The following is a 282207-nucleotide window of genomic DNA, read 5'->3' as shown; positions in this document are numbered from 1 at the left end:
TGAAGTTTTCTTCCCTTCAGGTGTTATAAAGTGCAGAAAAGAGAGAAGTTCTGGTGCCCAGCAGTGCCCAGTTTGTGCTAGTCCCAAAAATCACACTGGGAAGAGTTTAGTGGATCTTCCTTCTGCATCTTTCACCTGCTCTAAGCCAGTCATCCACGACTCCCTGAAATCCAGAGACCTGGTGGTGCCAGAAGATGGGGATTTCAGTTCTGTGTCCCCCAGGGACCTGATAGCCCCCATAGGATCTGTGGTTTTGAACCTGACTGACCAGGCAGGAAACCGAGGCGACTTGGTTTGCGACGTCCAGAAACCTACAGAAATGTCTCCCGTCTCATTTGACAAGAACGGCTCCAGCACAGTGCTCAAAGCCTCCTTCTCAGCACTCCTGGTGTGTGGGATCGATTCTGGGCACATCCAGCAGCTCTGGAGCATCCTGGCCCTGTACAGCAGCTCTCCTCTGACACTGGAGCAGACCCTGCAGACAGCCGGGGTGCCTTGGGTCGGCTACAGGTACAGGCAGATCCCCAGTGAGAAGGATGAAGTTTTCACCGGTGTCGAGGCCGAGCTGAGGGCCGAGCCGGGCTGGCTGATGCAGAGCAGGGTGTCCCTGCAGCTGGACAGGACGAGCTCCACGCTGAGCGAGCTGCAGCTGCGCTTCTGCACCGACACAGAGATCCCTGTGCACAGCCAGGACAGCTCCCCGGGCGGGCAGGGATGGGCCGGCATCCCCAGGGATAACGGGCAGGGCTGGGCCAGCATCCCCAGGGAGAACAGCACCCAGAGCGGGCAGGGCTGGGCCAGCATCCCCAGGGATAACGGGCAGGGCTGGGCCGGCATCCCCAGGGAGAACAGCCCGGGCTGGGCCAGCATCCCCAGGGATAACGGGCAGGGCCGGGCCAGCATCCCCAGGGATAACAGCTCCCCGGGCTGGGCCAGCATCCCCCGGGAGAACAGCACCCGCACAGAGCACACGGTGCTGGTGGGGGGCTCCCTGGAGCTGCGCTGCCGGGCGGAGGGGGAGCCGGCCCCCGCCGTGCAGTGGCTGCTGGCGGACGGCTCCAGGGTGAGCGCCCCGCACATCAGCGAGGACGGCCGGGTGCTGGTCCTGGCGGGCGGGGCGCTGGCGCTCAGGGCGGCCGATGTCTTTGACTCGGGGCTCTATCACTGCATCGGCACCAACCGGCGCGACGCCGCCGTGCGGACATTCCGCGTCACCGTGCTGGAGCCGCGGGTGGGGCAGGGCGCGGTGAACGGGGCCCGCCTGGCCGCGGCTCTGGGCAGCACCCTGCACCTGCCCTGCACCGCCACGGCCGCCCCCGAGCCCGCCCTCACCTGGGTGTTACCTGAGCACACCGTGCTCCGTCACTCCGCGGGGAACAAACACGTGTTTGCCAACGGCACCTTGAGGATCCAGGGGCTGACGGAGAGAGACCTGGGCTACTTCAGGTGTGTGGCGGCCAACAGGTTCGGGGTGGACCTTTTGGTTTTCCAGGTGCTGCTGAGACAGGATGAAACGGCTCTGGAGGAAAAGCACGGAGCTCGGGGAGAGGGGGAAGAGGGCTCTGGCCATGAGCTCCTGCACTCTGCTGCAGCACAGAGATATCCCTCGGCCACCCCGGCAGCCCAGGGGGACTCTGCTGGCCCAGGAGCCACCAGCCAGGGCGCACAGGGCTCCTGGCACAGGAACAGCCACGGGAAAACCCCTCCCCGGCCCTACAGGGACAGAGCGGGCAGGCGGCTCCGGGGACACAGGAGACAGTTTGTTTCCTCGGGCAGGAGAGCTGACCCCCAGCGCTGGGCAGCCTTGATGGAGAAAACAAAGAGGAATCTGACTGTGACAGATAAACGAGGAGAAATTGCAACAGAACCACCCATTCAAGTCCATGAGCTCTCAGAGGGACCCGAGGATGAGGAGGAGGCTTCTGGTGATCTCATTTCTCCAGAAGAGGAATTCATGATGGCAGCGACAGAGAGATCCCCAGTCCCTGCTCTGGGGAGAGCAACAGAGCTCAGGATCACTGCAGGGCCCGAGGAGCCCACACAGCCCACCCCTGGCTGGAGCAGCTCCCCCCTGCTCCCAGAGCCCTTAACTGCCCTGCCCTCGCCTCCTCCACACCCTGTGCCACCTGCCAGCAAAAGGCTGCAAACTCCTCCAAAACCTACAGAGTCATGGCAAAGATCTGATTTGAGTCAAATATCAGCAAACGGGGTGAAACAACCAACTGTACCAAGTGGAACATCCACACCTTTCCCTGCTGGGCAAAAGTCAATTTATTCTGGGGAAAGTAATAACCAGCATCTAAAATCTGCATCCACAACACCCAGGACAGCAGGCCCAGGCACCAGCAAGGCTGTAACTCCCCAAAATACAGCAGACAAGTCACGTACTTTTACTGAGCCTGTTGAGAATGTTTCCACCAGAACAGACCATCAGGTCCCTGTGGGGACAGCCAGTGCACCAAGCTCTGAACTTGGCCCCATTTATTTTCACAGTACTCAGAAAGGAGGAACCCCTAATCCACCACTGGCCTCGACTTTGGCTGCTCGTCAGCAGATTTGGGTTGTCCAGAATGTTCCAACTCGCCCACCCCAGCTCCAGCAGCACCAAGGGAGACGAAGGAAGATTCCCAGTCGGAGAAGACTCGTTAGACCAGGATATGTCCCAGGTATGAAGGAGCACCGACACAATTTTGGGAGGCCAGGGTCTGCCAGAGGAAGCACAGCCAGGGCTACAGGTGTTCAACTGAATGGCAACCATGTACCAAATGTACCAACCTCAAATGACTTCAGCAATTCTGTCAATCCCTTTACCCCAGGAGCAGCCCAGTCCTCCCCCTCCAGCAGGGATTTGCCATTGGAGCACCCCCTGGGTACCCACCAAAACACAGCATTCCTCAGGGAAGAGGAAAAGAAACGCAGTGCAAGGCAAAAAGCTGCTGCCACAGTCGCCTCTGTCACTGCAAAGGACACTGGCACTGCTGCAGACAGAGGGTTGGGTGCCATGGGGCTGAAGCCAACAGCTCCTCAAACCGACACCAGAGTCAGCAAAGGTAAAATGCTCAGAGTAGGAGGAAGGAGAGGACACAGGAGGAAGAGGCCTAAAACCCTTGTCCCACAGCGTGGTGCTGCAGCCCACAGCACTGCAGCCACCCCTGCAGCCACCCCTGCAGCCACCCCTGCAGCCAGCCCTGCAGCCCACAGCCCTGCAGCCACCCCTGCAGCCACCCCTGCAGCCACCCCTGCAGCCCTCAGCACTGCAGCCACCCCTGCAGCCAGCCCTGCAGCCACCCCTGCAGCCCTCAGCACTGCAGCCACCCCTGCAGCCAGCCCTGCAGCCACCCCTGCAGCCACCCCTGCAGCCCTCAGCACTGCAGCCACCCCTGCAGCCAGCCCTGCAGCCCACAGCCCTGCAGCCAGCCCTGCAGCCAGCCCTGCAGCCCACAGCCCTGCAGCCCACAGCACTGCAGCCATCCCTGCAGCCAGCACAGCCACCCCCACTGGGGCAGCTCTCACACCACCAGCCGTGCTCCCAAGCCTTGCACCTGCAAAGCCTCTCCCTGGGAGCTCCAGTGCAGCGTCCAGGACCAAAACAGCAGCACTGGGGACCCCTGACAGCCCCAGGGCAGCAACCCCGGGCACCTGGAGGGACACCCAGCCAGCAACATCCCTGCCTGGCAGTGTGACTGCTCAGAGCCCCACCATGGCACCCCAAACCACTACAATGACACAGGGGAACACCCAGCTGGCCACATCACCAGCTGCTGGTCCTGCCCAGATCCCCACCACGGGCCCCCAAACCTCACCATGGCCGGATGAGCCCCCCAGTGCCCCGCGTGCCCAGCCTGCTGCAGTCAGTGCCACGGCAGGGCCAGGACCTGCCCAGCCCATCACTGCCACTGCCACGCCAGGGCCAGGACCTGCCCTGCCCATCACTGCCACTGCCACGCCAGGGCCAGGACCTGCCCTGCCCATCACTGCCACTGCTACAGCAGGGGAAACACCCGACCTGGAGCTGGAGGAGGGAGCTGTCCAGGACAAACAGGCAGCACAGCCCACCCTGCCAGCCAGAGCCGTGCCAAGTGCTCCTGCTGCAGTCACTGCTCCTGATGAAGAGATCAGCCCCTGGCATCCCCCCCCTGGGCCAGCCCCGGCCCCAGCCCTGCCTGCAGCCACCCCGAGAGCCCCCTGGCCCCCACGGGGACAAGGCCAGCTCCAGCCCAGGCCACCTCCCCGGGGCACAGAGAGGGGGAGCACACTGCAGCCACCACAGGTCCCATCTCCGTGGGGAAGGGACAAGCACAGCTCTGTCAGTGCCTGGGCTGGAAGGCCACAGGATCCAGACACCACCACCATCCCCAGTGCCACCACCTCGGGTTCTGTGAGCAGAAACCATTTCTCAAAGCCCAGAATAGCTGGAGGGAATCTGGCTGCTTTCACTGTGCTGGCAGATTCGGATGCTCTTATTCCTTGTGAAGCTACTGGGAACCCCCCTCCAACCATACAGTGGACCAGGATATCATCAGGTGAGTTTGATAAACCTCTCTGGAATTTCTCTTCCATTAGTCCTGTCACCTCTTCTGTGTTCCAAACTCAAGCATTGCTCCATTTCAGAGTACTGTGAAATATTAGTGAAAGGTAAACTTGGAAACAGTGACAGAGACTCACTGGAGCACCTTAGTGCTGATTCTGGAACAGCTCTTTAGTGAAATGATTTTTTTAAAAAAACCAAGTCTATGGTTACTTATAATTCCTTGCTTATTGTGGGAAGAGTTCAGTATTTATTGTACAATACCTGCTATTCCAGAGCAGTGAGACAAGTGAAAAAAAAAAAAAAAAAAAAAAGAAAAAGAAAAAGAAAAAAAAAAAAAAAAAAAAAAAAAAAAAAAAGTGGTAAAACCCACTCAAATCGAGTTACAGCTGTGCCAGGTTTGCATTGCAGAGCCCCATCTGCTTTATCCAAACTTTGTCTCTGCAGGAGATTCAGCCTCATTCTTGCGTTGAAGCTTTGTCAATCTATATGCAAAATCCTCTGATTTCTTAATGGTTTATCACTGTTGTCTCGGTTATTTGGGCAGAGCAGGACAGGGTGTTTGGGGCTGGGGATAAGGAGGAGGACTGGGGACAAGGAGGAGGTGGGCTGTGCTGTGACAGGCCGTGTTGTGACAGGCTGTGACAGGCTGTGACCGTGTCCCTGTCCCTGTCCCTGTCCCTGTCCCTGTCTCTGTCCCTGTCCCTGTCCCTGCCCATGTCACTGTCCCTGCTCCTGTCCCTGTCCCTGCCCCTGTCCCTGCCCCTGTCCCTGTCCTGTCCCTGTCCCTGTCCCTGTCCCTGTCCCTGTCCTGTCCCTGTCCCTGTCCCCGTCCCTGTCCTGTCCCTGCCCCTGTCCCTGTCCCTGTCCCTGTCCCCGTCCCTGTCCTGTCCCTGCCCCTGTCCCTGTCCCTGTCCCTGTCCCTGTCCCTGTCCCTGTCCCTGTCCTGTCCCTGTCCCTGTCCCTGTCCCTGTCCCTGTCTCTGTCCCTGTCCCTGTCTCTGTCCCCGTCCCTGTCCCTGTCCCTGTCCCTGTCTCTGTCCCCGTCCCTGTCCCTGTCCCTGTCCCTGTCCCTGTCCCGCAGGAGGCGACGCGGCGGCTCCGGGCGGTGCCGGTGTCTGGGCGGCGCTGCCCAACGGGAGCCTGTGGATCCCCCGGGCGGGCCCGCAGCACGGCGGGCAGTACCTGTGCACGGCGGGCAGCCCCCTGGGCACGGCCCGGCTCCTGGTCACCCTGGCCGTGCTGGCCGAGCCCCCCCACATCGCCGGGGCCCGCCCGCTGACCGCGCACTCCGGGGACACGGCGGCGCTGCCGTGCCGGGCCCGGGGCCGCCCCGCGCCCCGCATCGCCTGGCTCCTGCCCGACGGCACCCGCCTGGCCCCGGGCTCCTCCCCGGGCCCCGGCAGGGCGGAGGTGCGGCCGGACGGGACGCTGCTTATCCGGGATGTGTCCATCTCTGACCGGGGGCTGTACCGGTGCCTGGCCGAGAGCCCCGCGGGCAGCGCCTCGCTGGCCCTGAGGCTGCAGGTGGTGGCGGCGCCTCCCGCGGTGCTGGAGGAGAAGAGACAGAGCGTGGCGGGGCTGGCGGGGCACGGCCTGAGCCTGCCCTGCTCCGTGCGGGGCCGGCCCCAGCCCAGCCTGCACTGGGTGCTCCCGGACGGCACCGCCGTGAAACCCCTGCAGAGGGTCCGCCCGGGGCTGGTCGTGCTCCCCAACGGGACCCTGGTCCTGGCCAGGCTGGACCCCGCCGACAGCGGCACCTACGAGTGCATCGCCACCAGCTCCACCGGCTCCGACAGGCGGGTGGTCACCCTGGCCGTGCGGGGCACGGACACCCTGCCCAGGATAGCCAGCGCCTCCCGGGAGCTGACCCGCCTGAACTTCGGGGACAGGCTGCTGCTGAACTGCACGGCGAGCGGGGAGCCCCAGCCCAGGATAATCTGGAGGTTGCCCTCCAAGGCTCTTGTGGACCAGTGGCACAGGTATGACACTTTTTTTCCTCCGCCTCTTTGGCGGAGTTTCAAACTCTGTCCCCTGTGGTGCTCAGGTAAGAGCCTGTTACAGCACTAAACCACTGTGAACTAAACCGATTTTTAAGTGTTTAACAGCAGTGAAACATCTGTTCTAATCTAATATAATAACAGACCCAATAACAGATCACATCCATTGCCATAAGTGGGTGAGGTCTCAAAACAGGCACAAGTCATATTTGAATTAATAACTGCTGTCATGGTGCACTGGCTGAGTGCTGCCAGTTTAGAGGAGGGGAAGTCACTCGTGCCAGATTTGTGGAGCAGAGCTCAGGAGGGAGGGGTTTCTTTCATCTCTGCCACATCCGCCTTTGGGGGTGTCCCCACAGTAACACCCCACCTCCTCCTTACAGAGACAGCCCCAGCCCAGGGTGTTCCCAGCAGAGTCAGTCACATCCCCACAGCACCACAAGTGACAGTGACATCAGGGTGGGACACACTGGGCGGGCAGGGGCTGTGGGCACACTGCCCTTGGAAAGAGCTTGTGTGTTGTATTGTGCTGTTAACACACCCAGCCCCTCCAGGGCTCAATATTCCCCCCAGCACTTGTTCCCATAACTCTTTTCCTCTCTCTCTCTCCCCACAACAGGATGGGAAGCCGGATCCACGTCTACCCCAATGGATCCCTGGCTATCGAGGCGGTGACAGAGAAGGACGCAGGTGACTATCTGTGCGTGGCCAGAAACAGAATGGGGGACGACCTGATACTGATGAAAGTCAGCATCGCCATGAGACCAGCCAAGATCGACCACAAACAGCAGCTCAAGAAGCTGGTGCCCTACGGGAAGGATTTCAGGGTGGACTGCAAGGCCTCGGGCTCGCCCACCCCGGAGATCTCCTGGGGGCTGCCCGACGGGACCGTGGTGAACAACGCCATGCTGGGGGACGACGGCGGGCACAGGGCCCGCGGGTACATCCTCTTCCACAACGGCACCCTGCAGCTCAGCAGGGCAGGGGTGGCAGAGGGGGGAGACTACACCTGCTACGCCCAGAACACCCTGGGGAGGGACGAGATGAAGGTCCACGTCACGGTGGTTGTGGCGGCCCCTCGAATAAAGCACAGTGACAGGACACAGGTTACTGTCACTGCCGGAGACACGGCCCTGCTGGACTGTGAGGCTGCTGGGGAGCCCAGGGCACACATCTCCTGGCTGCTGCCCTCCAGGGAGGTGCTGTCCTCGTCCTCAGGCCGGCTGTCCCTGCACGCCAATGGCTCTCTGTCCATCAGCCAGGCCAGCCCTCTGGACGCCGGGCAGTACCTGTGCCTGGCCAGGAACCCTGGAGGGGAGGACTCCAAACTGTACAGGCTGGAGGTGGCCGCCAGGCCCCCCACCATCAATGGGTTACACAGGAACAGAACCATCATGAAGGTGACGGCAGTGAGGCACTCGAAGAAGCACATCGAGTGCCGGGCAGAGGGGACACCTCCTCCCCAGGTGATGTGGATCATGCCTGATAACATCTTCCTCACGGCCCCGTATTACGGCAGCAGGATCGTGGTGCACAAAAACGGGACACTGGAGATTCGGAACATCAGGCCCTCAGACAGGGGGGATTTTATCTGTGTGGCCCGTAACGATGGGGGGGAGTCCGTGCTGGTGGTGCAGCTGGAAGTCACAGAGATGCTGCGGAGACCAATGTTCAAAAACCCTTTCAATGAAAAAATCATAGCAAAACCCGGGCAGAGCATCACCCTGAACTGCTCCGTGGATGGGAACCCTCCCCCGGACATCAGCTGGATGCTGCCCAATGGCACCTGGTTCCCCAGCAGCGTCAGGACAGCCCAGTTTTCCACAGGAGCCGACGGGACCCTGACAATCCCCAGCCCCGGGCGGGCCCAGGCCGGGCGGTACCGCTGCTCCGCCCGGAACCAGGTGGGCTACATCGAGAAGCTGCTGCTCCTGGAGCTCGCCCAGAAGCCCAGTATCCTCTCCCGGCCGGCAGGGCCGCTGAGGGGGGTCAGCGGGGAGCCCCTGGCCCTGCACTGCGCGGCCGAGGGCAGCCCCAGGCCCCGGGTGGAGTGGACCCTGCCCGGGGGCCGAGTGCTGGGCCGGCCGCAGCTCCGCGGGCGGTTCGTGCTGCTGGAGAACGGCACCCTGCTCATCCGGGCTGCCGAGGCCCAGGACAGCGGGACTTACCTCTGCAGGGCCCACAACGATGCCGGGGACTCCTCTCTCACCGTCCCCGTCTCGGTGACCGCCTACGCCCCGCGGATCGTGGGCAGAGCCCCCCCGGCCCTCCACACCGTGCCGGGGGCAGCGGTGCAGCTCCACTGCGTCGTGCTGGGCATCCCCAAACCCGACATCTCCTGGGAGTTACCCGACCGCTCCACGCTCTCCACGGCTCACCGGGGCCGGGGCTCGGGGGGCGAGCTGCTCCACCCCACGGGGACCCTGCTCCTGCAGAGCCCCCGTCCCGGCGTGTACAGGTGCACGGCCAGGAATCCCCTGGGCACCGACACCGCGGTCACACATCTGCACGTCCTGTGAGCCACAGGCACTGCGGGAATGGGGGACACGGGCTGCTCTGGGCTGGGCTGGAGCACCCTGGGCACTGACACCGCGGTCACCCATCTGCACGTCCTCTGAGCACAGACACTGCGGGAATGGGGGACACGGGCTCACAGGGCTGGGCCATCCCTGCAGTGGCCCCCACCACAGCAGGTGAGTGCCTGAACCACCCACAGAGCTCAGTCTGCAGTGGGTGCGAGAAGGAGAGAGGAGGGGGAAATCAGCTCGAGCAGAATTCACTGCCCTTGGTTCTCTCCACGTTCAGGAGACTTTCAGAAAGCAAAATCCAGGCACTTCTGCTCTGCAAAGCAACAGCAAACACTGACTATCAAACGTGGTCACTCTGTGGAAATGTGCCCAGAGAACTCTTGTACAGACACAGTTCAATAAATTCAATACTGCCCACCCTGTGTGACTGTCACAGGCAAGGGCAGAGAGGGCAAGGACACCTGGGAACCAAAGAGCAGCTCCATTGGGATGCAGATTATCTTCTTCATGTGTTTTGATATTTAGTATGTTTTTAAAATAAATATCCGATGATGTAAGAAGTAGTGAAGTATTTTTAATAGCCCAGTCTTTTCTGCAGAGCTGTGGGAGGACACACAACAGCTCAGTTTGGAACAGGAGAGGAAACTCTGCTCAGCACTGCTGGGCCAATGCTCACAGACTGGGTGCAGAATCCCTCCAGCACCTTATTATTGTCACAAAAGCATTTTTTCAAAGATTTCTCAAGACAATAAAAATGACATCAATTTGAATCTCAGTTTAGAATTGTGATTCCTCAACTGAGCAGCCAGGTAGGTTTAAGAAGCAAATTAAGTTAGCACAAAACTCAGCACCTCCCATCCATCTCTGCTCTCTCAGCCTTACAGATCTTCCTCCTAATTTTTTTTTGTCATTAGACCCAGTGAAAACTCATGTGCTTCTAAATGCTTTAATGGAGTGATTTTTGGATTACACTGGAGTAATCCTGTACCCAAACGACTCCGTGGGCGCTGCAGGAACTGCCTGAGCTTTGCTCAGCAAATCCTGCTGCTTACTGAGGGCACTGTCAGGGTTTTACACGACTTCAGCATCTTTTCCCTGTCTGAAACCAAATCCTTCACTCCAAACACCTTGTGTAATCCCCTGGCTGCCAGGCTGCTGGAACTGCTGAGCTCAGGCAAAGGCACCAACCGGCACACGGGGGACAGTGTCCCCACTGGTGACAATATCCCAGGTGACAGTGCCCTACAGGTGACAATGTCCCACAGGTGACAATGTCCCAAGTGACAGTGCCCTACAGGTGACCGTGTCCCACAGGTGACAGTGTCCCACTGGTGACCGTGTCCCACAGGTGACAGTGTCCCACAGGTGACCATGCCCCACAGGTGACCATGTCCCACAGGTGACAGTGCCCCACTGGTGACCGTGTCCCATAGGTGACAGTGTCACAGGTGACAGTGCCCCACAGGTGACCATGTCCCACAGGTGACAGTGCCCTAGAGGTGACAGTGCCCCACAGGTGACAATACCCCAGGTGACAGTGCCCCACAGGTGACCATGTCCCACAGGTGACAGTGTCCCGCAGGTGATAGTGCCCCACAGATGACCATGTCCCACTGGTGACAATACCCCAGGTAACAATGTCCCAGGTGACAATGTCCCAGGTGACAGTGCCCCACAGGTGACCATGTCCCACAGGTGACCGTGTCCCAGGTGACAATACCCCAGGTGACAGTGCCCCACAGGTGACAGTGCCCCACGTCGGCCGGGCAGTGGCAGCAGCTGCCAGGCCCCATTGATGCTGTCACAGCCCTTGTCCCCAGCTCCTCCTGGGGAGCAAACCCACCCCAGACAGAGAGACAGACAGACACGGGCACAGGACACAGCACCACGCTGCTTTCACTATTAGAAAACATCCACTTTCTGCATGAATCATTTCCTTGTACTTTTACTAAATTTAAGCAAGTGGCTGTGCCAGGTTTTTGGGCTTTTCTCTTTGTTTGAAGAACATGAGTTTTCTTTTCATCTCCTCTTTAAATGCAACGTAGAAAGTACATAATACAAGTCTAGTGTCCCAAACATGAATAAAAGTAACTGAGTGTCTTGCAGGGTTCCCAATTTTAATCAAATGTGAAGAAAATCCTAGAAATCTCCTCCCACACCCACATTTGTGTATTTTTGTTTTCTTCTATTTCTCCTTGTTACCACTAGGAATGTTTCAGTCTGTCCCCTTTTTCCAAGAGCCTCTCCCAGGCACTAGGAATGACAGGATGAAAAGATGAGCACAGAAAGCAGTTCAAAGGAAATGCTGAAAATGACATACATGACACTTCCTTTTAATTTCCTCACTGAATCCATGGAAGCCCTTTTGTTCTCCCCAGGCCCTCCCTGGGAGAGGTTTGACAGGTCTGAAGTGAGTGTCCCATTGAGGAGGACCCCCAGCACTCCTGGACCTGAGCTGAGGGGGAATTTGGGAAATACCCAGGGTACCAATTCTCATGTCACAGCAGCTGACAGGAATTAACTGAGAGAAGGGAGGCACAAGCCCTGCTCTGGGCACTGGTGTGCCCAGTCTGAGGGAGCTGCTGGGGCAGAAGTTTGGAGCACAGGGAGCAGAGGCTGGGAGTACCTCGAGAGACACAAAGCGGAGCTGCAGGCAGTGGCCAGGCTGGGACCAGGGATGTTGCTTTTTACAAAATGCAAAACTCTTACTCTGTGGCAGCTGGAGAGGGTGATGGGTTTTCCTAAAGGAGGACAGGTTTAAACTTATAAAAACTTTCCAGGATCAAGCAAGACACTGGGAAGACACGGTCTTGGCACAACAGCTTGATTGTTTTTCCTAGAAAGAGCTGAAATCAGACTCCAGTCCGTTCCATTTCTCTGTAACAAATTTAGGAGAAAAGGTGTATCCACACTCCAAGGAGGAAACAAGACTCCTCATTTTCCCCTCCTGGGACTGCTCCTCTTGGCACAGCACTGTCATTTTCCTGGGTTTGCCCCATCACACACACACAGAACTGCTGACACACCCGCACCTGACACAGGGTGCTCATGGCTCTGTGCTTGTCTTACCTGAGTAACCTGATTGTGCAGGGCTGTGAGGAGCCCTTCCCTGTGCTCATCCTGCCCCTGAAGGCAAGTGAGCCCCAGGGACAGGACAGGCTGCTGCCTCAGCAGGGACACGCTGCAGGAGAAGCAAACACAGCACTTCAATAGTGGAGTTATTTTGATACTTCCCATCCTCAGTCCCTTCCTTGTTTTGTCTGCACTCTTTCCCCTGAATTGGCACTGCTGCGTCTGTGTCTGTTTCTGTTTTAGTCGATTAAAGCCTGGCAGAGGCCCTGAGGACCATTGCAGACCTTTCTCCAGGGGGGCAGAGCCAGCCCAGCTGCAGCAGCTGTCACTGAGATCCCCCAGCTCGGGGGGCCTGGGGGAGCAGGAGCTGCCCCCACACCTGAAGCCTGGCCAGGAGCACAGCAGATCATCCAGAGACTGCTTTGTCTAACCAGGGGTGTCATTTGGGTGCAGACAAGGCAGCTGAAGTTTCTAATCCGTGCCTCAAGTAGGTCCCAAGGAAGTTTCCCCTAAAGGCTCTGATTAGAACAAGAGCTGCCAGACTTGCTCTAGAATTCCAGCATGGACTTGGTTAACCAGAATGTCTAATGTAACCACAGGGAAGTGCAAACACATTTCAGTCATCATGGATGAATATTTTACTGAAGGAAAAATCAATAACCATTAAGTAATTAAAATTCTCATACATTTGGAGCTGGAGATGAGCCTAAGCTGAATTCCCAACAGGAAGCAAGTGACATGACGGTGGTGGGACATTAACAGCAGGGAAATCTCCTACAGCCACGGGAGGGAAGATACAAGTGCTCTGCCTGTTCCTTTACATCCCTGACACTCCCCAGCACCAAACTGCAAAGCAGCCCCAGCAGGGGGGTCACAAAGCTGCCACATTCCTTCCTCTGCAACCAATGGTATTTTGTCAGACCAGACAACATCTGAGCCCCCTCTGGGGCTGGTATTGTTTTGTGAGGCCAAACTCCAGTCCTCAGCAAACTCCTCCTGCACAAACAGCCTCCAGCTCTGTGTGCAGGGGCTCCCCAATGTCAGACCTCTCTTGGTCCTGTCTCTCTCCTCAGAAGATGTCCCCAAGTGCTGCCCTTTTCCCCTTTCCTGCAGCTTTCAGGACCCTGCCTTGAGCTGGGGTGGGCAGTTGTGTAATCAGGGGCCACCAGCCACAGCCCCCAGCACTCCCCCAGGCAGGATGAGAGGGAAGAACCTGGCAGGGAGATAACACAGTGAGAACAGTGGCACCAAGGCCACAGGAACCTAAAGCCATCCCAGAATGCTCTGATAAAACTTCCTCAGCACAGAACTGCAGCAGCTCCCATTCATCTGATGCTTTTCTTCAGCAAAGCAAGTCAACATTCTGAATTACTAATGCAGGGTGCCAACAAGCTGAACTTGTGCCAAGCCAAAGGCAGTTACTTGTTTGGGAAACAACACTCACCAGCCCTGGAGATGCTCAGAGTGATGCTTTTGCAACTTCCACTATGGCAGACACCTGGGGCTTGTGGCAAAACACAGAAAACTCATCTGAGCCCCTATTTCCTGTCTATATTTGAGAGGGACTTGCCTGAGTTTGAGTGTGCTGGGACTCAGGGGTGGAGTTTGGGGTCAACATCTGACACAGCCACATGTGCCCAAAGCCTCCCCACTGGGGTGACTCCCCAGGGGAAGGTCTGTCTCTGACCTGGGCTCTGCACCCCCACACACTGCAGGAGCAGGGGCAGCAGCCATGTTCTCCCCTTGTTCCCAGGGTTTTCTTTTCCAGGAGCATTCCCCAGAAATGAACTGGAGTGAGCTGTTTCCCACAGGTCATGGATGTGGCCAGGGAGTGAGGAAGGACAGGTCACCCACCTGCGGGGACAAACACTGAGAAATTCACTCATGGAATAAACAGCACAACATTTACACACGAGCACTTGTCCCTTTTGTACCTTTTAATGCATTTCCCAAACACTTTATGACAAATACTGACAGCTCTTACCTGAATTTCAATGATTACCAGTTTCAAATACCAAAATTCTGCAATAAAAAACATAAACCTTATAAAAGCTGCAGGAAATTTTATCATTCAATAAAACCAGGCAACACTGAGATTCCTTCAACAACCAAGGGTAGTGCCCCATTCACAGCTGAGTATCCAACACCAAAACATGGTCCTTAAAACAGAGAGTTATTTCCACATCCATCAGCACCCCAGGAAAAGCTTTGCCTTCTCCTGCTGGAGACTGACTCAGGTCCTCTGCACCAGCCCACCAGGGGGAAGGAAAAAAGCTGCAATGAGAGAACTCTAAACACTGCTCAAATTTTACATTAATGTAATGATCTATACAGGGTAATGTGGGATGTGGGGCATGATTCAGGATTATGTAACACCTTAAGAAACAGCAGAGTTGACTCACCCCAGTGCAAGTTATTTTCTCCCTGCTCCAGAGTGAAACTGGTTTGGCTGCATTTAGATGTTCCCTTTTGTGCTCTTACAAAACTGCTTCCTCTCAGCTGCTCTGCCCTGCCGAGGATGCCCCACGTTCCACACACTGCTTTGGGTTGGAAGGAGCTTTAAAGGTCACCCCATTCCACCCCAGCCATGGGCAGGGACACCTCCCACTGTCCCAATGTCCAGCCTGGCCTTGGGCACTGCCAGGGATCCAGGGGAGCCCCAGCTGCTGTGGGCACCCTGTGCCAGGGCCTCACACCCTCCCAGGGAAGAATATCTTCCTCATATCCAGTGTAAATCTAGTCTCTGTCACTTTAAAGACATTCTCCCAATAAACACTCTTAATACTTTTAAAAATCAGGTTACTCAAAAAAAATCTATGTAGACAAACTCCATAATCTATAAATGACACATTTAATAAATGAAACACCCACAACAACAGGAGGCAATGACCTAATGCAGAACCTTCCCTCATTTCCAGATTTCAAACAAGCAACGATTTCCCTGAGCTGTTCAGTCTGGAACATGACAACTGCTGATAGCAATTCCTGACTGCCAGTGAGTGCCCCTGCTCCTTCCTCCCCTCTGCTGAACACACAGGCTGATTCAACAACAGGGACTCAGAGCACTTTACTCATTTCCAGCCACAGGGATGAAAATGAAAATGATTGCAGAAAAGAAGGCACAGAACAAAGAGGGGAAGGGCAGTGTCTGCAGAGCCCCTGGAGCCCAGGTGGGCTCACCTGGCCCAGCCCTGGTGCCCCATCCCCACCCTCACAGGGCACTGCAGAACAAGGTGCTGCCCTGTCACTCAGTTAATGTGAGAGCCCAGGGGGGCTCCAGGAGATCCAGCACAAACCCCGGGTCCCACAGTAAGATGGAGTTTGAAGGCTGAATATTGCTGTGGATGATCTGCCTCACCTTGGAACATGCACTGCTGAGGACCAGAAACAGCTGCCTACAAATGCACATTGCAGGAAAGCTGCTGGCAGGACAAAATCCTGCCCGGGTTAGCACTTCACAGACATTTTCAAAATCCTGCCCGGGTTAGCACTTCACAGACATTTTCAAAATCCTGCCCGGGTTAGCACTTCATACATATTTTTAAACTCATTTTGGATAAGCAGCATCTGCCAGATGATAAGGCTGATACACCAAGTTCATTCAGGTTTTCCTGCAAAATCTTGAATTTCCACATCACTTCTTGGGCATTTCTAGGACTGAAATTGTGAGCAGCTGGGTAAAGCCCAACATCGTCCTCCCCAGCATCTTCCTGGGACATCAGGCATCCCTACAGGGCACAAAACCTCTCTGCCCAACACTGCCACCCCCTTCAGCTGTCCTGACCCACTGAGCTGCAGTGGGGCAGAGGGAATTCATTATGGAGAAATGAGAGAATTTATGCAAATTAAAAGCTACATTTGATAATAAGGTGACTGAATAGACAGGGTCTGGAAATCAGTAAATAGAGAAAAAAATACCTAAAACTCATATTTTGACATTAATTTTTAGACAAAAGGGCAACAACTGTCCCAGGCCAGGAGCACCAATATGTGAAGTGGTTTTCTTCAGGGAGAAAAATAGGTGTTAGTGAGGAATGCAACTTTCACACCCAAAATATCCCAAGGAGAGTTTGTCTCCAGCGTGGGGTTTTATATCACAGGGACAAATTTCACTAATTAGCCCAACTGGGAAAACTTCCTCATTACTGAGGAGAATCTATGAATTGAGGTTAAAATGCAATATGTCCTGCAGCCCTGGGACCCCCTTGCCCCCTGCTCCACATCCTGATTCCCCAGGGCAGGAGGACGAGGCAATTAAGAGGGTAATTAATTACATGAAGGACAGTGTCTGATGTTAACCCTCTGCTCTGGGATCCAGTGCAACAGCAAAGACAGAACTGCAGGGAGTGTTCCACCCTGGGACAGCACTCACACCAGAGGCAAGGCTGGAGGAGTGGTCAGGAGACAGGACTTTTTTAAAAAGTGAAAGAATTATTTAAAAAGAGGAAGCTTAGGGAAGATAAGTAACTGTTCCAGGCCCACAAAACCAAACACAGCCCTCCCTCAGTGACACACACTCAGAGGACACTGCAGAGGAGCCCAGAACCCACCGAGGGTGAGTCTCTGACTGGGACATTTGTGAATTGTGATTTAACTTTGCCTCAAACTGACTGGGACAAGCAGCTGGGCTGGCAGCAGGCTGGGAAGGGGCTGGAAATGTCGCTGTGAACACGCAGTGGGGTTGGGTGTTTCCAGTGTAGGAAGGAGACCAAGATGAATGTAATGCTATTACCTTAAACATGACTGTTTCAAAATGTACGCATAAATTTTATTGACAGTTTTCAGGAATTTCTAACTCTGCTTGATACAAAAAAAAGGTGCTTCCAAACAAGTTCTGTGCATCATTTCTTTAACAAATTATTTAATACTTTGTATTATTACTAGACACTGTTTTGACTTGTTATTGTAGGTTAACTTTAACAAAACTTGTTATTTTTATTGTGTTACTGAACTCTAACTTGTAAGCAGAAGAAATTAACACCGAGCTCAGATACTTGTGTAGCTCTTCTCTATTTCCTATTTCTTTTTCCTAGTGTTTCTGGTTAAATGCTACTGCTGCCAGGTGTCTGTAAACCCATTAAAATATTGTTACTGAGAAATACTTCCCTGCCCCCTATGAAATGAAACCGCAAATCTGAACTCTGCAGACCCAAAACAAGAGACACAAACCAGGAGGGGAAACAGCAACTGGGGCAGTTTGTGAGCACCACAAAATGTGGATTTGCCTCTGAAAGGTTTCCTTTCCTCCTTTACAAAGCAAAAGCCAAAAAATACCGGAATCTAATTCTTTCGTTAATTTAAAAATCAAGGAACTGAAGATGCAAAGGTAAAACTTCTCAAACTCAATCAGGTTTGTGCCTCTCCCCGCACCAAAGGAAAGCTCCACAGGGCGCTGGGGCTGCGGCAGAGAGAGTTTGGGGTTCTCCATCCAGCCCCGCTTGTGCTGCAGCCGAGGTGTCCCAGAACCGAACCGGGCACCCCCAGCACTGCGGGCAGGGCAGGGCAGGGCAGCCCTGGGCTCACACAGGCGGGAGGGATCGGCCCCTGAACCCGGCAGTGCCGGCACCGCACAGCCCCGGGACAGAACATCCCCTGGGAACGAACATTCCCCAGGGGCTGAACATCCTCCAGGGCTGAACATCCTCCAGGGCTGAACATCCTCCGGGAACTGAACATCCCCCGGGGACCGCACAGCCCCGGGGACTGAACATCAGCCAGGGACTGCACATCCTCAGGAGACGCACAGCCCCAGCCCCAGCACCACACAGCCCCGGGGACTGAACATCCTCCGGGGACTGAACATCCTGCGATGAGTGAACATCCTCAGGAGATCGCAAAGCCCCTGGACCACACAGCTCCCGGCAACTAAACGTCCCCAGAGGACAGAACATCCTCCAGAGACCGCACATCCCCCGGGGACCGCACCACCCCCGGACCGAACAGTCCCTGGGGACTGAGCATCCTCCGGGGACTGAGCATCCTCCGAGAACTGAGCATCCTCCGGGACCAGACCGCCCCCGGGGACCGCACATTCTCCGGGACCGCATATCCTCCGAGCACCGAACATCTCCCGGGACTGCAACATCCCCCGGGGACTGAATATCCCCCGGGACCGCACATTCCTCGGAGACTGAACATATCCTAGACCGCACATCCTCCAGGGATGGCACAGCGCTGTCACCGCACATCCCCTGGGGACAGAGCATCCCCTGGGGACAGAACGTACCGCACATCCTCCAGGGATGGCACAGCACTGGCACCGCACGTCCCCTGGGGACAGAGCATCCCCTGGGGACAGGACGTACCCGGGACCGCACATCCTCCAGGGATGGCACAGCGCTGGCACCGCACGTCCCCTGGGGACAGAGCATCCCCCAGCCCCTCTCGCTGTCCCCGCGCGGGCAGAGGAGCCGCAGCAGTGACCCCAAGGCTGCAAAGGCCACGGCGATTTCCACGGGATGCAAAGCAAAGGGAAAACCCGTCAGCCTGCAGCAGGCTGTGACAGCAATTCCTTCACCACGCACCTGAACAGGTGCCCTCAGGTGCCCTCAGGTGCTGCAGGACACGGACAGGTGGTACAGGTGAGCTAAAACGGGGAGGAACACTCAGAGGGGGTCACATAGAGCTGGATTCACCACCCCACACAACCCGCAAACAAAACCATCCCCAGTTCTCCCAATGCACCTGAGGAACGTGTCCCACACTGTGACAGGCCACACAAACCCCTCTGTCCCTGGGGACCTGACAGACCCTCAGCAGGCTGACAGACCCTCAGCATTTGGTGTCTCCTGCGTCTCTCAGGGAGCCCAGGGCAGAGCGGGGCAGCAGGCAGGAAACCAGGATGGATGAGGATCCACATCCCTCCCTGGCCAAGGCCACAAAGGGTGGGGTCCTCCCTGGCAGGGGGCACAGGCTGTGGAGGTGAATTGTCCTGAGCTCACCCACAGCCCCACCAGCACTGCTGCACCTGCCACCTGAACCTGCAGGCGTTTTCTGCTGAACAGGGACCAAAACCACACTTTGGAGGGGCGGAGGTGCCACCAAACATGGGAAAGCTTGTGGTGTGCCCAGAGCTGAGGGGGAGGCAGGCGGGTGCCACACTGCACACACTTTGCATACACACAGTGCAGGCACACACACAGTGCACACGCACACAGTGCACACACACAGAAGTGCACACATAGTGCACACAAACAGTGCACACACACAGGTGTGCACACACACAGTGCAGACTCACACACACACAGAGGTGCAGACAGACAAACACAGGTGCAGACACACACACAGAGAGGTGGAGACACAGAGTGCACACACAGAGTGCACACACACAGTGCATACACACAGTGCAGACACAGTGCAGACACACACACAGAGTGCACACACACACAGTGCAGACACAGATACACACTGCACATACACAGTGCACACACACAGAGTGCACACACACAGTGCAGACACACACAGTGCACACACACACACAGAGTGCACACAGAGTGCACACACACACAGAGTGCGCACACAGTGCGCACACACAGTGCAGATACACACACAGTGCACACACACACAGAGGTGCAGACACACACAGAGGTGCAGATATACACAGTGCAGACACACATACACGCTGCACACACACAGTGCACACACACAGTGCACACACACACAGTGCAGATACACACAGTGCAGACACACATACACGCTGCACACACACAGTGCGCACACACACAGTGCACACACACACAGAGGTGCAGACACACACACAATGCACACACACACAATGCACACACACGATGCACACACACGATGCACACACAGTGCACACACACAGTGCACACACACACAGTGCACACACACACAGGTGCAGACACAGGTACAGACACACACACAGAGTGCAGACACACACAGGTGCTGACAAAGGTGCAGACACGCACACAGAGGTGGAGACACACAGTGCACACACACACAGAGTGCACACACACACAGGTGCAGGCACACACACAGTGCAGACACACACAGCTCTCTCCAGGCTCCCAGCCAGGCTGCACAACTCCAGCAGCAGCTCAGCCTCCACCACGTTAAGCTCATTCAGCAGCTCAGAACACACACACAAATAACAAACTGAAAGTAATGCCCAGTTAAGCACCTAAAACAGGAGCAAAAAAAAAACCCAAACCAAAAACCATGAAGGATAAACAAAGTGTGGCAAAGAAAAATACAATTCACTATTCATTAGAGAAAAAGGAGAAGAGGAAACTAGATAAATGGTTAAAGTAGAAAAAGTTCCCTCAGAGCTACTCCTCAGAAATTCATGGTATTTCAGGCTATCAGATGTGTTACTGAATATTGCAATGGTCCAAAACAGAAAAGCCCATCCTAAAATCCTTTGTGTTAAAACAATCTAGAATTTTATTAATTTTGAAAGATTTAAAATTAAATGCATGTATTGATTCTCCACAATTCTCACAGTACAACAGACTGGGGAAGTGCCCAGCATTCTGTCTCAGAGGGCAGGAAACTGAAACACAACAAGCACACGGCATCAGATCTGGGGAATTTGCAGCCCAGATCTCGGGGATTTTCTGCCTTCCTAAAAAAACGTACCACAGCTTTGTGCTGACATAACCCCCCAGCTGAACTCTGCTCACCTGTGCTGCAAGGCCTGTGAGTCAGTGCTGGCTCCATGGGATGAGCTGGCTGTGTGAGCCAAGGGCAGAGGGCAGGATGCTCCTGAGAACAGGAATATCGGGAGTCAGGGGTGACTGGGGTCCTCAGGGACAGCAGCACCCTGAGGTCACCATTGCTCACACTCCCTGAGATGTCACCTGAGGTTGATCAAAAGATCAACCTGCTGCAGTTTTGTGAGCACCTTCTCCAGAGTCAGAAATGCCTCTGGTTTGTCTGCCAGTTGCATACGAGGTGACAACTCCCTGTATTTAAACAGAACAGATAAAAAAGGTGACCTCAGTAATTTTATATTTAATGGAGCCCTGGCAGGTTTCCGTTGTTACTGATTTAAAAGACAATAAAAATCTTAGTAAGTTTTACTCATGACCAGAGAAACCCTACTTGCCTCAATTTTCCATTATAATTGGGGCAGACACGGCAGAGCTGCTCCTTCAATTACTTGTATATATCATATATTGATGTTCTGTATGTAGCTTAAAAACTTAAGCACTTCTCTACAAGTCACACATGGAAGAAATATTTCCTTCAATAACAACCTTCTCCAAAGGAACAAATAATTACTTTTTTCAAGCACCTTAAAAGTTTTAAGAAACAATTTTGTGTACAGAAATAACACTATGGATTCACAGGGCCAAAAGGGGCAGACAGGAACCCAGCTCTGTGCTCAGAGAAGTTGCACAATCTGACAAATCCCTGCTCCCTTTACACCAGTGCCTCTGGGAGACAGTCAAAGGCAGGCAGCAAACTGCTAATCATTTCTTAAATTTTCATTTCTCTCTCTTTTCTGCAGAAAACAGAAGCAGAAGCTGACAGTGCATCATCTGGAATCTGCAGCTGTCACTGGCTAAGAGACTGTGCACAGGCAGAGGAGGGTGTGAGCCCCAGGCCTGGGATGCTACTGCTGCCCCAAGGGGGTCCACAGGAGCTGTCCCTGCCTGCCCCAAGGGGATCCACAGGAGCCCTGCTGCCTCTCCCAGGGTGAAGAGCTGCAGGGGCTGCCAAGGAGCCTCAGTGGGAGCAGCCCCTGCCCAGGGAACAGCCTCTCCTCCAGTACCTGCCCCTGCTGTCCCTGCCCTGCCAGGGCTGTGCCCACAGCACTGCACTTGCCACATGGATCTGTTCCATTCTTCAAAGCAAAACAAATTTCTTTTACCTTCTAGGGAGAAATAAAGCTTTGTCAGGGATTTGGGCATCAGCTGAGAGCACATCACCTCCCCCAGTGCCTGTTTTACACAGACACAGCCACACCAAGAACTGCATCACTGCACAGCTGGGAGCTGCCCTGGCCCAGCTGGGGCCCCACCAGCTGAGTGCATTTGTTCACAACACAACAATCCAAAACTGACTGAAAAGGCTGAAGCCTCATAGCAGATCAAACTCTCAATTTCTTTTTTTTTTTTTTTTTTTTTTTTTTTTTTTTTTTTTTTTTTTTTTTTTTTTTTTTTTTTTTCTGTTTGTTTCTCCAGGGAGAGGGAACACCACAATGCAAATGAAAGGCACAGTCCAGTTCAGCACCTCCAGGAATGTCAGCAACTGCACCAGCGACAGCAGGATCAGCCAAGTCATCTTCCCTTTGCTCTACACCTTCCTGTTCCTGGTGGGGATCACTATGAACGGCCTGGCAATGTGGGTCTTCTTTAAAATATCCAGTAAATCCAACTTCATCATCTTCCTCAAGAACACTGTCATTTCTGACCTCCTCATGACCTTGACTTTCCCATTTAAAATCCTCAGCGACGCCAAGCTGGTGTCCTGGGTCCTGAGAGGGTTTGTGTGCCAGGTCACCCAGGTTGTGTTTTACTTCACCATGTACATCAGCATCCTGTTCCTTGGTCTGATCACTGTAGACCGTTATCAGAAGGCCACCTCCCCATTCAGAACAACCACCCCACGGAGCCTCCTGGCTGCCAAGGTCCTGTCCACGGCCATCTGGGTGTCCATGTTCGCTCTCTCCCTGCCCAACATGATCTTAAATAATAAGAAGAAAACGCCCAAGAGTGTAAGGAAGTGTGCTCTCCTCAAATCAGAGTTTGGCTTGGTCTGGCATGAAATTGTGAACTACATCTGTCAGCTCATCTTCTGGGTGAACTTGGCAGTCATTGTGGTGTGTTACCTCCTCATCAGCAAGGAACTGTACAAATCCTACAAAAGGACACGGAGCACGGGGAAGGCATCCAAAAAGACTGTCAACCTCAAGGTTTTCATAATAATCGCTGTGTTCTTTATCTGTTTTGTGCCATTCCACTTCACCAGGATCCCCTACACCTTGAGCCAAACGAGAGATGTGTTTGACTGCTCTGCTCAGAACACCCTGTTCTACCTGAAGGAGACCACACTGTGGCTGACGTCCCTCAACGCCTGCCTGGACCCCTTCATTTACTTTTTCCTCTGCAAATCATTTAGGAAATCCTTGCTGGACTTGCTGTGCAGGCACAGGGCAGTGCTGGGGCTCGGGGCACAGCCCAAGGAGCAGCAGGAGGGGGATGACAGTGATGAGACGCCCCTCTAGAGCTCAGCCCTCCCCACGCCCCTTCCTGCCCTCACAGGGCTATAGAGGGAGGCAGGAGCACAGAGCCATGAGGAGTGCACAGGACTCCACCAGCTGCTTTAGAAACAGTCCTGCAGATGAAGCACCAGCACCCTGGAACCACTGCCTGGAAAAATAAAAAGCTTAAATAACAGAGGAGCTCCCCTGCCCCAACCTCCACCCTGCCAAAACAGGAGCTCCCCTGCCCCAACCTCCAAAACAGGAGCTCCCCTGACCCCAAACCTCCAAAACAGGAGCTCCCCTGTCCCAACCTCCACCCTGCCAAAACAGGAGCTCCCCTGCCCCAAACCTCCAAAACAGGAGCTCCCCTGACCCCAAACCTCCAAAACAGGAGCTCCCCTGCCCCAAACCTTCAAAACAGGAGCTCCCGTGCCCCAACCTCCACCCCTCCCAAAACAGGAGCTCCTCTCAACCTCCACACCTCAGAACTGCTGGGAGCAAGTCTGAACTTAAAGCTGGAATTGTGAGGAAAAACTTAAAACAGAATCATGAAGTGCTACAGATGATATAATGAACTGTAGAGGTTTTGCAGAAATAGCTGAACTCGGGCCAGAGTAGAGTCCATGACAACACAGGATCTGAGAAATGCAGATAAAATCCACAGGAAATGTGATTTTTCCATACAGGGGGTTGTCACCTCGTATGCAACTGGCAGACAAACAGAAGCCAAGGAGAGGAGCCATTTGTGCAGATTTTTGGTAACAGAATAACACTTTGCTTATCTCATCCTGTGCTTGCAGTTCCTAATCCATTGACCAATAATTAATAGTTGTATGTCAGAGGAAATTATTTTATAATCAGGTTTATCTTGGTATGAATTAAATACCCAAATCCTTCCTTGTACTACATAAATAAACAGAACTGTATGTTTTCACAGAGAACATTATATTAGAGAACATACAAACACTCATCATACAGTGAGCTTGACTTGCACAATACTGAGATCTCGGGGAAAGACAGACTCGTGGTAACTTCTTTACTGATGATTAAGGGCAGTTTTTTGCACTACACAAAAAAACTCAACCACTTCCCTTTTTGCACTTGGAAAACTTGAAAAAAAACCACCAGGGAAGTGTTTTCAAGTACATGACATTTTGAGGTATCACAGCACTTGCACATGGAATAGATTGTGGGCTATTGGAATAAATTGTGGTTCATTTATCAGCACCGCAAACAGCTCCAGTTGAGCAGTTTGTGTCCCCATCACACAGGAGCCCATCCTGCCAAAGCCATGGCCTGTGCACCTTCCTGGGATGTGTCCCTGCCTGCCAGGGCACTTCTACAACCAAATCCAATTTCCTGAGAGTTAAAAGGCAGCTCACTTGCTGGTCACTCACTGCCACACTCAGCCCTGGGCTTTGTGCATCTCTGACACCTCACTGGGGTGAATTCACCCTGCCACAAACTGCTGGGGGCCCTGCTCCAGCTGACACCATCAGTGACTGGGCTCCACCACCGAGCGCAGGGCACCAGGATTTCCCTGGGAACAGTGTCCAGCCCCCCTGAGTGTGTCCCCCAGCAGCCCACAGGCCCCAGGCCAGTTCCTGTAAATGCCCAGGGAGGGAAGTGCCAAATGCCCCACTCCCACCCAGTTCTCACTGCACACATTTTTTTCCATCTACACATGGAGAGAAAGTGTCAGTTCCCCAAGAGCTGCTTTCCCTGGTCAGGAGAGCTGTCCTAACACACACAGACCTGCCTGTCCCCCAGAGCCACCACTGGTGGGGGGTGCAGAGCTCCCTGGGACCTGCTGACAGCTGGGAGCAGCACCAGGAGCTCAGCTTGGATGAAAACTGCCATGGACACTAGCCCTGGGGCACTGCAATGGGCTGGGACACCCTGACATGGTCCCCAGTGGGTGACAGGAGGCAGGTTGGGGAGGCAGGGACACATCACACTGGTGACAGTGCTGGGGTGATTTAACCCCAGCCATCCCCCAGGCTGTTTGCTCTCAGCACCCATTTAACAGTGACACCAGCACCCACATTAACCAAAACATCCCAGATATTGATGCACAAACTCCCTGCCTCAGCTGCAGCCTGAGCACCCCCCGGAGCAACCCACCCCTGCCCCAGGCAATGTCCTGAGAGGAGCCACTGCCCACATGTCCCTGAGCCCTGAGCCACACTGTCACATCAGCAGGCAGCAACAAACCCCACAGACAGCTCTGCTCCCAGAGAAATGCACCCAATTCCAGCCCTGTACCCAACAAACACCATCAATTCACAGCTCTCCAGGCAGCAGCTCCTGCCAGGCCTGGGGGTAGCTGTCAGCAGCACAGTGCATCCCCTGGCTACAGGGGCCACAAAAAACCCAGGAATCCATTCTGGAGAGCCAAAGGCAGGCTCAGGTCAGTAAGAGCAGTGCAGGGACATCACTGGGCACATCACTGTGAGCTGAGCACACACTGTGAGGTGCCTCTGAGCCACTGGCAAGGACTGGTGCCACCCTGAACATGGAATTCACACACAAATAACAACGAGGAGACACATTTGAGGGTTATCCTGGAATGCTGTCAGGAAACACTCTGTGCCTGTCCATCCCACCAGCCCAGGTCTGCCCCAGGCACGCACAAACCCAGAAATGTGTCTGCCTTGAGAGGCAGGGTCAGGTTTCCTTTCCTGGTTTAGGAGAAGATGGTGTGCTTTCTCACACAGAGCAAAGGGAAGAGAAAAGCAACAGCAAACAGCAAAGAGGCGCCACATGAGAATGAGGAAGGAAACCACAGACCAACAGAAAAAAAGTCTCATCTTTCTACACATTTCCCCACTCTGAGCACTTTGCTGGAGGCTTCTGCTGGTAGAGGAGCAGTGGATGAGACGGGGACAGGACAGGGACCTCTGCAAGAGCTGCTGCAGCTCTGTCCAGGTACCTGCAGGGTTGGGGTGTTTGGGGTTGGGATGGGGTGTTTGGGGTGTTTGGGGGTGTTGGGGGTGAGATGGGGTATTTGGAGATGAGATGGGGTGTTTGGGGGTGTTGGGGGTGTGATGGGGTGTTGGGGGTGTGATGGGGTGTTTGGGGCTGGGATGGGGTGTTTGGGGGTGAGATGGGGTGCTCAGGCAGCTGGAGCTCAGGGCTGGGAGCCCCCTGTGTCCATCTGATCTTGGAAATGCTGCCTAAAGCTGTGCTGAGAAAGGGAAAGAGTGGGTGTTTGGAAAGAATTACCAGAAGTCACTTCCCCAGAAGTGGCTGGCCTTTGGGCTCTGCCATTTCCATTCAATGCTAAAATACATTTCCATGGAAAGACCAAGAGTGCTCCAGGCATTCTGCTCTTACACCCTGCTATGACATTGCCCCAGGGTAACCCATACTCCAAAATAAGTATGAACCTTTTTAACTCTTCAGTGGATGTTAGCTTATAAACTATTTAAATTTCAGCAAAGGTTTCGATTTTCCATGAACCAGAAATGAAATTGTGTTTAACACAGCTCAAGTTCTGTGTTTATTGATGCAAACTTGCTGTGACTGTAAGGAATGTGTAACATTACATACAGAAGGTTGTGTTTTGTGTTTTGTGCGTTTTTCCTCTTCACCCAAGCCTGTCTCCAGCGATGGGAGACTCTGCAAACACGAGCAGTGCTGGTAACAGCAGTGGAGCAGCCTCCCCTGGCCAGTGCCACCGTGACACCACCATCACCCACGTGCTCTTCCCAGCCCTCTACAGCCTCATCTTCCTACTGGGGCTGGCGCTGAACAGCCTGGCCTGCTGGGCCTTCTTCCACATCCCAAGCACGTCGACTTTCATTGTCTACTTGAAAAACATCTTAGTTTCTGATTTTATAATGACCCTGATGCTCCCCCTGAAGATCCTGACAGACTCTGGCCTGGCCCCGTGGCAGCTCAAGGCCTTTGTCTGTCGGGTCTCGGCTGTGATATTCTATGACACCATGTACATCAGCATAGTGCTGCTGGGGCTCATCGCCTTCGACAGGTTCCTGAAGATCGTGAGGCCTTTTGGGAAGTTCTGGGTGCAAAAGCTGGCCTCAGCCAAGATCCTGGCCAGCCTGGTCTGGCTCTTCTTCCTTGCCCTGTCCCTGCCCAACGTGATCCTGTCCAACAAGGCAGCGACGCCGCAGTCGGTGAGGAAATGTGCCTCCCTGAAGAGCCCCCTGGGGCTCAAATGGCATGAGGCTGTCAACTACATCTGCCAGTTCATCTTCTGGACCGTCCTCATCCTCATGCTGCTGTTTTACATAATCATTGCCAAAAAGGTGTACGAGTCTTACATGAAAACCCAGCAGAAAGGCAACAGGAGCGAAAAACGCATCAAGGGGAAAGTTTTCATCATTTTCACCGTGTTCTTCCTGTGCTTTGCCCCCTTCCACTTCAGCAGGGTGCCCTACACCCTGAGCCAGACCGGTGCCCGCATGGAGTGCCGCCTGCAGAACCAGCTCTTCGTGGCCAAGGAGAGCACCCTGTGGCTGGCGGCCACCAACGTCTGCATGGACCCCCTGATCTACCTGTTCCTGTGCAAGCCCTTCGTGGAGAAGGTGCTCTACAGGAGGGTGAAGGCTCTGCAGAGAACTGCCCACACAAACCCCAAAACTGAGCTGGACACACGAGTGTCTCCTACTACCGAGTCCTGATTCTGCAGCTGCTCGCTCTGCTCTGCACCTACATAGGGAACTTGAAAAACAGTTTGGTTTATTTCTGCTGAAGAACTCAACAGGGGGTTTGACAAGTAATGTTAACACTCAATAAATGCAGCAAAATGGGTTTTCTATGTACACTCACTGCACAGCCTTTGTGGGCAAAAGGCTCTTGCTACCTAAGGCAATCCACAATAATTCTATCTGCTTTTAACTAGAACAACACACTTGCCATTCACTGAGCAGCTTACTGACTGCAGCAGCTCCAGAGGGGAATTCAGCTTTCCTTGGGAGCTGTTGGCTGTGTATGTCAGTAATCCCTGCCCTGAGTGTCAGCCTGGCTGCACACCAAGGGAAGGGAAGAGGAGGAGCAGAGGGAAGGACACGGTCCCTTGCCACCCCTCCTGGCCTCTCCCACACATGGGATTGCTTTCCTGGCACCCACAGTTTCCCCATCCTTCCTCTCTGCTCCCAGCAGGACTCTGGGGGAGGGCAGAGGGGCAATACCCCGGGTTCCCCCTGGGCAGCTCCTGGTTGGGGTGAGCAGAGCACCCAGGGCTGCATCCCCCACAGAGGGGCCCCAGAGCCACCCCACAGCTCACCAGGAGGAGCCCAGAGGTGTCCCCTGGGTGGCACCTTCACCCTCCCCAGTGCCAACAGGGGACACTGAGCCTCCCCAGGCAGAGAATCCCTCCCCACCCACCTCCCCAGACTGCTCCCAGAGCTCTCCCACAGGGACAGTGCTGCACAGAAACCACCTCCTGATCCACAATCCTGGAATTTATGTCCCTATCTCAAGACAGCAGTTCCCCTCATCCCCAGCCATCCCTTCTCCCCCAGCTCTCCTGCCAGCTCTGCACTCCCTCACACAGTGCCAGACACTTTGATCACCACTTGACTGCTGTTTTTAGAAATTCCTTGTTTACAGCAGCCTAATCCAATCCGGCAGGTTGCCCCATGCAGCTTGATTTTTTCCAAGCTGTTTCAGATTGCTGTGCATTAATTACATCACTGTGCATTAATTACATCTGCCTCTGGGGCTCCCCAGCCTCTGCCACATGGGGAGATGTGTGTCTTATTTAGCAACTTCTACCTCTTAAATCCCCTTCAGCAGGCAGGTTACACACCTTCCACAGCTCTAACACCCCTCCTAACTGGGAACTGCACTAATCTCCAACCAGCTTTCAACTGGTTCTCAATTTCCCTATAAATCAGTGTTATCTCAGCCACTGTCTACCTCTTGGATTAAATGTTGTTGTATTAAAGGCTCTCCCCACACAAACATACGCTGTTAACAGGATTAACTCTGCTCCTTTAGGAAAAGCAAATATAATAATACTGACTAGCGCTTCAGTAACTGCTGAGAGGAACACACAGGAGGCTGGGAACGTTCCTCTCAACCTGCTGGCACAGGGTGACAATCAACAGAGGGGCCTGAGCCAAACCCTGGGAGAGGAGGGTCTGTAAAGCAGCTGTGGCTTTCCACAGAGCAGGTACCCACTGAAATCTGTGCTCCCAAACCTGCACAGAGTGGGGAGGAATTGAGGACAAAACTCTCCATCTCAGTCCTCCCTTTTCCTCTGAATCACGGGGGTGCCAAGGACTCCCAGCACTGGCTGCAGCCAGCTCCGCATTCACAGAGCAGTGTGGCACTGAGAAACTGAGAAGATGCTGAAGAACAGAAATTCCTTTTATTTTCTGATTTCTGCCTGTGCTGGAGGTTCATCCAACGCTGTGCACACACACTGGCAGCTCCCACAGCTCAGCCTGTGTGTTGGGGTGGGTGTAACCACAAAATGGGATGAGTTGGTCCTTAAATAAAGGGTGTGCCAAAGGTTTTCTGAGGAGTCTTACTCATCTGTTTTTCGGCTGTTGCTTCTTAGGTGGGTAAAAGGGAGGCAAAGCTACCAAACTCTGTGGCAAAGAAGTGAAGGTGACTGCAATGACAGAGCACCTGCCTGATCCACTCAGGGAAAAAAAGCCCCTGAATTTTAGCACTGGGGGTTTTGTAAATTTTTTTTCTACAAAGTTCTAGGTCACTGCCTCCAGATGGAGTAAAAATCCCATCAGTTCAAATGCCTCAAAGTTTAGGTCTCTGTGTTTTAAGGCCCACAGAAATAGCCCGGTCAGTATTTTGTTTAGGAAGTGATCACACGGAGCCGTGTTTGGAGAGCAGATCTGCCCTGGCAGGAGCCCCAGGCTGCAGGCAGGAGCTCAGCAGTGCCATGGAGCTCCTCTGCTGGGCTCCCACATTCCTTTGGGGCAGCCAAGGCATTTATGGAATTCACCAGAGTTTGCCAGCATGTTCAACACAGCAGTCACCATTTTCCCAAAGCTGGAACGTGCTGAGCAATCCCTCAGTGTCCCCTGAGCCAGCAGCTGGGCAGGACAGCAAACCCCATCCCCAGCTCCCCTGTGCTCACTGCAGCCCATCAGTCTCACCGTGGGGCAGCAGCAGGGCTCCGTTCCCTTCCATGGCTTGTCCTCAGTCCTGACAGCCCAGAAATGAAAACTGGCACGAGGCTTTGAACCCAGAAATGACCCAGGCGCCAGGCTGCCGTGGGCCAGCTGCACACAGAAAGCACTGACACTTGTCCTAAACATCTCCACAGGTCACTGGGTTCCTGAAAAGGGAACTACAGGGCACTCAGCACGTGAGTTTAATAGGAAATCACTCATTTGTGTACACAGAGGCTTCTATGAAATTTTTATTTCACTTGTGTTCCAGAAAAAGGAAGCATTTTATTCCCTCAGCTAACACATGCACCCTCCAGTCTCTGCACTGCCTCTCCCCAGAGGGACAGCGTGGCAATTCCTGAGTGCCCAGAGACATCCTGACCCTTGGCACAGCTCCACACATCCCCCCACCCAGGCTCCCACGGCTCCCAGTGCTCAGCAAACTCTCACAACACACAGCAGTGCTTCAGGTAATTAGAGATGCAAAGCAATGATTTGCATCCTGAGCAAGAGCTGGGCAGACAAGCCAAGCAGCCAAGGTCTGACCCAGATGATGGCACCTGCACAGAGCCAGGAGGGCACAGGGCAGGCACAGGACAGAGCTGAGGATTCAACAGGATCAACCAGCCTGGAACTGCAGCAAGACAGAGCTGAGGCTTCAACAGGGTCAGCCAGCCTGGAACTGCAGCAGGACAGAGCTGAGCCTCCAGCAGGATCAGCCAGCCTGGAACTGCAGCAGGGCAGACCTGAGACTGCAACAGGGTCAGCCAGCCTGGAACTGCAGCAGGACAGAGCTGAGCCTCCAGCAGGATCAACCAGTCTGGGTCTGCAGCTTCCCTGGCAGCACACGGGGAGGAACCTGAAGACAGAGGGGGAAAAGAATGGAGCTTTAAAAGTCAGTTCTTAATTAGATATTTTCCTCCTTCCTTCCCTGTTAGTGAGAGGCATCACACGGTGACTGGAGTGTTCCAGTCAGGAAAAGGGAAATGTCACTCCTCCACCTCCACACCTGCAGCTGTAACACTGCAGAGTCCTCCTCGTGCTGCAAGCTCTGATCTTGCTGACTCTTTTCTGCTTAAAGCCCAGAAAGAGCCAGTCCTGTGCATTACCCAGGTGATGAGTCTGCTCTAACATAACCTTGCAGCTCACATTGCTAAATATGGCAGTGAAGACGTTTCAGAGTGGAGCAACGCAGTAATTGTTGTAATAACGTTGTTTGGGCTCTTATGAAATCTGAGAGCTGCTCTCTAATCATCAACGCACAAAAAGGGACATCCAGCCTGTAAATAAGGTGAACAATAGTTAAGTTACAGGTTACCTTCAGCTTTTCTTTGCATCAGACCTTTGCATTTCTCCTGCGCTGTTTTTACGACGAGCTCCCCACGTTTCAGGGTTTCGTGTGTCAGCTCGTCCTGACCTGCTGCAGCCTGGGAGCAGCCAGCAACACGTCTGCCCTGGAGCCTGCTCAGGGGGGCCAGGGCACTGGGTTCTCACCCATCATCTCCCACTGCCACACCAAAACACAGAGATTTGAAAGAGAAGTTAATGCACCTTTGTACCATATTCAAAAACTAAAAAACTAAACTCCCATTCTGGTGCAGATTTCATTTGTTATTTGATCATTACTAACAGACCAGTTTTGGTGTGCAAACTCTGCTCCCAGAGTGCCAATCCCTAAACACTTGGGTCTCTGCAAGCAATTAAACTACTTTTTTTAAAAACATTTCAGTTTTCACTTTCAACTCCTTCCCTCTTTCCCCCACGGCACATCCCCAGCCTGGGAGGCCACCAGCACTGGCAGTGCTGGAAAGCAGCAGCACAAATGTGCAGAGAACTCGTGCTGCTGTGCCTGCCTGGACTGCAGGGCTGCGAGCTGCAGGAGTGGCTGCATTCCCTGAGTCCAGATGTGCCCCTGGAGTCCAGCTATGTCCCTGGAGCCTGGCTGCATTCCCTCAATCCAGCTGTGTCCCTGGAGCCTGGCTGCATTCCCTGAGTCCAGCTGTGCCCCTGGAATCCAGCTGTGCCCCAGGCAGGGGTGCAGGAGTTGTGCCCTGCATTTGAAGCTCACTGCCTCATGCAGTGGATTGTTCCAGGAGGGTACAAACCCCTACAAACCCCTGAGTTTTGTCCCCCTGTCCCCACAGGCAGCTGCCAAAGGCTGCAGCACAAGGGATAGGAAAAAGGAGGTGAAGGGGAGGCTGCACACACCATCCTACATGTGCAGGGCAAAGGCTCCATCAAGTCTCCTCTCCCTGCCTGCAGGGAAAGCCTTCTCCATCCTCAGGGGGTGCCCTGGGCCTGCAGCTGGACCATCCCCCCGTCAGGATATCCAGCCCCTGGGATGGGTTTGGCAGCCTGTGATAACAAAGCTGGGAGCACCACAGTGAGCCCCTGCTCTTCCTGCAGCTCCATCTGCATGGGTTTGCTTTGCCTTGCAAAGCTGGGCTTCAAAGGGCAGCTGTGCCAGCAGCCTCCTGTGATCAGGGGCTGTGCCTGGCCCAAGGGAGAGCTCCCGAGGGAATTCTGCAGTCTGCCCACGGGCAGCAATGTGGGGTTTAGCACAAGGATCCCTGGGCAGAGAGCAGCAGAAGCTGCTCAGCCCTGGGGGGCAGCAGGTGGGTCCTGCCCCGGCCTGGCCCCGTGCAGCTGGCAGGGCTCCTGTGCAGGGGGTGGCCAAAGTCAGCAAAGGGGCACTTGGGGCTCAGCCCCTCAGATGGCTGAGAAATAAAAATTTAAAATGTCTATGGAAAAGTCCAGGCAGAACAGACAGAAAATGGCCTTGGCTGCCACTGCTCTCAGAGCACTGGGATTATTCTTAATTTTCTCCTGAAATTTAATGAGATAGATGGGAATTTGCTTTCTTTTAAAGAAAACAGCAGAAATGGAAAATTACCCACTTCATCCTCCTGCGACATGAAGCAGAACTTTGTCCCGACAGAATAGTCCCAATATAATATATCCCAATTTTATCCCATGACTGTTTCAATGCTCTAAAGGCCCTCAATAGTCTGATTGCAGACACAGGCACAGGCAGGAGCTCTGAGGGCAGGGCTGGGGAGGCAGTGGGCTCAGGCAGCCCTGGGGATGGCAGGGAACAGACCCTCAGCCCCTTTAGCTGCAACACCCAGTGACAGACTTGGAGTTCTGCTTTCATCCTACACGTTATTTAGAGGGCAAGACCTGCTCAAAGCACCACACTAAAGAGAATCTAAATATAATAAAATTATATATATATAAATATGTATATATAAAATCAAATTAATATATAAAAAATATATTATATATCATATAATATATAATTATAGATATATATAATATATATAATTTATATATATTATATAATATATAATATATATAATTATATATATATAATTTATATATATAATATATATAAAGATATATATAATAATATATATATATATATAATATATATTATATATATATTATAATATATATATAATCAAATTAACAATCGCCACGACAATCTCCATCAGCAGCTATTCCCATCCCTCCAGCAGCAGATTTTCCAGGCTGACATTAAATCCCGGGACCCCGCAGACCCCGAGCGGCCCGGGAGGCGGAGGCAGAGTCAGAGCATCCCTCACCCCCGGGCTCGCACCAGGGGCTGCTCCCGGCCCGGCACCTCCCGCTGATTCACCGTCTGCGTCCCGGGCTCCCGCAGGCAGGAAGTGCGCGGGGCGCTCACCTGCCCCGCCAGGTGAGTCATTCCCAGCCATGAGAAAGCCAGTTGCTCCAGTTGCTCCTGGCCGGGGGAATTTTGGCTCTCGGAGCGGGTATCACCAAAAAAAAGCCATCGGAAGCCCGAAAACCTTCCTGCCAGACATGGTCTGTTGGGCTGCCCTGTGCCAGGAGATGCTCCCCCGCCTGCTGTAGCTCCAGGCTCGGTGTGGAGGAGTCCGAGGCGCTCGGGATGCGGCTCCGGGACCCGCGGGAGGCGGCGATGGTGGCAGGTAAGTGAGCCCCGGCCGCCCCAAAAGCGTTCGGGAGGCCCTTCAGTCAATCTGCGTGAGCCTTCTCACCCTTGGGGGAGAAAACGGGGATTAACAGAGTTGCTGGGAACCATAAACTGAATGTCGGATCAATTCCAAGCGTGAAAAGTTCCCAAAATTGCATGTTTTTACCGGCCTTTGACTCGCTCATACATGGTGTTCATGTCTTTACTAGACTTCTGTTCACTCATACACGGTATTCATGTCTTTACCAACATTTATTCACTCATACATGGTGTTCATGTCTTTACTGGCCTTTTACTCGTTCATACATGGTGTTCATGTCTTTACTAGACTTTTATTCACTCATACATGGTGTTCATGTCTTTACTGGCCTTTTACTCGCTCATACATGGTGTTCATGTCTTTACCAACCTTTTATTCACTCATGGTATTCATGGTGGCAAAAAGGACCAGTTCAGACTAATCCTCCCTTCCAAGATACAACTCGAGGTGCAGGTGGGTCCATCGTTTCAGTAACTCACTTCCCGACAGAGCTTAACTCATATAAAGCAAGATTCGGGACTACGAGATCTGAATTTGCTTTAAAAGGGTTTGTTCTATGTTCCCTTTCACCTCTTTCAGTGCAGCAGAGCAAACCTGAGCTCCCTTCACTGTAAGAGCAGAATAAATGTTCCCTTCCCTCGTACTTCATTCAAGTCATGTTAAAACTTGTCAGGTTCACTGGAAAAACCACATAGCTCTGAATGAGCAGACTGGATCTGATGAGTCTCACGGCTTGGGAAATCTCTGAGGTGCTTGCAAAAGCTCTGTCTTTTGGGGAGATTTCACATTGAAAAGGTTGTTCTCGGTCACGGAGCACTGGGAGCGTCAGCACAATTGGAGGGTTTGTTAAAAATCACAGGTTTGTGCCCTGTGGGGCCTGCAGCCACTCTCCCGTGTGCTCCAGCTGCAAACTGGCAGCATTTCACACTTCTTTCCATCTTTTTAAAGAGTTCTGCATCCCTCTTTAGAAAGGGAAACCGGGAAACTCGGACACCCTTTGGCTGCTGTGGCTGATTCACTGGCGGGCCCTGGCCCTGAGCGTGGGAGCCACCAGCAGATTTCTGGCTGGGAGAAGCTTCCCCCTGTCCTTCTGTGGGTGGGCAGCACCTGGGGCACCGGGGAGAGCCTCTCCTGCCTCCCCAGCCCACGGGGAGGAGGGATGGGACAGCCCCTCAGGGGGGAACTGCAGGAGGGGCAGAGGGGCCGAAGGGTGTGAGGGGATCTCGGACACACAAACCGTGTGTTTGCAGCAGAAAACTTTCTGCAGCATCATCCTGATCCCTCCCCACGGGGCAGCTGTGCCAGCCCAGACCGTGCCCAGGCTGGGGGAGCCCCGGGGGGCTGGGGGTGCCCTGGGGGGAACAGCCCACCCTGCAGCCCCAGCCCACCCTGGGCTGGCACAGCAGGGAGGACTCAGAGCTGGGACAGAGGGGACACTGTCCCCACAGGGCCGGGCAGGGTGGCCAGGCTGGGGGGTTCAGGTGGCTGGATGGGACACGAGCACCAGGACAGGGCAGCAGCCCCAGCAGAGTGCCCCACACCACAGCAGCCCAGGCAGAGTGCCCCACACCACAGCAGCCCCAGCAGGCTGCCCCACACCACAGCAGCCCCAGCAGAGTGCCCCACACCACAGCAGCCCCAGCAGGCTGCCCCACACCACAGCAGCCCCAGACAAACTGCCTCACACCACAGCAGCCCCAGCAGGCTGCCCCACACCACAGCAGCCCCAGGCACACTGCCCCACACCACAGCAGCCCCAGCAGGCTGCCCCACACCACAGCAGCCCCAGCAGACTGCCCCACACCACAGCAGCACTTGAGAGCCACAGGCTCCTCCTCACCCCTGGGCACTGAGCCCTGCAGGAGACAGGACAGGAGCCAGTGACAGGGGATGCTCCTTCTCCTCATTTCATACCAGCCCCTTGCCCACCTTTACAAGGTTCCAAAAGAACCTCCTGCTCTTTGGTCCAGGGAGCACCAGGAGCAGCCAGGCAAACCCCCTGTGGTCCTGCCCCCTGTGCAGTGTTGAACTCGAACTGGGCAGTATTTATCAATGGTTTGGAGCTGAGTGAAAACACACCTGACACACCGTGAGCTGCAGCCCCTCCACAGGAGCCCAGGCTGCAGCAGCCCCAGCCCAGGGCTGCCAGCAAAACCCTGGGGGAAGGAGGCAAGACTCCTTCCTACATTTCAGCACTCTTAATCCTTTCCAACATTAAAAATAACCACAACATCTTAACCAAATTAAAACATCTCACTGTCGATTATCACAAGCTGGGTTTCCCCTCCTGACCAGCAATCAGCCTCACACGAGGCCCTGCAGCAACCACTGCTCTGGTCCTTCCTCAGGAAAATGTCAGTGGCACAGCAAAGGGACAACTGATGCTGAGCAGCATCAACTGGACTCTGCTCAGCCTCTGACACCCTCAGTGCAGCAGCAGGCACTGCCACTGGGAATGGAGCCCAGAGCAGCAGGGCTGGGGACAGGAGGGGCAGGAGCAGAGCTGGGGGGCTGCAGGAGCAGCAGGAGCAGGGCTGGGGGGCTGCAGGAGCAGTGCTGGGGGGCAGCAGGAGGGGCAGGAGGGCTGGGGGGCAGCAGGAGCAGGGCTGGGGGCAGGAGGGGCAGCAGAGCTGGGGGGCTGCAGGAGCAGCAGGAGCAGGGCTGGGGGCAGCAGGAGCAAGGCTGGGGGGCTGCAGGAGCAGGGCTGGGGGCAGCAGGAGCAGCAGGAGCAGGGCTGGGGGCAGCAGGAGCAGGGCTGGGGGCAGCAGGAGCAGCAGGAGCAGGGCTGGGGGCAGCAGGAGGGGCAGGAGGGCTGGGGGGCAGCAGGAGCAGGGCTGGGGGCAGGAGGGGCAGCAGAGCTGGGGGGCTGCAGGAGCAGCAGGAGCAGGGCTGGGGGCAGCAGGAGCAAGGCTGGGGGGCTGCAGGAGCAGGGCTGGGGGCAGCAGGAGCAGCAGGAGCAGGGCTGGGGGCAGCAGGAGCAGTGCTGGGGGCAGCAGGAGCAGGGCTGGGGGCAGGAGGGGCAGCAGGAGCAGGGCTGGGGGCAGCAAGAGCAGGGCTGAGGGGCTGCAGGGGCAGCAGGAGCAGGGCTGGGGGCAGCAGGAGCAGTGCTGGGGGCAGCAGGAGCAGCAGGAGCAGGGCTGGGGGCAGCAGGAGCAGGGCTGGGGGCAGCAGGAGCAGGGCTGGGGGCAGCAGGAGCAGGGCTGGGGGCAGCAGGAGGGGCAGCAGCTCTCACAGCTCCTGCCCTGATGCCCTGCCCAGGGCCAGCAGCCTCCCCATCCCAGGAGCCAGCAGGGAACTCTCCGGGCTGTGCATGAAAAAGCAGCCTTGCACCAGGCTGGACTTCTCCCTAAAATCCCCGAGTCCTTTTCCTTCCTCTTTCCAGCAGTGGAGCTGCTGCAAGGAGCAGACAGAGCACGGTGTGGCAGCAGGATGTGCTGGGGCTGACACAGGCACTCGAGGATTTCTTGGTGCTGCTGTGATGTGAATTAGGATTATTGCATTCAAAAAAAAATCAAGATAAATTGCTTCAGCACAAAGGAAAATGCCTGAAAGTGAGACTGGAATTATTGAAAGACTTAAATGGCTTTGGTTACATGCACGTACCAATAATTATTTTGATTTCCCAATATATTTTGGGCCCCTGAGGGATGTGATAGAGGAACAACAGACACAGGTCCAACAGAGGAAGGTGCAACGCTAGAATTACACAGCTGCACTTTTGTGTTTGTGCCCCAGATATCTTGATTACTTTTAAAATGTCATTTTGTAATTTTTTTACTTAATGCTTTTCACTGCACAGTACAAACAACCAAACCTAAAAGCTGATCTTTTCAGAAAAAAAACTCTGACTCGAGCCTGGCCACCCCAGCTGTGGCTCTGCAGAGCTGTGGAGTGTGGCAGCCGTGGCACCAGTGGCATGGCACAGGCACCTGGCACTGCACGCCAAAGGCACCAAGGACCCACCTGCTCACCTGCACAGGAGCTTTGGGGCCCTGTCCTGCCCCTGAGGTGGCGTGTCCCTGGTGGGGGCCCAAGTTCAGCCCCTCTGCAGGGCTGCACAGCTCCCAGAGCCACCAGGTTTGTGCAGCCACCACCAACCAGCAGCATCTTCCAGACAGAAACATTCCAGAGTTCCTTTCCTCCTTGCTAATTAGAGGCTGCCTTAATGAGAAAACCTTCATTATCCTATCTCTGCCAACAACTCTGTTGAGCTCTCTACTTTTTAATCCCCTAAAAAAGCAGCCAGCAATTGCAGCCCAGCCTCTCTTGCACCCAGAGCAGCTGCCCAGGTGACACCAGCTCTGCTGGCAGACCTCTCCCAGCTCCTCCTGCAGAAACCACTGCAGTCCACAGGAGCTGTGCAGCTGTACCTCACCACGACCCCCAAACCCACCTTTCAGAGGTGTCAGGGGGTGCTGGGCCCCTCTGAGCCCCCCAGAGCACAGCCCAGCACACCTGGCCACACCCACAGTGACCACTGAGGGCACCTCCTGCCTCTGGCCATGGCCAGTCTGGTCATTAGTGCAGAACTGGGGAGCTCCAGCAGCATCACCTGCAGTGCCTGTGCAAGGAGAAAGGGAATTCATGCAGCTTTTTTCTGCAAATAACCTTAAAAACAGTCTTGCTGCAACAATTGACAGCAGTTACGAGATCTTGCACACTCTGCACAGAAAATCCAATTTAAAGTAGGTGATATAATCCATGAACTTTTAGCAAGGCACAGTCCAAAAGACAGAAAAAAGAGAGAACTTGGTAGCTCAGGCAACATCTCATGTCAGTTATCTCACAGGAGACCATTAGAGTTCATAATAATTCACTTGAAATGAGGAAAAAAAAATAATGGCTACGTTTGGACAAAATATTCCAAAAGTGGCTTTGAGAAAAAATTAGATTTGTCCAAGTACTTTTACTATTTCTTTTTAAAGTGAGGAAATCCTGCAATCCTGAGGGCACATTCCCCCAAAATGGGAATTTCCCATGCTAGATGGTTTTATTGAATGGTTACTCCAGGGTTTTGCTCCCCCAGTGAGAGGTGCAAAGGGCTGTGAGGCTCCAGGTGCAGCGCAGGTAAAGGTGAGGCTCCACTGCAGCACAGGTAAAGGTGAGCACACCCAGGGGTACCCGGGGCTGGAGGCAGAGTGACACTCCCAGCTGGCACTGGGGGACACTGGGGGACACTGGGGGACACTGGGGGACCCTGACCCTGTCACTGCCCACAGGGGACCCCTGTCCTGAGGACTCTGTCCAGCACAGAGCCCAGGGAGGGCTGTTCTGTGCCCACCCCCTCGGGAATGGCAGCTCAGGGGGAGCCCGGCCACTGCCCCTCCTGCCTGTGCTGAGGACAAACGGACAGGACAGGGACAGGGACAGGGACGGGACAGGGACAGGGACAGGGACAGGGACAGGGACGGGGACAGGGACAGGGACAGGGACAGGGACAGAGACAGGGACAGGGACAGGGATGGGGACAGGGATGGGGACAGGGACAGAGACAGGGACAGGGACAGGGACAGAGACAGGGACAGGGACAGAGACAGAGACAGGGACAGGGACAGAGTCCGGGGACAGCAGCCAGGGCAGAGGGGAGGCAGCGGCTCCCCCGGGGACAGGACGCTGCTCCGACACACGTGAGAGGAGACAAGGGCTGGAAACCAGGGGAAGTTCAAGGAGGAACCTGAAAATGCAGAGGAGGTTTTGTGCCAGATGCCGGGGCAGACGAGCAGCTTCCCGAGCAGATGCAGGTTCCTATTTCTGGCTGGGGCTGGGGAGACAAGACACCGTAATCCACAGCTGGGGACAGTTTCACCCCAGCCCTTCCCAGCCGGGCTCTGCAGTGTGGATGGTTCGGCAGGGCAGGGTCCTGCACCTGCAGCCACCAGTGCTGGCCTCCCTGCCAGGGGAGGGGACAGGGGAGAGGGGACAGGGGACAGGGTATGGGGCACAGGGGACAGGGGACAGGGCTGCTGTCACCTGCCCAGCTGAAGTGACCCAGGACCTGGGTGACAGAGCCTGGAACCTCACAGCCCCTTTGCACCTCTCATTTGTTGTACAGTTGCACTGGGGGGAGCAAAACCCCCAGTTTTTGCAAAAAAACCCTCCATTATTGAATGCAAAAAAGCATTCAATAACAGCATCTAGCTTGCAAAATGCCCATTTTGGGGGAATGTGCCCTTAGGATTACAGGATTTCCTCACTTTAAAAAGAAATAGTAAAAGTACTTGGGCAAATTTAGCTTTCTTTTGGAATATTTTGTCCAAACGTAGCCATTAATTTTTTTTCTAATTTCAGGTGAATTATTATAACTCTAATGCTCCCCTGTGTGAGATAGCTGACATGGGATGTTGCCCGAGCTGTCAGCACTGCTCAGAGCACGGGGGGACCCCAGGACCCCCACCCCAGCCAGGCAGGGCCAGCACCAGGCGATCCTGGCTACAAACACTCCTGAACCAGCTCAGTGTGCAGAGCAGAATGCAGCAACAAGGGCAGCTCACTGATGGAGGCAGCAGCTCAAACAGGAATTTCAGGTTATTCCACTGTGCATCACCAGCACATTAACATCTTCCTCCACCAAAAGGGAGAATTTCTGACAGAAGCCTGCAAGGAAAGGTGGCAGTGCCCTGCCTGCTGGGGCCGGGCTGGTAGAAAACAGGAGAAAACACAAAGATGAATAAAGAGATGCAGGCAGGGAAAACCAGAACAGCCAGGCTTGCTCAGGGAGCCTGGGGTGGGAGCAGGCCCAGGGGACATGGGGCAGGTGTGGGGTGACATGGGGACCAGTGACAGAGGGACCAGTGACACAGGGACAAGTTACACAAGGACCAGTGACAGAGGGACCAGTGACACAGGGACCAGTGACAGAGGCTCCATGGCAGCAGCTTCATGCACACATGTCCTGACCCTGCAACAATGCCTTTTTCCCCCTAAATCTTTACAAACTCAGTGATTTGGTTAGGATGAGACACAGCATTGCAGGCAGCCCACAGCAGGTTTAACACCTGCCTGGCACGTCTCTTGCTGCATTAACCATGTCATTCACCCAACATTATGGTGAATGCAGAGGGACTGGTGAGAGGACAGACATCAACAAGTTACGGGCTCAAATAAAAACCATCACTTCAGACTCTGCAGCCCCACGACCCAGAATAGCTGGTCTAGGTCACAAAGAGAGTTTTCTAATTCTAAAAAGTTTTAAGTAAGATGAAAAAAAGGTTAGATTTGAAGATATACATTTTTTTTAAACAGGAAGGCAACTAAAAGCCTTAGTCACTAGAGAAATTCTGCAGTCATTCCCCATCCACCTGCCACTGAAGGCTGCCATGCCTCTTATTTCATTTCTTCTCTGAGGTTACATCAGTCACGCACATAAACCAGTCTGTCCACATCAGCAGCAAGATATTATCTCATCAACCACAGACAAAGTACAGAAGCTACAAGAAGTAAAATGTATTCAAAGTTTACAAAGCTGCCTGGATAAAGGAGCAGCTTCTAGTGCATCTTCAAAGCCTTCCAAGCAGAATTTATTTGTATAGCAACTGAGACAGCAGCTTAGGATGAAATTGGTGAGGAAAGTGTCCAGAAAACTGGACAAGGAGAGGAAAGCCAGCCCTGCTGAGTGTGAAGATGCTGTATTCAGACAAGGAAATAATCCACAACCAGAGGACACAGTCAGTGAGCATTTACAAAATACCCCAAAACACTCTTTAAAGAGAACACAGTCTTCATCTCCTGTTGCAATAAAACACATGAAAAAGAGTGAATTCTCCATATAAGACATTTTTTCCTGCTCCTGGAGTCTGCAATAACAGAGGGCATTGTCAGAAAGAGTGAAGCTACTGAGTACAGATACCCCAGCTCTGCCCTTGACCACCAACCCCAGCATGTAAACAACGAAGCCAAACTGCTCTGCCCATCTCAGCACCCTCAGCCTGACAGGCTTTGGTAGGAAACGCTGGAAACACCTTTGGGCTGCTGAGTCTGAGCAGAACCATCCCTGTGCATCCCACCTTCCATCAGAGACAGCTCTGTGCAGCAGGACCATCCCTGTGCATCCATTCCACCTTCCACACACCCAGCTCTGTGCACCAGGACCATCCCTGTGCACCAATCCCACACACAGCTCTCTGCAGCAGGACCATCCTTGTCCATCCATCCCACACCCAGCTCTCTGCAGCAGGACCATCCCTGTGAATCCATCCCACCTTCCATCCCACACCCAGCTCTGTGCAGCAGGACCGTCCCTGTGCACCACACCATCACTGCCCTGCAGCTCTGCACAGACCTGTTTGGTGAAGCCTTTGAGCTCCAGCAGCACCAGGAGAGCCGTTGTTGTGTAAGGAGGACAAGCAGTCCCAGGTTTTGCCTCTCTCCCCACCCTGCAGACCCCAGGGCCTGTGCTGAGCTCAGGTGAGCTGGCAGGACACAGAGCCCAATGCTCAGCTGCCACAGGTTACACTGCTGAAGAATTTGCTGCTTTCTTTTTCCAACCACAGTTCATTGAGATAATTTTGGAACACATTTGAACATTGAAACCACCAGGAGCAAGAGGACAGAGCCATCCATGCCCAGGCTCTGGCTGCCTGGCCCACACTGCAGCACACAGCTCCCAGGATGGGCTCCCGTGGCCTGGGTGTCCCTGGGCAGTCCCGGGTGGTCACACCCTCACTGACCAGGGGACACAGGTGCAGGGCTCCCCCCTGGCCACTGCCCTGGGCAGGACCAGCAGGGCTGTGTGGGAGCCAGGACAGGAGAGGCTTTGCAGGGTGACAGCAGCAGAGATGTGCAGAGCACCCCACACAGACCCGCCCAGCCCCACAGAGTCTGCAGCACGTCCAGGGGACACAGGAGCCACCTCTGGCTCTGCCTGGATCCCACATCCAATCCCTCACTGCCTCCTCTGCACTGAGGGGTTACAGAGCACTTGCATGAAGAGCCTGAGAACAAGGAGATTTCCAGGGGCCAGGAATTATCCAGACTTGAAAGAAACTCAGAAAAGCAGGGAAATAAGTGTCTTATTTACATGAGGAGTTAGATATGCATCTTTTCATAAAATCACCTACTCTTTTGATCTCTGCCTCCTGGGCAGAAAAGGGAGCTGCAAATCCTCAACAACAGCAAAACACGAGGGATTGCTCTGCTCAGACCCAAAGGAAACAAAACACCTACAACACCCTTGGCAGTCTTGCTACTGTCAGAGCAAACAGTGCCAGCCAAGAGGTCAGGCTGATGAAAAGGTTAAAATTTCCAAATTAAAGTGTTTTACTGATGCTTTCACACACCATTACTTGCTTTGGTGTCACCTCGTGCCACTCAACACGGTTCCTACATGGGGAGGGCACCTAAAACTGGCTCTGATCTGCAAAAGGGCTGCAGGAATTCCATCCTCTCTTCAGTCCCATCAGAGCAGTCAGGTCTGGTGGAACTGGTGAGATCTGAACCATTCTGCCAGTTTTCCTATCAAAACCCATAAACAAAAAATGAATCCCAGAAAAATTAGTGCATTTGTTTACTGATAGAGGAAAGAACAATTTGGAGCACAGCCTTACAAACTGCTGTTGGCAAAATCCCTCTGAACAATGTCAAACACAGTGATGCCATCATGGCATAAATGAGGATCTGCAGTTCCCAGTGTTCCTTGTGTGCCAGTTTCTCTGAAAAAGGAACAGGAACTTGTCACTTCCACCATTTCCACCCCAATTTGGGGGATACACTATGAAGTTATACATATGTATCCAATAATTACCGATGAAACTTTTTTACTTCAAGAAGTGAGGGATGATTTGAAAAAAAAATAAAATCCACTCATGGTCATCCATCACTGAAATGAGCAGGAAGGGGCAGTGAAGCCCTGACAACAGAACCACCAGCCCTCAGCCACCTCAGCCAGGCCTTCACTGGCAATTCCAGAGGAAGCTCCTTTTACAAAGCTCCTCTCCATACTGGGGACAAGAAGGTGGGCTCTTCTATTTTGCTTTGGTTTTAAATTGATTTGGTTTTTTTCCCCCAGAACATCATCCTGGCACAGGCCCTGCTGCATCCCAGCTCCACAGCTGCCAGTGGGACTCCTGAAGAGCATCTCAGCTGGAAACCCACAGCAACTCAAAGGATGGGGTACAATCTGTCCTATGGAAAACTGCCAGGTAAAATAACAATGGGAATATAAGTGATTGAAAAGTGTTTATTTGGTTACTGTCAGTTCTTACCAACAGCTGAGAGAAATCAGTCATTCCAGCCTGGGCTGTGTGAGCCCAGCACTGCCCCTCTGCCAGCCTGGTGCCTCGCCAGCCAAGGTCACAGCACAAACAACAGGAAACAAAGTCTGCTGTCACTTTATGGCAGAGTTTACAAGTTGTTCACAAACGTTTACATGTGAAATCTTAAAATCCCCCAGAGACTGTGATTTTTAAATACATTTGAGTAAACTAAGTTGAAATGGGGGTTTTGATAGGCCTGAGGAGCTCTCCAGAGCCCTGTCTCCTGACAGACATCTCGGCTCACAAGCCACACTCTGTCAGGAGAGCCAAGAGCTGACAACCTGCAGCTCTGATTTATGGCTCCCCAAAGAGCCTCAGACTGCCCAGGGAGAGGACAGCTCCCAACTGGCCCCCTTTGCACAGCACCAGAAAGCTTTAACCCCTTGTCTCCCCTCACTCCCACAGAGAACCACCTCACCCCAGACAACAGCAGCTCTGCCAACAGCAGCTCCCCCGTCCCCACAGCCCACGACGAGTTCACCACCATCGTGCTGCCCGTGCTCTACCTCCTCATCTTCCTGGCCAGCCTCCTGCTCAACGGGCTGGCCGTGTGGATCTTCTTCCACATCAGGAACAAGACCAGCTTCATCTTTTACCTCAAGAACATCGTGGTGGCAGACCTGCTGATGACGCTGACCTTCCCCTTCAAGATCATCCAGGACTCCCGGCTGGGGCCGTGGCACTTTAACGCCTTCCTGTGCCGGTACAGCGCGGTGCTGTTCTACGCCAACATGTACACCACCATCGTCTTCCTGGGCCTCATCAGCATCGACCGCTACCTCAAGGTGGTGAAGCCCTTCGGGGACTCCAGGATGTACAGCATCACCTTCACCAAGGTGCTGTCAGCCTGTGTCTGGGTGGTGATGGCCTTCCTGGCGCTGCCCAACCTGATCCTCACCAACGGCTACCCCACCAGGAGGAACGTGGACGACTGCCTCAAGCTGAAGTCGCCCCTGGGGGTCCAGTGGCACTCGGCTGTCATCTACATCAACACCTGCATGTTCGTGGTGGTGCTGGTGGTGCTGATAGGCTGCTACATTGCCATCTCCAGGTACATCTACAAGTCCAGCAAGCAGTTCATCAGCTCGTCCAGCCGCAAGCGGAAGCACAACCAGAGCATAAGGGTTGTGGTGGCCGTGTTCTTCACCTGCTTTTTGCCCTACCATTTGTGCAGAATTCCCTTCACTTTCAGTCATCTGGACAAGATTTTAGATGACTCTGCACATAGAATCTTGTATTACTGTAAGGAAATGACGCTGTTCCTGTCGGCATGCAACGTCTGCCTGGACCCCATCATTTATTTCTTCATGTGTCGATCCTTCTCGCGGAGGCTGTTCAGGAAATCCAACATGAGAACCAGGAGTGAGAGCATCAGGTCCCTGCAGAGCGTCAGGAGGTCGGAGGTTCGCATCTACCACGAGTACACTGATGTCTGAGGGCACCCACAGGGACTCTGCTGACTCCTGGGAGTGTTTGTATATTGTGTAAATAAAATTCTCTTTAAGTACCTGACCACAGAACCTCATTAAGGGACGTGCAGACACCTTCTGCTCACCAACATCCAACCCAAATTCCACCCCCGCAGGGACCAGGCTCACTCCATGGGGCTCGGGGGCTGTTTTGGTGGGTAGGCAGGTTGGCTGGTTGGTTTAGAAACCAACACAAGGCTGCTTTAGGTCAGAGAACAGCCCTGAGCTCAGCAGGCTGCAGCCAGGATGGGCTCTGTGGCCTGGAGCAGGATCCATGGTGAGGGAGCAGCTCTCCAGGGTCTGGTGGATGACAGCAGCTGAAGGGAAGGGCAGGGGGTGGCACAGGGCCCGTGGGGACCCTCAGTGTGCCCAGGGCAGCTCAGGGCTCTGGGGCCACAGGGCTCTGTGCCACCATCCCTCAGGGTGCTTTGGTGCCAGCAGCACATCTCACCCAGTGTGTGCTCTGAGTCCTCCCCACCCTGGCAGCACATCCCACCCAGGTGTACCCTGAGCCCTCTCCATGCAGGCAGCACATCCCACCCAGGTGTACCCTGAGCCCTCTCCACCCTGGCAGCACATCTCACCCAGACTTTGCTCTGAGTCCTCCCCACCCTGTGATGTTCACGTGGATCAGTTTGTCCTGTACTCGCTGGGGACCAAATCAGGTTTGTTTGGAGCAAAAAGTGCTCAGACAAAAGCTAACCCGGCTGATAAAGGCAGGCTGGCAGGAGCTGCAGGTGCCCTGAGCAGTCTGTGCTCAGCCAGCCCGGGATGCAGTGCAGCTGCATGAGCAGGAGATGGCAACAGTCCATAGGCCACCACCTCACACACAGAAGGACTTTCCTTTTAATAAAAAAAAAAAAAACCAAAACAAAACCACAAACAAAACAAACCCAAAAAAACCCATTTAAAAAAAAAAAAAAAAAAAAAAAAAAAAAAAAAAAAAAAAAAAAAACACCACCTGAAAATGCAGCACTCAAATAACAAGATTAAGTTCTTCATGAGAACATCTTTCTTAAAGTTTTCCACTGAAAGATGAGTTTCTTTCTTCTATTTTTTTTAACATTGTTGGTTTATATTTCGGTTTATGCATAATTAAGAAGTTGAAATGCAAGTATGATAATATTTGGATTAATGCCGGTATTATGAAACCACTTACATGATCAGGGAAATGAAGACAGAATACTTTGGGTATTTATCCTGCTTTAAATAAAAATATTTTAAATAGCAAAAATACCACAGATAAACCCTGTTTCCCAATCAACTCTGTAGGAAACTGTTCACACACACCAGACAAGTTCTGGGAGCAAATCTGCCATCCTGCACCCTGAGCGGTCCATGCATGTACAAAACCATATTAAGAGAAGCATTTTGGGGACTGGGTTGCATAGGCTAAATTCCCCCAAGCCCCAGATGAAATGGAATGACAGTATTCAGGACTGGGAGATCAGTTCTGTGTGCAGACATTCCTAACCAAAGACTGTCCTCTGAGGTCTTATGTGGTTAAAAGAAATCGACACTGAGTCCCTCTGGTCTCCCTTTTCCAAGTGTAAATCACCAAGGGTTTGTGGCTTGTTAAACTGTGCCTGACATTGCTGTGTCAAATTCTCAGTCACCTTTCCCCAGGTGGAGGGTGGACGTCCCACACGAGCCCAGCAAAGCCCACAGAGCCACTCCAGGGGCAATACCCCTGCTGGTCCCCAGGCAGGGGACACCAAAGGCAGGTGAGGAGGCAGCAGGGCAGGCTCGGGACTGGCCCTGGCACAGGTGAGCTGCAGGTGCAGTGCAGGGGTGGCTGCAAACACAGCCAGGGGGCTCCTGCCTCCCTCACTGTGGTGCACATAGCACCTTTCTCACTACCCACGTAGTTTTACCTAAAGGATGGGTTTTGTGTTGTTTCCTCCTCAGAGAGACACTGCTGCTGATCCCCCAGAGGAGCTTCCCAGCAATAAATCCATTACCCAGAGCAGCCACTCCCAGGTCTTGGGATGGTGCCCCTCAAAGCACAGCCTGAAGAACTGTGCCCCCTGTCCAGGGGCCAGAGGGATAAAGCAATCAGGACTTTCTGGGAAGTGTCCCAGGAGGGGGATATCCATGTGAAATCTGGGGACAGGGTGTGTCTGTGACAATCCTGGCCCCTGCTTTGTGCACACACTCACATCCATGACAGCCCTTTGAAGATGCTGCTGGTGAAGTATTTTCCCAGGGCTAAAAATGAATCAGACAACAATATCCCAATCCCCAAATACCAGACAACTATATTTAAATTCGCCAGATTTGACATGGATTTTTGGTTTCTAAAAGTTCATCTTGAAAGAAAAAGCTGCAAGGAAGTCACATGGAAAGTCTCAGCCCCTGACCTATCTCTGCCCTTTCACTTCAGAGTGAAACTCATGGACACAAACTGCCTGTGCAGTCCCATTTTTAAGAGGAAATACAGTTTTCTGGGTGGAAGTACAACAGCTGACCCGACCCAAGAGTGCAAGGAGAAATTCCTGAACAGTTCATTTACATTTGGGATTTTTTACATTCAGGAAGATTCGCATTGCAGTGTTTGTAACTCAAGTGTAATTATATCTCACATTCTCTGATTGAATGGCCAAGGCAGAGCTCTCCATGCCAGGGTGTTACTGTGGGAGAAATGTGATTATTTGAACTTGTACTCAGAGCCAGCTCCAGGTCACTGCTGGTGCAGGACTTCTGTCATTACATTTCTTTTGCACTTTCCTTCTGTGATTTCTCTAGTAATGACCTTTCCTGTGACTCCCCACCAGTGCAGCTTCACAGGAATCCTAAAAAAGGAAACTAAACCCACCCAAATTTCCAGAAATCTGTCTTTGCATTGGCACCCCCCAGGCACTGGAGATGGATGAAGCAGTGGGACAGCACTGATGAGCAGAGACAGGCTCACCCAGCTCTGTGTCAGGCTTGGAAGCACAAAGCAATGAAGAAAATGCAAAACTCAACCTACAATGGAGCCCCTGGTGCAGACACCAAGTGGATGGAGGCCTTGTGGTCGGTGCTAACCAGAAATGTTCTGTACACCCAGTCCAGCCCCTGCCCACGTCCTGTGAAATGCGCCCACAAACCACTGAGGGTTTGACTTCAGTGCCACCCCCAGAACTTTGCACACCAGTGGTTACTAAAGTACAGAAGGTCCCCCAGTTTTGCATCTAACTGGGGGATGAGAATTCAACACAAAATTGCAGGGACAGGTCAACGGGTTTGTGCTCCTCGCCCTCCCCAGAAGAGACACGGTAAGTTTTTTTTTGTCCTTGTCTATGCTGAGGGTTGGCGCAGAAATGGGGCTTGTGAGCAAGACACTTGTGACCAGGTATTAACCTTGGGACCAGGAGTGGTGGAAGGGTGGGAAAAGGCAGTAGAGAAAAAGGGTAAAAAAAAAAAAAAAAGAAAGGAAAGGAAAATAAAAGAAAGAAAAAAAAAAAGAAGAAAAAGGGTAAAAAAAAAAAAAAAAAAAGAAAGGAAAGAAAAAGAAAAGAAAAGAAAAGAAAAGAAAAGAAAAGAAAAGAAAAGAAAAGAAAAGAAAAGAAAAGAAAAGAAAAGAAAAGAAAAAAGAAAAGAAAAGAAAAGAAAAGGAGTTATTTGTGCAGTTTTTATGGAGTTTTTATCTTGCATGCAAAAGGAAATCAAAAGCTCCCCATTTCCTGGAAAGGTTACAGATGTAGTATGTATGATTTTGAGGTCAGAAATTGACCACAGATTTGGTCTTTAAACACAATTGTTTTTTGGGCAAGAGACACAGGAGAAATTGCAAAAATTGTGTTGATGGTCTTTGAAGTACAGATGTGCAACCAGAAAAACTGCTGTCTGTGGCTGAAAGACAAGAGAGCCATCTGCAGGAAAACCCACTTTGACTGAGTGAGGAAAATCATTTAACCAAACCTCACACAAAGTATTCTCTAAGTCAGTCCAGCCCTGTCCCCTCCCTCAGTGTCCCTCTCCTGTCACCCCATAAGGCAAAGCCCCTGCCCTGCTCAGGGAGCAGCAGTGGTGCCACCTGAACATGGGCTTGATGAGTGAGCCCCAGACAAAGCCTTGTAAGGCCTCAGAAGGCTGCCCTGACATCCACCCAGCACCCAAACAAAACTGAGCAGAAAACATTTGCTGGCAGATCTGACAGGGTAAAAACCCAACCAGGAGTCCTGCGATACTTCAGTAATTAGCTGGCCTTCTGGGGGGATTATCCCAGTCAAATATTTGTCTTGCCCATCGTGCTTTTAGCAGTTCCCAGAGCTGGGCACTGATCCCATGTGATGTGCAGGATTCCATGCTCAGTGGGGCTGGAAGCAGTGACAGCTCTGCCAGCAGCTCTGGAAGCAGTGGCAGTCCTGTCAGCAGGTCTGGCAGCAGTGACAGCTCTGCCAGCAGCTCTGGAATCAGTGACAGCTCTGCCAGCAGCTCTGGAGAGGGCACAGGTAACACCCAGAGCCACAGATACCCCCCTACATGGCAATGGCTTGGGGTAAGATCCTGCACTTAGAGCTCCAGCCAGGACCATCAGCCCCACTCCTGTCAGCAGAGACTGCAGAGGTGTCACCCCACCCTCTCTGCTGCCACCAGCCACGGGAAGGACCAAACCACCCCAGAGTGTTTGTCCCCAAAGTGCTGGGACACACCAGCAGTGCTCTCCCCTCTCTGGCTCTGGGACAGAGCTCCATCAGCAGCATCATGCAAAAGGATTCTCTTTTTAGGCCCCGAGCTCAGACCAAGTGTTAACAGCTTCTCTTCATAACACCCAGCAGCAGGGAATTTGGGGTTTGGAGGGAAGGAGCAGATTGTATGGCTGAAGGTAAAATACATTATCAGTTTGTTCTCAAGCCACCTGAGGAGCCTGGTGAAGCGCAGGGCCTTCCAGTGACCACGCTCACTGCCTGCTTTCAAACCCTCCAGACACAGCAGCCATATCTCGAGATCCTTAAACATTGGGTTTGGCTGGCATTTTGGAAAAATACCCATGTTTGTACAGCAGAGCAGCCCTCGGTTTGCCCTGCTGGCCAAAGTCATTCCAACGGGGTGAAGCTGCACACAGAGCTCAGGCACCCCACCCACCCTTTAAGCCCTTAATCCTCTGCCCTGGACAACTGCTTACTTCTCCCTGCAAAGAATTATCTGTGCTGCAACATCTAATCCATCACAGACTGGCATCTTCCACTGGAAAACACTGCTCTGCCTCTTCTTTGGGGCTTGACTATCTTAGAGAGCCCACAGCTTTTAAACCAAACCTTACCTGACCCACTCCTCCCATCCCTGAGTCAGGACATGACCACAGGGTGCACAGAAAGAGAGGAAAACCTTGGCTGAGTCTCCTGGGAGCACCTGAGGAGCCTCGGGCACTGTTGGTTCTGCCTGATCCACAGAGGAAAGTACAAAATTATCAGTGAAACCTTCACCCAAAGCCATCAATGACCCCCAGGCCATGGACTGACCACCACAGCTTTGAGCTGAGAGTCTCAGGACCCAGAGAGGGGCAGGAGTACAGGCAAGGAAACACTGACAATTCTGCCTCTCAGGATACCCCCTCACTGCCCTGAGAGGTGTTCAATGGAATTTGGGGAAGGAAAGGACTGGAGGTTCAGGGTAACTCACAGTGGCCCCAAATAAAGGATGTGGAAATGGCACCACCACAGCAGGGAGAAGGTGCAGGTGTTCCCCTGTGCCTTTGGGCCCCTCTACACAGACAAACCCTCACAGAAGCAAAGCCCGTGAGGAATTGTGTGTTTTCTGTGTGTTTTCTGTAGGGTTTAGGAGGCACTTTGCCAAGCAGAGTTCAAGTCCAGCCCCAAATGTTTACTCGTTCTAAAGTACACAATGTACATGTTTAATGATTTTTAAATAAACATTTAAACCTCGATTTATCTCCCCAAACCTCAGCTCTCTCCCAGAATACACTCCTTTCCTATATCCACAGAGAAGGAATTAGCTCTGCTATTGCCATGTATTTCCACTAGTTCTGGGCTTGATTCCAGAGCCTCCCAGAACACCTTTGTGAGGAACAGGAAGGGAGGAAGCCCAGCAGGTGCTCAAGGCTAAAAGAAAAGAACAGGACAAAGAAGAAGAGAAAGGAAACAGCCAAACACCAAAGCCCATCGCGCATCCCCAGGATCCATCCTCAGGCCGGGCAGGGAACAAGAACAAGGGCACTGGGGCCCGTGGCTGCGGTTCAGACCCTCCCCTGCGCGGAGCCGGCTCCCGGGGCAGGACGCGTCACGGCAAAGGTCGCGGCCAGCCCTGGGAACGGTTCAGGAACAGCAAACTCCAGCCCGGGGCTCAGAGCGCTCTCCGCCCTCCGGCCGCACTGGTGTCCCCCGAAATCCGCTCGGCGCTGCCCCCCAGAACCGCCGGGCCAGCTGGACTGAGAGAGAGCCCGGACACAGCTGGGCAGGGGCACAGCCCGTCCCCAGCCCTTCCCCGTTCCCCTTCCTGCTCCGAGTCCCCGCAGGGCTGCGCCGGGAGCGGCGGCGGGGCCGGGGCACGGCGGGACCGGGAGCGGCTCCATCTCCGGGAGTAAAACCATCCCCGGGAGCGGCTCCATACCCGGGAGCGGCTCCATCCCCGGGAGCGGCTCCATCCCCGGGAGCGGCTCTCCAGGGCCAGGACCATTCCCAGAATGGGCTGTTAAGGAGAAGGACCATTCCCAGAATCAGCTCTCCAGGGCAGGACCGCCTCTCCAGGAGCAGGACCATTCCCGAATCGCCTCTCCAGGGCCAGGACCATCCCCGGGAGCGGCTCTCCAGGGGCAGGACCATCAGGATCAGCTCTCCAGCGCCAGTTCCATCCCCGGGGTCGGTTCCATCCCCAGGATCGGTTCCTGCCGGGGGTCTCTGGGTCGGGCCGGGCAGAGGAGGGACAGCACATCCACCCCACAGCCCCCCCGTGTCCAGGTGAGTGGCCGCCTCCCCTCTCCTGTCCCCGCAAACGCTCTCCAACATCCGCGGGGATTTTTAATTAACAGCCACCGCAATTTTAGTATTTAAACTGGCAAATAGGGTGAGCATCCAGCGTTCTGCAAACCACTAACAACTAACAGCGCAAAGGAGCAGTTTTAACTAACTAACTAACTAACTAACTAATTAACTAACTAACTAACTACAGAAACCACTACAGAAACTGATGTTTCAGCCATGGAGCCGCAGGCTCCAGCTGTGCCAGCAGCTGGACCCACAGGAAATTATTCTTCTTGTCTGCCTTAAAAAAGATATTTTTCTTAAGCAACTAGTTTTGTTTTAATTCATGGCTGAGAAAATGGAACTCTATGAAACTCATGGTTTAAAACATCAGAAAATAGAATTTAAAATAAAATATTTGAATGACAAATACTACTATCAAAATATAATTTTAAAGGAGAAAACTTCCTTGAGACACATTTTACTACTTTTAAAAACCCAGTTATAGGACAATAAAACTAATAATCATAAAAATGTTTTATTGACCCAAAGCTCTGGGTTTATCTGGGACAGAGTTAATTTTCCCCCAGTAACTGGTACAGGAATGTGTTTGGGTTTGGGATGGGAATGATGTGATTACACCCTGAAGGTTTAGCTGTCAATGAGCAGGGCTTGCACCAAGTCGAGGGCTTCAAAGCTTCTCATGCCCTGCCCGTGCAGAGGGGCACACCAGGGAAACTGAACCACTTGTTTTTCTTGGGGTTTATCTCTCTCCTTGTTATTTTCCTTTGTTGCAATTTATTATTATTATTATTATTATTATTACTGCTATTATTATTATTATTGCTATTATTGTTATTACTGTTATTGTTATTATTATTATTATTATTATTATTATTCTTCACTTCTTAAACTACTCCTACCTGACTTAACATTTCCCCTCACATCCACCACTCCCTAATTCCAATATGATAACTGATGTGAGATAAGAAGGATCTCGGTGGCGGAATTTTGAGTCTTAATTTAAAAACCTGAGTATTTGAGTTAGATCTGAAAAATACGCTCTGTGCAAAGAGCTCAGTGCTTTGCCCAAGTTTCCATTGAGTATCAGGGTTTGCACAGACAGTTCACTGACTACAATCTTTTAAGGCTAAAAGTGTGCTCAGAATAATGCATAATCTTCTTTAAAAATCAGGAATAAAAAGAGAGTGAAAACTTTAGCTTATCAGGAAGACAAAGCTGTTGAATTTCAGATTCAAAGGAGAACAGAGAGTGCTGGACAGGAAGGAGAAGCCAAACTGGTGGTTTTTGCAGGACAGAAATACAATTGTGCCCTTGCGGTGTCCTGACTGGGCACAAAGGCAATGCTGGGAAACACAGAGCCTTATCTCCTGTGCTGTGTGTACCTGCTGGCTCTGTCCCCGCGCCCTTCAGAGCAGCAGGACCCCACTGCAGGTGCCAGGAGAGCCCCAGGGATGGTGGTGCCTCTGGGGTAACCCCTGCGGTCACCCCCTGCCACCCCCTCACCGCAACATCCTGGCCTTGGCCTTTTGGGGTCAGAGGTGAGATGTCCTGCTCCTGTGGACACTCAGCCACCCACCCAGCCCTCCCCTCAGGGACTGCAGCTGCAGACAGAGCACACCCCAGAGTCACCAGGCTCAGGGGGCCGCAGTGGCAGCCACAGGACACGTCCGTTGTCACAGGAAACCAGGGAAGGAGCAGCTGAGCTGTGGCTTCCTGTGTGCTCTGTCCTCGCACACCACACCTGAGGGGTCCAGAGAGCAGCAGCTGGAAGGGAAGGGTGAGACACTCCAGTGGTCACTGCTGCACTGACCAGTCCCTTCCTGGGGCCCTGCCCCGAGGGGGGCACCAGGCACTGCCTCACCAATGTCATGGCAGGTCCTCCCTTCTGCAGTGGGGATGGGATTTATTCCTTCTGTCGTCCCAATTCATCCCATTTCCACCACAGCAGATCCCCCCTCAGTGCAATGGGAATGTGATTTATTCACCCCAATTCATCCCATTTCCACCACAGCCGGTCCTCCCTCAGTGCAATGGCAACGGGACCCATTTCCTCTGTCAGCCTGACTCCAGCATTCAGCCCATTTTCCTCCACCCCATTCTATGACAAACAACTACCACCCAACATGCCACTTCCAGAGGCTAAAATAGCCCATTTAGTATATTTTTCATACTTTTATTCTCTTAAGTATTAAAACCCAGACATTGCCCTATGAAAAAAATGTCATAATAAGAACAGTAAATAACAAAATTTTTAGTCTCTTGGCAAACTTGCAACAAGCCAAATGCACCAACATATCTCCAATATGAAAGCAGAGACTTGCAGAGGAGCCCAGCAATCCCAGCCAGGAGTGTCTCCCCTGGCAGGGACCCCACAGGCTGCCAGGCTGGGCTCCTCTCTGGGGACACAGAAAAGGGTCAGAGCAGCGCTGACCACGCTCAGGCCAAGAAGTGCCCCAGTGTTTGGGGGAGGAGGGGACCAGCCCCAGCCTGGGGACCCCCCCAGCACAGCTCCCAGCCTCTCCACCCTTCTGCCCCACAGGGACACCCACAGCAGCTTTTCCCACTGGATCCCACCAGCGTGAGCAGTGCTGCGAGTTCCACCAGCACCAACATTCCTGCCACCTTAGACAGAAAAATCTTAAAATAAGATTCTTCTTTTAGCACACTCAGCACAACTTGCCGTGGCTGTGATGTGTGTGGTGCTTCCTCCTCCTGCAGCTTCCTCCTAACGCCAGAGATACCATCCAGCACCATCACTTCCCCTGGTTAACTCTGTTCTGCAGTTCAAAGAAGATTTCTGGAGATAGTGATCACTGTCACCAGTTCCTGACCCAGTAGCTCCATTACATGTTTATTAAACAGCTGCATTAGTTTCCATAAATAGCTAAAATGTGTACTTGGAACTACACAACCTCTGGTAAATTCAGGGGGTAAGTAAGTAAATAAATAAAACAACTTATAAATATTATTTTTATGTTCAGTAAAGCAGGGTCAACTTTGAAACTTGACAGCCATATCACAGAAGTCAAGAATTGCCTTAATGCTGCTGTGGCAGAGTCACAGGGGACAGCACGAGGGTCTGACCTCAGAGGGGACTGACCATTTCTAATGGTTTTTGCAGCTTCCCTTTTGTGTGTTGTGCCAAGACTGGAGGATTTGTGTGCTGAGAAAGTTCAGGACTTTTTTTATATTTTACCCAATCAACCTTGGCCATCTGGCGAATCAAGTTTGCTGGTTTTGCACAACCAGCTGGCATTGTTCATACAGAATCAATGCACTTTATGCTGGCCCAAGCACTCAAAGAACAGCTGCTGGAGTAGGAAAGGCTGTGAGCCAGCCCTGCCAAGAGCTGCAGTGACACCTCCCCTCTGCCTCCCTCCTGCCTTTTCCCTCTGCCTTCCCTGTGTCCACCAGCCCTGCCAAGAGCTGCAGTGACCCCTCCCCTGCCAGCAGCACTGCAGGACCCCCCTGGCCCCCCAAGGGACACAGGGGACAGCCCAGGTGCCTGTGTCTGCTGTGTCTCCTGGCAGTGCTGGACCATTCACAGCAGCAGGAAAGGACCCTCCAAAGCAGGCTGGTGTGACAAGGGGACACAAAGAACAGATAAAAGTGACCCTGAGCACGGAGCTGTCGGGCTCAGCAGGGGCACAGCAGCCTCTGGGCTTGCCCGTGCAGGGACAGGGTTTAGCTCCGTGCCCCAAACCACTCCTGGAGCTCTCCTAGAGATCTGAAGACGTGTGTGAGCCCTGTCAGTGCTGTGCCAGGCTCTGGGAGCCCCTCAGTGCACACTGCCAGGTACAGGACTGTGTCTTGTCTCTCCACAGGTGTCCCAGCGGGAGCAGAGCCCCGTGCCCGGGGATGGACACAGCTCTGGACCCTCAGCAAACAGCAGGCAGCCTGGGGAAGGTAAGGACGTGATAGTGACAGGGAAAGGTGGACAGAGCCTGGGCTGCCCTCTGGCTCCTCCCACTGACAGACAGCTGATAAACCTGCTGGTAGGAAATGTAAAATTTGTCCAGGGTGTCCCCCGTGCTGCACAGACACAATGGACTTTACTAAGGTTTGATGTCCACATCTCCAGTCACACAGCTCTGAAATAATCCTCTGTTGTATGATGCCTCAGCACAAAACACACTTCATGAACTTCTAAACAGTTTAATACCTGCCCTCAAGTGCAAGTACAGAAAGACCCATCTGTGGGTTCTTGGCTGTAGAAAACCTTACAGAGAAGGAACAAGTTCTCAACACACCTTGTGCAGAGAGAGGATCCTGCTGAGACAGCCCGGAGGGAGAGAGTGTGCAGGGACACAGCAGAAGAGAACAGTTTTTAAATACAGTGTGCTACTATTTAAATAAAAATGCCATTTGCTATTAGTGCCCCTCCAGAAGATGCTTCCAATTTCAGCAATATCACCTCAAGCTCTACCCACAAAACCTCCCAGCTCTAACACACCTGTTCATGGGGCAGTTTTACACCTCCTCTCCAAACCACCTTTTACTTTTAAAACCCCAAACAAACAAATAAACACGTGCCCTGATGAGCAGAGCTGGAACACAAAGACAGGGTGGCAGGATAATGATCAGGAAGAGGTTAAGTGCAGACTCTGGGTGTGCACAGGTGACACACCCTTCCCGTGCTCCTCTCACCCTGCAGGATCCAGAACACACCTAAACTCATCAGCCCTTGCACCATCTGCAGGAGGTGCAGAAAACAACACACCAAAGGAGACAATTTCGGCTATTTGAGAAAAAATGTCCATTTCCAGCTATTGCATGGTTGCCTTCAGGCTCCACCCCACCCCACAGAGACATCAATTATGGACTCAGAATGGGGATAAAAGGAAATTCTTCATCTTCTAAAACACAAGGTGGGTTTTTCCCAGCTCCAAAGCACGTGTTTTCCAGTTGCCCAGGGTTTCACTTGCCAAACACAGCAGCATTTTTATATCTATATTTGTTCTGCCCTCCCCACAGAGGATAATCCACCCCCACAAACATTTTGGCAGAGAAAAGCAGACAGCAGATGTGATTGCTTCTTGGAAATACTTTAAAATGTAAATGACATGAGAAGGCAGCTCAAGCTCCCCCAGTACAAACTGTCACACAGACACACTCCTGTGTGCTGGGCTGCTGGAAGTGTAAAGCAAACTCTGCCAGCTGCACATGCAGAGCCTTAAAGCTGCACATGCAGGTTCCTTGCAAGGGAACCCTGGGGAATATTGCCATACACTGGGTATCTCCACGCTTCACTCACAGAAAAGGAGTTTTTTACAGAACATTTTGACCAGGCATATTCCTGTCCCTCATGTTTCATGGTAAATCAGTGTTAAAAATACCAGTCCTCAAACACATCTCACTAACCCTGAGTCCCCAGAGAGCTGTGGGTCAGTCCTCAAACACATCTCACTAACCCCGAGTCCCCAGAGAGCTGTGGGTCAGTCCCAGCTCACAGCACAGGGGCTGTGCCTGCAGGAAAGGGGCAGCCCTGGGCAAGGGGCTAAAGACAAACAGGGAAACAAATGGATCCTCTGTTCAAAGCAGCAACAGGCACTGGAACATCACCAGAAAGTGAGATGGCACCACTCAGAAAATTCTCTGCATTCCCTGCTGGGGGTGCTGAGGTGTGGGAACGTGGCCATTTCTGATGGGCACACTGAGTTTGTCTGGAAGTGAGGGCAGAGAACTCAGAGCAATCAGCACAAAGCCCAGCACCTCCTGTCCTACTGAGATATTGTCTCCTCTGTTTCCAGGAATGAAGATACTGCAAGATGTCCAACTCCAGCACCAACTCCTCAGGGAACATCTGCAGGCACAGCACAGTGATCACCACCACGGTCATCCCCCTGCTCTACTGCCTCATCTTCCTGGTGGGGCTCTCCCTCAACGCCCTGGCAGCCTGGGTCTTCCTCTACGTGCCCAGCACAAAGAGTTTCATTGTCTATCTCAAGAACATCGCTGTGGCCGACCTCCTCATGAGCCTGACCTTTCCTTTCAAAATCCTTGCTGACTCAGGAATCGCCGCGGCAGAGCTGAACCAGTTTGTGTGCAGGTACTCTGCAGTGCTGTTCTACATGAACATGTACATCGGCATCACCTTCTTCGGCCTCATAGGGTTTGACAGGTACTACAAGATTGTAAAGCCTCTCTTCACCTCCGTTGTTCACACAGTTAACTACAGCAAGGCAGTCTCTTTCGTCATATGGCTCTTACTAATGATCATGGCATTCCCAAATATGATTTTAACTAACGAAATCACTAAGGACAATCACTCCGCATCATGCATGAGTCTTAAAAGTGACCTGGGCAGACAGTGGCACAAAGCAACAATTTACATTTGCACAGGGATTTTCTGGGTTGTTTTTTTCCTGCTGATCGTCTTCTACACTTCTATATCCAAAAAAATATACAGCTCTTACAAAAAGTTCCGGAAGAACTCAGACGTGGCCAAGAGAAAAACCAGCCGGAACATCTTCAGCATCATGTTGGTGTTTGTCATTTGCTTTGTGCCCTACCACCTCTGCAGGACCCCCTACACCCTGAGCCAGACCAGCTCCTCCCACTTCACCTGCCAGTCCCAAAGGTCGCTGTTCTACGCCAAGGAGTTCACCCTGATGCTTTCTGCTGCAAACGTCTGCCTCGACCCCATTATTTATTTTTTCCTCTGCCTCCCCTTTAGAGAAAAGCTGTACCAAAAACTGCACCTCAAGCTGAAAGCTTCGAGTGAGGTTGAAATTTCTAAATCCAGAAGATCAAACACGCTTGGGGAAAGCGTAAACATAGTGTAGGTGTGTGTCTGTGCAATAATGCACATTTCAGGGAGTTGTTAATGAACACAAATGTCCCAAAGAAACAGAGCACAGAACCAGCAGTGAACAGGAGGGGGGCTCAGCACAGCACCAGGGGCTGCTCCTCTGTCCAAACCCAGAACTGCCTGTGCCAATATATTCCCTGTGCCAATATATTCCCTGTGTGCTGGTTCAGCTGGTTCCATCAGGGTGTGCCACGACCCATCTGCATCCCAAAACCAGAGAGGAGAACCTGGAACAGCACATTCCAGAGCTCCAGGTGTCTGAAAGGAGCTTCCAACAGATCCCAAACCATCCCAATCTGCTTCTCTGGACTTAGATGAAGAGAAACACATCCACACCAAACTCCCTCGTGCTGGTGCAGAAGGAGGAAAGAACATCCCGGGGGCACCTGGGAACACACAAATACAGCTGGATAAAAACTCTGGTGCATTTAAATCCAGAAAGAATGGGCTGCTGGTTCTCCTGTCATTTTGACACAGCAGTAAAGCATTTCTGTCTGTACCAAGGTAACGGCTGAAAGCCACCTACCTGCTCTATACAAATATAATCTGGTTTGTAACTTTATTTTTCATAGCAGCTTTTTTTTTTTTTTATTGAATTTATTATTGTAAAGGAAAAACCTACCAGGGCCTAAAGTATCTGCTAAAGCTTTCAGACAATGGCTCTGGAGCTGAATGTCTTCATTTTACTTAATGAAGAAGCTATAGGAATAGAAATAACAGTCCTTCACCTTTCTGCCACTGTATTTCATCTCAGCCCAAACAGATCTAAGGGTGAAAAATGTTTAATTTGGTCCTTGCACCAATGTTTTTGGACCAATGTTAATTTGGTCCTTGCACCTTCTTTGTGAGTAACTTCTCTTGATCCGAGACCACTGGTCAGCAGCACCAGGATTCTCCCACTCCACAGGACTGTACTCCAGCTAAAGGTCTGGACACTCCACTGGGTTCACACACAGCCTTTGGAGCAAATTCAGCTCCCTGCATTTCCCACCCACCAGCAGAGAGGTTCCAGCCTGGCCCCAGTGAGCCCCAGTACCCCCAGTGTCCTTTATCCTGTGTGAGCTGGGGGTCACCAGCCTGACCCTGCCCACTGGGGCTGCAGGAAAAAGCTGTGTCCTGGTTGTGTTTGTTAAAGAAATTACATTAAATATATTGATATGGTTCTTTCAGAGCTCCCTGACTCTGTCAGGCTGAGGCTCTGCAGGCTCTGCCCTCCAAGCAGGGGAACCAGCCTGCTGGGGAGGGAATCTGGTGTTTTGTGGGAGATCTGTTGTCTTTTATGGCAAAAACATTCGGTTCCCTACATGGCAGGGCTTGGTATTTGCCCACTTAAATTTACACAATTGCAGCTGTGAAAGATCACTGGCATAGACAGATGAAAACACTCCCACAATATAAATTTGAGTAACTTTTTTATTGCTTTTCAAGCTTTGAAAAAAACTATTTATATTGTGCAATTGTTTCACACCTCACCAGATCACTGATGTTAGAACAAGAGTCTACATGCAGGCACCAGGGAAAGGGATGGTGACCAAAACCTGTGCTCAAAACGGATGCTACACTTCCAGATTCTTGTTCATGTTGACAAAAATCCTCCTTCAAGAGCTTCCCTGGCCAGGAAATAGTCCCATGCCCCTGAGCCTGCTGCATTCCCACATGTGAGTGACAAGTTCCAAGTAACACCAGTGTCAAACCAAGCCTCTGATCCACCTCCTCAGCCTTGCTCCTCTCTTCGCTGGATGAACTGAGGCCAATTTTTTTTCAGCACTGGGTAAATTAATCCTTTCACATCTTTCCCAGCACATCAGATACTCCAAGCCAGCTCCTCACACACTCAGGGAACTCCCATTCCAGTATCTGCTCTCTTCCCATAAGGGGGAAGAGGAGAGACCATTCTGCAGTAAAGGTTTACAAACAAGTACTTTGTCTTTTTCAGACCTGGAAAAGTTCCCTGAGCTGTGAAGTGACTCTACAGCGAAGGGGAAACTGAGTGACAGAGACACACAGGCAGAAACAGCTCCCACTGCTGCAGTTTGGGTTTATAAAAAAACCCTACAAGAATAGGAAGATGAGCTTTGCATGAGCAGAATACTATGAGTCGATGTTTGCTCACAACTGGACACAGGATCATTCCAGATTATGAAGCTTCGCAAACATTTTGACAAATATGGTCTGAACTTTCAGTTTATGGCTAAACCTAAAACCAGACATTCTTCATCTGTTCCTCCACAGAGCTCTGGGGCAGGGTTTGTAAATTCCTGTGGACTCTCAGCTTACAACCAAGGGCCACCAGCTGGGGTTTCAGTATTGCTGTCAGTACCTCACCCCCAGCACGGTGTCACATCTTTTCTCATGGGTTCCCAAACCAACCAACCAAAAAAATAAAGATTTCCCTGACTTCCCTAATATGTGTCATTTTTATTTTGAATAGTGCTTGGAAAATATCCAAAGATTTAGAATGTTCACTGCAATCAGAAGAATCTCTATTAGTCTTCTAGTCTGACAACCAAGGTGTAACCCTAAAACAAACACCATGAGAACCTAGAATTTCATTCAGGAGTATTAAAATGAAGGACAAACTACATTGCAAAATCCTGATTTCAGGTGGATTTTGAATGTGAGATATATGCAGGGAAAGGGGGGGAACAGAGTTTCAGACTTCGGAAAACTAAAATAAAGACCAGCCCCTGGTGTCACACAGTCACAGCCCCCACATTCCTCTCCCCCAGGAACAGGAAAGAGAAGGCTCTGGGCTGTTCTCTGAGCACTTATTTCTTTCTGCCACCGCTCTTTGGGTAATTCCACGTGATTCAGCCACTTGAACCCAGAGTTAACTGCGTCAATCAGCTCGTCTGGAAACCACAGCACGCTGTCAGAGGCAGCAGAGGCAGCCTGGGCAGGAGGTCAGGCACGCAGGGTGGGAGAGCAGTGCCCGAGGGACACCAGAGGATGCTCAGAGGAGCCCAGGACACCAGCACAGGTAGGTGCTCGCAGTCTGTCATTTAGCTCTCCATGGATGTACAACCCAAAATTCCACTGCCAAGAGCTCTGCAGGTCGGGTTCAGCTCCTGGCAAAGCCACCCTGGCTGTGGCAGCAGCCACTGTCACTGTCACAGCCCCTCAGGGCTGCTCTGCTGGTCCCCCCAGGGATGGGGACAAGCCGGGCTGTCCCTGCCAGGAGCAGGAGGTGCCCCAGCCCAGGAGATGCCTCAGCCCAGGAGCAGGAGGTGTCCCAGCCCAGGAGCAGGAGGTGCCCCAGCCCAGGAGATGCCTCAGCCCAGGAGCAGGAGGTGCCCCAGCCCAGGAGCAGGAGGTGCCCCAGCCCAGGAGCAGGAGATGCCCCAGCCCAGGAGATGCCTCAGCCCAGGAGATGCCTCAGCCCAGGAGCAGGAGGTGTCCCAGCCCAGGAGCAGGAGGTGCCCCAGCCCAGGAGATGCCTCAGCCCAGGAGCAGGAGGTGCCCCAGCCCAGGAGCAGGAGGTGCCTCAGCCCAGGAGCAGGAGATGCCCCAGCCCAGGAGCAGGAGATGCCCCAGCCCAGGAGGTGCCCCAGCCCAGGAGCAGGAGGTGCCCCAGCCCAGGAGCAGGAGGTGCCTCAGCCCAGGAGCAGGAGGTGCCCCAGCCCAGGAGCAGGAGGTGCCCCAGCCCAGGAGCAGGAGATGCCCCAGCCCAGGAGCAGGAGATGCCCCAGCCCAGGAGGTGCCCCAGCCCAGGAGCAGGAGGTGCCCCAGCCCAGGAGCAGCAGCAGTGCCTGCCCTGCCCAGCCCCACTGCAAGGCTGTGCTCAGGGCAGGAGGGACCTGCACAGAGCCAACTGCAGGGAGCAAACTGCCCTCCCCAGCCTTGTAAACCACTGCAGTGCCTGCATGGTTCTGCTTTACAGACTGTGCAAATCTGGGTGCAATTTAACAGATTAAATTATATGTGCAGTTCTTCTGGACTTCTCTGATATTGTGTAAAATATTCTGTACAATATAGAAAAAATAGAAAATAGAAATGTTGTAGTTGGATGCTACTCAAGACATAAATGTGTTGGTTCCAATAAATTCAAAGGAGGATCCTTTCTCACAGCCATCCTCTGTAGCAGACTGACAGTGCAGCAAAAAACCAAAACCCCCTCAGTCTTCGAGGGGTATTTAGTTAAATTAGGACCAAAATTTTCTGCTTTCCTTTCCTACTGAAGCCTACAAAGAAAGTGAGCAAAAATATTTATTATATGCTTCTTTCAAAATGTGCTTTTCCTAAAGCCTTCATAAAAATACAGTTTATTTGTTCTCTGTTCAAGTAGGAATGTGATGGAACGTTTTGCAGTTTGTAAACCTTAGGACTGATGAGGACCATTTGCTCACCCATCTGACATATCTGTATATTGCTTGTCCCCCAGAACTCCCAATGCAGTTTTACAGAGCAGGGATGCTGCAAATAGTACTTTTTTTTTTTTTTTTTTTTTCAGGCAGAGCTTCAATCCCTCAAAGGTTTATGATGTTTTAGTATGATTGTTATTAACCAGATGCTTGAACAGATTCAAACCTTTTTCTGTAGCATTTTGGCTGGAGGAGGGTGTTGAGCTCTGTCAGAAAAGCTCCTGTAGTGGAAATGCTGCTCAGAAGGCTCTGTGCTTTCAGAAACAAATCCTAATTAATTCCTAATTCTTCCAGCATGAGAACAAAACCCTCCTGGATATTTGGGAGGCAGCATGAAGAGAGAAAAATGTATTTTTTCCTAACTGTATTTTTTATTTTAGAATTAATCAAACTAAATTCTCAGGGAATGACTAGTGTTGCTCAGGACAGGCTGATGTCATTGGTGTCCCCTTGGTTCCTTTTGTAGCTCCTTGACACCTTCTGCCAGCAAAGCCAACCCACACCAGGAGTTTACAATGTCAGGCAACATTTCTGAATGCCACCTCCACGACGAAATGGAGCCTTTCACCTACTTCTACTACTTGGTTTTCCTGGTGGGATTTATCGGGAGCTGTTTCGCGCTGTGGGCGTTCACACACAAGGAGCAGACCCAGCAGAGCCTGAGCGTGTACCTGACCAACCTCCTGAGCGCAGATTTCCTGCTGACTCTGACGCTGCCCGTGAAGATCATCGTTGACCTGGGGATCGCTCCCTGGAACCTGAGGATATTCCACTGCCAGGTCACGGCCTGCTTCATCTACCTGAACATGTATTTGTCCATCACCTTCCTGGGCTTTGTGAGCGTGGAGCGCTGCCTGCAGCTGGCGCAGAGCCCCCGGCTGTGGCGGCTGCAGGAGCCGGCCTTTGCCCGGGTGCTGTGTGCGGTGGTGTGGGCGATGCTGCTGCTCCTCACCGTGCCCAACATGGCCATCCCCATCCGCCACATCCCCGAGCGGCCCGGCCTGGGCTGCATCGACTTCAAGACCAAACTGGGGCGCGACTGGCACGTGTTCACCAACTTCGTGTGCACGGCGATCTTCCTGACCTTCTCGGCGGTGCTGCTGGCGTCCAACGCGCTGGCGGCGCGGCGGCTGCGGCTCCTGCGGCCGGGGGAGCGCCGGGCGGGGGCGCGGCGGCACCTGCTGCTGCTCACGGCCGCGCACCTGCTCTGCTTCGTGCCCTACCACGCCGTGCGCATCCCCTACACGCTGAGCCAGGGCAGCGCCGGGGCGGGCTGCGCCCTCCGCAGGGCGCTCTTCAGGGCCAAGGAGGGCACGCTGCTGCTGGCCGTCTGCAACCTCTGCCTGGACCCCGTGCTCTACTACCACCTCTCCCCGGCCTTCCGGAGCGCGTTCGCCGGGACCTCTGCGGGCCCCAAGGAGGGGAAGGCGCTGGCGGCGGAGGAGGAGCGGCGGGAGGCGGCGGAGACACAGCCCGGCCCGTAAAAGGCACCCCCGGAGCGGCGCCGGCGGCTCCAGCGGCTCTGGGGGCACCGGCGGCCCCAGCGGCACCGGCGGCTCTGGGGGTACCGGCGGCACTGGGGGCACGGGCAGTACCGGCGGCACTGGGGGCACTGGAGGCACCGGCGGCACTGGGGGCACCGGCAGCCCCACGAGTGAGCGACACCGCCGACTGTCCAAGCCCAGGAGCCACCTGGGACAGATCCAAGCTCAGCCCAGGCTCCCCGCACGGAGAGAATAAACCTGAGACCCCGGAGGTGGGACATGAGGAAGGTATAATTGAGTCACACCCGCTGGTTCAAGATCTCGGATTTAAAAGGTCAAGCTCCAGCCCTGCAACCACGATTGGACACCCACCCCAGGGAAAAACCCGTAAAATGCCGGGCTGAGCGCGCCCCCGCTCTTTGGATGCCGCCTGCGGTCAGGTGCGTTAGAATGGAATACCTGAGCTCTCCATCGTGCCCGTGTCGTTCATCAGCCTCCTGCAAACCAGCCAAACCGGGACTGGGGTCACGGGGAACACCCCACACAGCCCACGGGCCGCCAGCCCGAGCAGGGGGAAACACCCCCGAGGGACACCCGAACCTGTGTGACACCGTTACACAGCACACCTGAGCTCACAGAGCACACCTGAGCACACACAGCCCACCTGAGCTCACACAGCCCCTAGGGATGGACACACACTTATTCGTGTGTCACAAACACAAACACACACACACACACACTCAGAGCACACCTGAGCACACACAGCCCCCAGGGATGGATGGGACACCTGTCTGTGTGACACACACAGAGCACACCTGAGCTCACACAGCCCAGGGACCAACACCTGTCCATGTGTGACACACTCACACAGCACTCCTGAGCTCACACAGCATTCCTGGGCACACACAGCACTCCTGAGCTCACACAGCCCCCAGGGATGGACAGACACCTGTCCATGTGTGGCACACTCACACAGCCCACCTGAGCTCACAGGATACCTGTCCCTGTGTGACACACACACAGAGAACACACCTGAGCTCACACAGCCCCCAGGGATGGATGGACACCTGTCCCTGTGTCTCACACACACACACACACACACAGAGAACACACCTGAGCTCACACAGCCCCCAGGGATGGACACACACCTGTCCGTGTGTGACACACACACACACACAGAGCACACCTGAGCTCACACAGCCCAGGGATGCCTCCACAAACAGCTCAGAGTGCAGTGGTGACCCAGAAGACATCACCAACGTGTGAGAATGCAAGTTCAGACCTAAATAGACCTTAGAACTGTTTATGGCAGACACCTGAACCCACCTTTACTGAGTCAGATATTGTGCATTTACTGTATTGAATGACCTGGTGCTATCAAGTGAAGAAATTATTTAACAGCAGAGAAAAATCAAATTATTCTTCAGCTGCAAGGCTAATTTGACAAGATTAATCAAAAGGCATTTTAGAGGGCATTATTTACTCCAGAGAGGGATTTTAAATGCCACTGATTAAAAATTCTTGTATCTGCTTACACCACACCTGCAGGCTTCAGAAATAAATTTCTTCTTCTTGCCAAGTTCCACTGTCTCTTTGCTGCTGCCTCAATGAATATGAGAAAAGCATATTATTGCAGAAAATTCAAATTAATTGTAAAAGGAAGATAAAAAGTGTAAGTATCCATTATGTTCTCTATGTTTGATCTATATTAATAAAAATTTATAAAACAGAAACTAAGTTTGTTAATATTCCAATTTACAATGACTTCCAAAACTTATGCATATGTAGAATAATAAATAATTGAATTTTAAAAATAAATTTGCATCAGCAAAATCCAGCTGCTTAGGTTATCTCCATCTGCAAATCAAAATTATTTTAGAAACAAAACCAAATCAAGTTACCTTTTTTCTTTGTCCTTGCAGAATGGACAAAATGTGAGACCAGGGAAAGGTGTGACACTGGTCACTCACTGACCAGGGAAGGGCACTCGTCACTCACTGACCAGGGAAAGGTGTGACACTGGTCACTCACTGACCAGGGAAGGGCACTGGTCACTCACTGACCAGGGAAAGGTGGGACACTGGTCACTCACTGACCAGGGAAAGGCACTGGTCACTCACTGACCAGGGAAAGGCACTGGTCACTCACTGACCAAGGTGTGGCACTGGTCACTCACTGACCAGGGAAAGGTGGGACACTGGTCACTCACTGACCAGGGAAAGGCACTGGTCACTCACTGACCAGGGAAAGGCACTGGTCACTCACAGAGCAGGGAAAGGCACTGGTCACTCACAGAGCAGGGAAAGGCACTGGTCACTCACTGACCAGGGAAAGGCACTGGTCACTCACAGAGCAGGGAAGGACACTGGTCACTCACTGACCAGGGAAGGGCACTGGTCACTCACAGAGCAGGGAAGGGCACTGGTCACTCACTGACCAGGGGAAGGTGTGGCGCTGGTCACTCAGCAGGGCTGTGGGGCAGTGTGTGACATACTGCAGGTGCCAAAGGAGGTCAAAATTTGGGAAAATCAGTTCTCTCAGCCTGCCTCTCTTGGCTGACCTCTCACTGGTGCCTGAGATTCTGATTTGCTGATACTCAAATGGAAATTTTACTTTATGACAAAGCTGCCTCACAAAAGCAGTGAAGGGTGATGTGCTCTGTGAGCAGGAGGAGCAGGAGCAGTGCCCCCACAGAGCCCCCAGCCCACCCAGCACACGGGATTTACACACTCATTCCTCCAGACCTCCTCCACTGTTTCCAGGCTGTGACTTGCATCACTGTGACACATTGCGATAAAGAAACAAAACACCCCCCAGTCTCTAAAGGCATTATCTGTCAGATAAGGTCGAAAAAATCCCCAAAAGCTCCATTTTATTTGTGACATTTTTAAGGGACACCATGAGTCTTTAGAACCCTGTATTAGAGCAGTAATGGGATGGGATGTGCTTATCCCACAGTAATAATGGGATGGAATGTGTTTATCCCACAGTAATAATGGGATGTGATATCCAGCACCTTTTGTGTGCTCCTGGGCTGCCTCTGCTGATCTCACTGATCCCTCCCAACTGGCCACCATCTCTGAAGGGTTCAAAACACCAGCCTGAAAATCAAAGATTTGTGATTTCCCTTCTTGCCCCGAGATCAGTGGAGGCTCCACAGAGCAGTGACCACCACAGGGCTGGAGCCAAGCGCTGTCCCCTCAGCAGGTGAACAATTCCCCCAGGGTCATTGGGAATTACAGACCCAAGAGTGTGAAAGTTCCGGATCCACAGCTGCCCCAGCTTCCCTCCTCAGAGAAACTGAGCACAGGTTCTGAGCAAGGCTGGTGACACACACACAGCTGGGGCAGGGGGAGTGGAGGGAGGAGGGGAAATGCTTATCTCTCACCCAAATAAAGCAACAGCAGGGCTGTGGTGAGATGAGTGGGCTACCACCAGAAGCAGAGATGCTGTAGATTTCTGAAGACAATGCAGAGCATGCCAAGGACTCTGCTCCCCACTGATGGAGACTTTGGCTGGGCAGGTCGGCACCACCAGAGCCATTCCCTCCCTGGGCCATGGGGACACAGGGCCCTGGCAGCAGCTGAGACAAGTGAAGCTGGAGGGTCTGACCATCAAATGCGTTATTTTGCTTTTGGCTGGAAATAACAAATGTGGAGCCACACGGTTTCCTGTCTCACAAAGGCTGCACCTCAGAGTTTCCTCCCTTCCAACACCACATTCACTCACTCACACACACTCAGAATGTATCAACCTCTCAGAATAATCAGGCCCTGGGTTTGTCTTATCTGCATCTGCAGCTGGTCTGGACAAGTGCAGACCACACCTCAGAGGGGCTCAAACTGCCCAAAGAGCTGCATTCGGGTCACAAGAAAAACCAAACTTGAAGCTGTGTGTTCCTCATAAGTTATCAAAGCCACAGAATAATTTTTTTTATTCCAGAGAGATTTTGTACTTTAACTCCTTTAGATGAGCAGGAACCTGGTGTTGGATTTCCTAAAATAATACCCAGACAGGTAACTGAGCAATTTGACCAACCAAAGCAGTGCTAACTGCATTATTAAAACTGTCACAAGGCTGCTCAGAACAGGCTCTATTTCCTCAGTGCCTGGGGAAGCAGACTGATCCTGCAGATACTATTTTGCTCATCTTGTCTCTCTTTCCTGTCAGGCAGCCCGGCACACTCAGATCTCAGATTTTACAAACGTTAAATTGAATCTCCGTGACTCCAGGACCCGCCAGAGCTCCTTTCCCACAGTGGGGTGGGGAGTTTTGTTTGTCTGTTTCGTTTCCAGAAAAGTGATCTCAGAAAGACAAATATCAACTCCCTGCATTTGTCACAAGCCCCGTTCGTGAGAACCACATTCAAAACAGGACTTTTTCACTCCTAAGTGAAAAATATCTCTTGGCATCATAAGAATTCAGATGGACTCCAAAGGCAGCATCAGGAACGAGAGTAAATACAAGTGCAGAGCCCTGAGCTTTAAAAGCAGAGCCTTCCACCAAAACAACTCAAAGTGCATAAATATCCATGGAGTTCCAGGATTCTACACAGTGATTTCAAGAAATTCAACATCAGTTCCTAAAAATCAGTCTGTCTCCTCCATCCTCCATCCACTACTGCACACTGGCCAGAAATCCTGGAGCCAAGCTGCACACACCAGGTCCCCCCACTGCTGGGGCTATTTCAGGCTATAATTGACCAAGCTGTATTTTGCCACACAGGAAACTGACGAGTTCAAGAGTCTCACCAACCATTCTAAACCTCTTTAAGAGGATTAAGAGGTGAAAAAGCCATTCTTCCTCAGCTCCTTCCCATAGTACCTGTGACAGACCATGACAGATGATAAAATACGTGTAGTTCAATGTTAGGTGAAATTTGAGTGGGTTTAAACCCCAGGAAAATGACAGGTGAACTCACAGAGGAGTTGTTACAGACATGAGAAATTCACTGTTGCATTCTCCAGCTCACCCTTCTGAGGACTCTGTTTGTGCCCAGATCAGCTCCTGCCCTCACAGGGACTCCTTGGCTCCCTGGGGCTGCAGACAAGCCAAGTCTGGGCTGGTGCTGTGCAGGAGCAATACAGTGTTTGCTGGATTGACACCTCCACAACAACCCCCACTGTGGAAACCACTCTGGAGCTCTGCACTAGAGGTGATTTGAGTCAAGGAAATGTCACATGGAAAATACCTGTGGCCAGAAATAAGGTCACTAGTTTTCTCTGCAATCCCATCTGAAAAGAAAGTGAATTTACTGCTTTATGACACAGAATAGATTTCCAGATTTTGGATCTTCCTGCTCAGGCAAATCTCCTGAGGAACTCAGACAAGTCAAAGAGAACCAGAAATGAGAGGTCCTTTCACTGCTCAGTGCACACTCAGCGGGCAGAGCCCTGTCACTGTGCTCGTTGTGATGTTACATCTTTATGGGCCACCAAAACAACTCAACAACAGCTATCAGTGATTGAAACTCCATGAGCAAAGACTGAGCCTCTTCCAGCCACACTCAGAGCAGGGTTTGGGCTGGTGGAGCCCCTTGTCTGCAGGGAAACCTCCCACAAGAGCAGCTGGGGGACAATCACAGCATCCTCCAGGCTGGAAAAGGCTTTTAGGGTCATCACATCAAACCATAAAGGCAGCACTGCTAAAACACGAGTGATCCATGATAAACCAAGACTTTAAAACTGGACAAACATACAGGAAATAGGTTCCAAACATGATTCACTTCAGCTCACATTGAAATACAGGCAGCAGACAGCTGTCCTTCAAAGAGCAGCATCAACAATTTTTAACAGCAATGTCAGTAGTCAGACATCCCAGCTCTGGACATCCTATTACAGAACAAAAATCCTCACAGGCTCACTTGAGCTGCCGGCCGAAAAGAGGGTACACAACCATTGAGTTACGGCCTCTTCTGCCAGGGAAAAGCAGAAGTTTGTTATGGGGAAGGAAAGGAGAGACAAAAAGGAGACGAACAGCACCGCTGGTGGTGACATCCCTGCAGAGCGGGGAGCGCCCGACATCCAGCGGCCGTGGGGCGGCCCGGCAGCCCGGGGACCCTCCGGGGGCTGTGGGACCCTCCCGGGGCTGTGTGACCCTGCCCGGGGCTCAGCAGTGCCCTCCCCTCATCCCCCCGGGGCAGGGCAGGGCAGGGCAGGGCAGGGCAGGGCAGGGCAGGGCAGGGCAGGGCAGGGCTGCCAGGTGACAGGGCGCCCAGCAGGTGACACCAGACCCTGCACAGGTAATGCAGGTGAGTTCCCTGACCACGGTGGATCTGTGGTTCCCTGGCCATGGTGGATCTGTGGTTCCCTGGCCGTGGCAGGAGGGTGGAGCTCAGAGATATTTAATGCCCCTTCCAACCCAACCCGTTCCCTGTGGCTCTGCATGTTCCAGTGTCAAAATGCACGGGCACCATCCATCAACCACTCTGCACCAGTCCCAATAGCTGAGCCTGACCTGAGCAACAGCTAAGTCTTGGGAATTCCAGAGGTGGTTAAGGAGCTGCACAGAATTTGGCAGTTTAATTTCTTCTCAGCTCTAGATCTGGCAAGGCAAGGCTAAAACTTCCAAAGCTCAGTTTTTCTTCTCTCAGAAAGAAGTCAGCACCTGCTCTGCTCTGCTCTGCTCAAATCTGCTGTGCAAACACAGGCGCTCTGCTCTCTGCCCTGCAATGCTTTATTCCCCCTCAGCATCCTTCACCTCTCACCACAGTGTGGTGCCAGTAGAGGATTTCCTGCAAATCAAACAGGCAGACCTGCATAAAAAGCTCCTTGAACGGGGAGCACAGCTCTAAGTGGCAGCAGTTTTCCAGGCAACCTCAGCTCACAAAGTGCCATAAGACAATAACGGCAGACAACCCGCATTTACAATGAATAATGACTTTCAGAAGTTTCCCCACCCAACACTGCCTTTTGAACACACAGAGAGAGAACACTACCACAATTACATCTGGAAATCAGAAGAACTTTGGAACACAGACAGAGAGAAGGAAGAAAAAGATAAAGAAAAAAGATACAAATGTATGTGCAACAGCACAAAACCACATCAGTTGTCTCCAAAAGCAGATGAAAACAAAAAGGCAGCACCCAAATGATAAAGCGTGTCACGCCCTACCTGCTCTCAACCACAGCACATCCGTGTGCCAAAGGCCTGATACCACCCAGGCACTGGGGCTGAGCTGTCAGAAACTCCCCCTGCCTGCTGTGACAGCTCTCCCTCCTCAGCTTCTCTCTGATTGCCATAAAAGTGCCCTGGGAGCACAAAGACAACTCTGGAAGTGTTTCTCTGCATCCCACCTGCTCTGGGCTCCACATAATGGTTTGTTGGCACTTCTGTCTCCCTGGAAATGCTCCCAGAGGTGTCATCCCCCCAACACCACATTCTGGTGTTCGTGCAAAGCCACAGAAGCTCTGACTGACAGTGAGGAGGCAGCAGGTCTGTGCAGAGGGTCCTGAACTACAGCCAACACTGGGAACAGCCACTGACAAAACACGGGTGAAGTCACAGAACAGATCCATTTATGTGTGCCACTTTCAAATTTTACTCCAACAGTGTATTTTTCAAGTCAGATATTTTGTCTTTTCTCCAAATCCCTTCCAAGGAAACTCAGGAGTCTGATATTATCCATACACCCAGTGCCATTATCATCTGCACTACACATATACATTTAAAAAAAAGGACTTTAAAATGGCAAAGATTTCTGATTAAATTTTTTATTGATCTCCAGAAATGGGTTTAGGAGCAGAGGCAAAATATAAAAACTCCAAGAGTGTGTAGTGTAATCCCCAATGTTTATTTGGAATTGTGTTACCTGCAGCTGACTCTTGGCACTTGTCAGAGGACCCCTGCACCTCCACAGCGTGGCCTCTTGGCTTTATCTGCTGTTCTGCTCCGTAAACCTTTGCCCAACCCAGATCCTCTCTGCAAACATTCCTCTGGAGGGATGGGGAGCTCGTCTGAGCCCAGGCTGAGCCACAGAGCCACGGGGCAGCCCAAGGGAAAAGGGGCAGAAAGGAGCAGAAGGAGCACACACAGACCCAAGGAGCAGAGGCTGAGCAGGAAGATGAGCAGCTGTTACCGGCAGAGTCACTGTAACACTGCCAGAGGTCACAGCCCGGGATGGGGACAAACCAGCATTCCCAGAATAGATCCACGTTCAAAAGGAGAAGAGTCCCAGCACACTGAGAACAGAGAGAATCTGACCTCCAGGCTCAGGGCCCTCAGCAGAGAGGGATGAGGATACTCTCCCACTTCCCTGACTCAGCGAGCACCAACACACCTTCCCTGGGAACTGCCCTGGGCTCTGCCCTGCCCACATGCCACAGGCAGGGAAAGCTGCAGCCCTGAGAGAGGGAAACCCTGAAACTCTGCCCTGAGCACCGGGGGAGTGCTAAACCCAGCCTCACACGGTCCTGGGGAACCTGCTTTGGCCGATCCTCCCTGGGGAGGGCAGGGATCACATCATCTGCAGAGGTCCCTGACCTGTTCCATGATGCTGTGATCCCCTGAGCCTCAGCACGGTGCTGGTACCAGAGAGGACACGCCGTGCAGCCCCCAGGGAGACACTGAGCAAACAGCAGCAGCAGGCTTTGGGGAAGTCCCACTAGATCAGGGCTCGGGAGGGCAAACAAACACAGCTCTTTATTATTCGGAAAATTATTATTCTTCAGAATAATATTATCAGAAAATTTATTCTTCAGAAAATGTCTTGCTATTCCTGTGACTGCCGAGCAAGAAAAATTTATTCTTCAGAAAATGTCTTGGTATTCCTGTGACTGCCGAGCAACAAACACGAGCAAGCAGACTCCTCTGTTCTACAGACTTAAAGATTTAGAGGTGGGTCAGGCAATATAAACTGCTCAGAAATGTGACAAAACAACACAAAGTGCCCTGGAAATAATTTAAATAGATAATTCGAAACTGACAATATCAATAAAGTAGGCTGGCACTGACATACACTGTCATGCATTTCATGTCCTGCTGGCCAAAGGTAAGAACCAATGAGTCTGATAAACAGGTAATAGGTTAAATAAAACCCCAAACCAAATCACTAAATCCCTTTTACACAGCCTTGTTTCATTTTAATTCCAGCTTTGCCTAAAAACCTCCATAGCTAACTAGGCTCATCTAGTTAACTAGGTGATCTGATGTTTTTGAGCCACCTGCAGAGTGTGTGCATGCAGTTAACAGGGCAGTAAGTTGATCTGATTGAGGAAAAACCCAAACGCAGTGTTTGTGAGGCCCCTGGCAGTGGGTGGGTGGGTGGGTGGATGCAGCCCTGGCCACACTCCAGCAAAGCCATGCTGTGACTCTGTCCCTGTGAGGAGCAGGGCAGGTGCCCAGAGCAGCACCAGGACACCAGCCCCAGGAGGAGCCTCAGCGGGGGCTGGCTCTGCTCTCAGGCTGTGAGGGAAAACCCATTTGTGTGTATTCCAAACCTGGACTGAACACCTTGCCTTGAGCATCCCACACACTTTGGCCAGAACAGCCCTGTGCATACCAGACACACTGCCAGAACACCCTGACAGGGACAGCAAGGACAAACAGGTGCCCAAATGCTGCTGGATACTGGAGAGGGGTCTCCTGGTCTGGCAGAGTGATGTGTGGTACTTGGGAATTACCTTTAAAAAACAGCAAAAAAACAAATACACTTGGGGAAAAACACCCAAAGCCCAAAACCAAGAAAAGAAAATAACAACAAAAAAACCGCACAAGACAGCAGCTCAGCATTGCTGGCTTTAGAGGAAAACCCGCAAAAATAAACCCTGTGATATCTTCTTTTATAGAGAGCAGACAATCAGATAGAGCAGCCGAGCCTGATGTCTGAACCCCCAACTCACCCGCTCCCCGGGGGGCTGGACCAGCAGAGCACTCCTCAAATTACAGAGATCTGTCATCCTAAACCCGCGCTATCAAGTGACAGGGGATGCACTGAGACATCTGCGAAGCTCCACGGAAAGGCACAGGGGAGAAGAGCATTTACAGCATCCTCCTGCCGGGGCTGGGCACTGGGGCCCTCGGGACAGGACAGGGCTGGGCACTGGGCACTCAGGACAAGACTGACCAGGCAGTGGGCACTCAGTACAGGGCTGGGCTCCCAGGACAGGGCTGGGCACTGGGCTCTCAGTTCAGGGCTGGGCACTGGGCACTCAGGACAGGACAGGGCTGGGCATTGGGTTCTCAGGACAGGGTTTAGCACTGAGCTCTCAGGACAGGGCTGACCAGGCAGTGGGCTCTTGGGACAGGGCTGGGTATTGGGGGACTCAGGACAGGGTTTGGCACTGGGTTCTCAGTTCAGGGCTGGGCACTGGGGCTCCCAGGACAGGGCTGGGCTCCCAGGACAGGGTTTGGCACTGGGTTCTCAGTTTAGGGCTGGGCACTGGGTTCTCAGGACAGGGCTGACCAGGCAGTGGGCTCCCAGGACAGGGTTTGGCACTGGGTTCTCAGTTCAGGGCTGGGCACTGGGTTCTCAGGACAGGGCTGACCAGGCAGTGGGCTCCCAGGACAGGGTTTGGCACTGGGTTCTCAGTTCAGGGCTGGGCACTGAGCTCTCAGGACAGGGCTGGATATTGGGGGACTCAGGTCAGGGTTTGGCACTGGGGCTCTTGGGACAGGACTGAGCACTGGGCTCTCAGTTCAGGGCTGGGCACTGGGCTCTCAGGACAGGGTTTGGCACTGGGCTCTGGGTTCAGGGCTGGCCGGGCACTGGGTTCTCAGGACAGAGTTTGGCACTGGGCTCTCAGGACAGGGCTGGGCTCTTGGGACAGGGTTTGGCACTGGGCTCTCAGTTCAGGTCTGGCCGCCTGCCGGGGCTCCCCGCTCAGGGCTGGCCGGACACCGGGCTGTCAGTTCAGGGCTGGCCGGGCACTGAGCTCTCAGTTCAGGGCTGGCCGGACACCGGGCTGTCCATCCGGGCCGCAGCCGCTCCCAGGCCCCGGGCCCGCCTCTCTCCCGCAGCCGTGTCCCGCAGCCCGAGCGTGGCCATGCCCGCGCCGCAGAAGAGGCTGATTTTCTGCACGGCCGGGCTGCTGAGCCTGGCCAGCGCTCTGGGCGCCGCGGCCGCCGTGGGCACACAGCTCTGGGTGCGGGGCTCCGTCCTCTGCAGCACCGGAGCGCTGCTGGTCAACGCCAGCGGCCCCGAGCTGCACAAGTTCATCGGCCACATCCAGTACGGGCTCTTCTCCGGGCAGCGGGTGCGGCAGTGCGGCCTCGGCGGGAGACCCTTCCCCTTCTCCTGTGAGTGAGTGAGTGAGTGAGTGAGTGAGTGAGTGAGTGAGTGAGTGAGTGAGTGCCCGCCGCGCCCGGGCTGAGCGCGGGATGGGGATGGGGATGGGATGGGATGGGGATGGGACTGGGACAGGGACGGGGACAGGGACGGGGACAGGGACGGGGACGGGGATGGGACAGGGATGGGGATGGGGATGGGACAGGGATGGGGACAGGGATGAGACAGGGCACAGGGATGGGACAGGGATGGGGATGGGGATGGGATGGGATGGGGATGGGGATGGGGATGGGACTGGGACAGGGACAGGGACGGGAACGGGGACGGGAACGGGGACAGGGACAGGGCTCCCCGCATGGACACACGGACACACGGACACACGGACACACGGACACAGGACACACGGACACACACAGGACACACGGACACAGGACACACGGACACACGGACACAGAGACAGGGCTGCCCACACGGACACACGGACACTGATCCCCCAGCACAGCACCTGCCAAAACAACGCTGCCCTTACCCTGCCCTGATCTGCCAATAGATCAGGGGTCAATAACTTGGTTTATGACACTAACACAGCCTGGCTGATGTCGTCAAGAATCTATGATGCAGTTACACAGATAGCCACGTTCCAAAAGATTTATACTATCATTTTTAAAAGAATATTTGGGGGGTTTAATTAATCTCCATCATCCTCCTCTGTGTGCCTGCATTACAACCTGATGTCTGTGTTGACAAAAAGAATTAAAGAACTAAACCAGCAAGAACCTCAGAAAGAGCCGGGGTACTGGCTGCTAATGAGAAACAAAACAGCCCAAAAGTTTTCAGTCTGTGGCACTAATTGGAGGCAGGGCTGGGGGAGCCTGGCTGGGGAGTGCTGGCTGACTTGGTACCTGACACACACCATGTCAAAGTGTCAGTAATGGCTTCAGTTTACATTCATAACCTATTAATCTTCAAGAATAAGAAGATCAATAAAAAATTATGAAACAAGACACATTTGTATCCAGCAGCAGCGGAACAGGCAGTAACAGCCATTTGCTGTGTGTACAATACAAATCTCCTGGAGTTCCTACAGCACACAGTTTGTAATTGTTCTGCTCCTACAGCACATCCAAATTGCTCACACTCATTTAATGCCAGGGAAGGTTACCAGACCAGGGACCAGAAATTATTTACTATATAACATTTTCCCAAAATAGTAAACCAAGCTAATTTAAGGTAGTATTACCATTTGCTCTCTCTAAACTCCATCACTAGTCGGTTTATACTGCTGAAGTTCCCTCTTGATTGCTCTGTGCCACCCCAGGGTGCAGTTATTGCACTGTGGGTGAATTTTCAGAGGGGTCTGTGCAATCCCAAGGATGGTTTTACTGCTGTAGGTGAGACATGACCAGGGCTGCTCCAGCTGCCAGCAGCTCTGGGGCTGACACTGGTTCAGTCAGGGGCAGCTGTGAGGGGTCAGGGGCATCCACCTCAGGGCACAGAGCACAAGGTGCTGCTCCTGCCCCCTCCCATCCCCTGCGTGCCTGGGAAGCTCAGCAGGAGCGTTCAGGAAAGCAGGACAAACTTACAAAATGCACAGCCATGGCTTAATGCACTCACTGCACTTTAGCCTGTCTGAGGAGAACAGACACGGAAAACAGGCTAAATGAATTTGTTCTGTGCTTGTTCCCATTAAATGCTCCCCTCTGACCACCGTGTCTCTTTTAATTGTAATATGAATTTGCTCAGCCAGCAAACCCAGTTCAGCTGGGGAAAACTTCTGCTCCATTTGTTCCCAGTCATTCCCATCAGTTTCTAGGTCAGTGGTTCATTTTCTAAAGGTCCCTGCCATGCACAGCACACATGGGTTCATTCAGGACCATGGAGGAATGGTTTCCTTTCAAGGCAGCATTGCTTCTGGAATTAATTTTTCCTAATACATCACATATAAAATGTTAAGGACAGAACCATCTATAGATGCAGAGGCCCAGGGGAGGATTCAAAACCATCCCATAATTTCTTTTCTTAAAACAAACCATACAAAATTATATTATTAAATACAGAGTTTTGAATGTTTTCCCAAAACATCAGATAGTGCCATGGGAGCTAATGCTATTCCTTCACATTGAGGACCAAATACCACCCCCAGGAAGGGGAGGAGAGGCTTTCCCTGCAGCTGGTCTCTCTCTCTCTTTCTCTCCTGGCCAGTCTATAATTCTGAGTTTCTCAGATTTTTTCTGCCTCCAAACATCCATGGAAAACCATTTCTAGTTAATCATTTCATCTGGCTGCATTTAGAAGAGCAGGATTAAAACAATTATCACAAACGAGCAGGAACTTCCCCAGCCTGACATCAGAGACACCTTTGCTTAACGTGTATAATAACATTGTGTTTGTTTTGTTTTCAGTTTTTCCAGATTTGCTCAGAGTTATCCCTGCAAGCATCCACGTCAGTGTCATTCTCTTCTGCTCAGTGCTGATTGTCTTTGCCCTGGTGGCTGCAGGGTTCTTCATGCTCAATGCCTTTGGCAGCCCCTACGAGACCCTGCACGGCCCCGTGGGGCTCTACCTGTGGAGCTTCATCTCCTGTGAGTACCCCGGGCTGTGCTGGGGCTGGCTCTGCTCACAGCACCCCTTCCAGCCCAGGAGAGCCGTTAAACTGAGTTAAACTGGGCTAAACTGGGTTAAATTGGGTTAAACTGAGTTAAACTGGGTTAAACTGGGTTAAACTGAGTTAAACTGAGTTAAACTGGGTTAAACTGGGTTAAACTGAGTTAAACTGGGTTAAACTGGGTTAAACTGGGTTAAACTGTGGCTGCATTGACTCCAAACTGGCCAAGGCAAGCCAGGCAGGAAGGCAGGTGACTCTGCCATATCCAAACCTGTGTTTTCCAGGTGGAATTTGAGAGATAAACTGGGGAATCCCACAGGAGGGTGGGTGTCAGGATGGGCAGGGGCAGGCAGCTGCAGGGAGCCAGGGCAGAGGGGAGCCCAGAGCTGGGGTGGCATCGCTGGCACCTCGCACACAGTCAGACCCAGGAACCTCACCAGAGTAAGAATAGGGGGAAAAAACAACCCAAATATGCCAGTGATGGTTCCACAGCAGGAGGGCTCCAGGCAATGTGGGCCAGGTCAGCCCCGGGAGCAGCACAGCCTTGCCAGGGGCAGGAGAGCTGAGCAGCCAGAGCCAGGGCTGGCAGCAGCTCCTGGGCCCTGAGGAACCACACAGGGATAACTGAGGGTCCCCATCCCTCTGGCACACGCCCCTCCCTCGGCTCTGACAGGCAGGTGTACCCTGACTCTGCAGGGTATTACACACTGCAATGGTGATTTAACAAAGGATTCAGCAGGTGTTTGTGTTCAGAGAGCTCCTTTATGCTCAGTGGGACAATGAGCACCTTAAAGCTGAACGTGAGCACTGACACTTCACTAGCTCAGGGCACTAAATGCTCCTGGTCCTGAGCCAAACTCACTTAGAAAAGTTTACCCATTTCAGTAGCCATGGGCTTGGGTTCCAAAAATACTCCCAGTTAAAGCTGAGGGCCACACAAACATTCTCCATGTGGTATTTGGCTGCAGCTCACACCACACAGCATGGCAGAGGCATTGCTGAGCTGATGAGCATCTCCCCCTCCCTTCCAGGTTCCTGTGGCTGCCTCATCATGATCCTCTTCTCCTCAGAGGTGAAGATCCACCACCTTTCAGAGAAAATTGCTAATTTCAAAGAGGGAACCTTTACCTTCAAGACTCACAGTGAACAGTTTGCAGATTCCTTCTGGACCATCCTGGTTTGCTCCCTGGTGCATTTCCTCAATGCCCTGCTGATCAGATTTGCTGGATTTGAATTTCCCTTTTCAAAATCAAAAGATTCAGGGACAATCACAGGAGCAGTTGACCTGATGTATTAAAATGATGGGGTTTAAGAATGTTTCAAGTAAAGCAGTTTGTCACTGTTACATCCACAACCACCAGAGGTACCAACTTGTGAATTATTAGCTCTAGAGAAGGTAAAAAAAGGAAAGTTTCAAATAAGTGTCAGTATGGTGTGAGCAGAACAAAAGAGGATGTGCTGTATGATAATGTCTGGATGGAAAAGCCCTCTTTCTTGGGGTAAGATCTTATTGAGACTTTATTTTCTCTGTAAACTGTTTTGAAAGTGGCTGGTATGAAGAAAAATGGGACTCTCAGTAGAGTTGCACTGAATCAGAAAGTCCAGTCAACGGGTTGCAGTAGAAGCAGACACTGAGCAGCAGCAGCTCTGCCCCAGCCCTGGGGAAGGCGAGGATGCAGCTGTGACCACACCAGGGCAGCAGGGCCCCAGGACACCCAGCAAGGGACAGGACAATGCCCAGGCTCTGCCCCAGCACCCCTCAGGCTCAGCTCCCCTGTGCAGTGCTCAGAGGGCACAGCCCAAACCCCTGCACTTTGATCTGGCTTCACGTGCATGGCAACAGCTCCATTTCTCTGCATGAAACTCCCTGGGGTTTGTCCTTTTAACAAACCAGACTGTGCTCCAAGCCCAAAGCCTGGGAGCCCTCGTGTCCCCAGCAGGGCTGCAGCCTGGGGACAAAGCTGGCACAGCACAGGGGGGATGCCACGGGCTCCTGCTTGCCTGGGGCAGGCAGCCAGGCCTGGCAGTGCAGGACAAACCCCCTGAGCTCACCAGGAAAAGGGCATTCCCCAGGGCAGAGAGCAGGGCTGAGCCCGGGTACCTCCACCAGAGAACAGCCCTGCAAGTTCTTATCAAACAATACCAACAAACCGAGCCAGGAGCTCTGGAGAAGGGCAGCACAACACAGGACACAGGCTGCTGTGCAGCTGCAGCTCAGCAGGGGCTGGGGAATGAACACAGGAGGGTCTGCTGTGGGAAACCAGAACACACCTCAGCCTCACCCCCTGAACACCCCCAGGTGAGCTACAGCAAGAGCTGCTTCCCCAGGAAGGGCATCACACCAGCAAACAGCACCTCTGTGGGGTTCCCTGGGTGCCTTGGGGGTGAGGTGCTCCTCACAGGACACAGAACAGCCTCCAGAGCAAACAGAGGTGGAGACCCCCTGCCCCATTTACCTGCAGGGATGGGCCCAGCTGTGAGTGAGGAGTAACCCTGCCAGCTGTGAGTGAGGAGAACCCTCCCAGCTGTGGGTGAGGAGAACCCTCCCAGCTGTGAGTGAGGAGTAACCCTGCCAGCTGTGAGTGAGGAGTAACCCTGCCAGCTGTGAGTGAGGAGTAACCCTCCCAGCTGTGGGTCAGGAGAACCCTGCCAGCTGTGGATGAGGAGCAATCCCAGCCAGCTGTGGGTGAGGAGAATCCTCCCAGCTGTGGGTGAGGCGCAGTTCCAGCCAGCTGGAGGAGAGGAGCAATCCCAGCCAGCATCCACCCCGTGTCAGGCACAGATCAGAGCAGGTATCAGAGCCCTCTGTGCTTCAGCATCCACCAGCCCACAAGGCCTTACTGACTTTGATGTCATTTTTTGTACTTTTACTGGGAAAGACAAAGCACTGCTGCCTATTGTAGAGGTTTGCCAGCTGTGTCTTTTCCCAAGGCAGCTCTGCCTCTGCATCTCCCTGGGGTTTATCACTGTGGAAGGGCTTCTGCAGGTCACCACAACTCCCAGCCTTTTTCAGCATTTTCTTCCTAATCTGCATGCGTATTTCTCCTAATGTTAATGAATGTTCTTAAAGCATCATTTGTATTTCATGTCATGGTGTTGTTTACTACACAGCAAACCCAAATGTCCCTTTACTGTGCAGAGCAGCCCCAGCCTGGGGTCCGGGTGTCCTCACGAGGGTCCCTGTGCCCAAAGCCCGGCCTGACCCCCCCACATCCCACCCTGAGCACCAGCCCAGCTGTTCCTAAGGCCAACAACAACTTCCTACCAGCAAAATAAAATCACACAGTAAATAAATAAAACAATGTTTGTGTGTTTGAGCGGCGGAAAGAGCAGATCTGGTCTGCCCAGTGCAAACCGTGAGGGAACCCCATCCTGGACCCTGAGGGAACCCCAGAAAGGACCCCCAGGGAGCCCCAGCACGGACCCTGCACCTCCTCACATCCATGAACATTCCCCTGCTCCCTCCCTATCGGCGATTGAAGGAGAGACAGAGACACTAACCATGATCAAAATCTAATTTTACTCAAGTTTTCCAAAAACTTATATACCATTTCAGTAAGGTTAATAATTTCTACCACAATAATTAAATTAAAAAACCATACAAACAACTCATACATTTTTTTAACATATCCATGTAAGAAGTTGATTAAATCTTCTTCTCTTTAGCAGATTTCTAATCCCATCTTCTCATAAGCTCAAAGTTCTGTTTGTTCTTTCCAAGACATCCTAGTCACCAAACTAAATATGCTAATTAAGTCTGTCTTACTCTCATAAATCCCCACACCTCCCCACTCTGGGAACACCCTGGTTCCTGCCCCACTCTGGGGACACCCTGGTTCCTGCCCCACTCTGGGAACACCCTGGTTCCTGCCCCACTCTGGGGACACCCTGGTTCCTGCCCCACTCTGGGGACACCCTGGTTCCTGCCCCTGCCCCACTCTGGGGACACCCTGGTTCCTGCCCCTGCCCCACCCTCCTGCCCTCAGCAGCCCCCCCGAGCAGCCCCCGCTGCCGCCCTCCCCTCTGCTCTGCTGCCCGGCATTAATCATTGATGCTGCGGGCACGGCCGGGCTCTCCGGGCTCTCCGGGCTCCTCCATGTCCGTGGGACGGGCAGGGACGTCGGGGCCTCTCAGCAGCGAGGGTGGGAGCGGGGGTCCCCCGGGGCTCCAGTGCCCCCGGCCCGGAGCAGAGCCCGGAGCATCGTTCTCAGCGCCCCCTGGAGCATCCCCCGCAGAGCCCGGAGCTCCCCCCGGAGCATCGCCTGGAGCATCACTCGGAGCAGCGCCCGCAGAGCCCGGAGGGAGCATCGCTCTCAGCCCCCAAACCATCCCTCTCATCCCTCGGACCATCGCTCTGCAGCCCCCGGACCATCACTCTCATTCCCCCAAACCATCCCTCTCAGCCCCCCCGGCCCATCGCTGGCCGGGCCGTGGGTGACCCCGGCGCTGAGCACGCTGCCCCCACGGAGCTGGAGGAAATCGCCAGCAGAATCTCTGATCTGAGCAAATGGAGAGAAATCTTTAGTTTCCCTGGGTAAGGTGTTTATTCTCCTTATTTAACAGGGTTTTAATTCCAGGTGGTTGTTTGTTGTAATTTTTAAAGTCATGTTTTATTGCAGAGCTTATTTATTTATTAAAATTTATGTTTTATTACAAAGGTTATGTGACAATGACAAAAGGTCCTTGTGTACTCAGTAACATAAATTCCACAGCTCTTATTCTTCCTTTGTTCCGGGGTTTCTCTTCTGGCTGGGCTCGGGTTTCTCCACATGCTGTCAATACCTCTCTTGGGTGTTTTAATTTGTACTTCATTTTACGGTTTCAGTTTGGAATTCAGCAGCACGGCTCATCAGGAAAGTCCTTTTCCAAAGGTAATATTTTCCGTGTGTCTGGTGGGTTTTGGGCTGTCCCTGGTGGGCACTGAGGTCACACATCCACACCCGCAGCCCAGGGCTCTGTGCAGGTTCATTTCTCGTGCTGATTCTTTGAGAAACAGGTGTTTTCTTCAGATGTTTTGAAACCAAAGGGACAGAGCAGCCCAACGCTTGATTAACCTTTCCATCCAAAACTCATGAGTTTTAGAAAACAAACTGAGATCTCCAGGATGTAAGTATTGGGGAAACCTGCTGTGCCTTTATCTCAGGGGGCACTGAAGGACATTCCCGTAATTCAGACACACACCTGCTAAAACTGCTGCAGTCACCAGCCCGCAGGGATGTGCTGGGAATGTCTGGGAACAGCTGGAAGTCGGGGACACCCATATCCCAGTGCCCCCATCCCCTGGGCAGGGCTGTGCCCACCCTGAACCCGGCGGGGGAGCCCCGGCTGAGGGTCCCTCTGCTCCTCTCCTGCAGCCGGGACACGGCAGCGCCGGAGCCGGGGGGTCCCCAGGGCCACAGAACCCCCCCGGCGCCCCCCGGCCCCTCCCGCTCCCCCGGGGCGGCCGCCCCGTCTCCCCGGACACGGCAAAGGTGAGCTGCTGCTGAGTTAAAGATGAGCTGCTGCTGAATTAAATATGAGCTGTAACTGGATCTCCTGAAGGGAGCGGGACTGGGAGCCTCTCCTGGTGCTGTCTGTGGGTGCAGGCTCAGCCGTCAGCAGAACAGGGTGGGGAACAGGGATGGATTGTTTAGGAGATCTTAGCAAACACAGCTGGAATGCAGCCCTAAAGCTGATCCGCGGTAATTCTCAGGGGAGAACAGGCAAATGACAACGGGCAATTTCCCGGAGCTCAGTTAGGGCTTCCCTGGCACACAGCCTCGGGACAGGAGGCAGGGTCATGGAATCTCAGAATTGTCACCTTGGAAAGGGCCTTTAGCACCGTCAGTGGGGGATTTCAGCTCCTGTTGAGTACCCCAAAAGCACTGCTGTGGGTGCTGCTGTCCAGCAGTTTGGCAGTCCTGCAGTAATGGCAGGATGGGCCAGTGCAATCCTCCCCAGAATGTGCCCAGTGCAATCCTCCCCAGAATGTGCACTGTACCCAAATGTGAGTTATTACACACTGTAACCAAACCTCACCTGGGTGCTGAGTGAAGTCCCTGCAGCACAGTGTCACTGCCCTGGCTGAGGGCACACACCTGCACCCCGAGAGCCCCTGGTGTCACAGACCCTTCCTGGGGGCTGCAGGACCTGACCTGGCCCCTCTCCTCCTCCTCCTCCTCCTCCTCCACAGAGGCTGCAGGAGCTGCTCTTCAGGAACAGCCCCCCCGTGTTCAGCCGTGAGTGGGCAGCAGCACACTTCAGCTTCCACCCACCTCACTCTGACCTGGCCTACGGGCTGGAGATAGGACAGGTAAAAGGGTCACACAGCGGCTGGCACTGGCTGCCCGGGGTCACTGACACCTGTGGGAGCCTTTGCCCCCTGCAGACAGGGCAGGGGGCCTCAGCAGCCACACACTTGTACCCTGCACCCTGCACACCTGTACCCTGCACACCTGTACTCCACACACCTGTACCCTGCACACCTGTACCCTGCACCCCACACACCTGTACCTGCACCCTGCACACCTGTACCCTGCACACCTGTACCCTGCACCCCGTACAGCTGCACTCTGCACACCTGAACCCTGTACCCTGCACACCTGTACCCTGCACACCTGTACTCTGCACACCTGTACCCTGTACCCCACACACTGTACCCCCACACCTGCACCCCACCCTCTCCCACCTGCAGGCTGACCTTTCCCCACCGGGGCAGGCTGCAGGGGTGCAGCTGCAGCCCCTCACTGCTGTCCTGGCAGGGGAGGGAGCTGCTGGCCAAAGCTGGGGTGGATTCATGGCTCAGAGCTGGCTGGGCAGGGCCTGTGATACCTGTGTGAGATGCTCCTGGGAAGGGCTCAGGAGAGACACAGCAGGCTGCAAAAAGCCTCTCTCTTTTCTGAGAATTAGACTTTGCTCCACCTAGACATGCAACAAGTGAAGTCACCTGGACCATCATTTTGTCAGATGGAGGTTTTCTTCTTCCTTATTTACCATCACAACACTGCACCCCAAAAAGCAGGTGGCCAAGATACACACTCAGATTGTAAATCCCCTGAACTTGTCTGGAGGCTGAAACTCTGGTTACAGCCACAGGTGCCACTCCCTGCATTCCCAGGGGGCCCACAGCCCTGGTGTGTGTGTCAGCACAGTGGGCAGTGTGTGCCTGGCCTCACATCAGCCCTGGGCTGCCTCAGGGCCTCTGTCCCTTTGCTGCCAGGCTGGAGGGGACAGAAAATAAACCCTGGGGCTTCCAGGCACACCTGGAGCTGGGTGCTGCTCCCTGGCACGGAGGGAGGGAGGGAGGACACCCAGCACAGGATCCCCCCCATGGCCAGGGCTACCCTGCAGCTCCTTCCCCATAAGGATTCCTTGTTGTGCCCCTGGCAGGGGGACGTGCTCCTTCAGACTCCTCAGGTGGCAGGGGTTGTTTTCTGTCCCCAGGGAGGAACAAGGGCCATTCTGGCAGCTGTGCAAGCACACATCATCACATACCTGCTCTTCACAAGAGAGACAGAATCCACCCACCTGGACAGGTAAGCTGCTCATGGGACACTTGGAAAGTATTTCCATGCATTGCCTGGTCAGCTCCAGCCTCCGGGTTCAGATCCAGGTTCAGAAGGGCAGATCCAGGTGGGGATATACACTGGGAGAGGAGCCTGGGCTGAGCCCCAGGCGAGGCTCCTTCCCACCAAATCCTCTGGTTTCGGGGCAGTGGCTTGTGCCCCACGCCCGGGGTGTCACTGCCCCTGGTGTCCCCTGGCACAGGCTGTGCCAGCTGGGGCACAGGGAGCAGGGGCAGGCACTGGCCACGGCCCTGGCAGAGACCCTGTGGGCAGCAGGAGGAGGTGGCAGAGCTGTCGTGTGCCTGGTCACTGCCCCTGTCACCACGGTGCCTCCTGAAGGCTACAGAGCCAGCAGCTTCACAGAGAGAGTGAGTATGGACCCGCCTTCTGCCCGTGGGATGTTCCTCAAGGGTGCCTTTGGCCTGAGACAGAACCTGCCACACCTGCCCCCTCACCTGGGCTGCCCTACAAACAGTGATGACCCCAGAGCTCTTGGTGCAGCCTCTGATACACCCACCTCCCCTGCAGCCCATCCTCCTTTTCCTGCCAAAAGGAGAATCCTGCCAATACAGAGCTGCTCCCTGAATCCCTGCACAGAGCCAGAGCTCTGCACCCCACACACTGTACCCCACACACCTGTACCCCACACACACCTGTACCCCACACACACCTGTGTCCCACACACCTGTACCCCACACTCACCTGTACCCCATATATACCTGTACCCCACACACCTGTACCCCACACTCACCTGTACCCCACACACCTGTACCCCACACACCTGTACCCCACACACTGTACCCCACACACCTGTACCCCATATATACCTGTACCCCACACACCTGTACCCCACACACCTGTACCCCACACACTGTACCCCACACACCTGTACCCCATATATACCTGTACCCCACACACCTGTACCCCACACACACCTGTTCCCCACACACCTGTACCCCACATACCTTATTAACAGACCCATAGGATTGAAAAGCTCAGGTTTGGGTACAGTTCATGTCCCCCCCACTCCACCCTCACGGTGCCCATGCCCAACAGGTGCTGCTGTTCGAGTTCTCGGGGAAAGCTGCTGCTCAGGGCTTCATCTCTGACCACATAAACTCTGTAAGTGGGGATTGCTGCTTTGTCCAAGTTGTTTTCTTGCTAAATTACATCTTATTTCCCGTTCAAAATGGGCGTTTTGGACATAGCAGTGTCACAGTCATCAGGACATTGACACAGTTCATGTGCAATTAGTTCATGGATCATTTCCAGCCTTTGCTTGGGGAGGGATCTGCTCCCATGTAAATTCCATGTAAATTTACCCATTATTGCAGCTCTCCCAGCCCACAAGCACTGGGTAAACAGGGCAGTATTTTGTACGTCATTCAAAGATGTGATTCCTTGAGGCCTCAGCAAAAATATGAGGAAAATTGTACAAAGACCCATTTAGCCAATAACTGAAAGTTTCTTCTTCCTTTTCCTACCTGATCCTATTCAACAAAATTAGTTACAAAATCTTCCTGGAATAACTCACCTAACTCAACACACTCACCTGGGGCTGTATTGAAACAAAGGAATTGTTTTAATCAAATATGATTTACTGGCCATAATTCCTCTCCTGTAATCCCTTATTCCTTTTTCCAGTTCAAAGGCAAAGGAGGCCACGGAGTGATCCTATTTTTATACAGTTTACTTTTCTCTAGGACGCTTGAAAGGTATATTTCACTTTTTAATCATTTTCCTGTAGTTTGGTTACATTTTCTATGAAGCCTTTTCCTTTCCCTCATCCCTGTTGGGTGGGCAGGGGGCTCAGAGCTGCCCCTGGCCCAGCCCCAGGGCTGCCCTGCTGAGCTGTGCTCGGCCACAGGCTCCAGGAGGATCTGGGTGACACAGCTCCTCTGCTGAACGCCAGCTCCGGAAACGTCACCTGTACAGAGGTAGGACATGTCTCAGGCATTCTGCTTTTAGTATTACCACACCTGGTTTAGGAAAAAAATATCACTTCTTAATTAATCCAAAGAGAAAAGAAGCATAAACCCATTTAAAAATATTTTGCAATTTTTAATCATGACTGAGCACTTAAAAAACAGTTGTTGATGATGATAGTAACAATAATTTTAAAAAGCCACTGCAGCCTGGCATTCCCCTGCTGGGGACAGACATGGCAGCAGGACATTGTCACCTGCGAGGGGCGTTTGTCCCGTGTCCCCGGTGTGTGACAGGGTTTTACCCCATGTCCCCGGTGTGTGACAGGGTTTTACCCCATGTCCCCGGTGTGTGACGGGGAGTTCTCTCTGTGTCCCCGGTGTGTCACAGAGGTTTTACCCCATGTCCCCAGTGTGTGACGAGGCTGTTCTCTCCATGTCCCCGGTGTGTGCCGGGCCGTGTCCCATGTCCCTGGTGTGTGATGGGGTGTTCTCTCTGTGTCCCTGATGTGTGACAGGGTTTTACCCCGTGTCCCCAGTGTGTGACAGGGGTTTTGCCCCGTGTCCCCGGTGTGTGCCGGGGCCGTGTCCCGTGTCCCCGGTGTGTGACCGGGCCGTGTCCCCAGGCCGTGCTCAGCCTGCTCCTGACGGGCCGGGCCAGCCCGGGGGCGCTGGGCGGTGAACGGGACGCGCCGTGCGGGGCCGGGGACGGGGATGGCGAGGCCCGGGAGCGGCGCGGCCCCGTGGGATTCCTGCGCTGGGAGCGGGGCCCGCCGGAGCGGCAGGTGAGCGCAGGGACAGCCCCGGGGCCAGCGGGACCCCCGGTACAGCCCCGACCCCCGGCAGGGTCCCAGCACAGTCCAGGGGTCCCAGCACAGCCCAGGGGTCCCGGCACAGCCCAGGGGTCCCAGCACAGCCCGGGGGTCCCAGCACAGCCCAGATCCCCAGCTCAGCCCGTACCCCCAGCACAGCCCGGGGTCCCGGCACAGCCCGGGGGTCCCGGCACAGCCCAGGGGTCCCGGCACAGCCCGGGGGTCCCGGCACAGCCCAGGGGTCCCGGCACAGCCCGGGGGTCCCAGCACAGCCCAGGGGTCCCAGCACAGCCCGGGGTCCTGGCCCAGCCCAGGGATCCCAGCACAGCCCGGGGTCCTGGCCCAGCCCAGGGGTCCCAGCACAGCCCGGGGGTCCCAGTACACAGCCCGGGGGTCCCGGCACAGCCCGGGGGTCTCAGTACAGCCCGGGGGTCCTGGCCCAGCCCAGGGGTCCCAGCACAGCCCGGGGGTCCCAGTGCACAGCCCAGATCCCCAGCACAGCCCGGGGTCCTGGCCCAGCCCAGGGGTCCCAGCACAGCCCGGGGGTCCCAGCACAGCCCGGGGGTCCCAGAGCAGCCCGGGGGTCCCAGCACAGCCCGGGGGTCCCAGCTCAGCCCGTACCCCCAGCACAGCCCGGGGGTCCCGGCACTCGCCCCCCAGGTGAGCCCCGCGCTGCGGACCCCCCGGGTGCCCGTGTGGCTGTGCAGTGTCTCGGGCAGGCACAGCGTCCTCTTCGGCACCGACAGCCGCCTGCTCTCCCACTGGAGGTCCGAGAGGGTTTTCCGGCTGTTCCTGTACCGCGGGCAGCGGGAGCGGCCCCGGACTGCCCGACTGACCATCGGTACGGCCCGGGCTCGGGGGGTGAGGGGTGGGCGGCACACAACTGCCCTGCCTGTGTTAGACACTCGATACAAGGTTTAAACACAACAGGAACTGTTTCATGATTCAGAATTTATAATAACCTTCTCTCCAGCTGCCCCATCCAGCCCCATCCAGCCTCCACTCCTCCCCACCTGCAGGACCAGGGAAGGGCAGAGCTGAAGAACCTGTGGGTTGAGATAAAAAAAGGTTAATAAGAAAAGCAAAAGCCACACACACAGGCCAAGGAAAACAGAGAATTAATTCACTTCCTCCACAGGCACCTCCAGGAGAGCAGGGCCCCATCACACACAGCCCCGACCTGGGAACACAAACACCACACTCAAAATTCCCCCTCCCTTTCTCCTCCTTCCCCCCACTTTACACCCTGGGCGTGATGCCAGATTGTCTGAACATCCCCTGGATCCCTGTGGGTCTGTCCTGGTGTGTCTCCTCCCAGCCTGCCCTGACCCACCCTCCTCACCAGGGGGGCAGCAGGAGGAGCAGAAAAGGCCTTGGCTCTGCTGGCACTGCCCGGCAATAACAAAATCCCCTCGGTATAATCTGCCCGTGTTCAGCACAGATCGAAAACACAGCTCCACACCAGAGCCTGGGAAGGAAGGAACTGTCCCCCAGACAGACCCTGCACACAGCAGGGCCCAGCTGGCTGAGTCAGTCTGTCTCTTTGCCCAGCACCAGGTGTCACCTCACCCCTCGTGTCCCCACCGAGTTTCATTTCCTCCCGGGGAGGAGAAACTGCTCCTGCAGCAACGCTTGGGCTGTGAACCAGGTTTTGTGCTTGGGGTGCAAGTTTCTCGTTTCTCTGCTGCTGTGCATCCCTCCCCTCCCTCACTGTGCCTCCTTCCCTGCTCCCCTTTCACTGCAGCGTTTAAAGCAAAGCCAGAACCCTGAAACTGAAGTGTAAATCTGCAGGGAGGCAGAGTGATTGGAGATCCACCACCAGATACCCGGTGTGGCCACAGATCCTATCTGAGCTCAGAGAAGCAATGTGCAAACACACCGTGCAGGAGCCCGGAGCTGCACTGAGAGCCCCGGAATTCCCCGGGGGGGCCCTTGGGGCAGGGGCAGCCCCAGCCCGGGGGGCCCTGGTGTATCCCCCACCCCCTGGTGTATCCCCCGGCCCTGGTGTATCCCCCACCCCTGGGGCAGCCCCTCACACCCTGGTGCATCCCCCACCCCTGGGGCAGCCCCTCACACCCTGGTGCATCCCCCAGCCCTGGGGCAGCCCCTCACACCCCTGCAGCTGCAGAAACTTCTGCTTTTAACCTGCACCGGAGCCTTTTCGGGTGGCCTTGGGGTTTAAAGGGGGTTTTTTTAGACATTTATTTTTCGCTTCCTTTTCAGACACTCACTCACATCCCTGGGAGGAGGCTCGAGGGGAAGGGCCGGGGCAGAGGCGCCCAGGCCTGGAGATGGCGATCAGGACCAGGTGGGCGGGAGCCACCGTCAGCTGGGACGAGACAGAGCCCTTGTGCTGAGGGACAGAGCCCTTGTGCTGAGGAGGGGCAGGAGGAGCTGCTCCCGAGGGACAGAGCCTTTCTTGGGCAGGGGGACCCTGCCCCCGAGGGACAGAGCCTTTCTCCCGAGGAGGGGCAGGAGGACCCCCCCGAGGGGTCCCGGCACCCACCACACGCTGCCAGCTCCTCCACTGGGTGAAAAACGAGATTCACTCTCTTGGTAATTTTTTTTTTAATAGTTTATTTTTAAAAAAAGACAATTAGGAACCAGAACTAAAGCAAAGGATGTGGCCCGGGTGCCTGGCGTGCAGCACACCCCGCCACTAAACCCCACCTCTTTAAAAAGATCAGTTTGTTACATATTCAAATGAGCCTCATGCATTATTCAAACATTCCTTTGAGCCCAGATGTTCTTCTAGTTTCAATCCCTCCGACCTTCTCCCATTTCATCGATTCAACATTTTATTACTCCTGGCAGATAAATTTCTTTGTGGCACCACTTGGTTGTCCCGTGTCTCACTGGCTGATAACAGAGGATCAATAAATTCTTCCCTTGGAGTTTTGGGGTTTGTCCCCATTATCTTCATCCAGATAATCCAAGAATGTGGGGAATTTCCTGGTTATCTTTCCCATTCTTCTGGGTTAGCTACAAAAAATATCTTACATCACATAGTTTATATTATAATATTATGCTATAACTTTATATATATATATATATATATATATATATACACATTCATCACACCACTTACTTCCAAGTTTCATTAACAGCAGAAAAAAAACCTTATATTAATACAGCAAAACCTTCTGACATTATACATATAGCATTCATTTTAATATTTGCAGATGTGTATCTATAACCACTGGTCACTGCAGTGTGGAGGACAAACATCTCTGTCCCCAACAAAATCTCTCTCAAACAGCCTTTGGGGCACTGGAGGGACAATGCCCTGCCCACCAGGCCCCACAGCCACTGCAGGGGCTGCACCAGGAACAGCCCCTGCAATCCTGTCCCACCGCAGCTTCCCCAGGGCTGGGATGGAGCTTCCCCTGCTCCCCCCACGGCGGGCAGGGAAGGGCAGAGCCAGGCCCTGGCACAGGTGCCCCTGGCACAGGTGATGGAATTCCCGTCCCTGGAGGGGTTTAAAGTGGGATTTGGGAAGGGGGTTTGGGGGAGGCCTTGGCAGTGCCCCAGGGGGAATGGTTGGACCTGTTGTGTCTCAGAGGCTTCTCCAGCCCAAACCGTTGTGGGTTCTGTGGTTCAGGGATTGTCCTGCCTGTGCCGAGTCCCGGCCCTGCACTGGCCTGGGCAGGGCACACAGGAACCTCTGTCCCCTTCCTTTGCCACCGTCATCACCCCAAACGACCCGTCAGTGACACCCTCGGTGTGCTGCCACCGACACCTGGGACAGCGAACCCCCTGTGGGTGACCGGAGACGGGGCTCACAGTCACTGAATTTTACACACACACACATCAGGGTACACACACACACCCCCACACCCACACACAAACCCCCCCCGCCCCACACACACACATATATCCCGGTACACACACACACACACACATATATATATATGTATATATATATCACGGTACACACACACACGTGCACACACACACACACACATCCCGGTACATACACACACACACCCCCCCATGTACACACACACACCGGTACACACAGACAGACAGACACACACACACACAGGTACACACACACACACTGTACACACACACCCCGGTACACACACACACACACACACACACACACACACACACACACACACCGGTACACACACACCGGTACACACACACACATGTGTACACACACACGCACACACACGTGTACACGCACACACAGGTGTACACACACACTGTACACACACTGTACACACACACAGGTGTACACACACACACGCACACGCGCATACACACACACACACACCGGTACACACACACCGGTACACACACACACGTGTGTACACACACACACACACACACACACACAGGTGTATACACACACGCACACGCACACACACACACACACACACACACACACACCCGGTGCCGGTCCCCGCGCGGGGCACGCCGGGAGCGGGGCGGGGGGCGCGCGCAGCCGCCGCTGGTCCAGCCCGCCCCGTCCATCCCCATCCTCCTCCTCCTCCTCCCCAGCATCATCATCTCCTCCTCCTGTCCATCATCATCTCCTCCTCCTCCTCTCCTCTCGTGTCCCCTGTCCCCGATGGTGGCTGCGGGGCGCGATGAGCCGCCCGTCCTCCGCCGGGCCGGGCGGTAACAAACCCTGCGGGAAGCAGCAGCAGCAGCAGCCGCCGCACGCCCCGGCCCCCGCCGCCCTCCTGCCCCTGCCCGCCACCGCCGGGGCTTCTCCGCCGCCGCCCCCTCCTCTCCCTCCCCCCCAGCAGCAGCAGCAGCAGCAGGAGCTGGCCTCGCTCTTCGAGTGCCCCATCTGCTTCGACTATGTGCTGCCGCCCATCCTGCAGTGCCAGGCCGGGCACCTGGTGTGCCAGCAATGCCGGCAGCAGCTGAGCCTCTGCCCCACCTGCCGGGGCTCCCTCACCCCCAACATCAGGAACCTGGCCATGGAGAAGGTGGCCTCGGCTGTCCTCTTCCCGTGCAAGGTAAGGGCGAGGGGCTGGGCAGGGGGGCGGGCGGGGCTGGGCCACCCCCTCATCGCTGTGCCCCTGTGGAGACCCACAGACATCACCCCACGTCCCTGTGCCCCTGTGGAAACTCCCACCCATCACCCCATCCCTGTCCCCAGAGCACCCCCCAGATCCCCCTGCAAAGGACACCCCCCCACCACCCCAGTTGTTGAAACTGGAATCCTCTGTTCTTTTTAAAGAAAAGGAAAAGCCAAGCCAGGACCTCTCCAGCTGATCTGGACGGATCAGATCTAACTGCAGCAGCAGATCTAACTACAGCTCAGCCATACAGCCCATTTTATCTAAGTGCTCGTGTTAGGAAAAAACAACCACAACAGACAAGAAGAATCCATTTTAATTGGAAACAAAAACTAAGTAAAGCTCAGCTTGAATTTTGCACACAAGTAATATAAAATTTGCAGTGACAGGAGAGCCCTGGCTGACCACCTGTGTCTCCATGGACGGGGGGGAGCAGCGAGTCCTGGTGCTGGTGCCTTTCCTGACGGCTTGTGTTTGGTCTCTTTCCAGTTCTCCACCACAGGCTGCTCCCTGGCTCTGCACCACACAGAAAAGCCAAAGCACGAAGCCATCTGTGAGTACCGTCCCTACTCCTGCCCGTGCCCCGGCACCTCCTGTGACTGGGAGGGCTCCCTGGAAGCCGTGATGTCCCACCTCATGCATGCCCACAAAAGCATTACCACCCTTCAGGGAGAAGACATCATCTTCCTGGCCACGGACATCAACCTGCCGGGGGCGGTGGACTGGGTGATGATGCAGTCGTGCTTCGGCCACCACTTCATGCTGGTGCTGAAGAAGCAGGAGAAGTGTGAGGGCCACCAGCAGTTTTTTGCCACCGTGCTGCTGATCGGGACCCGCAAACAGGCCGAGAGCTTCCAGTACCGGCTGGAGCTGCACGGGAGCTGCCACAGGCTGACCTGGGAGGCCTCTCCCTGCTCCATCCACGACGGCGTGGCCGTGGCCATCCGCAGCAGCAACTGCCTGGTCTTTGACACGGCCACTGCCCATCTCTTTGCTGACAACGGGAACCTGGGCATCAACGTGACCATCTCCACGTGCTGCCCCTGAGGCTGGGCTGGGCTCAGCTCTCTGTCTGCAGGTTGTGCCTCTCCGGGGTTTGGTTTTGGTTCCTGTTTTTTACGCTGCTGTTGGGCTGTGTCATCCTGTGTGCTGAGGTTTCTGACAAGCCAACGGCTGTAACTGGGGGCAGAAGAGGAACAGGAGTGGTGCTGTAAGTAACGTGAGTGGGACGAGGTCTTTTGAAATTCCTGGGTGCCTTAGGAGGATTACACACACACACCTTTTATAATTTAATTATGTTTTATGTAAAGAGTGCTTCCATTAGATACGTGGCTTAAGAGGCTCCTGTTTGGAGCACACCTAAAAGCCCTTTGAGCAGCAGTGCAGACTCCCTCTGTCACTGGTGAGCTTTATTAAAAGGCTTTAGTGTCACAAGAGGGTTTAGTTTGGAAGAGACCATCATCTGTTCCAATCCTCCTGCCATGGGCAGGGACACCTCCCACTGTCCCAGGTGCTCCAAGCCCTGTCCAGCCTGGCCTTGGGCACTGCCAGGGATCCAGGGGCAGCCACAGCTGCTGTGGGCACCCTGTGCCAGGGCCTGCCCACCCTCCCAGGGAACAATTCCTGCCCAATGTCCCATCTCACCCTGAGTGCTGGCAGTGGGAAGCCAGTCCCCCTTGTCCTGTCCCTCCATCCCTTGTCCTGAGTCCCTCTCCAGCTCTCTTGTAGCACCTTTGGGCACTGGAAGGGGCTCCAGGTTCTCATGCCTTGCCCTTAGTGAAGCCATGTTGGCTATCACCAGTCACCTCATTATTTTCCATGTGCCTTAGCATAGTTTCCAGAAGGATCTGCTCCAGGCTCTTTCCAGGCACTGAGGTGAGCCCTGACCACCTGCAGTTCTCTGGATCTTCCTTATTCCTCTTTCTAAAAAAGGGGGGTTATGTTTTCCCTTCTGGAGTCAGTGGGGGCTCCTCTGGATGCCACAGCTCCTGGACCATGAGGGACAGTGGCCAAGCCACTTCCTCCAGAGTCCCTCTGAACCCCCAGGTGAATCTCCTCAGGTCCCATGGACTTGTGCACCTTCAGGTCCCTCAGACCTTCTCCACCCCAGTGCTCTCCTACTGCAGGCAGTGTTTGTTCTCCCAGTCTCCCTTTGCCTCCTGTGACTTGGGTGGTGTGGCTGGAGCAGCCAGGCTGAGCACCTGAGCCCTCCCCACATCCCAGAGAATTGGGTTTCCCACTTCCTTCCATGGAGGGTCCCCATTCTCCCAGGTCTTACTTTTACCACCAGTGCACCTCTAGAGGTTGCTTTGCTTGTTGCCCTTGATGCCCCTGGGCAGACTTAATTCTTTCAGGCTTTAACATTCCTGACCTGACCCCTGGCTGCTCACAGTCTCCCTGTACTCCTCCCTGGCTGCCTGTCCTTTCCCAGTGGGTGAGAAAGGAAGGAAATCCAAGCAGCCTGTCACAGGAGCAGCTGTGAGGGGAGCAGTGGGTACTTCAGCAATGTTTCTCATTCCCTGCTCCCTAAGGGAAGGGAAGGCACTGGTGGCTTTAACAGGAGAAGGGAGAGAAGGGCTGGGGTATGGCACATCTCACAGGGTATGGAATTGCTGCCTCCTGCCTGCCTTAGGGATCAGGCCAGGCACAGGTGCAGGCAGGAGACACAAATCTCAGAGTGCAGAAGGCTGGAGCCACGGGGCTGTGCCTGTGCAGGGCCCTGTGACACACTCTGCTGTTGATTATTGTGAAAGGTTCATAACAGAGCAAAAGCTTTATGGCCAGTGTCTTGTCATTTGCTATTTAAGTTTTGTTGCCATATTTCTTTTATTTTGCAATAAATATTTTGTAAAACCCACACTGAGGAGCTGTGCTAACACAGGGGTGCGTGGCAGCTGCTCCACAGTGGGACGGGAACGGGGCAGGTGGGGCTTTCTGTGGATAAATACACTCCAGAGGGGGAAAACCAGGCCTGACAGTGTTCCCCCTCTGGAGCCTTGTCCAAGCCCTCAGCAGCCACCCCCAGCACCTGGCAGAGCCCTCGGGAAAGTGCACAAGAACAAGTTTGGCCTCAGTGAAGGGAAGCTCAGTCTGGCTGCAAGAGCTTGGAAGTGACCATGGAAAAAACCTCCCAAGGAATTGCTCTCCAGGCACTGAATACCAACAATTAAAGATGCCACAGCTGGTCTCACTTGCACTGTGCTGGCAGAGCTCCAGCAGCATCAGCCTGGGGAACTAATTGCCTCCAATATAAGCAGGAGCAAAGTCAGGCCACGGTTCCAACAGCTGTTACCACCTGTGCTCTCATCAGGATTTGAGCAAGAATTCCTAATGATTTGATTAATTTTTCCATAATTGAGAACAACTTATAGTGGAAGGTAATTTTCTTACTGAAAATTGGGACAAAAGAGGATTTTTGCATAGAGCAGAACTATAGTGTGACTTTGAATACAACAGGAATAATTAATTACTCCAGTGTTACCTATTAGATAAGTTATCACACGTTATCATTAGGTCTGTCCTCACCACTCAGGTCTGAAGGAGTGGGAAACCCTTGTTAGATTTCACCTCAGAAAAGCCAAACAAAAGGAACCCATCACCTTGTGTCTTCTCTGACTGAAACTGGGTGTAGGACAAGGAACAGCTCAGCTGGCACTGCCAGGGAGGGAGGTGCAGCCTCCCAGGTTCCCACAGGGAGCTGTTTCCAGGTGACATCAATTTCAGGATTCCCTCAGGTTTGGGGTTTTCTCCCCAAGGCAGCTGATGTGACTTCCCAAGTGGAAGTGTGGCAGTTCCTCAGGACACGCAGGGAGGTCACTGAGGCTGCCTGGCTCTGAGCAGAACTGGCCCCTCTGGAGCCCCCAGCCCTGGAAGGGATGGTGCAGCACGTCCGGACAGAGCTGACAGCAGGCAGAGCTCACAGCAGGGCAGAGCCAGAGCCAGGGCAGAGCTCACAGCGGGCAGAGCTCACAGCAGGGCAGAGCCAGGGCACAGCACCTGGCCGGTGTCCTGCAGCCCCTCGGCTGCTCTCCAGCCCCCAGGAGCATCTGATACCCAGGGAGCAACACCTGTGCCTGGGAAGCAGCTTTCCTGTCGCTACAGTTCCCCCAACAGCTGTTCCCACTTGAAGCACCAATTCAAAGGTGGGTGTGCGGGGACTGGTGGGCCCATAGGGAGCACAGCACAGCTCCCAGGGCTCTGTCGGGGCGGGGGCTGCAGCAGGGCCCAGACGGGCTGTGGCCATCCCGGGAGCCACGGCAGGACCCCGCAGGGCCACGGGCAGTTCCCGGCACCGGCACCACCGGCTGCGCCTCAACGTGCTCTTTGTGTCTGAAAAACGGGTGAGGATTATTTACTCTGTTGTGGGACCCCCGTGCTAGTGACACCCTGCCGGTTCTCACAGACAGCACCGGTGCAGTGGCACACCCCTGCTGTCCCGGGGTGCAGTGACACACCCCTGCTGTCCCGGGGTGCAGTGGCACACCCCTGCTGTCCCGGGGTGCAGTGACACCCCTGCTGTCCCGGGGTGCGGTGGCACACCTGCTGTCCCGGGGTGCAGTGGCACACCCCTGCTGTCCCGGGGTGCAGTGACACACCTGTTCTCTCGGGGTGCAGTGACACACCTGCTGTCCCGGGGCGCCCCAAACCCGGCTGGGGTTGTGCTGGGTTTGTTTGTCTCTTATTCTCCGACCTGTGTGTGCGGATTCCTTGGAGAGACCGGGGAGGTGTGTGACAGGTGAGTGACAGGCGTGTATCACAGGTGTGAGGAGACCCCTGGGGCGGTGTTGAGGTGCACACAGGCCGTGTCCGGACAGGGTTCGGTAACCGTGTCCGGACAGGGTTCGGTAACCGTGTCCCTCCCGGTCCCGCTCCCGGCAGCAGCCGCAGCTCCGGGGCTCGGCAGGCGGCTCGGGACAGGCCGGCACTATGAGCTGCCCCCGAGAGCCGCCCCGGCTCCTCTCCCCGGGGCGGGCCCGGGAACGGAGCGCGGAATAACGGGAGGGGCGGGGCCGGGGCGGGAAGGGGCGGAGCTGGGGCGGGAAGGGGCGGGGCTGGGGGCGGAGCAGCCATGAATGGGCGGAGCCGTCCCGGCGTCCCCCGCGCCCCCCGTCGCCCTGGAGACGCCGCCATAACCGCCGGGCATGGACGGGCCGGGCATGGACGGGCCGGGCCGCGCCGCGGGGCCCAGCGGAGGGGCGGACCATGGGGCGGGCCATGGAGAGAGCGAGCCCCGCTGGCCCCAGCCCCCCGAGGAGGGCACAGACCGCCCGGCAGAGCCGCGGTGCGAGACACCCCTGGCCGGCCCGCAGAGCCTGCCCGCCCTCCCGGCCCGCAGGCCCGAGTCCGCACAGCCAAACGAACACCACGAGGTCGGTTGGGCCCGGGCGCTCCCCGCGGCCTCCTTCACACGGTTCCGTGTAGAGCCCGCAAAGGAGCCCCTGCACGGCAGGTTTTCCTTGTGCGAGTCTGTTCAAACACCTCACCTGGGCACCAAGAGGCTGTGCAGCCTCCCCGCACTGCTGCATCCTCTGTTGAGAGGTTCCCAGTGGAATATTTTGTCTAAATCAGATACAAAATGAATATAAATAGGTACAGCCACAGAATACGAGCAGAGCAGAGAGCTCCCCATAACCCCAAGCAGAGTAAAGTCACCACAGAGTTAATCCGAGGCACGAGGCGGGGAGAAAGGGAATTTTGTTTCAGGATATCCGGTTCCCATCCTCAAAACACTCCCTGCTGCCAGCCTGGTTTGCATCTGGTCAGGTGTGAGCAGCTCTGCATCACCAAGTCTGCCGGGCCTTCCTCGGAAACTCCCACGGCCGCAGACATCGGGTTTTCCCTCTGTAATGCATTCCAGTCCTCAGCCGCGGTGTTCTGTGCGCTCAGCTTCCCTGGGGAGGAGCGGAGCCCATAAATACCACAGTCATTCCCTTTCTTTGGGGGCGTTTATTATTTACAGCACATCTGCTTTTCTTTGTGGTGGTTCCCTGACCCCAGTGTTTTGAGTTAAATCGTCCCAAGACCCCGCAGACACAGATCTGTCCTGAGAGCCCTCGGGTGCTTTGTCACATTTGCTGACTTTGAGCAGAGCCCTCTTTGGCCGCGCTGACCTGGGGCTCTGGGGGCTGGTTCCCCACGTCCTTTCTCACCGCTGCAGGCACAGGAGAACGCTGAGCCAACACGCCAGTCCTGCGGCGACCTGCAGAGGCCGATCCCCCTCCCCGAGGGTGTCCCTCTCTCCCAGGAGCAGGAAAAGGTAAGCGGGCGGGAGGGGCGGGCAGGGCTGTGCTGAGGAACGGCCACTCACGGCTGCTCTGCCTTCCAGAGACTCTGCTGCGAGCACTGCCGGGAGCTCTGTGACCTCAGAGCCGAGACCAGGACACCCGAGGATGCCAACAGCCTTCCCAGAGCCCTCAGCACCGATGAATCCGTCGGCTCTGAGTCCAACCTGCTGCTGTCAAAGGAGGACTGGAGGTACAGGGGGGACTGGGATCGGGTCTGCGTAATGAACAACAGGGAGCTCTCAGGGCAAAAGGAGCCTTAAGAAAACACAGGGAGAGGGATGAAAGAAGAAAAACCTTTCAAAAGTTCATACTCTCTCTGGTCCCTCCTGGCTCCTCCATTGCCAGGCTGCACAAGGAGGTGACAAGGCATGGGCTAAGTGAAGTGTCAATTCCAGTGATGACAGATGAACTGTCTAGAGACAGGTAGAGCCAACAATCCCACAGCTCTGGGAGGGGACAGTGTTTGGGTGTAGCTTCTACCTCTGGCACTGAAACAAAGCTGGAGTTTGTATTTCTGTTTTGCTCCATAAACAGTGTTTGGATTACAGTTTCCAGAGTCACACACAAGAACTCTGCGAGTTCTCAGGCCATTTAGCAGGACACCCAAAAAACTTGTGCAAGAGTTTAAGCCTACAGGGAAAGCCTAAGCCACAGGGAAAATGAAAGCTAAACCAGTACTCCTGGAAGTAAACTGTTGGTCTCCTTGAAAATCCTTCACAGTCTGTGGGTGCGAGTGCCTCCTATGTACAGAGCACACACCAAACCACTGTCCCACTGTCAGATTCACAGGAAGCTATGCAAGAATAGTGAAAATGTTCTTGGAGATGAGTTGTTTTCTTGATCTTGTGGGCATCTGTCCTTCTCCTTCACATAAAATCCCAATCCAAAGCCCATTACAATATTCAGCTCTCCTGCCAGCAGAGCTGATGCCACTGCAGGGACAGTCTGTTCACTGGAACCTGTGTGGGCACAATTCCTTTCTGCTCAGGTATGAGTATTTTGGTGACACTCTGCTGCCTGTTAATTGGAACTGTGAGCACAGAGAAAAGCAGTTTCAGAAATTGTGTTCCTAAAGCAGGGATATCCACTGCTAGCAACTTTCCAAACACGATACATGAGGTGTCAACAGCGCTTCTATTTTCCAGGCAGCAGAAGAGACCCGTGTCCACAGAGCTGTCTGACCAGTCTTTAGAGCTGAGTGTCACAAGAGAGGGGACACCAGAGCCCGCAGTGGGTGCGGCCGAGCCCGAGGCAGAGCCCCAGCTGGAGAAAGAGCCCGAGCCCGAGTCCTGCCCCGAGGAGGAGTCTGAGCCGGAGCTCTGGCCCGAGGAGGAGCCCGAGCTGGAGCCCCAGCCTAAAGAGAAGCCTGGGATGGAGCCCCAGCCCGAGGAGAAGCCTGGGATGGAGCCCCAGCCCGAGGAGAAGCCGGAGATGGAGCCTCAGCCTAAAGAGAAGCCTGGGATGGAGCCCCAGCCCAAGGAGGAGCCTGAGCTGGAGCCCCAGCCCGAGGAGAAGCCCGAGCCAGAGCCCCGGCCCAGGAAGGAGCACAGGCGCAAGAAGGAGCGCAGGCCCAAGAAGGAGCCCAGGCCCAAGTCCCAGCCCGAAGAGGATCCCATGTCCCGCAGCGCCCTCAGCTACGATTTCAGTCTCCTGGGGAAGAAGGTGAGTACCTGCAGGACAGCCACAGGATCACCTTGGACGTGTCAGTGCTCTGAGCACTCAGAGCCTGGCAGTGTCCATTTTCAAAGGGCAGCTGTGCCAGGCTGCTCTCATTCATTTTATCCATTCAATCTTAGGTGGGGAAGGCAAAATTGGTGCAGAAGTACTACAAAAATGGGAAGAAATTTCTTACCATGCTCCCAGACGGAAGCTCGCAGTTATTGTATCCTTTACAGGGTTCACTTGCCTGCATTAGTCCAGGGCTGTTACTAACTTTAAGTGTGTCCCAGTCCACTTTATTACAACCCAGCTCATCACTCCCACTCGGTGTCTGAGGAGCAGCAGTGAAACCTGACACAGCTCCTGGGATGAGGTTTCAAACAGCAGCCAGCAGCTCCAGTGAGCACTGGCTTCCAAGACCCAGCCCAAGGGAGCAGCACACTTTTAACACAGTGCTCTGGGTAATATATCAGTTTTTACAGCCCAAAGTAGTACCCAGAAGTATTTAGTGTGGTATAACAGACCAACCAAGCAAAGCAGAGGGTTACAAACACCTTACCTGGCAGCAGCTATCCATCTGGAAACCTGGCCATCATCATTACAGGAGAGAGAGACCATCACAGTCTCATCGTACAGGAAGATGAGCTGAAGACGACCAGAATCCGAGCACTGTTTCAGTCTGATGGCAGGAGCACGTGCTATTACCGGAACGGAGATGAGTGGTGCGTTCAGCAGCTTTGCTGTCTCCTCTCTGCATTGGCATTTCAAAGGCCATAAAGGGTATTTTTAATAGTGTCCAAAAATAGACAAGCAGCTCATGGGCCCTGCTTCAGGTGCCCCCCAGAGCAGCAAAGCAACCCAGCTGTGCCTTGAGAGGTGGGGGACAGACCCTGCCCCTGCTGTGCCTCTGTCCCATCCCTTAGGGGAATTCTGCCACAGGAGCTAACAGGGTTCACCTTCCATTTCTCTTTCTTTAGGATAAATATGAGTATCCAGGGTGGGCAGTATTTGGACCAAGCAGGCAACAGGGTAAGAAGGTGGATGTGGCCAAACCTGTCACCGGAACCACACGTCCCACTGAGCCCCATTTTCATCTCCCTGAACCGCCACGTGGGGGTCAGGATCCTGGCCCAGGACAGGATCTTCGTCTCCTTCCTTGCCATGGGGCGACAAGCAAAATTCAACATGGGAACCAGAGTGCAGGTAACTGTTCCTGTGCAGAGCCACTCCCCACAACGGGAGGGGCAGCCAGGGAAGCTCCCATCTGCACTTATCCCGTGGTGGATGCTCCCTATGTTGTCCAATGCTCCTTCCCCAAAAAGCAAGTCATGGAGGTGCGTGTGTTCCTGCCACTCCTGTGGAGATGGGACACTTGCCAGCCCCAGCTCTCTGCAAGGGGCCACAGTGGGGGACTCCAGTCCCAGGCGGGTCCCTGGCTAATCCCCAAGGGTCCCCTGGCACAGGGAGAAGAGCTGATCCATGTGGGCAGGGTGCACGGCAGCTCCTTTCCCCAGCAGGCTCCTGTCCCAGGGGCGGGTTTCCCTGCCGGGAGACGCTGGCTCTGTGACACACGTCCCCTGCTCTGCAGGTCAGCGCCGGCAGCCAGCTGCCCCCTGCAGCCCAGCTGGGGGAGGACGAGCTCCTGCTGCTCGCCTTCCGCGTCAGGATCCTGCAGCTCTTCGACAGGATGCGGGGATGCCTCAACTTCCCTTCCGGCGAGCAGTGGAACAAAATGCAGCCTCCCATGTACCTGATAACCCAGGCTGTGAAGATCCTGGAGCTCTGCATGGCTGCCGACATAAGCGACGAGCTGCGCAGCTCCATCAAGGCGATAGTAAACGCACAGCAGCTCTGAGCAGTGTGTGTGTGTGCTGTAAGGCAAAAGGGGGCAGAGACAGGCCCCGGTGCTGTGGCATGTGCTCAGCAAGGTTTCTCCTCTGGCCTGCCCTGGCCCAGAGCAGAGGGCAGTGCAGGGCTGATCACACAGCCCCAGATGGGTCTTGCAGGACCAGCCTGCACTGATGGCACCTTGGGCATGGAGGCAGGAGAGGGCTTTGCTCAGGGAGAGCAGTGCTGTGCTCCACAGCAGGGCACTGCTCCTGAGCAGCCTCCCTCCTGTCTGCAGCCCCAGCCGAGGAGTCACTGCAGCCCTTGGCTAAGGCACAGGGTGACAACAGAGAGCACAGCCAAGCCAGGCCTTGGACAGGGACACAGGCAGGTGTTTGCTTAAGTCACCCACACAGGTACTGCCCTGCCACTGCTGATGAGAAGGTGGCACTGGCAGGAATGCCCCAACTGTTCCTAGTTCCCAACTGTTCCATGGCAGCTCAGCCAGCTGCAGATACAAGACAAGGTGACACAGAGTGACAAATGCCCTCCCCCTGCCCAAAGTAACCACCTCTGCCTGGCTCAGGGAGCACCAGCTGGGGCCTGGGATGGGCTCTGGTTCAAGCACTGCAAACACAGCTGTCAGTGGCTGTTCAGAGGCCCCTGGTGCTGCAGCCTCTCAGAGCTGCTGCTGAAACTTGGGGTTCACCTGGCCAGCTTCCCCCAGGAGGCCACACCTGAACTGTGGCAGGTGCCTGAAGGGTAAGGCCAAGCCCCACGTGCCCCTCCCCACACTGGAGGGTCTTAGGGGCTTATACACAACAACTACAAGGTCAGTAACTTTGGAAATTGGCTTTTTATACGCTTTTTCAATTGCAGTTCCAAGAATGTCCATCAGTGAGAAACAAGGTACTTCACACAGGAAATGGGAACTCTTTATTTCAATTAATGTTCTTGGGTTCTATTTAGGACAGCAGGAAGGCCCAGCTCATCTCTCAAATGGCCAAGGAAGAACTGCTGAGGCTGGCCCACATGACTTAAGAGTAGCTGATTTTAATTTTCACTGAAGTCACCAAATGATGTAACTATTCCGCATATAATTTTGCTTATATAATTCAGTATATAATGCACTGTTCGACTCTGCCATAGATTTTGAAAAATATACAAACCTGTTTTAACCACATTAAAGAGATTTGATAGACAGCTATCAATTACTCAACAGTTTAGGACAATATCAGACACTCCTATAATTTCATTTTAAACTACAAAAAGAACATAAATTCATATAAAATACAACAGATTAAACAAACTTCTCTTTTTCCAAGGAAAAATTAGGTATCAACTCAATCTGCCATTGTGTGAAACATGAATATAAAATAAGTTACCATTAGTAATGCCTGCATTGCTGATCTATGAACTGGTCGAATGAAGTCTTAAAAAAACTATACAGTATTATTGCACTCGTGGCTGTGCAGTGTGGACTGGCCAGCACTGAAACAGGGCTCATTGAGTGTTTGTCCAGGAGGCACAACGTGGCTGCAGGAGAGGCATCCAGCCTGCACCAACAGCAGCTGTCTTCAGTGCAGGCCTTCATGGATCTGCACCACGCGGCCTGGGAACCACCACCCAACGTCTGTGGAGACACACCTGGTTACAGTGGGCAACATCTGTGCCACAGCACCTGCAGCACACCTGTCCTGAGCCTGGCTTACACCTGTCCTGAGCCCCGCCCACACCTGTCCTGAGCCCCACCCACACCTGTCCTGACTCCGCCCACACCTGCCCTGAGCCTGGCTTACACCTGTCCTGACTCCGCCCACACCCGCCCCAGCCCCGCCCAAGCTGGGGAACCGTAAGGTTTGCGTTTTCAAAGTCACAGGTGACACAGGAAGATGGAAGTGGTTTGCCATAAAACACCTCCAGGATGTGAACCCTGCGCTACCAAAAGCTGAGGAGCTCTCACAGAGGGGCAGGGCAGTACAGCAACCAGAGCACAACAAGGTTCTGCTCCCCAGGGTTAAGCAAGGACAGGACAGCATCCTGTTCAACTGGGTTAAAAGCCAGGGAGACTTTAATCCCCTGCACAGAGGCTGTTCTAAGGCACTTAAACACAGTGCTTCTGATCTCTGCACCACACACTTCACTGGCATTAGGCCTTTTGCCTGCAGTAACACATGTTCTCCTGCCTCATGGGGTGCCAGCTTCGTGCTCTGACACAGGCAGAATGAGCCACATCCCAAAACCTCCCACCCAAACAACCTCTGTGACACCACACTGGGAGCTGGCTGTCCCAAAGAACACTGAACTGAGCAAACACAATCCCAAATGCAGTCTCCAGTGTGCCTGCCCCACTGGGACACGCCCTGGGGACACTTACGAGAGGTTTCAGTGCTGTGGGATGGGGCTATGATCGGTGACGGGGCATTGACTCCATGTGCACGTTGAGCTTCATCTCGCTGTCAAGGATCTGTACCAGCTGCTGCATGGAAGGGAGGTGCCCAGACTCCAGCTTCGACCACACTGGGACATCTGGCACACAACACACACAGGAGAAAAGCACCGTTACACTGGGAGCATCAGGAAACAGGCAGGGCTGCTGCAGACATGGAATTGTGGAGCTCTGGGAAGTGTGAGCTGCACTGATCTATGGTGAGGAAAACATCTGAATCAACAATGCTTCCAACCTCTGGCTGTGCTGAACCTCAACTAGGAGAGCAGAGTATCTAATGCTTCCATTTAGAAGTGTATCATACTGATGGAGAGGTGCAAAATATCCACTGATGTTCCTTTCAACCTGAAAAATCAGTACTGTTGTCCACCAGTACTGATAATCCTGTAACAGATTCTTTAGGATCCCAAGGCTAAAGGATGCTGCAGAACAGACTGGGAAAGCATCTAATTGGAGAGTACGTGCCCCTAGCTGATGGTTTCTTATTTAACACACATTACACACAAAAAAGAATATAACACAGTTATTCCAAGGGACCAAATATCCCTCTGAGTAAGTTTTTACAGAGCTATTCTAGAATATCTGACATCTGCAAAAACTGCTTTATAAGACTTCTATGATTTTCATCATTTATTGTGATAGACAACATCTGAAGATCCAAATGGATGGCACCTTCCACATATCCCATTTGGGACATAAATCTCCTGACACCACCCCTTCTTCTGCCCACCCCACAGCTCTAACACATGAATGAATATGTGACACCCCTCAAACAAAGTCTCAGCTTACCATTCAAAGTGATTTCAAAAGCCCCAGTGGACATACACTGGTTCTCAATCATGTTGCTCAGGAAGAAGACCATCATGCAGGCGTACACCTGGAAGGGAACAAGGATCACACAGACCTCACCATGCCAGCCACCCCTGCTGCTGCTCATGGTGCCTCTCAACTCCCTCTGTGGTCGCCCAAGGAACGTTCCCATCTACAGACCCCTCCCTCTCCTCCTCCTACAGACTGTGCACCTTGCCTTCCCCAGAAAAGCTCCAAACCAGCTCCAAACCCGCCCAGCTGGCAGCCCTCTGCACACCCTGCACCCAGCACAGCCAGCTGCAGGGGCTGGCAGTGTGACAGGGGAACACAGCAATCTCCAGATCACACACCAAGGGCCCAGCCACAATCAGCAGAGCAAGGCAAGTCACACATGCACAGGAGCCACCGGCCCTCCTGCACACCTCCCAGCTCCTCATCTGGAATGTTCTCTGCCTGTGGGTGACTGAGGAGAAAAGGACAGCATCCCCAGCCATGCAGCCCCCCCTGACTGCCAGCCCCTCTGTGATTTCCCTTTCCTGCTCCCAGCACAGTCACACAGGTCACTGCAGCACCGCAGGCCCTGGCACAGCGACAGCGGCTTTGCTGCGTGGCCCGGCCCGGGTTTGGCCCATTTAATTCACCTGGAAACATCTTTGGGCTTCTGGTCACGGAAAATGGCCAGGGATACACCCAGGGCTCTGGGCAGCCCAGCAAAGGTCTGCACATTCCAGTCCAGTGCAATACATCTGGAATAAGGCTGCTCTGGATCGGAGTGCAACACCCCGAATCTGCTGGCATCGTCAGTACTGACTCACGGGGATATTCTCCCACAATGTCACGCCACTCTGCTCTCCAAAAACACCCACAACGTTTCAGCTTCATTTTTCTAACGCCCTTCTAATTGCTGCCTAATCTATCAGGAGTCTGATGGAAGCACCAACTGCAAAACAGTTACGAGACAACAAAAGAAGAGATGCTGTAATTTTGACATCAACAACACTGGCTTGAAATGCTACTCTTGAGCCCTAAAAAATAAAAAACTTTTATCATCTTTGTCAGCATGTCAACCTCAGCTGCCCCTCTGCAGCAGCAGCAGCTTGGAAAGAGATCACAGAAGCACATCTGGGTTTGTCAAAAGCACAAAGCACGACTGGTAAGAATTATTCTACTGTAAGGCTGTAGCATATGGAAGGTCAATCAGTCAGAACTGAGGGACTCACAGAGCACCCTCAGGAAGTAACTCTGAAGCTTTTTCAGGCTAAAAGAAGGATGTCCTTTACCTTGTTTTCCTGGCCCCACTGCCAGATGCTTGGAGCTTGCATGCCAAAGAAAGCAAAGGGGTCCTTGCCAACGATGATTAAGCCAATTAATACTAGTTTGAAGACAGACAGGAAGGATGCTATGTGCCTGTTGGAGACAACACACACCAGTGAATGAAATGTTCTGTTCCTACTTCACCACACACAACTGTAATTCACCTCACTACAAGAATTTTGACAATGTACAATCAAATGTTTCAGAGAAGTACAAGACTTTGCAAGAAGGTTTATCTCACTGTAAAAAAAACCCCAAACCAAATCAAACCAACAAAACAAAAAACCAACACACATTTAACAACATCCCCAATAAGGCCCAGCTTTTTCACAGCACCCCAGAAAGACACCTTCCTGTAAACCCAGACAGATTCTTTGCTCCTCAGCAGACCTCAAGTGGGACTTTGCTTTAACTTACATATGCCTGAACTTGAGAGCAGACAGAGTTTCTGAAGAAGCTGCTCCATCTTACAGACAGGTTTAACTGACAGTGGAGCTTTCCCAGCCATGCAGAGCTCCCCACAGGCAGCCCACAGCGAGGCACTGCAGCCTCCCACCACCACAACCCTGCCACAGCTCGGGCCAACCACTGCTCCAGGAGCCACCCCGTCGCTATGGCATCCCTCCCCGGCGTGGGCACGCTGCTCTAGCTGACAGGAATAACACTGTTTTGTCTTCTTCTGAATTTCTCTGGGCTTTCCCCCCACAGCTGCTGCAGAGGCCACTCTGGCTGCCTCTCCCTTGAGGTGAGTGAGCTCTCCCTGACTCAGATATTAAAATTCAACTTTCCCTTCCTCTGTTTGTGCCCATAACCCATTAGAGGGATTTGTGTCACTAAGTGCATAAGCCTGAGCAACAAACTGAATTTATGTCCAGATACAGCATGAAGAAAAGCTGGGAAAATTCACTGTTTCAAAAAAAAAAAAAAAAAAAAAAAAAAAATAAAGCTATGTAATTTATTTTAGGTTGGACATGACAGGCCTCCTCATAAAGATATCCAGACAGTGACACTTGTATGGAAGGCAGAAAATCACCACGCTTGTATGTAATGGCAATAGAAAATCCCCTGAAGTTCACGTTTTCAGTATAATTTCAGTGAAAAGGCACGTGTTTGAGCACGGGAAAGCAGACAGACACACAGACAGAGAGCACAGAGAGACAGGCTCACCTATAGATGGGCTGAGGAAGGTAGTTCTCCCCCTCGATGCGGATGTCGGGGTACCGCTGGCTGATGACCCGCATGTACTCCTCAAACACCCGCCTGTATCCTCAGGAGACACTGCACACAGACAGCCCTGTCACCACAGCGCTGCCCAGCGCCCCCACAGCCCCTCCCAGCCACAACAGAACCGGTGTTTTATGTGGCACAGAGAAAACCTGACCCGCGGGGAAATTACACATCCCAATCCCCAGCGGGTCAGCCCCGGGTGTGACTCTGGTTTGCTCCACATCCCAGCACAGACACAGAGCCCTGGAAACACCCTCTGGGCATCACCGCACTCACTTTCCCTGGAAAAATCGGTTAAGTTAGGATTAATTCAGGAAGTTGATATAAGCAATTCCCCGCTCTGTGCCAAAAAAAAATAATAACAATAAAAAAAATTTAAAAAAATATATATATCTTTACACAGAGACGTTTGAAGCCCTCTCTGGCACTGCCCAGACAGGCAATGTAGCTCCCAGCCACCCCTATGTCAGCACAGGAACTTCAGGAGTTAAATATTCCCGAGCCGCCCTCTGCCTCGCCTTTCAGAGGTCGCCCCTATAAACCTGCGATAAACCGCCAGACCCCAAACCCATCGCTTTCCCCCGAGCGCTTCTGCAGCGCCCCAGGGACCCGCAGGCCCGGCCCAGGCTCTGCTCCGGCCGGTGACGAGCGCTCCGGGCCTGTTGGGAGCTTTTCTCCCCCCAAACAGGATCCGTGTGCCCCAGCCCCGCTCGGAGCCGCCGCCACCATCGGCAACAGCCCCGGAACGGTGCAAAGGTGCCCGAACGCACCGCCTGCAACACGGGCACTGCATCAAAACAAACACAAAATCACAGCCATTGCTAAGTCATCGATTCCTCCCCAGCGTTAGCCCGCACCAGCACAAGGCCACACGCGGCATTAAGGGCCGAAAAGCGCGGTTTTATGGCGGGTGGCCAGAGCGGGGCCCACTGACGGAGCCGCCCGGGGCCGCCTCCCACGCTCCAGCAGCGCCGGACGCCCCGACAGGTCACCCGGGACGGGGCGGCCCTCGGAGTAGCCGCTCCACGGACAACAAGAGCGAGCGAGGCCGCCGCGGCGCTGAGGGAAAGGAAGGGGAAAAAAAAAACGAGGGAGGGAAGGAGAAGCGAGGGCCCGGCGGACGCCGCCATCTTGGCCGCCGCCATCTTGGCGGGCGCCCCTCACCAGATCTGGAACTTGAGCAGCGGCCCGGTGGCGTAGGCCATGCGCAGCTTCTTGGCCGGCAGCCCGCCCTGCTCCGCCGCCGCCGCGCCGCCGCCGCCCGGAGCCGCCGCCAGCCCCGCCAGCAGCAGCAGCAACAGCGGCAGCCGCCGCCGCAGCCCCGCCGTCCGCATCTCGCCGCCGCCGCTCCGGCACCGCGCGCGCGCCCGCCTCCCCTCGGGAACGCGCACGGCGGGGGCGGGGCCTGAGCGTGGGCGGTGCCTCAGCATGGGCGGGGCTACGCCCGAGTCCCGCCCCCAGCGCGCCCCCAGGCGGACACACACGGCTAGGACAGCTCGCCCTTATTAAACGCTCTTTTATTTTTATCTACACCCCGTTATTGCATAAAGATCGCTTCTCTTTTTAAATATAATAAAGCTATCAAATGTCTTTATCGCCTTCCCTTGTCCCGCCCAAATGAGGATGAACAATCTGGTTCAGGCAGTACGTTCTCGGAAAAGGAGCGCGTTTCTCGTTGGAACAGCAGCAGAACTGATGGTTACTTGTCACTTGCTTACACCTTAATGTGCATGAATCTTTAGAACTCTTTTTCAAAGGCAAACGAGCAGCAAATCTGTGGCCTCTTGCACCGTTGGTCATTTTCTGAAATGTTTAACAAACTAGATTTTGCAAGAACTTTGTGTTAGCACCATAATGGAGCTCAAGGAAGATTTAAACACCCAGTTCTAGGTCTTCCAATTCCTTAAGGAGAGCAGCTTCTTTCTGAATCTTCTCCACCTAGAGCAGAAAAGCATAAAATGTCATAGATGTAGCTTACTATAAAATGAACCTGGAATAAAGTGTACAGATCTCAGCCGTACCTGATTCTTCTCCAGCTGTTTGCCAGCAGCTGCCTGTTCTTTCAGCTGCTCAATTGCCTTTAGTTTCTGCAAAAAAAAAAAAAAATAATACCAATGGCCACTCTAACACAAAAACACTGGTGAAACAAGAATATAAAAAAAGCCTTAGAAGTTGCTGCACTTCAATCTCCTGATGCATCTGGAGGCAGGTCTCCAGAGAAGGCACAACCCCTAAAGCATCTCCAGATGCTCCACCCAGAATTTCCCACCCATAAGAGATATCTTTCAAGAACAGAACCTAGAGAACAGCAGTACTTCCCCATCTCTGAAACAAACACCAGGCACTATCTCACTGAAGGGCTCCCTCCTCACCACACATTTTCCTCAGAAAGCCTGGAATGTTTATCCACAGACTATGAGCAGCAGGAGGCAGCCAAGAGAAATGGGAAAGATTCTCTGGCCAGAAGTTAACAATTTCTATTCTGGAATTATCTAATGCAAGAATTCTCAAGACTGGCAGTAACTTTGCACTCCCACCACAGGGCAAAGCACAGGGGACTGTTCCCTGGGCAGGTGCAGGTCCCAACAGCCAGGGGATGCACAGAGCCCCTGTCTGAGCACAAACACTGCCAGGGCAGCCCTGCCCAGAGCCTGAGGGTCAGCTTTAAAACTCCTCCCTGCACTGCCACCTCTGAGGGGGCCCTCAGGAGCCCTGGCACTGCTGCTCAGGCTGGGAGGGCAAAGGGAGGTGGGTACAAATTTGGGACATTACCATGAAGGTAAATGCATCCTCCTCAACTCAGCTCACCTTACACTCCCACCAGGCCTGACAGACCAGCCCTTGGAGAAATACTGTCTGTTAGAAAAAGAATATCTTCACACCTTTTTCAAATTCTTTATCTTCTTGTCCACCTCAGGGTCCCCCGTGGTGATGGCAGGCACAGTGTTCTGTGGGGTTTGGGCCTGGGCAGGGCCTTGGTGTGCATCAGCTTTGGCCTCCTGTGGACACAGAAACACAGTCTAGAAAATCCCTTGGATTACAAAGAGAATGAAAAACGTCCTTAATTACTTTAAGAGGATCCATTTAATATTTCTTCTTTCCCCAATCTGCTGGTGTATTCCAAAATCTGGGCCCGACTTGCTCTGAGGTTCTGCATTATCCATTGATCTGCTTTCCACAGACAAAGGCTCATCTGGAACAGCTCACAGGCTGTTTCTTGTTTAATTTCTATCTGCTTCCTCAAGATCCCAACCACACACAGCACAGGCAAACGTCAGATTAAGGGTGATGTGACAAACATATACACAAATATTTTACAAAGCAGACTGGGTCATTGTCTCTGAAGCAAAAGAAAGGGCTCAAAACCAGTGCTAGAAATTTCTAAAAATAGCATTTAAAGAAATTATTGCTTTGGAGGTTTGTAGAAATTGGAAGGCTAATACCAAAAGCTGACTTTTATCTTTTATCTACCTAGTCAAAGAATAGCAAGTCCAGAAGTGACAGACAGGCTGTCTCTGGTCTGCCCTAAAAACTCACCTCAGCCTGGACTTGGCTGGGAACACCAAGCACCCAGGCTGTCCTTACATCCTACCTAAGAGCAAAACATACCCTGCAGAACGTGAAGAGTCAGAATCACTCTGTCCCCACACTGATTTTCACTAAGGTTTGCATTGACTCAAAGTTGTTACTTTTGAATGATCCTTTTGTACCTGCTTTACTCTGGTTAAACTCTGCTGCCCTTCCCACACTGCCACACATGGAACACACATGGAGGGCTCAGTGCACAAGTCACTGCTCTGAGACTGATTCTGCCCTCTGGGGAAACCAATTAACTAATTAACATTATCCTCGTAAGAATGACTTCTGCAGTACCTGTTTAGCAGCCTTCTTTGCTTCATGTTTCCTCTGATTTTTGAGAGCTGTTTTAGACAGTGGCTTATCATTGCCTCCCAGCTGGGGTTTCATGTTCTGGGGTGGCTCATCCTCATGCTGCAGGATATGCAAAATGGTTAAAAACCTCATATTCCATGGTGGCACAGAAACCCCAAAATCTACCTAAGACAAGATCATATGCAAAGATGAACCAGAAATAAACAAGAAAAAAAGGAAGTGAGAGGGAAAGTATGCACTCCTTGGAACAGCCAAAGAAGGGTGAAAAGGGTTTCAAACTCATCCACTCGAGTTTGCATGGGACTGACTACCCTGTGTGCCCTAATGACTTCAGAGATTTCCTATAAAATAATAAAATCATTATGTTTTCTATCTCAGGGTCTTGGCATCCATCTTTCGCAGTGATGTGGGCACAGAATTCTAAATAAGAGCCACATAATTATCTGTATAAAAGCAGAGTGACCTCCCATCACGGGGGGAGTCACATCATGTCCGAGCTGCTGTGAACACCTTGGCTGGGCACAGAGAATTTTAAGACAAGAATTAATAAACAACACGAGAAACCAAGAAAACCAAGACCTTGAGACTCTCACTCATTCCTGCACCATGCCAGACCCAAAACCTTCAGAAATCACAGAGAGCAGAGACAGAAAAACACCCACTCAAACCACCAGCCTTGTAATCTTGGGTAAAAGAAAAGAAACCAAAAACCCAAGAAGCCCCCAGAACAAGCTGTTGCTACTCACAAGCTTGGAGCTTGTCACGGGTTTGTTCCTGAGGGCGGGGGGCCTGTACGCCTGCGCGGGCTTGGGCTCAGCACCGGGCACCTCCCCGGGCACCGCCTGGTACCTGACGGCTCTCTGGGGGAACACCCCGTCCGGGAAGGGCTGCCAGGACACCTGCCACATCTCCTGGTCGCCGGGCACCTCGTGGGAGTGCAGCACGGAGCCCGTGTAGTGCCAGACCTTGTAGCCGTTGCCCACGCGCAGGCGCGGGGCGCACGTGGCTGTCACGATGTGCTCCCCGTCCGGGCACCAGGCGAAGTACGTGGAGTCCGAGGCCACCGGCTTGGAAATCAGCTTGTAGTTCTTAACGTCCCACACCTCCATCTGCCCCCGGAGGTTCCCGAAGCCTGCCAGCACCAGGATGTGTCCGTGGGGGCTGTAGTAGGCGGCGTTGCGGGGCCCGGTGCCGAAATCAAACACGGGGTCGCATTTCAGGTTAAAAACGGTGGCCTTGGCGGGCATGAAACCGTACACGGCGCAGAACTCCACGGAATTGGGGCTCCAGGCAACGTCGTAAATGGGGCCGTTCTTGGCTGAAGGAAAAGGACAAACACGCAGCTGTTGGGAGATGGCGTTTTTCAGAGCCAAAATAAAATCCGCAGCGATTCTTCGTGCTTTGTTAAAATGCTGTATATTCTAATTATTGATGGTGAAAATTAATTGTACTAATAACAGAGGGAAAAACAACCTTCTGATAACTTCAGTTTGCAACAATAACTGCAGTCATTCCAAATTACCTCTTTGGAATAGGTAGGGTCAGCACCAACACTTTAACAGTAAGCATAGCTTGACATGTAAAATAAAATCCTTTTTTTTTCCTCAAGTATGACCTCAGGACCTTCTCAAATTGTCCCACTGGACACCTGCTGCTCCCCAATGTCACTCTGATGCCTTAAAACACTTTCAATTTTACAATACAAAATAAAGGACTTCTATTTTCCAGCAGACTTCAAAAAACTGCTCTCACTCTGCCCTGGCTGACTGAGTAACAGTATCTTGCATGTTTAGAAGTGCAGGTAGGATTATTCTGTTTGGTGACACACATTCCTGACCATTATGATTTCTGAGACATCAACCTGGCTCCACTCCTTAGCAAATGAGCAAAGTTCCCTCCTGTGCATTGAACACCTTCCCAAGCAAACTATCAGTATGGATTAACTGGAAGCATTTGCTCTCTGCCATTAATGCCACTGACATTGAGATGGTAAGTCTATCAAAGGTAAGAAAATTCAGCCACTGGAAAAAAACCCAAAAAACCAAACCAACCCAGAAAAAAGCAACATCTTACTGCAGAGGTAATAAAAAGAAAAAAGAAAAAAGAGGGAGAAAAACAAAGAAAGAAAACAACAAACACAGGAAAAACACAGGAAAAACACAGGAAAAACACAGGAAAAACACAGGAAAAACACAGGAAAAACACAGGAAAAACACAGGAAAAACACAGGAAAAACACAGGAAAAACACAGGAAAAAAAAGAAAGAAAAAACAAAAAAACAAAACAAAAAAAAAAAAACCAGAAAAAAACAGGTGAAGGATTTTTTGTTAAGAGGCTGTTGTTTCAGAGATGAGTTAATGACAGAAGCAGCCCAGCAGGGGCTGCAGGAGCTGCAGGCTGGGGGGCTGCAGGGACTGGGGGGGCTGCAGGGGCAGGGGGCCTGCAGGCAGGCAGGGGGGATGCAGGAGCTGCAGGCTGGGGGGCTGCAGGCAGACTGGGGGGGCTGCAGGCAGACAGGGGGGGCTGCAGGCAGACTGGGGGGGCTGCAGGCAGACTGGGGTCACTCACGCAGCTGCACCACGGCGCTCTCCCCGCCGGCGCTCACGTAGTGCAGGGTCTGCTCGCCGTAGTACGAGGCCCCGCTCTTGTCCACCTCGGTGCTGGCCACCACCAGCACGGCCGTGGCTGTGAACACACACAGGGAGAGCACTCAGAGCTGCTGGAACCACAGCAGCCCCTGCACACAGCACCACTAACTGACACCAGCTCTGCCAGGAGCCCCTGCTGCTTGCCTGTCTGACAGGGCTGGTATCGCTCTCTTTCCAATAGAGTTTTTACTAAATGCTAATACAAAAGGACTCAATACTTTCCTTTCTCAGATGGAAAATGTCAGCCTAGTTTATCCATTCACAAGCAAGTGAGCATCATTTGCAGCTATTAAAAATATATCATATTAAATCATATTATAGATTACATATATTAAAATATATTATATATATTAAATATATTAAAATATATTAGCTATATATAATTAATATTTAATATATTGAATCAATATGTTAAATATATTATTAATATATTAATATTAATATATAATATTAAAATATATTAAAATAATATTTTAATAATGATATATTGAATTAATATATTATTTTTTACTGTATTAAATACACTAAGTTAAATTTGGCAGATACTAAACATCCTGATCAATCCTTGAACAAAATGTTTCCTCAACATGTTCTGTGTGCACACCCGTTACCCAAAGCTGTGTCCCTGTGCAGAGCAGGGCAAGGGCCAACCTGCCCCTTCCCCCAGACACCTGCACCCCAAAACGTCTCCAGACATCATTCTTTCCTGTCTCTCACACTCCCCACACACGGTTTCTACATCTGTCTAAAATCTTCCTTGTGTTCCAAACTATGTGGGCTGAAATAAAATGATTTGTACAGAATCATTCTGAAACAGCTCACTGCTAACAGCAAAGCACAGAGGCCTGTCAGCTCACCCCAGTTATGATATGTGTGCACACAGATAATTCTACAGATTAAGATTTTATTATTGCATGAACTGTTCTTATGTTTACAATCCAATTGCATTATCAATACAGAAAAAAATATAGAGGAATTTGTCATTCAACCGCAAAATTTACCAGCATGTATAGAATATTTTGAATTACAACATACAAAATGATGAAACCACAGGAAAGTGCTGAGCATTCCTGGGTGTGCAGAAATGCACCTCAGCAAGGTGTCAATGGCTGCCCTCAGGATTTATCAGCACAGGCAAATTAAACACAAACCCCACACAGTAACCAAAGTCAGTCAATCCAAAATCAGCACAATACAGAAGTGCCATTACACAGCTGCTGTACCTTTTTTGTTCCACAGCATCGTCACCTTGTCAGCTTTGAAGAAGCTTTTGTTGGCCAGTGCTGACTGGGGGCCCCCGAAGTTGGGGTACTGGTAGAGCCTGACAAAGGATGGAGCACCTTTGCTGCCCGGCACATAAACAGCCACCTGAAACAGCCACGAGAGTTCACTGCAGGTTAAAGCCTTGCCAGAACACAGCATGGTTACTACCAGTACTGAAATCACAGTGGGGTTTTTTCTTTAAGAAAACCAAGGAAAAGATTGGAAGCTGGATGAGAAGTACCTTGGTTGGCTGCGCTCCTGGGGACAACACAAAATCACTGACCTTCTGCAAATGCAGCTTATTTGCAATGGTATCTGCCAAGAAAAAGGCCAGAGATGTGTGATGTTAGTGACAAACCACGTTACCTGGATGTCCTAACAACACCCTTTCATGGGGCTGTCTCCTGGATAACACAGACCAGTAAAGACAATCACAATCTTTTTTTCTAGGCAAACAACCATTATTTTCCCATTTCACCACATCATTTTACCTACAAACACCAACTTGAATCAAGCCTATGTCTGAAACCCAGAACTGAGTATTTGGAAGTTCAAGAAGCAAAGGAAACCTCTGAACTTGAGGTGAACACAGCTTGTGTTTGAAGCAGATGCTCTTCACCTTATCTGTGCTGGACTCACTCACACCCAGGTGCCATCACACAGAGCAGGGGCTCTCCCCTCACACCTCCATGGGATAAATGGGATAACTCTCCCAACAGGCTGCTCTGGGCTCAGCACTGCCCCTTCCCACAAACAGCTGATGGCAACAGCATCACCCCAGAGCCCCAGGAATGTGCACTGCCAGCACACATCCTGCTGAGGCTGACATTCCATGCTTCCCACAGCCTGGTTAACATCAGCAGGCCTAATTCTCAGGAAACTGAGTCTCTCATAGTCCTAATTCTTGTATCAACTTTAAAAAAAAAATGAAAAACTAAAACCACACACTGCTGTTCTCCCCTCAGTTTTCTTTAATTCTTTTACATTTTTGTTCTAAATTTTTATCTTTCTGCTTTCTTCTTCCCCTTTCTCTTTTCAACATCTACTCACTCCAGATATTTTACCACCAACAGTAAATCTCCTTGGTAAAAATCTTCAGGCTTCACTATTTCATTTTTGCCATCAATTTTTTAATGAGCCATTTTTAACAGTCTTGACACAATACCAAGGAAGTGATTACAGCTCATGTTTTCTAATGGCGATTTCCTGGATCTCATTAAATGAGAAACTACACAGACTCAGGCCTCTTTAACTGAGAATCAGATGCATTTCATACCATGTCAGTCAGTGAAAAAATAAATTAGAACATGACAACACACATCATTAAAGCACAATGATTCTGAATTCCAAATGAAATAGAATGTAAGCAGCATTTAGAATGAAAGGCAAGCAAAGGAAAAACAAAGAAAAACCAGAAAACAAAAACCACCCCTCAAAGGAAGCAGCATTTATAAAAGGATGACATGTAGAGAAATACTCCCATACTGAAGTTGTTGTTCTCAAAGAAGTGCACTTCATTGTTCACATTCCTGGCACAAATACTTTCATCGTCTGCCCAGCAAGGACACCTGCACATTGAGGGAAAAGCCAGAAACACAAAATGATGCTCATCATTAGCACTCCAGGACTGTTTCTCTCCTCTGTTGTGAACCCAGTAAGTTCAAACATGACACATTTAATGTGGATAAATAACATCTGCATAGCAAGAAATACACAAGTGGATTTAGGTATTGTCTGCCCAGCTTTCCTCTGTGGTGTGAGGTGAGAGTGAATTTACAATGAAGTTCACACAGACACGCACAAGCACAGATCCTGGCTTCAGTTAGCAGTAGGCACTGCTCTGAAAGCCAGCACCACACTAACAGCTCCATTTACCTGGGTCAGATTTTTAAAACCACATTTCTTTGTGAACAATTAACATCTGGAATGCTTATTTACCAGTTCTGCATCTTTTTCTGTATAAAAGACTTCAAGCATTTTCCAGTTTTCAGATCGTGGAGCTGCAGGTTGGGCACCCCTGCTGTGCCATCCTTAGCAGCTGCAAAAAACCAGAGAGGTCTTTGAGGCTTAAATCAGCTTCCCCCCAACATCCCACCCCATGGCTCTGCTGACACCCAAACAGATAAACCTCCTGCAGGTATGCAGCTTCTCCCCCTGAGGGACCAAACCCGAGAATGCTGATTGCTGTACCCATCAACCTCAGTCTGTTTGCAGAGACCTCACATTTGGAGGTGTAGGGATTCTATCCCCACTGCAAGGCTGCAACCACCAGCACAGAGGTGGGTAAGGAGGGCCAACACCAGCTGCTCCCAGACAGAGACATCCCTCCCTCCCTCCCGTGCTGCCCACAGAGCTTTCTGCACTTTGTGCACTGATCATTGAGCCAGTAAATGCCCCACAGAGCCAGCCAGGTCCTGACCCAGCCATGGGACAGGAATGCACAAGGCCTGTGCTGCCCCAGCTGGTGCAGTACTCACTTGCATAGGCCTGCCACGTCGCCAGAACGTTATTCTTTGGCGAGAATTCAAGGCAAACTGTCTTTGGGAGGTCAAAGGAATGCAGTAACTCGGCTCTGGTGACATTAACAACGTTGACTCTGCAACCAAAGATGGTGTTTCAATAAAACATGCTTACAACAGTTAATTGATAGCTGAGAGAATTATTCAAGTATTTGACTTTCCTAGATATGCCCCAAATTTGGTCAATTTAAAAAAATTAGAAGAGCTTTTCCCCTCCACCTCTTGTTTTTACTAAATTTTTCCAAGAGCACATTTTAAAACCAGAAACCCAAGCATGACAGAAACCAAGAAAAGTGACCACTGGTCAGAATATAACACATATTTTCATCTGCAGCACATAAGCTCTAAACAGCAGAGTGAACTCTATAATGCACCAGATCTGTAAAAAAGGACCTTGTAATGTTCACAAGGTGTGAAGACTCATTATTTTCTGTGGATTCTATTGACAGATTAATCCCAGACAACAGGTAAAACAAAACACCAACTGGACAAAGCAAGCACATCCAGACTGCATGGGAATGGAGAAGAACAGCAAATATTTCATCTGACAGTCAACAAACAAAGCCAGTAATGAAACAATAAACTCCATTTAAAGTGTCCATGCAAACACCTGCATTAACAGCAGTCACCTTTACACAGACAGGACTAAATGAGGCATAACATGATTCCATTTATTTCACACAAGCCAAAAATTAAGATAATAAAATGCACCCACTTTTCTCCATTGCACCAGGCAAAGAGGGAGCCATCCTTGCTAAAAGCAACAGCTTTGCAGTTTTTTCCAGAATCCCTGAAGAAATAAGAAGTGCACATGAGTATCCAACAGTGCCACAGTTGAGGTTTCCCTGACAAAAATGAACACAACACCTTTGGAGCCCTGAGTCAGGGGCTGTCACCTGGCAGTGAGAGCTCAGGCAAATGCAAACCCTTCCAAACCACCAGTTTTCTGAAATCACTTATAGCCAGGCATTTTTCAGTTCCATAAAACACCTTTTTCCGTGGCAGGGGCAGCAGTACCTTTGGAATGCCGTGCTCTCGGTGAAGCTGGGGGGCCCATTCACCATGTACAGCCCCTCGGAGCCTCTCACTGCAAGGGGAAACAAACAGCTCGTTTCAAACACAGAAAATTGCCCAAAGCAGATGTTTTTTTTCTAATTCGTGAACCCTGAGACGTGCCCATCGTTTCCTGCACTTGCTCTAAGGAGATTCCAAGGCACAACCGCGGTGCCTCTGGAGCTCCCATCCCATCCCCATCCCCATCCCCATCCCATCCCGCCCCTGTCAGGAGCGCCCCGTGCGGGGCTGTGCCCGGCCGGGAGGCAGGAACCCGCCGATGGGGATCCTCCCCACATTCTGCGCCCCGGCTTCACAATAAAAGGTTTTTTCTCACACTCAAATGCAATTTCCCAAAGCTCACGTCCACCCCAGTCCCGAGAGACCCCAAGGGAAGCTTTTAACACACCTTAAACGTGAGCCTGGCCCGGCCCAGCCCGGCCCGGAGCCTCCGGGCCCTCGTCCAGACCCGAACTCACAACAGGCGGCGGCGGGAGCCCCAAACCCGCCCTGAACCACCGCAGCCCCCAGACCCGCGGGAGGGGAACAGGCGCCGTGTGCGGCTCACAAACACAGAGAAGGGAAACACGCATCCCTCGTGTCAGGGAGGGTTCAAACAGTGAGATCCCGAGAGGGAACGCGACTTTTGTCAAGACCTTCCCCGCCCGCAGCGGGAACTCGGCGGGCTCTGAGCTGAGCGCCCCGTGCCCCGCGAGCGCTCCCCGGGCACCCCGGCAGTGAATCCACCGCGGCCGGAGAACGAATTCCCCACACGGGGCCCCGAGAGCTCCGGGACCGGCGCGGCCACGGCCCGGGGCGAGGAGCGGCACCCACGGGAGGGCCCGGCCGCACCCAGGCTGAGCGAGCACGGGGCCCGGCGATCCCTGACCGGGGCCGGGAGCGGCACTGGCAAGAACTCCACAACCGGGGCCAGACTCAGCCACGCCGCGGCGGGGCGCGCTGGGGAAGGGACGCGCGGCGGGCACCGGAGGGGCAGTGGGGGAGCACCGGAGGGGCACCGGGCCACCCCAGCGCAGCCTCGCCCTCCCCTCCCGCGCACCAACCCCGACCCCCGGCGCCGCCCGGGACCCGCCTCACCTGCGAGGAGCGGCGTGGGCGGCGCCATCTTGGGCCGCGCGGGGGCGGAACGGCGCGGCGTTTCCGCTTCCGTTTCCGGGTCGGCGGCGGCTCAGCGGCCGCGCAGCGCGCGCCACGTTCCCGCGGGCGGGGCGAGGGGGCGCGGCCCGGGTGGGCGCGTGCGCGGGTCGGGCCCCTTTCCGCCAGGCGCGCTCCCGGCGGGCGGCGCGCGCGCGGTGCTGACGCGGCAGCGGCGGCCGGAGCGGAGCGGGGCCCGAGCCCGAGCGGGGCCAGCCCAGCCCCAGCGCCGACGACATGGTGGCCAAGCAGCGCATCCGCATGGCCAACGAGAAACACAGCAAGAACATCACACAGCGCGGGAACGTCGCCAAGACCTCGGTGCGCGGGGCCGGGCCGGGCCGGGCGGGCAGGGCTGGGAGGGGGCGGCGGGGCCGCGCGGGCTGACAGCGCTGCCGTCTGTGCCCGCAGAGAACGGCCCCGGAGGAGAAGGCGTCCGTCGGGCCTTGGCTGTTGGCGCTGTTCATCTTCGTGGTCTGCGGATCAGGTGAGCGGGCGGCGGGGCCGGTATTTCCCGTGTGGGCCCGGTAGTGACTGCGGGGCCCGGTAGTGCCGCTACGGGCCCAGGGTTTGCGTCTCCGGGCCCGGTACCGCCCGTGTGGGCCCCGGCACTGCCCGTGAGGGCCCGGCACTGCCCGTGTGGACCCGGTACTGCCCCTCTGGGCCCGGTACTGCCCGTGTGGGCCCCGGTACTGCCCCTGCGGGCCCGGTACTGCCCGTGAGGGCCCGGTACTGCCCCTCTGGGCCCGGTACTGCCCCTCTGGGCCCCGGTATTGTTTCTCCGTGCCCGGCACTGCCTGTCCCGGCCCCGGCACGGTCCCCCGGGCCCTGATCTCGCTGTCTGCGCTCCCGGCGAGCTCTCTCCCCTCTCGGTCTCTTGCAGCCATCTTCCAGATCATCCAGAGCATCCGGATGGGGATGTGAGGCCCCGGGCATGGCCCAGCCGCGGCTGCCCCCGAGCGGCCCCGGCGCTGCCGCATTCCAGGTCCCTTCACCAGTCATTCCGAGTTTTCTAAAAGCCCGTGCCACAGTGCCTTGAACAGCACCACATGTATAAAGCAATAAAAGTTCTGTTGTTGATCTACAATCGTGGACCTGCTTATTGGCTGAAGACGCAGCGGGGTCTGTGTGACCCGTGGGAGGCGACAGCAGCGATGACCCCGCGGCGCCGCCCTCGCTGCCGTGTCTGCAACGGTCTGCGCCGCCGGGAGCCGGGATCCTGCCCCCGCCGAGCCCCCCGTGAGCCCGGGCCGGGCCCGCAGCATGAGAGCTCCGCCCTGCCCCGCCACAGCCCCGCTCCCGCCGTGCCCCGACCCCGGAACGCCGCTCCCTGCCGGGCTGGGGCTCCTGGACTGCAGCCACACCGCCCCCAGCCCCTCCCGGCCCTGCCCGCGCTGTAAATAATCCCTGGACAGCTTGAGACAAGTGCTGATAGTCTTAAATTTGACCATGTTGTGTGGGAATATTGGGTGTGGGGAGGGGGGGATGTGCTGCCCCCCCTTACCCGCGGTTCTGCTTCTGTATGTGCAGCCCCTGCAGAGTGTGGTGTGTCTTGCAATATGTATTTAATCCTATTTAAGGTAAATCCTGCCTTCTACTCGATTTCTTTTAACAATGGATCCAGTACTTACCTGCTTCCCTACTGGTGATCACAGTTCCTTCTTCTGTAGACGACTGTAACTCGAGATCAGGTGGAAAATGCTGCTATTGATCATATTTCCCTGCTGAGGCCCTGACTCCTGCTGGCCCTGCTGTCTGCTGGTGACAAAGGTGGTGGGAATTGCTCTGCTGCTGCACGCAGTTGCTAAAGGAAGGTTTCTTTTCCCAGGTTTCTTAGTAGAAGACGAATTTTAAGTCTGGTTACACTAGAAATAATAGCAAACTAAATGGGTTGAGGTTAATGCAATGCCTGTTAGCTGTGAAGGAGCAGATCTTTTGTAAGCCTTGTATTTGCAATGGAATGGTTGGGACTGGTGTGAGCCGGGGCCGCCCCAGGGCACGGGGACCTGGTGCTGGGACACTTGTGCTGTGGCAAGTGGGGGAAATCTGTATAATCGCTGATTTTAAATAAAGGTCTTTCCAAACGCAAGTCGTGGTCACTCTGACGTGGGCAAAGCAGGGCTCTGCTGGGTGTTGGAACTTGATGTTAACACCACTCGGATTAATTGGCTTTTCCCTGAGAGGAGGAGCTGCTGTGCCATGGGGCACCCCGGGCTCTGGGGGCTGTGCCCGGGGCTGGGCCGGGGCTGCCAGGGCTCTGCATGGGCCCAGCCCCTGCTCCCCTTCCCTTGGGCCCAGCCCCTGCTCCCCTTCCCTCCGGGCCCAGCCCCTGCTCCCCTTCCCTTGGGCCCAGCCCCTGCTCCCCTTCCCTCCGGGCCCAGCCCCTGCTCCCCTTCCCTCTGGGGCCCAGCCCCTGCTCCCCTTCCCTCCGGGCACCAGGCACCCCCACAGGGGTCAGCAGGTGCCTCCTCCTCACCCCTGGTCTCTCCCTCCTGGGAAAGCCACAGCTGCCCCAGGGCTCCGAGCAGCCCCAGGAGTCACTCACTGGCTGTGCCAGCACAGCAGCTGCTCCAGGGCTCTGGGAACCTTCGGGTGTTTGTACAAGCAGGTTCTCGAGTTCAGTAAACTGTTGGTTTGGCCAGGCCGGGCCCGGGGGTGTCAGTGCTGTGTCCCTGTGAGGGGCCGGGGCTGGGGCCGGTGGGGGCACCCTGGAGGGCCCTTCTGGCCCCACACACCCGACTACCAAAGCTGCGGGACCCCGCACTCGTTCCCTTCCCAGGCCCACCACAGCAGTACCCGGTTTATTTCCCCGGTGAGCTGCGGTTCTCCTTTTCCCGGCACAGGGATGTGACACGTTCTGCTGTGCTGCCCCCCCAGTGCGGGGTGACGTCATTGGCCACCTGCAACACATTCCCGTCTCTTTTTATCTTTTCTGCCGCGGAGCCTCCCCGAGGCCGCTCTCCGGTGACGCATCGGGAGGGACAGACACACACACGGTTCGCCTCCCCTCCCGCCCGCCTTTCCCGCCCCGGAGCCGCACAAAGGGCCGTGTCCGTGCCCGTGCCCGTGCCCGCCCCTCCCGGGCTGGGCTGAGCTCATCCCGCCCCGCACGAGCCTCGCGTTCCCCGGGAACCGGCACGGGGTGAACGGCCCCGGGAACAGCCCGGGAACGGCCCCGGAACGGCCCCGGAACAGCCCCGGAACAGCCCCGGGCCGAGGCGGGAGGCCGGGACAGGTGGCGGCAGCGCCGCTGGCAGGGAGGGCCCCGAGCGACGGGGAAGCGATCCGAGGGGGCGGCGGCGGATCCGGGGCTGCGGGGATGGCCCGGGACCGGGACAGAGACCGGGACCGGGACAGAGAGCGGGACCGGGACAGAGACCGGGACCCGGACAGAGAGCGGGACCGGGACAGAGACCGGGACACAGAGCGGGACCCGGACAGAGAGCGGGACCGGGGGCGGCGGCGCAGGGACAGCCCCGCCCCGCCCCACAGCGCCGCCCCGTGGCCGCCACGGCCCCTGCAGGGGCGAACACTGATCTCTAGGAGAAAACTGAACACAAACCTGACAGGAGCAGAGCAAAGGCTTTCTAACAGCATCAGTTCAATCTTTATTTCATCCCCTGTTTCAGATTTACTAAATGCTTTTTGCTTTTGGAGGCTGTCTCTGCAGCAGCCCGGAGTGAGGGATGTGCCTGTCACTGCCTCACAGGGGATCAGTCACTCCAGGGGCACCAGAGCTGCCCCGGACTGTCCCTCCCCAGGGGCTCAGGGCTCCTCTGCGCCCAGCAGAAAAACACCCGAGTCAGGTGCAGATGCCTGTTCTGTTTCACTGCAAACTGAAATGGCAGAGTGTATCCTCCACAGAAGTTTTAATCAATCACTCACCTGAGGGACTCTTGTTCCCAGACCTGGTTTGTCCCTTTTTTCTTCCTCTACCAGCATCATCCTCACTGCACAGCTGGAGCAAACCCCTGATGGCACTGGAGAGGAAACACACACAGCTACTGGAACATTTTGCTTTCTAATCTGTGTGCACTAAGGGCTCCCAGCCGTGCTCACAGCACAGGGGTGCAGCAGGCAGAAAACACCAATCCACACCTCATGGAAAGATTATTTTGGGTGTTATTTCAGCAAGAACCTTTTAATAAGCACAACAGATGGTTTGTTTGAACTGTGCTGAACTGATGCTTACCAGGAAGGAGGAGATCCTCTTCTCAGTTTCCAGGCCATTGACACTTCTTTGAGATGTGAACACACCAAAACTTGCAGTTCTGTTTTACCTTGGACATGAACCTGAGCAGAGTCAGAGCTGCCAAGGTGCTGAGGCAGACATTCACAGCAGGGACTCAGCAGGCCCAATGTGTATTTAGAGCCATCAGTGCAAACCCAAACCCCTGAAGCAGCCACTGGCAGCATCAGAAGCTGCTTCTCCTGGAAGAGAAGAAACCAGTCTGTTGCATGAGAAGTGGTGACCCTGGCACTGCTCTGTTACTGCCTCACTGACACTGCATTTCTGCATTTGCTCAGGAAAGAGCTACTGAATTTAATTATACTGCAACAACATCTACAGCCAAAAAAGTCAACAAAACTGGTTTAATTTCAGAAAATGTGTTAAAATATATATATATATTTGTACATCAATTTGACACACTGCATTAGTTTACACAAATGATGGTCTTTCTTGAAACTGTATTTATGAAATGTACATTTTTAATTTAAATACTCAGTATACACTGCATTTAATCTGCATGTTGCATTTATTAAATACATTAAATCTGCAATGTAACAAAACGTTTTCTGCATACGAAATTCAAAACACCATTTTAAATGAACAAAAGATGGCTCACTTCATTTATTTGTTTTAACAACTAGTGCCTAGCACACTAGCTTAGCTCCACCAACACCAGCTGTTCTTTCTCTTTATTGACATTGTTCACAGACTAGTACATATTACACTAAGAGTGCTGGATAAAAACATGAGGTACGGAAGTGGTTCAAAGATTACAGGTCATGCAGATCATGCGAGACAGCAAAGAAAGTTGTGAATGAGAAAACACTAAATAAAAAATACATAAAGAATGTGCATTATAAAATAAAAAAAAAAAAAAAAAAAGAAAAAAAGAAAAGAAAAACCAAACCAAAACAAAAAAAACCAACAACCAACTCAATTACACAGCTTTGCTTCTTTGGTTACAAAGTAGGTTGAACAATTTCACAGCTTTTTATTCCCACCCAAAAAACCAAACCAAAAACGAAATGTCAAAAAGCAGAGGAATCATGGCCCCTTTCTCTCTATTAGAAAGTAGAAACAGAAATGAGCAAAGTTTTCTTCATCAAAATAGCCCATCACTTATTTATTATATCACAAGGACTGGTGACTACCTGTACAGATGCACTATGGTCTTCATACTTACACTCTATACAAAATTTACATTCAAGCTGGATCTTTACTACCGTAAATAAATACCAAAGGTCAATTGCCATTAGTGTTAGAAATATGCCAGGATTCTTTGTTCAATTATTGCCTAGACATTGTATCTATTAACGCAATCCCATCTATCATTTTACCCATACAGACATTTATTTAAAAAAAAAAAAAAATTCAAAAGTTCTGTGACATTGTTCATGTACATTATGAAAATAGCAGCCCTGTAATAAATAAAACAAATAAATGAAACTAACATAGGCAAATGTTACTTATATGAAAAGAACAGTGGCTCTGAAGAGGAATTGTTGCTCCTTACCAGACAGCAAGGCTCAAAGCAACCCGGGAGCAAAGGGAACCTCAGAGAGCCACCCGAGCTCCACCAGCCCTCCCTCCTGGAGCCCGGGGAGGTGGGGACAGCCCCAGCCTGCAGCCACAGCGGGGGCAGCTCTGGGAGGGTGATTGTCTAATACTGAGAAGGCCAAACACACAGAGAAGCAGAGCAGGCTGCTGGCACAGGGACGGGACGGGCTCACGCCGAGGAGACGTTGGGCTGCGCGGGCTGCGCCGGCGACGCGCTGCTGGGGGCGGCCTGCTGGCTGGACAGCTGCGACAACTGGTCGTTGTTGGACAGGGATTTCAACAGTGCATTTTCTCGTTCAAGTAAAGAGTTTCTTTCTACTAATTCTTTTATTTGTTCCTTCAGGACTTCCACTTCTTCTCTCACTGCATACATCAAATGGCTTTTCACTAGATCCTGCAAAGAACAAGGGGACGGTTACACCACGGGAAGGAATCCCTCACCCCAGCCCCAGGACTTACTGTCACTGCTCTCACTGCAGTAAGCCTGGAAAAACAAAGCACTCATCACCAAAAATTTATCAATAGATTAGGCTTTGAGCACAAACAACCCAGCCCTTTTGTGAGGTGGGCCTGATATGAAAAGCTTTGTCTCCAGCACTCCAGTTATGAGGAAGCCAAGGATGAGGATGACACCCCAGCTCCTCAGAAGGAAAGCACCAGCTCTGGTGCTGTGACCTGGGGTATCACCTGTGGTACACAGGCCCAGTCACTGAGGTGTATGACAACCAAATCAGAAATAAAGTTTTTACATCACCAGAAGCAAAACTCCAACAGCTCTTACTGGAGCTGAGCAGCACGTTAAGGATGGCACACCTGACCCTTCAGAAAAACCAGAAATTAACTCGGCTAGAGTGACAGACTGAGATATGCACTATATTTTCAGCACTCCTTCAAGTTCAATCACCGTGTTCACAGCAATTTGTAAGAAAATTAACTGAAAAACATTTCTGGGCCAACAGTAAAAGCAATAATGGTTTGTGGTCATTCATAGTTCATTCAGAAAACCCTTTTTTCAATTGATGTTGTCAGTCTGACCCACCTGGAGGGATATCATAGCCTCAGAGAAACACAATACAGCAGGAAACTTATGCTCAGTTATGAAACACATTAATCCTATTAGAAATAAAAAATTATATTTTACTTACCATTGCCTGTTCTATTTTGTTGTCAATGGCAACAACACTTGCACCAGACGCACTGTAAATACAATGAGAAAAGTCTGTGAGTGTTATTTTATCACTCAGGTAAAACCGTGCACCTTCAGGACTCCTGGATCATGCTGTCATGGGAAGGCTGAAGCTTAGAGTCAAGAATTCAGTACACATTCTTAGGGGGTGTCCCGTGTCCCTCCCACCCTCACCCCACCCAGCTGCCCAGTACAGCTGTGACTCACAGGAAACACTGCTCCTTCAGTTTATACCTTCTCATTCTGGGCTTATGACACCCAGAACCATAAAAATGCATTACAATAAACACTAAATCAACTGCTTTGATTCCTGGCCTCATTTTCCAGCTTTCTTCACTAAGGAAAATAAGAATTCATGGGATATTAATGGATTCTTACCACTAGCATTATTTCTACCAAACTGTTTTTATAAAGCAATGAAGAAAAAATCCTGTTATAATATTTTTTCTCTGGATTCACTTGAGTCCACCTTCCAGGTAAGGTGCTGCTCCTGGCTCAGCACTGCCCCTGCAGCCCGTGGCAGCAACCAGCAGGAGGGCGAGGCAGGACCAGAGCCCTGAGCCCTGTGTCACTCCCTGGCTCCCAGAGAATCCCCCCTGGATCCTGACAGCTGACAAACACAGGGCCCTGGGTCAGGGCCAGGGCCAGGCTTGTTCCACACTGGTGCACAATGTCCACCAGCACCCCTCAGTACACTGTGAGTGAGCTGTGTATTTACTCTGCCAAGATCCCAAACTGCAGCTCTGAATCCTGCAGGACAGAAATAATAGCAAGGGACTGTTTCCATGTTGTGCCACAGGCACACAAGGCAGCCCCTCACTCAGAGCTCTGGAGCCAGGATTTCAGCAGGCTGGGGTGTCCCTGTTCTCACACAGGCTCAGGTGTCTGTTCAAAGAGGGGCTGCAGCTCTCCCCAGGCCCTGTTCTCCCCCAGACCCAGGGTACACAGGGCTGCAGCTCTCCCCAGGGCACACAGGGCTGCACCCACAGCAGCCATCTCCCCCATCCCAGCCTGGCTCTCAGGGTCCCATTTCCCACCCAGCTCTGGTCTGACACAGGCAGCAGTTCCTGGGCAGTGACAGCCCCACCAGTGAGAGCTGCTGATAACACTCCCAGCCGTGGACAGGGCTATCAGCAATGTGCAGCCACTTTTAATAGAGTTAACATGGAGAAAATGCAAGGGTTGCAGTCATGCCGGAAAACTTGCCTCACTGGAATTGTGCAACTCACCAAAATCAAGTGTTAAGGAAAAAAAAAAAAACCACTCAAGGCTTTTTACAAAGAGTATGGCAATGTGCTGAGCAGTGCTAGTCACAGATGTGAAACACAGCTCAGCTCCTGCAGAGTGATACTGGCCAGAGAAGTTAATTTTGAGGGCTCCCACAGAACCATCACTACCAGCACTGGGCATCAATTTTGTAGACTGAGGGAGTAACAGCCTCCTTTTCTACAGAGTCAATCTTGAAACCCAAACCAAAAGCACTGAACACCCATTTCAGGAGAAAATTGTTCCAGTCTCTTACTGTCTTCTAAGCCTCTTTCAAACCCTAAACCTGCTCAGAATAAAAGCTATTTATAACTCATGCCAAGGGAAATATTCCTTTCCATGTTGAATTAACTTGCATTGGACTCATCTGGCACAGTCAGGAGTAGCCATGTCCATGAACCCCAAAACCCCAAGACTCCATGTCCCCTCACAGTCCTGCATGGACACCACTCTACATGAGGCAGCTCTAAGAGGTTACAACAGGAGGAGGGCAATTAAAGCACATTTGGCAGTGGGATCTATTTCCCCATCTTTGCAGCACAATCACACAACTTTTGTCAATACCCATCTAGTCAAACTCAGGATTGGAACTTGGTTCTTCTATCCCTGTTTCAGCTATTTTGTAGTGTGATTAATTAAAAAGTAAACACTATTACATCACTCCAGGTAAAGGCATTCAAGCAGTTCCATGAGGAAGACAGGCTGTATCTGTGTGGGGCACTGCAGAGACCCTTTCCCCCGTGTCCCTCGTGCTCTGAGCTCCCCTCTGCCTGCTGGTGGCTGCAGGAATTGTCCCTCCCTGCAGTGCGGCTGGGATGAGCCAGAGAAACCACTGCTCCACCACACAGAGCCCACATGCGACACAACACCACTAGTGCTGGAAGCTCTAAGGAGCTCATACACTATTTTGTCATGTTCTTGCTGCCCTCATCCCACAACAGCTGTGCCAAGACTGAAATGCTGAGTCTGGATTCCAGCCCTGCTCCCTGCACACATCCCAGCATCTCTCCCACCTCCAGCAGGCAGGGACTGGGACCACACAGACCCCACTCTCCATCCAGGGGAAGCTCCACACTGACAGAGGGTGCCTCGGTTTGCCGCCAGGATAAAACCTAAAAGCTGACTACACTTCACTCACTTTATAAAAGCAGATGAGAATTAGCTGTTATGGTAGCACAATTCCTACATGATTTTGTTTTTATTCATCTGACAGTGCTCCCAACACCAAGCAGCTCCTGTGAGATGTTCATGAGCAGAGCCCTCCAGTGACAGCTCTCATGGGAAACTCCAAATGTGCTGCCAAAACTTAAAATTTTGTACTTCTCTCAAATCCTAAATTCTTGACATGAAATTCCAGTTTGCATAAAAATATTTTATCCCGTGGCTGCAGAATGACATTTATGAATACAATCCAGTCCTTATGAAAAGGCCAGGAAGAAACCCAAAAAATCTCTTAAATAAGCCTTTTTGGATGACTGAACGGAGAAAGTCTGACACATTCTGTGAGTGCACCATCCACTGTAGAGCCAATGCCCCAAACTGCAAATCCTGGAATTAGAAGAGGAAAGACACCATGTAGCTCTTGTAAAAAAAGACCAATTACTGATTGTTCCAAGAGCTACAGAAGTCTGACAATTATTGTCAAAACTGCAAAACAATCCACTTCAAGTACCACAGGGCAGATGAAGGGGTGCATTAGGCATGTAATACCTGTTTTCAACAGTAAAACCCTCACCTCACACTGAGCTTCTGCAGCCCAAGTATCCATCAGATACACTGAACAGGGCACACTCCATTCTGACTTGGACCTCCCAGTTAAGGTCATGTCAATGAAGGCCCTACCCCAAAAGATATTACACTGGTACACCAAGTTCACACTGAAGCCCACAAGGTACATGACAAGATTTACTGTCAGCAAAAACATCAAAGAGCCCCCAGGCACAGTTTGCCATTCCCAGAGATGGATGGTAAACCCAGTGTTTTCCTATCGTAAACACCAGGTAGACAAAACCCCATTTTGTCAGAGAAATCATCTTTCAGTAGTTTAAAAAAAATCTCAGTGGCTTTTGCTTTACCTATTCAATTGTCTTTATCTCAACTGACAAGTTCTCTCACTTTTCTGGGAGGAGGGGGAGCTGAGCAAGTGGCTGCATGGGGCTTAGAGCTGGCAGGATGGAACCAAGAGAGCCCTTTTTGGTACCCAGTGTGGGGCTGGAAGGGTTTGAGATAAGGACAGCTTTGACTGGGATGTTCTGGATTGGATGGATAGCTGCTCCTGCTGAGCAGCTGTTGCCTGGACACTCCTGTGCTTGCCATGGGCTTACCTGCCCGAGTCTGTTAGAGCCCATTGCTGGTTAGTGGCCACACTCTGCTCCCACTGCTGCCCCATTGCTCTTATCACCTCACTCCGTGCCTGGAACACTTGATAACACCCACCAGCGTGTCCCTGGACTGGCAGGTGCCCAGGGCAGCGCTGCCACACTGGGCAGGCTGGAGCTCCAGGCAGGACTGTGACCATGGGTGAGCCAAGGGGCAGCAGAGACAGAGCCACAGCCCCAGAGAGCCCCAGCACTGGGGCAGGAGGTGCCTGAAGGGGGCTGAGCTGTCCTGGGATGTCTGCACTGAACAGGCTCCTGGCAGAACCCGGGGCCCCCCAGTGCAAAGAGAAGTGCACCCTGGAGCAGATGTGCTGGAAGGATCTGAAGCAGCCTGTTCTTCAAAGACTGACCTTGTGGGAAGGGCCCAGCCTGGAGAAGTTCAGGAAGGAGTGACTGTCTCTGTGGGTGCTGTGCTGGAGCACGAGCAGTGTCAGACTCCCTGCAGGCTGTGGTGAAGAGCACAGCGAGGGAGGCTGCAGGACCCAACCTGACTTTGGTCTTCAATAGCTCCACACACACCCTCCTGTCCTGAGTGACCACCATGAGAGAGGGAGCCCAAAGTCACAGAGTGAACCATCTCAGTGGACATCTGTGGGCAATCTGCAGGCCAGGTGCACAGACTGCAGGAATGACACCTTGTGTCAGAGCACAGGATGGAAGGGTGGTGGTGGTTAAAGAGGCTGTATTGGATACTGTGTGACCTGAGCATGAGGCAAACATGATATGGGACACCAAAGCTCTGTCCAACAGCCTCTACAAGGCAAATCCTCCTGGAAAGCACCACCTGTGCTTCACTTTAAGTCACTTTAAGTGGGAAAGGAGTGGGTCTGACAGAGATCCCCAAGTAAAGTGATCACCCTCAGCTCTTCTCTCCCTTTTGCTGTTGTTTCTTTGAATCAAACTATCAACCAACCTTTCTGTAAGCACCAGTAGAGTACAGTACACTGGAGTGTTCCCACTTGTTTTGCTTACAAGTGAGCTAAGGCCCTGTGGTCATTTATTCTTTCCCCTCACTGTTTACTCATTTATGAGCTACTGTCTTACCACTGGCTGAGCTATTCAGTCCACCCAGAGAAATCTTTTCTATTCTTGGAAGAGGTAAGGCCTATTTAATTAACCTCCAACATAAAGAGATTTGATAATGATAACATCCCAATGCAATCCAGCCTGGAAAGAGGACCTGTGTGAGTATTGCAGACTTCCATTATTTTTCTATGTCAAAGCCATTTGAGAATGTGTGATAACCTGAGGCAGTGAATTCACCACCTCAGGAGTTCCCACACACATTTTATGAGTTAATTTATACTGTGAAGGTTTAATGTTTCACACATAAACTCAGTGGAAACATAAGTCCCACCACTTTAAATTCAAATTTACCAATAACGTCTGTGCTTTAGGCAGACCCACCTGAAGCTGGTATGGCACCTTTCCTGCGCAAAGACAACCCAGGCCAGAAGAGCAATCACCCAGACTCACAGGAATATGCCAAGAAGCCACTGATCCTTTTCTTAAACCATGTAAGTTGAAAAGACCAACACATGAGACTTGCGCCTTCAGCAATACCTGTGTGAGCACTGTGCAAGAAAACAACCCTGCTAATGTGTCAGTAACAACCAGTATTAACACTTACTGGTCTGAGTGTCAACCAGCACTCTTCCTGCCACACTGTGTTGGTGAAAAATAAAATAGTTTCTATTCACTGGACCAATTCAGCAATCTCTTGTTCTCTACTGAAGTAGCTCTGCTGATTTCAGCAAGTCCCCAGACACAGCTACTCATAGGGGAATAATCCATATTTGTTAGAAAAAATACTAGAATTGCAAAGAAAGATTTTCTGTTTACACCAAGGTCTCCTAAGTCAAGCCCCTCAGGTTGACAAAGTACCTCTGAAAGAGCTGCAAAACCCAGCTGAGAGTTCCCTGCCAGCAGACTCAGCCCTGTTGCTCTGCAGTGTGCCATGGCCCACATTCTGTGATGGGCAAACAAAGGATTCTGAGGAAGTCACACGAGTTTATTGTTTCCAGAGCAGTGATTTTTCTTTCCCAAACCAGAGATGACAAAAAGAAGCCCCACACCATGGTGGTGTTGCAGCCCCTGCCGTGTCCTGCCAGGGCTCCCAAACCAGCTGCACTGCTCACTGATGCCCCTGGCATTCCCTCCACCACCTTTCACTGGAAGTTTAGAGCTGAAAGCTGCTCAGCCTCAAGTCATCCAGTGAAGGAAAGCTGCCTAATGTGATCTTAAAATCCAGTAACTGCAGTATAAACGCAAAACCTGAAAAACCCTGTCAAAGACTTTACAATTTGAATGGATTTTAAGCTGAAAACATGTATCAAATCCTGATGAATTTCATTCTGTGTTCTCACAAACACTTGTTTTTGCCAGAAAGACTTTACCAGCAAAGATGCAAGGTTATTTTAAAGGCGACCATTTACATTCTTCTACCCGAATTTAATGTCCTTCTATATCCCACATTTCCAGCATTTGCTTCAGGCATTGTACATAAACCTCAGACTTGTTAAGCCTCCATCTTAATAATTCATTATTTGATTTTAGGGTTTTTTGAATTAGCTTCCTCATTTTAAGATTTATTTTGAGGCATGAAAGTAGAGAAGCAGCTAACGGCTAGACACAAAGTGACCTTTTGGTCTACAAACCAAATGTGTACTCTAAGCCCTGAAGTTTGTTCCAGTGAAATAACAAAGTCCTTGAAACCTAAATACCGACTCTGTTCCATAAATACAGGGAAGCAGCATCATCCAGAGCTTAAAGCAAAAACATAAATTTTCCCAACTTTCTGCTGAAAAAGGAAGATGTGCTTTGAAACTGAGCTTAATGCCAGCACCCCAGCAACACAAATTTTTTTTAAAAAACCACTTAGCATTACTTATAACCTTCATCATTGTGCAGTATACAAACTGTTGCCAAGCAAACTTTAAAATGTTCAGTTGAGCTGTGCAAGTTAAGAAGCCTTTCAAGTCAAATACAGCCAGGACAGTGATGAAATGGTTATCAATACTTCAACAGCCAAACAAAATTTACATTCTACACAGCTTGTTAAGCAAAAGTTTTGACAAGCCAGAGCAGCACAAAGCATTAAATCACATCACTGGGACTTTGACTTAATGCTGACAAAAAAAAAAAATCCCTCAAAATCATTAAAGCACAGGAAAGAAACAGTTTGCAGCTACTGATGAATTAGTAATGCACTTCTCTCAAGTCCTATCCATGCCATGTAAGACTGTGGCACTTCACTGCAGTTTCTCACCACGAGTTCAATGCTAACGTTGGAGATTTACTTTGTCCTTGATTTATTTGTCCAGTTCACCTGTGTTCCCCATCCAGCTTTACTTGAGAAGAATCAAAGTAAGCCAGGAAGCTTCTTTTCCTGGTTTAAAGATAGAAATATCTTAACTTTGCCAAAATTGTGTTTAAATGTATTATTTTCATGATGTGTTTTCTGACACAGGACTCAATGCCAAAACGTTTCCTCTTTTGGAAAGGGAAACTATCAATATTTTGGCAAAGGTCAGCTAGGAGCTGACTAGCATTAAACTCTGAGCTTACACAACACGTATGACACATGCATAATGGAAGGAGGAAGGAAAAAAAAGTCACGTCATATTTTAGAGTTTAGTTCCATGTTTCAGCACAAATATTTCATTTCCACGACCATTTTCACCTGTTCAAACTGCAGAAGCCCAATGTGGAGTTCACAGGCAGCAGTTGTGTGCAAACACAAACAATGAGAAACTCGCACAGAGCAAAGCAGTTCATGCATACCTCAGCATGTATGCATTCCATACTCAAGCATCCATACCTATCCCAGGAGGCCTTTGACTCGTGTAACTTGTTGAAATTGAACGCTTGGTAGAATGCAGTTGACGGATTCCTATGAGATCCAAGAATCAGACAGACATATTGAAAATGGGCACGTAATAAAAATACCAACTCTCTTAATTCAACCTGCGTTACAAAGTGAATTAGCTGCCCAGACAGGTTAAAATATTGCCTGTAAGGCCCTACTGTTTCTATGGTTTTGCACTGAGGACACGGGGATCCAAAACAAAACAGTAATTCTCCAGCCCTATGGATTTCCAGGCTATGTCAGGCTGCTCGGGCACAAAGATGAGACTGTAAGGCCAACAATGAGCATCTCCCATCCTGCTGGAAACGCTGCAGAGGCTGAGCTGACCACCACCCTAATGCCAAACATACCTGAACCCAAGAGACACTTTTGCCGTTTTTGGTATGTCCCAAACTACCTCTGCACACAGTACCCAGTGTTTCCATCCTCCTTAACCCCCACTTTACACTCAAAACAGATGATTCCTCCAAGGGGACCTGGAAGTCGGAGCTCAATATGCCACATTCAAACTACGACAGATCAAGTTACAACTGAAAAAAGATCCAGCTAGAAATAAAAAATGGAAAGTCAGCTACCTTTGTAAGCACCTCTCAGTCACCTTCCCACTTCCCCTTCCCGAGGTGCAAGAGCTGATGGAGGCCCTGGCCATCCCTCACCAGGAGGCTCTCACAGCAGAGCACAGAAACCCTGCTGAAATCCCTACACTGTGGCCACATTCCAACACCAGTGCCAAGGCCCTGAGGCAGCCCCACAATGGCAACTAAACTGACAGTGTAATTAGAAAATCTCACTTCTCCAAAGTCTCATCCGAAGGTTTGTTGTGAACCAGACCCTGGATGACGCACACAGGTCTCTGCTGCCAGTGGCTGCAGCAGAGTTACAGTGGAGCTCAGAAATTCCCTTCCTCAGGCTGCCCATCCTCACGTGGGCAGAGCTATATCAGCCCTGGAGACAAATGCAACAACCCTGCTGAAAAATCTTCCGAAATGCAAGCATGAGCTCAAATTCCTTTTAGAACCAGTTTGAAAATGAGAATATCAAAAATATCAACACTGGAAGTACAGGTATCAATCCCTTTTCTAAGTTTATGGCATGAGTATTTCTAAAAACAACTGTCTTCAAGTTACTTAATTATTTCAATTGAAGTACAATTACTATGCAGTAGAACTCACATAAAAAAACCCAAAAAACATCACAGAAGTAGTGCCATAATAAAATTATGAAGTAACTAGATTCTCAGGGCAGGTGTATACCAAAAATCTTGCAAAGGATAGTGGTATTTGTGTATTATCAAAGATCAGGAAGTGCCTGAGTTTAAAGTGTCTGTCACTCTGCTTCCCACCTTCAGCACTGTACTCTTAAGAAAAAAAAAAATCCATGTGAGTCTGGAATTTAGCTTAAAGCCTGTTAGAGAAGTTGCTTGATGGAAACTGATAAACAGCACACTCCAATAACATCCACATTTTCCTACCAAGCACTGCACACAACTCAACAAGTAATTACAGAAGAGCAACACAACAGCTAAACCATCAAGTATAAAGACTAATGCCTGTGGGTTCAAGTAATAACACTGGCTTTGGACTGGACACCAGCCTGACATACAGAGGCTGCTGCACAGATGCCTTTTCACCAGCTACTTCCTTTGAAAGAAATAGTAACACCATTGTTCATGAACAACTTTCAATCCTCAAACTACTTACCAACCTCAGCAATTGAGGGCAACAACAAGAACACATGAAAAATAGGACTTTTTTTTACCCAAATAAAAAATTCATACCACCTCAGACAGTTCTCTCTTAACCTCACCGAGTTATTTTCCTTAGGTTTGAGAACAGGAATGATGCAAAACATTCAAAAGGCCTAAGCACCTGTCTTTGAAGAACATGGAAACAAGAGGTCAGACAATCCATGCTCAATATCTCTAAGGAAAACCAAAGAAGAACAGAAGCACATATTTATTGCCCAGACAGCAGCAAGCTCACATGAGTAACCTTTACAGAAGCTCACTTCAGCCAAAATTCTTTCTGAGAACAATGAAGAGATCTCATACAGAAAGCCACAGGAGATGTGACCATGTCATGAAATGAGTTGAGCTTTTAACCACCTTGCATGACATTTTTGCTGGTGAGAGCTGGGCTCACACAAAGCGAGCCCACCACGGGCACTGCTCTGTGCACGGGGCTCTCCAGGGGTGCAGTGGAAGGATAATTCATCACTGCCCTGCCAGTGTCTCCTCCAAGTGTGCTATGGGACACTTTAATCCATTATTTGGGCACTGCAGTACAACTATCTCTATACCTGCAGATGATCTGCAGGCACTCTGGACAGCAGGAATAGAACTCAGGAAGATCTTGCCCAATTGGAGCAATGGTCTGAAATAAAAAGGGTGTAATTCAATAAGGATAAGGGGGAAGCAGTCAGCTCTGGTAGCAATAATCAGCTGCACAAGTACGAAACATGAGTAGCTGACTGCAATTCCACAGAAAATAATCTAAACAGAATTTAAAAAATAAAAGCCTTGCAAGGGTGCCAAACCTCTACACAGGATGTACAAAGAGTAACTGAAATCTTGCTTTATTCAGCCTGAGTCCTTAGCTTCAATTTCATGGGCAGGTTTGGATAGCAGCTCTCCAGAAGGATAAATGCCTATCAATTCTCATAACCCTGATCCTAGAAGTAAGGGCATTAATCATGCAGTAATGCATCAGTAGGATGGGGAAGTCAATACCAGTCTTCCAGTTCCCATCCCATGCACAGAGATACAGGAACTGGGCATTTTGCCCAAAAAAAGTGTTCTTTGGTCACATTTATCAAAGGAAGCACACTGGTGGAACTTTGTGCATCTGTGTTTTTGTTACAGAGCCAGAACTGAACAAGCACCTGGAGAAATAAGTGATGGAAAGACATTTTGAAGAGGGAATCAGCAAACTAACATATTCACCCTTTTTAACATCAGAACTACTGGATAGGTAAGAGACTCAGTAGTAAGGTAAGTACACATTCTGAGCTCAAGAGAACTGTCACCATACATGGATATGTTTGTGCACTAAAGGACAACAAATTAATCCCTCCTTAGTATCTGAAGTTTATAAAAGATTGGACGTACTTTCAGGCAGAAATATTTCAAACCCGAGGTGGTTTTCAACTCTGCGTCTCAGTGTTCCCCCAGAAAGGGCTGTTTACTGGGGTACTGACTATGACCTGCAGCAGGGACTGATTACAGCTGGTCCCAAAATTACAGCCCTTGGCAGGTTCATCTGGACTGGGGACTCGATGGTCACTTGATCACAGTTTACCAGGGAACTCACAGCACAGTTTATGGTATTTTGAGATGTTTACACTTGTAACAGAATTCCTTCTCCATCCTTCTCCTTTTAAAAGACGTTTCACTTTATTTTTAGCACCTACTATTTAAAGCAGCTGCAGCTTTGAATGAGCTTTCTTTCATAAGGCTCAATCTACGGAACAGTAACTGCAGCACAAACCTTTGCAGGAGAAAACTGACGGACTAAATGTGGGGGAGTCAATACAAAATTAAGGAAAATAATATCTCAAGTTCTGAAGTGATGTGTTTAATTGCATATTCTGTTCATGCAGTTCCTTAAGACCATTATATTTGCTATACATACCCTAAAAGGCCAGCAAGAATTCCAAGCTCTAACACTCAGTTTTAGGTGCATTCCAGCTACAGATAACAGGAAAGGCTGACTCAATGACCAACCCACATGACAGTTTTAGGGACAGTGGCTCTCAAACACCACAATGGATTTAAAGGGCTTTCACAGGCTATTACAAAATAAAAATATTGTAACAGCATAAAGAAAGCACACTGCAGGGAGCTGATCTTCACTGGAAAACCCAAAAGCAGTAGCCCATACTTCTTTACCTTGCTCTCAAAATAAGATTTTGAAAAATAATTTCCAGCAGTGAGTAGAAGTCTCCAAGAAGAAGGAAATGCAGACAAACTGTCTCAAATATACAGAGTATGAAGCCTGGCAGAGGCACTTCACTGATCACTTGCCTGCTCTGTTGAAACACTGGAATCATCCTTCCCCTGCTCTGGGTGGGCTTGAGTATTTAAAAACAACACCAGGGATATTTTTCAACCCCTATCAATGCTATTACTTGTTTTATGTAATTATGAGGTTTTAATAAATAATTAAAAAAAAAAAAGCTTCATTATTACCTGTGCTGGGTAATAACCATACACTATTTCTGAAGGAGCTTTGCTGAAAAGTTCAAATAGTGAATTCCAGTATGATTATTTAATACTAATCATAGAGATAATACAACAATCTTCTAAGTATCTTCTCATTCCTGATTTCAACAGCTGCAGCTCAAATCTCTGGAGTCCAGTTCTCTTGGGTCCCACAGATTGGTCCCAAGCCTCAGGAATGCTGCACAAACTGCAATGATAACAGCTTTATGGTTTCCAGGATCAGTGATGACCCTTTCCATCCTCAACATGCTGCATTCCCCCTTTCCAAAGGCAGTTTGGGGCACTCCTGTCCCAGCCAGGTACCCACGGCTCTCACTCCTCCTGTCCCAGACAGCGCTGCCACAGACACGTTAATTAACACACCACCTGCTAATGAAGCACGGCTGCTCTGTGAAGGCTGCCAGGGCTGTCAGTCAGGCTGAACTTTAATTACATCATTTACAAACTGTCTGAGGACTGATCTGAGAGCTTCTGTTCTTAAATCAAAACATGTAACAAGTGTAAGGTTTCTTGTACTAATGATTTGTCTTCTGACTGGATGTGGCCAACCTTCAGTTCTCAGAGGGAGGATACAGAACAAAGTAGTTCACAATGACACACAGCTTGGCTTCCAGGCAAAAAAAACCAAACCTGCAGCATATCACATTTTCAGAGAGAAATTTAGTGATTACAAGCTGATAACAGCAATGCAGAAACTGCCTGATCTAGTCAGGGATTCTTGCCTCAATCAAGCAGCTTTCAGGAGAAGCCACAGAAAAACTCACCAATATTATCCATGTTTGAAAGAACCAAGAGAAGTAAAAAAAAAAAGCCACCAAAACCAAAAGCAAACAAAGTCTTATTGAAAATAATGCCCATGGTCACAACAAACACCTTGAACTGCACTTCACATGGGCTGGAGCCCTTCAGCATCTACTGATCTCTGCCAAAGAATATCACTATGACATGAAACTCCTGCACACAATCCCATTCCAGAGAGCAAGCTCTGAGCACTCCTACCCAGCAAACCCTGGTATAAAGGGCAGAGCAAAATAATAAATTCAGCATTTCTGAAATAAAAAAGATCCACATTTGCTAGTGTTGCATTACAGATCCAAAAATCTGCAAAACCCCTCAAAATTATTGACTTTGATACAACATGGCTGTTATGTATGAACATGTTATTGCAGATGAACAGGCTCCTGCTGACTGTGATGCCCACAAAACCTGATTTTCTCAAACACACTGATGAAGAGAAAGCTGCCTGTGATTTCTGGGTAAAGTGGCCCTGCATAGTGGAACAGGATTTGAAAACTCATCCTCAAATAAAGCTGCACTAAAATGAGATTTCTTTTTCTCCCACTAAGTTGCAGTGACAACACTTTCAGCTATTTCAGTCATCTATAAATACAAAAGGCTCCTTTTTTTTGACAACAAAATATTTCAGTATCTGTGGAGGAAAAAAAAAAGAGTGGATAAAGCAGCTTCATGCAGAGTCAGACAAATCCCACCTGTCCTGCTCATGTGATAATGGTCAGGAATGCATCTAGGAGCAAACGTTTCAAATTACACCCTTCGCTTTAAAAAAAGATATTAGACCCTAGGCCATGTATGGCATGGATATTTACACAGTATATTATAAATCTGTCTGCCTTCCCACACCATTTGGAAAGTCTCTACCACTCAAGTTTCAGGCCAGCCTATACTGTTGGAGGGTGCTCACCACTTAGTTTACAGAAAAAGTATTTTTAAAAATGCATTCATAGGGTTGGTCAAGGTATTTACAGGCCTTGCACCCACCAGAGAGTGTTCTACATAGGAGACATTCCCAAGAGTTCCCATCCACACTCCTACAAAAATAGCCAAATAAATTGATGGAGAAGCAAGCAGGGGTTTTTAACCCTCATTTCAGACCACCCCATCCTCTACTGGATATTAAATCTGCTTGAGATGGATGCAAAAGCTTCAGACACCTCAGTGAAAGCAGCACCTCATCTGCAGGCTCACACACCTGCCACCCCGCTCCCCTCCCAGACAAACAGGTCAGGACTCTGCCCTCTCTGCAGAGGGGTGAACGGTATCCTGGGCTGCACAAGGCAAAGTCCAGCAGGTGGAGGGAGGGGATCCCTCCCCTCAGCACTGCTGGGGCCACACCTGCAGGGCTGTGCCCACATCCCGTTCCAGTCTGTAACCTTTAGCTGCACCAGACAAAGCCACCAGCTGTCAGTGCCACAGGCCCCTGACACCTCTCCAGGGCACTAATTAACATTTCTACCTTCTCCCTGCACTGACAAAAGCACTCAGGCAAGCTGTCACAATCCAAATGCATCCTTCATCGCTTCAAAGGGAGAACAGATACACACATTCTTGGACTAATTTTGCTTTGCTTGACAAAGAAAATTAAGACAAGCATCCAGCTGTCCTTCATGTAGCCAAGTAATTCACCTGCCCTGCCCGAGTAAAAATAGAATATCCCATAAGGCAAAGATTTCCTGGCACTTAATACACATTTGTATTTATGAAGTGTGAAGTTTAAAGATAGAGAATAATTTTCAAGAGGAATGAAAGTACAATCTTACTCTGCACTTCAAGTGACCTCTTACGTCTGCAGAATCTTCTCAGAAGACAGTGGCTTTAGCAGTTACTATAAATACTTCTATCTTTATACTTTGTCAAATATAGGAATAAAAGCAGACACCTGTGCCTGACAATCTAGATTTATTGAGCAGAACCATCCAGATGTACTTTAGCAGGAGGAATCTCACAGAAGTTTCTTAAGGAATCATTGCTGGCACATAGAACACAAACAAGGCTTGCATTTCTCCTGAGCAACAGAAACAGCTAATTGCCAGCTTTAAACCAGGAAAATTAATATACAGCCTCAACATGCAACAGGCTGGTAACTCAAATATCCAGTACAGTAACTGGGAGGAACTCCTCTTTACTGTAGTGTCACCTGAAGTCATAAAAATCATCAGCACCTCCCATAAAAATGCAGCCTAAGAGAACTTTCAGCCCTTCTGGAGTCTGAGAGCAGTTTGGTAGTCCTGCCTTCTCAAAACTTCCAAATACTTCAGTATTCAGCTTTTAACAAGAAGTTTAAAATAGCTCCCATAAAACATATGCTGTTATTTCTGCCTTACAGACAGCACTCAGAATCAGCCACGGAACATTCGCACTCCTCTATATGAGACAAGGAAAAAACCAACCCCCAGCAACTCAAGAGTCTGAGACACAGGGAACCTCTCCTGTCAGGGCTGGTCACTACAGCCTTTAAAACAACTGAACAGTATCACTGTGAATTTCTTTCGACTTTTTTCCCCTTTTCCTCCTTTTAATAACTCTCTCACCTGAAACATTTGTACCTCATTAATTTTAACAATGTACCGAGTCCTCCTTAACAAAGGCATTTGAATGTTTAAACTGGGAAACAGGACTGTCAAGCAAGTTACCACAGTTTTGTTTAGCTATCCTGCACCACTCCAAAACTGCACAGCACAACAGGCTTTCTACCAGTCAGAAACTCATGCAGTGCTGCAGTTACTTTCGGTAATTTTTGTTATAGAAGATACAGCAAGCAGCGAACACAACCAACTGGAGTTTCTTTGCATTAACATCATTTGCTGCCAAGAGCTGCAGAGATCACTCCAGAAGTCCCAGCTCAGTTTTTAACCTGTCACACCAAAGGCTCTCCAGGCTCTGGAGTGTGTCTGTCCAGGTTTCATTCTCACCTGCCTCCACACACACCTGCAAACCCAGGCCTTCAGGAGGGGAGCTGAGAACAAGTCTGCAGCTGTAGGAGAGCTCAAACCCCTACAAAGTTTATGAGCAAGGTGAAGAAAGGGATAACACTGAGTACTAATGCAATTCAATCATGTACTGGTATATATTTGCAGAATATTTACCATTTACTTTAGGAGCACAATAAAATATATATCTAGGGCAATACTTAAGCAATCCCATGCCCAGTTTTGTCCTTATATGATGAACACGGTCTCGAGAGCACAGCTCTCCCAGCAGTTAGTGCTCCACACAAATATGTGATTTAGCTGAGCTGGGAGACACGCTGCAGAGGGCCCTGCACAATCGGGTTCTCAACAGCTCAGCTGCCAGAGCTGACAGTTCACAATTGCAGCCATTCATTCGTGTTCCTGGAATACAGCCGGAACAGTTCAGGCCGGGCAGTTATCTCTGGAAAATGATCTATACTCTGCTCCTTTTCCAACAGCCCCAGTAATATTTTGCCCCAAAAGTCTGCCAAACATGTAGGAGGTTTGAACAAGCTTTCTCAGTAACATTCTTTTAACAGAAGCAACATATTTCTTTTCCTCCAAGAGCCAAAATAAAGTTATTAAACCAGATGAAATATTCTGCTTGTCAATTACAAATTTGTGTATACATGGGCACAAGGGTAGAGCAGAGAACCTGACACACACCAATACCAAAATCCTCTCAGGTGCTCTAACTGCCCTCCCTCCAAAATAATCAGTACTAGTGCTGAAGTCCAACAAAAGAAGAGTCAGAGCAACTTTGAAATCTAGTTCTAATTGTGTTTTTACACAATCAGTATTTCTCAGGCTCACTGTTTGAGGCAGCAATACTCATCTGCCTCAGTATCAGTATTAGTTCCTCCATCCTTTAATACTGCTGCAGTTTATTTTATTTGCAGCCACATTTAAAGAGAAAAAGAAAATAACACTGTGTTATGATGTAAATATTTCCTAACTTTCACACAACTATTTTTCCTTTTTAAGAGCTTAGCAATTTGGACACATCAACTGAAATGTTGGCTTTGCTTTTCAAGGAAGGTGTGACACACAAAAGGCGTTTTTCTTTTTCATTCTTCTGGACTACCTATCCACCCTTTCTCTCCCCCACAGACAAGATTTTCCAATTAATTGATTCTTCAGTATTCATCAGGTCAATGCAAGAAAACACAGTTTTTAATAGACTATTGTCAAAATGTACTGGGCTATGGGAACAGGAAATTAAAAGTCTTTGGGCAATGGCTTGGAATAAAGTAATCTATGAACAGTTCTCTTTATGTATCAGGCTAGATCACCTCCACTCCAGTAACCTTAGATGTTGATTGGTTTAAAACAGCAGACTATAAGATAGGAGTAATATAAAACACCTTTTTTTCAGAAATACATTAACTGACCAACTTTTTACATCATGTTCACTGTATTGCTGACATGCTGCTCTCAAAGAATTTCCATCTTAACTATTTCACCTTTAAAACAGTTCCTCTTCCTATTCAGAATGGTGAGTGACTTTCCAGATAAATCCAGAGCTGTACACTACTGCTTGATGAGTCACTGCTTTAGAACATAACTACAGGAGAATGATCTACACAAGTCTGTGAAGCTTCAAGTACATGCAAATATTGAAGAATAACTGAAGGTGCCAGAAGAAACACAGATAGATACCTGCCTACACACTGAGCCCCCTTTCTGGGAATGTTACACATTAATAGTAAGAAAGACAAAGAGAAAAATGCTTTCCACAGATTGATCAGCTTCAATGACCACCAAGTAACCCCTGTGAACTGAGCTGTGTGCTAACTTCCTGGACCAGCCAGCACAAACCATGACTCATGATGTATCAGCTCCCTTTGGGCCTTAATAGCTTTATCAGTGTCAACCCCCATCCTATTAATGACACTTGAAGGTCTTCATTAACTATTTCACCACTGATTCCAGTAGATAGGGCAGCTGGGCAAAGCCCAAAGGCACAATTTCAATGGCTGGAAAGAGGAAAAAAGCAGGAGCAAGAATAGAACAGCAGACAAGGAGGAGACAGTTTTACAACAAAGCCTGCTCAGAGAGTAAAGCAAATAAAAACCAAGAGGTAGAACAGCCTTAACAAGCTGCCAGGTTTTCACTCTCACCTTTCTCTGTCTGCAGCCAGTGGAAGCCAGGCTACTGCTTGAGGGGAGCAAAGAATAAACTTTGATCTACTGTCTCTGTATCTACCTCCTAGGCTATGTATGAAGTCTAGGTCCATTTAAGGTGAGCTTTCACGGCTCACCAGGATCACCTTCCCAGCTGGGAGAGACTCTGACACCATTTGTGTGCCCCTGGCTTTCTGACAGCCCAGCACACGGCACAGTTTTATCACCCGGTGCAGAAGCTGACAAATGACACACAGGCACTCCTTCACTGATAACCAGACATTAGTTCCTCCACTGAACACCCCAGTGTGGCCTGTCAAACAGAACACATTCAGATCCCAGATCCCATTTCCATTTCTTACCCAGTTCTCATGGCAAAGTGTCTGAAAGAGTCTCACACCACATGAAGCACCACTGCAAGGTGGCAAGTTCAAGGACTAAACTAGAAAACTAACTTTAGAAATCACTGTTCTGGTAAGAGCATCAAGAATTGACTCACTGGAATGCCACACAAAGTTCGATGCCCCTAATTTGAATAAGCAGGACAAGTTTTTCTCTGTCTTTACACAGAAGTGATTCACGTGTCATCAAATAAAAAACGCATTCCTTTCTTTCTGATTCCTGAATCAACAGAATGATCAAACACCAGACAAATCACCTTCTCAAGAAACACTGAGCTATAAAAAGAACCCCGCAACTTGAAATCTAACCTTACTTCCTTCCACAAGGCAGTTTGTCAGCCAGGTTAGCAATCCTCTTAAGGTAGGCAAACCGTGAATAAATTTTAAAGTTTTAAACTTTTTTTCTTGTCAATCCTTTACCACTTTAATCAGAACCAGCACAGGTTTCCAAACCACGGCTTTTCCTTGCAGAAAAGCCCAGCAGTTACTTTCTCAGACACAGTGTCAGCCAGCTGCAGAGAACACGGGCCTGCATTAAACCTGCTCCTGAACTCTCCAAGCACCACTTCGAGGTGTTTCTCCATCCCCTGCACCCAACCCCACAGACACAGCTGCTTCACTAAAACACGCTCAAAGCAACACTGACTGTATTATCTTCATGTCTGGTGCTATCCCAAAGGGAGGGAAGACTTACAGAGAAATTCACCACAAGATCTCATAATGGCCTAATGCCTGTTTTTAAAAACAAATGTATTCCCAGCAGTACTGACAGCAATTGTTGGGACTTAAATTCAGCGCTCAAACACCGTTGGATTCTTCTTTCCCTCAAAGAAGTGAATCAAGTGGTTCTGGCCTCCAGAGCAGTCTGACGTGTCTATGGGAACTGCAGCCACACACCCACCCCTCTCCCGGGCCCTCTCAGGAGTCTGCTCACACCACACCCCTCTGCTACAATTCAGAGCTCCAAATCACTTTCCAATTTAAAAAAACTCACTGTAAGGTGAAGTGTCCACATCTTTGCCCAAGCAGTGTCTGTTTTCTCAATACAAAGGATCATTCTCTGCAGAGCTTTCCCTGTACACGGATTTGCACACAAATCCACATCCGGGGCAGGTACTTTCCTTACTAACTGACACTACAAAGTGTTAACTCCAAAGGAGGATAGAAATCGAGAATCTGTGTTAAAGGCCCTGAGATAGCACCACACAGATTTAACACTGCAATACAGTGTCATTTTAACCCAGCTGTCATTGAAGTGTTTTATAATGCAATTCAGGAAAAAGGAGAACAGCCCTTCTCACATCCTGATGCACTGGCTACAAAAAGACAGCTTTCAGCCTTTCACTTTGAAGAGGTCATATCATTTGGGCATTAAGCAGCTTTCAGGATACTTTGTACCCCATTTTGTGAGAAAAGTAATGGCACTCACACCCTGCAATAAACCAGTACAATTCACTACTGACCTAAATACTTTGCTATGGTTTGCACTCTTAAAATACAGTCCAGATGAACCTCAGCATGACTTTCTGAAAATACGAATTTACAAAAAACACTTGGCAATAGCTTGAACTTTTTTCCCCCTAAAAATACAGATCTTTTTTACGGCATTATAAAATAATTCATACCTGTCTTCATCACCATCAACAGGAATGGGTATGCCAAAAACAGAGCTAGCAAGACTGTTCATTGGAGTACTTGCAGGTAACTGAAGAGGATTTGCTAGAGTGTCTGGAATGGGAGGCTTCACAAGAGGTTTATTTTCAGCTATAAGAGAAAGTGGTGGCTGAGGTAGGGGTTCCGATTTTCTTCTAGTATCATCGATCTGGCCTGCTAAGGACTGGGCCTGGGTCTGGAACTGTCCGAGGCTGGCCTGAGGCAGACTGGCGGGGGCGCTGGGCGCTCCTGGCATCATCGAGTGCCCGACGTGCTGGGGCTGCACCGCGCCGGCGCTTCTGCTGACAGCAGGGTGGCTGCTCAGCTGGGACTGCACCAGCGTGGCAGGGACGTTTGGCATAGTAACAGAAGCTGTGGTGGACACACTAGGCACACTTGTACCGGGCACGACCGCAGGCACGCTCTGAACTCCGGGGACCACAGCGTGGGGGGCGCCGGGCACTCCTGACACTTGACTGCTGGCCCCCATGGGATGCTGAGTCACAGATTTCTGTTGCACAACCCCCGTGTGTCCGAGGCCTGGCTGCACCACGGCAGGCTGGCTGGCCTGTGCCTGGGCACCCTGCAGCAGCCCCGAGCCCTGTCCCAGCGCGTCGCTGGGCTGCGCTGACACCCCCATCACCGGCGCTCCCACGGGCGAGGGGCTCTGGCCCGTCACCTGCCCCACGGCCAGGCTGGAGGCCACAGTACTTGGAGCAGAGCTGGTAGTAGCCTGCTGAATAGCTCCTTGAGACTGCATAATTGTCATGTGCTGCATGTATTCTGCCTGCCCAGGAGGCTGCGTCGGCAGTAGATGCACCGGTGGAATCTGGGACTGAGAATAAGCAAATTGTTGAGGCTGAGTCACTGGTATGTTTGCCTGCTGCACCTGCTGCTGGGCCACAGGAATGCTCGACTGCCCTACTGTCACATTTGGAGGTGCCATGCCTTTCCCGTTGGGGCCAGCCTGTGAAACACCCTGTGGATTTACCTGTGGCTGCTGTGGCACTATCATTTGCTGACTTGCTCCCGAAGCCCCAGAAAACACGGGCTGAGCACTACTCTGAGGCACGGCCCCACCTACGGGCTGTTGCGGCTGCTGCTGTTGCCCAATGACAAAACTAGGTTGCTGTAGAGAGGACTGGTTCATTTTCTCTGTCTGAAGCAGCTGTGACACAGCAGCCAGGGAGCTGTCAGCTATAGAATCGGGGCCATGGGCTGACGCCGGCACGGCCGAGATGACAACAGAACCTCCCGTGGCACCGAGGCCACTGTCCCTATCTTGAGCAGCCTGCTCGAAGGTGCTGCTGTGCCTAATGCAATCTCCAGTCCTGCCCAGAACACCACCGCCATCCGAGTCCCGGTCATAGTACTCCATACACGTCCATCGGCCTCGCCTGTAGGGCTCCCCAGTACCGTGGTCCAGCTTGATCACCCTGAAGCGGGAGCTGCAGGCGGCCGCCGCCGTCTGAGACATGGCCCCGGGCCCGGCGGGTGCGGGGGGCCCCGCGGAGGGCAGGGCGGCCTGAGCCCCGCCGCCTGCTCCCCCCAGGGCAGTGCCCCCGGGCAGGGGCACGGCCGAGCTCTTGGGCACGGCCCCCCCGTTGGGGCCCGCGGCCGCCCCGGCGGCAGCCACGGCCAGCTGCCCGTCCAAAAGGAGGTTGGGAGAGACGCTGCTGGGAGTTTCGGCCTCGCCCACGTTGTTGAGAGTCTCTTCGGAGGAGCTCCGCTCGCAGACGTCCTCGGGGCCGTAGTCGGTGGCTCGGGAAACATCGAATATTTCAGAGGACACGTCCTCGGTGCGCGACTCATCCGGGTCATCCAGGCTCTCGGTGTCCTCGGTGATGCTGCTGGCCACCTGCGCCGTGGTCACGCTGGTGATCTGGAAGCAGCTCTTCTTCTTGGCCGGCATCTTGGACATGGTGCCTCCGCGGGCAGGGGCTCGGCCGGCCGCGGCCAGGCGAGCGGGGCGCCGGGGCGGGCTGTCACGGCGTGCCGGCCGGGCCCCCGGCGCTACCGCACATCCTCCGGCGGCTTCCTGCGGCGGGCGGGGGGCGGCGGGGCTCCTCCTCTTCCTCCCCTTCCTCCCTATCCGCAGCGCTCTTCCCGCGGCCGGGCCTCCTCCTCCTCCTCCCAGCCGCCGCTCCGAGCGCCCCGCGGCTTCCTGCGGGCCGCACCAGCAGCAGCAGCAGCAGCGGGCCCGCGGCCCGCCCCGCGCGAGGGGCCCCGCGCTGGCCGGGCGAGGCCCCGTGTCCCCCCCCGCTGTCTCCGCGCTCTACCTGGAGACCAGCGCCAGGCGCATCCTGCTCGCAACCGGCCCGCGGGCTCGCCCCACGGGCAAAGCCCCGCCGCGGGCGGGGTGCCGGCGGCGCGGCGGCCCGGGCAGCGGCGCTCAGCGGGCGCGGGCGGGCGGCCCCGCTGCGCTGCGCCGGCCCCGGAGCTCCCGGAGCGCGGTAGGGCCGCGGCTCCTCTCTCTCGCCCAAGATGGGGCTCAACTTGTGCGCTGCACCCTGGGAGCGACGTGCCCACGCCCCCGACGGGTGACGTCACGGCGCGGCGCAAAGCTGCGCGGCGCGGGGGTGGCGGGGGAGCGCGGCCTGCGGGGGACGGTTGGGATGTGGCGGCGCACGCCCCGTCCCCCCCTCCCCGCCGTAGGTTGGTCGCGCCCGGCCGCGCGCAGCCCCGGCCGGCGGAGAGTGCGCGGCCCCGCCGGGGCGCGGGCGGGCGCGAGAGAGCGCCCTCCTCGGGCGGGGCCCGGCACTGCCGCCGCCAGGGCCCGAACCGCGGCCGGGACCCGCTACCGTCACCGAACTGCCCGTCCCGCCCTGTCCCCAGCCCAGAGCACCGAGTGCCGCCTCCAGGTGACACCTCCTGCCAGGGATGGGCACGCCAAACCTCCCCGGGCAGCCCCTGCCAAGGCCTGAGCCCCCTTTCCATGGGGAAATTCCTGCTCCTGTCCACCCTGAGCCTCCCCTGGCCCAGCCTGAGGCCGTTCCCTCTCCTCCTGTCCCTGTTCCCTGGGAGCAGAGCCCGAGGCCCCCTGGCTGTCCCCTCCTGGCAGGGACTTGTGCAGAGCCACAAGGTCCCCCCTGAGCCTCCTTTTCTCCAGGCTGAGCCCCTTCCCAGCTCCCTCAGCCCCTCCTGGGGCTCCGGACCCTTCCCCAGCTCCCTCAGCCCCTCCTGGGGCTCCAGACCCTTCCCCAGCTCCCTCAGGCCCTCCCGGGGCTCCGGACCCTTCCCCAGCTCCATTCCCTTCCCTGGACTCTCTCCAGCAGCTCCTCGAGGTCCTTCCTGAGCTGAGGGCCCAGACTGGACACAGCCCTGGAGGTGCCTCAGCAGTGCCAGCCCAGGGGAAATCCTGACCCCAGCCAGGAGGACACTGCAGTGCGGGTAATCAGCAATGGGCCATTGTGACAGTTAGTGTGGGCTAGCAACGAAGAAAGGGAAATTAATAGAAGGTAAAATATTTAAAGGATAAGGAACAGGAATGAATAAGGTGAACTGATTCACTAACAAGCCAGAAAGGTTTCTGAAAAGTCAGGTATGAGAATTGCTCCAGTCCACGGCCAGGTGAGCCAAGATCCACACAGAAAACCACACCATGGCCTTGTCAGCCTTACACTGATAATATGTTTGCAGTGTTGAATTAGTGCTGAACAGTATTGCAGTATGTTGCGCACAAACACACTGGTATTTTTATTAAGTGTCAAGCATGTACATATTCCCTTTTTTCCTTCAAGAAGAACATCTACCACAGTTAGTTAAAGGAATTCCCATGTGCCTTCTGTTTGTGTGTGCGAGCACCAGGGCTGTGGGACCCTCCTGTGTCCGTGTGTCTGGTTTTAAGGGCTGGGCAGGACAGATGGAGCGGGCAGTGGGAGGGCAGTGGGTTCCTTCTCAGTGCTGCTGTGTCACCTGGCAGAGGTTTGGGTAACTCTCCCCCACTCTCACCATTACACATTTCACTAGGGGGATCCCCACAGAGATTTCAGTGAGACCCTTAGTGGCTTTCCTCGTGGTTCTCCTGTTCTCATTGCAGGTGATTTGACATATTTTACATATTTTGCCATTTAAAGATCGTTCACTGCTCATGTGGCAGAAGTATCTCTCACACAATCCCTCAGCCTCCAGACTGAGGGCAGAAATGCACCCGCAAGTAATAGAGGACTGAAAACGCAGCTCTTCTGGAGTGTGGCAGTTGTAGGTATCCAGTGAAAATAGCACTACAATGTTCAGTTTGTTTGTTCCTATAATTTTAAATGGTCAAAAGGTGGTGCTTCCCACTGATGGTGGCTGAAATCTGTGCATGCACCAAACCCCTAAATGCTTGTGGAGTGCACACAGTCACACGTGTGCTCACACCCAGAAATGGATGCATGGCTGGATAAAGATCTGTATTAATAGGTGTATGTGTGCATTTAAGCTTTTGAAAAGCCCTGATGTAAACTTTAAAATTACAATTTTTTTTAAATGTAGGAATATTACATATTAAAATTAATTAATATTTGTATTATCATTACTATTTATATTAATAATATTTACATTATTAATAATATTATTATTAGTAATATTAAAGGGAGTCCATTTATTAGTGTCTAGAGTGCCTGGGTTCAGATATCTCAGCCTTTAATAACATTAGGTGATTACTGTTGAAGACTAAAATCTTGCCTGGGGATGGCATTGATCTGACAAGTTAGGGCATCTACCCAAGTGTCAGGAGTCCAGGCTGAGACTGATTGAGGGGAAGGCAGTAGGAAAAGTTCAGGGGATTGTTTTTTTACCTTCACTTCAGTCTCACCCCTCAGTTGGTATTGATCTGCAGTTCTGCCTCGTACAAGTTGTTTTTCATTCTTTGATCTTCATTTTTTTCTCTCCCATCTATCATCTGCCTTATCTGCAGATACAGAGAACTGTTGAGGGCTCTGCTTTCCACTCTTTTGTGTGTTGAGTACTGAGACCTACATTTTGGTCAGGCCATGTGATACTGTCTTAGCAATAGTAACATACTGGCACAGTAATGGACAAGTGATAAGCAGTTTATTTATCCCTAGGGTCTTTTCACATTTGAAGGGAAATTTAGGAGTTACTAAAAACTGGGTATTCTAAGAGTGCACTCCGTTTCTGATGACTCTTATATGAAATCCTGCATTAATGTTATAAATTTTAAACTAAACAGCAGCATCAGAAATTCCTTTCTTTTACTGTAAACTGTACATTTTCCTTTTGATGAAACTCATGGTTCTAGACAGCAAGACTCAAATTATTCTTGTTTTTAAAACTCCTCTAAATTACCCCAAATGGTCTCAAACCCGACTGAGATGCAATTGTAATTTGAATTTCAAGCTGTAAGACACAAGACCTGGAAGACAAATACCAGGTTACAGACTGCTCGAGGGAAGAAGGGCACAGAAAATGGCAAATTAGTTATGTGAATGTCTAAGTGGGATTTTTGCATTTATAAAGGCCACTAACTATCCAGAGAACCATGAATAGTAGCTGCAGTATTTAGCTTCAGGCTCTTCTTAAAGTTTCATGTGACAAAGAGCACAGAATTTTCCTCCCCCCGACTCTAAAAAAAATTGCTCTTTTTGTCATTGTAATGTTTGTAGTCTTCTACATGGGAAATAATAGGCACTAAATCCAACAAGTCATGAAAAAAATCACAGGAATGACAAGTGAGAAAAATGGACACTGTTTCACACATTGAAATACACTGAAAGTGCAAGCAGAAATGAATAAATGTTATGAAATACCATCAGCTGTTGTTAGGCTGATCCTGACCCCTTTCAAGTCAATGGCAAACCCCATCAAATGTCAATGGCAAACCCCATCAAAAGTCAATGGCAGCTGTGTTTTACTTTACTGAGGGATGTTAAAATCTAGGATGTACCTTTGTACAGATCAACAGACAGGCCTTTAGCACACTGGGCTCCTCTTCATGATGGGCACCTTCACTTTCTCTGTAGCTCTTGTGCTGCCCCTGGTTTGGTGTTGGGACAGGAGCAGCTCCTCTAGTCAGAATAATGAGTCAAACACCACTGTGCACACCTGCAGGACCCTGTAAATACCTGAGGAAAATGAGATTCCAGCATTCCGTGGAACTATAGACCCCTGTTTCACTGGGGGAGTCTGAGGTGGTCTGTTGGCAGATGAGTTACTGCCAGTGCCTTCTGGGTTGTATAAGCCCCTGCATGGTTTTCATCTGTGTGATTTGGCTGTTCCTATTGACACAGTTGTTCTCAGCCTTGCTGTCTGCTGTATTTTGAACCATTTGTGGTTTAGAGGCAGAGGGAGGAGAAGTATGAACCAAATCTGAGCTGCAAATCTAATTTGGGTTCGTAGTATGTTCTTGATGCTGAAAAAGAACTGTGGATTTGGAATTCATCATAAGGCAACTACCATGTTTTGTCACTAGTGATGAATTGCTGCTGCAAGAACAAGGCTTTTAGGGAAGGCACAGAGCAGACCTGGGTTTGGGCCATAGTTTTAAAGCCAGGAAATCAATCCTGGCTTTAGGATAAATGAGACAGTTGGTCTGTCTTTTCTTTCTCAGTTTGAACGTGAAACAGTTTGTAAACTGTTGCTGTTTAGCTAATACACAGGAATGCAGTGAAATTTAAAGACATGCAATGTTTCTTCAATTTGATGTATAAATAGATTATGGCATTTTCAGCATTCCAGTCTTATGATCAAGTGGAATCCAGATCAGGTTTCATTTAACCTAGTAAAGAGAGAAATGTGAACGGTTTCAGATAGCTCGTGTGGCATTCAGCAGCATATTCTCTCATATATTTCAAACTCATATTGAGTAAAGTGTGATATCAATATTGGAGAAAATCCACATCTCTTTGATAGACTTGGTGTGTCTGAAATCTTTCTGTTTGAAGTGGTTTTATTTTAATGGATATTTCAATAATGCATTGCTGGATTTCCTAGAATCTAGAATGCTCATTTCCTTGAAAACCTCTTCTTTGAAGAGTAAGAAATCACTTTTCTTTGTGTATAAACCATTCTTCAGACATTTCACCAGCTTTGTCAATTACCCCTCAGTGTTAAAAGCATGAATAATAGCAGAACATTTGTTTTTAATATGTTTTCTAAGAAAAAAGGGAACATACACAGACTTCAGAGAGCTTATTGGGTACTTTAAATAAGTACTATGTGGCACAATTTGATCTGTAGTTACAGATCCATTTTCAGGACTGAGTTCCTAAAGGACTTCTGTAATACTTGGGGTAGAAGACTAAGAGGAATTGTGGAGAGGAAAGATGGTCTGCTTTTGTGATGAGAGAGCAGTTACAGAGTAGACATTAAAGCCATTGCAACATAATAATGATAATAATAATAATAATAATAATAATAATAATGTTTAGATGGCCTCTTTAAATGGACTTCCCAGAGAGTCCTGATTGTTTGGAGCAGTGGTGTCCGTGCTAAGGAGCTGAGACAAAACATCCTCTTGGTTCAGGTGTGTGGGATCCTCAGGCTCAAAGGGGAGTGTGAACCTGCACCCCTCACATTTCACTTCCAGAAGGGCAGTGCCCTTTCTTCCCCTTTTACTGCGGAGCAGGAATTCAACAGCAGAGATCAGAACTAGATAAATAAAGGTGTGGGGAAACTTGCACATATTTAACTTCTGAGCAATATTTGCCAGATCTATTGCTACCACATCATGTAGGGCATGAGACAGCAATCAGCCAAACCGCTTCCCTGGCCTTTTCTGCATAAACATGCTTCAGAAAACTCACAGTCTGGATTAGTTCTAACTTTTCTACAAAAGCACAAATGAGGGGTTTGTAGCAGGTAGTGGATTGATGGATTCTCTGTCTCTACACGGAAACTGTGAAAAGTGAAGATTTATTGCCCAGTCCTTTGATGCCAAGGTCTGCTGAAGCACAGAGAATGGCCATAAGAAGTGGGTTTAGTGTTCTTTTGTGGTGCTCTCTGCAAATGGCACCAGGAATGAGGAAATGTGTCTAACCCTTGCATGGACATCAATTGACTCAATGGTATCGAGTGAGTTTCTTCATCTCATTACATCAGTTACTCCATTTTTGAAATCAGGTTGATGACTATCAAGCATTGCTCATTGTTTGAGATCTGCAGTTATAAAATAGGAGCAGAGTCAGGATGACAGATGCCCCACATGCAGTTTTGGGATCCTGGCCTGTGGCAGGAGCTGTGTGTGCCCAGATGGGTTATCCAATAGCCCACAGCAGCTGCCAGGTAACCACCAGAGATTATGAAAAATCTAATATTCAGAATTAAAAACTGTGGAAAGATCCAAGTTCACCGCAAGACCTCTCCCAAGACTTCCTTATAGTTCCTTGTTTGGGGAACATTTTAAATTCATCACCGACATTATTTTTATGTTGCTAATTCCCAGAGCCCTGTTCAAGTTTTATGCATCAAAAAGGATAATTGTGTTATCCAAGTAGGTCTTTAGAAATTGACTTCTTTGTTTGATACCCAATAGCTGCAGTCACTTGTAGGTGTTTGGGTCTGGCCATCAATATAAAAATCTGGCTATTATGTGTTCAGCACTTACCCAGGTACTATGTAGTTTACAGTGAGCAAAGGTGTTCAAGATGGAGTCTGATCCTTTGGATATTGCCAAGGAATACCATTTAAAATTGTGCTTGACCCATGCCAATCCTGAGCAATTTCCAGGCTTATGGAAATCTCTGTATGATATGACATTTGTTTTCTGTAATCCAGGATGTGCCTTTGCAACCATAACTTTGTATTGCACACATATGTATGCCTCGAAAATTGCCTGGTTCTGTCTGACAAACGTAAGAAATTTTCAGAATTATATTAATTTTGGGGACATGCACTTATACTTTGGACAAGACTAAATTTATAAGCCTTGAGGCTTTAAGATATGGGTTTCATCCTAAATTTCGTTTTATTTTCAATTCTGTTGATAATTTTTCTGTACTGATTTCAAAGTCATAGAGCATGCTAGCTGGATGGCTAAAATTTCTAGAGAAAGGGGGTTGTGTATTTATAAGGATAACAGTAATATTCAGAGTGACATCAGTAAGGGTTATAAAAATAATAAAAATAGTTGAGTTTAGGAATTAATACATGACCACACAGAGTAACAAGTGAGGAGAAGGAAAATGCAATTCCTCTGTTATGCTCTCCTCTCCCTCATGGCCTGGCAGGGTTGGGCACCAGACTGGATCCATTACTGTCAACAGAATTCCTCCTCTGTGCCCCAGGTGAGCAGACACCGAGTGAGGATGGGCACTGAGATCTTGCAGTCACTCATAAATAAAGTCTGGTTTCACCAGGGAACATTTATATGGTTTTGGCAGTACATACTGTGAGCCTGGCTGTTTTATGCTGTGGGAAAACCAGTGTGCTTGTTCCCCTCTGCATTCTTACCTGGAGATCGCCTGTGCCAGCTGTTCCTTGCAGCCTGTTCTCACAGGTGGTGCAGCAAACCCTGGGTGCTCCCTCCCGAGCAGGAGCGGTGTCGTCATGCCTGGCAGTGACTCTGCAATGTGGAGGAACTGGCATGGGGATAAGATCACGCTTGTTCTGTTCTCTGACCTGCAGGAATGTAAACTTGCTGACCTCATATATCTGCTGACGTTGGCAGATGCTCTTACACCACCTTGTAATTCAGCATTTTGCTTATCCCTCACACTGCACCGTGCTGTGCACAAGCCAACTACGCTGGTCTCAGGGGGTGCCAGCACTCCTTTGAGCAGAAGAGCAAACCCCTCAGCAGGCTGACTGAGGGGAGAGATGGCCTCGAGGTGGCCCAGAGCCCCTCATTCCCTGGGCAGGCCCATGACAAGGGACCTGGCTGCTGTGTTAGTTTCTGTAGACAGTGCCTCAGAGGCTACAGTGTGATGGGCAACAGTCTCCAAGCCCAACACCCGAGTCCAGGTGAGCTGTGGGGAAATCCTCTTGAATGTCTGAGACACCTCCACAGCTGCCTCCCTGCAGGGTGGAGCCCACATGGAAAGTGCCTCATTAATTCCCTTCAGAACATATTCATTACTGGTGTGATTTCCACACGGAAGTCTGCTCTCAGCAAACCTCACAAGTGTGCAAACTGCATGTGCTGTCTTACCTGAAACCTGTCTTCTCCATGCTCTGTTGCAGCCTGGGTTGGCCCCAGAGGCAAATCTGTGACATTCCAGTTGAACATGGTTCCACATGAAGGTGACATAACCCTCTGTTCCATTGGGGCAGAAAAGGGGTTTCTGAATAGGATCCACCTCTGAGCAATGCATGGAAGGAACAGACTGTCCCATTAAAAACTGCAGTCACCTTCGAGGAAGTGAGAAGTTGGCACTAACATCTTACCATGTATCCTCCTTTTCTCCTGTAAAATGGGAGCTGGAGCCCCACACTTCTGTGTCATTAGGGGACATGTCTGTGCTGGGCGATACATTGTTTGGCTTTACTTTGATTTCAGAGGCTGTAACAATATGGCTCATGATTCACATCTGTGGTAGGTTGTAGTAGCAAGAAGAAGCCAACAGCTGTTCTTGTATTTGACATTTCAAGTGCTTTTTAGCATTGTTACTATCCAGACAAACCAACATTACTTTGAAAGCTACTGTGGAAATTCACAAACGGTAATATAGCCAGGGACAATTATAAACATGTAAAACAAACAGAGGTGGTGTTTTCTAAACATGAGTCTAAGGGTTGACCATTGGCTCTGCATCATATGCATTCCAAAGGGCCCATACATGTGCTGTAAAGAGTAAATTTGCATATGTAGCAAACTTTTAAATATAGGTCATAATTACATGTAAAACTAACACTTCTCCTTTAAGGATGACTGGCCGAGAGCCAAACCTCCCCAGGAGCAGTTACCAGCTCCAGGGAGGATAGCTGTGGGAGCAGAGGGACCTGAAGTCAGGCCCAATTTTTGTTTGCTTATTCTAGCAAAGAACCTTCTTAGAAAAGTAAGAAAAAACTCTTTTTTTCATGCAAAACCTGTGGCATTATCCCCTGTAACCTTCCTGAGGGTGGGGAGTCACTGCCAAAACCTTTGCACCTCTGAGGAGCGTCACAAACCCTGGCATTTCTCAATGCATAACCAAGTTACACCTACACCCCCACTTCAAAATGCAATGGGATATTGCTGAAGAATAAATCCTCCTTCTTAGAAAGAGAGGCATGGAATGGAGCAGGGAAATGGAAGCATTTAGTCTTGTTCCTGCTGCAAATGCTTGAAATGCATAAGACAATTATCTACAGAGCATGACAAGGGTCTGACAAAACCTGGCAGATTTAATTAATGGCCTCTATTCAACTGTCAGAATCCAGTGGGTCTGCTGACAAGACAGAGTGATGACAGATCAACCTGCACTGACATCCTGTGTAGATGCCTTTAAAGTAGTAAAACATACATTTAAAAACTTACACTTAGGCATGTGCACAAAACTTGAAGTCTTTCACAGGTGCTCAGATTTGTGTCTCAATTACAAATTCCCTTCAGCGAGGCATGCAATTTAAATCCCTAAATCAAATCAAACATGACACAAAAATGATTAATTATTGAACAAAAACGTATCATCATGACCATCTGTGGATAAAAAGAAGAGGGGAGTTTCACCACCACAAATTAAGACCTGGAGTGAGCTTGGAGCTTTTTTAATTAGCCAGAGGAATAATGGATTTTGGAATCACTACAATGACTTAACATGGCTTTGGGTGCTGTTGTTTTGTTTTGCAGTGACAGAGACCTCTGCAGGAGGAAAATATGGAATCCCAGCCTAAGATGTCCCATAGCAGAGGTAATGTCTTTAATCTCATATGGAGCCAGGTGCTGAAATGCAGCACCTTTCACTGCAGGTGTGCCAACAGGGATCCCTGCTGGGGCTTCCCAAGGAGGAGCTCCCTTTGGTGAGGACCCTCTGTTTCCTGTGAGATACACACATGGCACCTACAGGGCAACGATTCCGGCTGAGCAGACCAAGCCCCGCCGTGCTGGGCTGACCCAGAGGGAGCAGCTGAGCTGCCCTGGGTGTGCTCCTGTCCTTGGGGCACAGTGGGGGCACCTGAGAGCAGCAGCTCTGAGCTGTCTGTACCCCCGCGGCATCCTCACTGCAGCTGCCTTCCTGCTTTGGAGGAGCTTCTTGTTCAGAGAAGGTTCCCTGAAAGATCTTTTCTTTGTAGGAGAAAATAAATGTACTCAGGCCAGCCTGGGGACCCCTCATTTTAGAGCACTCCCAGCAGCGGGCTGAGGGCACCACGCTGGGCATTCCCTCCCTGCTGGGGAGGTCTCCATGGCTTGCTCAGGGACAGGAACCACGCCTGACTTGCACCACAGCTGAGTACATAGCCAGTGGGAAAAGCACTCCTGGCAGCAAAGAGAGAAAGCAAGAAAGTGAAAAGTGACAGAAACAGGCCTTCAGGTTAACACTTGTCTCCATATCACCCCTGAGAGTGAATTCATATTCCCCCAGTCGATTCATTCCTGAGATCCTCAGGGTGAACTGGGTTTCCCTGTGCTCACACTGGCCCTGTGTGAGCACTGGTGCAGCTGCTGGCAGATTTTGGAGGCTCTGAACCTATGACCAAAAATAGGTGGGTCTGGTTTCCCAAGTCATCCTGTTCAGTGTTACACATGCCATGATGATGAAGCACTGCAAATCATGAGTCTGCTTGCATTCACTGATAAACCAGTCATGCAAAAGGTTCCTTGGAGTAGGAATTCAGCAGAAGGCATTTCACATCTGTCAGAAATAATTCAAGGGTGTGGAATGACTAATTGGGAACTGCATGAATAATCAGGACTTAATTTTCAGCAAGACAAAGCCATGAACTTTTGTCTGGCACACCAGTAGAGAATACGTTCCCTTCATTAAGGCCCATCTTCTGGGGACTGATGCTAGCAAAAATACAAGGAGGGATTTTTATGATGATCACAAAGTGTCCACTTTAAAAATGTAGCTCTTAAGTCTGGTTAAAGGATAGAACTATTTCAGAAGCAGTTGATGCTATGTAGACCTTAAAAATAAAGGATTAAACAAAAAATAAGGACATGAAATTTGAGAGTAGAATAAAAAAATGGACAATGAAATCAGCCTAAGCTGAGGTTTTTAATGTTAAGCAAGGACTCAGATCTTTCACTTGGCCAAGTCTAGAAATTTGCCAACCACTACTGGTTCCCACTCATGTGGAAATGAGGAGCTGGCTTTTCTTTTTTTTTTTTTTTTTTCCTAGACTGCAGAGCAAGCAACAATAGTTGTGCTGGTCTGAGGTTTTTATTTGCTGTGTAAGAACAACAATGAGAAAGGTGGAGAGGGGATAATTTTCCATCTGGCCTGTGCCAGCTTCAGAGTCCAGGCACCCTCCAGGGTCAGGTGCTGGGGCCCTCAGCTGGTTCCACCAGAGCTCCCAGGTGCTGCACCCCTGCACACAGAGCTGTCTGTCCCAGCAGCTCTGAGAGCTGTAAATACCTGGCAAATGTGATAGATGGCAGGGAAACCTTCAAAAGTGAGCACAGGCTGGGAGAAACCTCGTCAACCCTCGTCACAGGTTATAGAACAGACAAAAGCATGTCAAACAATGACATTGCAGGATTTCTGTGTGTACTGAGGTCCAGACATTGTCGCTATGGATAAAGTATTTCCAGTACATTTTTTCTTCATACAAATTGTAAAATACCTCCCAAAAGTACTGGTTAGGTGACAGGATCTGTTCTTTCAAGGACAGGGCTAAATCCATCATGACCACAACTTGCCAGCACCTCATATAGGTTGATCCCATGTGAATCACACAGTGAGTGGGAGCCCCGAGAGCTGAGTCCATGAACAAAGCATGTCTTGGAGCAGGGTGAGGAATGCAGAGGCGTGTGCTGGAAGGTGTGGCAGGTATGTGTGAGCTGTTAATGACCATGCTGAAGAAATCCTGGTGATGCAGAGGTGAAGGAGTCCAAGAACTGGAGGTGTCCAGAAGCCGTGCTGTAGGATCAGCTGAAGGATGGATCTGCATCCATAGCAGCTGAGGCAGGTTCCTGGCATGGAAATGCTGTTCAGCAGCAGCACTTCTGAATCTCCCACGCTAGCAGCAGGTATGGGCCTGCACTGGTGTTATCTTAATTTTCAAAGACTTTATCCTGCTTTTCAGAGTCATCCTATCTTTCATTTGAGACTTCACTGGATAGGGCACTCATGGCTACTACCACTGTCCTCTGAACCAGCCTCTCTGAGGGTGACCTCCTCCACTTACAAGTGAAGAAAGGCAGAAAAATTAGAGTTTAATGGATGGAACTCTGGATGGAGCATGGATAAACCCTAGAAGTTTAATAGATGAATAGTGGCAAAACCACTGACTAGCATTTGTAAAGCTGAAATGCAAAAAGCTGGAACAAAGTCTGCCTTGCTGGGGTAGTGACCTGTGGGCGTAAGTGATCTCTCCTAACACCTGACAGTTGTCCCACCAGGCTCCACATGCATCTCCTTCAGCCAAAGGAGGGATGGGGATCAGGCTGCTGGTCAACAGCAGGTCCTGGCCCTGTGTCCAACCAGCACAACATGGCCAGGCATGCCACCAACAAACATCCCCAGGAATTCCAGGCAGGACACATCTCATCTTGATTATTGGTATTTTTCTACCCTAAACACTTGGCTAGGTAATTTTTATTTGGTCTTTTAGATTTTTCTGTGTGGTAACTGAGGATATTTACTACGAGGCAGGGGTCTTGTTTCCTTTAGAGCAGCAGCCTCAGCTCCTGGAAGCAGGCAGCTTCAGTGGCTCTACTGACCTCAGGCCTTATTCTTTCACCTGTCTTGTCACCATCCTGTGTCTGCTGGTGCTGAGGGACTGAATACATGATGCCAATAGCCCTCCCCTCTGGGGAGGTGCAAAGGAAGCACCAGACGTTGATTTCTAGTTGTCTCTGTTTACATTTTGTACTGGAAATTCACTGATAGGCATTCAAGCATGAAATGCAGCGATTGTTTGGAAGGTGTCCAGAAAACCCTGACATTCTGGGAGTGACTTATCTTTCTGTGGTCTGTCTAGCAGAGAGGCAATGTGGTTCAATGAAATTTTTCTCCCCATAGTCTGAGGTGATGCTGTTACTTCAAGTCATAAGCAGTGAGATCTGAGGGCTGTGAAACCCTCCGAGCCAGGAGTGGCTCCTGTGTTAATACAGAACGATACAGAGTTTGTTTCTGACCCATTTCCATGCCACAGGATATTATAATTCTGTGCAGTTAAGTTGTGCTGAAGCCAGACATGGTTCAGGGCAGTGTGAGGCAGCTGGGTGCTCACTGCAGGAGGAGGAGGAGGCTGGTGGGGCAGGGCAGCTTGGGGCCCATCACCAGGCTTGGCTTTATCTCAGCTGTCACTGTGAACTCTTCAACCCCTGTGCTGAAGGGCTGAACATGTTCAACAGCTTCACATTTGTCCTCTCTTACACTGACTTTCTCTTCCAAAAATTCCGACTGCTAAGGGCCACGGCCAAGCTGGGAGCCCAGTGTCCCCTGGGAACTCCAGGTGGGAGCAGGCTCTCTCCATTCCCGGGGAACAGCAGGTGCCCTGTGTCCCCTGGGAGCCCCGGGCTCTGCAGGGCAGTGCTGGCACAGGTGGGCTCGGTGCTGCTGCAGGTGGGATCAGCTGCTGCACTCGGCAGACACTGAGTCTGTTTGCCCAAGGATTAAGCAAGGTGAGGCTCTGGGCTTGTCCATCCCCCACTGAGGGGGCCCAGTCCCTTTACCTTTCCCTGTCCCCGGGGTATGTACAGGCTGGTATTTAAAGGCCCTGGTCCCTCAGGAGGACAGCTCGGGCTGGCAGGACGTGCTGTGGCCACACTCCCCACTGAGCCCCGTGCCCTGCTGCTTTGGGCAGGCCCTGCTGGCGTCTGGTGTCTGCTCAGCTTTATTTTGAGGTATTTAAGCTTGGCAAAGTGGCTTTTTTTTGGATCCATATGAATAGATCAGGTGGTCACTTGTGTCAATATGTTTATTCACAGATCCTAGCTGCTTTCAGGGACCAGCCTTCTCTAAACATAATTAGGGCTATTTAAGTAGTTGCTCACAATTACCTCTCGGTTCACACAAAACACCATGAACTCCCTCACTGAGCAAAAAAACTCCAGGTGACACGAGGGTGAAAAGCAACAAGGATTTTGCTGTTGAGTGCCTCAGATATTTTTATGATCCTACTGTAAATGGATGTTTACTTCTGAAGAGCTGCCCACTATGTCTACCGTGCCATTATGTCAGTTTTCAGGCCAGCAGCTTTACCTGTCAGCCTGCCTTGCCCTGGACCATAGTAATTATGCTGGGGGTGTACACCGCAAAGCCTGATTTGGGGCTGGATGTGAATAGAAGCTTTTCAGCTTTTGTCCTTTTGCCTGCCCTAAAATATTTGATTTCTGGGATTCCACCGAGGCCGTCACACTGAGTGTGTCTGTGAGTGTTGGTGAGCAGAGCCTGGCCCCACAGCCGGCCCCAGCAGGCGCTGAACTATCGGGTTATCTGAAACACGAGTCTCATTTTCAGCACTGCACAATTTTCTCCACACTGATGTTATCTTTGCCATCGGCTACTGGCACGCAGCAGCTCACATATGCCATTAGCAGGTGGCAGAAGACATAAATGGAATTTTCTCTCGGAACATTTCTTCCATTCTTCCTCCCAGACTGATGAAGTGCAAGTTCAAGCTAAAGGCATGTAGTGACTACAGCCCGTTCCCAAACAGGGCCATGCAGAGCTAAAAGCAGGCTCCAGGAGAAACTCTCACATCTTTCAGTCTCACTACCATGGTGAGCTCGTCAGCACACTGCCCTTAGAACATGGGGAGTGCAGCTGTGTGTGGCACCCTCGTGGCAGCTCCTCAGCTCCTTTGGGATCAGCCAGCAGAGACATGGGCACAGTCCCTGTGGGAAGCTGGGGCACCTGCCCGTGCTCTCAGCAAGCTGCTGCAGCTTGGCAGGGTTCTGGGCCCTGGAAATGAACACAGAAACTTAAGGATCAGGCAAACAAATTGCCAGAAGAGACATGAATTCAGGAACACAACATGTGCACATTGTGTGGCCTCCAAAAGTAGGAGGCAGAAGCCTGAGGAGCTCCTCATCATCCCACATTTCTGCTGCTGTGAGCTCAAGCTGACCTGCCTTCCAGCAGAGCCACAGTCAGGAGAGCCTTGAAGCTGCTGCTGGAACCGTGTGCACTCCTGACTCACCATTCCCTTTTGGATCTCTTACACAGGATGTCTCTTTGGATGTCTTATACAGGAAAATAAATGGCTTTTTGAAGGGAATGCTGAACTAATGAAGCCTGCTGTGTGCACCTGGAAAGGTGCACAGGAGAGACACTTTTGTGCCAGCCATAGAAATCGTTTCCTTAGAAAAAAGTATTTTGCCTAAAGCCCATTAGAGATTGCAGCCCCCAATAACTCACCTGCTTTGGTCCAGGGTCAGAGCTGGAACTCTGCAGAGAGGGCACGGCCAGCCCCTGGTGTGAGCACTGGTGGCCACACAGGCAAAGGGTCTCTTGTACCAGGTGACCAGGGCAGAAGTAAAGAAAAGGAAGGAAGGAAAGCAGGGGTTGTAATAATTCTGTTGTACTGGGAAAAAGAAAAAAGAACTTGTCACCTGCCTAAGAAAGCAAATTCCACAGGACCCTAAATTTCCTACCTATCTCCATAGAACAGCTTCTGTCAAGTCCTGTCAATACCTCAGAGTTCTCCCATGTTCCTTTCTTTTAAAGTTCAAAGTCAAAAGGTGACTTTGAGGTGGCTGCATCCATTTGCCCTTTTTTTCCCTTGAAGCAAACAACCAGTAAAATTTCCTGGCGTATTTCTCTCCTTTCTGAAGCTGCTTTCCTCCATTGCCCTCCTCCATAAAGTCAGACCCCTTTTCACACATGGGTGAACCTAGAAAATCATTTAGAGTAGGAAGCACGTGAACCACTCAGGTAATTGTATATTCCAGGCCTTTTGAAAGGTCATCTATTTCTGGGTAATTTTTCCAGCTACTTTCTTGGTGAACTGAAGCTCACTGGCACCGAGTGGAGAACTGCAGCTTTACCTTCTCAGCATCACAAATTCCTAACAAACCAAAAAACTTTGCGATAATAAATAAGAAACTAAAATATTAATTTAAATGAACTGACAAGTGTTACAGCCACAAGATGGTCACATAATCCCAACTTCCATTCAAAACCAGAAAAAAACCCATCAAACAACATTAAAGAAAATTTATGTTCTTTAGTTATGCAATTTCAACTACAGAAGTAAATAAATTTGGTTTATACTAAGAATGAAGCACAGAGGGACTTCTCTAGATAAAATTTCTATTTTAGGAGAGATTTAAATTTCTTAAACTGGTCTTGTTTTCTGAAAAACAACCCAGAATGGAGAAGAGAACAATTACACTTAGGCTGTACATTCATTAAAGCAAAGGCTTTTTTTAAACTGCAAACCTGGCAATCAAGGCCCTGATTTGTCCTCCTGGGAATGCAAGACCAGTCAATAACAGTGCGGTCAGCTCCCAGTCCCAGATTCCTGACTGCTGCTCCAGACACTGCCCAGGTTCTGCCAAGTTTTCCTGTGCAGGGTTCTGTTCCCGGGGCTGCATTCCTGGGTTCTGACAAAAGCCACCACACAGCTCCAAACACGGCAGTGGTCACAGCCATATGTGCAGAGAGACATGCGAAGAGGCAGGAATAGCTGAAATTTTAATTAAGGAAAACATAAGTGACATATTTGTTTGAGAAAGTGATGGTTGTGCAGTGCAAGTGCATCGGTGCCAACCTCCGGAGCTGCAGCCAGCAGTGCAGTGCCTTTGCTGCAGGAGAGCAGGAGCCCAGCTCTGCCTCCACGCCTTATAATTCTATTTACTAGTTATTGCAATTTCTGCTTGGAATGCACTTCACTGGGGAAGCAGCAGAGCCCCATGGACATTTTACATGAAAGAAACATTAATGTGATTCTGTTAAAGAGAACAAAAGGCATTTTGTAGATTTCTGGATTTGCCCAAGTCCTGTATCTTTGTATTTCTGGATACTGCTGCAGAGTACAGGAGAGATGAGGAGCTGTGCCCTGGCCCCAGGCAGTCTGTGCCAAGGTCAGGGCCCGTGGCCCCAGTGCCCCTCAGCACCTCCCTGACCCTGCACTGAACCGCCCTCCCCGCCACACAACATTAATCCTGACTTATCCAGGAAAATGAACGATTTTCCAATGGCAGAATGGACTCAAATTGGTGATCTTGGCAGGCTCCAACCAGGTGAAAGTTGACCCTGTCACAGTCTGGTGAGCACAAAGGAGGGCATCAGCCATTCTTGTGACGTGTAACGGGGCCATAACGTGGCTCTGACCCCCTGGCACTGCCACAAAATCCCTACACCAACATCTTAAACCACTCTGGGCTGAGCTTGTCGTGTCAGATCTCTGCATGTTACTCATTCCAACACAGGCTCTAGGGCTAACCACAGTAGAGAGAAAAACAGCTGAGGACACAAAACACCAGAATAATTTTAAGCATTCACTACTAAAATACTTTATAGATTTAAAACCCTGTCAGCATTTAGACTAAAATCAAAAGCATCCCTGGTCTTAGGCTTTATTTTACATTTCATGCTGAGTTCAACAATAAATATTCCATCACAAGAACTTACTTTGAAAGTTCAGCAATTTTTAAGACTCCTCAAAGAGAGTTTAAAAGGACTCCCCAAAGCAAGGGGCCTTTCCCAGCAGCCAGAGTGTGCAGAGGGGCTGTGTGGAGCATGGACTGGCTGTGTCATCACAGAGCCTGCCTGTGGCAAGGGGGCTGTGGAAGGATGAATCCATGAATTAGCCAAGGTGGAGGTTTGATGTGCTGGCTGTTCTCACCTACTGAGGGCCCAGCCCAGCGTGGATCAGCCACAGCTCCTGTGGCTCTGGCAGAACTTCCCTGCCAGCCACAGACAGGGCAAGACTTACCCAAAGGCTTCCTGTGGCAACATCCAGCAGGACTGGAGCCTGTGTGGCTGCAGGGATGGGCTCTGCTGCCCAGGCACCCCCAGAGCCCCTGCCCCAATACACTGTGCATGGGAGAGGTGTCTGAGCTCAGCAGGTCTTAAAACACTTTATCGCCAGTTTTGCTTGTTAATTATTGTTATTGTTAATTTGGGTTGCTCCCCAAGCCCAGGGAGCAGCAGCACTTCACTTCCAGGTGAGGCACCAAGAGCAGACAGCCCCGTGGGTGGGACAGGGGCACGTTGGACACGGGCACTGCTGCAGAGGGGACACGGACACGTGGGATGTGGGCACTGCCAAGGGTGGGACACAGGCAGTGCTCCAGCTGTGGGCACATGGGATGTGGGGCCACTGCAGGTGAGTCATGGGCATGTGCCCATTGCTCCCCAGTAATTGTACTGACCTGCAGGACCAGAAGTTCTCATCCAGAATGCCAAAGAGCAAATCCCCACACTTTCCTGCAGTAGTTAAATCTTTTCTTTATTTATCAGATCAATACCCTTCAGAAATCCAAAGCCCAGGCTCTCCTCCTCCTCTGCAGAGTCCCTGTGATACCAGCAGCCCCCAGAACCAGTGACTCCTGTGCAGCACTCACCCCCCAGCACAGCCATGGCCCAGGGCTGGCAGAGCAGGCTCCAGGGCTGGACAGTGAGTGTGGGGAGTGTTGTCAGTCAGAAGGGTGACTGTACCTGTCTTAAACATTTGCTGACCTCCTGAAATGAGAGATAAAATGAAACTCATTAAACTATTCAAAGCAAGGACTAAAATAAAATTACTCCAGTGAGGAATACTTGCTTTTTAAAGAAATTAAAAGGTATTATCAGCTAAAGATAATATTATTATTATCTGCTGTCCCTTCCAGAACATGCTGCTGCTGACAAGACCTGAACATGTCGGCTGGTATCACCACTAACACCTGAGACAGCAAACAAGAGCTAATCCTTACACCCTTCTTGTGCTAATGACTGCAGGAGATAACTGGTGTCCCTGGCAAGTGTCCCATTTAATTCAATTAACTCCAGCCAAACCCTGTTGATTGCACTGGCAGTGTCAGGGAAAGCCAGAAGCCAGATCTGAAGTCAGATGGTAAAACCAAGGCAGCCTCCACCATCCCTCTGTGGCCCAGTCCCCTGCAGCCACAGGTAAGAACTGCCCTGGCATCCACAGCAGCTTCTACAAAAGGATGTGGAACAGCATAATTTTTTCCTGAAAATGCTCTTTTTTTTTTTTTTTCTGAGAAAACACAGGCAACTTATTTCACTGTATATGTTGCTTATTTGTTCTGAAATGCTGGGTTATGTGTTGGTTTAAGCAGCAGTTTCATAGTGTCCCCACCCCCTTCCACAGGTCCAAGCCAGCAGGAAGATCATGTTTCTCCTAACACAAGGCAGATGTCTCCCAGCTGATCTGGGGGCACAGAGAGCTGCTGGCCCCTCCAGGGGACCCTGACACTTGCAGAGATTGAGGTGTCTGAGGTAAGAACTGAAACATTCTGATAAACGGGAAAAATAAACTAACCATGGAAAACTAAGCTGCAAGGAACAATTGGTATATCCCCTCAGTTGATACAATTTCCAGGTTCTGTTTGATAGTAAAAAAATACTTTCCAAATATTTTCTTTTCCTTTTGAACATTCTTCAGCTGTGAGCTTCAACAGGCACTGATGTATCTGCCAACGCACATTATTCAGTTAAGAAGTTCTGAAATAGAAAGAGATATGCAGAGAAGTTTCCTTGGTGGCACTTTTGAAGGGTTAGTCTGGGATAGCAGGTAAAATCCTGAGAAGTCTGTACACTGCCAACATAAACAGAAAGTGTATTTGAAGACGGGAGATTATCCACTCCCTGTCATACCTACTCTGTTGTCAGTTCTTGGTAACACTTTCATTTGAAGGCCAGTCCAGAACAAATAACTCCCAGAGAAAGCTCTTCTTCTGGAAAATAAAGCCTTCAAACCCTCAAAAGGAGCTGTAAGGACTCATATGTGACCATCAGCTTGGACATGTCTCAGAAGCAGCATGAGCCAGTGGAGATTTCTGAAGCTTCACTGAGTTTCTTTGTGGAAAATTTGTTACAGCATTCCTCCAGGATAGCTGAGAGCACAACAGGGAAGCCCAAACAGTTAACATGTCACTGTGTTGCACCTGCAAATCCACTGGAGAACAACAATTCTCTGCAAATAAAATTCAGCTGCTCTATGTCAGCAACTGGCAAGAAAATCAGAAAGCCTGTGCTGTGGGTCCACTCATTAACATTAAATACATGTTTAAATAAGCTTCTACATCCTATGGATATTTTTTCCCATGCCGTGGCTGTGTTGAGCATTATCTTTTGCTGGGTGGGGTGTCAGCCAAGAGAAAATTGTGCCTCATGAGGGCTGGTGCCCATGTGAGCCATGTGTATTGTGGCAACAGTGGGACAGCAATAAAAAAAATGTATAGAAAGCCGGGGCCTATCAAAGCATTTCCAAAGGCTGCCCCAGTTTCCCTGCAGGGTGTCAGGTTCTGGGAAGCCACCACCCACACAAAGCAGCTGTAGAGCCACATCTAAAACTGCCTCACCTGTGCTACAGAAAGAGCTGACAATGGCATTAGCATGAAACTAAAATTAGAGGCTAATTGGGTTCTGTAGTCACTGAAATTGGTGACAGCTCAGCAATTAACATCCCTGAATTTTCCTGACTAAAATAAAGCTAAAATGTGCTCCCATTCATGCCTCTCCCTGCTCCACAAGCACACACTGTGGTAGCCCGGCACGCTCTGCACACAGGGGAGTGAGTTCTGGCACCTCTGCCAGGGCTTGTGGGGCTCCCAGCAGTTACTGGGGCAGGAATAGGTGTGGGAAGAGATTGTGAATCTGCAAATCAGCATCATTTCACAGAAATGGGATGTGATACTCTGTGCCAGGGCATGGGAATGTGAACGCACACAGGACAGCATCCAGCAGAAAGCAGAGAGGCAATGGTCCCTCCTGCAGGATGTCTGGCACTGATGCCAGAGCAGTGCTGCTGCTGCTGCTGCTGCTAGCAAAACAGGGAGATACCAACATTAAAAAAGTGAGGGGCTAAAAGCACCTGCTCAGGGTGTCAGAGTGGGACACAGGCACAGCCTCTATCAGGACTTCTTGTAAGTGAATCAGAACATCTGCTGTTAAAGTGGGCAATAACACCCACCAAAAGGCACATGAACCTTTCCCTGGGCCTCCCTGGGCTGCATCACACATTTGGGGCAGAGAAAAACACATTTTATTTGACTGTACATGTTATTTTCAAGTTGAGGGGGTTGTCCTCCAAGATCCATAATGAGAGACCAAATGCACTGCCATTACAGCTGCAAGCAGCAATTGCTCTGCCTCTGCTCAGACAATCTGCTGCAGGTTTGCTGTGCAGGCTATGGCCACGTGCAGCCTCCTTCAGGCTTCGTGTGCTGTGTGTGCCCATCTGGCTGTGGAATGCTCACCTGCCCTGTGCTCACCTGCAATTTGTACAAGAGTTCTACGGTCTCATTTTTAGTTCATTGTTCTGTACAACATTTGGAGTTATTGATCCATAAAAGCATCTTATGGTGGTACATTTGGAAAAGCCATGGCATGCTTCTACCTCCACTCACAGCTGAAGTCTCTGACTGCTGACACACCTGAGCTTCCAAAGCCAGCCCCTTTCTGTCCCTTTCTTCAGCACCTGGCTTGATTTTGCTGTGGCTGGCAATTTTATCTGCACTCTCTAGCCCAGATGTTGCTGTGGCTCTTGATGAGAATCTCCCAGTTCTGCTGTGAACCCATGAGGCAAGGAGGAGGCATGGTGCAAGGCCTGTTCCTCACCTGAGCTGATGAAGAAAGACCAGGCCATGGCTGGGCCCTGCTGCTCCTGCCTGCAGACTCTGCCATCACAGCTCACTGCAGTCGCTCCACTCTCCTCTTCCCTTCTTCCTACTCTTGCTGCAGGCACAAAATGTTCCCGGGCTCCCACAGCCATGCCTGGGGCATGCCAAGTCCATATGCTGCTGTCCCTTTCACACACATTTCCAAAGGGAAAAAAAATTCCCTTCTTGGAGATTCACTTCTCTGGGCATAGTTCATCAAGCAGAAAAAACAAACCTGGCCAAGATGGCCACAAAACCATGTCATTGTTTAGAAAGGCTTCACTTGACACACAAAGATATCAAATGTATTATTTTCAGGTAAAGTAATATAAGCAGTTTTATTTTCAGTGCATTGTGCCTAACCTCTTCTTAAGTAAATCATTTTTGTTCTCATTTAGTTTAAAGGTCTTGGTGTGCTAGGAAGAAAAAATGTCTGCATGTGTATTATATATATTATACTACAGATATTATATACCTCTTCATTATACTACAGACATCCATTCCTTCCACCATTTATATCAGTATTGCAGGCTACAATCAGAGCACTCTTGGCTTTATTTTAAAACTCACCCCCACAGATTATGAGCAAAGGCGTTTCTGCATTAGGAGTCCACAGCTGATGGCTGTCCTCGGCTGTCCCAGGCAGTGGACCCTGCTGGAGATGCTGCTCCGTGCTGGCATTTGAGGGACCCTGATGTTCCATGGTCACTGTCTGTGGGCTCAGGGGCTGCAGTCCCTCTCTGTGGCTCTGGGCCATCAGCCCCATGCCCCACTCTGCAGGTGCAGAGTGCAGGGCTCTGTCCCCACGAGCATCGTCACAGGAACTGGGGCTTCACTTACAGCTGCCTGCAAAATATAGACTGTGAACAGCACGGATTTTCAGTGCCAGATCTTTTCTTGACTGATGCTCCCAGCTGATGGTAAGTTCATATTTCAAGGTAACATCACATTCATCAGTGTCAGAAACAATTGCTGCCTTAAGAATCAACAAAACCCCTTCATTAAGTCTCCCCTGAAGAATCCCCACATGCAGGAATAATGTCTGACAGCTCTCGGGGATGCCAAGGTACAAGCAGCATCAAGACCCATGTGTGGGTGACAGCTCAGACCTGGGGCTGGGAATGTCCTCCTGAGCAGCAGTAATTGCAGCTCATGTCACAACATTCCTGATAACAGCAGCTGAAGATCCCTGTTTCAAAATGACTGAATGGATGAATTATAGCCAAAGCTGAACCCTTGTACTCATCACTGCAGCAGCCTCATGGGGCTCATTCCCCTCCCTGTCCCCTAATGTATCTGAATTATCCTCCCAAATACCTATTTTTCTACCAAGAATATGCACATCTTTTCAAAGGCAAAGCGGAAATCCCTGCAAGCATTTCTGGTGCTGCTCCCAGTCAGAAATAACCGTAATCTGATCCACAAGAGAACTGCATTTCTGTTGCTGAATTCCTTTGTACAAGTATCTTTGCTTTGAAAGACTTTGGCAGCAGTGAGGCACAGGCTAATTTTACTTATAAGGTGTGAATCAAAGAAGATCTGCAAGTTTCTGAGTCACAGAAAGGAAGCGTCTGTGGCCTTTCCCCACTTCTGTCAGGAGAAAATGTCACGGTTCATCTATTTTAGATGCGACTTCAGACCGCTCACTGCGCCCTGCAGATCCCCAGCTCCCACCACCCTCACGCTCTCCCCAGGCAACCAGGACAATTCCAGTCTTCTCTTGGACCTGGGGAACCCCCAGCCTTACTCAAACCTGCTGCTGCTAATGGGATGCATCACCACGGGCTGCCATGCGAGAGAGTTGAATAAATTATTGATTTGGCAGAATTCAGCCAACACTTTGTGGGAAAAAGGGATGACCAAGGAAAGGGTGAGCTGTTTCCCACATCACTGAAATCCCTGAGAAGCTGAGGACCCAAGCTACAAACACTGCAGCAGCAAAATTCCAGGGTCTGCACTGTGCCTACAGCCTGACTCTGCCAGCACAGAAACAAGGGATGATAATCAACCAACTCCTGTGCCCTGTGCTGCCATGAGAGCTCCCACTCGAGGCCAGGCTGCCTGTCCTGAGTGTGGGGACAGCTCTGCTGCACTGGCTGTGGTAGCTCCAAGGGGAGCATACATGTGTTCAGCTCCACTTCCTCCAGTCCCAAAGGTTTCATGGCCTCTGAGATGCTGCTGAGGCCACGTTGAGCCAGCAGCTCAACCACCAGGGTCACTAAATGGCCAAATCCAACCATGGGAGTTCATGCTGCCCAAGGCATGAAGTGGGACAGCCCGTGGCACAGTACCTGGCAGCAAGGGCTCTCTGTGTGGCTCCCAGGGGGATGTGTGCTCCTCTCACATTTTAACCTCTTTATCTGCTGCTCGTGACACTCCTGACCTCCTCCAGGCCTACAGGGATATGCTAAGGACATGGCATCCCACTGTCACCACCTGCTGCTCTCCAACCCCAACAGGTCACTTTGCTGTCCTGTGCTCAACTGGGGGACATCTTCTGCCTTAAAGCAGGTCCTCAGGGTTTACAGACAGCAGGCATGGTATCAAAACTGCACAGCAGTACCAGCAGGAGTGGAGGGTCCTGCACCTTCCAGCTGTCTGTGGGATCTGCCTGTGGAATACATGGGTGAATTCTCCCATAAAAGTCAGTACTGGGCATGCTTATCTGGCTTGATTATTTCCATTCACTGCCACGTTCAGCCTGATCCAGCACAGCTCCACGGCTCCACAGCCACTGTCACACCAAATTCTTCCCTGATAGTCTGTGGAGATGTGTATTTGTCATCTGCAATCTATTCCTTGACTTCTGGCATGTATTTTCAGTGCTTTCTCTTGAAAGCTTTTTCAGATTTCCCTGGGCTTCTCCCTAATCTGTGAGCAAAGCCTCACACAGTTTAATTGTTGACAGCTGCGCCAGGAGAAGTATTTATTTTTTTACATTGCTCTTGCTGCAGCACACGAGCTACTACACAAAGGGCTGCCTGGCTGTGTGATGCACCAAAATGTAGAAAGCAGGTCGTGTCTTCTGAGGGAGAGGTTTGGGGGGTTTAACTGTTGGTGATGTTTTCCAGAGCTAATTTCAGCTCCTCACATGAAAATGCTGACAAATACAAGGCAGCTGAGCAAACAGCTGAAAAGCTTGGAGTACTGGGTTGGATAAAAGTGAATCTCCCTTCCATTCCTAGAGTTTGCATTTTGATTTCACAGTAAAGAAAAATCCAGTTAAAAGGGAAAAAAGAAACTCAATTCTGATTTTTTTTTTCCCAAGCAAAAGATGGGAAATGCAGGGGACTAGATTGATCTTCCTTTTCTGCCAGGCTGAACTCAAATCTGAAACATCTGTTCACATAACTTGAGACAAGCTCTCCAAGTCACATAATGTAAGCTCAGACTCTTCCTGCCATCAGTGCAGAATTATCAGTTAAGCTTTTTGTGGAAGCTTAAGAACCCAGACACTTTTCATGTTCCCTGCAAGCACTGAATAACCATGGGTTCTCACTATCAGCAAATCACTTGAAAAGAAAAATTAGCACCTTTTCCTATATTCGAAATCCTAAAATCTGTTTTTTTCTAGAACGACACTGTACACATTATCCTTCAGGAGTTACTCAAACTAGGCAGTTCCAGCTGTATAAACCAGTATCTCCCCCAGCACAGCAGGATTAACTCAGGTGATTGCAATGATCAAGGACAGAGGAAAATATTCATTTTTCAATATAGAATCACAGACTGGTTTGTGTTGGAAGAGACAAAAAACCATCTTGTCCACCAACCCCACCATCAGCAGGGTCACCTTCCACTAGACCCCAAGCCCTGTCCAACCTGGCCTTGAGCATTTCCAGGGATGGGCAGCCACAGCCACCCTGGATAACCTGGTCCACTATTCAGCTACAGTCTGCAAGGCAAAGAGCAGGATTTTAGCTGAAAGTATTAAGAATTTGCTTGCAGAACTTGCACACAGGCCTGGGTTCAGGGCTCACATCCCTCACTGCATCCCCAAGTTTGGCAGAAGAGGACCCACGGCTCGTTCAGAGCTCCATTCTGATCTAAATGCCTTTTAAAAAGGCATTTATAGTAAAGTGTATAAAAGTGTATAAAAGTGTATAGGTGTCAGAAACAGAGCACTGGCAGATCACACTACAGAACTGTGCACTATCCTGACCCTGCTCCTGCCCCTGCAGCCCTCCAAGAACTCTCTGTATTCAACATGTTTTGGAGCAGGAACCTCATCCTGTCAGAGAAACAGACTGGAAATCAAGGTTTGTTTCAGACTCTGATTCCAATTCTCTGTGTGTGTACAAGTCACTTTGTTTCCCTGCTGTTTTCCCCAGCCCCACACGACATGAGGTACAAGTGGGGACTGTCCCCAGCTACAGACCTGTCCCAGTCAGGGCACTGGATTGGGAGTGAGGGGCTCTGGAGGCCACAGGGGAAAGGAAAAAAAAGAAAAAAGAAAAAAGACAAAAAAGACAAAAAGAAGCAAGAAAGACAAAAAAAAAAAATACAAAAAAGACAAAAAAAAAAAAAAAAAAAAAAAAAAAAAAAAAAAAAAGACAAAAAATACAAAGAAGACAAAAAAAAAAAAAAAAAAAAAAAAAAAAAAAAAAAAGACAAATAATACAAAGAAGAAAAGAGCGTGTAGCTCACCGTTTGCAGTGTGTTTCCCGTGCAGAGAAATGCCATCCCGGCGGTTTCTGCCTTCTCCCCGCACAGCGGTAGATGGAGCCCTCCCTCCCTGCTCCGGGCAGCGCGGGGATGCCGCAGGACCAGGGAGCAGCTGCATTTCCCTGCCAGGACCTGCCGGCGCCGCTGCGGGGGACAAACCTGGGGGGTCACACAGGAGGGACCGCGGGCCCACAGCTCCTGCCCGACTCATGAAATTTGCTGAAACTTGTGACTAACAAAAGTATTCGACTAATCTCAGTATTGCCTTTTCTTCCATTGAGGCATTGTGTTTATCCAGCTGTGAGATGCACGTTTGTCCAGAGGGATATTATGAGAGACAGTATTGAAAGCTTTACTGAAATCTCAAAAGATTACATCAAGTGGCTCCCCTTGATCAGCTAGGTGGGTTACTTTGTCATAAAAGGAAATCAGGTTTGATAAGCAGGACTTTCCTCTCATAAAGCTGTGCTGGCTTAGACTGCTCTCTCTTTTTTCTGAATTTTTTTGAGGTTGGTTTAAAAATGCACCATGCACATCCTGCTTCATTCTGCTGCACATCCAAGTGCAGACTTGACTGTAAATAAGAGCAATCCATGCTGCCAGGGAAGGCTATCCTCAAAGCTGGTGTACAACCTGTTGTTCTCTGGAAACATGTACTGCTAGACAAGCAATACATAAACCCACAATTTGTCTTGTTTTAGATTCTTTGAAGAAGACCATGTTATGCAGGTAGGAAAACTGAGAATATTGCAGAGTTACATGAGATGCTGCAGATTATATTTGCCAGCAAGGTAACTCAATATACATCTATTCTGGCACTCAATAATTAAAGACAGGCCCCCAGCAGTGAATTGCAGGATGATTTGCTCGCAGCAGCAGCTCTCCACACTAGAGAGGGGCCAGAACTTTCAGTGGGGCACTCACAACCACACACCTCATCTGCACAGTCCAGCTTCAGAATGTGGGTGGGCAGTGGTTTTAGCAGTATTGATTTTTCATTTCTCCAAACAGAAATTAACAGAAGAAGGGAGATTAGAGCCCCATCCCTGACAACAGGGAGTTTCTACTGATTAGCCTAGAAGTGACCAACTTTCTGAATTCAAGGCCTTACACTGCCTCTGATCCTGCCCCTGATCCTGGCTGTATATAATGTTCAGTTCACACAGGATCAAGCCCCAGCCCTAACTGACTAAGAATCTGGGTAAGGACTTTGGCCTTTGATCTTTACAAAGCAGAAGCTAACAGCTGACAAATAAAATACTCCAGAGCAGTGAAAATTAAACAGTCCTGCAGTCACAAGTGTTGGCATATGAAAAGCTGCCACTAAGCTAATAATGGAATTGTCTACCACAGCAGAGAGGGAGGTCCCAGCATCCCAGAGCAGCCACACATCTGGAGACTGGGAACACAGCCATCACCAACCTATGTTTAAGTAGCACATTCTTGCTACTTTCCTGCCAGCTGCTCATCTCCTCCCACCACAGACCAAGGGCAGAGGCCGACAAGCAGTAATATGGCACTGGGGACAAACTGGAGCAGCTACAAGCACAAAGGAGGGTCCCTGAGCAGAACCCTGCCCATCTGTGTACACCTGCTTTATTCACTTCACAAATTATGGGCAGCTGGTTCCTTTGTCACACACCTGCATTTTTACACTCAGGACAGCAGCCACTTCCACTGGTTCCTTCAGGTGTCTGTGAGGAGTGTAAAGCACTGGGGGTGACCATTCCTGCTCACTCCAGCCTGGCCCTGGTACCATTTTCCTGTGTGCAGCAGAGCCACCCTGCTTAGGAATGGGAGGACAATCAGAGCCAGGAACTGGACGATGAACCAAACATGCAGATATCACTCACAAACAAAGACAGAGAACAATTTCCAGACAGGTGGGTATGGAACTTGCACAAGGCATTCACCCATTAATGAATGACAGAGAAAACAAAATCAGGACAGTGGATGCAGCCAGACAGCAAACAGGCTCCTCACCAGCAGCTGCCTGCAGAGGAGAGCCCAGGCAGGGAGGGGAAGACCAAGGCATGGAATGTGCCACAGGAGCCAGCAGCAAGAACAGAGATGTATGACACAGCTGGGAGGAGGAGCACACTCACAGGAAACATCCCTCACCACATGCACAGCGCTCCTGGATGTGCCAGATGAGGCTGATTCTCAGCACTCCCCTCAGTGTCCTCCCCTCTGTAGCACAGAGAGCTGACAAGAGATAGCAAGTGCTAAAGAGCAGAGGGGAGATAAGGCACTAAAGAGAAGAGGGACATAAAATGCTGGAGAGGAGATATGCACGAGTGTCCAAACACAGGAACAAGCTTGAGTGCAAAGAATGGGGAGCTTTAGCACTGAATCACTGCTTCTCTTCCTGAAGTACCTGCCTCATACTTGAAAAGACTTTCAAGGCACCAAGCTGTAGAAAGCTGTATCACTGCTGAGCTGGATAGCACAGGGCAAACCAAGTGGAAACAGAGCAACCATGCCTCTTAAGGATCCACCATTCTGTACAAGAGCAGTTCATGCTGGCTAAGGGCATCTGGGAGAAGATCCTGCTCCCAAGGAAGCCAAAGGAAAGGAAATTCCAAGAAGTTTCTTGGCAGTGTGGTTCTGTACCCATGACATCCACTGCACGGGGTATTTGTTGGCTCAAGAGATGTACCCTCAGTGTTGACAATGACTACAGCATGGTTAATTAGGCCATCTTCCCTCTTGGACAATAAAAGAGACCCAAGAATCTCAGATTCACCAAAGCAGATTTTTTCCTGCTCAGAGGGATGGTGCTGCACCTATTGGTTTTCCCAGCAAATATAGCTGCTGTCTTGCCTGTGTGCAAGGCCTCCAGCAGCAGAATTCAGCTAACAATTTCATCCCTTCAGAGACTTCATTATTGGGACTGCATCATCTGCCTGCAGAGTAAGGCTTTCACATCATGGCTCATTGGAACATGAGTTTCCAAAAGCCCAGAGCTGCCTCAGGTGAGCTTGTTGTTGGCCTTTTGATAATGTTCCTTGGAGCTTGCCAGAGCAGGAGTTTGACTCCTGGAGCATGGACTAAAGGGGACACACCTGGGATGGACATCTTCAGGACTGGCCAGGTTCTTCCACCCATCAGGAGGAAGGGATGGCTTTTTCCTTGCTCAGGCTATGGATTACTGTGGCCAGGAATAACAGGGAACACCTCTGGACATGTTCTTTCCTCAGAACAGGGTGCTGATCATGGCCAAAATAAAGATTTTGGCAGCAACAATGGCATCCTGGCCTTCTCTACCAGTGGCTCGTGCATTTCTTCTCTCTTTGGTCCCTCTATGTTCTCCTCTTCTGCTGCCAGCCTGGTCCCCTGCCATGTCTCAAGCAGTTGACCACACAGCAAACTGTGAAGGGCAGAGACAGGAGGAAGGAGCACTGGGAGGCTCCTGCACTCTTACTCCCTTCATCCATTTCTGGGAAGGTGACACTGGACCGTGCACAGCAATGGTGTTAATACCACACAGGGCAGCAGCTCATGAATTGAAATAGCAGCAACACTGACAGTACTCACCAGTCTCAGAAAAGAAAGCTGATGTGGAACTGGCTTGTTCATCTTTTCCATGAGAGGAAACATTTCAGCCTCTGTTGTCAGCACAAGCATTTTCTGCTCCCATCACGCTGTGCCACTCGCCCTACTCCATGTTGGGACCACATAAAATAATAATAAATAAATAAAGAATGGCAGAGTGTTACTTTTGCCTTCCACAGGCTCAAAATGCAACAAAACCCAACCCTCTGTTGTGCTTTGCAGGCTCCAAAGCATTCAGCTTCCCAGTTTATCGTGTCACAGCCCATGGATGTATCAGCCTTCTAAGTAAATCAAGCTGGTCACCCAAACCCAGCTGCTGTAGGGACCACAGGACAAGTCCAGGGCCAGGAGCCCTTGGGCCAGTGGTGGCCACCAGCTGCCAGCCACCCTGCCTCAGCCAGACAAAAATCTTCCATTTTCAATCCAAATACATAACAACTGAATAAAGATGCAAGGAAGAAGAAGGGCAACCAGCACTGTCTTCAGCTCCCATTTTTCAATTACTTTTCTGCTTTATGGCCCTTAACACAAGAGGAAAAATAGAGAAGAGCTGCAGAAAGCAATCAATCTCCCAGCTTTTCATGCATTCACACCAAAGCAGAGCTTGGATCAGGAAGTGCTGGAAAACACATCCAAAGCTTTATGAAGAATTGCTTTTACAGGACACAGGTTGTTTTGGAAACCACAAGCAAAAGGCACTGAAGTGTAACAAGTTTTTGAAAGGTCAGCAGAAAATTCCTATGGCATTTTAGACACAATAAAAACTTATTACTTCAAAATGTTTATCAGGAATACCATAAAGAAGCCTTACCAGAAATCACAAGTGAATCCTAGGGACTTTGATCTAAGCTGGAATCAGGCTACTCAAATCTTGCTGCAGAAAGGTTCACAGCCCTGAAATCAACAGAAAGGACACAGCAATAAAGTACATGTAAGAATACGACATAATGGGTCTTATTTGCCCTAAATTTGATTTAGTAAAACCAGGATAAGGTAGGATGTTAGCCTTGGCTTCCATGGTTCTGAGCTGTCCCTCAGATAGTATTTGTAGTAGAAGAGCTGTACTCTAAAATTAGACAATGAATTAGCTAGATGTTTTAAGGATCAAATTCTTTGTATACTTCTCACTAAAAGCTGACACAAACAGTCTTCTCTTCAGTGACTGCACAGTTAGATTTTGAGGCATTGTGTACTTGGATGGGGCCAAATTGCTACAACTCACCTCTTTATTCAAGTGAAGGTGTTCTGGGAAATAGCAGTAGCAGCAACGAGCCATCCCTGGGGCCCCAAACGGTACACAAACACACAAACTCTAGTTCACTCTAACATACCAGCCATTCCAGATTTCCTTCTAACCTACATTATACAGGTGGAGGTTTCATCAGCTGTAATTTCACTTCATGCAGAAGGTGATTGTCTCTCAGGCATGCAGCACCAGCCTGCACAAAGGCTCAGCAGCCCCTGGGCCGAGAGAGGGCTCCAGTCCTGGGGTGTCACAGCTATCAGGTATTTGTGTGCATGAATGAGATATACAGTTGTCCCAAATCTGGTATTTGTATCTGCACCTTGGAAATATAAAATCGAAAGTTTTTTATAAAAACTTTGCCATCAAAACATGAAAGCAAAAGAATATATGTGCAGAAATCTAATTTCAAATGACAACCAATGCATGTTTTGTTTATGGCTATCAGTTATCTACATAGGCCTTGAAAAACACTCAGAATAAATGAGGGATGTTCCATGGTTTTCCTTTTCACCCAAAGACAGCCTAAAGTGGCAGCTTTGGTCATTTGCTTTCCAGAGTTTCTCAGGTTTTGATGTAAGGAGACAAAAGACATCTATGACTGATCCCTGCCTCTTTGCCTCTCTGTACTTCATCCCTCCCTCCACCAAGTGCTTTTTTTACCTTTTCTCATGACTGACTACCTGCTATGCCAGTCCTGGTTTTCCTCCCAGATGGCAAAGATCCATCTCCTGGCTGCACTCACTTGCAGGGAGCAGCACTGAAACAAGTGACATGAGACTGAACTTCACTATAACCACAAAGGGACCTCATCCACTGAAAAGCGTGGGGCCAAGCTTGCAGGATACACTGCTTGCAGAAGTCTCAAACTCGGGGTAAAACAGAGCACCAATTTTAGGTGTGTATATTGGGGTAGATGGAGGCCACTCATCCCACTGTTAGAGGCACATGAACACAGAAAAGCAGCGTTAGACCCAGCATTAGTAACTGATCATTGCCATGATGGCAGACATTTATCCTGTAGCACCAGATATTAAAGTCTTCACAGAGTGTGCCACCTGCTCAATAAACCCAAGACCAGCAGACACAGACACACCTGTAGAGATGATAAATAAAGCCCAATAAAAAGACAGAGTTACAAAGGCATCCTTAATTTCCACCATAGACCTAGACCCAGGGTGGAGGCTCTTTGTGCCCACTGTCATCACCACCCTTTTGTCCTGTGAGGGTTTCTCACCTCAGTACCCCTCTGGAGAGCTGTGAGCTCTCTCCTGATGCCACAGCACAGGCCAGCAGAGAGCACCAAGCCTAAACCTACCAGCCTCGAGTTATTTGAAGACAAAAGCACACATAGAAAAACCTCCCATTTAAAACAGGGGTTACAAAAGCCAAGCAGTTGTGTGCAGTACTGTGATCAAATGCCATCCTTATTCCATCACAGCTTGAAATAGATTGGGTAACAGGCAAACAACTGTAAAAATCCCGAGCTGCTGCCAATGGCCGCGCAGCGGGAGCGGCCCCGTGCTGCTTCCCTTCCAGCCCTGTGGCCCCTGGCCAAGGAAAGCCTCCATTATGCCTCAGGAGCACAGTCAGTACCCCCGAGGAGCCCTGCTGGGGAACTGCACATTGCAAAGGCTCCACAGGCCCAGCACCACCGGCTGAACACGCCCAGGCCTCCAGAGCACCCTCAGCTAACGGGACATGGGCAAAAATGCCCTGATTTCGTTTATCCAGCCCACAGGACAAAAGCTAGGAGCATGATTCATGGTCTTCCCAGATCTTCTGAACCCCCTCTGTTCAGGCCTAGGTGGTTCTCCTCTTTCAGCTGCTGCTGCACAGGCTTTGTTAGTGCTGGAGGCCGAGGCTTTGTACCAAGCCCCAGGAGTTCAGTACATTCTGTTCGAGTGCCAAAGGCACTGAATAACCACTTGCATTTGCCTAAACATAGCCTAAACATATTGCAAACAAATAGCAGGAGTAAGTTTAGCACTTGAGGCGCAATTAAAAGCTGAAAACACCCATCAATAATTTGGTCCTTTTCCAAAAAAACCAGAAAAAGCCAATAAGAATAAGAATAATTGAAAACGGTATTTTTGTACTGCAGAAAAAAAAAAAAAAAAAAAAAAAAAAAAAAAAAAAAAAGAGAGAGAGAGAATAAAAAACCGAGATGTTTGCCAAGAACTTTAAAACCTATTTTTAACCAGTCAGTACATTTTATGAGCTTATCTGTAGATAAGATAAGCTGCTAAATACCATTTCTGGGGTTTAGATTTTTTGCTGTGTGCAAGTGCAATCTCTGCCGCTGCCTTCCCCTGCAGCCGCAGCAGGACCGCGGCGGTAGCCGCGCTCACAGCAGAGCTGCTGCATTATGAATCAGCTCATGCTCAGCCGAGGAAGGGGGCTGGGGCGGCGAGGGTGGGCTCCAGGCACTCGGGGGCTCGGGGCGCTATTCTCGGCAGCGGCAGCGGCAGCAGCGTGACCTTGTGCAGGGATTCAGTCCCCGCCCGGAGCCGCCCCGGGGCGCTCCCCTCGGGCGGGGGAACCACAGGGCTGTCTGGAAGAGAAAGGAAATGAGGGATTGCGTGAGGATGCATCACACTGCCGATTCCAAAGGCAGCTTGGACTGTGTTCGGAACAAAGGCTGTAACCCGTGTAATAAAAAAGAAATAAAATGTTAAGAGAAGGAGCAGCATCCCCTCAGTTATTTCATCCCTCTGGGCATTGAACGAGGCAGGTATTGCTGCAATCGGACGCCCGTGAGATGTCTGGCTGCTGCTGTACCTGGCGAGATTCATCCTCCCGACATCCCCGCATGAGGGGAGGAGGCGGCTGAGCCCTGTTGGGTCTGGAGCTGCTGTACAAAGAACACTCCCAGTCAGTGCTGACACAGCCCCTGTCGCAGAACGTGTGATGAGCCCCGGGGATGCTCCGCTGCGGCTCCGCCCGGGGACAGCGCGGGACGCGGAAAACCCGCACTCCGGGCAGCGCTGGGGAGCCAAGGGCACCGGCATCCCCGCAGCCACCCCGGGCACGGCGGGGCGAGGGCCGGGCAGGGCTGCCGGGCCACCGGAGTGTCACCGAAACCAGGCGGGCACCCCCCGGCACAGCCCGCACCGCCCGCAGCCCGGGAGGCTCTGCCCCGGCCGGGAGGCGCCCCGGGGATGTGGCAGGGGATGTGGCAGGGGATACAGGGGATGGTGGCAGGGGATGGTGGCAGGGGATGGTGGCAGGGGATGGTGACAGGGGATACAGGGGATGTGGCAGGGGATGGTGGCAGGGGATGGTGGCAGCGGATGTGGCAGGGGATGTGGCAGGGGATGTGGCAGGGGATGTGGCAGGGGATGTGGCAGGGGATGTGGCAGGGGATACAGGGGATGGTGGCAGGGGATGTGGCAGGGGATGGTGGCAGGGGATGTGGCAGGGGATGTGGCAGGGGGTGTGGCAGGGGATGTGGCAGGGGATGTGGCAGGGGATGGTGACAGGGGATGTGGCAGGGGATGTGGCAGGGGATGATGGCAGGGGATGATGGCAGGGGATGTGGCAGGGGATGTGGCAGGGGATGTGGCAGGGGATGTGGCAGGGGATGTGGCAGGGGATGTGGCAGCAGACAACACATCCTCGGTCCCCGTTCAGTGGTCACCGTGGCCACGGGAGCCTTGGCTGTGCTGACAGAGCAGAGCACAGGGGCTGTGACAAGGGCCGGTCCTGCTCCTTCCCAGCCTGACAACAGGCACCCACAGTCACACTCCTCTCAGTTTGTGTCCAGCTGCACAGGATTCCTCCAGCTGCTGCCCAAAGCCAAGGTCCAGCCCTGGGTGACTTCGGGAAGTCACCAACTCTGCTGCTGCTGCACCGCAGGAGGATTTCATCCCTCTGTAACTGAAGACTCCATTTTGCACATCTCACCCCCCCGTCCATACTTCAGGATCAGAACACACCACAGATCACACCTGGAAACCGCCTGTTTAATCCTAGAGATTTTCTCCAACCTGAACAATTCTACAGGTCTGTAAGATTGCCCTGCCTGGAACACAGGCCTCAGCCTCCCGTGCAATAAAGGGGAGTTTCCACGGAGGAGAAACCAGTCCCCACCTGCTGTGTTCTTTGTATCCACATTCACAAGCCCAGTGTCATCAGTTACGTATGTCTGTGTCAAGGCTGTTTTCTCCAAATACTGCCAGCCACAGCAGCAGAGAACACGACTGCTGTCTGATTGCCACATCCAGTTCAAAGCCCAGGCAGATCCTAGATTGCATCCTGCAGCCTGGATTCACAGCTCCACCTCAACATGCCACTGCATGCTTTACTGGAATGAGCTGCCTCCTTTTCCTCTGCACCACATGCTGTTTTCACTCCTTCGCTTCTGGGTTAGCTGTACCTTTGCTGAGCAGAAATACTGCAATTCCAAGGGAAGCGACAGTGACAAGTGACTTCAAACAGTGACAGTAGCCAGGACTGGTAACACATGGCACGGCAAGGCTGCCGAGCAGGGACTGTCATTGCCATTCTGCAGACAGGAGAATAAACTCCTTCAGAGGGCAAGAATGCAAACTGGCACCTTCCAAGAGAACAGATTAGCTGCTTTTGAATGCCAATAATCACTTGCGTTTGCTCTCCATTTACCACCTTAATCCCACTCCAGCACGTGTCAGTGACTCACTGTCCCCTCTGCCCCTGAAAGTCACAGATCTTCTCATCTCACCCCTTGATCAGTCACCAAACACCTTGTTCTTGGGCAACCTCTCTGACAAATCAGTTACAGGATTAACTCAATTTGAATAAACCGCGTAGCTCACCAGACTGAGGTGGTGCACAAAGGGACCACCCATTTGAAGCCTCGCTCTGACATACACTATTCACCGAATCCACCTTTGTTCGCTTTTTAATATTTTTAAGTGTTCCTTCATTTTAGTCTACATTTTTCTTAACAAATTTATCTTCAATATAAGAAGAGGTGCTTCTACTAAGACCGTTTCTACTGTTGTGCTGAAGCCATGGAGGAATTCAGGCAGAGATATCCTTTTAAGTGTATTCCAGACACTGAGCCCCACCTTGTCCTTTGGATGCACCTGACAAGTGACATTAGTCAATGCTGCTCCATGCTCAATCATCATCCACTTGCAGGAGCTGGAAATGCTCCGTGGACAATATGGGATACAACGGGGCAGCAGTCACTGGGGCAGCAGACAAATGAACAGGGACACTTGTGTCTGCCTGGCTGGAGGGGGTACACTTGTACACTCTTTTCTGTTAAACAGCAGAGAAGTCTATGGCTACAAATACAAAACCAGCTTTTCAGGTGGCAGCGTTCAGGGAGCTGGCAATGAGGCACAGCCTGTTCCTGTGGCCAACACCTGCTTGTTGATGACAGAAAGGCACAACCAGATGATGCAGCTGCTGCAGGACAAGTCTGATCAGTGCAGCCTTGCACTCACTCGGTCAGTGAACAAACCACCCCTGCACGGACACCTCCTGTGGCCCACAGGCCTGCTTTGCCTTTGTCCAGTGCTCTGTCCCACAGGGCTGATCTTTGGGGAGATCCCTCAGCCTCTGGAAGCACAATAATCACACAGGTCACTGCCTTGGTCCTGCTGATGTCAGGCTGATCAGGGCGAACAGATGACTGAAAGGTGCTTTACTTTGACCTAGCAGACCTGTGAACTGGGATTGAAACTACTCAAAGGTAGAAATAGACAAAGCCAACTAAAACCAAGTTATCCTTTCTTATGTAGAACACCAGTTGTTCCCAGTCACACGGCTGACAACAGCTGGCCTGTCTCCATAAGCAGGGACAGGCTGAGGCTCTCCAGAACTAGCCTGGCAAACTGGAAGTTTGGGATTGTGCAAACTGACTCACACTTGGGAATGAACAGACACCTGTTCTGCCTTTTTGATCGTGGAAATAAATCAAAGCTTCACAAGGAAAGGTGTTATGGGCCACATGTAACATTAGGAAGTGGAACATGCGCCAGTCTGGGAGGAACATCCCAGTGCACAGCACAGACCCAGGGATCCTCTCACACCCTCTCTGTGTCAGCCTGGCCCCAGGCAGGGCAGCATGGGCTCTGTGGAGGGCAGGATGGCTCTGCTTCCAGGTGGAATGGCAACACTGGGACTTTCTCCACACTGAGAAGTGAAACAGCTCTACATCAGTTGGTGCAATGCATTTCTATACACTTGTGTTACAGTACAAGTCTCTTGTGCTGTCCAAAGACCCAGGTTGTTGCTGAGATGCAGATTCAAATTAATTCAAAGTAAAAATAAATACGTATCAGTCACTGCTTTACAATTCAAATTCATGTGAAGAAGCCAAACTCTAAATGCAAAAATAGATCAACCCAGATTCACAACCAGATCTTGTACATAAACAGACCAAGTTTGCTCAGTCTTGGATTGGTGCCACTTTCAGTGTTTTTCTAGTCTTGCCATGCTCATCCCAAGCCCTGGACCCAGGGGAGCAATGTTTCTGATGTGCTACAATCACACACTGTGGTGTTTCCCTTGGTTTCTGCTCTCTCTCTCCCCACGTGTACAAGGGTGTTGCAGGGTTTGGAGCAGCCCCACCTGCTTCAGGCCTTCACCTCAGAGCTGTCTCCATGGTTCATAGCACTGCCAGGCTACAACTATTCCACCTGTATTTGTCATCCCAGGAGTCCATCTTAAATGGAAGCATTTGGATTTGTGAAAAGCAAATCAGGTAGTTTTAAGAACAAGGAATAGGATAGTGCTTTAATTAGGCAAACATTAACCACTGCAGCCTCAGCAGAAGGTTTGGCAGATGAGGAAACCAGCAAGCCACAGAGGAAAAAAACCCAGAGAGAAGTACTGTGGAATGACTGTACTGCACACACAATGCAAACTCTGCCCTGAGGAATTATGTCAGAGCAAGGTTAAATATTTCACTGGGACTAATACTTCCCATTTAATTTATTTTTATAAATCAATCTGCATAATGTATGCTGGCATCCTTTATGTTTCAGTTTTGCTTACAGTAATAAAACTAACTCTGCAAATCATCCTTGGCTGTATGTTATTTTTACATCCAAAAGCACTGAATGATAGAAGCTTGGCAGGACAGATCTGACTAAGAGAAAGAAAAAGCATTGTACTTCCCAAACATAGCAGAACAAGCCTGTTTTTAAAGCAGTAGGACGAAAATGATTCAGCCTACAGTTAAAATTAGAGGTACTGTGAGATTGAGACTGCAAGAGAAGTATTGAATTAAATGCGTTTTACTTGACTCCAACAAGCTTTTTTTATTAGCCCATGATAAATGAAATACTAGCAACTTTAAAAGCCCATGAACCAGTCAGATCCACGAGGTGTTTCATGGAGCAAATGCCCCCTGCCATTGTCACCACTCCAGGAAGGCCAGTGGTGACAGAGAAGGGAGCCCATGGGGCAGAGCCGTGGGTCTGGCTCCCCGTGACCCTCCAGTAACTCATCCCCTGCCCCCAGGGCTGGCATGGCAGGACAAGGCAAGGCTGGGATAAAAGGAGAAGTGGCAGCACTGTCCACACACGGGGCTCCTGTCCAAAGCCTGTGCAGCTCATTCACTGGAATGCTCAGGGTGGATCCTCAGAGCCCCTTGTCCCCCCAGCACCCACTTCCAGCTGAGTGGGGAGAGGCTGTGGGCAGCCCCAGCCCCATCTCCCAGCCCTGCAGCAGCAGCCTCGGTGCTCAGCAACCAAAGCCTTGCTCAGGTCAAACACTGACACTGGTGGCACAGCCATGGGGCACCTGGCCCAGGGCCACCCTGACACTGCTGTCTGTGTCTTCTGTTGCTTCCCTGTGCTCAAGAGACAGACACACAGTAGTTCTAGAGCCTCTTATAATGAATAATTACTGAACCTCACCCCAAATATGTATATGTATATGTATATGTATATGTATATGTATATGTATATGTATATGTATATACTTTTAATTGACATACAGAAATATAAATCTCACAAACACTTTGAATGCTAAATGAAAAAAAAAATCATTCACTGGAAGAGTTCACTAATCCAAATAACCAAATCAAGATATTTCCATTCCCCTCCTCCCAGATACACTATTTACAGCCATCAGGAATGTGTCACTGCTCAGCATTCCGACCCACTGCCTCCGCAGGCTTTTCCTTTCTCCAGCAGGAAATCCTCCAGCTGGCCCTATTTTGTTCTCTGTAGCACATTCTAAATTCAGCTTCTTTGTATCAACTGAATGTAGGTACATGCAGGCATTTGGTACCTGCATGTGGGTGTTCCTCCTGGTGAGACCGCCTTACTTTTAATTTCCTTGTGAGAAAATGAAAAAAAAAAATATGCACACATATAAAATTCTTAAAGGAAATGTAGAAAACAACAGCCATTGAAGGACCCTGCATCTCCCAAATTGAATTGACAAAGTCCTGCCTAAGTTTATGCTAAAGGGTTTGCTCAAATAAGTGTTGCAGATTTCTTCTTAAGAGGAAAAGTTTTTATTTCCCCAAGCCCTTCTGCTTAGAAGCAAAATTATTTGCAAGTTGGTGTCATATGAAACCATGGGCCAAATGTTACTCTGGACATGGATTCCACGGAAAGTTAAGCAAATGCATATTGTGTCTCTCTCAAGTTTTCTTGGGGAAACACCATGCCCGTGGTGGGCACTGGGCTGGCAGGGGTGAGGGGTTTGATCCTGAGGGCAGAGGGCTCAGCTTCTGTTCCAGGGGCAGAAAGGAGGCAGAAATCATGGGTGAACAGGAAAACTAAACCTCAGTTTGGCTGTGGGTAGAGCTGTGGGGGTGAATCACTCTTGTTTCAGATGCAGTACCCTTAGCCTGGGGCTAAAAGAAATAAAATATGCACTAAGGCAGGACACTTGCTAGGCAGAGTATCCTCATTGGGTTTGGTTTGGTTTGTTTGTTGTGGGTTTTTTGATGCTCAACAGCTTTTACCACTAAATAGCAGAACCTGTGACAATTCAGAGAATTTAATTGCTTTGCTCTAAGAACACGAGCTGCATTCTCACCAAACAAGAATGGACACGTTGGGTTGTTTTAATTCCTGGTCTAGCTGGGCATGTCTTATCTCTGGCTCAAAAACATGGAAATGCATAATGAAGGCAGCCAGTTATCTTGTCTTGAACACAATTCCCACCACAGGACAGGATTGCTGGCAAGATGTGATATCAGTACAGGGAAACTTAGTACTGCCAGCTGAATAGATATGTCAAATTTCTTCCTGCAAAATGTTATGTCTACAGCTACTAGAAATAGCACAGCTGAGTGATAAAACTTAAACAAGTGAGAAAAAATATTTGCTTTATTTTCAATTCTGTTTTCCTCGTGAACCTGACAGCATTTTGTTTTCCCAGTCATGTTTCATGTGCCCAAGGACTGCACTTTCCCACTCCCTACACCTGCGTTCTCATAAACAGCAGCAGTGGTTAAACAGATTCTGCAGCAGCTTGTACAGGCCTGAGAAGGCAGGCTTGGTGGACACTTTCATCTAAAAAAAAATAGGAATAAAATAACTTTATATAAGAATATAGCCCTTAAAACACTGAAATGCTCATTAAAGTCTGCTTGATGAGGCCTGGCCCTACAAAGACTGAATTTTCACATTGCCAGAACCTTCCATGAATAGGCACTGATTTCATGTACTACTTTAGGATCAGATCTTAGAGGACACTATTTTTAACTACATGAAGAACAAACTAAAACACCTTAACCCTCCAGCTGAGGCTACACATTCTTTAAAGCCATTCTAATAGATGCATAATTAATGTGTATATTACTCAGCACACGGTAAACAGCAAGTGTTGCAGTAACTCTCCTGTCACTAATTTTAATACTGTACCAAAATATGCTATTGTAAATTAACTAGTACATTATGGAGTGTCATAAATAATTAAAACTAAAATTATAACTGGCAAAATGAATGAAGCAAGAACATTTTGTAACCCAGTGTTCTTCCTACTCGACTTCATAATTTTCTAATTTGAGTAAAACGCTAAATCTGATTCTGTCTGAGCACAAAAAGGAATTTGTTCATATAATTTACTAATTTGGAAAGTAGCTTGGTTGGAAAGAAATTGACACATGTTAAAACCTCCACATAAGCCATTCCATGATAGAATATCTGTCTACATGGCACACAACATAAACTGCTCTTGTGTCGTCATTCCCAGGTCCTGAGGTGAAGCCAAAGGAATCACAGCAGGGGAGAACCACCCAGGACAAACCTCTGCTGCCAATGGTGGCACACCCAGCCCTAAAGAGGAGCCCATCCCACCTGTCTCAGAGGATGCAGGACAGAGTTTGGCATCTGCAGGGACCCCAGCTGACACAAGGGGAGGGAGCAGGAGCTCCCTGTGCTCCAGGCTCCCCCACAGCCACAGCTCTGTACAGCACCGGGGCAAGGACCACTGAGTGCAGGGCAGAGTCAGGAGAAATACCTTCTGCTGTGGCACAGGAACTTAGAGCTCTTCAGCCTTTGACAGCTAGAGGTGAGAACAGACAGGTGAGCAGCACAGGAGTGACATTACTGTATCTTTCACAGGGATTTTTAAAGCAGACCAAAGGTGCTTTTGTGCAAGTTGGTAGAACATGCTGCTCCATTATTTCAATCAATAGGAAGTGTCAAACTGTTTTTGCAGAAGTCTTCTATTGTTCTGTATTGTTTTGCTTTTTAATTTTCATTATTTATTTCACTGAAATAACAGGTCTGGTTTTTTAGACAGACGTAAAGAGGCTGACAGACAATGTCTGCTGCTTCATTGTTTCCAAGTGGATTCCACATTCTGCTCCTTTACTCCTCTCACCTTCCTGTTTTCTCTGAAATACCATGGACCTTTCCATGTACCCTTTTTTTTTTAATTTTTAATTTTTTGGTGTTTATTTACTGGATGAAAAACTACATCAATTAATCTTTTTATGCTGCCTGAGCTCACCCTGACTTTCACTGGAACAGACCCCCATCCCTACCAACACAGCAGGGCCAGACCTTGTGCGGCATCCTGACCATGCAGCCCCCTACCCCTCCAGAGCAGAGGGAAGAATGCTGAGAGGTGCTGGCCCCAGGATGAACTCTCAGGGAGAAACCTCTATGGAGTTTGAGCCCTGACCTTGTTTCTGCAGCCTCCAGGAAGGGGTTCCTCCATCTCTGGAGCCCACCCAGCACAGAATGGTCCTCAGTGGCAGTGTCTGGGGCAGGGCCATGGGCAGCCCTGGGCTGCTGGCTGGCTGCACCCATTGCCCCAGCAGTGGGAAAGGGGAGAGGCAGAAGGGAAAAAGCTTCATCTCTCTGCATAAGCCTGACTTGTGCAGTGACTGCAGCAGATGGAAACCTTTGGGGACAACAATCTCCCTGCTCTCAGGGTAAGGCAGTTCCCCCTGGCACGGCGGGGGCGGGCACAGCACTGAGAACATCCCAGGGGAGAAGCTTATTTAGAACTGCCCTCTGAGAGTGGTAAAAGGATCCTGCACCCATCTGTCCTGCCCTCCCCGGGAGGCTGAGCAGGGGACACACAGCCTGTTCCTGGCACAGATGGCCCACGGGCCACCCCAGGGAGTCTTGGGACCATATGAGGAGCTTTGTAAGTACTGGGAGATGCTGGAGAGAACGGGATGCTCCTGCAGGGATTCACTTCCCCAGGAGATCTTGAGCTCTGGACAAAGCTGTGTAGCTGAGATTGTAATACCACTCTGCTGTGGACAAGGACACCAGAGGGTTGTGCTGGGTGTAAGCAAGGACAGCTTCTAGTTCTCAGTTTTTTATAATAATGATGGATTAATCCTGTTCTTGCTAATCTGCCAGGACAGAACAGCTGACATAAGACTCCTCCAAACTGAACGGGTGTCCTCAGCTGCAGGAGCCAGTGGTTGTTAAGCACACAGTTAACTCCCACAGACCAACTATTTCCTTCTTCTTTTTTAATAACCATTTCTTTAGGCAAGTGTCTCCTGGTATTTTAAAACCTCATTTTAATCAATTTAAAATTAATAACAAAGCAGCAAAATCCTTAGGGCCTGAAAGCTCCAATCTCTGCCCCTCTGGAAGTGATGAGTCAGCTCCAGCGTGGCGGCCATGGAGCAGCTGAGGGCCGCCCATGAGAGCTGAATTAGGTCACTTGGTTTGCTATTCATGGAACAGTGGCTGTCCCTGCCATTCTGAGAGAGCTGCTGCACTCCAAGGACACTGTCACAGCACTTCACAGCTGCTGCTGCTGCCATGGCTGTGTCCCGTGTGCTTACCAGGTACAGCCTCTCCAAGAGGAGGGAAAGGACTGGCTGCAGGACACAGCACACACAGTGTCCTGTCCTGCTCCCTGCTGTCTGCATGGTGGCTCCTCAGGCTCCTGCCCTGGTCACTAACCCACACTCTGCCCGGGCTAGGAACAGGAAGCAGCAGTGCCCAGAGCCAGACTTCTGGCTGCAGCCTCTGCCCAAAGCACGGCTCACACCAGGCCCAGCACAGCTCACTTCCCAAGGGAACACAAGCTCCTGGGCCCTGGAGCAGACCAGCTGTGCTCCCTCACTAATCACCTGTGTCTAATAGTGATGCCATGGTCCCAACAGGCAGCTCCTATGGCAGCTCCCTGCAAAACACTGGGTTGGAAGTTACCCACAGCACAGGCTTTCCATGCTCCTGGAAGGTTTTCTCATGCCAGTCATTCCAGAACTAGCTCAAGCACAAGTGTTTTATGACCTGGGAAGACAAAGAGAACAGCCATCAGAGGGTGCAGGACCAGACCCACTAGAGTCCAATTCCTGCTCTGGCAAATGTCCTTTTCCTCACAATCACCTTTGGAAGGGTCTGGTCACTGCAAGGACTTGGAGCTCCAGCACTCCTGTTCACCAGCTGCCTGAACTCCCAAGTGCCTGTGTTTCTGTAATTGCAGCCTCCAGAGATCCAGAAGAAGATCTTCTGAACACCCTGGGAAGCACATTTGTCCTGTTGCTGCAGGGCAGTCCAGTGCCCATGTCCTGTCTCTCACATTTAAACCACAACAGTGGTTGTCCCTGCCAGAGGGGTGCAACATGACAAAATGACTGCCTGCTCACCTATTAATGTTTAGCTGTGATAGAGATGTAAGATTTTGGCTCACACTCTCATTTGTTCACTGAAGAGAAATCAAAATGAACCAAAGTGGTTGAGCATTTTGTAAATCCCACTTCTCTGGAAGGCTGCAGAGTGACAGATGTGGTGCAAAGGCAAATGATAGATTAGCTCTCTATAGTTTGGTTGTGAGATTTCAAAAGACCTTCCTCTAATGCCCCAGACAGAGCATAACAGGCATTCCTGAGGCAAATAAGAGATTTATTAAAAAAAAACCAAGCAAAGCTTTCTTTAAGAGAACACAATGACAATTTCTGTGCAATCTCTGCAGGACATGTCTAAGGGCATCCCACAAATGCTCCCTGGCCTGCTGAGGCCTTCTGGGCATCCCACTTGTCCCTTCCTCCTGCTGGTCAGCACAAAGCCTCTGAAGAAGATTGAAATTCAAAGTCAGATTTTGTAGTGAAGCAACAAAACAATATTCAGTGCTTTAATGACAAAATCTGTTATGAGTGTCACCATTTTGGCTCCCAACTCCAGTTTCTTTTATGACTACTGCAGTGCTTGGACAAGAGTTTGACTAAACCAGTCTCTTGCTGATAAGATCACAGGCACCCAAGAACAAAACTAAATCTCCTTCCAGTTACTTCTGTGGAAGGAAAAGATGGTCTTAAATTTCTGATATGTGTGTGTGGCCTGTGAGACATGGTGCTTGCTAAATGAAAAGTATGAACATTACATCTTCAAAGCTCATTTTTATTTGTTTCTATTTGTTCAGTATTTTCAAGGGTAGCACATGGAGGAAAAATGAAGTGACATATAACAGATGATTTTGAAATGTTAGCTTTGGTAGCACAAAGTGAAAATACAAATGTATTCTTGCATGAGCACAGCAAACAGAAAGGGTGGTAATCCCCACCACATCCTGAAATATAACCAGCCACTTTGTTCAGAAATGGCATTACCTTTATTCAGCATCAGCTTAAATCTGCAGCACATTTCCAGTATACTTAACTTACAGCGACTTCCACGGTGAAGCTGAGAGTACATTAAAGGATGCTAATGATTACAATGCACGTACTAGACCAAGCAGATTCTGCAGAAATATTTTAATTTTCATTTAGATTAAATTTAAATTATGATCTACACCACTCTGCTAAAAAACAAGGGAAGAGGTGCTGTAAGTGCAGCAGCAGGCATGCACATCTTCATGTATTCTTCTCTATTTTTGTCTTGTAGTTGAATTTAACAAACTTCCAAGTGCAAGTAGATTGAAGCTCCATCTAGTGCCAGGGGCTGGGAAGTTACTGGGAGATTTTCACTCCAAAACCAGTGAATGTTCTCAGAGAACTGCAGAGGAGCAGTAGCCAGCCTGGCACCCAGAGCTGTGGCACGCTGGTGAGAACACTGGATTTGCTCTTACAGTGTAAAAAGGCTTCATTTAAAAGCTGCAGAACCTCAGGCCAGGCAGAGGCCAGGGCACAGCACCTAAAACATGAGCCCTGCACCATGAGAGGGGTCCCTGCACTCAGCCAGCACCTCACTGCCCACTGTGTTCCATCACAACACGTTCTGCACAGCTCCTCTCTTTGATCCAGGGAACCAGGATGCTGCTGGTGCCCCCCAGTTCACCTGCTAACCTCCATCCAAAACCAGGCCATCAGTGGCTCTGAAATGCCCTGGCTGTTTAATACATGGCTTGAGCAAGTTACCACTGTTTCCTCCACAAACCCCTACTAATGGCAGCACAGAAAATGGGTGTCTATTACCAGCACACAAAATAGTCTAGCTGGTGCTAATGTTCCCTCCCTCTCTTTTTCTGTGTTTTTTCTTCCAATGGCGAGTGCTAGAACTGCACCTGTTTGTAGCTCTGTAACAAGGCCATGCTGCATGCCCCAGCTCCTGTAAGCACACGCTATTCTAGCCCAAAATGAGGAGGTTTGTGTAGCAGAGGGCAGCTGTTCAGATAGTTCAGTCAAAGCAGTAACGTTGGAAGCTTTTTTTACATGCCTAAGTCATGTTTCTTCATCTAAGAAATTTGGTCTTCATTGTGCATTTTACATTTGAGTTTCAAAGAAAACGGCAATGGGAGGAATCCTTTCAGTGTCCTAGTTAAATGCAACCCACCCAAGTCATAAAGCTTTAAAAAGCACTGTGCCAGCTTGGACACAGAGTACAGACAAACTGTATTAGATGCATCTGTCCACATTTGCCTTCACATGAGCTGAGCACATAGTGGGAACTGCACCATCCCAAACAAACCCTGTGTGTGAGCAGCTTTAGGCACCCCAGCACCACCTGATGAAGCACCACTGGTGCATGAGGGTGTCAGCAGTACAGACAGGGGAGGATGGAGAATTACACAGCAGGTGACTGGACTCCTCCATGGCACCACCACCACGACTCTGCTGATGTAAAGGCTGATAGCAAAACCTCAGTGTCTGCTCCCAAACAGAGCCTGCCTGAGATCCAGCACTCCCCCAGGGACACTCGCTGTGGGGTGACAGCAGCAGTGCTGGGGGACAGCCCAGCCGTGCCATGGGGACACAACAAGAGCTCCTCAAGCACCACGGGCTCTCTGGGGACACCAGGCAGGCCCAGGGCTGAAGGAGCTGCCCCAGCTCCACTGGGCAGGGACTCTGCTCGTCAGGCCTGCCACACCTCCCACAATGAGCAGTTTGGTTGAGACAGAATGATTTATTGTCTTTTGGGAGGTACTTTGAAAGAAGAGAAAACGTTCTAAATGAAACCATGTCATTCTTAGGCTACTTTCCCCTTTATTAATTTCTACTTTTCCTCATTCCTCCCATTTTTATATTCTTAATGTTTCCTTTCACTTGTACCAGTGGCTGCTTTACAGTTGCACACTATTAGGACTTTCAGACTGAATACACCTCTTCTAGGATTACATAGACAGCTTTGAGCAGAACAATTTTCATATATTTTATTCCTCAAAAATGTGATATTTGAGTGGATGCAACTGAGAGAAAAGCACTACACCTGTGGCAGAAATAATTCTCTCCATGATGAAACTAGGTAGTACTCAAACTACCAAAAATTCATACCAAAATATTCTAAATAGAACAGCTATTAAAAGGTAAATTTGTTCTACCAGTCAAATGTGACAGAGAAAAAACCAAGCAGATGAAGCCTGTGAGAAGTTAAATGTTCTCTTTCATCTGCTATCACTTCTCGCTGTGGTCAGTGAAGTGTGCACAGGGGTCACAGGTTCACACTTTACACCACAGTAAGGTTGTTAACTGCCCCTGTTAAACCACACTGCACAAATATCCATTTAAAAAATGACTGTGTCAAGAGCCTGTGCCTGCTGTGCTTCATTTTCCACTTTTCTGCTTTCTCTCGCTCTATCTTTGTGCTTCTCCAACCCTCTTATTGCATTTCTTAGTCTTATTTTGGCTTTTAAGATTAACTTCCCCACAACCTTTCACCCACTGCAACAGCCAGTTACCAGACACATGTGATGAGTCACCACGAGTTTGGGCAAAATAAAGCATGAGAATGTTCCCACCTTCCCAACACTGTGTCAAGCTATCTACAAACAATGAATTTCACAGTCTGAAACCCTGATTTCATAACTGAAAAGTTCACAGTTACCTATTTGGGTTCTGTTTGCTTGACTTTAAGCAAAACAAAATACTGCAGGATTTAAGCACACCGAGGAGTCCAACTGCTGGGTAACTGAGGCACAGAAAGGTGTGTCATATGGGCCTAATTCTCCACTTGTTACTCCTGCAGGGACCCATCAAAGACACCATTATGAACCAGAGACTACCTCCTCAAGTAAGAATTTATATACAATGTACTTTTATTTCTAGGAATAAGGTTTATTTTCTGTTGGCCATCAGTGAGATAAAAAAAATTCACCTTAAAAATCCTAAAGCTGAGCAAAGTTCCATGACTTTAGACACCTTTTTTAGTGCTTTGGTCAGTCTGTAAATCACATCCCCAAAGGACTGTCCTTCCTCCTCTTTTACTTAAAAGTAAAAAGGAAAAGAAAGGTAAAGAGAAGGGTAAAGGAAAGGTCAGGAAAAGGCAGATTCATTTGTTGTATACTATACCTTGGCATATTCAGCCATGAGATCTGACTTGTTGAATTACAGCCACAAACCTTTGACAGCCCCACCACATCCCACGGGGCTCCTCCGCCCCAAGAACCACAACAGTCATCCAGCCGGGCAAACCCCCCCTGCTCGAAAGGAAGATAACCCTCCCACAATTTCAGTGTTGCAGAAAACAGAGCAATTGCCCCGAAACGCCCTCAAGGTGCCGGAGAGCAGCTCTGTGACCCGGGACAGGCTGGGAGCAGCCCAGCCATCCCCCGGGCCCGGTGGCAGTGCACCAAACCACTGCAACCAGCCCCGGGGGTAAAGGGATGTGGAACTAAATTACTGCAGCAGAGACTTGGTGGAACCTGGAACGATAAACCCCGAAATCGCGAGTTACGACCCCCTGCAGAAATAAACCGTATCAGATGCCGGTGTCTGACGGGGACACACCGGTGAGGTCCGGGAGGATGAGGGGCCCGGGCGGGGCAGGCGGGAGGTGAAGCACAGTCCGAGGGGCGAGGGCAGGGGTGGATTACAGGAACAGCACAAATACAGGACCGCACAGGGGCCGGGGGGGCACAGCGGGGCTCGGCAGGGATGGGACACCGGTCCCGTGTGCACGGGAGGGGATCGCCCTGCCCGGAGCCCCGGGACCGCTCTGGGCTCTGCGGGCCCTCCCCTGAGCCCCGGGAGCCGCGGCCGGCCGGCCCGGGCCGTGCGGGAGGCGCCAGCGCCGGTACTCACCGATCCCGGCCGCTCCCGGCCTGCGGCGGGGCCCCGGGGCGGATCTCCGGCCCGCCGGCCTCGGGCCCTGAGGGAGAGTCCGCTCCGCCATCCCGCCGCGCCGGGCCGGGCCCTCACAGAGCGCCGGGACTGCCCGCACCGACCGCCGACGGCAGAGCGGCCCCGGGCCCGAACACCGGGTACCGAGCACCGAGCTCCGGGCACCGAGCTCCGGGCACCGGGCATTGAGCACTGATCGCCGGGCACCGATCACCGGGCCCCGAGCACCGAGCCCCGGCCCTCGCCCCGGCCCTCATCCCGCCCCGGCCCGGCCCTCATCCCGGCCCTCATCCCGGGCAGGGGGCGGGCCGGCCGCGCCCCTCCTCTCCCCGCCCCCGGCGCGGCAGCGCAGGGCTGGGCTGGGCTGGGCTGGGCCGCGCCGCCGCCGCCGCAGCGCTCGGTCCGCTCCGCCGCCGCACCGCCGGGACCGCCGCCCGCCCCGCGCCCCGGCCCGCCCGCCCGCCGCCCGCTCGCCCGCGCCCGCCGCCCCGCCACCATGGCCGGCTGGCAGAGCTACGTGGACAACCTGATGTGCGATGGCTGCTGCCAGGAGGCCGCCATTGTGGGCTACTGCGACGCCAAGTACGTCTGGGCAGCCACGGCCGGCGGCATCTTCCAGAGCATCACGGTGAGCGGCCCGGGGAGCGGGGGCGGCGGGCCGGGGCCGGGCCGGGGGCACCTTGCGGGCGGGCGGGAGAACGGGCGGACGGGCGGGCGGGGGGCGCGGGCCCGGCCGCCCTCGCCGCCTTTTTGTGCGGGTCGGGAGCGGTGCGGGGCCGGGGCCGGGGCGGGGGCGGCCGGGCCGGGCCGGGGCGGGGGGCGCGGGCGGCGGCGGGCCCGGTGCCGGGCGGTGCCGGGCGGTGCGGTGCAGAGGGAAGGACAGAAGGAAGGAAGAGGGAAGGCGGCTCGGACGCCGCCGGCTCCATGTTTTCTCCGCCAAGATGGCGCTCTGCCATTGATGCTCCCCCGCCCTCCCGCCCGCGCCCCCGGCCCGCCCGGCCCCGCCGCCCCGGGAGAGGCGCCCGGCCCAGAGCGGCTCCCCGGCCCCGCGGCCCCGCCCGGCCCCAGGCGGGCCCGGTCCCGGCCGAGGCGGAGCAGGGCCGGCAGGGCCGCGGTCGGGGGGCCGGGCCCGCCGTGACGCTGCACTTTGCGGCCGCCGCGGTGAGGCCGAGCCCGCGCCGCAGCCCCCGGGCCGGGCCCTGACAGAGGGGCGGCGGGGGCGGCCGGGCCGGGGGCACGGGCAGGGCAGGGCTGGGGCCGCGGGCACGGGCAGGGCAGGCCCCGCGCTGATCCCCCGGGACAGGTGCGGGCTCAGCCCGGGGCGGTCGGTGACAATCGGGCCGGTCGGTGACAATCGCCCCGCGCCGTTACACGCGCCGGGCCCAGCGCGGCCCAGGCTCCCCCGCCGAGCGGCGCCGGCCGCCCGAACAAAGCCCTGGGCTCCGGAGCACTGCCTGCGGCACCCGGGGGAGAAATCACGGCCTCGGCCTCTCCGCCGAGACAGCGCCGGCTCTAAACCGAGATCACGGCGATATTCCCCGCCGTGCTAACTCTGAATTCTTTCCTTTGACAGCCAGGGGAAATAGATCTGATTGTGGGAAAAGACCGAGAGGGTTTCTTCACCAACGGTCTGACCCTTGGTGCGAAGAAGTGCTCTGTGATCAGAGATAGCCTGTATGTCGATGGCGACTGCACAATGGACATCAGGACAAAGAGTCAAGGTGGTGAGCCCACATATAATGTTGCTGTAGGCAGAGCTGGACGAGGTAAGCACCCTTTTGTCTGCCTCCAGATCACTGAATTAGGAATGTGTCCCTGAGCATAGACTCCAGCTATTAAGAAAACCAAACTCCCGTATTTAGTGGCTAATTTTGGGAAGTGATGCAAGGGGTGGATGGCAGTGCTCTGGCTGAGTCCTTCCCCCGTTCCCACCTGCATCCCAGCCCAGCACCAGCCTGTGCAGCAGTTAACAGGTCTCTGACAAGCAGGAAAAAGCAGGCTGCAGCTCCAGGCAGGCTTAGCTGCTGTTCCATCACTTGATACCTCAGGAGGGTCTTTTAATGACAGGCAGTGACTGCAGTTTTCTTGTTGTGAATTGTTTGATGGAAAGTTTATTCTGCAAAAATGTGAATCTCATGTACGAGCTGCTCCTACTTAAAAAGTTCTACACTAACTCTTCTTGCACTTCCTATTGAGCCTGCTGAAGTCTTCCAGGCAGAAAAAGCCCGCCCAGTTTGTTACCACAGAGAAATGGGCTTCATGCTCACACCCCTGCTCCTTGTGCTCTCAGTTAACTTCCAGTAGAATCTGTTATGGGGCAGCCACTCGTCTGGGAGTGTATGTTGGGAACACCTGGGCTGGCATTCTTGGGCTGGCTGTGGAGCAGGTTCATGAGGGACAAGACTTTTGCTACAGGTGTAAAACCAAAGGCAGAGCAGGTGTCTGTGGGCTAAAGCCCAGGGCAGGCATGCAGGGAGAGGGTTGGCAGCACTGAGAGAGACAAGCAGAGTTCTGACTTGTGAAATGCCAGTGAGAATTGTCTTAAGCTTTTATGAGCAAATTGCTGTGGAGCTGGAATCGTAATGTCATTAAGGTTGGAAAAGCCCTCCAGGATCAGAGTCCAGCCCTTTCTCCCAGCACTGCCAGGGCCACCACTGACCCACACCCTCAGGTGCCACCACACGTGGCTTTTACATCCCTCCAGGGATGGGGACTCAGCCACTGCCCAGGGCAGCTGTGCCAGGGCTGGACAGCCCTTTTGGTGAAGAAGCTTTTCTAATATCCAACCTAAACCTGCCGTGGTGCAGCTTGAGGCCCCGATGTAAGATCGTGTGTAGATAGAGCTGCCTGCAGCATTCCCAGCTTGGCCTGTGGCAGCCCAGTGCTCACGGTGTCCCCTCCCTGCTGGGGGACATCTGATGGCACCTCACAGTGGCTGTTCCTGGTGACCCTCCAGTGTTCCTTTCACCAGAGTCTGGGGCACCTTGCTGGAACTGGGGGACTGGGGAGAGCAGCAGCTTGACAATTGTCCCTGTGTTTTGTCTTATGTAAAAGTGTGGTTTATAGTTGTATTATTGCATGGAAAGCCTCAGCCCCACTCACCTTTTGGGGTTTTTACCAGCATCAGGGCAGTTGCTCTGGTTCCTGTGCCAGCAGTGACTGCTGCAGCACAGATCATGGGAATTCTATTTTGCCACTCTCCCGTCACACTTGGGCACACACTGCCCCCCTGTCCCCACAGGTGTTTAAACTGCCACCAGGATTTCCTTCCTGGCTGATGGTGGATGATGGTGAGAGGCACTGTTATGCTTTTTTGATAACTGGTGGCATTTTTCTTAGCAATGAATGCTTACAACTTCCACAGTTTAATAAAACCCCTGAGAATAGCTTGTGCCTTCTCCCAGCCCCATCTACATCTGCGTTTTAACAAAATTGTTAAACTAGCTTAATGCCCAAATACTAAATCTTGAAGGGTGGTTATTGCACTGCCTAAAACTTGCATTATTTCCATGTCTAACACACTCTTTTTAAAACTTTTTTTCTTTTCTCTTTCAGTCTTGGTCTTTGTAATGGGCAAAGAAGGGGTCCATGGAGGCGGATTGAATAAGAAGGCATACTCAATGGCAAAATACTTGAGAGACTCTGGGTTCTAGTTGTTAGGCAGACTGTTAAGTATTAGGGGAAGATTGCTATTAAACTTTCCTGGCGGTGAGCTTTAAACCTTACATTCTGGAAACTTTACTAGCAATGCAGGGTGATGGGGTATGAACCTGTGTCTCCTTTGTATCCCTTTGTTGGTGGGGAAAGGTGTTATTTTTTTTTTTTTTCCCTTTAATTCTTTTTATTTCTGTTTTGTTTCCTTGTGTACTCCAGCATTGGTTATAGTCATGGGAAAGGAAGGTGTCCATGGAGGGACACTCAACAAGAAAGCATATGAACTGGCTTTATACCTGAGGAGGTCTGATGTCTGAGCAGCCTCTCCCCATCCACCTAGCAGCTGTCTGCACCACCACCCGCTTGTGCTCAGTGCTACCAGACCGTAGATGGTAGTTTGTGGTTTTTTATTTACCCATTTCCTACTGTCGTAACTCCAGTTCCCCCCTGTTCATCTCCGTAACCACTGTAGGTAACCGAGCCCGTCTGGCACCACCATGACCATGATATGCATGATAACTTGAAACTTGGGAGGGGAACATGCCAAGAGTAGGCTCTGCTTCATCTTAGCAATTAGTGTGATATTGACAACTAAACCGAGATACTAAACAAGGTGCCGATTGTACAATCTAATTTGATCAATGCCTCTTCAGCACTTTGAGCAAGTCACAGCTCACTAGTCTTCCTTTCACAGAGCACGGTTGGGAGGAAAAAAGTGCGTGCATATCTTCACTTCTGTCCCTCTCTTTGTTTCTGTTTTTTAAACCCATGTGTTTGCTTACACCCATTTTTATAGTGCCTGGTTTGTTTAACCAATTTGCCACTCAAAAGCTATTAATGTCACATTAGTTTTGTCATTGCACTTCACTGTAGGCTTAAGTCTCTTACTTTTTCTTGATGTTGTCTGAAGGTTGTACTGCTTAACAAGTGCAATCACAAAACTATGAAAGGGTACAGATGTACTTCCTCCCATGACCTTAAACCACCATCCTAGGGACTCCCCAGACATTCCATCATTACAATAGCTCAGGCACTTTTTTTTTTTTTTTTTTTTTTTGCCAGCTCCTGTTCTGTAGTTGACTTGTGCAAGGCTGCCACTGTGGCCCTTAGCTAGCCTGGTATAACCAGCTGGAGTGTGTCTGGTTTCAGTTTCTCATAGGACCAATTTTAATTTGCAGCTTGGGGGTCGGGGGGTGGGGGGTGTTGTTTTTTTTAATATGAAACTGCAATGTCATTGTGGAGAACTGCCACCTTCAGCTACCCTGGGAGCTCTGACTGGCTTCAGCCTTTCTGCCAGATCCCTCAGTGGTGCAGAGTTTGGCTGCTCTGAAGCCACTGTTTGGATGAAGGTCGGTAGTTTCTAAGCTAAACTGTCAAAATACCATTTCAAATTTAAAAATCTTCATCTGGCCTGTCACACCCTTGCTGCAGAAATGATGGAGTGAGCTGCCTTGTGCACGAGTCATCTGAAATGTCTGTAACCAAACTCAGTTCAGGCACGGTTCTGACCTGTATGTCCATTGCAAGAACTGCAGAACTCTGTATACTAAAGAATAAATGGGAGATGGTAGTGGTTGGAATAACTGACTTGGCTGTCTTGTGATGAATTTTTTAATATGTATTCTGTGCCATACTATTGTTAAAAAAAAAAATGAACTGTTGCTATTGTGAGATGGATTTTAACTGACTCCGAGGGTTTCTTTTGACTGGCACTACCTTAGGGACATTCTAGTATTTGCTTCTATTGTTGGGCCTTGTGGATAATGTACAGATTTAAACAAATTCTTGTTGCTGATTTGTCCATTTCTTTCCCTGCACTTTGTTACATCTGGGATACAGTCTAACTCATCTGATTTAATATGCATTTCAAAAAATGCCATAACTATTAAAAACACCTTGTTTACAGACAGATGAAATAAATTTATTCCAACCAAACAAAACCAGACTGTTGGTAATTTTTCCACCTCACACCCAGGAACTCCTCTGAGGCTCTTCAGTGCGTGGCTGGCCACACTAACGGGAGGTCGAAGTGCAGTTTTAAGTTTTACAGGACAGCAGTGGTATGATAACGTAAGTAGTATGACAGGGTAATAAAAGTAGTGTGATGATATGACTTCAGTCAAAAGCCAGGCAGTCTTTGGGGTAGATCTTAAATTAGATGATTTCTCATCTCTTAATTCCACCTTTATCCAGCTCTCTGCTGTGGCGTTCCCGTGCCCTCTGAGTGCTCCACAGACCATTCCTGAGACAAGCTGAAGGCAGCTTGGCACTGCACCAGCCAGAGGAGTCTGTGGTGCCTGCCCAGGTCAGTACACCAGGGCTGGGAATGTGCTCTCCTCACCCAGAGAAGGGGCAGATTGAAGGTCTCTGTTACCTTAAAGGATTTGTACCTGTATTTGTTACCTCTGCTGAGAACTCCTGAAAACAGGCCTGAGGGGCTGTGCTGGTGAACTCTGGAGCTCGTGGGGTGGGAGGACAGCCCAGATCATGGGAGGTGAATCTGTAGAAAGGCTCTGCCTTCCTGGGCCCTCAGACTAGTCAGGTGCTTCTGGACAGGACCTGAAAACACTTTGTTCTCCCCTCCTTCCCCCATGCCTTCATCACTGGTGTCAGCTGCACCTGCTCCTCTGCTTGGCACTAGACCTGCTCTAACTAAAACCTTCCTATATATAGTGTTCACATTCTCCCACTGCCAAGGTGCTGTGTCTGAACTGGATCTCCCAGTGCCAAAGTTAGAACAGGCCCAGAGCACAGAGCAAATTCCTGTTCAATAGTAACTGGTACAGAAGATGCAAATCTGCTTCCCCCATAAAACACATGTGACGGTGTCTGAACACTAAGTTGCACTCACCTTCTGATGGCAGAACTTTGTTTCTCCGCGGTTGGGATGATGAAAGAGGCTTCTCTGGTACGGCCAGAGTGGATGGAATTGACTGTAGCAGCAGCTCAGAGGCAGAGCAGCTGCTGGCAGCACACACCAGGTACTTGTCATCACAATCCCTAGTGTGACATTGTTCCTTTCTGACCAACTCCCCTCTCTTGAGGTGTATGCTATCTGTATACTTCTGCTTGGTTACGAATTAGGTGTTCAGATTACTTTTTCAAATGCATTTGTTGGTGACTTTTCCTAGCATTAACTGTGTCTGCAACTGATTTTAGGCACTAGAATTCCATAAGAGCATATTACAAAGTTTAGGTCAGCTCATGGTTCAGGAACTCTTCAGATTTTGGGGAGCCCAGAATACAATAATGAATAAACACATGCACTCACCGCAACAGCAGTGATCTATTTTAAACAACATCTTTCAGCCTAGTAATTACATTTTCAGAAACCGTTTTCCCATTTGGACTCACCTAAACATATGCACGCTGAAGGGGAATTTTGCCTGGTGAAAATATACCACTATACTGTCATTACGCCATGGCTGCTGGCAGCAGTGGTTTGGAGATGAATCATCCTTTCATTATTATCCTTTTACTGTGCCTCATTGTGCAAAATAAACTTTCCCTGCTCTCAGCCAGGCCCAGAAAACAGATCTGCCCTGCAGGGTGTGTGGCTGCATGGAGCGTTAGGTCAGGAATCACATCTGGGACCACCTCAGCTGCCATTGCCTGTCCAGGGTTCCAGCACTGGGCTGGGGCTCTGCAGGCGCTGCCAGCTGGGTAGGAATTGTCCAGAGCACCCTGGTCCTCCTTCACACTCCTCCAGGCAAGTTACAGACTCTAGAAGTGAACAGAAATGAAGGTTTTCCTGCATAACCCAGACCCCTGCACAGAGCACTGGTCACTGCAACTCCGTGTACTGTGACTCACAGTACGACACAGGAATCATCTGCTCGGGATCCCAACAGTTCCATCTTCTGCATCTTCAGCAGCACTTCACCCTCAGTAAGGGAGGCAAGTTCTCAAGGTCTCAAGGCAAAAGTTCAATAAACTCCTTTTGATATTTAAAGTGGAAAACATGTTTATTAACATTCTTTCAAGCTTTCCTTAGTCAAGGCCATATAAAAAAATCTCCATTTGAGTATATGCATGGTTTTACTTTCTACATTGTTACAGAGGTATTATATAGAATCTACCTTTTTTGTGATACACTGGTAAGTACTGAGTTTTGTGAGACAGGTGTAAGCACTTTTTTTTCAAATCAGATATTTGAAAAGAACCATTTTTTATATACAGTTTAGCAGACTAATGCAGCATAAAATGCTCTTAGTTAGAGGTATATGAGCCAAGGATCAATATAATACTTACCCTAAACTTCTTTTTCTATGTGGAACAAAACCTCTGTCTCAGTTGTCTCCCAACTCCCACTTCCTCACTGGAAACCAGATGATGAAGTAGTAGCAAGGAGGGATTATTAATGTGCTTATGTTGGACCTGACCTTGTGAATTGCTCAAAACTAAACATATATTCTAGGTTTCCTCATCCTGGGAATTGCTCAATGGAACTGCTTAAACTCTGCTACCATGGCAAACTCCAAGGATTATTTGTAATCACTGCTTTGAGATAAAAGTGGAATTTCTTCTGCTTTGTTTTGACATACCAGCACATAGAATATTGATCTGTTCTACATTTTCCTTTCAGCAGTGGTGACAGTTTTTAGGAAAACTATACAAACATGCAAATACAGTTTTTGTTGGGCCTAAGGGGTAACACATATCTACATGTAATAAATATTGCTCTCAGGATGACCCAGTTGTAGCTACAAAATGGAAATAAAAGTACTTCCAGAGAAATCCCGCTTCAACAAGAGACATTTAGAGTCTCTGCGATATTTCTATTGATATAAACTATTAACATTATTCATTAGCATTGTGAAGTCCAGTTTAACTGTTGGTTTTGAGAAGACAGAATGTGTGACTGAATACCTGAATCAAAAAGAAATCTACCTGTAATGATTTAACCAGAGTACTACTACGTGAACTGCTGCTCCTATCAAAGAAACCAAATGGATTACAGATTAAAAGAGATTCCCTATGCAAAGGTTTGTAAATAGCCTTAAGAACCCTTTTGTTCATACACCTATGGGTCATTAGTAGTCTCAGACAGTGTTTGCCACTCTGTACTCCCTGTCCTCACTGGGCAGCAGCTGAACCACTACACTTTCTTCATTCATCCCATTTTCCGCGTCACTGCTGTCGCCGTTGTCGTTGTCGTCCTCCTCGTACTCGGAGGACTCGGTCGTGTTCTGGTGGGAGTGGGACTCCGACAGGGCCCCGAAGGACTGTGTGCTGACCGAGGCCAGGGGCCTGAGCAGAGGAGTGTTCTCAGACACCTCGTTCTCCTCCTGGCTGCTGTCTGTCTCCGAGTCAGAGTCCCCCTGGGAAGGGACCACTTTCTGCTTGCACACAGGACAGGTTTTTTTTGTTTTTGTTAGCCACGGGTCCACACACTTGCAGTGATAGGCTGTCAGAAAACAAAATACAAGGACATAGTTATAATAGTGAAAAGGACAGGGAAACCTGCTAACTGTGTTTCTGCCCAGTGACACAGGAGAATTTCAGAATGTAACTCACACAGAGAATTTTAGTCCTAAATTTGCTGGCACATAGCCTGTAAAAAACACCTGATGGATCTCAGTCACGTAGGTCTATGCAATGAATACCTGTGTTCTCTACTGAGTGAATGAGAGCAGTAATACAACAGGCCACATCTGATGACAAACTATAAAGCTTTTTGAGCAATTCCATCCCCTTGGCATGCCCACCATCACCATCTTCATTGTGCCTCTTGCCTCCACACCAACATGTATCAAAGCACCTCATTATCACATTGCATTACCACATGATTTTGTGGATCTTAAATTATGTCTGCAATTGGCACTGCAACTAGACTGGCCGTGTTTAAAAACGGGGGATAGCATCAAGCCCAAATTTTCTTTCACGTGTACATCCAAGGAAGAATGCAAAGTGGGAATGCAAGCTTTTTAGCTTTTAAAAAGAGAAAGCAAACTTTCACTTTTCCCACTTTGTACATTCATTCTTGCATATTAGCAAAAAGGAATTTTATAAATCACTTACTAAACATATGCACAATAGGTTTTGGACAGTGTTTTGGAAAGCTGTTTTAATCTAAATTGAACCTAAAATACAGCTGCTTACCGTGAGAGCATGGAAGGATCCTGAGCTTGTCTCCATCCTCATATTCATCCAGACAGATGGCACACACATCATATTCATCTCCTGCAGCACACAATTGAGAATTAGTTTGACTTTAAAGGACTTGCAGCAGACTCTCCTGACACACACATGGGCTTGGGAACATTCATGCAATTTCTGCACTGCTTTTTTTTAAAGCAATGTTTTAATGCTCAGCCACAGTCTGCTCTGCTCCCATTAAAGAAGTGTTAGAGTTCTATTTCAGTGAGAACAGAGTAAAGCCAATCCTTTTGTATGCTTTCACTCAAAACTCTTCTATTTCACGTGTACTCAAAATTACTTCTTAAACTTAATACTCCTTTGATTTGCAAGGTTCTTGGTGTTAAAAACAATGAGGTCCAATGAGTTAGACAAAGAATGATCCACTTGCCTTTCTTAAACTTATGTACGGGAAGTTTCTTAAGCTGATCCTTCCTAAGCCGATTCCTTCTCGCTCTGTGTCTGTCCTGAACAAATTTTGTTATCTGGAAACAGACAAGATAATGTGAACAGTAAGTTACACCAATAAAAGAAGAATAAAAGTTTTGATTTATGAAGCTTTGCAGTAGGTTGGTCAAAAGGGAACCCCAGCTAACAGAATAGCCTCTTCCCCTGCCTGAACACAAGATGAAGCCAAACAAGCCCAAAGGATATTCTCCATGAACATGGCATTTGGAACTGAGAATATACAAGGGGTTTTTTGAGAGGATAGAGAAACAAAAAGGTATGTATACTACATAAAATAATGGCAATTGCTGCAATCCTCTACTGAGGCCTGTGAAAAGCAGGAAGCATACTGCAGAGCAAAACACAGTTCAGTAAGTTTGAAGTTTTCCTTACAGATTTAGATTATTACAGCTGTTTTAGAGGATTATTCCCACATCCATCAGAACTGTTTCCATATTATCTAAAATAGTAGTTTGGGGAGTAAACTAAAGGGTTTACTTTGAGTCATTGTTACATGTTATACTATGCCATACTAAGATAACTCAGTAAAAAAAACCACCTAAATAACTAGTGATAGAAAGCTCTGTGAATAACTATAACAAAGATTCTATTTCCATTTTCTTAGTAGTCCCTAATGCTATTTCTGTTCAATTTCTAAATCTAGCACCTGTGATATGACATTCTTTTTCAAGTATGATGACAAGCAAAGAAATGAACAAAGGATATTTGAGTCTAAACTGTTCATTCAGGCTCTTTCACCACAGCTAAACAATAAGCTCTATGCACAACCTGCAGTTTTTCTGCTGTAATCCAGATCCTTAGTGACAATCACAGTCTCACATGAACCTCCTAGTTAAAAACAAGATTGTCTCAAAGAAGCAGGGACAGGATCAGAAAAGAATGAGAACCAAATCCAACCTGGAACCTCCCTGGGATAATTTTCACTGCACCAATTAATTGTCCAGTGCTCTAGTCTGTTGTGCTGTCTCTCTATATGCAACCAGCATCTCCTAGTTTAGTATCCTTGGCAAATTTACTCAGTGAGTACTCAAGTCCTCTGTCCAGGTGGCTGACAGCAGCAGCACCAGAGAACTGATGATAAACTGAACCCTGAGGAGCACCACTGATGCCCAGCCCCAGCCAGGTGTTTCCCCTTCCCTGCAACTCCCTGAGCCTGACCTTTCCAACAGCTCACCCTCTGTCCTCTGCACACAATTAGCTTTAACAGGGTGGTTTTGTCCAGAAGGACACTGTAAAAAACAGCAGCAAAAACTCTGCTAAAAGAAATTCACCTTTAGGTGATCATTCTGCTTTGTTTTCAGAGAGCTGCTGCAATTGCACCAAACATGCCCAGGATGAAATATGTAACTTGCAGTGCAAAAAATACTAATGGAGAAAAATAATTTAAGTAAGTGTTTATACAACAGTTGATGCATTACTTTCTTTTCATTAAAAGGTAAAATAATAAATTGGACACAGATAACAAAAAATGGGATGCTAAGTACCCTGAAATATGCAGCTATGATACCTTATCACTTCAAGGAAAGATGTCCCAGCTGAGAACCCCTACAGGCAGTGTGTGTGCTGAGATCAATGCTCTGTGCTCACACACTCAGAACTACACCCAAGTGCAGAACAAAACAGTGAGCGCTGCACCCTGGAGCAGGGGGAGAAGTGATTATTAAGTTTGGTAAGGCAGGATACGCTCCCAGTGTACAAGAGCACAAGGACAGGTCACCCTGTATGGGGCCAAAGGGAAGGACTTGTGGAGCATTAGAGTGGCAGGGAGGACAATTCCTGTAAGCAGTGACATGCCAGGGAGGAGATCCAAAAGGTTTCTGATATCCCTGTGACAAAATCCTGCACCTGTTTGTTTTATTGTGAAACGAAATGATTACAGGTAAGCATGGCACAGGTATGTGCACTACACACAGCTTCACTCTTCCTTTACTGTAAACCTTCCTTTAACTTCAGTGTGTGACAGTTCCCCTGATTATATGAAAGATAAAAATATTATCGAAACAAGAAACTTACCATAAATATCACGATGAGAATAAGACAGATCCCTACTATTATTAGGAAAGGGATTAAGTAGTACTCCAAAGGAAGACTGAACTCTGGGATTAACACAACATGGCCACTGTGGGGAGGAAGAGGTAACACTTTCTAAATTAATGAGAACTTAATGAACAAGTTGAAGAACAACAAAAAAAAAAAAAATAAAACAAAAGATTGTCACACAAGACACAATACAGGAATCCTACCTGTGCACAACAACATAGAAAATTCAGCCCATACTCACACAATGTAAAGCTAATTAAATAAAAGGATAAACCACTATTTCTTAGAACATTTTTTTGAATTAAAACTATTTACTGATCTCAATCAAACCTAGAGAAACCAGGAAAACCACCTGTTAAACCATAGCTGCTTTGACAGCAGAATGAAAAAAATCTAGCATGACTATCAAAAGATACAGTGAAATTATTATTTACTAAAGCATTACAGGTTGCTCTCAGGCACAAGATTTCACCTAAAACACCTAAAACCTCTGTCATCACAACATTCTATTTTAAAGCCACAAATATTCAAAAGAGACAATGATCTAATGCAAGGAGTAACAGCTGCATGTGAGTTCACCTACCCTTTTTCATAAGTAAACTCCTCCTTAAGAGAATTAGCTGATGTCTCACCAATAAAGACAGAAGGAATGTCAATCTTCTTTAAAACTTCAACTGTATTAAAAAAAAGGAGGAAAAAATAAAACTATTATTACGTGGACAAACTATGGGTACTCAAGATACAAGACCTGAACATTGTGAGACTATCACAGCAGGAAGACATTTTAACACAGTGACATCCAGACCAACACACATGCATGGTACAGCTTTACTTCATATAAATACTTTTATTTTTCCTACACAATTTCTAGATAATTTATTGCAGGTAGAAAAATCAAAATTCCTAATGAAATAAAGGGAGCTTAAAACCAAAATGTATTGACAAAAGAGGATCATAACTTTAATCAGAACACCATTCTTCACTCAGAGATTCAAGCAAGTCACATACTTCCATTGATTTCCAGAATTTCTGGCAACTTACATGATTTTGTGATCTGGTTCTGCAAGTTTTAATTAACCTGTCTTCCCTCCTTTTCACCCCAAACATAAATAAACATACTGGAAACAACTGTGGCTAGATCAGGTCAAAAAGAAGAACAAAGAAGATTACCAAGTCCTACAGCTCTATTTCAGTCCCAAGAAACTGGATGAACTGTGGTCTTCTCTGTTTACCAGTGAAGGTAGTAACAAATGAAAACTGATTGAAAAATAAATCCCATATTCTAGAAAACCTTCTTATCAGCTTCGCTTTATATTGATTTTCTCCCTAATACTTCACATTTAAGGTTCAAAGTAACCTGAGTTTAGTCCACCTCAAAGCAGTCAGTCTCCCCAGGGAAAAGCACATGTCCCTGAACTTCAGCTCACACTACGAGGTCTGTGTTTGTTGTGGACTTGTTCTATGTTTTGGTTACTCAGTGAAACCTGAAAATAAGATTCACATGGGTTGAGAATTCATTGAACTCACTTTCACAACTGCCTGGGCTACTCAGCTCCCATTTAGTTTGTCAAAGTTCATTCCTAGTTTACTCAACGGCATTTCCCTGCAAAAGAATTCATCTTCCTCTTATTTATTTTCTTGTTCCATACTGAACAGGTTGAAAACTGGACAAAATAAAGAAATGCCACAAAGAGAGCAGTAACAGCACTAGAAACACAAAGCACATACCACAGAACGAATCCAACATTCTGACTAGATTTCAAGATGTTCTGAACATATTCACTCCATGAAGGTTAAAATTGGAACAGCTAACACAAGAACCAAATTGTAAATGGTGCACTGGTCTCTAAATACTCCTTTTCCAACTGAAAATAAGTGATATGCTGGAATCCATTTGTCCAGAGGAACAGAAGATGCACCCAAAAGTGCAATAACAAATTGGAATGACTATCGTGTATGAACTTCATGATCTAAAGTCTTTTCCAAAGTAAATGGTTCTAGGATTCTAAATACTAAAGTGTCATATTGTAAAGTTTCATTTCCAAATGCACATTTTCTACTTTTTGTATATTTCTACATAACTAACAACACATCAGCTATTTTACACATCAGTAATACAAATCTAGCCCAGAACACTCCAACTAAAATTTGAAGGAAAACCAAAACAAACATTCAGAGAAGGCACAAATCAATGTATTTGTTCTTATGCAAGTATCTCCTGTTATTTAATCTTAAAAGCAGGAGGATTTATCTGGGTTTTTTATTTAGTTTGGTTTTGATTTTTTGTTCATTTGTGGTGGTGGCTTTGTTGTTTAGGTAATGAGGGGGTTTTGGTGGTGCTGCTGTTTCCAGTGGGTGAAATGATATTCAAACAGGAGAGAAGTGATACCTGTACTTACTGTCGTTGGATCCCATGCTTATGAGGTCATCAGAATCAACATTGTGAACTATAGCTGCCTTGTATCCAGCTCTCTGGGCATTTAAGACCTGTAAGCCACACAAAATACTTACTGGAAAGACTATTGCTTCCAAATACAGCAGCCTGTCTGTGCTTTCTGAGATAAGGTGCACTTTCACAAAGTGATTAACATGGACACAATTTGCACTTTTGTCACATTTCAAAGCAAAATCGTATCATTATTCTTATAGTCAAGTAGTTATTTTTTTATAAAGCCATAGCTGTGTACCTGCATTTGTACTTTTCAATACAAAACAGAAGGAGAGAGGATTTTCAATTTTTGTTAAAATATGAATTCAGTCAGTCAAGCAGCTGATGGGTAATTTAGCTCACATCTCAGCACACATGACACTTTCTGGCATAAACTTTAAGGCAAAATGCATGTACTATGTACTATGCATGCAATTATACAACACAATATTGCAAGAGTATTAACAACAGACTAAAGACATGGATTCACTGAGTGCAGAGTATGCAGATACCCCTGCTCACCTTGGAAATGCTGATCCACTTGCTACTTTGCTCTTTGCCTAACAAGAAATGAGTCGGAACCCTTTTTCTATCAATATTATATGAAATATAAAACATAACCAAAAATCCTTACATACAGAGCTAACATGACATAATCCTTAAAGGACTGATATGGGAATCCCTCAATGGCACTTAGAAATCTCTCAAATTCAGACCTTTTCCTTTAACCACGTCTCCAGAAGCAATACTGCCCCGACAGTGTATGGACAGCAATTAAACAGGCAAAGTGGACAAAAGGTCAGCCCATTCGTCCCCCTTTCTTTTCCCACTGAGCCATATGCACACAGTGTCAGGATTCCCAGGACAGCCTGTGTGCTGCTCCCCAGCCTGATGTGAAGGCAGATTACACACAGTGAACCTGCACTCTACAGTCCAGGTAGAATTTACATGTCTCAATCACCACATAACTGAACCTACCACACAGCAGCAAATGCAAATACAGTTGAATCTCCTTTGAGTTCATGAAACTCAACAACAAACCAAAGAGCCATGTTTTCCCTAAGGCACCCTTAGCTGCCCCATGTATCAGATTAATTCTCAAGAAAACCATAGTCATTCTAATTTTGCATTTTTAAAATCACAGAACACTAAGGGTTGGAAGGGACCTTAAAAATCAAGTGGCTGGAGCATGTCCAGAGAAGGGAATGGAGCTGGGGAAGGGTCTGAAGCACAAGGAGTGGCTGAGGGAGCTTGGGGGCTCAGCCTGGACAAAAGGAGGTTCAGGGGTGACCTACTCACTCTCCACAACTCCAACAGGAGGGTGCAGCCAGCTGGGGGTAGAACCCCTGTCCCAGGCAACCATCAGTGAGACAAGGGGACATGGCCTTAAGCTGTGCCAAGGAAATTCAGGCTGGACATCAGGAAGAATTTCTTCACAGAAAGGGTGATAAAACGTTAGAGGTGGTAGAGTCTCCATCCCTGGAGGCGTTTAACAAAAAACTGGACATGCACTCAGTGCTCTGGTGTAGGTGACAAAATGGTGTTTGGTCACAGGTAGGTCATTGGTTGGACTTTGTGAGCTCTGCCTTATCTGTCTGGAGACAATAAAATTCTTCCTCTCCTTCCTATCAGTATCTATTCCACTGTTAGCTATAGAAATTTTCCTGATGCACCATTAACTTTTTGAAACAGAGGGTGGGGGGAAATCAAATCTCACCTTGACATCGAAGTTGCACTCCAGCCTTCGGATTAACACAATAAAAGCACCAGAGGAGTTGTCCCTCAGAGGAGGTGGAGCTATAGGCTCACATGCATTCTCTGGCTTGGAATTTATCAGAAATCCCTAGAAAACAGGACCAGAAAAAGAAGCTTAATTTCTCTTTAACAAAAGGTTCGGTAGTCAAGTATATGGAAAGAAAACTGCACATTTTCATACAATGACTAAACAAATTCTTATTATTACCTCAGTCCTATATTATAGTAAGATTCCTGCTACTTCCCTGACTACATATTTTGATTCATCAGAATTTTTATGTCTGTAAAGAATTAGAATGTTTAAAAAATTACAGTTTTTCTAATCCCATCACACTCAGACCCTGCAGTGTAATTCAGGAAAAAGAAGACAGCATACACTACAATAATATAGTGTGACTATTATTCTAAGACATGTGGAGACTAACCAAGAAACCAGAAATACAATGGCCTAAACTCAGCACTGGCCAAGGCACAACAGAACACAAGCAAAGCTCCATGTATGACCCCAGCACTGACCCAGCACACAAAACAGTTGGTTTTCTATGGTAAGCAAAGATCACTCAATAAGGCAGAGCTGAAAGCTTCAAGAAGTAGGAAACTGTGGCAATATTAACTTTGAAGCAATCTTTGAGTTGTTTTCAGGTGGCTGAGATGGTGGCCTTCTGCTGGCAGTCTGTAGCCACTGACTGTAGAACCTGACAGACTGTGTTGTACAACTTGCATACCAATAAATCTTAATCACAAGCACTGAAAGAGTACACCATTTTCATCCTGCTGTAACAAACACCATAGCATTTTTAAAAATAATTTAAATCTTAATGCAAAGAAAAAGCTTTAGTATAAAATTCAGTTCTAAAACTCCATTATTTCTATACGTGATGACATCTACCTTAATTAAGACACAGAGCTGTCTAACAGTTAAAAAGGTCAGAAGCAAAGCTCTTTATGGCTATTTCTGGTGTATTAAATTGGCTCACTACGTGGGTAAATCACTTAAGCACCCTCTGATTCTCAATATAGTCAATGAACAACTACACAGCTTTAACACACCTTCTCCCCATGGTAACACCCACTGGGCATGGAAATGAAGCCTGCTTGAGGGGAATTGCAGAGAAATTCCTGAGTTACAGGAATTCTTGCAGTACTTTACTACCCTTTGGGATTAAAAGGGCAACATGGAATTAAAGAGTAATCCACCCTTTTACCTTATCACCTTTTTTTTTTTTTTTTTTTCCTGTAGTGGTTACTCTCAACACTGCAACATTTACAAGGCTGCAGAGCCAGTTTTTGGGGCCATACAGGCTCGAGCAATGCAACAAGAGTAGCAAACAGACAACAGTTGTAACTTCCCCAAAAATGAGCTACAGTTGCTTTACACAGCACACTTTATGTGGGCCACAGGCAAGGAAATAATCTCTCGTGGGTTGAGATAAAGAAAGGTTATTAAGAAAAGCAAAAGCCACACACACAGGCCAAGGAAAACAGAGAATTAATTCACTTCCTCCACAGGCACCTCCAGGAGAGCAGGGCCCCATCACACACAGCCCCGACCTGGGAACACAAACACCACACTCAAAATTCCCCCTCCCTTTCTCCTCCTTCCCCCCACTTTACACCCTGGCCGTGATGTCAGATTGTCTGGAGCATCCCCTGGACCCCTGTGGGTCTGTTCTGGTGTGTCTCCTCCCAGCCTGCCGTGATCCCCCTCCTCACCAGGGGGGCAGCAGGAGCAGCAGAAAAGGCCTTGGCTCTGCTGGCACTGCCCGGCAATAACAAAATCCCCTCGGTATAATCTGCCCTGTGCTCAGCACAGATTGAAAACACAGCTCCACACCAGAGCCTGGGAAGAAAATAAACTCTACTCCAGCTTAAACCAGCCCTACATATATATATATTATTTTTTACCTTCAAGCCTTCTGCTGGCAGTCTGTAGCCAAATCTAGCAGGTAGATCATCAAAAGTCCGGGTTCCATTTTCAAGGTTATACTAAGAGAAATACATTTTTTAAAAAATTAGGTTTGCAACAAGACAGAAGTAGTTAACAAATATAAACAAAATCAAACTTCACTGTGTATTTTTTTAGAGGAAACTATTTATCAGACATAGGATATCATGTGACCATGTCAATGAAATCACAAAATTGCTTATTCCACCTGTCTTCTACTCTCCACTTTTCTTATCGAGCTGTCAAAACAAGAAAATAAGCAATAGATTTTTTTTTTAACTATTTATATGGTAAATCTTTTTTTCTACTGTCTAAAATTTGAACACCATCATATGTGCAGAACAGAAACTACAAACAGACCGAGCAAGTCTTCCAATATTAATAAGATATTCTCAGAATAAATCTGCAACTTCCAAATATCCAAGAATGAAAGATGCTTCATTTTTATATGGAATTACTTTAGAGTACTACACACAAAGCTTAAATAGAAAAAAAAAATCCAACTAAACTTCCAAAGTGCTCTACTTTTCTTTTTTGAGGTTGGGGTGGGTTGCTTTTTTAGTTTTAAGTAACTTTTCTAAGAGAGGAAGAACCAAGAATGAGTTACATTTTTTATGAAAAGAGGAAGCACAGGCTTGGTGACAGAGAAAAGCAGGAAGAGGGAAATCATGTTTACAGTAAAAAGTTCAAAATTTCACAATAAAATGGTGATGTCAGAGCCATAATAAAGCAATTATGCATCGTCATTGTTTCCTTACATTTTTTCTACAAAAGGTATTTATAGAATAGCAACAACTTGAAAATCCAAATACATTATTTTAGTACTCATCAACCCCACTTCACCACGAACTTTTAAGTATTCTTATTCTAAAATTGGTCTCCAAGTTTGTCACTCAATTCTCCAAAACTGATAAGACATTAACAATTATCTTCCATGTCACTGGAACAAGCAGGAGACTACAGTAATTAGGTTTATAACTTCCTCCTTAAACTGCCACAATATATGAAACTGGTAATAAACAGCACAGCATCAGCTTTTACCACTCATCTATATTCATTACTCTGTTTATTATTTTCCTTCTTGATAGCAGATATTTTCAGCTATTTAAAAATTGTATCAAGGTGTAAATACACAAACCCCGTACTGACAAGGCCTCCAGCCCACACAAATAAATTATACCAGCCACAGAAGATTATTTAAATCCAGTAAACCTACAAATGGCACCCACCACCAAAACTTCAGCTGTGTCTAAACCAAAGAATGGAATTAACAGGGGTTTAACATGCTACAGGACACCTGGTCAGAGTGAACTTTGTAAATGACTCAGGGAATTAGGTGCTTTCACTGCCATGGTACATGAGCACATACCCCCTGTAAACTCATTTGAAAATGTACAATTTATTATTTATTGAAGTAAACTGTTAAGGCAGTTCCATTCCAAGAAATCTGCCATAGCATTTATTGTATTAGCTGATTCATTAATAGAATAGTTGAAGAGATTATTCAATTTTATAAATATTTCATCCACGTACAAAAACATTATTATACTTACTGCTAAAATGTCTGCCTCCACAGGTAAAAGATTCAGGAAGGCAAATAACTGCACAGTCACAATAGTGTATATCTGAGTGGCAGACAACATCAGCATTCCTATTGACAACAGCATATTTCATTCACTACCTGCAAGAAAAGAATCAGAGTCAAGGCACGTAGCAAATACTTTCCCGTGTCATTTTACAGGACTTTAGTCACTTAAAACTTTTCTGCTAAGGAAGTATACAAAATGTTATTGAATGTTTACTTTTGAGAAATAAGTAATCCTAAAGCTATATGGTTATTTTAGAAGGTCCTTGTGCCCTTCCATAGGGGGAACAGCTCACACAAATTACAAAAATTTTAAGAGCAAGACCCCAAAAAGCTTTGGGCACCACAAAGCAAGGCAAGGATGCGAGGGGTACACAGGTATGATCATTCACATTATATTAATCATCCTTAGACACCTCATTTTAAACTTCCCTTCTTCTATCATAAACCCAAATCAGCAAAATTCCTGACCTACCTCGAATAGTTCCACTAAAAGTACATATTCCAAAAATACACTTGCAAAAGCAATGAGATACCAACTCGGAGGAATTTCAGATCTCCCTCAGGCTGAGCCACAACACGACTGTGGGCATGAAACCTCTTAAGAGCACAGAAAGCACAAAGTATCTTATTCCCTTTATAAAAGCTCACACCTAAACATGATCAAGTTAGAAAACCCAACATTCAGAATTTACATATACGTGACCAAGGGCTCCTCATGAGTACAAAACAAGCCCCAGTGAAGTGCGACATCCAGCAGGAAATCCAACCACTTTCACCTCTGAATGTACGAGAGTTTGTGGTCCACAGATGTCCAAGCCTCTCTAGAGATTCTTCCAGTCTCAAAGTAAGAAATTACATAAAAGAGTCACAACACAAACAACAGAAATGGGTCCATTCTGGGTCCAACATAGCTATAAGAATTAAAATAATTAAAGACAAGTTTTAAAAGTGGACAGTATGCACTTAATAATATAATTATCTGAACATCTGGATCTCCTTTAACTTCTTTTACTGGAGTAATTAAAAGTACTTCATAAAAAACTGAATTAGGTCACCCAAAATATTTCTTGAAATAATTTTTTTGTTGAAAACCTCCAAACTGTGTCTTCTTATATAAATGGTTTTGTGTGAAACTGTTTTCATTTGACTGTAGATATTTCTCCTGGAAACTGTCTGTTGACTTTAATGAGAAATCACAGCCAATACTATTTTCTTTTTCAAAATCAAGAAACACCTAAGAATTCCCATCCTTCTGACCTATCCTTTATAAGTTTCTCAAGCAAAAAGCATTGTTCCATGATGTGAGGGTCTCAATGTTCCTTAAAGCAAATACCAGAGAGGTAGACTTGATTTAAGCTAACATGAAGATAATCAGAATTTATTATTACTATTTGGAGGAAACAGCTGATACTTTCAAAACCAGTTCTCATGATTCTAACTTGGTCAGAATCAGACATATAATGCTTTGTGAAACTTTCAACTGGTTCACAGAAATAGTTACACTCACAGGAAAGAAATGGTAGTGAGTCAAAAGACTAATGAACTTTCATTACTACATTAAGATTTATCACCTTCTCTTATCAGCTTGCCCTAAAAAAGAGGACATCAGTGAAACTGGAAGGATAAAAGAACCAGTTTCAAAAGGACAGCCATTTTTACTCTGACAGAAACAACAACACCTGAAGCCATCACAGCACTTTAACCAACACATTAATTCAGCACAGAGAAAAGCACTAAAAGAGCATCAGGCAAAGTCAGACAACACAAAATTAAAGTGGTCCTTGCAAACAAAATGCATACACAGTGCACTCTTCCCTGTCAAAACTACACACACACAAAATCTTCTGTGCTCAGGATCTGATGCCTCAAATGCAGGCCAAAAAGCCAAAAAGCCTCACAATTCCCGAAATTCCTTGGCTCTCTGGAAAGATGCCCCTCTCAGCTGAGGGAGGCAGCTCAGAGCACACAGAAATGCAGCGTGTGGAAAGGAATATACTGTAAACCCAACAAGTTAAACGACTCTGCACTAACCTTCCACACCTCACACCTGATTTACCAGCGAGTGCAGACAAAGTTGTCTGTAAATAACTCTGAGAATTTCTCCTTCCCCCTCTCCATGCTGGAACCCACAGGTGACCTGTGCCCTGTGCCCGAGGTGCTCCTTCCCTCTGTCTGGGACTGCAGGGGACAGAAGTGGGGAGGGGAAACCTTGGGGTGAGCTGGGCCAGCACAGTTTGGGCAGCAAAACACCCCCGGAGTGAACACACCCTGAGCACATTCAGGATACGGGTCACAAAGGTGTTACACAGCTCCAGACAGACAAGAACTTTCACACATTTTAGCAAATATTCACAGATCAGACCTCACAAACTACACCTAAATATGAAATTTTCAAATATTTGTACCTCAGTCAACTCAAAACGTGTTTCAGAGCATAACACAACACAAAGCAATTCCATGCGTGGTTATGTTTACATTTTAACTCGCTCAATAAAACAGCTTTTCCCTCCCACTTCTGGGAAAAACCCCAAACTCGTACATCTATATGAAACAAACTTGAATTCTATTATTTCGAAGCCAAATGAGATTATAAATCTTACAGCGATCACAAGAAAGGACATATGAACATACAGAAACTGTGCAAATTCCAAATATTTTGGTAGATTGGGCTGCACCTTCCAAAACGTCATAAACAGAGGATGAACAAAAACTAGACAGCTAATAACAATAATTCTCATGCACATCCTCTAATCCCGTCCTATGTGAATTCTTGCACTTTGATGCCGTCGTATCATTTCTGACACAAATCTCCACCTCAGACCTGTCACAAAACTGACGCACGGGAAGTAAGATCAGCATTCACACCTAATAAGACGAAGGAACAATTCCTCTCGGTTAATTTCAACGTTTTTACTAAGCACCTGGCTTTCAGCCAGCGGGACTCCAGGCTCCTCACTACCCTGCGAGCTCGGCCAGCACCTCGGGAAAGCCACACACGGAAAGTCCGACCGGGCAGAGCTTTGGCCGGGGCAGGAGCGACGCTCAGGAGCGCCCCAGCGGCCCCCGCTCCGCTTTGCCGATCTATCTCCCCTCCGCAGTGCAGGGCAGTCCCGGACCGCGGCCGCTCCGGCGGGGCTGGGCCCGGCTGGGCCTAAAGCGCCCGCGGAACCGGCCCCGCCTCGCCGCTCCCGGGGTGGAGGCGAATAAGCGCTGCGCAATGGAGCGCCGGGCCCGCAAGTGCTCGGCCGCCGCCCGGCCGGAGCGCCCAGGGAGCCCGGCGGGCGCGCCCCGATGCTCACCTGCGGCCCGGGGGACCGGCCCCGCGCTCACCTGCGGCCCGCGGCCCCGCGGTCCCGGGCGGCCTAGGCCCACGCCATGGCGCGTTCCCTGCGATCGGCGCCCGCGCCGGAAGTCCCGCCTGCCGCCTCGCGGCCGCGGGCGGTGGCCCGGGACAGCTCAATGGCCGCACGGGCTGTCACTCAGCCGCGGCGGGGCGGGGCCGGCTCCCCGGGGGCGTGGCTCCGCAGTGGCTCCCGCCCCGCCGCCAGGGGGCGCGCGGCGCCCAGGGGACAAAGGGCGGCCGGGGGCGCGCCGGGCACAGCTGGGCACAGCTGGGGACAGATGGGGCATGGATGGGGCACATCTGGGCACATCCGGGGCACGGCTGGGCATGGCTGGGACATGGCTAGGATACGGCTGGGCACAGCTGGGGCATGGCTGGGGCACATCTGGACACGGCTGGGCACATATGGGACACATATGGGCACTTATGGGCACATCTGGGGCACGGCTGAGGCACATCTGTGACACGGATGGGCTCGGCTGGGCATATCTGGGCACATCTGGGGCACAGGTAGACTGGGTCTGTCCCGGTCTGTCCCAGTCTGTCCCGCCCCTTCCCGTGTTGTCCCGGTCTATCCCGGGCTGTCTCCGACTCTCCCGGTCCCCCCCGGCCCCCCCCGTTCTCTCCGGTCCGCGCAGGCGCTCTGGGGCGCTCTGGGGCGCTCTGGGGCGCTCTGTGGCGCGGTCCCTCCCCGCCGGTGCCGGCGGGGCCGTGGCGATGCTGCTGGTGCTGTCGGCGGAGCACCGCGCACACCTGGGCTGTTTGCCGCACGCCGGCCATGCAGGTCGGGCCCGGGACGGCTCCGCGGAGGGGGAACCGGGCCGAACCGGGCCGGGCGGGGGCTGCAACGGGATCTCCTCTTTCTCTCTGTCCTCGCAGCCTTCGGCGAGCTGGGGCGCCTGGCGCTGGAGCAGCTGCGGCGAGGAGCCGCCTCGCGGGCCTGCGAGACCGCCGCCAGTGAGGGCCGGCCGCGGGGAAACGGGGGGACCGGGCCAGGGAGCGGGGGGACCGGACAAGGCCGCGGGGAGCGAGAGGAGCGGAACGGGGGGACCGGGCTGGGGAGCGGGGAGACCGGATAAGGCCGGACAGGGCCGGGCCGTGGGGAGCGGGGACACCGGGCCGGGCCGTGTGGAGTGGGAGGACCGGGCCGGGGAGCGGGGGATCGGACAGGACCGGGCCGGGCCGGGCCGGGCCGGGGAGCGGGGGATCGGACAGGACAGGACCGGGCCGGGGAGCGGGGGATCGGACAGGACCGGGCCGGGCCGGGCCGGGCCGGGGAGCGGGGGATCGGACAGGACAGGACCGGGCCGCGGGGAGCGGGAAGGGAGGACCGGGCCGGGCCGGGCCGGGCCGTGGCGGTTTGGCGGCAGGAGCGCGGGAACGCGATGATGTCCCCGCCGGCCCCGAAGGCCCCCCGAGTCCCGGGCACGGCGGGGCGGGCAGAGGGAACGGGCCGGCGCACGGAGCTCCAGCACTGCAGGGCTCGGTGCTTCGTGTTCAGTGTGGGGAGGGCCACGGACAGGCCTTTGCCTTCTCTGTACCGTGCCATAAGAAATGGGTGTGTGTTTTTCTTTTTTTTGCTTTTTTTTTTTTTGCTTTTGATGGTTTGGTTTAAGGGGGTCGCTAACATGCTGTACGTTATTATTTGAAGCGTGTGAAACCCTTTTTCTTTTTTTTTTTCTAAGCATATTTTGCGTGTTAAGCATGGCTTAAATATGCAGCTTTAGGTCTCACTGCTGCGGCGGTTGGGAAGTAAAAAGCACTTTGTGCTTTCTTTAAAGGAAAGCTGAACGTTGGCGTTGACACCATTCAGCACGGGGTGGAAGGACTGGTGTATCTCCTCACCGAGAGTTCCAAGCTCATGGCAAGTATACCTTCTCATATATTTGGGGATGCACTCCAGGATGGCTTCTGGACACTCAGACCTCTAAAAATATTTGTGAATGGGGAAAATAGAGCTCAAAATCTTAATGACCTACTGTTTTAATTTCAGAAAGAGGAGTCTCATGCTCTTGTCTTATTGAAACACTGCATCTGCATGTATGACTCTGGAATTTGTATTTGGTGTCTGAAGCCAAAACTTGACAATGTTTTAATAGTGTAATTTATTACATATAGAGAAGCTTACTTCAGGATTAAGCTCTAAATAATAAAACTTAAGTGAGGAGTTTGTTGTTCAGCTACTGCACAGGATGTGGGCTGGAACCAGCCCCCTGTTCAGCATTCCTTGTCTTTGTCCAGTGTGGTGGGTTTGAGAGCTTTTTCAGCTCTTGGCATCAAAAGTGTGAGTGGGTATAAGCAGATACCGAAAGATTAGTGGTTGGACAATTACTGTTTACATTGGAAAGATTGGTAATTATTGAAATAGTAGAACATTTGAGCCGTGACTACCTGGAGAAGGGATACAGAGACAAGGAATGCCCAATTAAACTCAGGCAAGTGTTGCTGCCAAAAGTAGGTGGGGAGGGGCTGGAAATGGTGCAGAGCCTTTCCTTGAAGCAAGGGGTCCTGACTGACAGGTTACAGTGTACTGCAGTAGAATGTGATTGGTTACAGACTGTTTGAGGGGTCCTGCACTGGAGAGGTACCATGGCATTTTCTGTGGAGTCAGTAACAGCCTCCCCACTGCTGGGCTGCTGCAGTAACAACAAAGGCCTGTGAGGCCTCTCCTGCCCTTGGGACAGGAGCCTGAGCATCGTGCCTTGTGCTGCTCCTGTGCAGATTGCTGCTGGGTGTTTGTAGTCTGGTTATCAGTGACACAGTAGCACCCTGGCAAATGGATTCACACAGGCTGTACCTTGTGACACAACTGAGGTGCTCCCTCATGCTGTGTTTTGGTCTTTGATGTGAAGGCTTACGTGTGAGGAGTTCAAATGTTCTTTTAAAAAACTGTTCCTGAATGTCACACAAATCTGCAGTAGCACATCAACATCTGTAGATCCTTTAAAACAAATATCCTGGATGTTTGTTTTGTCTGAGGTGTAGAATTGTACTTGGACATTCCTGCAGGAAAATAACTGCACCATAGCATATGTGATGTTTAGTTACAGTTTTACTTGGTTTTCAAGAAATAATGATGATTTCCTGGCCTAAATTGTTATTTCTAGATTTCTGAGGTTGACTTCCAAGATTCCATTAATGTTTTGGGATTCTCAGATGAATTGAACAAGTCCTTGCTCCAGCTGTACCTTGACAACAGGAAAGAGATCAGGACCATTCTTGGAGAGCTGGCACCAAAGCTCCCCAGCTACCACAGCCTGGAGTGGAGACTGGATGTGCAGGTGACTTCCCTGATGTTTTTAGTATTCCATCCATTCCTTCACTTTTTTTTTTTACATTATAAAAACCTGGTAAACAATGTAAAAATAATTGAGGCAGCAGTACTTCATGTATTTAAAACTGACATGATATTGTTAGTGTCCCACAGACAGCCAGTTGTGAGATGAACAGGATATGCAGTGATCCAAAGTGCTTGTTGCCTGATGAAATTTGAATTAATGGCTCTATTGGTGTTTTTAAAATATTAACATATACTAAACATATTATCACCTTCTTTTCAGAAATATTATGAAAGCGTTGATTAAAGTGGGTTAGTATTCCATAATTATAAAGCACAATAGTAGCTTGTGTGTATCTTTAAAGTGGATGAAAAGGGTTTTGAACAGTGGTCCAGGCAGGTTTTACAAACCTGCTGAGAACTGTTAAGAACAAACATTGATAACCATCACTCATTTTCCTGTTCCCTGAACCCCTCCTACAGCTTGCAAGCAGAAGTTTGAGACAACAGATCAAGCCTGCTGTGACTATGAAGCTACATCTTAACCAAAATGAAGACCAAACTGCCCAGGTGTTGCAAACTGACCCTGCTACCCTTCTCCACCTCATCCAGCAGCTGGAGCAGGCGCTGGGGGAGATGAAGATGAACCACTGCAGAAGAATAGTGCGCAACATGAAATAACCTTCATTCCTCTCTGCTCTCTTGCTAAGCAGTTTGTAAACAACTCAAAATACTGCTCACAAATAGATTTTGAGGAAAAATAAACATCTGGATCAGATGAACTGCTTTCCTGTGCCAGGATCTTGAGCCAGTATTTACTGGCCAAATGTCCTTGGCTGCCAGCTTTGCACATCTATATTTGGTGACCTTTCTCAAAGAATCATCTTCATAATATAGTACGTGGTAATTAAATGTGATCAAATATAACTACTTGGGATTTTTGATTAGTATTTTTTATGTAATTGATCTCTGTTTTCAGGTGAAACACAAGATTAGCCGATATGTAGGTGAGTGGTTTCCCTCATTCCATCTCTCCTCACTACAGACATAGTTTGGAACTCAGGGCAGCAAAACAGGAGTTTTAGATACAAATCCTAGAAATTTTTGTGTCGTCTCACTACTGCCTGATGAATCTGAACATATTTACCTTTTTCTCTCTGTATTGTTTTTAAAAATCCAGCTGCTATAGAGCTGATTGGCATCATGGTAAGTGCTGGCAGTCTACACATGGGTCATATCCTGAAGCACGTGCTCACTGAGAAGGGGGAGGGTTTTCCTTGGGGATTCTGAGTAAAATGGTCAGTTGAAAGCAGATGTTGAGATTGCAGAATGTCACTGGAGAGCCTGCATGTTCCTCTGGGGAGAGTGTTGCAATACTGAAGAAGGAAAAGCTGAAACACTGAATGGTTTTGTTTCCTCTTACAAAAAAATACCTCAGCTAAGGATGGTCAAAGGTAAACTTTGAAGCTGGGTGAAACTGAGAGAAACTCGCACTCTGGCAGTGATCTCATTGAAGAAGGCAGTTCTAATTGTAATAAATGTGGCTTAGGTTTAGGACAGATGTGTGTGTACTCACCCATAAGATGCCATGCTTATGGAAGTGGTTTAATTAACATAGATGAGATGGCCCCATGCATGAAACTGCCAGAGCCTTCCCTTGAATGGACGTGTCACCTGGAAAGGAACAGGTAGAGAGTCTGTGGTTTGTCTTTACTCAATGACACAGAGCCCTGGGAGCAAAAGAATCCCTTTTAAAGGGTGTATGAAAAATCACTCATGTTCAGATCATTCTCTGTGCAATAACCACACGCACACACCCCCAGAATCTCATATGCAAAGGATTTAAATAAGGATATTGCAGGAAAGAAAAAAAGATCTGTAATATCTGCATAGCCCTACTGCAAATGCTGTGATTAGCCCTGCTCTGGTTAGCACTGCTCTTTGAGTTCTTGCAGCAAGGAGCCCAGTACAAAGCAGTAGAAGAATGGGATAAAAATTCTTTGGGAAGGGAAACGTAAACAAGTTTCAGGAGTACTGGATTTCCTGACCAGAAATACAGCAGATGTCGGGAAAAATAACAAACAAAAAAACCAAAACCAAAAGCCCTTAAAACAAGAACAACAACCCCCCCAGACTCTCACAAAGAACAAAACAAACCTCAGGGAGGAGATCTGCCAAGCCAGTGGAACTATGAACAGGAAATGTGATGAAACATAACTGACAAGGAATATTTGTCAAAGCAAAGCTATCAGGAAATGCACAGGATGTGTTTCACAGAGCTAGCTGTATTCGTGTACAGGCTTAAACGGCAGCTCTGAGAATCTGCATAACCAACATTCTATGTGACACTGATTTGAGGGACAAAGATGGTTCAGTCAGGCCACGTCCTCCACTAGAAAAACCAAATGCAGTTCAGAGAAATTCATGCTGCTTTTAAAGAAACAAGGAATAGAGTTCTGAAAATAATTACTGAAGACTTTTCTAGTGTAGTTTGATTACTGAAGAGAGGGTGTTCTTACCAATAGCCTGGCGTCTGTCCAAAACACAGAAAATAACAAAATGCGTTTCTAAAATAAAGTTGTATTTGTTTAGCCAATGTGTGATACCTCTGTGTGTGTAGTCATAAAAACACCGGATGCTTCTCTCTGTAAAACTCAACATCTATGTTGGAAAGCGAACAGTATTATTCTTTATAGACACAGCTACTGAATTTAAACAATTTTTGGTCACGTCACCATTCAAAAGTTATTCCAAGTGCACCAAAAAATGAGACAAGATTGTATTAACTGTAGAAAACCTCAGGTATGCATTTCGATGGCAGCTCTGGTTTCTAGTATAGGCTAAACCACAGACAAGTGGCTGAATGGGGAATCGGCAGAGATTCACAAAGCACCACGCCCGCATTTGAAACAACCCCTAAGGACTCATGATCCAGCCCTGCCCAGGACCCGGTGCTTGTCAGCAAAGGGCCCAACCTGACCCGAACCCAGCGGAGTGTTTGCCATCCATGGCACTGCGGATGGTTCATTCCTGCCCATGGCCACAGCATCACTAAATCCTGCGATTAAACTTGAACCTGAACTAATTTAAGCATCATTTCACTTCCAGAAATCAGTATCGCCCATTAACTTTCCGAACACGGGTTTTGGAGCGCGGCTCATTGTCTTGGCACAGACAAAGCGCTCCGAAGGTTCCCCGGGCGGGGCGGGGGCAGCGGCTCCGTGCGGGGTGCGGGGGCTCGGGGACCGGGCGGTGTACCCGAACGGGGATGGCACAGCCCGGGGACCGCCCGGGGTCCGCCAACGGGGATGGCACAGCCCGGCCCGGGGGACGCGAGCGGGGGCGCGGGCGGGGCGGGCTCCGCTGGCCTCCCATCCCGGCCTCCGGGGCCGTCCCGTGCCCAAAGTTTCCGCGGCAGTTGCATAACCGCGGGCGGGGCGGGGGCCGGGCTGGAGCCGCCGGCCCTGCCTCTGTCCCTGTCCCGGCCCTGCCCCTGTCCCGGCCCTGCCCCTGTCCCTGTCCCGGCCCTGCCCCAGTCCCGGCCCTGTCCCTGTCCCGGCCCTGCCCCTGTCCCAGTCCCGGCCCTGCCCCTGTCCCGGCCCTGCCCCTGTCCCGGCCCTGCCCCTGTCCCGGCCCTGCCCCTGTCCCTGTCCCGGCCCTGCCCCAGTCCCGGCCCTGCCCCTGCCCCGTCCCGTCCCATCCCGTCCCGCCGCCGCCGGGGCCGCCCCGCCCGCCCGGGACTCCGGCGGGGTCAGAGGCACCGTCCGCCCGCCCGGGCCGTTCCCACAGGGCCCGCTCGCCCCGGAGGGCTCGGACCCGGACCCGGACCCGGCCCCGGCCCCGGAGGTGGCCCCGCCGCGGGCCCGGCCCGGTTCCGCCCGCCCGGGACGCTGAGCCCGCCCGGGGCCGCGGACGGGACAATGAACCCCGCGGGCGCGGCCCCGCCGCCGGGGCAGCAGGTCATCCACGTCACGCAGGACCTGGACACGGAGCTGGAGGCGCTTTTCAACGCGGTGATGAACCCCCGGCCCAGCTCCTGGCGGAAGAAGATCCTGCCCGAGTCGTTCTTCAGGGAGCCGGACTCGGGCGCGCACTCGCGGCAGTCCAGCGCGGACTCGGGCGCGCCCCCGCCGCCCGTGCACGGCCGCTCGCACTCCTCGCCCGCCTCCCTGCCCGGCGCGGGCGCGGCCCCGCGGCCCGGACACCCCCGGCAGCGCTCCTGCGACGGCTCCGACGAGCGGCCGCTGCCGCCGGGCTGGGAGATGGCGCTGACACAGACCGGGCAGCGATATTTCCTCAAGTGAGTGCGGGGGGACCGGCCCCGGGCGGGGCGGCCTCTGTCCGAGCCGTGTGCCACATCCCGGGGGAAATCCCTTCCCGGGGGAGCAGAGAGACGGGGGAGAGCCCGGGGCCTCCCGGAGCCGGTAAAGTCCTGTACTTGTCATAAGGCGTTTCTTTCCCCCTTGACCGCACGTCCAGGGTTCTGAAAGTTAATGTTTTTTAAAATAAGTTCTATAGCAGTTATTGCAGGGAGTTTCTGGATCGTGGGAGCAGAGATCTGCCTGTCCGTGACCTGCGGGGGCAGAAGGGGATGCGGATGGGTGAGAACTGCCCCGGCCCGGCCCCACCGCGGGGTGTCCGGAGCATCCCCCGGCCGGGGTCGCCTCGTCCCGGGACAGGGTCTGGGGAGTTTGTGCGCTGACACAGCTGCCGGTGCCTCCTCCGGCAGGGATTTCAGCCTGGGTGTTTTATTTACGGCAATCCACATTTAACAGGCCCGGGGATACACAGTAGCTGCGGTCAGTGCTGGGGCAGCGCTGCCTTGCTTTGGGAGATTCTGTCAGTCGGATACAGAGTCACTGCAAAGTAACTCACACTGCATTGTTTTGGTGAATGAGATAAAGTGTTTGCCAGTGAAATAGAACATGAAACTGATGGAGCATCTGTCTGAGGGTACTGAGGGAGTTAAACTGCCGGGGCTCCAGGGCATCATTTACTTGCTCACTGCAATCCTCTTGGTCAGAGGAGTGAAATCCCGAGCTCACATTAAGGCGTGTGTGGGTATCCAGCCATCATAAATGTCATGTAGACAATGTGTGAGGGAAAAAGGGGACAGAACTGTTTAGAAAAGTGAAAAAAAGTAATAATTCACTTGTTTGTATAATGATTTCTTTGCCTCGTGGGTTTGGAATCTCTGATGGATTTCTCAAGAGCCCAGACTCCAAATGGCTCTGCAGAGTTTAGTTTTTTTGCCTTTTGTCACACTCTGAGCTGCCAGCAGAGCACATAAATACCTTTTTGTATGTCACTGTGTATTGCTGGTGGTGCTGTGTGCATGTGTCCCGGGGTCCAACTTAGAAGTTTGTTATTAATCTGGTTTATCACCTAAATGAGGAGATCTCGTGTCTCTACCCTTGGCTCGTGTTTTCCTCAATAGAACAAGCTGCAGCTGACTGACAGGAGCACTGTGACAGACCATGGATTAATAATTATTCAATATAAATTCTTCCTAGGGTTTGGTCAGGGAGTGTTTTCGGATACCTCTGGCTAAAAATTGCATAATATAATCTTTGTCTGCTCTGTGTTTTTTGACTAATACCAAAATGAACTCGTGTGGTTTCACCCTCCTGTCACCATTTCTGACCTAGAGACAGAGTTTTCCAAGTCGATGGATTCTTGTTGCTTAGGCCAAAAATACAAGGCCTTTAGTAAATTAAAAGCATAGGTAAAAACTCAAAGTGGTTTAAGTTTTTTTTCCCAAATCCTGTCAGCAGTAATACTCTGATTAACAGCATCCTTTTTAATATAAAATACAATATTCATTGTGCATGTAATTTGTTACCTAAATTAATACTTGTTTGGTTTCCCCAGTTTTATCTGCCCAATAGAACTTCTCTCACTTATATAAAAATTAATTGGAATAATGCATTTCTTTATGCCTTTAATGTATTTGGTTATACCCCAATGCTTTGGGGAGTAATATTTAGCTATAAAATGTTCACATATGAATTACAGTATTTTACAAATGTAAAAATAGTCTTCAGGTGAAAATACAATTTAGACTTGATTATGGAAAGCAGCATTTAAAGCTCGTGCAATAAAATAATAGAGGATGTGCTAAAAATCATATTGGATCAAACTAGGCATACAAGGTTACATTTCCCTATATTCAAGGAAAAAAAACCCCAAACAGCCAGTTCTTTCCAGCATAACAATAAAGATTTGTTTCTTGTCATTAGCAAAAAAAAAAAAAAAAAAAAAAAAAGAGAAACCAACAAAAAATAAATAGCCAAATTAGGTCCTATTAAACCTTTTATTATCTGTTGAAGTTTAGAATGCAATTTGCTGTATTAAAGCACATTTTCAATAATTATTTAACAGAAGTACTAGTGTGAGTTTCAATGAACAGTGAGCTGACCTTGTTGACAGGGAGCCAGCTAGAACTTGGAGCAGTTGCACTCCTGCATGTCAGTTCCTGCAGAAATTTTCTGGCTGTGACTGGAAGAAACATAAGTAGCCTGGGGACCACTCCACCCTGTAATTAAATACCAAACTGCACAAGTGGGGGCTGGAAAACAGGCTAATGGACACACACTTGCAGCAATGTTATCTAAAGCATTTTTCTGTGTGAGCATGTGTGGAAAAAAATGTAAGTGTGATTTATTCCTGATAAAAAGCATTTCTGTAGAGACAGGCCGACTGCCTGCTTTTGTGCCTGCGAGTGGGGAATGTCAGTTGCATATTGATCTCCACGCTGGGCTGTGTATACATATTCTGTAAAAGGAATGTTTCAAGTATTGCTTTATACCAGTTTGGGTTTAGGTGGTCCAGCCTCGTATTTCAAATGAATACTGAGGGTTTCATATTTTCTCAGGATGTGTAGAGAGCTTCTTGGTCAGACTCTTATAAACAGATTTGTGAAACTTTTGCCACTGTTATCTTTATCACTGTTATTTTTAAAACGTTACAGTAAACATTTGCCATACCAGGACATATTTGCCAGTTAGTTCTGGTTGGGGATAAGGAGCCTAATTACTTATAATATTTCATTTACTCAAAATGTTCAGATTTTGTCTTACTGGTTTCTGTTGGAATAGAGCTTGATTTAACACATGATCAGTTTTATGTAACTGTGTTCAGCAGGACAGCAGATAAGTAATATAAATAATATAAATACTATAAAAAAGTAATACGAATACAATGAAAAACTTTTTTTTCTGAGAATGACAAAAGAAATAATACCAAAATAGCTGAACTGTTGAAGTGATTTTCTAATACGGTCTTTCCTTGAAAAGAATTTGTGTTAATTCTGCAGAGACTGTTGTTATTTTACATTGGTGTTGTGCTTGCATTCATCATAGAGAAACTTTTCCATCTTGGGAATGTGGTTGCACAGCTGGCAGTGGGGGAGGAGATGGATTGAGGAGGTAACTCAGTTCAGTTCTGGTAAGGATGTGGAGGCACTGACCCCTTTGTCCTCCTGCCTGCAGTGCTGTCCCACAGGTGTGGGTGTCCCCCGTGGCTGTGAGGGGTGTCCTGCAGGGGGGCTCGTGTGGCTTTGGCCTTCCTTGGCTTGTAGAAGAGTGGTGCAAGGCAAGAGATCGTGCATCCCTGCTGGCTTTGGTGTCAGGCAGTAGAGAGAGACATTTCACAGACTCACGTGGCTTTTGGAGCATTTAGTCCACACCTTAAGGGACTTTTTTTGTTCCTTGTTTCCAGTGGTTATTCCTGTGGGACTTGGAGCCTGACCTGTTCCCCTTGCCAGCATCCCTGTATTAAAAATAAATGATAACGTGCTAGACAGTTCGAAGATAATAAATTAATAATGTGCATATAGAATTATTGGTTTAATTAAATTTATCTTAAGTTAGTCCTTCAGTCATAGTGTTAAACCCAAAGTCCTGGAGTACTTGGGCATTAATGGATGATAACTGTCATTCACCTCATAAGATGAGCTGAAAATGCAATTGCTTTATGCTTTAATGATTAGGAAATAGTGCCAATTAGCATATTCTTAGAAAGACATCTACAGAATTGATACAGGTGTTAATTAAGAATGCTGCCATGAAAACCAGATGTTTTTCCTGAAACCATCTGAAATGGGTTTGTCTTTACTAATGGTTTGGGTTGCACAAAGAAAGAAAATGAATAATAGGTTTATTTTTATCATGTGTGTGAGCTGCTATAGCCAACATCTAAAAGCTGGTCTGCTTGACCATCTTTACTCCACAATTAATAAATGACAGTGTGGAGAGCTGTCTGTTCCTGGAGGTTGTGGATCTGTTCAATTTTGAACTGGTCTGACAATACAGAATCTGTAAAGTCTCACTGTCCAGCTTTTTGCTGTTCACTCCTTCAAATAATGTTGGAAGAGTCAGTGGTTGGGCTTTGGCTTGTTTCCTTTCGGATGCTTTGGCTGAAGTTGAAAATTCTGTCTTTTTGATGCTGGGGCCTATTACAGGACAAGAGCTTCTTTGTGACAGAGTTTGGTGCTCAGGGGCTCTGCTTGACTGGCAGATACAAATTGTACCAGAGCAATTAAATCCAAAGGAAATGTCATGTGGGCTGCCTTTCAACATACACACTTGTGGAGTGTTCCCTCTTCATTTAGGGAGAGAGAGAGGTCAGCATGGTGTAAGGTGGAGGCATTTGGGGTTTGTTTGTTTGTTTGTTTGTTTGTTTGTGGATCTTTTTCTTTTCTTTGATTGACTGAAAGTCCAGACCTAGAGAACTCCTCAAGAACAGAAAACTTGGGAACACTGCACTGGCCTGCAGTTTTCCCTGGCTATGGCTATTTTAAAGGCAGATGTGATGGAACCTGCACTGCAGAGACAGATACAGCTGTGCTAAGAGAATTGAGCAGAATGTATTCCGTTAACACTGAAATAATTGCCTAGAGTGTCAACAGAAAATAATGCAGTGTGAAGGGAGATGTGAAGGAGGAGTTGGCTGCTCCATGTTTTCATGGTTCACAGTGTGTGCATCAGCAGTCACAGCACAGGCACAGCATTAACAGAGCTGCAGGTTCAGACACAGCTTTTCCTGCAGTGACTTGTTTCTCTGATTGTGTCTGCTGACCCCTCACTGTCTGCATGGTCAAAATGTTCTTCTTTGTTTATTATGTATTGATCTGTCCCTGATAATTTTTGGATGCATTATTCTGACAGTCTTACAGGTTTGAGAATACAGGATGCTTCTGTGGTACATGTGAGTTTTTTCTTGTACCACAAGTAATCATTTTTTTCCTACCTATCATCAATTTTCCTAGTCTGTCTACTGTCTTTTTAATTACATGTTCTATGTTCCTGGTTTTCAGTGATGGATTGGTGAGCAAAGGTGTAAGCATTACAGAATTCAGTAACAGTCCTCAGTCATGCAGTTCTCGAAGTTGTGTTAAAGCATCTTGTTTCCAAAACCAAAATTAGTGTTTGAACTGTGAGCCTTAAATTTTGTGGGGGATTTTAAAGAAAAGTTCTCCAAACTTCTTGATTGATGTATTTTCTTAGTCTTCACTGGCCCTGTGAAGCCCCTGAGTCCAGCAGCATCCCAGCAGAAGGGAGCAGGAATCATTGGGAGGCTGACCCAGGCTGAGGGGAACAGCAGTTCCTGTTGTGCTGCCGAGTGAGTCTTGTCGGAAATCACGTAATTTCTCTGAGCCTCCTTTTCTGGGCTTCATTTCAGCATCTGCTCCTGTCCATGAAAAATCTTCTGTGTATTTAAACAGGCAGCACACAGTAATGAACCTTAAATATTGCTTTGTGGAAGTTTGTGACAATGCAAGCTTACACCCTTTTGTGTTCCCACGGATCAGCTCAGATTTTAATCACCAAAATATCACAGGCAGTTGCTGGTGATTCCTGATTTATTGCTGCCAGCAACAGGAGCTCAAAATCCCTGAAAAGAATATAGATTGCTCTTTAAATATACATCTGCTGTGGCTTGTTTACAAAAGCTAGCTATAATTTGTACAAACTACAGCAACTCTCCAAACACTTTTGGATATAGAACACACAGAGGAATATACAAGCAAGACACCTTACCCAGCTGGAGTCTGTGGGATTTTCAGACCATATTTCCAAAGGTCTCTTCACCTGACAAAATCATCTGGCCTATGTGAGTTGTAAGTCGCCTTTTTTAGAAAAAGAATGAAAGAAAAAAAGAACAAAACTGAACTGTTGGGTGTTGTTTGTTTGCCTTTTGTAATCTTAAGGTAGAAACACCAAAGTTGTTTTCAGAAGTTTCTTAAAATCCTGTATTTTCAAATACTTCAGGAATAAAAGTGATTGCTATTAAAAAAAGGCTTTAGATTGTCTGCTTAGTCAAACTACTTGGACAGAAGCAGCTTTTCTAATTTTGCCACGTGCCCCGTATGGTTTATCTCAGAGCACACAGGCAGTTCTGTGGTGTGGGTGCCCCTCTTTGCCCATCCTGCCCTCACCTGCATTAGGGGTCCCTGGACTCAAACACAGCAGGCTTTGCACCAGTAACTCAGTGCAGCCTGTGCTCTGTGGGCATCATCCTTCAGCTCTGTGGGGATGTAGAAAAGGTCATCTTTTTGGAGCTGGCGAGCAGAATTCAGTGTGGGAATTCTTCACAAAAGTTTTTTTTTATTTCACATTTGGTTTTGATACTGCATTTCCAGTTTCATGTTTTTCTCATTCTGTGGTGTGTATTTAAACAGAACTGTAAGTGCTTTTGCTTCAGAGATTGGGAAAAATAGTTTTTGTAAATGAAGCAAAATGAATGATGAAGAAAAGGTGATGAAAAGAAATGCCTACTGTTTCTCAAAATGTAATTTCTAAAAGTATAAAACAAGCTGGGTTGTATTGGCACATGTCAAAACTGAGGGTTTGATGTGAGTGAAGTTAATGTGAAAATTGTGGAGCACATTTTCATTTTGGATAAATGTGTCTCTCTAAGTGACATGGCAGCCTAGGCAGCAGGAGGGGTGCAGTGATTCTTGCCATCCCTTCACACTGCAGAGAGTGTGCCTGGTAAAATGCTTTCACAGCCATTCCTTTGATGGAGACTTTTCCAGTCGTGGGATGGGATTTTCACAGGTGCTGCCATCGCTGTCTCTTAGTCCTGACATTACCAGGAGTAGGGTATAATATTAGATAAAGCTTAATTTTATTAGATGTGGTGGAGGGCTTCAAAGCTAGGAGAGATCCTGGTTTGAGATTTGTAACTTTATAAAAACCTTAGCAATTTTAGTCCCTAAGTCATAAATGAAAAAACAGTTCTCAGTATTAACCATGCTAATGCTCACCCAAATATATGAAGAAATATTATTTTAAGCAGTCATCTGCACTGACTGGATAATTCATGTTATTATGTTTATTTTCTTTAGGTGGTAGCCTTTCTTTGAGGACAAAGGGAAGATCTAGCTTTGATTCCCTAAACTCTGTGTAGTTCTATATCCTGTGAATTATTTGACAAATTTGCCATGATGTTCCATTGCCAAACCTCTGGATGAAGTGTCGTGCTGCTGTGGCAGGTCCCTGTTTTCTATTGCAGCCTGGAAATAAGTGAGCAATCTGTAGCAACAGAAGTGGTTTCAGGTGCTGTATTTTCCAGAAAGCAGCTCCTGTGTTGATTCTCTTGTCAAATAATTGCCAAAACTTGGCATTGGAATGATCCTGGTGTTCATGCTGTATATTTATGGTCAAATACTTCTCAAAATATTGATTAAATGTTGAGGTTTTCACATGGTCTTTTTTAGCAATTATGACTGATCTTTCTTGTAACAAAGAGTTGGACAATGAAGGGTGAAAGAGAAGCATAAGTTTGCAGATAAAACAAACTGAGATGCAGTTGAGACACAGGAGCTCTGTCAGTTTCCATTTTGTGCTGCTTTTCCTGTAGATACAGACATATGTTTGCATTTATTTGAGTCCTTTTGTGGTACTGCCTGGTTTGCTTTACTAAAAGCGTGCCTTCTACTGAGGATATTGTCTCATGAACATTTCCTTTTTCTGTCAGGATGGCTTCTACTAGAACAATATTTTCAGTGGTCTTTTTTTATCTTAGAGAAACAAATGTGTGATTCATTTTTCTAGAAAAACAGGAAGCTGTGAAGTAGAAAGACTGGAAAAGAAATGCATACTGTTACTTAAAATGTAATTTCTAAAGGTATAAAGCAAACTGGCAGTAACTCTTCGTTAGATTCTTAGGGGATATTACAATTTTACTGTTTTTCTCCTGTTATCTGAACCTCATGTAAAGAACAATTTAAGACAATCTTGCTAAAAAAACTCCCCAAACCCAAAAAACACTTAATCCTATGAAAACTTCAGGTGAAAGCAGCTTCAGCAGAGCAGCAGGTATTTTGAAAGCGTGCAGCACTTCTCTGAGTGATGTTTTCTGTGCCCATGTTCAGTGTTGCTGCACTGGGTCTGATACAGATTTTGACCACAACTAAGTACTTTTCAAAGCAAAAGAAAAGACCAAATGGGGAGATTGAAGTTGGGAGTTCTTCCTGGCATGTATGAGGTTGAGATTTTTTTAAAATGGAATGACATGATTAATGGATAAAATGAATCCAATTAATTTTAATAGACTGAAAAGCCCTGCATAGTCATAATCAGGGCACCAGTCTGATGTGTAGCTTGGGTCCCAATTCAGTTGTATTCAAAAATAAAGACTGTGATTTTGCTCTGGCTGATGTAAGCTGAACTGAAAATGAAAATAAAGGGTGATTGCTCTTACTACTCAGGTAATAATCCAATTGCTTTCATTATTGTGAATTATGGAACCGTCAACATATCATTAAATTTTACAAGCTAAATTTTTTAATAGGACTGCTTTATTACTCTCCCCTGAACTCAGTATACCACCAAAACATCACAGATACTCATAAAGATAAGAGAACACCTCGCAGGTCATATCTTAATTTGCATTCTCACTGAGTTTCTTTTGTCTCCTCGTGGTTTATTTTTGGTCAGAGGTTCATTTTCATTTACTGTTTGACTTTGGATATTACAAAGTCTTTGGCCTCTCTTGAAAAACCCTAAATGATTTTAAGGCTTTGAATAATAACAAAATACAGTCCAGCAAAATACTTATGATGTGAAATTGTTAAAGGAGGGCAGACGTGCTGGATTTGTGCAGCTTGGGGGGGATGGAGACTGAGGGGTGACCCTGTGCTGTCTGTGAGTTCTTCATGGGGGGAACAGGCAGAGCTGCTCCTCCCATCCCCTGGCTCTGCTGGGGAAACTCAAACTGGACATCAGCTCTTCACTGAGAGGTCAGTCAGTCAGACACTGAAAAAAGCCCCCCAGGAAGTGACCCCAAGCCCATTGTTGGTCAAAAAGTGCTTGGGTGACTCTCAGATAGCTGGTTTAACTTTTAGGTTGCCCTTTGTGGAGTCAGGAGTTGGACTGGATAATCCTCATGGTTCCCTTCCAGATCAGGATATTATTATATGTTTTAATTAAATAATTCTGCATTTATTTAATAGGAAGTCCAGTTGAAATATGGGGGACTGTTTTTCAGGTATGAAGCTGGTCTGAAATATTTCATTCCTACTAGATTTTAAAAACCAGATTTTAGGTACCAGATTTTAAATGGTGTATTAGGAAATTTTACAGTACTTAGGACACTGGCTTTTAAATTATATTTTTCAGTGAGTGTCAGCATTTTTTTAGCAATGATACAGCATTTTAGTCTTTAAAAAAGTCACACCTTTTTTGAGGGCAGCTAATGTTTTTCTCCAACCCCTCCATGTATGTACACACATCACACACTACTCCACAGTCAAAATTGCATTTGTTAGCCAGGTTGAATGTCCAGGCTAAACATTGCCTGATCAGTCACTCTCCTGCATTCCTAAATACAGAGATTTAGGGAGTGCATCTGACTTGCTAATAATTAATTTAATTTGTGCTGCCTCCGTTTGATGGCATTATTCCTTTTGAATGGCACAGTGTATTCCTGTGACATGTGCCCATCTTCTCATACCAGAAATCCTCAGACACGTGTTCCTTGCACCCCAGTGGAAATCAGTAAGATGCACCTACACTGCTAAACATCTGGTATTTCTGTACATTATTCTGAGCTTAAGGGAAGCCTTGCTTGTCCATGTTTGTACTTTAATCTTAAAATTATTTATTTTCAAATAGACTGTGTTTGATTGGAATATTACTGCAGTGTCAGAAATTACAGAAATTCCTTATGTTCAGCCAGATCTTACTTGAATTTCTGGTCTCATTTTGAAATTCTCATGTGCAGAGAGCACCAATGCTGGACTGTTACTGTAAGCCCAGGTCAACTGTCAGCTTTGAGACATGGTTTCTTAATTTTGGAAATGTTTTGTTTGAGAAAAGGCTTGGTCTTTTAACCAGCTCCTGCTTTTCATCTGTTTTTCATGGCAAATGATCACATTTCCCAACCATTTGCAAACAGGGACTGTCTGGCAGGATTTCCTGGATACACATTAGTTTTGAGATTGTAAAAGGTCAACTTTCTGAACTCTGGTGATTAGTGTGGTTATTTGTCCTGCCTTTTCTTCCATGGGAACTGATCAGCTCATATGGAAGGTAGAAATAGTGTCCAAGAAAAATTCATCTGCTAGCTAATCACCTCCACCATGAATCATAAAGAAAAAAATAATCCAAGTAGGACATCTCCTGACCTTTGTGTACTAAAATTTCTGAACAGCTGGAACCAATATATTTGGAGCCAGTTTTGTAAGAAGCTTCTGAAAAAGTTATTCATAACCTGATCCCATTCTTGTCTATTGGAGTGAGGTACTGAGGCCCTTGCAGCACATAACTCATAAATTGGAGTTGTGTGAACAGAGGGCAGTGGGTAACTAGTGCTGACTGTGAAAAGAACCAATTTTTTAGACCTTTTTTTTATGTATATTTGAAGCTGACCTTCAAAATCAAAAGTAAGAGGGTAATAAAAATAGGTAAACCAACAGATGTTTATAGAAATTTGGCCAATTATAATTTGTTTTTTGTGACTCCACCAGAAGAAGTGAAGGGGTTTTTCTCATGTGCATAGGCCATGTAAGAGATTGAAGCCATGGACATTTTTCCATGTTTACAACCCTCTAAATCGGTCGTAGGGAATGGTAGAGAAGATGCTGATGTTGATAAAAGACAGGGTTTTGTCATTATTTGCATAGAATCCATCAGATATTTCTTCAGGCCCCAAAAGTGAGGGGTGTGTGAGAACCAGAAGTCCTAATGGATTTCTTAATCTTATAGAAGAGGAAAGAGCCATCCTCCACATCCCTTAGCTCCAGCAGCTGAGTTTGGTTATTGCTTTCCTTTTCCTCACCTTCTGAGGACTTAGAAAGAGGGCAACATTCTGTTCTACTTTTGTCTGTTTAAGAATTATGTATCTCCTGAATTGTCTGTTTTCCTTACTGTATTCTCAGTAGTAATTAAATGGTCCAAATGGAGGAAGTAAGATAAGTCCTGATGCATTCAAGGTCATGGTTGTCTCAGCATTCATTTAAGTGAAGCAGATTTTCTCCTATTGAATTTATTTTACAGAGGAAATGCCAAAGGCATCCTGAAAGCTGCTTTCTCCACCCCTGGTGTCTGGAGCCTTTTTTCTGCTATATGAATGAGATATGCAGGTTTTGGATTTGTGGGGTTGGGGCTGGAGGGGCACAACAAGCAGCTTTGTTGGTTGTTTTTTAGATGGGTGTGGATCTTTACTGTCTCTGGTGTCTGCAGGAATGTCACCAATGCCACTTGCAGGTGGGTCAGCAGACACCTGTAGGGAGGGGTTTTGGGCCTTGCAGAAATGCTTGGGCAGTACAGCTCCATCAGGTAATAACCATGTGTTCCTGTCCTTACGTACATAACTGCACATGATAAAAGAAATTTGTAGTGTTTATTTAACTTTAAACACATAAGTCTCAAACAGTGGTTCTTACAATTCTGTAATTAATCTGCACCAATAACACTTGAAAGGGGAGCAGAACCAAAAACCAGAATTTGTGGTTGGATAAAAATAGAAGTGTGATGCACTGAATCATGGGCAAGTGAATAAAACTTCAGTGTTTACAGGTACCAGTCACAAAGTTGCTCCTGATGATATTTCAATAACAAATTATTTTCTAAAATACTGAGAGATTTGAGTGGCTTGATATTTAAAATAATTCTATCTACCTCATAACCACTATTGAGGTAGATAAATACAGATCCAAAGTAATTTTATTCATCTAAATAGTTATGTCTGTGATAGATTGAATGAAATTAGTTGCCTAAACATTATTTTTATTTGGTTATGCTGTAACTAAATCTTAGGAGAAAATGCTTTTGAATTTGCTCTTTGGCAGAATAAATTCTTATTTACAAGATGTAAATCTTGGTTAGGGATTTGGGTCATGGAGGGGAAAAAAATTATTATCTAGTTTGACTCTGCGTGTCTGTTGTGCTGGAGCTACTGGCATGCATATTAAAATATAAATATTGCTGTCTGTGAAGTTCAGAGAACAGAAGTTATTTTGACCTTTTTAGAGCTTAATAAATGTACTGACCTGAAAGCTGAGGTTGTGAGAATGGTCTCTGACTCTGAGAGCTGCAGTACCAGGAACTGCTTTGCACAAATGTGTGTGTTTTGAGCCAGTGTTCAGTTTCCAGTGGAGGAGGATTGTCTGTTTGGGAAAGCTGTTCCTCAAACCAATCCGTGTTATTGTTTGGAAATCCTGACCAAGCAGTTCAAAAGCTTGTCATAGGAAAAAGTCAGAACAACTGCTGTGCATTTGTGGAAAGAAATTCTAGAGACTGTGGTAACAATATTTTGTTGTCTTTTGAAGAAATGCTGCTCTCGTATGATTTCAAAATCAGAAGGTAGGCAGGATTGCAGATGGGCCTATTTACAGAGTAGAAAATAGTTTTATTTCTGCAACAAAAACCTTTTACAGAAGTGTGCTTGAATGTATTGCAATGATCTGAAGCTCTTGACAAGTTATTCTTCAAATTACTAAGCAAAAACAGTGTGTAATTGTTAGTTTAATAGTAAAATAGTGTTTTCTTGGTATTATGGTAATTAATTCAACCCTCTGAATTCTCTGATTAAAAAGGCACCAGTAGTAGGAAAAAAATCCCCCTCTTTTTTTTTTTTATTCTTAATGAACATGCCAAAATGCACAATGCCCCGGAAAGATTAATGGTGATTTTCTGACAGACTCAGAAAGCTAAACATGAAATAAAAATCTAGATTACAGAGGAGAATTTTGGGACTAAATTCCATGGAGTTATACATTTCTCTGCTTCCGGCCAGTGCAGTAAAATATAACGTTAGGTATTTTTTCAACAACTTCAAAGGTATTTTGTGTCCTGTTTTGCTCTGGGTTGTTTTCTATCCTAGCATTTGTTCTTGCCTGGGGAAGATTTTCAATCTGTCCTTATAAGGGAACTCTGTATAGTTAAGGGAGAGTTCTTGTTTCTGTATTAATTTCTACCAGAATGCAGAATGTGTTAAAGTAATAACAGCTTGTCTAGAAATGCCCCTTGGGTAGTCAAAGAGTGTTCATTAGGTTGGGCCACTTCTTCCATTCTTGTTACAAGGCAGCACCAGTTTGTATTTTATGTGTGCAAGCCATGATTGTTCATAATATGGTCCCTTTTGACATGACTTTTATATTGGTAAAGTGAGGCATTCACAAGACCCAGTGACAGCCCTCCAGCTCATGTAGAGGACAGGTAGTTACCTTTCATTCCATTACCTGCTCAGCAATTTCAGAAAGTGCATGCATCTGAAAATGTCGTGTATCTCTCACAAAAGAATGCTTTGTCTTCGAATTGGTACATTTCCCCCTAAATAAAATAAACATGGTTTTAATAAAATCATTAATGTTGCTTTAAATATGAGTGCTGCAGCCACTCATCAAGTAAACAAATGCATTAATGCTATTATATACTGTATATGTTAAAAAACCTTAAGAATGTTCTATATAATAGCTTCGTTCAGTACCTTTTTTTTTCTTTCTCTCAAGAAATGGGATTTCATCCAAATTCTAAAGGTTAAATTGTCAATAGAACTCAAAGGGTGTTTTGTATCCATTTGTATAACTAGTTTAATGTTTTTTAAGGCCTCCGTGTATGCCAACAATGGAATCACTCAGTTACAGGGGAGTTTAGCAGGACATTCTCAAAGTTCTCTTCACAGCAAATTATGCTGAAACTAATTCAGGAAAAGAGCAATTCTCTTCACTGAAGGAGTTACTTAGCATAGAGTAATAAATATTCAAATACAGATGTAATGTTCCAGCTTCAAGATCAGAGATGATGATGAACATGCAGCAGGAGAACAAAGTCCATGGTTCAATCAGTTTAATAATTACATTGTGGCCACTTGTTAAAGCTTCATGTAATTTTCATGAAACATTATCAGTGTCTGAGAAAGCAAGTGCCATGAATTTGATTAGCTAAGACTTGTGAGCTGGAGTGCTGCAGAGCGTCCCTTGAACTCCCACAACAAGCAACAAGTGGCTGAACCATTGAATGTTATTAATTTCTGCACTCGAAAGCAAAGTGATTGAGACATACTGGATTTTATATTTGTGTGCTCTTAGTGATGTAAGGAATGATATATTCTCATTCTTTCCAACGGTTTAACACTGTCCCAGCCATTTCACAGCTGATGCTGTCCTGGCTGCAGGGCACTGTTGAGAGCAGTGGCCTGGCTCTGTCCTCCTCTTTCCAAATCTTTTTCTCCATTTTCTTCACATTGGGCTGCAGGCTCAGGCAGATTGATCTGTTAATGTGGCCGAAACAACCTGCAATATTTGTTTCTGCAAGTTCAGCAAGTTGACCAAGGTGTGCATCTTTATCACCCTGGCACCACAGGAGTTGGCACTGCAGTGCCCGTGGAGCTGCCTTTGCCTGTGGGCTGGAACACCATCCTCCAGGATTCAGCTGGGACCTTCAACTGCCTCATGCATCATTTGTGATTTAGAATGCAGAAAAATGGAAGAGACTTTTAACCTGGTTTTATCTGTAACAGCCCAAGGGCCCTTTGGTCTGCCCCAGACATTTGGAAACCTCAAGAAACTTCAGCATGTTGAGGCACCTGTGCCAAATAGCAGAAGATATGCTGCAGTTATCTGATTTTCCCATCTCAAAGTATTGTCCCATGAAAGGAGCATCTTACCCATTTGTCAAGTTGTATCTTCACAAGGTAGCTCAAAGAAAGGCCCTAGTCCTTCACCTTCTTTTCCTCTGTTTTAGTGCTTCCTGGAAAAAAAAGTAGATTTTCATCTCCATGTAATTGCATGACAGGGTGTATGTATTTGAAAGTAAGAAACCCCCTCCAATCTGCACTAACACCCCCTCATGCCTCCCTGTGATTAGTTATATGCACATACTCAGAGTGGTAGCTGAAGTCACAGGAAGCTGTTTTGAACACAAAAGCAATACATATTTTGTAGATGCAGGGGCTAGATGTTTCAAAGTACTCCCTGGAAACTGAATACTGCTGATATATACTCAATATATCTTGTCCCCCAGATCTGGAGAATAGCCTTGCAAAACTGAATGGAGATGTCTGAAGTTGCACTGTGATGATTTTCTCATTATCTTTTAAAGATAGTTTATTGCACTTGTCACTACAATGGACTTGGAAAATTTTGCAGTAGGTATGGGATGAAGCTGCATGTTAGTTAAAGAAAATACTTCATAGCACACCAGAAGCAGTGCCTTTGGATAGTGAAATGCACTTAGTGAGTAGGACAGGTACTTTCTGGAAAAAGTGTGTGATTAGATAATTAACTGTGCTACCACAATGCATGACTGCAAGGGAATGAAGAGAAGCTAGCACTGAGTTAGCTGTGTTCATTGTGTTAAACTTTCCACATTCCTTTTTTCTTTGAGCAATGTGAATATAAACTGGAAAAAAAATCTGAGACAACTGCCAGCCTAATGACATTGATGCTTTGCTGTCTGCACAGTCTGGCAAGTAAACTGTTGATGCCAATCAAGAATTTTTTCCAAACGTTTTCTGTGTGGGTTCATGCCAGTGTGAAGCTCATTGTCTTTAGCAGAATGTGATTCAGATCATAATTTAATTCAGTCCCATTTCTACTTAAGTTTGAATTTAACAGAGCTGTAAACAAGTGACAGGCCATAAAAATTGGGCTGTCCTACTGAAATTGCAGGATTTTCAAGTGCTTGTAAGAGAAGTGACTGTCTCTATCATGTTTGAAGGTAGCTCCTACATCACGAGGACTGCTGCAGTCTACTTAGAGTTACAGTTATCAAATGCACAGGTGAATGCCTGGCATTAGGACATGATGCTGTAAAGTCTTTTCATGTTGTGATGAGAGCAGAACTTGGCTCTTGAAGTTTTCCAGTCTATGGTGAGAGAAGGGGAAAAGCAGCATGGCAAAGGGAGACATCCAGCTGATCCAAGGACAGAGCACTGTATTCTCATGCAGTTGTTGGACCATGTCCTGCCTTTCCCAGCAAGAACATTCACAAGTTCCCTTTCAATACCCAGGAAAACACACAGCATATGTACAAGTTTTTTTATAAGAGGTGATCTAAAATGTTTCTCACCTACTGTTTTCTAGTGAATAATAAATTCCTCCTCCTTTTGGGTTAGAAGGATGACAGTAACAGAAGTGCATCCCCAGGTGTGCAGAGCCAGCAGGTGCTGGCACAGGGTGACCTTGGTGGGACAGGCATGGGGACAGTGCTGAGGGTGACAGGCTGTGTTTGGTGTGGCAGCAGTTGCTCATTTTTGTGGCACCCCCAGCCAGTCCTCCCACCATTTCCAACAGCTGCCACAAGCTGCTGTGAAGTACCACCTAATTATAGCATTTTCTTGATCCTCTTGATCCTCCTCAGAGATTCCTGGCCCTGCCCTTGGCCAAACTCATCACCTAAAGGCAAGGCTCTCGTGGAGGTAGGACAGTGGCACCAGTGCTGCTGCCATCCTTGGGGAGGAGGTGGTGTTTCTGTGGTGAGCAGTGGGTTTGGAGGACTGTAAATGTCCCCATAAATGTAACTACTGCTGGTAAGCATTTAGCCCAGTTTGATAGTGCAGCGTCATATATACACACAAATTCCATTAGTTTCTGTGAGAATGGGACATGTGCAATAGGGTAATTGTTTCTAAAGCTAAAAATCATTCCCATTCATTGCCTTGTCCTCAGCTGTGACTGCAAGACATAAAGATCACATAAAAAAGAATACTAGAGCTAAGGTTTTTAAAAAGTAGATGATACTAGACTTTTACAGATGACCAATATTCTGTGAGTTTGTTCACAGTTAGCCTTTTGCTGCTGCATCCTGCATGGTGGTGGTTACTGGAATAGTGTGGGGCTTGGCTCTGGCTGTAGTGTTACCAGAAATTGCACTGCAGTACCCTCAGTGCTCAGGCAAGCTCAGACAATAGACTCAACTCTTGTGTCCCTGAGGTAATTTTCTTGAATTTAAAAGCCTTCCCATCTGTATAAAGGCATATCTGCCGCATCTCACGGTGTCAGAGCAGTGTGAATGGCCTCTGACTTCCAGTACACTTTCTTTCTGTGCTGTTTTTGTTTACAGGGAGTAGAGGGACAGAGAGAATGTTGGGCAATGCTTTGGCTCTGCTCCAGGAGATGTAAACAGATTTCCCAATGTTTGGCTTTGGAGGCTGGAGGTGCTCCAAGGCAGTGTGAGTGTGGCTCCCTCGGAGGGGCTTGTGAGTCAGAGGTGAGGGCTGTGCTGTGCTGAGTCACCAGCTTCCCACTCAGCAGCAGCTTCCCTTTGATGTGGCTCAGTCATAAAACCCACACTCAGTCCCTTTGTTCAAGCCTGGATAAAGTACCCCAAAAAGCCTGACACTGTTAGTCAAACCCCATGTCTGTTATTTCAGGTGATAGTGCACTTACAGAATAATCACTTTGTCTTTCTCAGTTCCCCAACAATCTTTTTTTTTAGATGAGTTGCTCTGAATTTCCTAATACCAAAAAAAAAAAAAAAAAAAAAAAAAAAAAAAAAAAAAAAAAAAAAAAAGGTCTGAAAATAGAACCCACTGGTTGTTGGAATGAGTACAAGCAGAAAGAGAATTGGTGTCCCTCATGCTGATTTAAGCTCACTGAGCTGTCTGGGCACGGCTGCAGTGCAAGTCAGGGATTAGAGCATTGCAGTTACAAAGTGCAGGACAAAGCAGCAGCACAAATTTAGAGGAACACTGACATCTCAAAGCAAGAGGCTGACACCCAGACAGGAGCCCTTTAACAAAAGCCTAAGATGCAACTGGTGGAACAGAATCCCAAAGTCCAAGTGAAATACTCAACTGTTTAGATCGGAGCTTTGGTTTAATTTTTCTTTAATGAGGGTCCACTGTTGGGATTTAATTTGCCACTTGCTGAATTGGAGCACTGCAGGACTTTAAGGGGTGGAATGTGTATTACAGATTTTCACTATGACAACAGAGTTTACCAATTGTTCAAGTAATTGCAATTATTCAAAAGTAGAGCAAAAGAAGTTAGAACTGCAGGGGCAGAAGATCAGAAGAAAAAAGTAAACAAGCAGATGATAGATAATTTCAAGTGGGTGACAGTGAGATGACAAGGGCAGTCGTGGAATAAGAAAAACAAATAGGTGATGACATTAATCCTAATTGTTTGTATAATATACCAGGTATTTTATGTTAAGCTTGTATCTTTTCTTTCTCAGTCACATAGAAAAAATTACAACATGGCAAGATCCTCGAAAACCCATGAACCAGCCACTGAATCACCTTAGTCACCACGCTGCAGCCACGTCCACACCGGCGCCACAGAGGTCCATGGCAATGTCCCAGCCAAATCTCAGTGAGTACTGGATGGCATCTCTCTGCTGGAAACACAAGAGATAGGAGAGACACCTCCTGATTTGTTTGTCAAAGTAATTTTTGGTTCAAGAAGGTAGCTCTGATTCTGCCATCAGGTCTAACAGTATGTTCTCCCCTTTGTTTACTTAATTTTCCCCTCTGTAGATCTGGCAGCAAGTGAATTTGCACTGTTTGAGGTGAAGTTCTAACAGCTCATGTTCTATTTTAGAGCCTCCCTGGCTTTTTGGTGTAGTGTTAGACATAGAAAAATAAGTTCTGTCTGTGCTTTTTTTGTTCTGAGGTGGTACAAACCCCCCACAAGCTCCCTAAATCATGTCCAAGCTGTTGGATAACCTGTCCACAGTTAGCTCTGTGTTTCTTCAGGTCAGAAGGTATAGCTGATGTGCTTGTTAGTTTGTTTATGTTTGTGGGGCTTTTGCATATTGAGGTTCTGCACTGGAAGCAACTTGGAAACAACTAAAAAAGTTGGCTTTGCAGTGTGAATTAGCCGCAAAATTCTTATAACTAGTGTGGTTTCCCTTGCTGTTCCTGTTTAGCACTTCAAGTGTAAATTTAATTATCAACTTACATCAGTCTGATGTTGCCAGATTTAAGCCTTAGTGAAAATAAAGCCATGAAGGCTCTAAAATTTTAAAGAAAATTTATAAATGGAAGAAAATGTTTTCACATATAATTGAGAATTACAAATAGTCCCTAACCTTTCACTTCTGAAGCTTAAACATTTCTGTTACTCAAGAAGATGAGAACAGGTGAGCTTACAGGCTCAAGATCACAAAACTATGTCAAAAAGCAGATTTAAAAACATATAGCAGATTCTTGTTCTGGTTCATTTTTGGTAAGTTGATCTCATGATTTCTTGATTGTCCACTTGCAGTGTGGTCCATGATTGCTGCCTCTTCACATGCCGAGAAAATGCTGAACATTTGTCTGCTAACGATCACCAATAGAAGTAGTGCAATATTTACTTTTGTCTTAAGTTTATAAGAAATACCTAGCCTGACCTCTGACGTAATAACCTTCAGTTCTTTTTTTCTACCTTTGTCTCATCAACTGCCTTGCTTGTCTACAGGCAGAAAGTGTTGGTTGTGCTACAAGATACAGTGGGCAGTAGCAAACCATAATGTGAGAGTGGATATCTGCAGAAGAAACCTGAATAAAATCTGAAAGGTTAGAGTGTCTGTGGAGTGTCACAGCACATGGTTAAAGTAACAATTGCTCTGCTGTGGCTTCAAACCACAGCTGCGTGTGGGTCAGGCTGTTTATAGCAGGGCTGGAATGGCCGAGAGGTAAGAATAGGACAGCAGGGGTTTTGTTCATACCAACTCCTCCGCTTATGTTGACATCTGTTACATTGTCCCTAGTTAAAAATCAGCAGTGCCATAAATCAGGGCAGTGTACAGAACATTTTCCCCCTCAGTTTATTAGTGGAAGTGAATGAAAGCCGAATTCTGGGCTAAAACACGTGTATATTGAATTTTAGGGGAGGGTCTTCCTTGAGATTCAAAGGATTAGAAATAAAAGCCTACACCAAAGGAAAAGTCTGTTCTTGAAAGTATTTCATGTGCCCAATAAGGGTATTTTCACAGACTTCAAAATCTGTCCCATTAAATACAGTTTGTATTTCATTCAGTGCCCTTCATATATATATATATATGAGATGAGCTTCTACTTTTTGTGTAGGTGTATATGCAGTTCTTGGTATAGTGATTCAGATGTGTGATTGAATTTCCCACTAGCAATAGTGTAAAAATCTACACAGTGTCCCTATTTATTTAATCCAGAAAACATTCCATCAATATGTCTTGGTGAACTTTTTCTCATTTTGATGGCTTTTTTCAGAGGCACACTAAATGTGACACTATTTCATTTAAAAATGTATATTATAAGATTTAATCTAGAAACTGCGTGTATATGCATGTGTATACACATAGAGAAATTGCATAGAAAGATTGCAGTAATCTGCAGCCTCTGAATACTTCACGTGGCAGTTTAAAATACATGTGGCTGTCGTTTCCAGTACTAAAGGAGAATGTCTCTATTTTTAAATTGCTGCAGCCAAAAGGAAGGGCCTTTCTCCTCCTCTGTGCTGGCAGCAGTGTGACTGCTCAGCATTCCTGGGTCAGCTCCCCTCTGCAGTGAGCAGTGCTGGCCTGGCAGCCAGACCAGGGCAGGAGTGGCTGTGCCAACACCTCACAAACACGAGAGGAGCACTGGGAACTGCATACCCAGCAATGCCACTCTCCTGGCCCTAATTTTGTGATTTTGCAGCAAATGAAGTCTGTGCATCTGTCTTTTGCCTTAGCGTTGTGGTGGTGTTTTTTTGTTTTGTTTTGTTTTGTTTTGTTTTGTTTTGTTTTGTTTTTTGTTTGTGGTTTTTTTTGTTTTGTTTTGTTTTTTGTTTTGTTTTTTGTGGGTTTTTTTGTTTTGTTTTGTTGTGTTTTTTGTTTCGTTTTTTTGGGGTTTTTTTTTTTTGTTTTGGGGGGGTTTTTTTGGTTTTTTGGTTTTTTGTGGGTTTTTTGGTTGTTTTTTTTGGTTGGTTTTTTAGATTTGGAGTTTTTTTGTGTTTTTTTGTTTTGGGTTTATTGTTTTGGGTTTTTGTTTGCTTGGTTTTTGCTGGGTTTTTTTGTACTGTAGGAACTAAAATAAGTTTTTCTTTTGAAGATGTGCCACTTAAAAGGATTTAAGTATTTCAGGTCTGCGCACTAGTCTGCCCTTTCAATTACTAACACATGAGTTCTCCTTGAACTTCTTATGAAAATGAGGAAAATATGGTTTGTTTTGCACAGCTTGAGGCTTTGGTTTATAAACTCCTTTCAGCAATATTTGCTGGGAATTGTACAAAGGCAGTTACAAACATTTTATCAAAGCACAGAGTGTAACAAAGTGATACCAAATCACAGTATGCCTGTGTTGGAGGCAAACAAAAGCATATGGTGAAAGTTGGTTGAAGTTAGTAGTCATACTTTAAAAAAATCTGCTGTATTTTTCTACCTTTTCTCTTACTATGGTTTTATGTTGCCTATTTATGAGCTATAAATGAACAGTTCATTAGTGTTAGTTTTCACACTAACATTTAAAGCACTGTTTTTTAAATGTTATAGAACAAAGGCATCAGGTGTTTTTCCCTTTGGTGCATCCTGTTAAATTTACAGAAAAGTAATATATGCTAGGCAAGTTTCTGTGCTCATTTACACATCACCACTAAATTCAGTGACATTTCATGAATGAAAAGGAAAATTTGTCACATAGTTTGAAGGCACGTTCTTGCAGGTTAGCCTATATTCAGACTTGTTTAATTAGTTTTTTTCTTAACATTTTACCATTGTTATTCTTCTAAGGCCCACAGGCAGGCATGTCCCAAGTGATACAAGCAGGATGGCTTTCACTATTAATTCACTGGTTCTCTAAGATGAAGGACATTGGGTATTACAGATTGGAATTTTTTATTGTAAAGAGCCTCTGACACTTGTTCTTTAATGGAAAATCATCCATGAATCTAAGAAGTTTAGCTTTCAGCTGTATTGCTGATGTTTTGTCAAATGAGTCTGGACAACTGGGGGTTATAGTACTTTACCTCTGCTTTCATTTTTTTTTTTTACCAGCCAGGAAATCCAATCAATAAAACAATGCCAAAATCCTATCTAGGAACAATAAACACATGAACTGAAGTTTCCATATCCTGCCACGATAAAAGAGGTGTAGCTACTATTGTTTAGGGATGATAAAAACCAGTTTTGGTAACTATGTCAAAGCCAGTCTCTGGAGAGCACAGAAACTCCCAAAGTGTTCAAAACCAGATGATACGTGTTTTAGTGTTCACTAATGTCCAGGATTTTTTCGATATGATTTCTTTCATATAAGACTTTTCAAGCCTTGGTTTGCACTGGCTGGAAATTTGGCTGGAAATGTGTGACACTGAGAGGAACATGTTTTTCCTTCTCTGTAGTCCATGCCCTCATACCACCTGCATGGTGGACAGGCTTCCTGTTCCAGGTCATTTTTAATTACTGGATATCCTGAGAGAAGCAAACACAATTCATTTGTGGTCAGTGGGAATAATCTTGGCACCTGCTTGTGGTGATTGCTTACAGGAGAGCTGAAAGCATTATAGAGGATTCTGTGGGAATGAGAGTTTTGTGATGCAGCTCTCAAAAGAATGAGGGAGTTTTGGTTGTTTGCAATAAAAACCTCTAACAAGTGATTTACCAGGCAGATTTCAAATGGAGTAATTTATTTGTGTTTAAGGACAGTGGTTAATAGTCCAGAATGTAATTGGAATTAATTTCAGTATCAGGTAAATTAAAGGAGACACACCTTTAAACCAACAACTGGCCATCTAATGTCTGACATGTTAAAGGTTGGTGTGTTCAAGAGAGATGTTGGCATTTTTTCAAATTCTAGTCATTTTTAATTTTGACACAAAGAAGTTCCTGTTGGTGTAAGCATTTCCCCTCAAGGGTAGTAATCCAAACATGTGCCAGAGCAAGAGTGGAGGGTCATTACCATGGTTTCAAAGTGAATGAAATGCAAAACCTGAAGATTGCATGAAGCAAAATAAAAGTAAAAATAATTCATTAAATATTTTAAACCTTAGGGTCATCAGTAATTAATCATTAGCATTAAAGCTCTCTCCACTCAAGCAGCCCCCATCATCGTTTTTTGTTACTGATTTATTGTTAAAAGTGCTTGCAGAGTAAATCTCTAATCTTTTAAATAACTTCCTGATAAATCATAGCTTTGATGTTGCACCTGCAGGTTGTTTGTATTGTTTATTTTAATCTTAAATCATTGAAGACAGGAAAGATTACTAAATGTGAATATCACAGACCTTAACAGTTGAAACTGTTGAGAAATCTCTATATAGCTATTTTCAGCTCAGAAATCTGAATAAAGGAGTCTCTGTGCACTGGAATAGTGCAACTTTTTGCTTTAATACTTTACAGATTTTTGGAACAAAATGCACCAGAACTGAAAAGCAGCATTTTTTGCTGACCTTGTTAGAAGGCTAATGCTTCTTTCTGGGAAATAAATGAAACAAGCAGTTCTTTGTTGGCTGAAGTGGAGTGAGAAAAGGAGGGGAGCCCAGTCTTTTTTTCTTTACAGTGTCATGACTAAGTCAGAACTGTAGTATGGCTGGGTTAAATTTTTTTTTTTTTTTTTAAAACCTGTGTAGACATTTGTTTTTCATCAGACTGTGTTGTATGAGACCTGGCGCTGGCCAGTTATCTGAATTTGTGTCTGGGCTGCCTATAAACAGAGCAGAAAGATCCACAGCTGCATCCAGACACTTCTGACACCTAAATAATAATAGTTGGTGCAATCAGTTCAATGCAGATGTCAAAAATGATTGACACATGCATGTTTTGGCTTCTGCAACCTGCAGTGTCTCTTGGCCACAAAATAATCCTTGTCTAGTATATATCCAGCAAAGTCATCAATAGAAAGGTCTCCTACAGTGTCAGGAAACCTAATTCACAAGGATATCAATATTAATTTAAAAGCAAACAAGAGCAATAAATGAATTATTTTATTTTTCATCTAACTGGAAAAAAACCAACTACGTAGGTCTAACTTGATGTGAACGGAATAGTTGCAATTTCATGGACTGCAATGAAACTGTGGTTGCATAGTTCAGGTTTGGAACTTAGCTCCATATTTTTACTTGCTTTCATTTGGGCTGGATAATTGTGTAATGGCTGTTTATTAAAAGACTTATTTCATTTTGCAAAATAAATTTGGTTTTCCCCAAGAGAACTGAATTCAAGGCCACCCTGAGTCTTTCTGCTGAAATGATGAATACTTTTCTTCTCCTATGTTAGACCCGTGTCCTTTAGCATAGAGTGGTAGATTTGAGCTTTTGAATTTTTTTTTTCTTTGCAGAACTTTAGAAATGTTTCACTGGAGTCCCAGAGCCTGCCTAGTGAATTGAAGCTTACTGAAGACCATTTGTTTTTCTTTAGTAACTTTTTGACCTCTCAAAACCAGGCCAGTGGTCCCAAGGCTCTGCTGAGCTCTGGCTGAGAGAAGCTGTCAGGGGTCCCTGGTGTGTCTGATGGTGTCAGTGCACTCAGAGCAGGGGCTGTGTTGGGCAGTCTAGCTGGAATGTGAACTGCAGGTTTTTCTTTTTCTAATCCAAACTCCATTATGTTACTCATACCATTCAAATACAAATTCAGAACTCAAATGTAAATTAAAGCAGGCATTACTAAAATGTCATAAATGCCACAACAGATGTGCCATATGATTATATCACAAGGAACAGAGATTTGTAGAATGTCATTGTTTGTTAAGTTGCTCACTGGGGCTGACACAAGACTTTCCTTTCTCTGGGCTTGTTCAGGCCATTAGTGACAAGGAGTTATCAGCTGTATACCAACCCACTTTTACTGCCTGGGTTCAGTTCTGGTTCACTTGAGCAGTTCCAGGAAAAGCACTTAGGTTAAAATGTTTTTCACAAACTAAGCTCAAGTATATTCCACAAGGGTAATTTGTCCATTGTTGGGATTCTTTTTGTTCTACCAGTGTATTTAAAGATTCACTATTAATTTGAGGTCTAGACAATATCAGACCTATCGAACATGCTTAAAAGTATTCCAGATACAATGTTTTTCTGTTTTCCCTATGCATATCATTGTAACTTTATCCTTAAGAAAAGCAACTTAGTTTAGTCCATTTTTTTTCTAGTTGTTTGAAAAACCGACAAAGTGAAAATTGGTAAAGCAGTAAGAAGTCTTAGCCCTGTAACAACTGTATCATCACACTTTGCCACACTTCTTTTGAAGAGACTGGTGTTCTGCCTGGGTGCTGGGGTTTGCCCAACTAGGTGGGGTTGAACAAAACCTACCATTACCTGTTGCATATGAAATTGTATGAGGATCTAGCCCAGGTCTGATAGAACCAGAACCATCAAATCATTTGGGTTGGAGAAGCTCTCCAGGGTCTAACCATTAACCCAGCACTGCCAAGGCCACCACTGGCCATGTCCTCAGCTGCTACAACCACACGGCTTTTAAATCCCTCTAGGGAAGGGGACCCTACCACTGTCCTGAGCAACCTGTGCCAGAGCTGGACAAACCTTCTGGCAGAGAAATTTTTCCTAATCTCCAATCTGAACCTCCTGTGGGATGACACATTGGCATCAGTCTGTGCAGTGCTCTCCAGAACACCTGGTTCTGGAAGCAAGTTGCCAAGATGGTTTGGATCTGCCTGCATGCTTCCCACAAGGTCCAGAAGGATTTATTAGTGTGGGCTTTGCACCACCTACAGGTAATAGAGCTGCCCTTAGATCCAGACTGGCCCTGGGGATGGCCCAGGGCTAATTCACACCTGGTCCATGCAGGTAGGCCAGGTCTGCATGAGTAATGAATCTAACCTGGGTCCTGAACAAACCATAAAATTAAAATGTTGAAATGTTGAATGTGTTTCACTCCTGGCTTGTCTGGAGGATATCAATGCTGAATGCTATTCTTAGCAGCATAAACAGGAAAAAATTTGTCTTGGTAAGTCAGGAGTGTTACCTGCTGTCTGAGGTGACAGGGGCATTCTATTAGCTTTGTGACATGTTGGCACCAGTGTGTCACACAGAGAGCTACACAGACAATTTCTTTCATAGCAGTTCTGTGAGTAAAAATGTCCATCTCAGAAAATTCTGCTCTGATTTATATTTTCTGAATTTGATCAGAAAAGATGATGTTGATTTAAGAAACGTTAGCAATCTAAGTGGCATTAACTCGCTCAGCAACTGCCTTCTGTCAGCAAGTGAAAGGGTTTACTTTGTTTACCTGGGTATAACTCAGTTTTGCTTACTAAAGGTCCTGTTTTTAACCCTGCCATCTATGATGTTCTTCCCCGTCACCCTTATGAATCTTCTACCAAAGATAGGGATTGATGGGTCATATCCTAACAGAAAAGGTTTCAGTTGTTAATTGAAAATTACTTCTGGTAATAATAATAATTGATTTAAATCTGTTAATAAAGAAAATGTTAAGTTGAAATATTTTACTAGCTTACTGCCTATTATATGCACACATGTTTAGGAATTTTCAAATTAAAAAACCTTTCATGTTATTTACTAGTTTATTAGGTAAATATTTGAACATACCAGGATGAACATAAATGCTTGTTTTATTATGTGTTCTTGTTTGATACACTCAGAACATTAAAAAGCATTTATTAAGCAATTGCTAGTGCAGCTCTTGCCAGATGGAGTAGGTCTCAAATCATTTGAAGTGCAGAAATTCTGATAATGCATTCCTGTGAGTGAGCAGCATGTGTCCTGTGCCCTGTGCTACCTGCAAATGCAGTTCTGCCCAGGTGCCATCAGTCCCTGTCTCCCCTGCAGTGATGAATGCCCAGCCCCAGCTGCCCCCCAGCCCAGCCCTGGTGCAGCAGAGCCGCGCCCCAGCGCTGCTGGCCCTGCCCGGGGCTCTCACCACGCAGCAGCAGCAGCAGCAGCAGCAGCAGCAGCAGCAGAAACTGAGGCTCCAGAGAATCCAGATGGAGAGGGAGCGAATTCGGATGCGTCAGGAGGAGTTACTGCGACAGGTAACACCAAGAATACTCCTACTTTCTTCAAGAGTTTCTAGTTCAATGCATCTAAATTTTTAACAGGTAATTGCATTTTTTTTTTTCCTCTCAAAACTAGCACTGAACAGAACATGGAATGGCCATCAGTCAGAAGTTACAGACCTGGTGTCTTTCTTACCAGCCTTTCTTAATGGTCATGTAAGGGCCAAATTCTGCCCTGATGGTGTTTGCTGATCTCCACATTGCATGAAGCAGTACAGCATCACTTGGCATTACTAAAGTTTTTACAAGTGGTGTAACTCTTAGGGAGGAAAGCAAGATGCAAAATCTTTTCTTCCTGACAGAATGTTATGAACTTCCTTACAGTAACCTCAGTATGCTGAACCCTGGCAGCTGAGGGCACAATGAACCCCCCTGGCCATCAGTGTTCAAGTACAGTTACTCCTGACCTGACCCTCCCTTGCTGTTTTTGCTTTTCTAGCATCACCTATCTGAGGGGAAAATGCTGAGTAAGTGTGTATGCTGCTGCTAGCAGCTGTGAGAAGGCGCAGAGTGTTTGAGAGAGGGGAAGGATTCTTTGGAGAGTCACAAACCTTCCAGCCCAGTAGCAGCTGCTGGCTCCCCACTGCCATTCCTGGCAGCAGCTGCTGGGGTGGAGCAGCGTGCCCAGCTGGGAGGAGGTCATAGCTCTGGAAGCTCTTGGCTTAGGGAATTTCTTTCCTTCTTTGTCCTTCTCTTCATGGAGTTGCTAAAACCCTAGAACTCTAGACTGAGCACATGCAAGAAGGGCAGCATTTCAGAAAACCAGTATAGCATCTATTTAAAGGTTTCCTTACTCCGTTTTGTCATTCTATAAGAAGTTAATGTTCTTTTTATACTATTTTGGTTTTGCCAGCTTTCCAAAGGAAAAGAGAGAATGTGCTTGCTGCTTAAGAGCTTCATGGAAATGGAAGTCGATAGAGGTCATGTCAGTCAGAAATCTCAGAAGGGTCCTCCTCAATGAAAAAAAAAATTGAAAATGTAGTAAAACATCATATTCTAGCCTTGAAAACCTGTTAATCCTTTCCGTACTGAGGAGACTGAATGGTTGATTCAGAGGAGAGAAGTTTTCTACTAGGATTTAAATTAAATACTTTCTTTGCTTGTTTCATTAAAAAAAAAAAGTTGTGTAAATTATTGTAAAAACAGATACAGCTTCATTATTTTAAGGTCTTAGGATTTTTGTTGGGTCAATGGAGTCAGACAACCTCTGTATAGAACTCTGTGCCACTAGGTGTCATGGGTGTTTCACAGAGATAATGCTGAAAGAGTTTATCTTTCAGGAAGGGTTGTGAAATAAGTTTCCTTTGGCTCTGATTGCCTGTTTGTCATCCTGCAGATAGCAGACACGAGACAGCTCATTAGGCAAATGCTTTCTATTAGGCAGAGTGTTCATTCTAAAGATCACAGTCCTGGTGCCAGTGGTTTTCATTTAACATGTTAAATACTTTATAGTTGCTGAATTCCAGGTCTGGCTTCCAGACAGGGTAGAACTGACAGATAAATTTAAGCCAGCACAGGTGGGTATGAGAGACACTGTCTGTCTACATCATGATTTTCTTCATATCAGTGTAAACTAATACTCATCAGTGACATCACTCAGAATTACTTTCCCTCAGTGTTTATGTTACGTGTTCACTTGTTACAAGACTCCAGTATTTCTGAGCTGTTGGAATAACCCTTCCCATGTATTTATTTGTCTTTTCAGGAAGCTGCTCTTTGCAGACAACTTCCTATGGACTCAGAAAACATGGTCCCAGTTCAGACAGCTGTGAACACCCCTGCCATGACACAGGACATGAGGTCTATTACAAATAATGGATCTGATCCTTTCTTGAACAGGCAAGTTCATTCTTCCTCATTAGGCAATTGTTTCTGTTGCCTTCTCTAGGCTGTTACAGCTGTCTCTCTAAAATAGTCTCTATATTGTCTTTTTCTGTTTACTTACTGTAAACGTGGGGTGTGGCTGGGTGGCTGATCTGAAATCTTTCAGTTTATGCTTCAAGAAGAAATCTTAGAAAAAGCAATAAATTGTAACAGGCGGTTTTAATTCTGTTGTTAGTGTATGTAGAAGACAAGGTAGAATAGGTACATTACCTAAGTATAAATACACACAACCTTTTAGGCTGTCAGAACTGATTTCAGCTAGAGAATTATGTATACACATGTGTGTATTTAAATTTCAAAATTTAAGAGTGGCTTCACTTCAATTATTTTGTTATTTGGGCTGATGTGACCCAAATATGATGTTGGCTGATCAGTGGCCAATAGCTGAGGATGAGCCTTAATGACTCAGTATCTGCTTCTAATATGAAACCTGCTGTGTTCTCTTCCAACACTGTGCTCAGGAACTGTGTCTGTCAGAGCCTCTTTACTGACTCTTTTCCATGTTTTGATTTGTAGTGGGCCATACCACTCCCGGGAACAGAGCACAGACAGTGGCTTGGGGTTAGGATGCTACAGTATACCAACGACACCCGAAGATTTCCTCAGCAACGTAGATGAGATGGATACAGGTAGAATACTTGGATTTAATTTAAAGTATGGTCCAGTTAATGACTTTGTAGTATGACTAGTAATGTTTTATAATTGCATAAGTGAATGATAATCTCTGGGTTTCCTATCCAAGACAACAGACTGAGACTGGGGGAGAAAATACCTAAAAGGTGCTTAGTGCCCTTAGATACAGATTCTGCCCTTTTACCTCAGACTAATATTAAACAGAATAAATAAAACCTGGAAAATGCAAGCCTTGATTTCTGTTTTCATACCATTTTCCATGGTAGGGGGAGTGAAAAGCTTGTTTTGGGTTACATGTACAAATAAATACATTTTCCAACTCTGGGAAATCAGTCTTGCTTGCAAGTCTCTTATATTGGCAAAGTTGGATTTGCCTTCAAAAAGAATGTATTTATCTAGTTTACATTTTGATATGTATTTATTTTATGTTAGTGTCCTCATGGTGTTTAAATACTGAAATAATTTACTAGGAATTCAAGGGTTTTTTCAGAGAGGGAAGTTCTCAGCACTTCCTCACCTAAGCCTCCTTTTGAAGTCATCAGAAATTCAGTATTAAGCAGAGAATGAGAGGTTTATGTATTAAAGGTTTTCATGCTTGTTCTTATAAATTTATGAAAAAAATAGTAATATGATAGAACTAATTTGCTGTAAAGCACTTTCTTCAGTTATTTTCTATGAACAGCAGAGATCAGGTGGAGGTGTACATGAGGTCCCCCTGGCAGACCAGGGAACAAACTTTAAACTCCTGTTTCCCAAGTGGAAGGCCAGAGTTGGATGCTTTGAGCACTGCTGGAAAGGACCTTGTGTGCTTTTGAGATCAAAGCAAGGATGTGAAATGTATTCTTAGGAGAATATGTACTCTGCACCTAAATACAGTTTTGAAATAACATTTGTGGTGAATAGGAGTGCTCACAAGTGGTTGTGGGAAAGGGAGAATTAATTTTTATGTCCATTCTGTTGTTATAAATTACCCACAGTAAGAGTTTGGTACTTCAAAAGTTCTTCTTTACTTTTTCTAGGAGAAACTATAGCACAGACAACGATGAACATAAATCCACAACAAACACGTTTCCCTGATTTCCTCGACTGTCTTCCAGGGACAAACGTTGATCTTGGGACTCTAGAGTCAGAAGATTTGATCCCTATTCTCAACGATGTGGAGTCAGTGCTTAACAAAAATGAGCCCTTCCTTACCTGGCTGTGATCAAGCAACGCTTATTGGGCCTACAGTGCAATTCAGATTTACTTTTCCTCTTGAGGAAGGCATAGAATATCTGAATATCCTCAAGAGACACAGCACACTGCCTTATTGACTTTTGTTACATCATCCTTATGGTCAGTTTAATATCTGCCTGGATTTTATTGATACTAATTTAAGTATAAAATGCATATTTTACCTATATATATATATATATATATATATAATACATACATGGATATATATTTCTTCAAAAAAACCCACACCACTTTACACATCTGTGTACTTTTTTGCCTTTTCAAACCAGGCAGAAATGCTTCACTTTTAGGACAGAAAGTGGCTGATGCTTGTGCATGTCCTGGGTACTGATTGACACCACAGACCCTTTGTGAATCAGAAAAGCTAACCCCTAGGTCACTTGGTTCAGAAAAAGTGCAAAGCATCTGGACATGGGAGCTATTTTAGTATTATGTTTATGACAATAGTATCAAAAGCTTTTTTTAAATCAACTTACTTAAGCCTTAAAATTTTTTTTTAGTTCTTAGTAACTAACTGTTCTGTATGGAATACAGTTCAAATCAAGCATAGTAGTTCTCATTATATATTTGTGAAGGCACAAACAATACTGTAGCAGTTTCTTTTTTTTCAGTAAATTACTGTATAGTTTTCAGAAAATAATTACTTCCAATCTCAAAGTACCAGAATTGTTTAGCAACGTTTTTACACTACAATATTGTTACAAAATAAACCAGGCTGGTACTGACTGCTGCCTTTTAAAAACAAAGAAATGTATTATAAACAAGCATTTTTTAAAAACGCTTAGGTTTTTTAGTTTATTATATTAAGCACTACAGTTTTGTAACTTAACACATGAACAAGCATTTTTTTATATATATAAAATCTGTGGCAAGTATCTTATGTGCAAAAATATTATTTTAAAATCAGTTCTGGAAAGCGTGGCACAACTTGTTAATGTCATACATTGGGGGAGAAAAACCTTCCTCATACTGTTTTCAGTGATGTTTTTAACTGACAATCTCAAAATACATGTAGTTGTATACATGAAAAAAAAACCCAGGAACTTTATCAGGGCACTGCTAAAGCAGCACTGGGACTCACCTGGTAAAACTGCTTGGTTTTTATGTCTTTCACTTACCATAACTGGTGCACAGGACACAAGACGTGTGCTGTGTGGTTTTGCCTGTCACATATCCTACAGAACTTCCTTATCAGAGGTTTGGGACTGAGAAGACATCAAGAACACTAAGCCTGCAGTTCCCCTGAAATGCAAATGAAGTCCTGAATATTCTTAAATGTTTTGAAATTATCTTATTTATAATTAATGGATTTAAGCATTTTGTATTGAAAAATAGGTAATTTTATGAAAGGCATTATAACTTTTCTCTAAGCTTAATCTGGGCTATGTAAAGAGAAGAAGAGATGTAGCACTAAGTGTAAATGTGTGTTTGCCAGGTCTGATAACACTTAACAAGGTCTTACTGATGCGATGGAATATTGACCCCTAAAGACTTTTTTCCGTCTGGTTGGGTGAAGGTAGGTGAAAAGGTCAGTGTTGAAGTGGTGGGAATACAGAGTAGGTTTGAAAGACAAATGATGAGGTAATAAATGTAGATCCTTGCTGGGAAGGATGGCTGCAGACAGGGATACGTAGCAAATGAATCTCCAGTGTTCAGTGAAAAACATAACAGGAGCACTCACTACAGCAAATGACCATGTCCATGATGAACTGAAGTGTACATGGTGTCACAGGATGGAAAATAAAAAGCACACACACTGAAATTTTGACAAAAGAGATGTCAGGCAAAGACTTACAGTTGTGAAGTTTTATTACATAGTAAAAAGTAGCTTTTTAAAATTTTTTTGTTGTTGTTTTTTTATAGAAAAAGAGATGTAACAGCAGAGTTGTGTCTGCACAGAATTTAATTGCTGAATGGGCATTGTGTTTCTTTTCTTCTTTTGAGGGGTTATTATTTGGGTGGGTTTTTTTTATTATTGCTAGTTTTGCTAACTGTTGAGATAGCATAAATTTCTTTTCAATAAAGAGGGGACCATGCAGGGCTGACCAATATTAGTGTAATTAGTTTTAATCTCTCTCTTTTAAGGGTTTCTTCAGGTTGTCAGCCTAAATGAAAAACAAATGGTCCTAAGGCTTTGTTCTTTAGTACCATGACAATATTGGTAAAGAATTGGAGATTTTCTGGCCAGCTTTGAAGGCCACATCACCAGCACTGCTCAGTTGGCAAATGGAGCCAACAGCCCTTGGTGCTGGAATGACCCACAGTGGACCTGAGTGCTGGAGTGATCCAGGTGATAGTGCCCATCAGCAGGTTATGTTTAGGGAATGCAGTTTGTTCCCTTGCTAGTAACTCTGCACCATTGAACATGTAAGTTTGTCACAACAGAGGATATTCCAGGCAGGTCGGGCCCGCAGCTGCTGGGAGTCAGCTGGTGCTGATTCCTGCCCGGCCACGTGCGTTGGTATCAGCCAAAGGCTGCTCTTCCTACAGGGAAAACCTTCCAGCATGCAACTTCCTAGTGAAATCACATCAGATATTTATCAGAATTGTGAAGCTGCAAGCTTGATTCCTTTTTTATTTGTGTTTCTGATGGTTGAGTGTCTTGGTGCAAAGACCTTAAAAGGGTAAAGCAATGATAAACTGTGTTTCTGTGCTACTTCCATGGTAAACCAGCAGCAGATCTGAAACAGGAGGGTGCTGTGTGGAGCAATACTTCAGGTTGAAACAGCTGCCAGAGTCCTGGGTTAGATCTTTACTTAGTCATGAAACAAATCTTGGTTGAATTAAAAGTGATTCTTTACACTGTCAACTTTTAATTTTTGTTACAGAGATGACATGTCTGATGAAGTGCAATGGCAATAAAATCTATTTTTCAAAGTTATCTTTTTAAAAAAGTTTCTGGCTTTAAACAGCATTATGGCAGAACTTTGCAGTATTCAAAGCATATGTAATATGAAAATAAATTTATTGTTGGCAATATTTCACTGTACTATTTCAGGTTTTGAGCATCTATGTACTAAATTGTACACTGTCTACTTGTAGTATAAATACAAGCAATGTGCCAGCTGGACAATGTTGCTGTGACCATCCCTGAGGGGGCATATGCAAGTCTTGGTGATACAGAAGTAATGGAACATGGTTAATTACCGTTTGTATTCTGGTAATACTGTTAGAATGTAACTTGGGGAGGGATTGGGTTTGACTTTTTGTCAACAAATGCTGTTTGGGGGAAGGGAAGGATTTAAATCTATATTTTAATTACAGAAAAATGTGGGTGGTTGTCCAAATAAACTTGTTTCCTAATACATACATCCATGTATATGTTAGTTCTTTAATGATTTTATTTACTTTTTTTATTTTTTATATGACTTGTGTGAGCATTTGTTTTTAATTTTTATTACCTTGCAATAGATTGTATTAGAGGCAATCAGATCAAACTGTTGTATCCTAAGTTTGATTCTGTTTTGGTTTTAATTATTTCTTTGATCTTTTACATGAAAAAATACAAATGAACTTGAAAGATTTTGGATGCATATTGTTTTTTTAAAATAATTTCTTTAGGGGAGGGAGTGGGTTTGAGGGTTTTAGCACACACTTCCCAGGGAACTGTAAAACACTGCTTAGAATAAAAGTATGGACATACTATTCTATGAAAAAGGCATACATCTTGAATTAAAATACTCAGTTTTATATTGTATATTGTATATTCAATTATTCATATATGTATCTACATATTCAATATGTATATTCAATTCAATATATGTTTGAATTAAAATATGGGGGCAAAGACCCCACCCCTATCAGTGTAATGGAAGAAGTCAGCCTCCCCACCCTCTGGCAGCTGGAATGGCTCCAGGGTTTGATGCTGGTTACACTGTCAGTGATGTACAATCCATGAAGAGGGAGCTAAAGTTGAACTGGAGACAGGTGATGAACATTCAAGACTGAAATGACGTTAGAAAACATCCCTTGTTCTGCTCTGAGCAATTTTTTTTTCAACATTGTGTTTGTTACTTCCTTCCTTTAGAGATGAACCTTTTGCAAAGAGTCTCCAGTTAATGCATCATTCCCCTAAGGGTGACACTGTCCTGTGGTTAACGTGTCATTTTCCTGCACTCTATTTATTGAAGACAGTCAAAAAAGAGAACTAACTGTATATAGTTCAGCTGTGCAGGGGCTGAACCAGTTTTGTCCCACTGAAGTTCATGGGCTCAAAATCACATGCACACACTCCACGTGTTGTAATCTGAGTTGTTAAATAATCGATGTGTATTATTTTATGATGGCTCTCAGCTAAAACAGTGCCATGCAATGTGGAAGTTGCTGTGTTCTCAGCACCCTGGTCACCCAGCAGCCAGTATTTATGGCTGAAAAGGAAGCTTCAGCCAGCATAAGTATTTTTGAGATTTTACAAATAATATTACTAATATTCTTTCCTTTGGCTACTATTATTTTTACTTCTGTATTTGTGTATGTTGGTATTTCTACACATTATAACAGTGTGGTCCTCAAGTTGGTTCCTGAGGTCTGTTTAACACTTTCAGTTATCCCTGTTTGTCCTTCTTTCTTACCATCATCTTTCTGTCCCTTCCTAGAGCTGCACTCTCTTTATCTGTGCCTTCTTTTCCAGAATAAACGCTGGCTTTTTACATCATTCTCTGTTATGAGGATCTATGATTAGTCCCTCTCCTTGGTTTTACTGGATGCTTTGCTGAGTAAACACACAGAACAATCTCCAGTTACTGCAGAACTGACAACTGCAGATGTGTGATTCGCTTGAAATTAAGTGCTGGGGAGACCCTCAGAATTTAGCTTTAACTGAGTAGATTTGGGAACACCATTGTTGGCACTTCAAAGTGTGAGTTCAGCTCCTTGTTCTGGCTCATTTACCCTTTTTCAATACACCTGAAGGCCAAGGTGTGAGTGCAGTCTGGATCACAGGATGAAATGTGTGCACCCTGTGTCAGTATCTGCTATATATTAGCTCATGTTAGAAAGCCATCATGTAGCTGGGGTCTCTTGGAAGCAGTAGCTCATTGATTCTGGTTTAGGTATCATAGTTTGCCCCCTGTTATTTCTTACCCCATCTCCCAGAAAGATTTCTGTACTCTGTTTATTGATATAACAAAGCTGTACACTGTGCAGCTACCCATCCATTTGTTGAATGCTGATGAGAAACATTCCTTGTTCCCAAAGGCTTCATGTAAATCAAACAAGACAAATGTGAGATGAGGTGCAGGACAGCTGCTCACCACAGATGAAAGAACAGATTTGAGATGGTGCATAGTGTGTGTTGAAATAAAGGGTACTCCCAAATTCCTGGGCAATGAGTAGAACAGGTGGGACAGACAGCTGTTTCTGAAGAGGCATTTTTTGTGATTTATCCTCTTGTACAACATAATTCTCAGTACCTATATCAAACTGTTTTGCATTTCTGCATATTGCTCAAGAGCTTTCAGTGCTTTTAAGTACTTCCAGATGCTTCAGATATCTCTTAGTGTAAATACACACCGCATGAAATACAATTTTCTTAAAGCACAGGCCACAGAAACATTGTTTCAGGAAGAAAATTTTAGGGAACAGTTATGGCCAATATCAAGAAGCATTGAGGCATCCAGCCTGGCAAGCTGGTTTGTGAAAATTTGCTTCAGAATTTTTTAAAGCAGCGTATTAATTGATTTAAATCCCTCAAATGTCTCCAATCCCTCTTATTTTCTCCTTGATTCCTTTGGAAAGTAGCTTTTTCTTTTAAAGTTTTGAAAGTTCTTTCTAAAAGGTATTTTTGCCTTTGAGCTCTCTATTGTCTTTCCTATCTCTTTCATAGCACTGTGCTAAACACAGCTGAATTAAACTTCTGCAAAAAGATTAATAAACAACATTTGCACTCATGTAGTTTGGAAGCTTTAAGGAGTTACAGGCTACCTAACTGACCTAAATAAAAATTGTAACCCAAATTTGTATTTTGCCTGAGAATACCATCTTTTTAAATGGAAGCCATTTTACAAAAATAAATATGAATGTGAGAGTTTTATTTAAGTTGTTTTATTCCGTGATGAGGAATTTCAGGAAGGCTGGAAAGGGAGTCAGGGCTTCATAACACTGGTGAGAGGAAGAGCCCTTCATTCTCATTTCCTCAGCCGGGCCAGTGCATCTCTTTGGGCTGCTTTGTGGAGCGGCTGCAGGAGGGTCCTCCAGGGCGAGGAGAGGTGTCTGTGACATTCCTGTTCCTTAGACAGTTCCATCTCCCTGGAAGAATAAAAACATGGAGGTAATTTCCTGGCTGCTATTGCTGTGACCTTCAAAGGATTGTATTATTTCCTAATGGCAACAGTGTGGGGTTTTGGCAGGATGTTAGAAAACCATGATCATGGGGCTGAAGGAAGGCCAGTTCAGTTTCTCTGAGCATCAGCCAGAGGTGTGTGTGTAACTCATCAGTACACAGGGTAACAAAGGAGAATCATCAGTGCTCACCCCACAACAGCAGCATTTGCAGTCCCCGCAGAGGGTTCCAAACAGCCCATTCACCATCTGAATGCCACAGAGCACTGCCTGGATCCCGCTCATGATCAGCAGCAAGGAGAAGAGGGTCAGGTGCCATGGGACAATGTTTTCAGGTGACCTACACTGGTCCCACAATGCGTGGTCACCAAGGTAATTCCTACAGGAAAAAAAAAATAGTTAGGAGGAAAACTGTATCAACTCACAAAGGAGGTCTCTCACTGCTGGGAGGTTGTCCCTGCTGTGATGTGGCTGAGGTTCTGTTCACCTCGGCAAGAATTTCCATTGTCACACTGGTGCTACTTATCTAGAAATATACTTCAGTTCAGTTTCTAGGTAAGTTTTAGCAAGTGACTTGAAAAAAAAAACAAGACATGAGAATGGAGCAGTAGGAGACAAGTATGTTTGATACAATTGAGCCATTTTTAGTGTTTTAGGAGGAAAATATCTTAGCCAAGCATGTGCCAAATAAGTTTTATCTGTTCCAGTGTTTTGTCAGGAGCATTTTTGCTGCTTTTACTTGATTACAGCTTTTTTGCCTTTTTTTTTTTTTTTTTTTTTTTTTTGCAAGGGGGGGCGGGCTGGACTGTGATCAGGGCATGTAATCCAATATCTCAAAGTACAGTTGGGAACACGAAAGTACATTGTTATCAAAACAACTGAATTATCAAAACAAATCATGAAATCATGCAAGTCACTTCTTGCCCACTGTGCTGAAAATAACAGCTTGTGTTTTAAATGCCTCATCTAAAGTAAAGGTAGTAGCTTCTATACTTTTAACTTCACATTTTGATTTAATTGTAAACTGCTTAAGCACTGGCTACATTTCATCTGCATATTCTTAGTGCTGACTTGTTTGTGTTCTTGTCAAGTGATTTCTGGACTGCAACCAAAACTGTTTGAAACAGAGCATATTTCCAAGTATTCTCAGAATGAGACCAAGGGAATTGGCTTTCAGCCCTCACTGGCCCATGAACAAATAATCCTCTACCTGTATACTTCTTGTTTTCTTTCTATTTTTTTTCTTTTCAACCTGAAGTATAATTTTTTGTAAATTATGTAAGAAATGCTGCCAGGTCACTCTTGACTGAGGCAGACTGAATTATTTGAATACCATTAAATTTCAATATAATTGTAGAATCACAGAATGGTTTGGGTAAGAAGGAGCCTGAACCATCATCTCATTCCAATGCCCCTGCCCTGGTCAGGGACCCCTTCCACTGTCCCAGGTTGCTCCATGCCCTGTCCAGCCTGACCTTGGACACTTCCAAGGATGGGCCATCCACAACTTCTCTGTGCAGCCCTTTCCAGTGCCTCACCACCCTCACAGGGAAGAATTCTTTCCTAATATTTGATCTAAACCTACTCTCAGTTTAAAGCCATTATCTTGTCCTGTCGCTACATGGTCTTATAAAAAGTCCCTCTCTCCATATTTCTTGTAGGCTCCCATCAGGTACTGCAAAGCCAGAATCAGGTCACTCTGAAGCTTCTCTTCTCCAGGCTGAACAATCCCAATTCTTGCAACCTTTCCTCATAGAATAGGTGTTACATCCCTCTGATCATCTTTGTAGCTTCCTCCATCTGTGTCATTAATGAAGACACGAAATAACACCAGTCCCAGTAGGGATCCCTTAGGGACACCTCTTGTCACTGCTGTCCATAAGGACATTGTCCTGAGCCACTGACCACCACCCTCTGGATGGCCATCCAACCACTTCCTTCTCCATCTAACAGTTCACCCCTGAAATCATCTCTCTCCAATTTAGAGAGCAGGATACTGTGGGGGATTGTGCCTGGATAAATGACTTCTGTAGCCCTTCCATTATCCACCCCATCATAGAAGGCCATGGGTTGGTCAGGCAGGGATTGCCAAATCACTCCCCTGTCCTCCATGTGCATCATCAGACCTTCTAGGAGGAGCTGTTCCATGATCTCAGGCACAGAGGTGAGGCTGGCAGGCTGAGGGTCCCCAGAGTCCTCCTTTCTCCCCTTTTTAAAGACGGGTGTATTGTTTCCTCTTTTCCAGCCACCTGGGGCTCCACCTGACTGCCAGGACTTTTCAAATACGAAGAATGGCTTGGCAATTCCATCAGTCAATTCCTTCAGGACTCTGAGAGGTGTCAGAATGTGTCATTGCCATTCATCTAAGTGGAATTTATCCATATATGTTACTTATCATCCCAAGAATAACCTGGGAAAAGGCTGTACATTTCTCTTTATTGGCCCCTCTGAAACTCAGTAGTTTTGATTGCTCTTGCTATTCTTTACATCCCTGCTATTGAGCCTTATGAAGTGTTGCTGTGTGCTGCAGGAACTTCTAGGAGCTTCTGTAATTTAGACAAATGGTATCATTCCCATTTTTATACAATGGATTTGGAATTTGAATCATCTCACCGACTTAAAATGTATATAATTTTTTTTTTTCTGATTGCCTTGTCTTACCCATTCTCGAAAGGGTAGGTCCAGTTTGTTGCAGTTTGACATATGGGGCCTTTGTTTATGGCTACTGCTGACAAAATGAAACAGTATCCAGCTCCCACGACTCCGACGGCAGCAAATATTATAGAAGAAAACATCTGATGAAGAGAAAAATAAGGATATTTTGATTCTGATTCGAACAATTAAATGCACCTTTAATGTCAGTTAACATTCCTCAAATTCAGCTGTTAATAGTCAAATAATTAGCACCTAAACAGCTAAAGTCTAAAGTAGTTTTCATTGCGCAGTAAATGTGTAATGCACACCTGCACTGGTATTTTAAAGCTTTACGAACATTGGCCCCATTTGCATGAGGAGGAGAAGGCAAAGGCTGGCAGCAGATGGCACTGCTCCCCTCTGGGGCTCCTGCTCCAGGGTTCCTGTCCCCCTGCAGACAGGTGTTTTCCTCAGGAGACTGCAAGCGAGACTGAAGTCTTAGACCACTCAAGAAATTTTTTTTTAAAAATCTACAGTGTCCTTTACAAGTTAGCTTTGGTATCTTAGTCACATTTGGACCAAATAGTTGTTGTTCTCCTTCCCAAACCTCTCTTTAGGTTTCATATTAGTCTACTTTATCTCCTCAAAGATACTTACCAGTGTAAGCTCTAGTAGTGCAATTTGAATGGATGGGAAAGTATATCTTTCTTTTTCTGGCTTTTTATTACAGAATTTTCAATATATACTAATATGTAAGTAAATCATGCAAGAATTAATGCCCTGCTTGAATTCTGAAATACTTGTAGCCATAACTGTTTGTAGGTAGAGGTAGTGTCCTTTATTGGAATAAAGTGATACAGGTGAAGGAAAAAAACCCCATACTTTCAGGTCATAGAATCATTTGGGTTGGAAACAACCCCTAATACCATCAAGTCCAATGTGAGGTTTTGTTCAGTCCTCAAAACAAGTCTCTTGCCTTGAGTCCTGGCACGCATTTTAATGTTGATATATTTCACAGGGCAAACTTAAAAATTATGCTTTTGCAGCAAACATCATAATAATGGATTTCAGCTAACATACAAGACCAAATTTAGTTCTCAGTCATGCTGACAGTGATAAGGCCCATAGTGCAGTGTACTTGCTGCTCTTGAGTCTATTAATATTCCCAGTCAAATGAACTCCAACTCACCTGTCAGCAAAGGAGGCAGGTTGCTTTGCAGGGCAGCACCACACACGTGCAGGTTTGGCTGCACTTGCTGTGGGCACTGCAGGGTGACCATGGGGACTGCAGTGTGACCACAGGGACATTGCAGTGTGACCATGGGGACACTGCAGTGTGACCACAGGGACACTGCAGTGTGACCGTGGAGGACTGCGTGTCACCGTGGCCGCACTGCAGGGTGACCACAGGGACACTGCAGGGTGACCATGGGGGCTGCAATGTGAGCGTACCCCTGGTCACCACCTGGCTGAGCAGCAGCAAAACCACAATGCCTGGGTATGGTACACCGGGGTACTTGTAGGGTGGTATGAGCTCTCTGAAACTCAGCTGGTTTCTCTTCACTACTTGCAGAAAATTGATCCTGCAGTGTTGTAAAGAGAAACAGATGGTTCCATTTCCTCCTTCTCAAAGTTCAACCTGTTTTGTTGGTACTGCATGAAGACAGCATCAAAGACAGAATTTAGGGAAAGCCCTTTGGTTAACCTCATAGACATGAAACTGAAACTTTCCCTATCTGTTTTAACCTCTCTCTCTCTCTTTTTTTTTTTTTTTTTTTTTTTAGTTGAAAATCTGTTCCTTTATTTTAAAACTGTAATGATCTACTTGATCCGAAGAATTTATTTGGAAAGGACATATTTTCCTAGTAGAAATAAAATGTTTTTCTGATTTAATTTTTAAATTAAAATGCTTGAGATGTTTACTAGTGTCTGAAAGTATCCTTTGGAAACTTTTCTAGCGTGAAAGGAAGCTATAAATTCAAAGTGGAGCTTCATCCACACTGCCTAAAGTAGGAAGGTTGGATTAGGTGAGCTACCAAGGTGTATTCCTTCCTGAAATTTCCTGTGAATCTAATGAGATTAGATATAACAGCTCATTCTGGGCTTGCAGTGAGTTGGGAATGTAGTGTCTGACTGCCAGGTTAATTTTAAAAGCTGCCAACAAAAAATGGCTGAGGAGAGAACTGTTGTACTCCACAAAACAAAGTGTAGATCTTTCACCGATAAATTTTAAAAGTGATAGTAAAGATAAGTATCTTGTGCTGGCAAAACCCAATGAGGCCACACTATTGTGGTACCTGTGGTAAAATATCAGAGATACAATACAATTTTTACAGCCTGCTATTTCCACTTCCCAGCATTCAAACAAATGGCAGGGTTATGTGTGCCACACTCAAGACAAACTCTGTCTAGACTCACAATGACTGTGAGAGGAAGATTCCTGTATCAGGAACAATTTAGCTTTTACTTTTTTTGCCATGTTTCCTTTCACTTACCGCAAACCTCTTTCCACAGCCCCGGTTCCCACAGCATCCACAGCAATCATTATTCTGAAGGCCCAAAAATACCAAGGCAGGGAAGATCATCTACAAATAATAGAAATACAGTATGAATTGGGATGAATTCAAGTTACATCTTCTTTTAAATGTAATAATTCTATGGGGCTTTTTCCTTATCGTTAGGTTAAGTTACTTATTGACAAGCCTTTGGAGGACTTAAAGCTTATTTGTTTATCAAAGAGGAATTTGCAGTCCTGAGAAAATTCAACAGTGCAAGTCATGGCTGCTGGTAGGGGGAAGGTAGGAATGTCTGAATTTAGATACTTACCAATACACCGGATCCCAAGATCCCTCCGAAGTACCAAACTTCAGTTGTAATGTGTGCAGAGTCATCAGCCACTTTTCCTCCAGGGAAAAACAACAAAATGTTAGCAAGGGCGCAGAGCACAGCCAGGGGGATAAGAGTGCCTCCCAGGCACTTGGCACAGCCTCCCGTGCACATGCTTCTTTAAAGGAATTGCAAACACAATTGAAGACAAAATAAAATCTCTCAGTTGTTCTCAGAACTGATTTATAAAAAGAAGCTTCTCGGTGTATGTTGCAAAATCCAGTTTCTGTTGTGCCGTTAGAGGAGCTGAGCCTGTGGAATGCTCCTGTCAGTGTTCCTGCAGTCAATCCAAAATGCACTGTGCTGGTTTTTTATACGTCCTGCAGCTGTGATGTCAATTTTCTGTACGTCCCTAAATGAAATTACGTTCAGGGCAGCCTCTCATTTTACTATGACAACCCACAAACTCTGTTAATATTTTACTAAGGTGGTTGACACATCTCATAATCTGGGTTCAGGTCATGGGTAGATATCTGTCTCAGTTCTGGATCATCATTTTTACAACACATGATCTTTCTTCATATTAGAAAACACTTCTTTTGCAAGGACTGTCTTAAAAAATGCATAATGAGTCAGCTGATATGAATAACATATTCATAGTCCAAGTTTTTACACGTCATGAGACAGTTCTGTAATTGAAATAGTAGAGAAGCTAGATAATACAAAGATGGGCCATTAAACACCAATAAAGATACACATCCACAAACCTGAGAAAGTTCTTGGGTTGCAGCAGGAAGAGAAACACTTAGTTATTGATATTATGCATTTGGACTGTGCCTTAGAGTACATGTTTCTTCTCTGAATTTGGTATTAAAAGGTTGGGTTTTTATTTATTTTGTGATTTCATGCTCTATATGATGGCCTACTGTTTGCAGGAAAGACTGAATTAGAAATGTTTTAATATTTAATAGCCCTCTTCACCAAACATTAAGTTGTATGATGAAGATGAATCAAAAGCTGACAGTATTTTCCATAGATTGTATTTTTAAGTTATGGAATATGCCATGTTTTAGGATAACTCACACATTTTTTCCTTTTCATAAAAGAATATTTCATATCACATATACCTAAACATATTGAATAAAGGATGGCAAGAAATGATTGTCACTGCTGCCAATTGCATGGATTCTATAATATATTAGGAAGACCAGAGGATGGGTTTCTTAGGAGGGCCAGTCCTAGGAATTCCAGGATCTGTAGTGCTGAGCAGATTCATGATTTCTGAGGAAATGATATTAGTTTACTTTGTAAAAGTTTTTATTCAGGTATTTATTAAGACAAATATTTGAGTGGCTTCTCAAGTTGGCATATAATGCAACACGAATTAAGTCAACGGGTTCTTGGTATGAATAACAAATCTAGCAGAACAACCTGGACAGTGACAGTGGTTGTTCCTGGTGGACTGGAAGATCCCCGTTAATCATAGTGCATTCCATGCCGTTGGCACAGGAGACTGCAGCTGATGATTTACCAGTTTCTGGAAGTTGTGAGATTTTTGCTTCTCATGCGTCATCATGATTCCCCTCTTAGTGTTTTTGCTAGAAGTAGTGGGGGCTGTGAACAGCAGGTGCTGTTTGGTGTGGTTTGGCAGGCACGGCCCTTGCACCCCACACTGCTCAGCCAGGCCCTGGGAGCTGCCAACGTGCTGCCAGCCATGTCCTGGCACTGCCGTGTCTGACCCAGGACCTGCTGTTCCTCTGCACAGAGGAGACATTGCACATGGGGTTGCCACTGGTTTGTTGGCTGGTCCCTGAAGGAGAGAGGAGCCTCTGATCCCATCTGTGTAACAGCAACGTGCATATGGCCCCTAAGGATAGCATTCTGAAAAGCACGTGCTCATAAATTTAGCTTTTCATCTCAAGAAGGACAGCTATTATGCAATTGATGAGTAGCAGAGACAAAACATCCTGAGAGCACAGCCTACCTGTGGTATTCAGTGAGATATCAGTTGGGCCAATGTAAGAAATTTCCATGGCTTTCAACAGCCAGTTATTGATTCTGTGACAAAGATTCAGAATCTGAAAACTCTCCATACATCACCTAGGCTTTCACAACATTTCCATTTGGTAGACAGCATCTGTAATTTGGCTCCCACTTACAGTGGTTCAGTAACGGGCACAGGGAAAATGTTTGCTGCAGCTGGGATATAAGTCTTGGTTGACTTTCTTCCCCTTCTTTATCTGACTAAAATGTGCTTTTTTGCAGTTATGAATCCTGGCTTGCAGTAAAGAGGAAAAGTTTTAAGTTGTATTGCATCCAGCACCCTGCCATCCTGATTCCCAGCAAGTGGTTCAGAGGCAGATGCTTCCACCAGTTGTTGCCAGGTGTTCACTCCTGCACTTTCCCTTCCTCCACTCACTAACATTGCCACTGCCACTGAAGTCTGGCCAGATCCCTCTGTCCAGCTATACTAATTTATGCATGGAGTTTTTAAACTATTGCCAGGTTTTATGTAAGGGCTTACGCTACACATTGTTTTTAGCAGGGAAGTGGCATCAAACCAGAGCTGGAAAGCAGTACTGAGATTGAGTCAAGTATTTTCCCCAGGGAAAAACTGAGTGGCTCACACACTCAGCTGCTCTGAAAAAGGCTCTCCCCTTCCATTCCTGCCCATGTTCTCCAGCTCTGGCCATCTATCTGGGAGGAGTGATCCATTGCCAAACATTAGTCATAATTCTTCTCCTGGAATGAATGCTTCATCTTGGAGACTCTGAGGGCTGATAACTGGGGTGGAGCTAGTCTTTGAGTGTTGTGTCATCCTGTCCACTTGAACAGCTTGTTTCGAGGAACTGTGGTATCATAACGGAGGGCACTCCTTTCTGTCTGGTGTGAAGGTGTTTCCTTCACTCCTCATCTCCTGAGCCATTAAAAGTCCATGCTTGCAGAAAGGTGAAATTACATATTTTACTGTGGAAAATTATAGGAATAGCAGGCCACTCAGTTTTGGTAGTTTCAGGAGGATGTAAGCAGTGCATTTCAAATTTTGTATTTTGATGTATCTAGTAATTTGGAATTGTTGATAGGTTTGTCTTGATCAGGTTCTTGTGTCAATTACTGAACTCATTAGACTGTTATGATCTGAGGTAATGAGTCCTTGCTCTTGTGATTTGTGTAGCTGCTTCCATAGTCTAAACATAATTTGGATATCTGGAGCTTGATAAGCTTGTGACAAGTACTGACCCTCCCTTAAATTGAGCCAGGAGGGACAGGGATGGTACAGATTTATAGATAAGATGGGATTTACAGTAGCCTAGTGGGAAACAGATCTGTTCTAGCCTCTGCTGGTGCTAGTAAACTTGTGTGTATGCATATGTATATATACATATATATATAAATAAAATTTATACAATATATATGGTGACACATTGATGTCAAGAAAGAAATACTGAAGGATGTTTCTGCATAAGGTTGCTCTTAACACACATAACATGGTGTGGTAGTCACTTGGTTCTGCTGTTCCATTGAGGGCTGGAGAGAGGCTGGTAAACTGTGCACCGAGTTCCTCTCTTTGAAGAGAGTGCAAAGGAGAATGAGCTGAAAAATATCTCCCTTCATGTGACTGAAATCTTCATTGCAGCCAAGGATCACATTAGCACAAGCTGTTCTTTGGAGAACTCCAAAAAGCCCTCCAGCTCTGACAGGTGTGTAGTAAAGGGGTACATCCAGGGGGATGTACTGAGGGCCAGACCCTGCTCCTCTTGCCAGAGATTCAGCCACTGCCTGTGAAATGCATGGATATGCAGTGCATGTCAGTGAGGAGCTGAAAGAGGGGAGCTGTAAATGTACAAAAAGTAAAAGCCATCATTACACCCTATACACAACGTTGGCATGGGACAAAGTAATTTGCATTCCTATCCCAGACTCCTCTGTCAGACCTGGGGGCTGGCTGTGTGTGGGGCACCTGAGAGCAGAGAGGGGAAGGTGCCTAAGGAAAAGCCAGGTGTCACAGGCTTCCTCACCACAGGTTTTCCTGTCCCAGCCCCACCCACAGGACTCTCCCAAGCTCTGACTGTCAATGTACACAGCATTTCCCTCATATCTTTTTGACCTTTGTCAAAACTCAGATAAGACCTTATGGCAAATGTAGCTTGGACTGGGTGGTGTCCTCAGTGACACATGAACATCACATCACCACGAATACAGAAAAGCCAAGTATGCTGATGACGAGTGTCTAGGAGAAGTGGGCTAGAAGGCACATTAGAACTACTGTATTTAACTGTACTGTAACTTACCTTTATACTTCTTTGCTGTTCTATTCTGTAGTCATGTTCTATTTTACCTGTCTCTGCTTTACATGCCCTCACTGCCTGTTTGCCAACTCCCACAGATTCCCTTTTCAACATGGAACATCTTCTGTAAGGGTTTTAATAAAATTCCATCCCTTCATTCTCCTCAAGGCATACTCTGAACATGAGTTACAAAAGTAACTGTCAACCACTAGCAAATGGATATGTGGGCTCTAAGCAATCTCTGATGCTTCTCTCATTTATATTACTTTTAAGTAAGCAAAAATCACATAACCATGTGTATGTAACACCTCCTTTTTTTTCTACTGCTACATTCCTTAAGTCTTGTGATATTTTTTTTTGTTCATTCATATGAAACATGTTTTGTTATTTATTAATGAAATTGCTTTTTTTTGTAATCCACAATGTCTGTAGGAGAAAACAAGGGAACTCCAGAATTGCTGTGTGCCATCTAAACATCACTAAAGTACTTTTAATAATGAGGACAAAAATTCCACCTAAGATATTTTTGAAAATGAGAGAACAAAGAAATTGTTTCCTTTAGGGTTACCTGTTATTTATTTCTCCTTGGAGGTGTATGCTCTTTATTGTCATGTAATGAGTTTTTCCCAAGTCACCCAAATTATTATTTACAGTGGTTATACAGCATTTGCAGTTACATATTCTTCCAATCACTATGCATTCTGAAGTGCACAATTGTCCATTGGGTACAATCATCCTTTTGCTGATATAATTTAGTTTTTCTTCCTCTTGACTTCAAAAAAGCAGGCAAACAAGCAGAAGGTGCCTGGGAAACCATGCCAGGTTCTTCAAATTTTAGAAACAGAGTAATCTATCTCCTATTTTTTCCAGATGCATTTATTCTTCCCTGCTTTGTAGGGAAGTGTCACAGGATGCCATCACTGGGCTTGGTTTTCTGTAACTTCTTTCTCAGTGACTGTTCGGCACTGGCTTATATGTCTTTAGAGCCCAATGTTCATCCTGATTCAGTGTCTCTGTCCAGTCTGGTCCCTGCTGCCTTGCTTCATATTCTCCACTTGAGTTGTCCAGCTGAATTGTTCACATGGTTCATGGAAATGACATTATTGTGGCCATTGTCTCTTTTACTTCTCTTGCAATCCTGTGAGGGACATGTCTGCCTTAAGGCTTGTGTAGGGAGGCAGAATGAAGAACAGAAGGAAGGAAGGCTGTCTTTTCTGTGGAAATAGAATTGCTTCCATTTTCAAATGGAAATGGTCAGATCTGAAAGACCATTACAGTTTTGAATGTGGTCAAGTTTAAGGATTGCTGTGGGTCATTCTAAGCTGTCTCATGTATTTAGATGCAATTCTGTACAGCTTTTGATAGTAAGAATGTTATATACACAATTCTCTTTAATGCATCTGGTGAGACACTGGGATGCATACAAAACTCATAGTTATCTTGCTCATAACTACAAACATGCCTCCAGCTGGCTAGTCCACCTCCTGTGCTGATTTCACCCGGACATTTGTTAAGAGTGTGGTCATAGTCCATGTTTACAATTTATTTCCTCTTCAGTTGTTTTCTTTATTATCCCCATGCTGTAATTCTATTACAGAAAGGGATTTTCAAGACTGAATAGTATTTTTTTTCTATGCTGATCTCCTCTGATGGCAAGAATCAAGAAATTCAAAAGGAAGGAGCTGGTTGGATTTTTAGCCGTGGAATGCCTAGAACTCACAGCTGTGACTTTTTCTTTATTTTTCCAAAATAAATAAAGCATTTAATTTTTAGTTAATACATTAAGAATCTAGTTGCATACCTTGGATGTATCTATGGCCCCTGCAGACTTCTGTGGGAAGCCTTGCTGTAGAAGAAATGAGGAGTTGTCTCACCCAAAGTCTTCTTTTGCCCAATATGCTCAAGGTGGGTTGACCTTGGAGTTCCTGTATTCCCATTATCAGCAGTAGATCCACAGGCTCATGGAAAGCAATGTGAGACTACGTGTTTGTGGCCATGCTTGCAGTGGATTTATTCACTAGCCATTGCAGCAGTGAAGATCCAAGGCTGAACATTTGCTTTTGCACTGTTGTAGTAGTTCATTGATTTCTCAGTTAACAAATAAAGTAGAGAACTGGGACAGATCACACAACTTTAAGTCTACTTTCCAACAAATTTTGTGAAGGTTTGTGTTCTTTTTATAAACTGGCTGAAAATGTGTGAAATGTGTGAAATCTTAGGGGTTTTGTGAATTTTGAGAACCTTTCCCTGTTCCTGTGTCTGGAGAATCCACAGGAGAGGAGGTGAATTTTCCATGCACCCTCACCCTCCGCTACATCCCTTTTGCAATCACGAAATCTACGTTAGGTACAGCAACAAAGTGGTTTCTTTCTAAATTGACATCCAGATGGTCTCAGGCAACTGTTTTGTATTAGACACTGTTTGTGCCTGGTGATTATGGATTAGTTGCTATTACATTTGCTAGGCTAGGAGTAGAATTATACTGCTGGTTACAGTATCCACATTAAGCTTCAAATGAACCTTAGCAATGGAAATCTTGCCCCTGGGCACGCCCTGTCGCTTCTTACAATGTAATTCTTGTGTTTGTCACTATGCAGCATCTTTTTAGACAAGGTGCTGTTCCTGAGTTATTACTAAACAAAAGGATATTCTATCTCTCCCTTAATTTAATTACACCTTCCTATTATTTTTTGCAGACAAAGTTTGTCCCAGCTTGAATCCAAATTAGCTCTAACTCCCTCATTGAAAGCCCTTATGGTTTTTAGGTGTAATATGTCATACATGGAGTTGGAATGTGTTAACTACTTCACAGATGTGTCTTTTATTACACTCTATAGTTTAAAGTTTCTTTTATTTTCTGAGACTTACATGGACCATTTCATTTTATCAACATAGTGAAGACAGGCATGATATGTGTTTCCAAAAAAATTTTACAGTCTTGATTTCCGAAGTGAGAACACACTTTAAACCCGTATTTTAAATCAGATCTTTTTTAAAAAAAAGCAAAAAACCTTTATTGTCAGGAACAAGTTATATTTGGTTTTATAGCTGAACCTTCATTTGGGTTCTCAAAGTTGATACAAATCACGAATTCCTTTTCACCACTTCAGTTTAAACTCCACCATAAACTATAAAAAAGTGGTGCAAGACTCTCTGCTGATGCCCTTCTCCCTAAAGCAGGAGATCTACAGAAGGGAAGAGCAGGTTTATTTTTCTTGTTGCATCATTGAAATAATACCAACTACACTTATTGAGAGGAAAAATTGCTTTACCATAATAGGTTAATTAATGGAGGTCTTTCAGCCGCCTCTGTAAATTGGTTTTGTTTTCATGGCAACTCTTTCTGCTTCACAGACAACTTTGTGTCAGTAAGGCTGAACTGAGTGGAAGACAGGCCTTTCTGTGCAGTCATAAGTGGGCAGCTACAATAAATTTCCATATCATGAACAGATCGTTGTGTAGGGAGTGTAATATTGCAGGTTGCTGAGAGCCAAATGTCAGCAAAAATAAACAGGTAATTGAGAGTGAGCCTGTTGATAATGCAGGTTCATCCAGGCTAAAACCTCATACAGGGTCTCAGCTGCAGGAAATATAATGCAATGGTCGTCCTTTAGTTTGTACTTTCCTTCATTCTTTCTTTCTTCTTTTTCCTTTCTTTTGTTCTTTCTTTCATTCTTTTATTCTTTCTTGAATT

At 48.5% G+C, this 282207-nt stretch overlaps 19 protein-coding genes and 3 long non-coding RNA genes across 28 annotated transcripts in view; 15 read left to right on the top strand and 7 right to left on the bottom strand.

Moving 5' to 3' along the window:
- Positions 1-9046, top strand: part of IGSF10 (immunoglobulin superfamily member 10) — a gene marked incomplete at both ends in the record, with an annotated part of 11887 nt that extends 2841 nt beyond the window's left edge. The window contains 6 exons of the mRNA XM_083868235.1: positions 21-786; positions 844-2172; positions 2494-2703; positions 4291-4523; positions 5612-6509; positions 7147-9046. Of these exons, the coding sequence (XP_083724361.1) occupies positions 21-786; positions 844-2172; positions 2494-2703; positions 4291-4523; positions 5612-6509; positions 7147-9046 (5336 nt within the window). The remainder of the gene's footprint in view (positions 1-20; positions 787-843; positions 2173-2493; positions 2704-4290; positions 4524-5611; positions 6510-7146) is intronic.
- Positions 9047-16629: 7583 nt separating this feature from the next.
- Positions 16630-23541, top strand: P2RY12 (purinergic receptor P2Y12). The gene is made up of 2 exons (XM_083868797.1): positions 16630-16682; positions 22276-23541. Exon 2 carries the CDS (start codon positions 22293-22295, stop codon positions 23316-23318), a length of 1026 nt encoding a protein of 341 aa, XP_083724923.1. The 5' UTR covers positions 16630-16682; positions 22276-22292; the 3' UTR covers positions 23319-23541.
- A 2594-nt stretch (positions 23542-26135) lies between these two features.
- Positions 26136-27943, top strand: P2RY13 (purinergic receptor P2Y13; the record flags this gene model as incomplete). Its single annotated transcript, XM_083868234.1, has 2 exons — positions 26136-26225; positions 26896-27943. Exon 2 carries the CDS (start codon positions 26909-26911, stop codon positions 27941-27943), a length of 1035 nt encoding a protein of 344 aa, XP_083724360.1. The 5' UTR covers positions 26136-26225; positions 26896-26908.
- A 16578-nt stretch (positions 27944-44521) lies between these two features.
- Positions 44522-46105, top strand: GPR87 (G protein-coupled receptor 87; the record flags this gene model as incomplete). Its single annotated transcript, XM_083868420.1, has 2 exons — positions 44522-44555; positions 45075-46105. 2 exons carry the CDS (start codon positions 44522-44524, stop codon positions 46103-46105), a joined length of 1065 nt encoding a protein of 354 aa, XP_083724546.1.
- Positions 46106-57797: 11692 nt separating this feature from the next.
- P2RY14 (purinergic receptor P2Y14) lies at positions 57798-60014 on the top strand. Its single transcript, XM_083868171.1, has 2 exons — positions 57798-57935; positions 58818-60014. The coding sequence occupies exon 2, from the start codon at positions 58836-58838 to the stop codon at positions 59850-59852; it is 1017 nt and encodes a 338-aa protein (XP_083724297.1). The 5' UTR covers positions 57798-57935; positions 58818-58835; the 3' UTR covers positions 59853-60014.
- Positions 60015-62759: 2745 nt separating this feature from the next.
- GPR171 (G protein-coupled receptor 171) lies at positions 62760-65723 on the top strand (the record flags this gene model as incomplete). Its single annotated transcript, XM_083868233.1, has 2 exons — positions 62760-62858; positions 64706-65723. Exon 2 carries the CDS (start codon positions 64755-64757, stop codon positions 65721-65723), a length of 969 nt encoding a protein of 322 aa, XP_083724359.1. The 5' UTR covers positions 62760-62858; positions 64706-64754.
- A 10982-nt stretch (positions 65724-76705) lies between these two features.
- On the top strand, positions 76706-80849 carry CLRN1 (clarin 1; the record flags this gene model as incomplete). The annotated part of the gene is made up of 3 exons (XM_083868796.1): positions 76706-76958; positions 79350-79529; positions 80584-80849. The coding sequence occupies 3 exons, from the start codon at positions 76706-76708 to the stop codon at positions 80847-80849; spliced, it is 699 nt and encodes a 232-aa protein (XP_083724922.1).
- A 1167-nt stretch (positions 80850-82016) lies between these two features.
- On the top strand, positions 82017-92190 carry MINDY4B (MINDY family member 4B; the record flags this gene model as incomplete). The annotated part of the gene is made up of 10 exons (XM_083868232.1): positions 82017-82028; positions 83956-84086; positions 85138-85159; positions 85725-85844; positions 86975-87066; positions 87320-87464; positions 88153-88218; positions 89648-89806; positions 90494-90674; positions 92057-92190. 10 exons carry the CDS (start codon positions 82017-82019, stop codon positions 92188-92190), a joined length of 1062 nt encoding a protein of 353 aa, XP_083724358.1.
- Positions 92191-94421: 2231 nt separating this feature from the next.
- Positions 94422-97665, top strand: SIAH2 (siah E3 ubiquitin protein ligase 2). Its single transcript, XM_083868419.1, has 2 exons — positions 94422-94809; positions 95362-97665. The coding sequence occupies exons 1-2, from the start codon at positions 94432-94434 to the stop codon at positions 95917-95919; spliced, it is 936 nt and encodes a 311-aa protein (XP_083724545.1). The 5' UTR covers positions 94422-94431; the 3' UTR covers positions 95920-97665.
- Positions 95178-95870, bottom strand: LOC310913206. Of its 2 annotated transcripts, none has more exons than XR_014590775.1 (3): positions 95769-95870; positions 95506-95640; positions 95178-95388 (listed from the first exon to the last, which is right to left on the bottom strand). It is a non-coding gene; the product is annotated as an uncharacterized lncRNA (long non-coding RNA). The 2 variants fall into 2 exon arrangements; XR_014590776.1 differs by having other exon boundaries at positions 95734-95848.
- Positions 97666-100013: 2348 nt separating the features above from the next.
- ERICH6 (glutamate rich 6) lies at positions 100014-104937 on the top strand (the record flags this gene model as incomplete). The annotated part of the gene is made up of 8 exons (XM_083868231.1): positions 100014-100241; positions 101030-101128; positions 101198-101346; positions 102302-102818; positions 102953-103038; positions 103385-103537; positions 103793-104018; positions 104404-104937. The coding sequence occupies 8 exons, from the start codon at positions 100014-100016 to the stop codon at positions 104668-104670; spliced, it is 1725 nt and encodes a 574-aa protein (XP_083724357.1). The 3' UTR covers positions 104671-104937.
- Positions 104938-105555: 618 nt separating this feature from the next.
- Positions 105556-111791, bottom strand: SELENOT (selenoprotein T). Its single transcript, XM_083868723.1, has 6 exons — positions 111607-111791; positions 110383-110493; positions 109182-109308; positions 107881-107968; positions 107020-107171; positions 105556-106275 (listed from the first exon to the last, which is right to left on the bottom strand). The coding sequence occupies exons 1-5, from the start codon at positions 111774-111776 to the stop codon at positions 107047-107049; spliced, it is 621 nt and encodes a 206-aa protein (XP_083724849.1). The 5' UTR covers positions 111777-111791; the 3' UTR covers positions 105556-106275; positions 107020-107046.
- Positions 111792-111948: 157 nt separating this feature from the next.
- On the bottom strand, positions 111949-122965 carry EIF2A (eukaryotic translation initiation factor 2A). Its single transcript, XM_083868170.1, has 14 exons — positions 122915-122965; positions 121781-121850; positions 121479-121553; positions 120722-120840; positions 120183-120282; positions 119730-119812; positions 118486-118559; positions 118205-118349; positions 116902-117018; positions 115080-115651; positions 114316-114432; positions 113325-113441; positions 112464-112529; positions 111949-112380 (listed from the first exon to the last, which is right to left on the bottom strand). The coding sequence occupies exons 1-14, from the start codon at positions 122940-122942 to the stop codon at positions 112315-112317; spliced, it is 1749 nt and encodes a 582-aa protein (XP_083724296.1). The 5' UTR covers positions 122943-122965; the 3' UTR covers positions 111949-112314.
- A 57-nt stretch (positions 122966-123022) lies between these two features.
- Positions 123023-125060, top strand: SERP1 (stress associated endoplasmic reticulum protein 1). The gene is made up of 3 exons (XM_083868909.1): positions 123023-123292; positions 123383-123458; positions 123855-125060. Exons 1-3 carry the CDS (start codon positions 123209-123211, stop codon positions 123893-123895), a joined length of 201 nt encoding a protein of 66 aa, XP_083725035.1. The 5' UTR covers positions 123023-123208; the 3' UTR covers positions 123896-125060.
- A 2649-nt stretch (positions 125061-127709) lies between these two features.
- On the bottom strand, positions 127710-151790 carry TSC22D2 (TSC22 domain family member 2). Of its 2 annotated transcripts, XM_083869042.1 has the most exons (4): positions 149575-151790; positions 137410-137481; positions 129905-129956; positions 127710-129153 (listed from the first exon to the last, which is right to left on the bottom strand). In XM_083869042.1, exons 1-4 carry the CDS (start codon positions 151521-151523, stop codon positions 128929-128931), a joined length of 2298 nt encoding a protein of 765 aa, XP_083725168.1. In that variant the 5' UTR covers positions 151524-151790; the 3' UTR covers positions 127710-128928. The 2 variants fall into 2 exon arrangements, with proteins under 2 accessions (XP_083725168.1, XP_083725169.1); XM_083869043.1 differs by lacking the exon at positions 137410-137481.
- Positions 151791-152379: 589 nt separating this feature from the next.
- Positions 152380-171073, top strand: LOC310913536. 2 transcript variants are annotated; one of them, XR_014590830.1, is made up of 4 exons: positions 152380-152463; positions 152878-153018; positions 161313-161373; positions 170897-171073. It is a non-coding gene; the product is annotated as an uncharacterized lncRNA (long non-coding RNA). The 2 variants fall into 2 exon arrangements; XR_014590831.1 differs by having other exon boundaries at positions 152383-152463; positions 152875-153018.
- LOC310913537 lies at positions 169942-183906 on the bottom strand. Of its 3 annotated transcripts, none has more exons than XR_014590832.1 (5): positions 183680-183906; positions 182440-182522; positions 181611-181734; positions 171068-171249; positions 169942-170262 (listed from the first exon to the last, which is right to left on the bottom strand). It is a non-coding gene; the product is annotated as an uncharacterized lncRNA (long non-coding RNA). The 3 variants fall into 3 exon arrangements; XR_014590833.1 differs by having other exon boundaries at positions 181611-181731; XR_014590834.1 differs by lacking the exons at positions 169942-170262; positions 171068-171249 and adding an exon at positions 173682-174254 and having other exon boundaries at positions 181611-181731.
- A 17321-nt stretch (positions 183907-201227) lies between these two features.
- PFN2 (profilin 2) lies at positions 201228-206088 on the top strand. Its single transcript, XM_083868490.1, has 3 exons — positions 201228-201371; positions 202317-202509; positions 204299-206088. Exons 1-3 carry the CDS (start codon positions 201240-201242, stop codon positions 204394-204396), a joined length of 423 nt encoding a protein of 140 aa, XP_083724616.1. The 5' UTR covers positions 201228-201239; the 3' UTR covers positions 204397-206088.
- A 2255-nt stretch (positions 206089-208343) lies between these two features.
- RNF13 (ring finger protein 13) lies at positions 208344-224171 on the bottom strand. Its single transcript, XM_083868430.1, has 10 exons — positions 224090-224171; positions 220725-220852; positions 219132-219212; positions 217189-217314; positions 215443-215530; positions 213627-213717; positions 213017-213122; positions 210927-211020; positions 210500-210580; positions 208344-209804 (listed from the first exon to the last, which is right to left on the bottom strand). The coding sequence occupies exons 2-10, from the start codon at positions 220836-220838 to the stop codon at positions 209440-209442; spliced, it is 1146 nt and encodes a 381-aa protein (XP_083724556.1). The 5' UTR covers positions 220839-220852; positions 224090-224171; the 3' UTR covers positions 208344-209439.
- A 617-nt stretch (positions 224172-224788) lies between these two features.
- COMMD2 (COMM domain containing 2) lies at positions 224789-229970 on the top strand. Of its 2 annotated transcripts, XM_083868942.1 has the most exons (5): positions 224802-224886; positions 224982-225059; positions 225884-225966; positions 227210-227383; positions 227863-229970. In XM_083868942.1, exons 1-5 carry the CDS (start codon positions 224820-224822, stop codon positions 228058-228060), a joined length of 600 nt encoding a protein of 199 aa, XP_083725068.1. In that variant the 5' UTR covers positions 224802-224819; the 3' UTR covers positions 228061-229970. The 2 variants fall into 2 exon arrangements, with proteins under 2 accessions (XP_083725069.1, XP_083725068.1); XM_083868943.1 differs by lacking the exon at positions 224982-225059 and having other exon boundaries at positions 224789-224886.
- Positions 229971-231299: 1329 nt separating this feature from the next.
- WWTR1 (WW domain containing transcription regulator 1) lies at positions 231300-265792 on the top strand (the record flags this gene model as incomplete). The annotated part of the gene is made up of 6 exons (XM_083868808.1): positions 231300-231679; positions 250008-250144; positions 258506-258708; positions 260438-260571; positions 261133-261245; positions 262269-265792. The coding sequence occupies 6 exons, from the start codon at positions 231300-231302 to the stop codon at positions 262451-262453; spliced, it is 1152 nt and encodes a 383-aa protein (XP_083724934.1). The 3' UTR covers positions 262454-265792.
- A 2701-nt stretch (positions 265793-268493) lies between these two features.
- On the bottom strand, positions 268494-274677 carry TM4SF4 (transmembrane 4 L six family member 4). The gene is made up of 5 exons (XM_083868164.1): positions 274225-274677; positions 273894-273983; positions 271426-271559; positions 268957-269143; positions 268494-268731 (listed from the first exon to the last, which is right to left on the bottom strand). The coding sequence occupies exons 1-5, from the start codon at positions 274396-274398 to the stop codon at positions 268714-268716; spliced, it is 603 nt and encodes a 200-aa protein (XP_083724290.1). The 5' UTR covers positions 274399-274677; the 3' UTR covers positions 268494-268713.
- Positions 274678-282207: the final 7530 nt, after the last annotated feature.

The sequence above is a fragment of the Zosterops lateralis genome (genome assembly GCF_965231275.1).
Source record: "Zosterops lateralis genome assembly, chromosome: 10".
In the NCBI taxonomy this organism is placed as follows: Eukaryota; Metazoa; Chordata; class Aves; order Passeriformes; family Zosteropidae; genus Zosterops; species Zosterops lateralis.
The sequence above is the reverse complement of the archived record's forward strand: the minus strand, read 5'-3'. Positions and strand labels throughout refer to the sequence as shown.

Bases quoted from the DNA above. Each gene is read 5' to 3' on its own strand.
- P2RY12 (XM_083868797.1), top strand. From the start codon at position 22,293: ATGCAAATGAAAGGCACAGTCCAGTTCAGCACCTCCAGGAATGTCAGC.
- P2RY14 (XM_083868171.1), top strand. From the start codon at position 58,836: ATGTCCAACTCCAGCACCAACTCCTCAGGGAACATCTGCAGGCACAGC.
- SIAH2 (XM_083868419.1), top strand. From the start codon at position 94,432: ATGAGCCGCCCGTCCTCCGCCGGGCCGGGCGGTAACAAACCCTGCGGG. The intron at 94,810-95,361 runs GTAAGGGCGAGG...GTCTCTTTCCAG, and splicing joins CTGTCCTCTTCCCGTGCAAG to TTCTCCACCACAGGCTGCTC.
- EIF2A (XM_083868170.1), bottom strand. From the start codon at position 122,942: ATGGCGCCGCCCACGCCGCTCCTCGCAG. The intron at 120,841-121,478 runs GTGGGTGCATTT...CTTTGGTTGCAG, and splicing joins GCCTGGTGCAATGGAGAAAA to AGTCAACGTTGTTAATGTCA. The intron at 112,530-113,324 runs GTGTGAAGATAT...TTTTTTTTGCAG, and splicing joins AGATAAAGAATTTGAAAAAG to AAACTAAAGGCAATTGAGCA.
- SERP1 (XM_083868909.1), top strand. From the start codon at position 123,209: ATGGTGGCCAAGCAGCGCATCCGCATGGCCAACGAGAAACACAGCAAG. The intron at 123,293-123,382 runs GTGCGCGGGGCC...CTGTGCCCGCAG, and splicing joins GGAACGTCGCCAAGACCTCG to AGAACGGCCCCGGAGGAGAA. The intron at 123,459-123,854 runs GTGAGCGGGCGG...GGTCTCTTGCAG, and splicing joins CTTCGTGGTCTGCGGATCAG to CCATCTTCCAGATCATCCAG.
- TSC22D2 (XM_083869042.1), bottom strand. From the start codon at position 151,523: ATGTCCAAGATGCCGGCCAAGAAGAAGAGCTGCTTCCAGATCACCAGC. The intron at 137,482-149,574 runs GTATGAATTATT...TGGATCTCATAG, and splicing joins GTTGATGGTGATGAAGACAG to GAATCCGTCAACTGCATTCT. The intron at 129,154-129,904 runs GTAAGTAAAATA...TGTTCTTTGCAG, and splicing joins ACAAAATAGAACAGGCAATG to GATCTAGTGAAAAGCCATTT.
- PFN2 (XM_083868490.1), top strand. From the start codon at position 201,240: ATGGCCGGCTGGCAGAGCTACGTGGACAACCTGATGTGCGATGGCTGC. The intron at 201,372-202,316 runs GTGAGCGGCCCG...TTCCTTTGACAG, and splicing joins GCATCTTCCAGAGCATCACG to CCAGGGGAAATAGATCTGAT. The intron at 202,510-204,298 runs GTAAGCACCCTT...TTTCTCTTTCAG, and splicing joins TGTAGGCAGAGCTGGACGAG to TCTTGGTCTTTGTAATGGGC.
- RNF13 (XM_083868430.1), bottom strand. From the start codon at position 220,838: ATGCTGTTGTCAATAGGAATGCTGATGTTGTCTGCCACTCAGATATAC. The intron at 217,315-219,131 runs GTAAAAAATAAT...CCTGTTTTCTAG, and splicing joins TGCCAGCAGAAGGCTTGAAG to GGATTTCTGATAAATTCCAA. The intron at 213,718-215,442 runs GTAAGTACAGGT...TTTTTAATACAG, and splicing joins AAGCATGGGATCCAACGACA to TTGAAGTTTTAAAGAAGATT.
- COMMD2 (XM_083868942.1), top strand. From the start codon at position 224,820: ATGCTGCTGGTGCTGTCGGCGGAGCACCGCGCACACCTGGGCTGTTTG. The intron at 224,887-224,981 runs GTCGGGCCCGGG...CTGTCCTCGCAG, and splicing joins GCCGCACGCCGGCCATGCAG to CCTTCGGCGAGCTGGGGCGC. The intron at 225,060-225,883 runs GTGAGGGCCGGC...CTTTCTTTAAAG, and splicing joins GGCCTGCGAGACCGCCGCCA to GAAAGCTGAACGTTGGCGTT.
- TM4SF4 (XM_083868164.1), bottom strand. From the start codon at position 274,398: ATGTGCACGGGAGGCTGTGCCAAGTGCCTGGGAGGCACTCTTATCCCC. The intron at 271,560-273,893 runs GTAAGTGAAAGG...TCTCTTCATCAG, and splicing joins GCTGTGGAAAGAGGTTTGCG to ATGTTTTCTTCTATAATATT. The intron at 269,144-271,425 runs GTAAGACAAGGC...TTTTTCCTGTAG, and splicing joins ACCTACCCTTTCGAGAATGG to GAATTACCTTGGTGACCACG.